We start from the raw sequence: 288,358 nt of genomic DNA, 5'->3' as shown, positions 1-288,358 counted from the left end.
ATCTTTACTTTGCAGGAATCTGTTAAGGTTTTTTTATTGTGATGTTTTTCTCTGTTTTCGGGGATTCAGTCCCAGCTAGCTGTTTTTTTTGTGGGAGCACAGTGTCTCCTTCATGCTGTCGTCACTTTAATTAGCTTGTATTTCATTGTCCGGCTGCTGTCAGAGGGTGAAGGGCTACACAGGGACCCAGCAGTGAATCTCACCGGTCCGTCTCTCAAAAGGTCAGCAGAGTGGGCTCACTTGGCACAAAAGCAAACACGGGAGCACTTAAGGTTGGGGAATTTCTCCCACAATGCCTCTTTTGAGAAAGCAGACAACAGAAGTGAAAGCTGCTGGAGCGTAGGTCTCTAACAGAGCTGCAGACTTCATCTGGAGGTATTTGAATCTTCAGAGATGTTGTTTCGAGAAGTATTGTTGTCATTTCATACAGGGTTTTACAGCTTAAAGAAAGTTAAATTCAAGGCTTTTGAAGACTTTTTTATGCCAATTGAAATTAAATTTAAGAGTAACAAATGTAAAAAACACCACATTGATTACATAGGGTCAGGGATGATTAATAGAGTCTCAGCTGCAACCACATCAATGTTTGCTGGTGGTAAATAACAAAAAAAATAAATAAAAATAAATCAACGAATAAATGTTTACATAACATTTATTTTGAAATTATAATAACGTGTTAACATTTTTAAGACACTTAAAGATTAATTTAAGACATTTTAAGGCCATAAAGCCTTGTTTTAAGATTCATGAATTCAGTGCCTTTCGAGACTTTTTAAGGATCTGTGGGACCCTGTTAGATGAAGAAAGTGGTTGCAAAATAATCCAAAGCATCTTTTTGTATTACAACATTTAATGTATAAATCCGTCAAAATCGGATGTGCATTCACGCAAAGTCATCCACAAATCCCACACAGGGATGGTTCATCAAGTACAACTTTTAAAAGTACAGGCTTTAAGTCACTTTTTGGAGTAGTTTTTTTCTCCTAACTTGAAAGTTAAGGTTAAAGTTAGCTCATGATGATCAGCAGGCAAAGGATTCACTGGCCAGCTCTGCTGCTGTTGCCTGGATTGCAGGACAGTAACGAACAACCTGTTTTTTATTTAATTTTATTTATTTATTTAATTTTACTTATTTATTTATTTATTTTATTTTATTTTATTTCATTTTATTTTTATTTTTATTTTATTTTTATTTTTTGGGGGGGGGGGGGGGGATTTTTATTTTTATTTTTTTTCCTGTCAACAGGTACAACAATAAAGATAGACTTGTATCATTTTAAAGTTTAGTGAGAATATGTGCAACAATCATGAAAGCAAAATAAATGAATAAATAAATGAGAAACCAATCATTCAAAGTAGAAAAAGAGAAAAAAAAGAAAAAGAAGAAAAGAAAAAAAAATACAAAAAAAAAAAAATTGAAATAAATAAAAAGAAAAAAATTATTAAACAAAAATAATAATAGTTAAAAAAAAAAACACAACCCCAACTAAAACCCACCCATTCCCTGAAAAGTGAGTGCCAAGACTTTATAACAGAGTCTTCAGCACCTTGGATTTTTGCTATAGATAACTCGAAGTACACAATTTTCAAGTACACCAAGACCAATGTTTGGAGGGAACTCCTAAAAACATCCTTCATGTTGATTAGCAGCCTCCTGATTTGGCATGCTAACAGAAACTAATGTTTTTTGCCACAGTATCAACAGACAGAAGTGGAATTGGCTCAACTTCTTATTGCAGACTGATTTGTTTTGCATGTGGTCAGGTTAATGTTACCGACTCAATGTCAAAAATATCAACTTATCTTTTTCTTTTCTGCTCATGTTTATTTGATAATCAAGTACGTTTTTGGATCTCTTTTAAAAACCCAGATACCAATCAGCTCTCCCTCAACAGTCTTTTATCTCTAGGGGCTGCAGACTCGGCTGTGTCATGGTCCAAGTCCTGGAAACAAAAGATGGTCAAGCATCACCGGGGAGTACAAAAACGACCACCTACCAGCCTCAGGGACAAACACTGAGGAGACTACAAAAGATGTTTCCAGTTTTCAGATAACGGGAACCGTTTAACAGATTGGGTCTGAAAGAGGTCGGTTTTTTATTGATGAAAACCTGCATTGATCGATGGTATCAGCAGGCTGTGTGAGCAACAGGTGGCTGAAAAACAACAAGATCATACTGAGCCGATCAAAACCAAGCACGTTAGCCTACAAACTTAGCTCTGCTGCTCATCTACCAAACACATATTTCAAAAATGTCCATCATTTTTATGTTAGATAAGACTGAAAAGTATTAGAGCTGCAGAAAAACTAAAGAAATGTTTTTATAATTTCAACCGAAACCTGCTGCAAGAGCAAGAGAAAGCAAAATGTCTTCTCATTCAGCAGATAGATCTCAATAAAACTCATTTAAATATGAGATAAGAAGAATTCACGTCCATCTGTTGAGCAGCTCGTCCCCAGCCGGCCCTGACGCTGGCTTTTGTGGTTCTCAGCCTGCTCTCAGCTGGTCTCATTGTTTATCATCCCACTGCTAAATGTGGTGCTGACATCAGGGTCTACCTGATAAATGAGCCTCAATGTTGTATGTCATCAGAGGAAATCAGGCTTTCTAATCTTAGGGACTCTCTCGTATCCATGGTCAGTCTGTTTGTGGTGATAAAGAATCTATGTGGAGTTAAAAGTGGAGATAAATGTCACAGCATCCAGAAGACTACACCGACAGGAACTTTCAAAAGATCCCAAACTCCTCCTTCACTCACAGTTCCCCTCTTTCAAGCTTTCTGTTGGGATGAACCACTTGTGCTTTTCCACAGCGTCCCAAAAGAGACGAGCTAAAGGATGGGCTCAAGTATGTGAAAGAAAAAGGACAAGAGAGGAAGGAAGGGAGGGAGGCAGAGAGTGCGAACTAATCCCATTAGGGTGGGAGCTAAATGATTTGTTCCACCCAGAGAGGGGGAGATAAAAAAAGGTGCTCACAGGGAGGAAAAATGATGGTGGGGGTGAGATCTTCTTACTTTGGTGGCAGAAACGATGAGGCCCAAACCTCCTCGTAACGGAAACCGTTCTGTTCTTCTCTTCCTGTTAGCATAACTGGGCCTCATCGTTGACACACGCCACTTTGGATCCTCATCTGAAAGTCTAATTTATTCCCATGAGGGGAAGCTGTGAGGAAATATTAGAACAAAGAGTTTAGGAGCTGGAGATGCTCCAGAGTGAGCAGGGAAAGATGTTTTAGCACACTGAGCTGATCTGGAGTGGAGACCTGAAGGATATTTAGGTCAGAAGCAGTATGTAACAGCATTACTGCAGTGTCTTCAGACTATTAGATTATTTGTTTAACTTTTGAATCTGCATTTTATTTTAATAATCACACAAAAAATCCCTGTCAAACACAAACACCACACTCCATCAGGCTCTAAGAGGTTCATCTTTCAGCGCTGACAGCCTGACAGACCTCCTGAAAAGTTTCCGCTCTTCAAGAACAACAACAAAGAGAGCCCCTCATCCTCCTACAGTAAACCTCAACAGCTTCAGGAAGTTGTTAAATCAGCAAATGAGAGTTTGGCTTAGAGAGAAGCATGGTGAAGAAAAGCAACAAAAGAGGGTTTATATAAACTATTCTGACACACTGCACGAGGTTAAACTCCCTAATTCACATCTTTTTGAAGTATTTTTGTATTTTTATGCTCAAACAGAAATGTGGAAATGCAGTCATTCACTGTTTTTAAATGTAACCTTCAGCAATTCTTTTCTTGTTTTTGCTGTAAACAAGACATTCAACTCTGGACATTCTGGATTCTGGAGTGTTGTTTAGAAAAAAGGAAGACAATGAGACCCTTAAGAAACTGTGTTTTCCATTTTTTTCCCAACGCTTTTTGAAATTTACAGCCTGAACGAGTTCCCGGGAACTTAACAATAATTTATCGGTACACAAAGCAAAATGTCCAGCCTTAGATATGAAAACATTTATATCCTAAAAGAGGAACTGCTATTTTGAGCAACCTACCCAGTCCTTGCCAATAGTAATGTCCTGTCTTGAAGAATATCTCTTTCACATGGAAACTCGGCGGGACTGAAAACGCTGTAGTAAGCATGCCAGGCCAGTAGGTGGCGCTGTAACTGCCTTGTCCAGGAGCTGCTTTTGGAAGATTTCCACCGAAGTAGAGTTGAGCCGATCATCTGGTGTATTGGTGAATGCCAAGTGCAGAAGTGGAGCAACGGATGCACGTTGGTTGAAAGACAGTCAGCAGATCAGATTGAGCAGCACAAGCACACGTTAGTTGGCGACGATTGTAACAACGGTACTGTTGTATGCACTTGTGCGGAGCGGAGCATGACATCAGCGTTTCCACTGAAAATGGTGGCAATCAGAAAAAATACCCCTCTGGAGGCCGTTTTCAAAATTTTGAGATTTAGGTTGGCCAAAACGCAGAAACCGTGTAAACGCGAGGCTAAAATGCAACAAAACTTTTGCATTCCACCCTAAAACCGTTGTCGTGTAAACAGCCCCTTAATGTTTCAAAAACACAGGTACTAAAATTTAATTATGAACCAAATGCAACTATAACTAGAAAAATACAAAGTGAAATGGGACACGGATGCAATGAAGTTCTTGGGTGTTTATTGACCAAAAAATTTAGTAAACTTGTCAAACATTAACTATGGACCACTCAGTATTAAACTAAAAGATTATATACGATGATGGAATGTAATCCATTTCCATGATTTTAGTTCAAGGATTGAATCAATTAAAATGTACTTTCTCCCAGGATTGTTATAGAATACGAAGGGGTCGCACTTCAATGATTACTAGAATACTATGACGCCTCTCAGTTGAAGTCTCTCACAAGCTGATGTAACCCAGCAAGATGGAAAGAGCTTAAGTTCATAATTATAGGTAAAATTCCACCACAGGCAACTATTGTCTGGAAGAATGTTCAGACACTTTGTCAATTAGTAAAAAAAGAGGAACTGCATTTTGTGTCTTTTTGTTACAGGATGAACAATCTTCAGTATTTTCTAAAAAGTTGTCATAAAATAAAAAGTTGAAGAGAGAATTCCCCGAGGCGTTAGGCAGAGGAAGCTGTACCAACTGTGGGACTAACTAATGACTTCCGTGTCGTCTTTTTCATTATCCGGGCCTGAGCTGGCGGTCACGGGGTCACAGGCTACGAAAACAGTAGCATGCCTTCATAGCTCGAATGCAACACATTGTATTGTGTTGGCAGTGAGGAGGGTGAGGGGGGTGAGGAGGCGGGGGTGTCTTCCCAGTGGGAGTCACTCTGGTCGACAATAGCAGTGACATTCCAGTGGAAACACTGTGGCATTATGGCTGCTCACTGTTTTTGGTGGAAGAGGGGATCCTCCCGCCAAACAAAGGGATTATCTCCCAGGGTATTCTGGGAATTTTTCGATGTCACCTTTGGGAATGATTCAGAGGGAGGGGAAAAAGAAAAACAAGGGTTCTTACAGCGCTGTCAAAATTATTCAGCGTCGCTTTTATCAGTCATGAAAAGTCATGTTTAGACAGCCACCGTGTTTTTTCCAAGCGTTGACAGCTCTCGATACGGCTGAAACAGAATCTGAGTGAATAACTGACTGCTGTACCTGTCTTTCTGATCCAACTTTAAGAATTTTTTTAATCAAACTTTTCTTTATGCCATTATTTACGGATAGGGCAGTGTGAGAGTAGCAAACTGGGAAGGGAGTGGGGAAGGCCACAGGCTGGTACTTAACCTGGGCCATCTGGTTTGTGGACTACAGTCTCTGCACACTGCTAAACTGTAGGTGCCCAAACTTTAGAAAGTTTCATAGTTTGGACCACATTATCCTGCCGTTTCTTTAGTTTTCTGCTAAAACAAGCTTTGTATTGGGCAACTTTCCAAACACGGTGCTCGACAAGTGTCAGTCAGGAGCTCAAGCAGGTTAAGTGGGCAGAAAACATCCGCTCAGATGCCACTGATTTTGCTGGTCTGCAGACAAACTGTTGGCCAAATTTGCCAGTCTGAGAAAGGTCGCTTCATCAACTTTCTTACAACCTGTCAGCTTTGTATCCAGTCATGGCAAATGCCTTGTAAAAGGTGTCCGTAGTGGCTGATGTATCCTCATAAATGAACAGAACATGATGAGACCACAGGTTGTTATTCTACCTTTTTTCCTGCCTGATGGAAAATCAAAACAAAAAATATGTACAAGCAAATTCTTAGCAATCAGTAACTTGATACTCAATTAAAATCCCTGAAAATAACTCAAAGTGCTTCACACTCTTCTAAAATACTTCAGAAATGTTTTCAAGGCTCCTCTGAAGGGGTTTCAGTAGCGTATGAAACAGACTTAGATTAATGCTGATTAGGGGTGGGTAAAAATATTGATTAATCGATGCATCACAATAGTTCCTCACTCAATTCAACAATGATTCTGCAAATCCTCTGAATGGATTCACCTCCTGGCAAGTTGGATGTGCTGTGAATGTTATTTGCGTTGTAAGGACGAGGGCCGCATGAGACTCAACAACAGCAAGATGGCAGCCAAAGCAGCAGCAAAAGTGTAAAGCCAGCTACTTCAGCCTTGAAGTCTGATGTTTGGGTTGTTTTATTGCCCCAATATGTGAGGTGACATCATAGACTGTAAAAAAAAATGGATGTCCACTTGCTCGGCTCAAAGTGAGGTTTCCATTAAAACTGCTCCTCCTGGTGGCTGGATGCAGTATAGGTTAAAAAATCTGGCTTTCCAGTCATTCCACATGGGCTGTGGTCAAACTTTAAAAAATTAATGCACCTCCTAGAAATGTTTCTCACGTCTGATTGTTGTAGTGATTTGAAGATATTATTTGGCTGTCTTGTATTCAAGTCATCGTTTTTCAGAAAAGTTTCGTTTTCATTAGTTATACAAGATTAAGAATGAGGTTTAACGTAACGTTTAACAATGATGCCGGATGCCGTTCTCGTGTGTTTTCTCCAGGGACTGTAAAATAAGTCGGGAGGTAGAGTCAAGAAGTGATAAGACTCTTGAAAGAAAAAAAAATGATTACTGTTTTTGTCTCCCAGTTCCACTCAGATTCTCCCACAATCTCTCACAATATCTACTGCGCAGACTCTGCTTGCACAATGGCTACAATAGCTGCGCCTGTGACGGGGTATTTTAGCTTATAAACCATTAACCCAATGGTAAATGGCGGGGCCACGCTGTCCACTCGTATGTTTACATGGGCATGAAAAATAAAAATCAAAGAATTTAAACCAATATTGAATCGAATCCCACCCTAAAGAATCAAAACTGATTCGAATCGCGAAGTTGTCAGCGTAACTCAGCCCTAATACTGATACCTTTTTTGACCTACAAATGCAAAAAAAAACATCAGCAACAGACAGGTAGCTTTAAAAGCATACTCCCGCAAACCACTGTAAGGGTTTTTCTTGATATTTTCTACAGAAAAAAAAATCAACAGTAATATATCTGACTGTTAAAGTAGAAAAAGATAGTTTTAAAGTAGAAATTATTGCGTAAAAAGCTCCTGTGCAGAACTTTCTGTTTGTGTTGTTTTTTGCGCCCCCTCTGGAGAAAGCAGTATCGCTTGCATTTTTTTTTTTTCATGTTTTCTACTTTTCTTTAACTGTAAAATGGATCAACATGGAAAAAAGTGAAAAATGTATTTAGCTTGATTAAAACAGTTTGGGTTGACACATACCCTCTCATAACAGTTACCAACATGAAACTAAAATACAAAAATTGAGCTTTTTTCTTGTGTTTGCCATAAAGAAGCAAAACAATGAGTTTCAATCTGTTTCAGGAGCTTGTAGCATTCCCAGGACAAGATCAACAAAGAGATACCACTTTGTTCACAGGGGGCGTCAAAAGTCTCACAGTAGCTTTAAAATCCACCATTAGAAACAGTAACAATCAAGTTTTTAAAGCTACAGCAGGACACTCTTATCTGGAGAGCCTGAACTAAGCTAAACTGATGTTTGAAAATACAGATTCTCTACTCCTCTCCCTCACAGGCATTATTTTCCTGCGTTGGCTGGTGACTATCTGATGAGTCTGTATCCTGAATTTAGATTCACTAACCATCCCTGATGAACAGACGCCCAGAAGGCGATGTCCATGAACAAATATTGACTCGAGTGGTGACCCGTGCTCGGCTATTATTCCAGCAGGGCTGGAGGGCACAGACAATCAGCATTAGGCTGAGGGTGGAGAGGTTCAGCGGCAGATGTCACTGAATATGTAAAACAGCCATACGATAAAGGAAGGGAGGGAAGCTGGAGCAACAATGAGCGGCTGATGAAGTGGAAATGTGTGAGATAATTTATTACATCTGAGGGCAAAACATGGCCATGAAACATTTCAGCGACATGTCCTGTTTTCAGTATGAGCTCACTGTGATAGAGATATCAGATGAATTAAAAACAGATTAAACCATGTCAGCCTGAAAGTAAGATAAAGAAGACTCATGGCACAATCTATAATACAAAATACTTTTATGTAATGCTCCTTTTTCATCACCAGTTTCATGAATCACACCTGTTTTTTGAGCAGAGCTGTGCTGAAAGAGATAACAAATCCAACAGTTTAGACAAAAATGAGAGGTTTGGTCCAGAATTCAACACATCTATATCTCTAAACTTTGTTTCAGCTGTTTCAGGGTCTGTGTCTGTCCAATAAATGTTTGTCTTAATCTGTTTTGAGAAAGACCTGCAGACCGTGTGCTCTCTGTACACTGATAGAAACACAGGACAGGTCAGGGGGAATGGCTGTGGACGGCGTGGCCATGGAGATCTGCCCCACACCTTGTGGAAACTGAAACCTGAGAGCGTGCAGCGGCATTGTTAACCTGACTTCAGCTCAGCACAGTGAGGAGGGCTAAAGTCAGACACATTAAAACCATAAAAGCCATCATTTAGTGAATTAAAAACAGCAGATTTCTACACATTAAATCATCAAAGGACAAAATCCCTTTAACAAGATAATCAGAGCTAATCATTACATTAAAAACGTGCTAATCAACACATAGATCATCATGTATTTTCTCCCTGTAATTAAGGATGCTAAAACACGGTCTCATATTAAAGACGCTCCCCCTCAGCGTGCTGACAGCAGGGCTTCATGTGCACAGGAGCTCCAACCGCAGCAGATAAGATCAATGGTGTCACCAGGGAGTCAATCTCCACTGTAAACAAAGCCCCACTGACCGCAGGAGGAAATCATTTACTGCTGCAGTTTAACAGTTTACTGAGAAACGCCCAACCTTCTCCTTCTTCATCTTCTTCTTCAAGGAAAAAGTTTATACGGCGAATCAAAGGCAAGAGACCGCAGACAGATTTTATGAAAAACCTCCAGAAAGTAAACACACGACTTTAGGAGACTGCTTCAGAGAGTCTTTACCTGAGAGTACGAGTTCGCCACATGAACGGAAAAATAATGTGAACTATCCTTTGTCCTTCATATAAAATGTAAAAGAAAGGTATTGCAACAAATAAAAAAGTTCACTGTATCCAGTGAGAGGCAACACGAGTAAAGATACAAAAAAAGAGAAAATTAATACCAAAAAGAAAGGATGAATGACAAAGTGATAGAAAAAGACAAATCTGGGAGAAAAAGAAAAATGAAGAAAGAAACAAACAAAAAGAAAAATACAGAAATTAAAGCAAACAATCAAACATATAAGGTAAAAGAAAAGGAAGGAAAATAACTGATGCAGGCTGAATAGAGCAAAACAAATTTACACATATTAAGAGAAAAAAAAACAACGTAAAGAAAGAGAACACTAAAGAAAGAAATGAAACAAAAATGGCCAACAAATAAGAAAGAAATGGAGCCAAACTAGGGATGGGTACCTTTCACATTTGAAACAATACAGTACGGATGCCCGGTACCTGGCAATTATCAGTACTCAGCGGTACCAATTTTCAGCACTTCTTTAGTTTTTATTTGTTTATATGATTAAAAAAACATCAGTTTGTTTGGTAATAAAATATATTTAAAAAATTCAATTTAACAAATGTATTTTTCAATATATAACCTTGCAACGCTGTGTTCATGGCCAGCAAGGAAAATTGCCTTCTCTTCCACTCCTTAACAGTCACAAGGATGCATTTAGGTACCTAAACATGGTACCTTTTGGTTTTACATAAATCGGTACCCGGTACTCTTGACAGATTTCGGTCGGCACCTATGAAAGTACCTAATTTGGTACCTATCTCTAAGCCAAACTCTACAGAGCCATCAATGAGGACAGGCCGCGCTCCTTCCTTGTCATAGTCTTCGGGATGGGTACCGAATCAGGTACTTTTATAGGTACCGACCAAATTCTGTCAAAAGTACTGGGTATCGATTCATGTAAAATCAAAAGGTACCATGTTTAGGTACCTAAATGCATCCTTGTGACTGTGAGAGAGTGAAAGAGTAGGCAATTTTACATGCTGTACATGAACACAGCATTGAAAGGTTACATAATGGAGAAGAAATAATTTCAATTGAATAAAATGTATACTTTATTATTAAACAAATTGATTTTTTTTCCCCATAAACACAAAAAAGGAATGAAAATTGGTACCGTTGAGTAGCAGCACCGATTGCCAGGTACCGGGAATCGGTACCGTATTGATTCAAATGTGAAAGGTACCCATCCCTACATAGTCTGACATGTCAGCTGAGGATCTACTGAGAAATGGATCTTTTGTGCTGCTCAACAAAAAACCTGTTCCAGAAATTGTTCCAGCCAGAACAAAATTGTAATATGTAATAGTTATTTCTCAATCCAAACCTGTCTGGCCTGGGTTTTCAGCAAAATTAAATGTCAACTGGCAAAATGTCCTTAAATTGTCCGTGTTCCTTCAACTCTTGCTCCATCTTTAGCAGCTGAGCTTTGAGTTTCTCCACACTCTGTTACCAAAGTCCACTTAGAAACAGGCAAATAAGACAATAGACACTTGTGCCTCCTCTACTTCATCACACCGTTATACCCAACTGATCAGTTATATAAGATACAGCATGGTTTTTAAGGCCACTGCAACCCAAGCAGCACTGCAACACTTCAACCAAAGAGGCAAATGCACGGCACAGTCAGCACCACAGTTACACAGAAAGCAGATCCAATGAGTGATATGACACATTTCAGTCAAAACAGCCACAGGTCTGAGAGACTCAATCTGTCCTGGGAATGTGAGGGAAGGCAGCTGAAGACACAACAAAAACCCCTCATCCACCCCCAACAACCAGAAGTAACCACTCAACACACTGGTTCTCACAAACTCCCAAAACGTCACAGCTCTGACAAAAAGAACTGGAAACAAGACTGCAAAAGCTGATAAATACAAACATCATCAGAGTTGGTATCAAATACAGCAGGCAAAAATACCTATGTATTCAGCAATAATGCAATTCCTTCTTTACTTTAGTGTTAGGCAGCACAAATGGTCCACAGTGATCTGCAGGTTGCATGGACTCAAATATGCAGCTCAAAAAATAAAAGAAACAGTTGTAATTTCCTTACATATATCCTGCACTCACCTCACTGATAGTCTTAAAATCCCTTAAGTTCAGCATTTCCTCCTCCTGAATCCTCACCTGCTCCCTCAGAAAGAAACCATCCCGGAGAGAAACGAGGGATTAAACAAGGAGACGTCACCCAGCGCTGTCTCACACAGCCGCTCACAAGCCAATCCCGACGCAGCCGCTCAGACACCACACACACACTCACATTGTAACCTGACAATACCAGCCAGTGAGGAAGACTGTAACATGAGCAGCCTGGTGACCAGCCGGCGAGGCTCGGCTGTAAACAGTGGCATCACTGGCAGCAGACAGCGGCTTTTCGTTGGGTTCAGGGGAGTGAGGAAGCATTTTCACGGGAATAGCCTTTGGGCAAAAAGCTACACAAGAAAAGAAAACTCTCATTAAAAGGGATACTCCACCCAAATCTATCATTTGAGAGTGAGACACTCCTTTCTTCTTTCAATTATAGTTTGATTTACAGTGGATGGATTGAGACTGACGGTTATTCAACCATAGCTTTATCTGCCAAATGTTTGGTTGATTTATAATCTGTCGGGTTGCTCTTGGTGCAGAATTTTGTTGATCTTGCCAGATTAATGAGCATTTCAAGCATTTACTGGAAACTGGTTAGTGGTTAATAATGTAATATGTTTACAGCCTGTTTACTGATGATATCTCAAACTCCCTTTCTGAGGAATGCTCCAACTTGAGAGGCAAAGTCTGTGCATGCCTGCATAGTTGAGGGATTATCACAGTATCAATTGAGCCCTCAGTTCCCTCTGCACCTGCCTTGTCCTGCTTAGCGTACAAGAAGCAGGCGGGATCGTGTCACTCCTCCCTTTCTCTGAAGACTTGTCTTTCATTCACAAGAAGTTCTGACGGGATAATAACAAGCAGAGGAGGTGCTGTTTCTAAAAACCGACACCTTCCTTTGACACAAAGACGTCCCTTTCATTTTTAGATTCACTGAGGTTTTTCTTTTTGTAAAGTCAGATGAAGAAAGCTGTTAACATTGTGATCACCTTTTGAAGAATTGGAAACATGACTACTTGCCTACATTAGTAAAGCAGAAGCTTGCGATCCTTGTCAGAAGCAATTTTTTTTGGTTGGCACTTCTGCAGGCTGCATTTTGCATATTTCAACCTCTTTTTCATTTTACTTTTCTATGGGACCTAACTTTTCTTTAATTTGTAGGGGTGGGAGATAAAATTAGATGCGTTGTAGTGTCAGGATTTTTTTGAGTACCAATTTTTAACCACGATTTTTTTTTTTTTCAAAACCTATTATCAAATTGAATGCTGCGTTCAAGGCAACCTGTAAATCAGAAATTTCTCCGTTGAAGTCTCCGAATTCTGACCTGAAAGCAGCAAATTACGACTTCGGTTGGCGCAAGGAATTCAAACCAACATTACAGACATAAAATCTCATTTCAATCACCAAAGGAGCCTGAGACTTCCTCAGTTGAGTGAAATAGAAGGAGGGGAAATTTGGCAAAAGGTAAAAAAAGCTTATACTTTTCACGGTATTTGTTGTTATATTCAAACATATTTTGTATTGATCAATGCACCGAAAACTAGCTAACGCTAGAGCAGCTGCAAATGATGCTTTAACATTAGCAGATGAAAAACGTTTGCGCAATACCTTGCTGTGACCAAAATAAGTTATGTACATGTATACAGAGAGGACAGCCATTTACCATTGTACGGCAGCCAGAGTCTGCACACTAGAGACGTTGAGGGATTCTGGGAGAATCTGAGTGGAGCCTGGTGACAAAAATAATACTTTTTTTTTTCTTTCGAGAGTCTAATCACTTCTTGACTCTACCTTCCGACATATTTTACAGTTCCTGAATAAAATACACAAGAACGGCAGCTGTCAATCATCGTTTAACGTTACGTAAAGCCTCATTTTTAACCTTGTACAACTAATGAAAATGAAACTCTTCAGAAAAAAAAAGAGGACTTCAATACAATGCAGCCAAATAATATCTTCAAATCACCACAACAATCGGACGTGAGAAACATTTCTACGAGGTGTATTAATTTTTTTAAGTTTGACCACAGCCCATCTGGAATGACTGGATAGCCAGATTTTTTTACCTACACTGCAGCCAGTCACCAGGGGGAGCAGTTCTTGTGGCGACCACACTTCTAATTAACAGATCGGAAGTTACGAGTTGGACTGCCTTTCCAGTGAGCTTTCACAAGTTACAGGCTGCCTTGAACAGCATAAGTCCTTCATTTTAGTCTTTGTTTATAAGCTGGGTTGGAAAAAAGTAGTAAATCTTAAAAACTGACACATGATTTTTGAGGATTATATGGCTCATGATAGACAGTATTGTAAACATCATCATTAAACTTTTTAACTTGGTCTGGTGTTAAAAAAGCAAACTGAAAAAATATTGCAAAATTGGCAATATTGAAGGATTACAATTTTAATCCAATCGTCATTCCAAAAATCCTAAAAGAAAAAAAAATTAGGGAAAAAAGCCATCCCAGCTGTTAATTACTGCCCTAACTGAGTAGTACCCTGTCATATCTTCAAAAGACGTCTCCTGCTTTTGTTTGATGTAAAAATTTAACAGCAATCTAAAATAAATTCATGAAGCAAAAGTATTTTTGTAAATGCAGTAAAACCTTCTTCTACTCAGTGTGTAAGTTGAGCTATTTTCAGCTTTTAAGAGCAGTAAAACACATTTTTCTTGAAGCATGCAGGAGTCAGTGAAAGATAATTAGGTGTTTTAAGGGTTTCCTGCCCCTCCACATTCTGGTTTCTCTGCCACTCCTCACATTGTGGTCAAATATTTGTTTTGATATTTGACCACAGCGGAGGAGTGGCAGAGAAAAACATTTAGAACAAGCCTCATCAAGCTGCGCACATATTTCTTAGAGTGTCTGTAAAGTGTGTTATGAATTCACTTCACACAGTCTGAGCCATGTTTGTCCGAAATAATTCAAACACCAAGATCTGTACGACTCCATAAAACCATTTAAGTGTGTGTCAACATGCTGAGTGAAGCAGAGTGTGAAGTGTTTTTAAACGTCACAGATTAACCTGAATGGGTTCAGGTAATGTTTAGGAAAGGTGGGTCAAACACAGACCAATATACTCTCCATAAGTAGGAAGTGGTGAGAGATAAGGTCTGTTAAAGATGGGAAAGAGACTCAGCTGAGAGACTGTAACTCAAGAAATACCGATGGCCTCTGATATACAGCGCACATGATGACCGAGCATAGAAACGATTGAAAGAAAGAGATTAACATACCAGGAAACATAACATCTTTGTGAAACACACTTCAAGGTTTAGCCGGGGTTAATCCCAGCTGTGCAGAGAAAAACCTCCACAAGTCAGATTCACCACCACAACTTTTCCTCCACACACAAGCTGAAGCACGCAGGTATGAATCATCTGACATTTATTGAAACAATTGTTACTCAACAACACTGTCCGCACAAAACATCTCAAACAGGAAAACTGTGTGAGATTCAAAGTGACAGTTTGTGAGTTTTAGACTTCTGCACTTGTGTGTGTTTGCTCTCGTGATGCACCGGCTGACAGTTACCTCAGTTCATGACCCCAGCAGATGTCAGTAACGGGGGCTTCAGCTCCACAAGCCTTGGAGGCAAACAGGGGTTATCAAGTCTATCATCACAGAGACAAAGCTTCCTCTCATCTTCAGCTATTTCTGGACACAAAGGAGCAGAAGAGCTTTTTCATTAGGAGCAGAGTGAGAGTAGAGATATTGAGTTACACTTTGTTACGCCTAAAATAACTTTAAAGGCCAGAATTACAAGTCAGTTAGAGGCACTGACAGGATTTAAAGTGGTCTTGAAATAGTCTCACTTTTATGTATTTGCCCATTCATAAACTAGGATTTAAAATGAGATTAACATCACCAGAATCAGTTATTTTGCATTGCTTTTTCTGATTATCTGTGGTTGGGTGTGATTTTCCTGGGAGAACAGGAATCAAGTTATGGCACGTAAACCCAAAGTCCCTTTGTTTAAGTTTAGCAGTGAAAAGCAAGATCTGTCTTTCTTGAAGGAAAAAAGTCTTCAAGAACTGCAAATAAATAAGGGTGCACGATATTATCGGCACATTATCTATATAAAAATAAAATACCGGATATCAGCCAACACTCCAGATTCCTTTGATACAATAAACCCATAAAATAATGGGCTGAAGCTGCAGATATTTTTTGAACTTTTTGCAATTTTGTTTGCACAGTTCAGATTGAGTAATCCCAGATTTGGCCCCTGTTTTTAATCAAACTTGAATTTAAGCAGCAGTCTGTAAGGTACATGTATCTGACTACTTTACGCACATTTACCATTTACCAAAGTAAACCATTTTATTCCATTTGGGTTTGATTGCTGTACTGTAGTGCTGCACAATTTGGGGAAAAGGTGCGATTTGCGATTAGGTGGACAATATTGCGATTGCGATTGTGCTTGCGATTTAATAAAAAAAGTTGTGTCATAATGAGTCTACAGACTTGCTTGGTTATCATGGCGAAAAATCTGAATTGCATGTGCTGACATTGCGATTGCGATAACCTCTTTTGCGATTACGTAATTGCATGTGCTGACATTGCGATTGCGATAATCGTGCAGCCCTAATGTACAGTTCTCATATGTTCCTTGTGAACAGAAGTCATGTTTACAGACTGTCAATTATGAAATTGGCCAAATTTGCCCTGGTTTTTGAATTTCTTTTGGTTGAAAGCAAAAATCGTCATAAATAAATATACAGTTCAAGTATATATTTTTTCATATTTTGCATAAGAAATAAATATGACATAACAAATATGATAAGAGTATGCACCATAATACCAAACGCTACTTCCAATACAGAAGAGAGTTGATGATCTCTGAAATTATGTGCGCAGAAAAAACACAGGTATCGGCTAAATCTAAATGAGTTATATATCAGCATATCAGATATCGACAAAAAGTCCTATATTGTGCATCCATAAAATAAATACATTACCTCCTTGCTCTGGTCTACGGCTGAACAATTAATCGGATTTAAACCAATATTACAGTGTTATGGAATTTAATTTTCAAATCCCAAAGACTGCCATTTAAAAAATTAAAAGTCTCATGTATAGAGACCTGAAGCGAATAAAGTAACTTGTACTTGTTCTCCCTTAAGACCAGCAAAACTCAGTCTGCTGTTTTTTTCTGGCAAAAAAAACCTGTGAGCTACTGAGATCCATACAGTAGAATGATTGTGGCTGGCAGAGCCATACCCCATGTTCACTTTATTCAGTATGGTTTGTTACTCTCACTGACAACTGGAGGTCAGTAAAATTTTCCAGGTTTCTTTTTTGTTTTTCAATAAATAAGTGCAGGGAAGACTTGTGTATATGTCAAAAGCATCTATTGTCGTGTTGGTCATACTGTAGAATGATTTATTTCTTGTGTTCAGTGAATTATTCAGAAGATAAAGGACCCCCCCCCCAAAAAAAAAAAAAAACAACTGGTATGCCAAATCATACTCACAACATTGGATCAAAAAAAAATCGCAATTAGATTGTTTTCCTAAATCATTCAGCCCTAATCTGCTCTCCAAAACAAATGCTTGCTTTTGCATGAGTTGCGTCTGTACGACTGTGGGTGCTCAACTGAGTCTTTGTTCTAGAAAAACACTACCAATTCTGGCCAAAGGGGTCACTGCAATCAACACCAAAAATGGTCAGTCCTCACAAACACTTTAAAGCAAGATATCAGCATTTCACTCACTCTCATGAGTCACTGAGACGTTGCTGAATCAATAGCCTCTTACAAATCCACAGAAAAGTTCCACCATCACTAAACCTTTGTGCTTACACACTGCAGCCAAAACGTCAAATAACTGGAGCCTGAGTGTTTGATCTCACGTTGCGTCACAGTTTAAATAGGACCAGAAACTCTGCAGATTCATATTAAAAACAATGAAGCAGTCAAATTGATAATCTTTACCCACTCAGTCCCAGTCTACACAAAGTCTTTCAAATCCATCTGAGGCCATCTCAGACTCTGTTAAGCCCCTAATCCACTAAGTACTGAATTAAAAAGATTTTCAAGCAGCGTTGCCAGACCTTTGATCACTCCAATAATGACTTCCTCGCAAATTTACAAACAATGTGTGCCTGGCCGGGCAGCTGGTCCCCAACAAATCTTTTAGGAGGATTCCCCCAGCACCAAGTTTCTTTTTGTTGTTGTTGTTTTTATTAAATTCAGAAAGCTCTGAGTATAAGTCTGTGCTGCTCTTGTTATTGTTTCGTTTTAAGAGGTTTATTCTGATGGGCTATGTGTGTGTAATATTTGGAGGATATCAGAAACTCACTTTGTCACAGCTCTTGGAGAGACTTGGTTTCTGACGGGAGACCTAATTGTTTAGTTTAAGTGGATCTACCACTTAAAGCAGTTTGATCTGGTAATAACAGGGCAGACCCTGCAGCTCATGTAGGTCTTCATCCCACACTCTGAGGCATGAACAGCTGTAACAACTCCCTTCACCTCCACAGTCAAACCCCGAGACCAGTTTGAGTGGTTTTCATCTCATATCAGAGAACTGAGGGGTACCAAAAAACTCATCTTCTGAAGCAAAAACTGCCAAAAAAGTTGTATTTTAAGCACCAGAACATGCAAGAGAGGCATAACTGGGAAAGAAGAATGCACAGATGTTTGACCAAAGCCCAAATTACAACTCTGTTTTCAGTCCTCTTAAAATTACAGAGGAAAGTCCTCTGAAGGACTCCACAAAAAGCGTTCATGGGGGCCAGATTTGACATGAAACCCGCTCAGACAGGGAAGCGGAGTGGAAGTCATTCTCACTGAGCAAACAGTGGAGGGATGGGAGTCATAATCACAGGGAGGTGGAGGTCGGGGGTGACACTTCCGAGCAGAGGAGGCCCAGCTTTGATCATGTGGACAGAGGGGTCGTCTCACCAAGGTGTTAATTGAGAGACCCTTGCCATATGTCCACAGAGGCTGCATGACCGAGTCTGATGTGGGGACCTGGAGTGCTGAGCTAAGCCTGATGTACCAACCAACACCAGGCTGTGCCCCCACCCAATCCTGCTTATGTGTTTGAGGGAATCCAGTGAGAGGCTGTGGAAAGCTCTGCATGTTGCTGAGGAACATGTGTAATGTACAGATTTAAGACTAAGCTTGTTACAATATGAGGTATGAGCTGTGAACGTCAGATAAACAAGAGGCACATGAGCTGCCAATGTGCTACGTATGCTAATAAAAACAGACTGGGAAGAACTCTTTTCATAGCAATAAAACAGATCCTGCTTTCGATGCAGAAAACCAAGTCAAAAAGCTTAATCTAAACTGGCTAAAGTTCCTCAAAACCTACCGAAAGCTTATACTCAGAATAAACTTTATTGTATCTCAAACTTGAATAACCACAAAAAAATCTCACTGAGAGAAGAAGTAAATTTGGCAACAAATCACAAAACAACTTTTCTAAGCAGGCAGAAACCATAAGCAGCACCAGAGTCATGGCTAGCTTGTCATACTGAGTAGGTCTGGACCCAACGATCAGAAATTAGATACGATTCTAACGTGATCTGCCATTACAGGATGGGGGACAAAGACAAAATGGAAAAAATATCTTTAAAAACAGGCAGAAAAGTAACCCAGAACTAGAAATTCATAATGGACAGTCATCTGTCGCAGCTGGATACCTCTAGTTTACACTAGCTTACCACTAAGAGCAGGTATAGACACTTTTTTGTCAGACTATCTAAAATAATCACCAAACTTGGCAACAGAGGTACAGAAAACTTTTTCTTAACAGGCAGATACCTTGGGCAGCACCAGACTCTGCCATGGCTGCATGTCACTAGCTAGGCCCTTCTTTCTGATGTACTATTTCGATTGATCGAACAGGTGTCAACCAAGAGTGGACTTGGGAACAGGGAAACAAAAAAACTTTATGGCCAGGCAGAAAGCGCCAAGAGGACCAGACTCATCCACAGAAAGCCATCTGCTATGAATGGTTGGCGCTAACTGAGACAAGTCATTAGCATTTCATTTATAACTGGTCAGTAAAACAAGTTATTTCCTGTCAGTCAGCTTTTGAATGAACTTCTCTTAAAGTCACAAATTCTTATTTTCACTTAGGAAGCTCAGTTTGGTTCTCACATTTCAAGTTATATGTGTCTTAAAATGTTCTTCAATGTAAAAAATAATAACTTTGAAGTCTAATACAGCTGTTAAAAACACCTGAAGTATATCTATTTATACATGTATCCTGTAAAATATAGCAAAACAGTGTTGTTTTTGGGTTGCAAATCCCCCAGTAATGCATGGAAGATGAACAGACAACATTTCGAAGACATAATGTCCCGTATGTCATGTACAGTTCATGGTGGCAGCACATAAACAGGCCCAAGCTGCTGGCTGCAGTTTCCAAAACACAACCTGTTGGCTAAACTGTCAAGGACAAACAGAGAAAAAACTCCAGCCAAACCAAGAAATTCTACATTTAAGGATAGATTATGAGGTAAACTTTGGTTGAGGAGGGTTTCGTGTCCACTATAATAGTTTATTTTTGACCAGCTTATTGATAGTGCTGCATATGTTTTCCTGAGAGGTGATTTTAATACTTTGCCCTCATGTGACTAAGTCTTTGTACAAGTGTTTAGTGCAGTTAAGTGTAAAGAATCAGGCTGTTTTGACTTAGCTACATGGCTTAAAACAATGGATTACATCTGAAACACATGACATACAACTGAGCTTAAAGTAACGAACATTTTTTTATGCTTCATGACTTTTACGGCTCTAGAAATGTGTCTACATGACATTTTGAGTTTTGACTGATTAAAAATGTTTGAGGAATGCTTTGTTAGGTCTCCTTGATGAAAAGTATTCTTTTTATACCAAAGTGTAGAAAAATGGTTTCAGGTATATATGCCAAAAGTGCCACACTGGAAGCCAAAGAATTTCATTAAACCTCAGTCACAGAGCTCATATTCTTCCTCTTGACGTATCGACTCAGCACTTTATCTTTTAAAGAAAAGTAGAAAAGCTTCTGAGCCCAGCAGAGGATGAAGGGCCCTCTATTTGATCCCTGCTCTCTAGCAAATACAATAGAAGACCACCTTCCAAGTCTATCCCCTTTATGCTGTTCCTACAATGACAAGCTTTAGCAGAGCTTTCACCTTCTGATTTAACCACAAACATTACAATACGTAGTGGCATGCAAAATCAGAAGAAGAGGTAGTTTGAGATTGGGTTAAAAGTTGTTTAGCCACATTTGTTAGAAGTTGGACATGGGTTTGTATTTTCTGCTGCTAATAAAACCAAGTATGGGAAAGGGAAAGATATTTTTCTTTTAGGTGGTTAAAAAGGTGTTCTTGACTGTGGTTGAAAGCAGTGTAAGCTGGTAAATCCATAGCAAAGATGAGTCAGTTGAGGTCATACAATAGATCACAAAAGAAGTAGCTCAGTGTTTTTAAAGCAAAATCATTTTCAGCAACAACTATTAGCTCACAGGTTAAATCCTGATGAATTAACAGACTTTTCCTTCGCCATTTCCCAGCACTTGGAGATCAAAGTTCAGCATGAAGCATGTGAGTCACTTCCACCTTTCCGTGACACCTGTCTAGCGTGAACAAGCAGTATTAGGTCGAGGGACAGAAAACACAGCCGATTAACACAATCCAAGAAGATACAAAACGCCATATGACTTTAAACATAATCCTGCTTAACCAGCAGCGCTTCATGGGATTGTCTGGTCTGTGTCTCTGCAGCACCACCTGACCCAGAACACGCATCAGATGCGCGTTAAACCCAAAGGCACATACAAGGTAGTGGTCATGCATGCAAACATTCAGACAAATCCAGCTTGAAAAACTTGAGAAAGACGACAAATCGCATATCTTGCATTTTCTGACAAGTTTCAAGACAGTGTACAGCGCTGAACTTACCAGACGCCAAGTGCCTCCAAAGCTGTGTTTGCACTTTAATGCAACTTCTTCCCCTGGTGTAATCAATTAGTAATCGCTGGGGTGAAATTCTTGGAGGATAAATGGTCCGAATAAGGTGGTAATTCAACGCCAAACTCTACTTTCGCCCCTGTAGCACACGGCACGTCCCGTCTGCAACACGTTCAGCCTCTTTGTACTTGTCCGCCTCAGCAGCAAGTTGTTAACCAGCGGACATGCGCAGTAGGTCCCAAACAAGCTCTCAGTGCTAATATGAAGGTCAGTCGGTGAGTAGCCTACAGGTGCAGTGAGCTTACCTGCTGAAAGGTCGACCTACTTTTGTGCTGTCTGTGAACTCCAGAGGGCAGAACAGCAGCGCTGCTCACTTTGTAGCCAAGAGGAGTCTCGAAGTTGGATTAAAAAACGATTAAAGTGATAGTTGATCCGTAAGGTTACTCTTAAACCGATATCGGTTAATGTTAAGTTCGTCGGAAGACTCGGACTCCTGAGTCTAAGTCTTTTCTAGAGTCTTTTCTAGAATAGCTAAGTGAAATGTGCTCATATTATATACAAACGGTTGCTTGATAAATCCTGTTTCTGTTGATTTGGGACGTTAGAAACTCATTCTTACAGATGTTCACCTTCCGCGGAAGAATGTAGTCCTTGTAACGTTCTCCAAAATAGAACTTTTATATTGGCGCATTAATATTTGAGTTGTTTTAATTGTTCTGCGACAAAGAACTATCTTCGTTTCGGGGGACTAATTTTCAACGGCTGACAAAATTAAGCATAGCCAGATTTCAGTATTTTAAAGGGCGTTTTACTCTCCATATGACATAAATATTTACTTATTCGATGGGTTATGTGGTGGTTTAATTATAAAACATGACTCCTTAACAATTTTCAAAACAATGTTTGGAACGAGGGCGTCCCACAAATTTAAACGGGCAAGGCCGCCATCTTGTGGCCATTTACTTTGACAGGAAAACAAAACTGTTAGCTGAGAGCTCAGTCAAATGTTATAGATAGAGGTAGATCCTGTTTATGACTAAACGACTGCAGGGCAAATTCAGGGCACCTAAAAATTTATACTTTAACGGTAGACCAAGTTCTATATAATTGTGACTGACAGGCTGTTAAAAAAAAAAAAAAAAAAGAGAGAGAGAGAGAAAGAAAGAAAAAAGTAGCCAAACCAGTAGCCTTCATTTATCCCCTTTACGTTTATAAAACACAAATATTTTCAAAGTAAGGTTAATAATTTTGTTACTCAGTTAATTTTCTCAAAGCTATTACCAAAAACTTAGATTACACTTTCCTGATGGTAGAGTATTGCATACCTGTTTTTGTTTGCGTGTAATTTCATTCAACAAACAGGTCTAAAAAGCATGCTTATGTCTAAGCTTTATGTGTCATTACTGAAACCTGAAACAATAGAATTTTCATCAAATAATTTTATAAATAAGTAAAGCGGAGTGTTCATCTGACCTATTTGGAACAATCCATTTAAAGTGAATGACTGCTTTTTTTGTTACTGCATCTGCAAGTTATAGGCTTGTTTGAGGCTATGGCAAATATCTCATCAACATAAAACACCAGACCAAACCAAATTCACTGGTCATATCTGGTACTTACACCCTGAAGCCTAGCTAAGAAAAAAATGTACCAAAAAGAAAGACTGATAAATAAATGTGTGCACGGATAAAATATTGCCTGACCTTAAAGCTACTTTGAATGAATTAGTCTATATTAAACAATCAAAATAAAAATGATTGTTGGCATAAAAAGTGATTTACTTCATATAGTTGGATGAAAGACATGGTCACTTGGTGTAACTGGTAAATATCAATTGGTGTTCCCGATTTTTCTCCTAAAAATCTGATGCTAAGCAAAAAAGAAACTCTGAACAGAACTGTAAAAATACAATCCAAATGATTTTAATCCAGCTGACCTAAATTTATAAAGAAAAAAATTATGTGGGGCCTATTGTCTTGGGCAGTACAACAAAACCCATTTTATCAAGTTTAGAGATGAAATATTTTAAATATACTTTGAGATGATATTTTATAACAAACTTATTCTTTCATCAGTACACTTGTATAACTTCTAGGAAGGTGAATTATTTAATACTTGTCATGCTTTTGTGGTTACACCTTTTGACAATTAATGACATTAATTGACAGATTATTTTATATTTGGTTAAGAATGGTAGAAATGTCATAAAATGCTATGACACCAACAGAAATGCAAATTACACATTCAAATAAACATCAAACATGTTGTAAAAAAGTTTAAATCATATTTTTGATACCAACCCTTATTTGTCACTGCCTCAATTGTGGTTTAATGTAAGAAATCGCTGTATGGGCGACAGATGATTCATTCTGCTCCAATTTTTTCCACAGTCAGTGATTTATTAGAGTTTAAAAAAGGCAAGATGAGATATTTTCAGGAGCAAGCAGGACTAAAATGTGTACAAGAGAAAGCAGATTTGTCCACAGAGGGCCCCATATAAAACTAAAGTTCCTGACAGAAGCTTTAGGCTGTGTCATTGATGTATTTTTTAACACACCTTAAGAAAACTGGTAAAGTTCTGCTGCCTCCACCTCTCTGGAAAGACTCAAGATTTTGGTTTCAGTTTACCCAACAGGTGGTTGGTGGGGTGTAGGTAAGTGCATGTGAACACTAGTCAAGGGCGTGTTAAAACATCCCTGAAGGGGTACTTGTGGAAAAGGCAGATAGATCTATAAGACAGATAGAAGTCTTGGACCAAAAACCCTCCAAAATTGTACAGTTTAGGAAGAATAGGTGTTACCACTATCAGGAGTCAGAATGATGAAACTGCTATTGTTTTCAGGCCTTCTGTAAAGTGCATGACCGGTTTTGCGCAACCTCACTTCTCAGACAGGCATGCACAGAGTCTATTATTTCAGCTCACATCCCTGTATTGGTACAAGTATCATTTCATCACTACCCCAGGTCAGTTTGTACAAAGCGGCTCGTGTTTCCAGCGGGGCCACTCCTCTCCTGCAGCTCTGGATTGGCCCTTGTGTTTACACTCCCTCCTCGGAGTTCCGCGTTGCAGAGCATTTAAGTCCTGCAGCGTTTCCTCCATTCTTCTACTCACAGGCTGCAGGAAACCATCCACCAACATGTCCGATCGAGCAGCCTTCGACACCAACGTGGTCACCATCACCCGGTTCGTTGTAGAGGAGGGAAGGAAGGCGAAGGGAACCGGGGAGCTGACAACGCTGCTGAACTCGCTCTGCACGGCGGTTAAAGCCATCTCCTGCGCTGTGCGTAAAGCAGGCATCGCCCACCTGTGAGTACACTGAGTTGGACACTTTGTGAACTATTTGTACTAATGCATGAGCAGATTAAGAGTCAGTGTTCTCAATCAGCATCAAATGATGCTTCAGTTTCTGTCATCCACGTTGGCACAAACTGTGCAGGAGTTCCTGATGCGCCAATCAGAGGACGCGTACCTGGAGCTAGCACGCCCACTTTCTCGTATCATTTACTGTTAATGCAAGTTATTTTCAGAGTAACATTTCGGAAAAAATGAGTAATTATGTGCAGTTTCGACCCTGATACCTTAAATCTAACTTACAGTAAAAATCCAAGTTCCATAAAAGTCTCCAAACCATTTAGCTTATGGTTTGGACTAAAGTAAAGAAAAACAAAGATTGATGCATGATGCTGTCTTGTTTCTTAAGGTTTAGCAGACTCATATACAGTATGTATTGGAAAAAAAATAGACATATGCTTTCGAAATCTACCTGAGTATAAATCTTTTACCTGAACCAATCTTTTTGTGGCTATTGACACATGCTCTGATTCACTTCAGGGTTTAAGAAATACTTTGCTCAATCAGTCTGCTGTCTAAAAATGCAGTGTCATGCATCAGTTGCAGTTTTTTCTTCATCTAACCTGGAGAATTATTTTTTTCAACTGATCTTTATCTTCATTCTTTACTGTAACTCTTACAGCTCTTTATCTTTTTTTTTCTCATCAGCTATGGCATTGCCGGCAGTACCAATGTGACAGGTGACCAGGTGAAGAAGCTGGACATTCTGTCCAATGATCTGGTCATCAACATGATCAAATCGTCTTTTTCCTCCTGTGTGCTGGTGTCTGAGGAGAATGAAAAGGCCATCATTATCGAGCCAGATATGAGGGTAAGTTAAAGAAAATATGTGAGCCAAACGTTAGAGATTTGAGTGTTGAAACTGTCATTCATTGATTCAGGATCTTATCTGTGGTATGAGCTGTTGGCACACTAAAACAGGACCATCCAGTTCCCCCTGGGTTCATTTAAATGTCTTGTTTTGGGATTTTCTCATCATGGGATCTTTCCCTGCAAAACTGGTTCAGTCAATAAAAAGGGACTGGTTTCACTTCTTCTGAGAGTTATTGGATGATATAACTTTTTTCTCTGATCCCTGCACCGTGAATACAGTTAGAGTTTGACTCTTGAACTTTTAACACCTGGGAGCAACAATGAATATTTTTTGAATAGGCACTTGTGCATTTGTCGAACACACCCACAAGGATTCAAACGCTCAGCGGGCTACACGTTACACATTCCTGCAACAACAGTTTGCAGGAAGTTATGTGCAAAATCTTCAGAGGAAGAAGGTCAGTAACCAGGAAGAACTGACTGAGTGCAGGTCATGAAAGCAGTCAGCCTATTCTTGATCGGCAAAGAAGGAAATGCAGAGTAACGTGATTATCATAACAAGTTTGTTTACTAGAAAAGTCTTCAGGGCATGTCAAAAGAAATTGCGTCATCGTTTGTTTCTGTAACTCTTCCTTCTTCCTTCAGGGGAAATACATTGTGTGCTTCGATCCTTTGGACGGCTCATCCAACATCGACTGTCTCGTCTCCATCGGTACCATCTTTTCCATCTACAAGAAGGTGAAGACACAGGATAAATGTTGCTATTCCGCGATCCTTAATTGCTAATTTTAAGCCTAAGAAACTACTTTTTGATTAGTTTTTCAAGGTTGTTATCCTTTATTTTTGAGTAACTCATACCACAAATATTACAGATATAAAAAAGAACTCCATATAACAGTTTTATTAAAGTAAGTTGCCCTTGGTGATGAGGGTTTTGTAGCATGTAGAATGTGTTCATGATTAGTTTATACCATTTCTCCTCAGAACACAGATGATGAGCCCTGTGAGAAGGACGCTCTGCAGCCCGGCAGGAACCTCGTAGCAGCTGGTTACGCTCTGTACGGCAGCGCCACCATGATGGTTCTCTCCACGGGCAATGGAGTCAACTGCTTCATGCTCGATCCTGTGAGTATAACATCACAATCTCCTTCCAAAGATCAGTTTAACGTTATCTTACACATCTTTCAAATTAATTTTGAATCAAATAAGTTTTGTACAGAACTTATTGGCATCTATTTTTGCTCTTTGCTCATCAGGCAATCGGTGAATTCATCCTGGTCGATCGTGACGTGAAGATCAAGAAGAAAGGAAAGATCTACAGCTTGAATGAAGGTTATGCAAAATACTTTGAGCCTGCTGTCACAGAGTACCTGGAGAAGAAGAAGTTCCCTAAGGTAACACTCCTGTCAGGACATGTGAAGCCAGTATTTAAATATTAGAGGGAAAAGAGACAAAACTGTTCTCATGTGCTGTTTTGAATGACCATAGGATGGCACTGAGCCCTACAACGCCCGGTACATTGGCTCCATGGTGGCAGATGTCCACAGGACGCTGATGTATGGAGGCATCTTTTTATACCCTGGAAATACAAAGAGCCCCAAAGGAAAGGTGAGTCCTCACACTTCAAGTCAAACTGGTCATCTACCTCAGACTTTAAGCTCACTGAATGGTGTTGTAAACAGACAGGAGACTCCTGTGCAACTGTTTTGGTTCTGCCTCCTGTGGTTCATGCACAGGACTGACTCAGTTAAACAGCTGATATGTAGTATCAGGACAGTTATCATCCCGAGGCCATTTGTGCATTTTAATCAGATGCAAAGAAAGTAACTGGTCTGCTTGGATCTGCAGTTTGAAAATGTGGAGCATTGTCTCCAAAAGCCTCACATGACTTCTTGCAATTGTCTGAAAGAGGATATAAACCAGATCATATTCACATTTTAAAGCTGGAAAATAACATTTATCACGTTTTTCTCTCAAGGGATGATTCATAGTAATCTAAAAGTAAACCAAAAATATGCATAACCTTTCCTCCCATCATTTTATTGTCAGGTCTTTAATGTATCTAGGTTTTGTTGTGAATGTCAAGACATTTTCAGGAGATTTTTTTTTGTTTTTTGGGGCATTTGTGCTGTAATTAAACAGGAAAGCTGAAGAGACACAGTAAATGTTGGGTATAGAGAGTGTAGGGAGACATTTAGCAAAGAGTGAAGGCCTGGAATCCAGCCAGTGATCGCTGTGAAGACGACCATAGCCTCCAAACATCAGCAGGGTGCCTAAAGTGACCTAAACTGCGAGGCCAACACTCGCTCCAGTGTCACAATGTAGTTTCTTCACCCTCCACACCCGCACACTATTACAAGACTCAGCCAACATGTTGTCACTCTTTGAAAAAAGTAGAAAGCAACTGACTTGTAATGCCAATAAGAAGAGATGGACAGGAGTGTTCTCATAATGCAGTGAACTACACCACAAATACAAACTACAACTGTGGTTTTTAAGAGTAAAATCATGTTATTGCACTTTTCTTTTTCTTTTGGAATTTTCTGCAGCAGTGATAAAACCCATTTCAACATTCATAATCTAACCTGACATTTGCTTTGAGAATAAAAAAACAAGCTCTTTGCAGCTCTTACCCCTTTACGTCCTGCAGGGTTTGTTGACCAAAGGCAGGGGCTTGAACTATAAGCGTATTTGCTCTCGGGAATCTAAACTCTGTCTCTCCTCTTTAAAGCTGCGACTGTTGTATGAAGGCAACCCCATGGCCTATATCATCGAGCAGGCGGGTGGCATGGCATCCACGGGCTACGAGGCCATCCTGGACATCCAGCCTGACAGCATCCATCAGCGGGCGCCTGTTGCTATGGGCTCCTCTGAGGATGTGCTGGAGTACATTGCCATCTGCAAAAAACACGCCAAGAAGTGAAGCCACACTGACGCCCACTCACAACCATCCTCACCGCCATGGAAAGACAAACCTTGTACCTCCAAACTACACTCACATGTTCTTACTGGAAATGAGGAAGTTGATGTTGATGTATTTATGATCGTGTCTTGTTGAGTTTGAAATGAACCTGAACATCAGGTTACCGATCAAAGTTGGAGTTACAAGGTTTTAAAGCAAAACGTTCAAGTTCTCTTTGTAGAAAGCTGAAGGATCATAGAAAGATGACGGTTCAATGGGAACATGAGAACTGTGACTGATAAGCTCATTTACACACTGAAACGCACACATTCCTTTAAAAAAGTCCAAACGTGCCAAATACACAAACAAATGCACTTAAACACGTAAAACCTGAAGACTGTTCCTGTCTGTTTACCTCCAGTTGTGCCTTAATTAGAATGAACATATATTTAGTATGTGTGAAGGACCAAATACAAACTCTATGCAACCAAACCTGAAGCCTTTTACACTGTGAACTATTAAAAAATGAAGACAATCAATAAAAGGAAGTTGTTTCAAGATGACGATGTCGAAGTTTTCATCTTTTGAAATGTGCTACAAGTTTAAAGAGTGTGTCTAATTAGAAGTGAGTTACAGATATAAGACAGGAAGTTTGAATATATATCGAGAAACCTGCCGCCTTTTACATGTGTCAGTTTGTATAAAAGTCTTTGAAAAATTTTTCTAGATATTGATTTTTTTCACAATTTAAGACTAAAAATGGTATCTTTAAAACATTGACTGAATTTTTACACAGGTATTTCTCAACTAGCACTGCCATGAAATTTGGCAAGAGCTTTAACGAAGGGTTATTCAACACATCAAATAAATTCAGAGTCACATCCAGTTTTTTTTCCTACTTCCTACTGGCCTTGAAAGACAAGCAAAATCAGGTGGATTTGGGGCCTCAGACAGCACCCTCTTTTTTAACAAACATTATTTTTGTCTAAATGTACATTATTTAATACATGTTGTGTCAAATTGCACGAGATGTACATGTAACCCGGGCTGCATTGTTTGAAATCATCTGTTAGCGATCTTTAGCATGTTGATGCTAACTGGTGCAAGGCCTGATGTCTTCCCACAAGGTGAGGATGACGTGCTGGTTCACAGGTGTGAGTTCGGAAGTGATGACATTGACCTGTCCTTCCATCCATCGTTTTTGGGAACGTAAGAGCTATCTCCAATAAGATGGACGAGCTAGCTGTGCTAACCCAGTAACAGAGGGAATACCAGAAGGCAGAGTAGCATCATGCTATTCACAGACATGGTTAACAGAGCTAACACCAGACACTAACACCACATTGAAAGAACTTCACCTGCTGTGAACAGACAGGATCCAGGAGACAGAGACTGAACAGACTGCTGAAGAAGCTCAGACCTTGGACCCTGTGGAGGTGGAGGCTGGCTGAACTGGAGAATGATGGACAAGCTGTCAGCATCTATTTTCTTATGGAGCTTTTTGCACTTTCTAGCTTTTTTTTTTCTTGATTGTTGCTGTGACTCTTGAATTTCCCCTTGAGGATAAATGAAGTATTTTTTCTATTCTATGTAATATGTATATGCTGGTATGAGGCATATACAAGCTTAGATTGCAGCTTGTTACCTCTTTGAGATGACACCTGGTTTCATATCTCCAACTCCAAACTCATAGGAGGGAAATTACCTCACTCAGTTTCTCCCCATAATGTTTTAATGTTTATATTATTGTAAAAAAAGAGGTTCTCATTGCTGAACCTATGCATACATTGGCAGCATTGAAAATGAAAAACGAGAAATAACTCAACATTTGTGAGTTAGTTTAAACATATTATGTTACGTTTGAATAAAACACTTAAAAGTGAATTCATGACATTAAAGAAATTGAAATGTTGGAAGAGAAGCTGCTTACAAAAGTAAAGGGATACTTAATCCAGGGAGTTAACCTTTGAGATAAAGGTCAGTGGAACCTTACACAGCCTGAGTGACATTTAAAGCTCAGTTGTGCTGCTGTTGGGATCAAACCGAGCAACTGTGTCTACGTCTGTACATGTTTTGTTAAATATACGATATCCATCACTCCAAGATTAATATAAAAAAATGTATCATTTAAAACTGTGAAAGTGTTATGTGTAGGGAGACTATGAACTGTAGCACTTATAAGATCTGACCCAGGATGAAATGTTTGTGCTTTGCTGGGGCTTAATATGATGTAAAAATCTCAAGATTTTCTGCAATGTGTTCAGGTTTTAAGAATTCAAATGATTTTTTAGCAATCTTATTTGATAACCACACAAAATTGGAGGTTGCTCTTCTATTTTCCCATCTCCAGAACAGTTTCGGGCTCATATGCAAAAAAATGTGGTAAAAACTGAGAGTTTGAAGAGCTTTCATGTTGCCAAGGGTTTTGAGTCACAGCCATCACACATGTTGAAAACCTTTCCACTGGATGAATAACGCTGCTTTTCTTATGCAGGACTAATGTGTGCCAGTCTCTGTCTCTCCAGCAGACACATGACACCCCCTCACCCATCAAATACACACACATACACACACACTTCCACTCGGCTGCACACACAAATAGATCTCCTGGCTTGCCGTCATGGCTCTGGGTATGAAAAGGACTTGGCTGGTAATGAGGTCGCTCACTTGCAGCCTGCCCTTCGCCTCTCTGGGACAGAAGAAGGACCAGGACCCAGCATGTCGGATCAGTCGGCGTTTGATACAGATGTATGGACCCTGACCCGGTTTGTCATCGAGACCGGTCGCCAGGCCAAGGGGGCGACCGGTGAGCTGACCCAGCTCATCAACGCTATTCTGACCGCCATCAAAGCCATCTCCTCTGCTGTGAGGAAGGCCGGCCTGGCCCACCTGTGAGTACAATGGAAACACTGACTTCTGCACCACTAGCCTAAGTTTATGCCTCATTTCAAATGGTAGAAATTTTAAGTTAAGAATGAGCTAATGTGCAAATTTCCTTTAATACAGATGTGATGGCACCTTACTGACCTTTACTAGACTTTTGCTGTTTGCATACCTCCATAGAAAGGTCAGAGGTCAAGATCAGCTGCAGAACAGTAGTCACAGAGTCCCTGCTAACAGTGGTTGTTTGACATTTTACCTCCCTCCCTCAGAGGAGAGATTACAAAACAAAAAGCAGACCAAGATTTGAGATACAGTGTGAACTTAGACTTTAAAAATATCTACAGCTGAAGGTGCTGATATGATTGATTGTGCATTGCAGTCAAAAAGTCATGCAGCTGTATTTGATTGCGGTGCATTTCAGCACTTGAAAAGATTGTGCATTGTCTTTTCTATCAAAAGATAAAACAGTGAAATAAAACAGATAAACAGTTCTTTGGTAGGCGAGTTCACACTGGAAGCAAAATCTTTCACTTCAGTTAAAGTGCAAATACCAAAACGATCTCACTCTTTGTGCTGTTTGGGAATCCCTGACATGTTTTATGTTTCATATTAATACTACTTTGACGTGCATGTTGTATCTTCTGCTGTAGATGTTAAAGGTTGTGCTAATTTTAACTGCAAGGTATACTGACAGCTGAAGATATCTACAGTAGAGTTACAACCCTGTAATTATTTTGAACATACTGTACATTATGTAAACACTACACAGAGCTTCCCTGAAGGTCTCCCACAGCATGAACGAGAGCAGCTGAAACGAAGCCAGCTTCCACTGAATGAGTCGTTATTCAGTGAACTTCAAACACAATGAGGTTGTGTAACCCCACAAATCAGCACTGTGTGACACTAAATGAAGATAATTAGAGCTAAGCTGTGTGAATGGCCTTTTATGTGTGACTGCTTGTGCAAAGCTGAGTGAAGGACTTTGTATAGTGAGCTGGTGGTTCTATCCCACATAACCAGCTGCTCAGCCATATTACCCCAAGCTAATGGCAAAAGATTTTGTGTTTGCTCCATGTCTGTTTCCTTCACTTTGTCTGATCTTTTAAGCTTTTCACTTGAGTTTATGTTGTGTTTTCCTCCTCTTGTCTTCTTTTCTATGCAGGTGACTTGTCAGTTATTAACTACAAATTTTAAAACTAAGTTTCAAACTACTAGGGGATAATGTGCGTTTAGCAAGTAGGTAAGGGAAATAAAACTCCCTCAGACATATAGGCAATAAATAAATAAATAAATAAATATATATATATATATATATATATATATATATATATATATATATATATATATATATATATATATATTTTAATGATTTATGAATACAGTTTTAGAGAAAATAGGTCCACTGACTATACAGCATTTCGCGCTCCATGGCGATGGGTTCTATCTGTATGTTGTGACCCAGTCAGCTTTTTTCCTAGCTTTGTCCTACAAAACTTTATAAATAATCGAAATGTCACAACTTGCTGGAATGACCGTCGTTAATGTTTTCTTTTGTTTGTTTTTTTGCAGCGACCGGTAACCTTCAGTTTTTGTAGCATTGTAAACCTAGATGCTATCAGACGCTAACCAAGCTAACCTAACGGTCTGTGGACTCCTTTCTCTCCTTTCCGCGGATTGATTTGACATGGTGTGATCAGTCTGTGTGCTTTTGCTTCTGCGTTGCTGATATTAGTGAACGTTTATAACCGTCATCACCGGTTTTGACCAATCAGAATCGGGAATCGTTCACACCAGGAAGATCAGTTAACAGGCCGGTGACTGCCCTTACCCTAGGGCAGCTCACCGTTATGAATAAACTCTGCCTCAATTCATGAATATTTAGCATGGTTTTTGAATGCTAATGTCGTTGACCCTCCGTTTGGGCGACAGCATTACTGTTTCACCACATTGTGTGATAATTATTGTCATATGTTGTGTATCATAGTTTCCTTTTAGTACCTTTTACTCTTTAAAGTTTTGGTTAGTCTGTTGTTTTTCAGCGATGCTAAATGACTTTTTTTGTTGTTGCTTTTTTGTAGTATTTGAATTTTAACTTGTTTCCAAACATTTTAATACATGTGAGACTGAACTCTGTCTGATGATTGTTTGCTCCACACAGGCAGGGTATGGCCGGCTCAGTGAACGTGACAGGAGATGATGTGAAGAAGCTGGACGTGTTGTCTAACGATTTGGTTATCAACATGATGCAGGCCTCCTACAGCACCTGCTGCATGGTGTCTGAGGAGAACAAAGAGCTTATCATCACGCCTAAAGACAAGAGAGTAAGTATTTCACATACAGTAAAGAAGAAAACACTGCATCTAATGGATAGTGTTTACTTTATAAAGAGGAAAAAAATACTTTGCACTGGTTACACCTTGTTTCACCTTGGTGCCACCAAAGTGACAGTTAACAAGTTCAAAAATACTGTAAGGAAATAACTCTAGACAGCATACACATTTTAAGTTTTGATTAGATTATTTCACAGTTATATATCACCCTGGAGATTTCCTGAGACTCCCTCTACATTCTTTGTTTTTGTGACATCTGATGTCACTTTTTTTAATTCTTCCTGAAAGCAAGGGGGTAAAAGTGCTGAATATTGAAGGTCCTAAGTGTAAAAGAGGCTCAAAAAGAGTAACCAATAAATGGCTGTGAATGTTGTTTGGGGTCAACAGAGAACGCCTTTAAACAGAGTCTATAACTTCAGCCGAGGGACCTTCTCCTCTGTTACTCCTCTGATGTGCTGCTGTCACGTGTGACCACACTGTCTGCCTTTATCTGCTGAATGAATATTACATTATGATCAGACGCTTTCAATTAGAGGAAACATAAATTATTCAACCTGAATCAGAAAGAAGTTCATTGAAGTGATATCAGATTAACATCCAACAAAAACACCTTGGAGCAGCCTTTAAAACTGTCTGTTAAGTTATTCTTTTGTGGAGCCCAGCTTTGATCATTAGTTGGTATTTGAAGGAGGCTGCAGATGAAGTAAGAAATTCAAGATCTGCATGAGCACTGCTGGTTTCCTGGTTGGCATCTCTCCTCCATAGTCAATCCGTTCCCCCATGAAAGAGATTAATTTAACACAAGCTTAGCATACGAGCTACCATCATGTCCTCCTTCATTCTTAAAATTGTCTTCTTCTGAATTTTATTTGTTCACAGGGGAAGTACGTGGTGTGTTTTGACCCTCTGGACGGCTCCAGTAACATCGACTGCTTGGCTTCAATCGGAACAATATTTGCAATCTACAAAAGGGTGAGTCTAATACATACAGATACACAACATTAGTAGTCACCAAAAAAGGTGTAAAATTGATGAAAAACCATGCATCGGGAAAAGGTTGTTTTTAAAATGGCACAACAGAAGGTAAAAGGTCACTGCATTTGTCGCAAAATTATTCAAATATCATATGCAGGCATTTGTTTTAATTCGGGAGGAGAAAGGATGTCTGAAAATACTTAATCTATTCAGAAAACAGTCACATATACCTAGATGCGAAACGGTTGCTAGGCGCTACCCGGGTAGCTGCCTGTTGCAGCAGCTCTCTCGTCTTTGTCCGTTTCTTGTGTTTTTTTCGTCTCTTTTTCGTCGTCTTTGTGTCTGGAGTGGATCATCACTTTGTATGGTTCATTGTTGGTCACGGACACCAAACTTTTTGTGGCTTCGGCGGTATTTTTTACTACTTTTCTCCTGTGTTTGTCTGGAGATCCTACATGTAACCATGGCTGCATTGTTTACATGCGAAATTAGCTGTTAGCAGCCTGTAGCATGTCAATGCTAACTAGTGTAGGGCTTGATGATTTCCCTCGAGCTGAGGAGGAGGAGGTGAGGACGACGTGCTGGTTCTCGGATGTGAGCTGGGAGGTGACGACGTGGACCTGTCCTTCCATCCATCGTTGTTGGGAACATGGGATCTCGCTCCGGGGGATGGATGAGCTAGCTGTGCTAATCCAGCGGCATCATGCTGTTCACGGACGTGGCTGACGGAGCAGACATCAGACGCCGCGACACATCGGAGGAGCTTCGCCTGCTGTGAGCAGACAGGATCCAGGAGACAGAGACTGAACAGACTGCTGGGGAGGCTCAGTCCTGGACCCTGTGGAGGTGGAGACTGGCTGGGCTGTAGAGTGGTGGACGAGTGGTGGACGGGATGTCGTCATCTAATTTCTTATGGACATTTTTGCACTTTCTATACTCTTTCTTACCTTTGTTTTCTTAAATGTTGCGGTGACTCCTGAATTTCCCCTCGGGGATAAATAAAGTATTTTCTATTCTATTCTATTCTATTCTATTCTATGCTACACTGACCAGTTGGGTAAAGTGTCAATTTGGCAGCCATATTGGTAGTGGCATTCTGGAAAGATACAAATACACATGAATGTGGAAACATCTCTCCTGACTGTTCTTATACGATCATACTGATACATGTTTGACTTATTTCTGTCTAAATTCTACAAGTCTTAGATATTTCTTATAAAAACCTGATAATATAAGATTTTAATTTGTTCTTCTTGTTAGATTTAAGGACATTAATTGAGGTGATGTACATTTTCGAACTGCATTGACACTCTTTGGACACAGGGGGGCACTGTTGTTAAGGCAATCCAGGTTTCTGCACACAGAAGGAGTTATTCAATCCTTCAAAGGTTACAGCCGGTTTTATTGGCCTCACAGGCTGTGAAGAATTTCAGCTGTGTCATTCTTAACAGTTACTTCCAACTTCTCACATGCTACAGTGAAAAACACATCAAATTTATGTCGTCACCACCAAGGGAGAAGACAACATACACAAATGTTTCATTGCAGTCAGAGATAAACACATTGTAGTTGTTACTGTTTCACAGTAACAGTGTTATGCAGTCTGATTTTACACCAACATGTTCATACTGTACTGTGCAATAACGTATGCAACATCCATTAACAGGCCTCAAGCTTTACCGTTGTATATTTACTTCCAATTCCCTGTGCTTTGTATTTTCCAAACTGTTCCCATTTTTTCAATATTACTTTTAGTTGTATTTTTCTCGAGTTTTTATGTCATAATTTAGCTTTAATATTGTTACTCTGTTGTGCGTAACAGCGATTTTTGCGACTGACTTTCCTCCATGGATGTGTTAAGTATTTCTCACTCTCCGTCTCTCAGGTCACAGAGGGCGAGCCCACAAACGCAGACGCCCTGCAGCCTGGAAACAACATTGTGTGCGCAGGTTACGCTCTGTACGGCAGTGCCACCCTGGTCGCCCTCAGCACCGGCGCCGGCCTTAACTTCTTCATGTTGGACCCTGTGAGTATCAGACACTCACCCCAGCGTCTGCAGCTTTTATCTCCAGAGTGAGATTAAGACACCCGCTGTTGTTTTCTCAGTATTTCCTCTCCTCATCTTTATAGCCTCACCTTCACTGTTATATGCTTTTATTGTCCCATGGCTGCTTTAATTTAAGACAACACATTTTAACCTGTCAATCATTCCTTCATGCTGCTCTCCTCTGCAGCGCAATAAAGGATCCAAGGGGCTGTAAAGCCACATAAACACATTTTATTTGGCAGGAAGTTTACTCATACTTTTATGTGTCCTGCAGAAAACAAACAAAGCTCTTTTACTGCAAAAGGGAGAAAAAAATCCACACTTCTGTCAGGAAATTTCTAAATCAATATTTCTTTTTGCTGGAGCAACATTAATAAGTGACTTCAACACTTTAACATTTTTCATTCTGTCCTAAAAAGGTTGTTTTATTCACAGAGTTCTTCCAGATACATGCGTTAAGAAATACATATCTATTGGTTTTGATCATGCTTTGCACCACAGATGGATTTGTTGACACTTAAAGGAGATGAGCGCTAATGTCATTTTCAGAAAGCCTAAAACAGTGGATGGCTTTCTGCCGTTTAAAGCATGAATACACCAGAGTTTACACCAGAGTGGCTTATGAAACGAGCCCAATGATTGATGACCGTCACCTGATGATGCATCCTTCTCAAACAGTTTAAGATCATTTTCAGTACTTGCATGAAGAGGAGATTTTCACATAGATTTTTTTTTTTTTTTTAATGGTTGCTGTAAATTTGATATTTAGCTGAAGGTCTCCAGTTTACAGGGTTGCTTTTAAACTGTAACACCAGGAGCTGACAGACACATTCACACCATCAGGCTCAAAGAAGACCATTGTTTAGAAGTTATCAAACCAAGTCAGTCAACACTGTAGGTGCTCCACCAATCAGAAACATCCAGCTTGCAGGCCCTGGTAATGATACATTTATTGCACCAGAACTAAATTCAGACCAAAGATCCAAGAGTTGAAATGCATGTAGTTCATGAGGAAAGTTCCTTTAGTTGAAAAACACCTTAAGGTCACTTTGAGCATGTCTTTGGAAAAGCTGATTATAGGATACTTTGTAGGTTCACTGCATGTTACCATATATAATCTGGTTGTTGTTGCTATGCATGTGAAAACCTGAGATTACTGTAGTGTTGTGCTGTTTTTATGAATGTTCCCCAGACTCTTCCACAGAATACGACCTTTATAACTTTTTTTAATCTTACCTTGAGAATTTTTTTTTTTGTGAAGAACCAGACATTTTCTTGTGGTAGAATATCCCCAGAATGATTTTCAATGTTGTATTTTAATGATTTTGCAATTTTGCAAGGACAGGTCAATGTCGTCACTTCTTAGCACACACCTGAGAACCAGCATGTCGTCCTCATCTCCTTCTCCTCCCTTTTGGGGAAACATCTGGCCTTGCACCAGTTAGCAATGATAGGCTATAGGCTGCTAACAGCTGATTTCACGTGTAAACTATGCATCAATGGTTACATGTGGGATCTCAAGACAAACACAGGAGCAAAATAGTAAAAATATCACTGAAGACAAAACCAGGTTGGTGTCCATGACCAGGAAATGAGCCATACAAAGTAGTGATCCACTCCAAATGCCAAGAGGATGAAAAAGAGATAAAATAATAGCAACAAACAGACAAAGAAGAGAGATCTGCTGCTGTAAATGTTCTGTGTTTTATTCTTCGGATGTGGTTGTAATTTTCTATTTCACCCAGATTCAGACACAGCTGTGAGAAGTTAAATCTACGAATGGTTAAAGTAAATGGTGTCATATTACAAGCTCTACTGAGGATAATCCCCACATTAACCTGTTGTTTGTGTTCCTCAGGCCATTGGCGAGTTCTTACTGATAGAGAGAAATGTGAAGATCAAGCCAAAGGGGAAGATCTACAGTCTGAACGAAGGATACGCAAAGTACTTCCACCCTTCCATCAACGAGTACCTCAAACATAAGAAGTACCCCGAGGTGAGTGCAAGTGACTAATCCCCCTGTTCACACAACACTTCAAATATCACTTCAAATTCAAGGTTTGGCGTTGATCGGTTTTACTTTGTGTTTGTGGTTTTGAATCTTGATACCTTCAAACGAAGCTGTGCATCAGAAGTGAGTCATGTATCCTCTCATTCAGCTGACACTCAGCTTCGTTTACACTCAGTCCTGAGGCCGGATGTCAGACTCCAGCAGCTTCTCACACACATCATGTGAACGCTGAAGATGTGTTTGCTCTGCAAGGCTGATCCTCACAAGGACAAAGTGTTTTTTTATTTCCTAAGATTAGAGTTCTTCTTTCTCAAATGTGTATTTCTGTATTTCCTCAGATATTACATAATTCATTAATGCATCCTCCGATGAGCCCTCCAGGGAAGTTTGGCTTGGAGAAGCACAAAAGCTTCTTCTGTTTCCATGTTTGTAAGATGAAAGTGGAGGAAAATGTGCAGTTATTGTCTATTTAAGTAGAGAAAATCCACTTCTCCTTTTTTCTTTTACTTTTTGTCACTTTTTAACTTTTCCTTCTCACAAGCTGTTCTTTTCAGACTGATTTTCCCCCTTAAAGCTTTTCTGACTTATTTAGTTTTAGAACAACACTTAAGGTGGACTAATGTTTGCTAAAGCTGAGAGGATGATTGACAGAAACACTGTGAGCTGTGTGTGTTTTTCCTCCACTTTGAGGTGAGATGAACTTTTTTTTCTTGATACAAGTCGATACACTTTGCATTGTACTGTCACTGTAAGATGCTAAAATGAATCAAAGTCAAAGGTCAGAGTGAAAACACTTCAAACAAACAGGCATCAGCTGGCGGAGCGTCATGTGATGAGCGGTCAGTCAGCGTGACGTTCAGTGAGACAGGTCGAAGGGCGGCGGCTCCGTCAGCTGAAACTGCAGGAAACATCGTGTTCCTCAGGAAACAGCAGCTGGTCATTTGGAAACTCTGATCTCCACAAACACACTCAGCATTTCTCCGACACACTCACTAACATGACTGCAGAGTTGGTCAGCAGTGTCATCTCATCGGTGAAGTGTTAGAAATTCAACACTTTTATGAAGAACTATCCTGACAGTGCATCTCTGCAAACACTTTCTGTAAGCTCAGACACCAGAGTTGGCTTTAAAGGGGCTCAAATCACATCTTTCAGTTTGTTTATGTGTATTGACGCTCATTAAATTTGATGTTTGCAGTTGACTTTGCAAACATAGAGATGTATCATTCAGATTTTTTTTTGTGTCACACATGCAAAACATAGGAACTCCGTTAAATCTCTCATTTCATCAGATGAAGAGTTATTTTATATTCTTTATTCTTAAAAAAGTGAATAAGACCATTAATATGAAGAATATTGCTGAATAGTTGTGTTTGAGGCCTAAAAAGAGTTTGTCAGTTTCACAGCTTTTTCAAGGCTCTTGTTAGGTGATCTATAAAGGTGTTTTATTCAGAAACTCACACATGCATGGGATAGGATCAGCAAACTTAGGTCTGCATCCGACAGAGGACCCGGCCTTGGTAGCCTGCATAGACTGCAAAGGCCATACTGAATTGAGACAGTCTGGTCTACGGAGCAGTTCCTGTTTTTCACCCTTGACGTCGCACAGTGCCGCTCTCACCTGTCGGACTCACATTACTTTTCAAACACACATAAACCAAAACTTTACATTTAAAACTTTACATTTAACTTTTTAATGTTTTACTTTTCACTAGTATATTCTTTATTGATAGAGTATAGAAACACCATGTACATTTTAGAGTTGAGCAACTACATACATTTTCAACATTTGAACAAGCACAAGAGTGAAGCTGTAATAGTTTTAATTACTTTTTTAGGATAGTGAATTGATTCAATGTATTGTTTGAATTCCCTGTAAAAAATAACAATGAAAAAGTTGTTAAAAAGATACATTTTTTCCCCAAATAATTGAACACAGAATTTTTCCATAATGAGAAGACTTACAAAGAACTGTTTTTTTCTCAGTATATTACTTAAAAGGAGCCCAGACAACACATTTCCACAGTAAAACAAAATCTTCTTCAGTGTTTTAGAAACACTATCTCATAGTTTTTGCCAGAAATCCTTCACAACTGGATAAAACAGGACTCCTTCTAGAGTTTGGCTGTTTCCATCATCTTTGGCATCCACGCAGATAAGTGAAAGTCGTTTTTCTATGGCAGGGTGTCCAAACTTTTTTTGCTGAGGGGTACATTTGATTCTGTGGGAATGACCGAGGGCCAGCAGCTCTTACTGATATATTTATTAACTGTGAAAATAACATAAGAATGCTCTATTTTTGAACTTTTTCTTTTAGTGATGTCTGTAAAAATCAGTCACTCAGTGTGGTCAAACATCCTTGTTCCATCATTACAGATTGATGAAGTCAAACCTCACCTGTCCCTCAGGTGTCTCTTGATACCAGATGATCAGTGGTCAGTTCTGCAGAGTTATGAGCTGTGTTAACATCAGCAAACTCTGCTTCTGACCAAGGAAAATGTTCTCTATTAGGGGGCGATATGGGGAACATATGTCAGGATGTTTGTATGGCAGGATCAGGATCTAGATTTTAACATGATTGTTTTTCATATTCAGACTTTTTTGACCTGCAAACAACATTTTAGCACCAAATATTTCTGATCCTGCGTTCTGAACCTCTGTGTTTTTTTTTCAACTCTAAATGTTCATGAAGCACATTTTTACATCATGATAAATACATTCTTTTAAACACCAAAAATCAAGCATCTCAGACACCCTGGAGATCAGTGAGAAGGCTGAGCAATAATCAAACACTTATCATCAAGCTGCACCTCAGCTAACCATCATGACCCAGCAGAAACCAGCGGTAACCACACTGCTGCTCACTGTCATCATGTGATGTGTTGTGAAAGGGCAGAAAACTTGTTACACAGGGCTGGTATGGAGTACAAACATTGTTTTAAAGACGGCAGTGAAGGTTAACGCCGGTGAAATCCTTTGTCTGCTCCAGGTCTGAGTGAAAGCAGCTGGTGTGCTTTCAGATAACAAACTTATCACCTGTTAGAAACAAGAGTCTGCTTTCCACCAACGTCTGGAAACAAGAAGCTGCAAATATTCCCAATATCTAAAAACAGAATCAAATAAACGTAAAGGTTTTTTGTGCCAAATGACTCTTGATTCCTGTCGCACACTGACACAAATATTTACCTGCAGAGTCCTTGAATAAAAACCAAATCTTTAAACAAATATTCCTGCAGGGTAACATCACCTGATCAGGACTTCTATATCATTCAGACTCTCAGTCTAAAAAAACTATCTATAAAATTTCTAATTAAATTTCCCCACATCTCCTTTTAAAACTCCCCCCACACACACACACACACACACACACACACTCTTTTTCAGTTTCTCTTTGTCTAAATTAGGAAGTTTTGTACGACTGAAGTGAGGTCTGCTGAGTGTGCTGTGTGAGAGTGTGTGTGTGAGAGAGTGTGTGTGTGTGTGTGAGAGTTGTGGAGCGTAGGCGGGTCTGGTTTTGGGAAATACTCCACAGACACTCACACAAACACACACACACACACACACACACATCCTCATAATGACTGGGCTGTGACTCAGCGAGCACATGACTGCATCACGTTGAGCTCGTCTGAACATGAAGCTCACTTCACGGCGCTCGGTTCAGCTCCGGGACACAGAGACATGAAAAATCAGTGAATAATAACAAAAAAGAAAGAAATGAAAACAGCTCTTTTCTTTAAATGAGTGTGACTTTTCATACACTGTAGTTTTCATGTTTTGCAGACAGGAATGTCGTTCTCTCTGGCAGGATTGTTGTGGCGTGTTGCGTCACTGCTGCAGGAGAACTTTGACCTGTCTGTTGTTTGAGTTTTTCCTCAGCTGCAGGTCAAAAAACAGACCCCGTTCTCTGAATCTGCAGATCTGCTGTGGCTGCAACTCCTGACTGACCTGTTGAAAATACACAAGAAAACTTATCAAACATGCTTCATGTCACTCTCAGAGATTTGCTCAGAAAATATAAGTCATCTTTTCATTACACCTTTTAACATAAAAGGAAATGCCAATTGCTTCAAGGTTATAAACACTAAAACAGTAACAAGAATTTTTGCAAAAACTGACTTTTAAAATGTCCTTTAAATTTTACTTGAATTCCTCCTGAACAGAAACAGATATTTAAATTTCTGTCCTGGTAAATAATTCACTTTTTCCTTTTTAAACAGAGCTAGTTTAGTTTATTTTTGTTTATATGTTATGTTGTTACATTGACAGTCCCCTTTAATACAATATTTTAATTTTGTATTTTATATACATACATAAAAATATAAATCATATATTTTAAATACAATATTTTAATTTTACAAAATATTAAATTATGTTATATTTATTATTATTATTATTATTATTATTATTATTATTATTATTATTGTTATTATTGTTAATATTAATTTTATTATTATTATTGTTATCATCATACTTATTATACTATTTTCATATTATATTATATTTCATTTAATAATTTTAGCAGCTTTAGCCTTTACGGCTGATTTCCAGCAGCAACCCCGGTCAGTTGTCAAATAGACAGCCTAAAATGTAATCATTGACCTATTAATACAATAAAATACCAAAGAAAACACAAAACATGTCTGGTTATGACAACGTATACAACGTATACAACGTATACAACGTATACAACGTATACAACGTATACAACGTGCCAGAAAAAAATGTTTTCTATTTGACATAAAAAATTGGAAATATGATTTTCATGTCATTTTTACCACCTTGAAAACCAGGGTTAACAAAGTGATTTTCATGTAAAGAAAAAAAGAAAAGGAACCAAACTAATACACTCACTTTAGAAAGGAAAAGAAAACAAACCAAAAGGAACCAAAGAATAATATCTTTTCAACAAAAGAACGGAGCTGTCAATCAAAGAAGTCGAAGTTAATGATGTAGTCCCAGATCAACATGATTGCCTACTGTGTTTGTCCCTTTCAGCCCACCATAGTTAAGGTGCCACAGTGTCTTCCTGCTTCCTGCTGCTTTTGAAAAGACACTAGCTGTGTTTAAGTTCAGAGGCTGCAGCCTTCGAAGGCAACATTTGTTACAGACTGTCCCATTTCAAGGGCTCCTCCACATATAGCCAACAACACATCCCATAATCCTTTGCTTAGTTATTTTGAAAATGCTGTTGGTGGTTGTTGTATTTCCGTGGCGCTGGGCAACGGGATCAGTGCTTTGACGCCAGCAGAAAGTAAACAGAGAATCCTTCATGGACCAAAAACCATCTCAGTGTTGCTCTGCCTTAGCAGTCTCAGCAGACTACGAAGACCAGGTCCTCAGAAGGCTGCAACCAGTGGATTTGGACAAAGCTTCACCTTTTATTTTATTAAAAAAACTTTCAGACAGCTCAGTGGATAAGTCGAAAGGAACATGCTCTTAGTGGTAGTCTTAATCATCAAGCCTTAAAGCTTCTGGACTCAGTGGAGGACAATGAAACATATGACGAAGCAGAAGCCTAAGAAGCAATGTGGTGAAGCTGGTTCTAACTTCTAATCTGGGTTTTCAGTGCAACAATAAACAAATGTGTTGCATGGCAGGAGTTGGTGACAGTATCACCTTTAACATGAACAGCTGTGCTGTTTATTAATAGTCATGTAGGAGAGGATTCTTCAACAGCAGCCGTCTGTGCTGTGTTTAGAGAAATACCTGGAGGCTTTGAACACACCTCATGCAAATGAAGAGTTAAGTCTTTTTGAAGTTCTTCCAACTAAAGTTAAGACAGTTTTACATAACATCCAATTCCAGCAGTGATAGAGCCAAAGACAACATACCTGTCAACCTGACACTGCTCTGTGTGATAAAAACAACCATCTATTATCCTTAAAGCAGGTTGGTGCAGGATTGATCCACACCAACCACAGGGCTTGGACTGTATCTGGATTTATTGAATACAATCGTTTTGCAAATCCCAGAAATGAAACGAGATTGACAGTTTTTTTCTACCATATTAGTTCTCTGTTGTTGACAAACAGGACACTAAGATTTGTTGTTGTGGCGACTCTTATTCCAGAGATCAGAGTGAGAAACAAGCTGTTTGAATTACTTATTTCATGCATCTTTAATGAAACTGTCACTTGTCTCCTGCAGGATGGCAGCGCCCCCTACGGAGCTCGGTATGTGGGCTCCATGGTGTCAGATGTTCACCGCACCATCGCCTACGGAGGGATCTTCATGTACCCGGCCAACGAGAAGAGCCCTAAGGGGAAGGTAACCACAAGGGTTGTCTCACTGCAGACATGAGAGACATGTCTGCAGTCTTAATAACAGTTTTTTATATGAGACATTTAATTTTCAGATCTCACAAAGATGGACTTTATTGATCAGGAAAAGAGGGTGTAATCCCGTTGGGTTACACACTCGCACTCTTAGTGACAGTGTGACACACACTTACAGTGTATGTTGGGTCTGAGAGTTGTGTAACCTGAGAGTGTTTTTCTGCTCCTGAGATAAATAAAGCTCAGACTGTTCAGAGCTGGTTGTAAAGATAAACAACAAACCTTTACCTTTTCTTCACAGACAGCTGGACTCTGTGACCCACTTACTCTCAAACAAAAAGATTTTTATTTCATCTCCAAAAATAAAATCAGTAAACTAAAGACAAACCAACATCTGTTACAGAAGTGTCACTTGTACATTTCATCTCTCTGCTCTCACTTTCGGGTACCCCTTTTTTGTTTCCTTCTCTCTGATTTTCCTTAAATTGTTTTAGTTTTCTGATTTTTATTTCCTTCTTCTTCTCCTCTGACCTTCTTCTTGTCCTTTGATATATTTTTTTCATTTTTCCTCATCCTTTCTCCAAATGTTTTTCTTTTTCTCTTCCCCTATTTCTGCAGTTGCATTCATTTTCTCTTCCTCTTTCGTTCCCTTCTTCCTGTCCTTTCTTGTTTTTGTGTCCACATTTCCCCCATGTCTTATTTTTTCTTCCTTGCTTTCCTCTTTGTGACCTTTGTACCCTTCTTTTGATCCTTTAAGCCGTTGGGTCAGTAGATTTTTTTCTGCTGTTTCCTACTCCCTTTCCTCGTTCCCTTGTCTTTTTGTTTTCCTTCTCTTGTTTTTTAGCTTCCATCTCTTGATCTGTCTTGTTTGTTTGCTTCTTTCCCTTGCATGTTTTTCTATCTTTTTGTTTCTTTTAACTTTTTATTCCTCTTTATTTCTCTTTTACTCTTTGGTTTTTGTTCCATGCTTACCTTCTGTGCGCTTCAACACCTTCTTAAACATTTTCGGCAGCCGTCTCACTCTGTTATGTACAGTCTTAGACTTTTTATTCTTTACATTTTATATCTTTTCTTTTGGTTCTCTATAGTGATTCTACAACAGTTGAAAAGCATCAGATCACAGCTGAAGTTTAGATGAGATGTTGCTCTTTGATCTGTCTGAAAACACAATGATCTATTTTTTTGTTTACATGTTTCTTTTCGTCTTTTCTCTTACTGTTTCTCCTCACAGCTGCGTCTGCTGTACGAGTGTAACCCCATCGCCTTCCTCATCGAGCAGGCGGGAGGCCTCGCCACCACCGGCACCCAGAGGATAATGGACGTCCAGCCGGAGTCGCTCCACCAGCGGGTTCCCTTCGTGGTCGGCTCTCCTGATGACGTCAACGAGTACCTGTCCTTCGTCCAGAAGTATCAGTAGGCTGAAGAGACACAAAGACTCCTAATGTCACCTCTACAGCTCTCTCTTAGCAGCTTTCACTCCTTCCTTTTAAAAGGGAATCATTTTTTTCCCAGTTTGTTCAAACATGACTGAAACACCACATACAGAAAGAGGAACAGACAGTCTTTTATTCTCTTAAGGACGATGTATTTTTGTATCTTGAACTTCCTGAAACAGTTTGATTCAGCTAATAAAAGAAAGTTGTTCCTCTTTGAAATACATTTTTTTATATTTATGTGTCTGTGCTCATAATTCAGTTGTTCCCCATTATTTAAGTTTTTCTTTCGTAATAAAACCCCAAAACTTGCCACCAAACAATAGACAAAACAGTTTTGAACATAAAACCAAAACAAACCAGAGGTCAGTGAAATGTTAAAAGGTTTTAAAACTGGGTGAACTGACCCTTTAATTCCCTTCCACTCCACCCTCTTTGTGTTGAACAACACGTTCAGCCAGATGCTCCACGGTTCACTCTGCGTATCAGCCTGGACTGAACTCAGAGGTGAGGTAAACACACACACACACACACACACACACACACACACACACACACACACACGCACGCACACGTCTGCAATCCTGAAATGACGTCTTTGAAGAGAACAAGTTCAGAGTGACTTTTCTTTTACACTTTGATTGTAAAACAGTCAGTCCCCTCTTTATGACCCACACATACAAACACGACCATCAACAACGAGTCTGATCATTGCTGTTTTTATTTCTAATCCCTGAATCTATGAAGAGAGGGAGGTGTCAGGGAAGAAGACTGAGGAGAAGTTCATCTATTTTTTTTTTTTAAATATCTTTTTAGAAGTAAATCTTTGCAGTGAATCCAATACTTGACCCCTTTTCTGAAGAGCACAATTTGATTTTTTAACAGGAGCTCATCTAACTGGAAAAAAGTAAGATGTCTCTTAGTTTGTTCCCAAAACTGCACACTACATTAACGGTACATACTGATTTTGCTCAAATTCAGTATGTACTGTATGAAAAAGAGCAAAAGCTGCAGTATGCAAAAAATACCTGGATTCTCTGGGAAACTGTAAGTATGCAACAGGCCAGTCTAGCTCATATACAGTTTCCCAGTATCTCACTGTCTAGACTGGTTACTTTCCAGTTCTACAAAACATTTTAAAGCTTTTTTAAACCACTTATTAACTTTGTTTTCAAACCATGAGTTAATGATACAGAATCTGTTTTGCGGTTTTTGCTGTTTTTCAGCTTTCCAAACTCCAAAAAATACAGCAAAGAGAATACAGATAAAACAAAACAATCATACACTGTAAAAAAAAAAAAAAAAAAAAAAATTAAAAGCACTGGCAGCAACGTCTCCCTACATATACCGTAGAATTACAGTCTAACACTGTAAAAACACAGAACTACATGAAATAATTGTAAAAAAAAAAAAAAATACAGGACTAGATCTTACAGTCAAAATTATTTGAAATACAGTATTTCCTAGTTGATAAATTACAATTATATTGTAAAATAACATAAATTCATTCAAAACATTTAAATCACATTCCTTTCTGGTTAATCTCTATAATTTCATGGTATAAATTGTTTAGTTAAAAAAAAGTCCAAGTGAGCTACAGTAATTTCCTATTAAAATACTATTTTTCCTATGTACAGTAACTGATTTTTAATGTATTACATAAAACTAAAGATAAATGTCTGCAAATTTACAGTATTAACTTGATAGTAGAGAATCTGCTTTTTGTTGTTTTATATGAAAACAGAAAAAAATCGGTTAAAAATAACAGGCTTTTTCCAGTAAATTACGTTTTTATACAGTGTAGGTGGACTCAAATAAAAACAGCCTTAGTCTGGTTCAGAAGGCACCTGATTGTCAGCACCAGAGGGAACCAGAAGATCAATACATGAGTCGATAGACACACACAAACAACAAGCTGTTTGGCGTTGGCAAAGACGATTCAGACAAATTTTCATGGGTGAAACAAAGAAATAATCAACCAAACACTTCTTTCCTTACTTTTTGTGCTAAGTTTCGCAGTTTGCCTGAAAACAGAATCTGCAGGATCAGGGTTTAATTCCCAAAACATCACATATAAAACTAAAAAAAGGTCTGACATGAGGTGTCATATTATGTCAAAGATATCAGTTGAAGTTTGATAACCAACAGATAACCACTGTTTTTTTTTTCAAACTGAGAGAGGAACAAAGAGTTGGACCCCGCTGAAAAAAGGAAATGGTAGTGAGAGATGTCTCACCGCTGAAACCCAACACAGCCACACAGCCACTGATGGTGTCGACCTTCTCCTGAGTAAAAAACAAGGACACTGAATTATCCTGTTACATTTTATGAACAAAAAAACAGTTGTTTGAATGAGTTTACATGAGAATATTACCTTGTATTAATCTAATCATTAGGTGTAGCTGCCGCTCACATCCTCCACCTTTCTGACTCGTATAAGGTGACCTGCAGTAAAGCGTTTCCCCATGAATCAGCGCTATTGTTACAGGATGAATAATCCTATAAGATCCTGGTACCAGACTTCAGCGAGCTCGGCTCCTTTTTCACAAGACCACATGACCCTTTCTCAACATTTCAGACCGGCGTGTAGGATTACAGCGGGAGGCCACGTTATGATATCTGAATACCAGAAATATCACACATGAAATTATCTTTGTAGCTTTGAGTTGATTTTTTTTTAAGGTTTGTTGGCAACAGGTTGGAAAAACAAGATAATCCTTATTGAGTGCACCTGTGAGCCAACGTCATATGTTTTCACAGCAATATAAACACAAAAGGTCATCAGGCAACGATTGTGGAAAAGCTTACCCAACTTGAACGGGTTTTACTTTTATTTTTAGCTGAATTAAATGAATAAAAGAGCTTCACATATACACGAGGCAAACTGTGCTGTATTTACTGTGTTCTTCCAGAAAAGACTCTGAACACCTCCATAGTGTTTGACAACTTTAATTGATCACAGTAAAAGTAGAAAAAAAATCATTTACAATGACCGAAGCAGGTTTTAACATTTCACTGAAAAGTAGCATACACATATTTACAAAGAATAAAACACTAGACTAAAATCTTCAGACAAAATAAAGTGGCGTTAAACCAGCCAAAACAAAATGGCGCCATTTCCCTAGAACAACAGTGTTTTCTCTCCTCGCGACACGTCTCAGGATCTCCCGCCGATGCTCGCCGCTCCCGCCGAAGCTACATCCTCCGGCTTTCAGCCAAACAATCGCAGTTACAATAAAAAAAACACTATGGTGCTACAAAGAGGAGCTGTGCAAATGTTAGACGAGAGGATAGCTGGCGGCTGTCGCGATGCCACAGTGGTTCTTCCTGTCTTTGGCCATCTTGATGTAGCCTTTGTCGCCCCACTTTTCACTCCAGCTGCAAACAAACACAACAGAAACGTCAGATGGAAGTTCTGCTGAGATCTGATCAGAATTCAGAAAACCAGAATCAAAACTCAGCCTCTGAACTCTTCCCGTTCGACTAAATATAACCAACATAACTGACCTGTTCTTCACAATCCAGTATTTCTTGCCATCCACATCTTCTCCCTCGAAGCCGTAACCCACCACCAGCACGCCGTGGTCCAGCTCCTCACTGCTGCACTCCTTCTCATAGTAGATTCCTTTCAAGAGAAAACACAAAAACTTTAATTCAAGCTCCTCAAAATTTGGCAGATCTGTCACAAAGAGGGTTTTTGATCCTCACCTGATTGGTAGAACTGGAAAGACTCGTGTCCAGCATCGATGGCGACTGAGACGGGTCCCACTGCAGCTACGGCCTTCATCAGTGCACGCTCCTTACCGCTGGGGATGTCGACAAATCCAGTGTCGTTGGCGGAGTTGAAGGCGGCGTCGTAGTGACACGGCTGGTCATCCTAAGAAAAAACAAAAAGATAAATAAATGAGCAGGTAGTTTGTTTGGGTCATGTTGACAACTTAACATTTTTTGCATCCAAAAAAATGTAAAAAACAAGTCAAAAGCTGTGGAATTCTCCTTTAAGATCCGTACCGTTCCCAGGTAAGGATAGGAGTCCTCAGAGTCCAGGCCGTGGTTGTCCTCGACGTACTGGAAGGCCTGGTCCATCAGACCTCCATTGCAGCCCTCATTGCCTTCAGGTCTGGAGCAGTCCACCAAGTTCTGCTCACTCAGAGACACCAGCTTGCCGGTCTTCCTGAACTGCTGACCCTCCAGAGCTCCGGTGGTGCTGAAAGCCCAGCAGGAGCCGCACTGGCCCTGAGGTAGAGGAAAGAAAACAGCGTCAATGATATAAGGTGCAAAAGCTCACTACATCACACTTCCAGAGTTTGTGAAACAAGGCAGACAAAGCCTAGAAAAATTAAGACCATTTTTTTAATATTACTTTATCATTTTTTTCCCTTTTGAACTCTGTCTGTTTTTGTAACTTATTGTGAATCAATCTGAGATGCTGAATAATCCAGAGATGCGCAGACAAGTTGGTGACAATCATATGCAACAGTTTTCAGAAATACTATGATTAATTTATTCCGAATCAGTTGAACGCAGAAAGCTCCTTTTGCGCCTCTTCTTGACAATAAACTCAATACTTTTGGATTTTATGACTACTTAAGTGATCTTTAAGTATAAACTAGAACAGAAATGGTAACTGAATGAAGTTTGTTGGGTCTTTTTAGGACTTATGAAATCTTATCAAGTGCTTTTGTATTATCTTAAGTAAAAATAATCTTATTACACTAACCAAAATCAACTTATCAGTCAATAAAATTGTCTGGTTCAAAAATCTGCCAAAAGAAGAAAAAAAATTTGCATGAAACTAGAATAATGTCTTAATACAAGTAACTTTTCTCTTGTTACTGGCAGTTTTTTTTACTTGTTACAAGCAATTCAGACCTTATTTCGTCTTTAAATAACTTGAAACAAGACATTTTTCTGGGCAACTCAGGTGGGTGTGGCTTATATTAAGTCTAAAAAGATATTTTCACTTAAAATAAGACAAAAACACTTGATATGATTTCAGTTTTTTGCAGTGTAGAGCAGCTGAGCTATAAATATCTCTCACTCCTGCCTTGAACAATCCTTTTCTTTGCATTAGTCAGGCCGCTGCAGTCTGATTCTAAATACCAGCTGAAATAAAGGACTTCCTACAGTAAAGATCAGATTGGACGTTGCACTCCAGCACTTAAATGTATAAGACAGAGTCGCCCCACCCTGGCCTAGTTTACAGTAAGCTGGTCGGGCTGGTTTCAGCTTACAGGGTGTTAATGTATACCGAGGGGTTGGAGTGGACGCTCTGTGCTGCCAGGAGGAGGAGGAGGAGGAGCGGCGTGTGTGTGTGGAGAAAACAGATAACAAAAACAAACTTGATAGCAGCTGTGTTATCTGTCCGTCCCTGCAAAATATTAACTTCTGTGGACAAAGTGCTGCCAATTACAACACCGTGACAATCAAACTTTTCGAAGTCGCGTGTTGTGTAATCTTGTTTACCAAATTTCTGCGACAGCTGATGTCACGTTGGAGTTTTGGCTCATGTGTGGTGCGAACATAGCATTTAAAATAGGAGGCTGTGATTAGATATGGAGGGAGCATTTCAGTGCAATAACAAGTGAGTGTGTTGTGCAGTCATTGGTGTTTCCAAGAAAGTGACAGATGCATGTGTGCTGAGGGAAATTACTTTGAGCCCTTTTGGTGAAACTATGTGATGTGAGAAATGTTTGAGCTTCAGGTGTTTTTTTGTGAGTCACTACTTCTTTGAATTCGTTTTAATTGTTATAGAAGAGCGGAAAAAAAGCCTCGTCATCAAACCCCAACGCTTTCTTCAGTTTTACCAGTGGAGTTATGCACCTACATGTCGTCAACATGATAAATATGTTTAACAACACTGCAGAAAATACAGAGGTGTGCATTTCAGACCCTGCATGTGTGTGTTTTAAAAACCGGCATTACCTGATCCTTGACGGGGGTGACGTAGCCCTGCTCCCTCCAGTCCACAGCTCGTGGGGCCTCCAGGAAGTTTGGCTCCAAGAACAGGGATGCCTTGGACTTTCTCTGTGCTTTGTGCTTGTAGCCGTTCATGATCTGCCTGAACTCCTCGTGAGTCTGTGGAAGAGAAAAATATGAATCATTGATGCTGAAATTACAAATTAGAAGTGTATACTTGCAGGTGTTTGTTGTCTTATTGTTGTCAGTGTTGTAACAGCCATGATATTTGGTTGCATTTAGTTTTATTTACAGAGTTTGCTTTGCTTAAAAATGCGATCTTGTGAAGGTAAATTAAAGGAAGTTTAAGAAAAACATAGATTATAAAGCAGACAATTTTCTGCAGCTGTGTTTGGACATTGTAAACAGGTGTGCCTCTTTCATATTTCAGGTGTGTTTTGGTCAATCCAGGCTCTGAAGTGGGCTGAATGTTACCTTTTTTTAAATAAAAGTAGTTTGTCTTTTCCTCTTTTATTTCCTAAGGTTAAGTTGTTGTTATTTTCCCATTTCCTTCTTCCTTCTGTGTGGACATGTGTTTTACATTTACACTGACTTGAGAAAGAAAAACACGTTTCCGTTCTTCATTTAACTCTATCGTCCCACACCTCAAACTTTTGCAATCTTTTTTCACCTTATCTTCTCCCACAGTTACCGTGCCATTCTCCAAGTATTAACACCTTCAACAAGAGTTCTGATATGTGCTTTGTTAGTGAGATATGCACAGGTTTTGTGGTCATACCATATCTCCAAAGTGGTTCATGCCCAGACTGTAGGAGTGTTTGCCTAGGGAGTGCTCCAGGTTGTGCAGCTCGATCTTCTTCAGATTCTTCTCCCACACCATCCTCCTCCAGCCCTCCTCTTTCTGCAAAACAATCCTCATCATTCAGTCTGCTCATCCTGCAGACAACATAAAAAATGTGGCTAGAATGAAAGAAATACATACCTCATGATATTTCTTTGTATGCCAGCTCTTCCACAGATCCCAGTGCTGGTCCAGCTGAGGGTCCAGGCTGGGGGCTGACATGGCTGCACTCAGGCAGACGACCAGCAAGGCTAAAGGCAGCATTGTGGCTTCCTACTGGGACACAACAAGAGAGAAAAGACGTTAGGACACCGTGTTCAAAGGAGCTGGTTTAATCATTAGTGGAGGCCTCATAAACACTAAAGTAGCGCTTTCCTGGGAAATTGAGCGATTTCATTTATTATGCAACAGGAGTCTTTGATAGTTCCCGTCTGCTCTGTTGAATCATGTAGAATGAGATCAGCAGTTATGAGAATTATGCACATTCCCGAAACAACAGTCATTTCCGGACTGCTCGTCTCATAATGGGCCTCCCAACAAAACATATCATCGATGCTAGAGTTGATAATACTATACGGGTTGTATGCAAGAAATAAGCGCGGATGCATGTGTTGTTTAAAGTTTGTTTTCCTGCAAGATGTGCTGCGGAAACTGAGCCACATTCCCGAGCCTGTTGGTGTTTTGTTCGCAGTCACGGGATCAGCTCCTGCTGCGGAAAAACCACAAACCCCGGCCCGGACAACGAAACTACAACCAGGAAAAAGAAAAAGGAAACTAAAACTCTGACAGGTAGCTGTCAAAGACACCTCCTCTGCACCGGATGCATTTAAAACATGTGGATGCTTCGCCATTTGTTTATTAAAAGAATTAAAGTAAAGCGATAAAAACAGGCAGGCTAATGGCTGCTTTCAGCTAGCTTGTGAGGAGGACGACGACAACAAAGGCAGCCGAAAGAAACAAGATGGCTAAAGCTAAAATAAGAGCATTAAAAGGTTTGCATTTCAGAGTTAAAAAATGATTATAAATGACATATGTCTTTCAATGATTATTTTTAAAACAGACACTCGGCTGTAAAATTTTAGTCCTACAAGACGCAAAATTTCCCTAACACGGATTCCCTTGATATTTTCAGTCTACATCGATAAATAAAACCTTTTTATTTCAAGTTCTGACCCCAGTATGAAAACTATAAATACTAAATTAAAACTTACTGTCGCTTTTGTCCTCAAGCAGATGGAGAGAAAACAACTGTCTCCGGTCGAGGTTCACAAAGTTTATAAAGCCCCGACTAACACATACCCAACGCCCGACGGAGCTCTCTGATTGGTCCGCTCCTTGTTTATTCCCTATATGCCCCGCCCTGTATCATGACGTCATGCGATGTTGCACGTGATTCTCCCCCTATGGAGTATATGGTTGAAAGAGTACACAATGTTTTTTTGACGATTGTTGCAGAAAACCGGGATATGTTTTTTTTTTTTTTTTCAACGAACTGATTCTAATTTCCGATTGATAACTACAACACAAAGGAGAACCTAATTACAAGATAAAAACACGAAATTTGATTAGAAAAAAAATGCTTTAAACGTGTAAAATCATCTGTTGGTTTCATTTGACAAGAAATCTTGAAATAAAAAGGCTTTGATACTGTTACTGTACCTACTGTTAAAAGAAGAAAAAAACTAATTCGAAGATTCAAATTCTCAAAAATAAACTTCTTGATGCACAATAGGTAAAATAGGTAACCATACCAAAAAATACCCCCCCCCCCCCAAAAAAAAAATAAAAATAAAAATAAAAAATAATGAAAAAATAAAAAATAAAAAAATAAATAAAAAATACAAATAAAATAAAATAAAATAAATACATAAATAAATAAAATAAAATAAAGTATTGTTTATTTTTTAGGGACAAGGAAAAAAACATCAATGTAGTTTTTGAAATATTATTGTGCATGAAAATGGGCAAAATAAGCAGTTGCTCGAGGAATTGTGGTTTGTTTTGTATGTTATCTTTTCCACATTGATTTTACTTGCTTGAACAAAGCTGAGCCATTGAGGTGGTTAAAACTAATTTATTATTAGTGAGTCCTAAAAAAAAATTCAGTGTTACTGAATCTTGAAACAAGTTTAGATTTTCAGCTCATTTTAACATTTTTTTGTACTGAATTTTCAGATTCCCTGACAAAGTGAGACAAAAGAGACTTGTTCATGCTCAGTTCAAGATTATGACATGAACTCTTTGATAAAAACAAGTAAAACAAGTAAAAAAACGTCTAAAGCTCGGTTATGTATTGAATTTTAATTTTGATGAGTGCCAAATAATTTGCAGTGTACTTGCAACATTGCCAGAACTTTAACTCGTTGTTGTTCAGTGGTTGGCCCCTTTAACATCCTCACTCATCATGGTCATATAATTACTAAGAAAGGTGTCGTCTTACTGCAGTAATTTTATTTCTTCACTGGAAAGTAGGGAACAAAGAAACCTGCTTCCTGCAGTCTGACTTGACACTCAGTGTAACCTGATCTCCTGAAGGAAGTGAGAAAGTCAACTCTTTGGCCTTGCAGATGTGTAACCAGGACTTCTTATCAACTTTTTTGTATAAACAGTTTAGACTTCAGTCAGTGAAAGTATCGCTTGCAAAAAATTAAGATCAATAAATCAATGGTATTATATGTAAATTCAGAAATCTAAACAAATCTGTTTCCGCCTGTAAATGAAAACCTGGTTATTCCATTTAGCAGTCTCTTGGCCTAGTTTCTCAGTGTGACCTGGTTTGTTAAGGGCACATGAATGCAAGGACAGAGGTGTACTGGAACACTACACAACAACTTAAGATGTTGTCCAATGACTTCAGTCCACTGGCTCCTTGGTGGCTGAAACTGAGGGATTACTAAGCAAGCCTACGCAGGACTGGGGTCGGGTGGGCTGGAAAGGGGTCACAAGGGGCCTTGAAGCCTGAGCTACTGCGGGAAATGACACTTCAAAATCCTTTTATTTACTGAGCCTTTGTTTGGTGTGCAGAAAACATATCTTTTCATGTGAAGTCTTTCAAGGCTGGTGGAAATCTTTCTAAACGGGTCGCAAAGTTGTACAAGCTTGAGTCATCTTTTTTTCAAAGCCAGAGTTAGTTTAAAACAATGACCCTAAAGATTTTTTAGAGAGCATGAAGCTGAGCAAAATTATGACAACCGCTCCTACAGAGTGCAAACATTGTGTAAAGCTCGTTATAAACACTTCGTTTCTAGGTTTATAACACTGGTCTGCAAAGGGCAAGATAACATGTATAGAAACCATCGACTGTTCAAGGTAATGAACATGCAGGAGGACTTCCTGGATGTGTTGTCACAGTCTGAGTAAATCAGGGTCGATTCTCATGTGATTGATAAGATTTTGAAACTTTGAACAGGGAGGGCTGTTAACGTACAAACAGCAGGTTTGGATCCTTTTTCCTTTGTATCAATGAAAACATGAGTAGAGTACAAGAGACAAGGTATGAATTTCGATTATTTTAAGTCATGAAAAATAATTTCTTATGCTTACATACTTTAAGTATCTCACCTTTGTATACAACCTTTGTACAAACAAAATAAACTTTGGAACTAAGTTCTCTGGATTGGTGGTTTATGCCAGGCTTTCTGGCTTTAGGTAAAGTACTTAAGCAACGCATAGCTTAGCATTAACAGGAGTTAGGGACCAAGATCTTCTACAAACCTGCCTTTGGTCTTTGTACAAATTTAATAAGGTCTAGAAAGTTATTGAGCTTTCAAAGGAGCTAATATTTAGAGCTAAGTAGAGCTGTTTCCAGTCTTTGGACAAATTAGCCAATGGTTAAAATTTCAGAAGAGGAACATGGAGGTAAAACATGCTCACATACTAAGAAAAATACATCAAATATTGAAAATTCTACCAAACTGAACACCAGTATTCTTACATTTACCACTCAACAATGCTTTGACCGTCTGTGTAATGATTCATATCTTTTAGCTGTCACATGCAGAGTGCATGGTGTTCCCAAACTGTCTCTCTGCAACCCTGTGGTCATGAAGTCATGCCATACATTAGGCTGAGAATACATATTTTCCTCACATTTGCACGAATCAGAAAGCAGACATGCATCCTCAGCAGATGCTTTTGTGACTTGATGGAGTTGCTCAAGAAGGACACATGACAGGAGTTGACTAAACACTTCCTGTGTGAGTGTGCAAGTCTGGTTGTTAAGCATCTCTTAATTAAGACAAAACTAAATCTCTGGGAAACCAGTCAACAACTTCATAAAAATAGATGACTTCAGCTGATTTTCTTGACTGTAAATGGTGATAGCAGAGGTGGAGGTGTTTGAAAAAATTAATGCTCAAATTCTATAAGCAAAATATGGTAAAGTAAATGTAGTTTTGTTTGCAGCAGAAGCAACAGAGGCTTTTTTTTTTCAGATGCTGTACATTGTCAATCATACATTCCTCAGATTAGCGCTCAGCTAACACAACAGCTAACAAAGGTTATCAGCTGTCCCCACACAAAGGTTAACAGACCTGAACAGATTAACATGTCTACAGACACTGTGCTGTTTTTGACATAACAGCCTCATTTGTGCTGTTAGTTAACACCATTGATCCACGAGGAGGAAAACAACAACACTGGAGGTCTAGATATGCTAGCAGTCTATTGCGTGTTTAATCTTTAGGCCTACAGGAAATCAAAGCTGCCTCTTTTGGTACTAAATGTGCAGCTTTACTTGTTTCTAAGGTCAAGCAGAGCCACTGAATCTATTCTTTAAGAATGACAACTGAGTGTCCATTTCTGCTGAGTCGTGGTTGGAAGCTAGCATGCTACCTTGACGTAAACAACTTCAGAGTCAGTTTGCTAATCTCAAACTGGAGACTATAGCCTCCAGTTTCAAACTTTACAGGATTTAAATCACCTCAAATGCCTAAAACTTAATTTTTTTTTGGCATAATCTTGTTGGCTAACTTGCAAACATCCTATGCCATTATAACTAGCTTAACTAGATCAGAACATTAAACCACAAGATGCACATCAATTGTGACTGGTTCCTATCTGTTAGCTCTGAGCTAGCATCAAGAGACAAGTTCATAAACCCTTTTAAATGCTTTTTTTTTGTTACATCAACTAATTACTATTTTTTGGCTTCAGTCAGATCTCAAAAGCCAAATATTAAACATGAGTCATAGGCGCTAACTCTGCTCCCTTGAGGCAACAATATTAGCATTTTGATCCCAGTTCACACAGGTATACATGTATCCCAAAAACAGTTATAAGATGTTAATGCTAATGTTGAGCATATTATACTTGGTATACTTAGCATGCTAATAGCAATGCTAGCTCAATGCTGTGCTAACTGCCAACTGGATATGCAATAGCCTTTGAATAATCTGGTCTATTCACAGAAATCAGTTGGCTTTAAAGTAAGATGTACTTTTATTAACTTGTATTTTTGGATCAAATTAACTTCACGTTGCGATAACTGATAAATAACCACACTTCAGTCTGTAAACAATGCTGCAGCTACCTCTTGTTAGAGCATTCAACACTCTGGTTCACTCTGGCCATACATAAAGCATCAGAATGTTAAAGAGAACCCTTAAAAATGTTATTTAAAACATTATACGTCTGTATCCATAGATTTAAGTTTCAATCAAGGTTAGCAGCTTATGACCTTACTTAATCCTGTAGCTTTTGTAAGGTATGACACAAGTATATTGACGTTGCTGACTTCCTTATAGATAACATAAGAATGAAACTCAACCTGTTTTTATTTGGCCTTGGAGTTGTTTACATTAACTCATCAAATGTAACTCACAGGTACAAATATTCTGAAGGTGTGTTCTGTCTTTGTAACCTGTAACCTGTAAGCTTTGATAAAGACCTTATGTAGGCCATGTCCTGTAATGCACTGCATGGGTTTAGTAACTAATGTGTTGTCTGCTTTATTTCAATATGTGCATGAGTAAACCAGGCCTGACTTCATACATGTCATATCATGTCACATATACAGTGTGGGCAGAACTGAATCCAACAGATGTTTGAACTCATGGTCACATTGAAACTATTTTTAAAAAGGTTTTTTCTTGTTGAATATTTTTGGATGAAGTAGAAAACGAACGTGAAAAGACCTAAAAATGCATGTTCTGACATTCTTTGCTTTTGAAGAAGTCTGTTAATGTTTTAATTTTTTATCTACTAATTTATTTCAGACTCAAGACAGAATAAACTATATTCAAAAGGAAAAATCAAACGAGTCATTAGATAATGTTCTGCTGGATAGACCTGACAGCTTCAGGTTCACGTGGTCTACCCCTCACATGATGAATCTTTGTACGTTCAGATGTTTTTGAGAGACAATCGACACCGTCAGCAGGTGGGACAAGTTGAGACAAACTCCAAAGTGCTTCAGGCTGCAGGCTGATCATGTGAATGTGTGGGTGGAGGGAGGGCTGGATGTCACTGCAGCTGAAGCTTCACAATGAAGCCAGAGATGTGTGAATAACAAACAGGAATCTGGAGGAGGCAAATAAAGCAAGGACAAACACCTGTACCTGGAAAACATTATGATTCTTACTTAGTTAAGTGCAATATCTCCCACTGCTGACAGTGAGGGGAGATGTTTTCAGACCTTTAACTTGAGTAAAAATAGCAAAACTACACAATAGAAGTATAAGTTAAACATTCAAAACACCACTTAACTTTTAACAGTATTTTCATGTTAGGTTTTTACTATTCTTCCTCGAGATCCCAGAAGTGTGTTTTCTGAAATCAGGACAGAGGCAGTGTTATTAGGTAAAGAATTTATTATAAAATGTTTTACACTATAAAGTGTCAGAAGTATTAAGAACATGGCATTCCAAGACATGCTGAAATAATGTAACATAAATAGCAACAAAAAGACTTGTGCAATGTGGCGATCAGACCGCAGTCTCAAAGGGAGGAAAAGTCACTCAAACCAATAATCAGTTCATCAATTTTTCCTTTTTTCCCAACAAAAAATATTCTCAACAACATCTTTAAATTCCACTTGTTTTGGTCGGACTCACAGTCAAGAGTCATCCAGAAACAAAAAAGACACCACATGGAGACAGAGTGATAATAATAGTCGAGTGATTTCCGGATTTTACAAAAAAAATAAAAGAAGCAAAAAACATGATATCACTGTTTTTCTGAAATGAGTAACACATCATCACTTCCCTTTGTGAAACGTCTCAGCTCGTGTTCTGTACAAGGCGATAATAAAAAGGAATGGGTCGGTGTGTTTAGGCACACAAACATTGGCAATAATATTTATACACAACCTGAACAAAAGCTGCAATGAAATATGAAAAATAAAGACATTTCTGACCGGTTTGGGACACATGATGTGACTGTACATGTGTTTTTATTTATGCTATGTTTGAATTGTTTTGCCTGTTCCAGGGAGCGATGTGTTGTACATTCATTTTGCTTTGTTGGGAAAACATTTCTGGGCTTTGAGCAGAAAAATGACAAAGTTTAGAAAGAAGTGTTTAATATTTACATCGCAGCTAGGAGTTTGCTGTTATTGGCAACTTTATTTTCAAAGCAAAGATGAAGACAGAAGTGGAGCATGTGAAAAAGTTTTATCTGAGCGAACAGACGGTAACACTGGGGAAGTAAAGCAGACAGGAAATACTGGCACAGAGATCATCACTGTCACACTCTGTACTGGAGCAAGGTTCTTTAAATCAACAAAGGTTTAAGTTCAAGAAACGACGCTTGTCCCAGAATCGACACCTTTGTTTACAAACATTTTATGGTTCACGAACATGATAAAGTACCAGCTTCTTTGTGTCATCAGCAGCCTTTGGCATCTTTTTCAGCAACAATACTTCAAATAAACGCTTTCTGTGTTACAATTTCTGCTGACTGAGCTGCGTTGAAGCTTCATGTTATTAAGAAAGAAACTGAAGCCACGCATGATCAACCAACCAGCACAGAAGCTTAAATTTAGCTCAACAGAAGCGGCGTCCATGCCGCTGTTTTGAAATACAATCCTGTGGACGGTCGCTTCAACAGAAACCCTGTTGAGGAAGCATTAAAAAGGTGCAGAGCTGGTTTTATATAAACGTCTTTTGAGCCTGGTAGAAAATTTAAAAACTGACCCGATGTCTCGTCAGATTTGGTGGCACTTTGATTCGAGGTTTGAGCGCACAGATTGGGGATTTAAAGTGGACCCTGTAGTTTCACCCTGTGTGCCTTCATGATTTAAACATTAGACCCTCTGAGCTGTGTGTTCAGGAAGATATTCTCAATAAGACACTCTGTTTTGGGAAAAGAAACACTTATTTATCTGTTGAGATGGCTTTAAGTCCTTTTGTGTGACGTCAAAGTGACAAACTTAAGACAAAATAGTCATTTTGTAATAACACAGGTCCAATTAACCCTTAAAAAGTCGAAAAATAAACTGATATGCAACTTTGATATGTTTCAAAGGTTTATGAAAGAACGATACCGTAATTTGGCAATGTATTAAGAAAAACAACAACTTTTTTTTTCAATTTAACTGATCGGTTAAATACATTTACTTGTTTTCTTTAAGTTTTGAATGGTACAAACCCCAACTGTAAGCGTGGTTTTGTACATTTAAGCTCTGCAACTGTAAGCAGCAACAATTTTTATAGTCTTTTTTCAGCTTAATACCCCTGAAAGTGACAGGTATTAGCTTTAAATTGTAAATATTTGCACATTTTTACTTCTGTAGTCAGACCAAACAAGTCAATTCAGGCTTTGCAGCACTTTTCCTTGCTTTCTGACATTTTGAAGACTCATTCAGAAAAGTATCAAGTTGATTTAAAGAGAAAACGAGAATTTAGGACACAACTGAGTCATTTATGGCCACCAGGGGGCAGCAGAGCGAGCTGAAAACAAAACATCCTCAGCTTTTAAAAAGTGTTTCTGGGCAAAAAGTTCACTAATTTTGTTTAACAGAGTTCATTCACTCATATTAATACTCTCTGTGTCGACTTTTTTCCTCGGTGCAGCTTCAGTTTATCGTAACAGAGGAGTCACAAGGGCAGAAAAATCTGGAACAAATCACACAGAATGGAAATCTCTCTGATCAGAAAATCTTTGGATTCTTCACAATTTGAAACTGCTGAACTCCACCAAGACACTTAAGTTCAGCTGATCAGAGAGAAAAGTTTTAATATTTACTAGTTTATTTTTCTAATGAGTTGAGCAGCTTTTATAAAAAAGAATAATTCAAACCACATTTCTCCATCACCCTCAGGAAACTCCTGAAGAAAATGGGACTCACACACAAAACGTCACCAAAATTAACCAACATTTATGGGATTCCTGTTGCTGGATCAAACACGGTTGATGATGTTTCCCTTTGACTCTGCCCATAGCTCCCACAGAGCGTTAAACTGACTATGATATAAGAAAAGATTCAACGTTTTCACCTCTGAAAAAACACAAACAGCAGAAACCTGATCTCTGATTCCAGCTTGTATAAACCCTGTAACAAGCGCAGAGCTTTCATCAAACTCTCTCTGCCTTTTATCGTAAGTAACACGGCCTGTGATTGAAATTTGCTTTACTATGAGTTTCCACAAGGCACAGCAAATGTTCAAATGTTTACAAAGAACGACTCTTTCTCTTTAATACGAGACTGTTTGTGCTCTTTAGGGAGGTAGAAAGCCACAAAGGCACTCTAAGAAATGCTGTTAATTTACTCGACACTGAGCCGATTGACCAAATATCACCTCAGTGACACAGAAGCAACAAGGGAGACTGATTTTATGTAACTGTGTGGACGGAGTGAAGACGGCAGCCTCGGCTCGGCTCGGTTACAGATAACTTTTTCTCTTTGTTTCAAAATGGTCTTAACCCGAGGCTGCCACCTTCCTCCTGTTCTTTAAACATGTTTTTCCTGTTTGAAGCTGTAAGATGAGTGAGACTGAGAGCAGGAGAGCAGGAGGGATGTCCAAAAGCAGCACGACAAAGATTAAGAACAAAATAAAAGCACTGGATTCCTCTTTGGAGCTCCGGGTGATCAGCGTCTTTCACAACATTCATGATGGAAGGAAAGTTTCTGTACAGGAGTGGAGAGCACAAACACAACATCTGGGTCACACACCAACGTGATGGAGTGTTTAAGAAGGAGCAGCTGGACTCTGGTAACGATTGCACTTCATGTTCATAACACGCGAGTCTGTGACGGATCAGTTTAAGAGGAGACGTCTCGTCAGGTTGTCTGGCGATTGGCAGGAGGCTGACCCTGATGGGCTCAGCGGGATATGACGGAGCTGATGGAGTTGTACGATGTTCCTCCGTTGCAGGTGGGAGGGTAGCCGTTAGCGGCGCCGCTCACCGCCTCCATGTTGACCCTGAAAACAGGAGAAGCTTTGAGCAGGAAGTCGGCAGCGTCTCTGCGGCCGAGCTCCCTCAGTTTGGTCATCAGCACGCCCACTGTACTGTCCGCCCGCCCACTCCACTCCTGCAGCAGAGCTGCCGTCGGGCTCGGCTGCACTGAGGCCTGCTGGGAGTCTGAGTCAGAGTCCAACTCAGGGGCGCCGTTAGGAGTCCCATTACTGTGTTTGGCCACCAAGTCTGTGAGGCCCAGGTTCATGGCGAGCAGGCACCAGTCTTTCCCCAGAGCGTCAGGCGGGTCCAGCATGCGGCACAGCTTCCTGCGAGCCAGCAGCGGGACATCTGATATGTGGACGTCTGTTCCCAGAATCCCCTGCTGGTAAACCTCGGCGCAGCCAAACGTCAGGATGCTGCTGAAGCTCTCCCTGTATCCACCCATGGTGTTGGTGAGGGAGGTCTCTCTCTGGACCTGGGCTCTGAGGAAGTCTTTGGGTTGGTAGATCATGATGGGTGCGTGGTGCTCCCTCAGCTGCTGAGGACTCAGGTAGTACCTGGCTGTGAGCAGTCCAGGGAGCGTGGAGGCCAGCAGGTTCTCTGTGATACTGCAGATGGTGTCCAGCAGGGTGTAGCACTTGGCCCGCTCTGAATCGTGCCCGCGCACCTGGATCTCCAGCCCCTGCCCGTGGTTGACCAGCAGGATCATGGCCTCCACTCCAGTCTGGCTCACCTTAGCCCCGTTTGTCCACAGGTGGATGTCTCCATCGAAGTCCTCGCCCCCTTCTTCCTCTGGCTTCTGCTGGTGGCTCCAGCGACACAGGTTCACCTGCAGTTTGTGGAACAGGCCGCATGGGAACGGCGTGAGATGCTCTGCGGGGACCAGTCGGACGCCTCCGTAGATCAGCGACTCCTCCTCCTCCTCTTCAGTCCAGGAGCGGTGGAGGCCGTTGGTCTTGATGAGAGCAGGGATGTCCACCATGGAAGGGTTGGTTACGTCGCGGGCGCAGACGTCCATGGCGTCCAGGATCTGCAGCAGCTCGTCTACGTCGCTTTCAGGAGCCAGAGCTTGCACCTCCTCCAGCCTGTAGCGCCCCCTGTAGTGGTGGATGGCTTTGGGCGTCTCCACGGAGAGCAGCTTTCCGAGCACGTTGCTGCAGAGCCAGCGAGGCTCCAGCAGAACGACGTCCTGCACCGTCTCACTCTGCATGATGTTGATCTGTAGGAGGGCAGACAGATTTGTATTACTTAATATTTTTACTAATATTTTTTTTATTATTTTTTTTAAATCATTATAATTATTATGTATTTATGTATTTATTTATTTATTTATTTATTATTATTATTATTATTATTAATTTATTTTTCATTTTTTAATATATTTTTCTTAATACTTAAGCTCTATTTTTTTTTCCTATTTTTGTAATATTTATTATGTATTAAAAATAACTGATCAGAGAAAGTGGTTAGCTGGAGTCTAATTCCTTGTATTCTTGAGATACTTGGCAAACAAAGGCTATTCTGATTCTGATTCTGATTCTGATTCTGATTCTGATGAAGAAGAGTCAGGGAGGATGAGGAAAAAAAGAGATAGAAAGAGGAAAAAAAGGAGTTGTGCACCTTACAGGGGACACAGTTTCTGCATTTCTTAATTTGAGAAAGAAACATCAGCAGATAGTTAAAGAGCCAGTGTTAAAGCTGGACTGAGTTCATCGCTGAGCCGTGAGTCACTTTGGTGAATAAACAGTCAAATAAAAAATTCCTGCTCTTGAGTAACTCTGAGTAATTGTTTACTGATGTTTACGTTTATATCTCATAAACAAATGGTGCCCCCTTGTGGTAGCTTTGTGAAATCACAGTCACCAACCTTTAAAATTTGATGAAACTAAACATAATATGATGAACCAAGATTATAAAATAATTCCTTTTCATGGAAATTTAGAGAATCATTTTCAATATTTTGTGGTTTAAACCAAGGAAACAACAACAGCAGTTTCTTTTTCTTACATTTTTTGTGATCTGAGACTTTCTTTTTCAAACAGTCATTGTTTTATTTGGACCGTCATAGTTTAATTTCCCGTGGCGCTCTAGTCTGGGCCTTGATACCGAGCTTCCTACCTCCCCCATGCTGTGCAGCTGCAGAGCCAGCGTGCGCAGGTGATCCTGGCTGACCAGAGGGTTGATGTGCTCCTGGACGTCACTGACAAACTGCTGCCACGAGGTCAGCTGGTTCGGACCGCTCAGCTTCCTCCAGGTGGGCAGGGTGGTCAGCAAACGCTCGGATAGCAGCGTCATGGGACTACACCTCTGCAAAGACAGAGAAGAAGAGAGATTATTCACTGTCTGTTACTTCTAAAGAGGATGGTGGAAACATATGTTTGCAGAGCTCACTGAGATGATGTTGGAGCGGAGTTCCTGCAGGTGACTCCTCAGCAGCTTTACGTCTCTGGAGTTTGAGGCTCCAGCGTCCATTACAAACAGTTTTTCACTGATCTGCAGGTCCACTCCAAACCTGGATCAAGGAAAACAACAGAAAACATAAAAAAATACATTATAAAAAACAACACACATAAAAACATCAACTTATTGGTACTGATGCTTCCCAGTACACAACATGCCTGAATACCATTAATTTTTTTTGAGTATTAGAGGGATCACAGAAACTCTGCTGTGGGCTCTCATGGATTGAAAACAGAATAACTTCTTACTTTAACGTGTCAGAAACCTGCCTCTGCATTATGATTAAAAAAACCATCCAACAACACAAAAATAACCCCCCCCCATGTCCCTGACGTCTGCTGATCATGGAGTCCTGACCTGTTCCTGACTTCTTTGAGCAGAGCCTTCTCCTTGTCATAGCTGAACTCTCCAGAAAACGCTCTGGGGACATCAGCGAGGTCAGCGTGTGTCGCCACCAAAACGACCGAGAGAGGCTGCTGGATCCGGCCTCCAAAGGCTGGAAAAACACAAGGAAACACACACACACACTGAGTCATGACAGAAACATTCATAATGCTGACAGAAAAACTCAGGCCTCAGTTTAAATTAAAAGTTCTTCCTGCTAACATCAGTCAGCATGAACTGCTGACCCTAGAAGTTTAACTACAATCTCACAGAGCTACAAAGATGGTTGAAGACTCTTTGTGTCTGGTTTTGTTACTTTGTTGTCTTAAACATGTCTGATTTCTACTGTATGGAGCGCTTGACCTTCTTTCTAAGATTTGCCAGAGATACATTTGAAAGATACTGGAAGCCCTGAACCTCAAATATAAACTCAAAGTGATGGAGGTGCTTGTTTCGTCATATATTAAATGTCACTTCGCCCTTTTGTAACTTTTTGTTTAATCCCGTGAATTAATATGATATCCAGTGACAGTCTTTTCTCTCGAAATACTCTTTTCTTAATTGCATCAGAAGTAAATGTTATCCCATGAGATGATGTCTGTTGAACCTGTAATGACCCTGTCTGCTGCTTGTAGTATTGTATTTTGTTTTATTGTACTGTCTATTTATGTTTTGCACCATGAAAAAAATAAAAACAAAGTAAAAAAAAAAACGTGTCTGATTTCTCTGTCTGTTGGATTTTTTAATTGGCTTTTTATGAAATTGTCTATATAACTTCCACTATCATATTCTCCCTTTGAGTTTTATTCATCATCCTCTAGTTTGAAATGGCAAAATTTGCACCAAACTTATAAACTTTCAGTAACTTTATTGCTTAAGTTTGATGAAATTCAACGGCACTGTTGCCATTTTTCTGCAAAGAGGACAGGACACCTTTTAGAAATTGCTCATCAGTTATATTAATCTCTATTTACCTTTGTAAATGTCAGAAAAATATAAAAATGTAGTTTTAAAATTTAATTTATAAGTTATAAATCTTGTAAGAAACTTTCATGGATTTTGTCAACCCCTGTTGACAAAAAGGGATCATGTTTTTGTCTGTGAACAACAAAACTCAAAAACAGATTTTCATCAAATTTTCAGGAAATGTTCAAAATGGGATAAGGAAGAAGTGATTAAATTTTGGAGGTGATCTGGATCACCGTCTGGATCCAGGATTTTTTTAAAGGATTCCTTGTTATCGTGAGATTGAGCTGTTTTCACCATATGTGTATATAACTCCATCATAAATGGTTGGATTGCTTTGCAAAACAATACAAGACAAGGTCACAATAATTTCTGATATATGTTAAAGTGTGATCCAGATCCTGGCTGTATTCTGGATACTAAGATCTGAAATATGAAATATGTACTGGGTCATCCTAATTTTCAACACTGTCAGGTAACAAATTATCGTACAAACCTACAACTAACACCAAATTGTAGCAGGGAGTATAACATTAAAGTCGGACTAAAGTGTTGGTGAGAATCTCAATATGCTTGGCAGTCTGTGCTCTCTGAGTGTTTTTCTGGTTTAGTGTGTATCTGATGTTTCCTGACTTTATTTTTAGTGATTAATGTTCATGTCACTGCATTCACTTTTTCTTTGCCACAGTACTTTTTCTTCACTTCTTCTTTTTGAAATAGGCAGCGAGAAATAAATGAGTATTATTTCCAAAGACATCATGATGAAGATATGAGTCAAACATCCTCCCTCGTCTCCTCATCCTCACCGATGTTATCCTGCGGCAGCATCAGAGCCTTCAGCAGGTTGAGCCAGTAGGTGATGTGGCTCAGCTGCGTCTCGTACGGCTCCTCCAGACTAAATAGCACCAAATGGATCGCTGTGGGGTCGTTTGCTGCAAAGTAGTCGTAGGAGCAGTAATAGACCGGGTTCCCTGAAAACTCCCACACGCTGAAATCCCCGACGCCTGCAGAAGGGGTGACAAGTAGACAACATATAATTATAAACATGCAACAGAGCAGTTTTCAGTGAGTAATAACAGTCGTCACCGGCTCTCACCGTGGATGTTGGCGTGCTGGATGTCGATGGCCTTCGTCGCCTGTTCGTCGGCTGCAGACAGAGCGTTGTGAACCGGGGAGAAAACCTCCAGGACTCCTTTGGTCAGGCTCGGCTCAAACATCATGCTGCGACTGCGCACGCTCACGTTCTCACAGCCCGGGTACAGGTTGGAAATGCTCACTGACACTGAACACAGAGAAAGAGGCAGAGAGAGGAAGGATGTTACTGACACACTTGTGCAGCCGTTTCAAAAAGATAGAATTTTTCTGTAAAATGTCAATAAAAACAGATTCTGAGATTTCACAAATCTCATAAACCCGGATTTATGATTTATGACTTTTTAACACATGGGGGCGCTGTTTTACTGCACATAAATCCACTCTGCAGACCTGACATTTGGATCTTATTGGTTCTGCTCACACATACTGAGTTTGTTTTTAAGGGATCGGATTGTTTTGTGTTTCTTTGAGTTCTCAACGCCTCATTTTAACCAGGGCTGTAGTATTTCTCTCCTAAGTGGGACGATACAGTCCCGCTTTTGTTTCCTGCAATGCTCAAGGTTTAACATTTTGTTTAAGAACAGTCCTTCAAGCTTGAAGAGTTGAGCTCTGAGTTTGAAATCATGTGTTTATTGGTTTGTTTCTGGCTGTCAGAAAGAGTTGACTTCTCCAGGCCCAAATCGATCAGAGAGCCTCCTTAAGGACAAAACCCCCAAAACAGTTTAAAGAAACTGTTTAAGGTGAAATAGTTAACTAGAACTAGATAACTATGAAAGCATATGAAGAGAAAATATATTTGATGATGTCTTGGGGTTTGATATAATTCTGTTTTTCTGTTTGTGATGAAATAAATCCGCTGTTAAAACTCTGCATTAACTGCTTGTTTCTTTAAGAATTGATTTTACAACAACAGACTGTGAGTTTTATAACATTTTGAGAGCTTCATACAGTTCAATGCCTAAGAAATGTATCGCTAAACTACATATAAAACTCTTCTGATTGCTAAAACTGGCAACAATTTGCACATTAAAGAATAACAGGAAAGAGAAGCAGGGATAAGGATCTCAGCGGAAAGTTGTGAAAAAATTTATACGATTTAAATATGACTCATTTATATGAGTGATGTAACATATGTGGATGCTATATGAAGATTTACACACATTTGAAATGTAAACAGCAACAATGAATATGTACAATGGTAAATATATGAAAAGTAATAAAAGAAGATGCACAAATTCCTACATATGTGTAAATATAAAAGACTGGAAACAGAATTTGTGTAAGAAATGTGTAATTATATATTAATGAAAATGTCTTTTCCAACAAAAAATAAAGAATTATAGAAAAAAAGAAATGATTTTAAAATTATTTCACGTCATCCTGAAGATTCTCAGTACTTTCCAGATCTTTCATTTTGTGTTTCGGGTCAATCTACTGTATGTATGACTTAAGCTCAGTTCCTCTAGGGCTGGAGGTCCAAAAAAGAGTTGTCCCTTAAACGAACAACAAAAACACAGCTATTGTGCTAAGATCACTTTAACTTTCTTAAAGATTGACTAGATTAGGGATGGGTGCCAAATAAGGTGCTTTTATAGGTACTGTCCAAATTCTGTCAAAAGTACTGAGTACCGATTCACATGGAATCAAAAAGTACCATGTTTAGGTACCTAAATGCATCTTTGTGAGTGTGAGGGAGTGGAAGAGTAGGTGATTTTCCATGCTGGACATGAACACAGCACTACAAGGTTATATATTAAAGGATAAATATTTTAAATTGAAAAAAAAAATTATACTTTATCATTAAACAAATTGATACTTTTCACCACATAAACACAAAAAGTACCGAAAAATTGGTACCATTGAGTACTGATACTGATTGCCAGGTACCGGGCATCGGTACTGTATCATTTGGAATGTGAAAGGTACCCATCCCTTGACTAGATTCATACAGGGGGGATGTCTGAGTGTGTTTTATCTAAAATCCCTTATAAATCAATCTTTTTTTTTATTTAAAGGAATAGTGCATATTAATGAACATTTCAGTCCATATGAATGTGCCATAAGTTCAATTTTCATTTGTAGTTCCAGCAGTTTCATCTTGCTGTTTGATTTTCTTTATGCATACAGTGAAACACTAAAAGTGGTTTCATATGATGAGAAAAGTATTTGTAGCCTGTTTGATTTGTGCTTGTAAAGCAGGTGTTTTGAAATGATCAGCTATTTTTGGTTCAGACTACAGGATTAAAAAGCAGAAGATGTGTGTGCATGTTTTCATATCATGACAGGAGTAAACATCGTACAAGAGCACTCATAATTCAGAGTTAGAGAGTTAGCAATCAACCTGATGAGCATGTTTTTAGGACGGGGGAGGAGGCCAAAGACAACCTGCCCATGCATTGTTTTTTTATGAGTTTTGATTAAAGCAACCTCAAAGTCTGTGTTCAAGCCAGGCATAAAAAGTCTTCACTGCTTTCTGTGCTTTTTACAGGTGAAAAATCAATTCCTCTCAAATAAATGCAGCATTAGAAAAAAAAAACTCAAGGACAAGAAATCCCTGCAGAACACTTTCAGCTGCAAACATACTGACTCAGGATAAAGGCCCATGTGAATTAAACAGCCACACTTAAAGTAAACTGATGCTTTTCTTTTCCTGAGGACTTGTGTTAAACACAGTCATCGAGGACTGTTACTGAAGTCACAGGTAGAAAAAAGCTCTCTCAACCTCTCCTTCAGCTGCACCAGAGGCTGCAGATTTCCAGATAGAGCCGAGGATGGGATCAGTAACATTATACAGCTTCAACCTAACTGACTATTATCGCAGTATCACGGCTGTCTGCGAGGTAATGGCTGTGAGCACCGCAGAATGGAGAGCTTACAGGAAACATAATGGTACCTATGTGTGTGTGTGAGAGGGAGTGAGGGCACAGAGAGTGCAAACACAGAGAGACTGAGGACAAAGTGAGAGTGTGTTTTTATACTACACTGCACATGTCAAAGAGCTGTATCACAGACTGAAGATGGACTGTTCCAGTTAAAAGATTCACGTCCAGGTTATTGGATTAATGGGGTTACCGGGTTAGTTGGCAGAGTAAATTGGGGTGAGATGCAGGTCGTTGTTTGTGCACTTTTCTTCTTCAGTATGTGAAAACCATTTGTCTATCTCTGGAGAAAACGTAGGCGTCTTTGAGCAAACTGGCACTCTCCATGGTTATAAATTAAACACTGAACCATTCGGGTACAGCTGTAAATTTAATCTTGTGAGGGATTATCTCAGCTTCATCAGAGCTGTCAATCACCTACCAGCAGGTTTGGAGCTGATGGGGGAGTTGGGATGGCGCGCCGTGTTGGTCATTCGTGTCCGTTTCCTCCTGAAGAAGCTGCGCAGGATGCCGCACTTCAGAGACTCGAGGAGCGTGCTCTTCCCGGCTCCAGAGTGTCCAAACAGCTTCAGCTTGATCCGGGGCTGCACAGTCTGAGTGGGCCGCAGCTGCTGGATGTAGCTCAGTTTGTGGTTGTCCTGACACGAAAAGACAAAACCGCACCATAAAACACAGAGGAAAGTTTTATTAATATCCACCGAGGTTACAGGCCACAGTAAGAGACACAGTAATCTACTGTATAAAAAAAGCCTCCTGTCCTGTCCCAAAATCAGCCAACACACTTTTTTTATCAGATTGTGTTCCAAGCACCATGCAGGAGGTATGATTAGGAAGTGCGTTGTGTACTATTAAATGGTACCAAATCATAATATGTTGTATCCTATCACAACATACTGTGTCACTCTTGTCATATCATATCCTATTGTGTAAAATCAAATTCTCAACACGACTTAGGGTACCGTAAAAGTGTAGAGTTGTGTTTTATCACAATATATTGCTACATATATCACTACATATATCATAACATATATCGCTACATATCATTTCATATCATATCATATCATATCATATCATATCATATCATATCATATCATATCTCAAATCATATGGCTACTATTGTATCATATCATATGGAATCATATCATATCATATCATATTATATCAAATCATATAGCTACTATTGTATCATATCATATGGTATCATATGGTATCATATGGTATCATATGGTATCATATGGTATCATATCATATCATATCATATCATATCACATCATATCATTTTGTATCATATTGCTTTGTATCAAATCATATTGTATCGTATTGTATCGTATCGTATCGTATCATATCATATCATATCATTTCATTTTGTATTGTATCATCATATGTTATATTATATTATATTATATTACATATTATATTATATTATATATCATATCATATCATATCATATCATTTGGTATCATATCGTTTCATATCATATCATATCATATCATATCATTTGGTATCATATCAAATCATATCATATCATATCATATCATATCATATCATATCATATCATATCATATCATATCACATCATATCATTTTGTATCATATTGCTTTGTATCATATCGTATTGTATCGTATTGTATTGTACTGTATTGTATTGTATCGTATCATATCATATCATATCATTTCATTTTGTATTGTATCATCATATGTTATATTATATTATATTATATATCATATTGTATCATATCATATCATTTGGTATCATATTGTATCACATCATATATATCATATCACTACATATCATATCATACCATGTCATACTGTATAGTATCATATCATATTGTCTCATATCATTTTATATCGTATAATATATCATATCATACTGTTTTGTATCCTACTTGAGCGTAGTACTTGAACTGTTTCATATTTTTGCGTGTTGTCACACTGAGGTGCAAAATAGCACATTTGAGTTGTCTCATTGTAACACAACAGTGTATCTTAAAGAATCATTACACTTAACAAAAAGTTAATTTGGGGGGTTGTCATGCCTTTAAACTGAGAAGATAGGACAGAGGATAGAGCAGGAAACAGGACAACAGTTGTTTCATATTGTTTCCTATCATGCAGTATAGAGAAATTACTTAGCACATTGTATTGAAACATTTTGTATCATTCCCTATTGTTGTATTGTTGCATATCGTATCACTGTGTAGCGTATTGTGAAGTGTGGAGTCATGTCTTACTGTAATGCATTGTATGGCATCATATCCTACCACATCTGATTGAATTGTAATATAACATATGGTAACATAACATAACATATTGTATCACAGTATAGCATATTTTTTGTATCATACTTAAATCTTTTGTATTATATTGAACAGCATCTTATCCTAGTATAGTGTGGTATGTCACATCTTACTGTATCACATTGTATCCTATTGTTTTGTACCACAATGATGAAGGCCTCTACTTGGTGAGGTTGTCATATTTGTATGTTATCCAGTCATGCTTTGAACCCCCAAATCTTAACTTGTTTCTGGACATTGTTCAACTATATTATCACATATAAATCACCCATGATTGTGGTCAAATGATGGTGCCTGCCATGCAGCATTGGCTAACTCAGCTTGACATCCAGCAGATGTAGAAGAGGACTTGAAGAGCCAAAAATGACAATGCACCTGTATGCTAATCCAGTCAACCCTGAATTATCATGACTCTAAGTATAAATAAATAAATAAATAAATAAAAAAGAGAAAGAAACAAAAAAAAATGATAGTTGGGCACTGGGCTGTAATCAAGCGGGGGTTTAACTTCCACCTTGGCTTCACTTTCTAACACTGGAGGCAGTAAAATGTGTTTTCATGTAAGACTCTCTCTTAACCATCAATAGATGAGTCACACATCAGAGGTGGCCTCAAACACTGTGAGTGGATCTGTGGGCTGGGAACACACCCCCAACTCCTCCGAATACATTTGATAAATAAGACTTCTAATTGGAAAACCTGTGATTCATGTCTGGGCAGAACACGGCCTCACATTAGGAAACATTAGATTAAACTGGTCTGAAGTGAGAGCAGAGGAAATGAATGTTTTATTTCCTCTGGGTTGGTTTGAAAGTCAGCTCTTGTTCCTAAACTGGCATCGGCGTATGAGAGTGTCTTAAATTAGCCAAACATATGCAGAGGATGACTGTTTTCACAGTTGCTGCTGTCGTGTTTTCACGCTCTGAACTCGATCTCAGCAGGTTTTCTGGATAACTGGATTAGAAGAGACGTCAGTGACGTTTAGCTTCAGGTGTGTGCTGGTGGATGTAGCCTGAGGCAGGCTGGGAACACTGGGGCTGAAAAGTGAGAGCACTCAGTGATAATCTTTAGAGAAATAGTAAATTGGCTCCCAAGTTTCTGACCAAACTAGACTGGTTATATTTCACATCAGGCACTGTGTCAAAGACCGTAAATCATGGAGCAGTTTATGATGAGGTACTCCTACGTAAAGATCAGGCTGTTAATGCATACTTGCAGGGACTGAAACACAGATGTGCATGAAAACTGAGAGAAATAAACCCTTTACATGCATAAAAAACCCTAAAGCTATTATTTCATCTCATAAACGGTGCAAAAAAAAAAAATATTCACATTACCAAGACGAATGTTTCTAATCTCTAAGATTTTCCTTGTGGTGTTGCAAAATCAAGCAGCTCAAAACTTAAAAGGATGATACGGAATTCTTTCTAAGGATATAAATCTGTTTTGATGTAATTATAAATTTAATATAAAGATAAATCAACTTTATGTTGTAAATATATTTTTTCACATTTTTTATATATAATTTATAATGAAAATAAATAAAAATAATAATAATTATCATTATCATCATCATTATTATTATTATTATTATTAGTAATTTAAAAATATATTTTTTAAAATGTTATTTAAAACAAACAAAAAAATATCACAAATAATAAAGTATTATTAATTTAATAAAAAGATAATATTAAGACATAAATCTGTTAAATAAGGAGCTCCAGAAAACTTAGGACTTTGTTTTTTCCAACTCTTCTTCCTGTTATCATCTTTAGGAAAGTGTTTCCACACGGTCTAAAAACGGTGAGATGATAAAATCTAACACCTTCACGCTGCAGACGTCTTCCTCCACACCTCTGCACCGAAATAGACCAGGTGTAAAAAGAGTTTGTGAAACAGCATCATGTAAAGTTTGAGACTCTTTAGTTCCTCTTCACATCATCTCATTTTTCATTTGAGGAAAGGTTTAGAAATGTGAGTGTGTGTGATGTTGTTTGTACCTTTTTAAGCTTGCCCAGTAAAGAAACTATGGGCTCATGCTGATCTTTGTATGCCAGATCCTCTGCTGTCTTTCCATCCTGAGAAAAAAAAGACATAGAGATAAAAGAATAAAGAAATAAATGCATATGGACACATATAATCTTTTACATTTTCCTTTGTTGCGGTTTGATACAGGGCTTTAAACACACAGACACTTTCTGACCAACAGATGCTGACTCAAGTCGCACCGCGAGACACTGACAATCCATCAAACTCTCAGACTGTCTTCATTCCTTTGTTGATTTCTTCTGAAACACACTGACACAGAGGCACCACAGAGATGTTGAGTTTCATGCCTTTTTCACTTCAGGAGCCATCTGTCGCTGCCCGCTCTCACTGCTGCTTCACATGAAGACAAAACTGCTCTGACAGCCTGAAACGCCCACAGAGAGCTTCCTGCTTCTGCGACACCGAGGGATATTCAACAGGGTTTGTCTCAGAACGATCGGGATGACTGATCATTTCATTTTGGAAAATAAAGAAAGAATATTCCTCATTAAAACATTCTCTACGTTTATCCTTTGTCAGTGTTCGTTCTTCTCCCTCTGATAAGGTCACATGATATGATGAGAGCGCACAGGACACTGGCTTTTAAGTTGTTTTCCTGGGCTAAATGTCAGAGATGTGAATATGAACGAAGTGCAGCAAATTTGACCACTTAGTGGGATTTAGTTGTGGGTAAATTCATGAGTCCTGCTCTAACAGATGGCACAGTGTTGCAACTTTTACCATCGCTGCTTGGCAACAGAGGCGATGTGACCGGCTGGTGTTGTGTTTGCCTTAAAACGGGAGAGGAGAGGACACTCGAGGATCTGTATCCCTGCTTTTGATTTAACAGAGGTGGATCAAGACTGTGTTTGTGTTGATGATTAGAAAACTAAAGAGCAAACTACAGAGATAAATTAAACTCATGAAGCTACAGATATTTTGTACCTCCTTTAAGCCCTTTCCACTAACATGATGACACAAATATCGAGTATGGAGCTCAGTGTAACCTCGCCCTCAGCTGCTCCTTCACAAACCACTGACCGCAGGCCACTGGACAATGAATTATACATCCCACTATGCGCTCTCCAGATTAAACATGCATAGCACATCAGCTGTCATACAATATTAACAGCTCCATGATTCAGAGAGAGGGAAAAAAGCCTTGGTGTGGGACATCTGGACGCCGAGCCTTTTAGAAATCATCAAATGTTAGAAAAGTGACTGAAAAACCTCTCCGGACACCAGCTCAAAGGAAGAAAACTGTCTTTGAAACAAAACAGATGTGATTGATGGGAAATTAGAGTGACTTAGAGACAGCACTATGCTCTGCCTTTGGGTTTTTTGAGGGTCTTTGTGTTTCAGGGTATTAACAGCCAGATTTGCTTAAGAGACTTAAGACTAATCGCATTGTTTGAGCGACAGAACCATTTCAATGAACAAGACACAGTGGGACACAAAATACAACAGGTGAAGCTTTAAGACACAGTAATTACATGATGCATTTAAGAACAGTAGAGCAGTTTGTTTATTCCTGGTGTGATCCATAAATCTACTCATCTCCTCATTATTTCTACACCATCTGACACATATCAAGGCTATACGAGTACGATTTTTATTGGTTTATACTCAGTTAAGCTATGCGGCCTCTCAGCTTTATTCAGACATTTTTGTTTACGGTGGGGTTGTTTTGAATCTGCAAATTTTCCTGTCTTTTTTTTTTTTAGTTATTTTGGGGTTGTATACCTTTAACTAGAAAGGACAGGCCAGTGGATAGAGCAGGAAACAGAGGAAGGATGGGAAAGGAAATTAGGGAAAGGTGCAGATTAGATTTGAATTTGGGACTCAAGAGCTAGCTTTACAGGATGTGCAACCTAAACCACTCAGCAATACCAGTGCCCCAAGCCGGCTCTCATTCTCATCCTTTAAATGCATATTCATTTAACAAGCTGATTATTCAAAAAAGGCAAAAAAAAATCTCTTAGAAAAAGGTAAAATATGATAGTCTGCATGCAAACAATGTGACTTCCACCAGCCCAGCTAGCACCCCCAGCCTTCAGTGCTCTTTGCAGACTGTGTCCACATGCTTGTTACAGTACAGTCGTTTGGCTTTGAAATAATCTTGTATACTTTATATTGATATACACTCAACGGCCACTTTATTAGGCACACCTTGCTAGTACCGGGTTGGCCCCCCTTTTGCCTTCAGAACTGCCTTAATCCTTCATGGCATAGATTCAACAAGGTCCTGGAAACATTCCTCAGAGAGTTTGCTCCATATTGACATGATAGCATCACACAGTTGCTGCAGATTTGTCGGCTGAACATCCATGATGAGAATCTCCCGATCCACCACATCCCAAAGGTGCTCTATTGGATTGAGATCTGGGGACTGTGGAGGACATTTGAGTACAGGGAACTCATTGTCATGTTGAAGAAAGCAGTCTGAGATGATTCCAGCTTTATGACATGGAGCGTTATCCTGCTGGAAGTAGCCATCAGAAGATGGGTACACTGTGCTCATAAAGGGATGGACATGGTCAGCAACAATACTCAGGTAGGCTGTGGACTTTAAACCATGCTCAGTTGGTACTAAGGGGCCCAAAGAGAGCCAAGAAAATATCCCCCACACCATTACACCAGCAGCAGCAGCCTGAACCGTTAATACAAGGCAGGATGGATCCATGCTTTCATGTTGTTGATGCCAAATTCTGACCCTACCATCTGAATGTGGAGCAGAAATCCAGACTCATCAGACCAGGCAACGTTTTTCCAATCTTCTATTGTCCAGTTTTGGTGTTGCTGTGTGAATTGTAGCCTCAGTTTCCTGTTCTTAGCTGACAGGAGGGTCACCCGGTGTGGTCTTCTGCTGCTGTAGCCCATCTGCCTCAAGGTTGGACGTGTTGTGCGTTCAGAGATGCTCTTCTGCAGACCTCGGTTGTAACCAGTGGTTATTTGTTGCCTTTCTATCAGCTCCAACCAGTCTGTCCATTCTCCTCTTACCTCTGGCATCAACAAGGCATTTTGGCCCACAGAACTGCCGCTTACTGAACATTTTCTCTTTTTGGGACCATTCTCTGTAAACCCTAGAGATGGTTGTGGGTTAAAATCCCAGTAGATCAGCAGTTTCTGAAATACTCAGACCAGCCCGTCAAAGTCCCTTAAATCACCTTTCTTTCCCATTCTAAAGCTTGGTTTGAACAGCAGCAGATCATCTTGACCATGTCTTCATACCTAAATGCATTGAGTTACTGCCATGTGATTGGCTGATTAGAAATTTGCGTTAACGAGCAGTTGGACAGGTGTGCCTGATAAAGTTACCAGTGAGTGCATTTGACCGGGTCTGTGTATGTTTGCTGCTCTGTTGTACATTTAATCATCTTTGGAGAGCACACCCGTCCCTTTTTACTTTTTAATTGCCAGCTGAATTTAATTGCCACTGCTGGTTTGTTATTATTATTTTTTTCCCATCTTTAAATCCGTCTGGCTGCACTGCAGCTAACAACATGACTGTTTTTTAAGGCCTACAATCATAAAATATTAAAAAAGTAGTTTAACAGACGTGATTCTGGTGACACTGTTCGTTCAGTCATCTTAATGCAACCATCCCTTTTTCATAATACTTTAAAAATAAATATTCTCTGCTGTATTTGCATAGCACTGTCTTTTTATTGCCAATGTAGGATATCAAACACATAGATAGAGAGTAAGATAGACTTAGATTCTTCAAGTAAGGAAGAGTTTTGTCAAACTCTGAAGCGACTTTAAAAAGGAAAATGAAAGAGTGTGTGGGTTAGAGAGGTTAATTTTCTTTCAACAATAGAGAAGAGGGAACATTAAGATTTCTGAGCTTTAAATCCACAGAGGTGAGGTCAGAGGATTGTAGAATTAAAGGTGGTGTAGCTCAGTATCAGGAGGGCAGTGCTAATAATACATTTCAGCAGATTAATTCCATTTTGATTTAAAAAGCTGCAATCAGCTTTTCTTCTTTTATTGAGTGTGTGTGTGCGCAGGAAGTGAGCGCTGACGTGCTCTGCAGCTCAAGCAGAAAATAACAACTCATGAACGACTAAGCAGTTTTGAAAAGCAGAGAGAAACAGGAGTGTTTTTAGTTTGCACACTGTACGAGCTACAGTATGAGATCCATTAGGTTAAACCATGGCTGCCTCCTCTGAGAGATACCACACATCTGTCATGGTCTTAATCCTCTCTACATACTAATGCATTCAGCACCCAGAGCAGTGCTTTGCAAATCTAAACCAGCTTGTAGAGAATAATTAGTCAAAATATCAGGACTCTGTGCTGGATTCAACTGAAATGGAAATAAAAATGTCTTTTACAAATACCTGCAGAGCCAGAGATGAATTCTTTTCATGATGCATTAAAACGTCATGTTTCTGCTCCAGTACAATGAAGGCAGGCATGAAAAGAAGGGGAGGAAAGAAGAGGAAAGTGGCACAGTGACTTACATTTGTCACAGCGTCGATGTTTGCTCCTGCCAGGCAGAGATGACGGACGACCTCGAGGCTCCCGTTGTTGGCGGCTAGGTGGAGAGGAGTTCTGCCGTACTGGAGGAAAAAGGAACATGTGGGACTTTAATAAAAGCAATGTGGATCTTTGAAACGGGACTTTGGGTTGAAAATGTGGGGCTTGTTAGTAAAAATATGCAAAGTCTAAAGCTGATGAAAAGGTTACTCAGCAGAATAAACAGGAGGATTTTATATCAGATCCAGCACGAGAGGAGACTGCTGGGTCTAACCTAGGAGGAACTCTCCTTAGGAACGAGGGACTATTTGAGGAACTACATGCTTTCTGACACCAGGAACTATACTATGAAATGCCTTTGTTGATCTAAAGTATTATTTTAGGTCAGTACAACAAAAGATTACAGAAGTTGTTGTAATAACACATAATTAGTTGGCATCATCTCAACTACAACATATGTTTGAACTTAAAAATCCATGTCCACATGAATCAGAAATACATGTCAACTTGACAATAAAGGTATTTGGGTGGGGGTGGGGATAAAACACACCTAGGAACATGTTTCTGAAAGTGTTACTCAGGTGCATTGTGGGGATTTTTAGAGTTTAACTTTTTATTTTCTTTTAAGTTGTTAGGTTATTCATGTCATTAACTATTGTCAATGAATTTCATTTGAATGAATGATATTTTGTATCTGTTAATGGGTAACTTTAAAAAAAAGGAAAAAAAAATGTGCATGTTTTGCTCTTGAATACAGTTTTCTTCAGTATCACTGTCACAAGTTACGTACTTGTAAATTTTAACGGTAAAATCCTGTTATGTTTAAATACAGCACTGTAAAAAAAATTACACTGTAAAGTAACATTGTTTTACAGAAAAGACATTTGTCATTGTGATGCCGTTTTGTAACCGTGAGTGAGGAGGACACAGTGGATATGAAACCCTGCTGTGGGGAGGCGCAGGCTCTCTGTGCTCCACTGCACGGACCAGCTCTCTGTGCTTATCTGCATGGACGGGTTGTCTGTGCTCCACAGGGCATGGGCCCATGTACTCAATGATTTTTACAGTGCGTTTACAGTGTTTATGCTAATAAATGAGATGTGATGAAGGGTTAGGGTTCGGACAGACAAAACAGCAGGTCGTTGCCATGGAGCATTAACAGCTTTTCTGTGCCATTTAGAGCAGCGGTCTCCAACCTTTCTTGCGCCATGGACTGGTTTAATGGAAGACCATGTTTTCACGGACCAGCCATTCTTCTGTCTACTCACTGGCTCTTATACCCTGTCTATAGAAACTTTTCAAAGATGTTTGTTTTTGTCCATTTCGCTAGCTTGGGGGGTTTGGGGTCAAGAATGAGCCATAGACGGGTATGACAGAGAGAATCCGGTCATTTTTCAAAATAAAACATCATTCAGAATCATATAATAAGTCAAACAGCAATAATGTAAGCTGAGTATTTTTTGTGTGCGACCCAGTACCAATTGACCCACGGACCATTACCGGTCCATGGCCCAGGGGTGGGGACCACTGATTTATAACACAGACAGCCTGTGCCCTCTGTGCAACATCTCAAAGAGCAGCAGGGTCTTATATCCACGGTGTTTCCTCCTCACTCACAGTTACAAAACGGCACCACAACAAAAATTACTATCCAAACTTACATTTTATAGGTAACTTAAATGATTTTGTGTTAACTACGCTCAAGGTAACTGTCATGACATGAATTGTCTAAACAGTTTTTCACAGCTTTAACAACTTCAAATTAATGATTTACTTTACTTCACTTGGAAATTTTGAGGCAGTTACTAAGTTATTTTGTGTAAAGTCTATAAATTACATTTTTGCAGTGTAGGGTTTAAATTTCTTTCTAGGGGTAGCTGATCTACCCCTGAAACAGGGTTACTTTCCAGAGGTTCAGGAACTCTGGGGCGGGGCCTGCAATGCCAAATTTTTCAGATTGGTGGAGCACCCTTGCTCTAGCAACACCTAATGCTGAGAAATAATAAAACTTTCCTATGACAAAATAATAACAGATGCATTTTTCCAATAAAACTTTTTTTTTTTTACAGCAACAGAGAGTCCTTAACTACTGCTAACTTAAGCACCGCCTGAAAGCTGAATACAATCTGAGACCACATGTTGTTTATCTCTACCTCGATCAAAAGCTGTGCGCTTGAGTTCTCGACTGATTGTTAATTAACATGCTTTGATAGAACAGAGTTGTCGATATCTTCAAAATACTGAAACAAAAGATGAATTTCTTCGGCCAGAATGTAGAAAACAAGCTCTGGGAAAAAACAACACCCACTTGAAAATGTGCACCAAAAAAGCAACGTTTCAATCAATTCCTGTTTGTCACAACTCGAAAAAACAAGGAAGCAATCATCCAGTTTCTATTCTGCTGTAAACAAAACTGACAACATTTCCAATTCCACCCTTCTCCTTTTTCCTCCAGAGTCTGCAGCTGATGGTGAAGACAAGCCCTGCATGGACTCAGCAAAGAGTGATAGGCTGCTATAGATTCAGCTCGACACAAACACACACAGGGATGCAGAGTATAATGAATAAATCACCACATCACTTCCCTGAACAGCTCTGGGAAAAACATGTTTCTGTACGTGGAGATGCTGAGAGGAGCTACCAGCAGCAAACCATCGCAAAACGCATTAAAATGGATGGTGTCAATATAGAAATCAGGGAAGGGTGAAATGTGTGGGAAGACCTGGTGGAGACGCAGAACAAGACTGTATGTGCAGTCAAATGTAAACCAGGTACGTTAGAGCTCTTTTAAAAGGCTGTCATCAAAAACAGGCTTATCCTAGGTGTGTTTTCTGATGTCTTTATGGATTTAACACAAATCTGACATCAGCCCAACTACAGGCTAGAAAGTCCATTTCAACTCCAACTTTTACCTCTGCTTTTCACTTAGTTAAGTTCATTTTAGAAGATGATCCCATGTGTTTTTTTTTGGTCAAACTATCTCTGTATGATTAACAGATTAGAAAAGATGATCAGCCACACCAAAGACAGCCTTAATTTTACCGTATCTTGCCTCCATCACCCACCCTTGTCCTATGTGCCGACACACTCCTGAGTACAAACACTAAATAATTTTAAAGGTCCCATATTATGCAAAAATCACTTTATTAAGTCTTTAAATGAAATTTGTGGGTCTTTGGCTTTCCTCCTAGCCCAAAGAATGTGATATTTAATGACAAAACCTGTACTTAGTAGTGCTTGTGAATGTAGAATCCTGACCAAAAACGAGCTGTTTGTTTTTTGGGGATTTGCTGACATCAGCGATTCCCTTTTTTGACCAATCAGGAGCAAGTCTGACCTGATTGGTCCACCGGAGCTGATACCCCTAACCCCCTCCCCACTGATAGAGGAGTTGAAGAGCCATCACTGCTTTGTTTTTGGCTGTAAACAGCTACATAGTTCCATGCACAAGCTTCTGTTCTCAGAAGAGGACAAGACTAAGTGGCTTAAGTTCATTTATCAAGGAAATGTTCCAGCTACACTCAGTAAAACTGTGCATGTGTGTGCTCGTCACTTCACGGCCGACTGCTTTTCCAACTTTGGACAGTACAACAGAGGGCTAGTGAATAGACTGGTCCTGAATCCAGGCGCATTACCAACGATCTGCCAACAAACCTCGGACTCTGGAAATGTGAGCATTTTAAATGCTGTGTGCTGTGGAGCAGATGTAAAAGCTTTTCCTCAGTGTCCCCCCTGTCTCTGTGTTAGCTTCAGGATGCTAACTTTAGCTGCGGTTAGCCTGTTGTTTTAGCCTGTAATGTTACGGTAAACAAGCTTCGTTGTTTTCTAAACATTGTGCACTCAGAGCTCGTGACGCCGCTCTCAGTGACGCGGAAGAGCGGGGTGGTATCAGCGGTGGCTCATTTACATATGAATGCCACGCCCAATAAATCAGACTGTTCTGAACAGAGGGACTATGAGAGCCTTGAAACAATGCTGCTGTGCTTGATTTATTGGCTTTTTGGACCAAAACATGTTACTACCATTTCATGAAGACATCAATGATCCAGATTAAACTGCAAGAAAGGAGCATGATATGGGACCTTTAAAGGCAGTGCAGTAAAAAGCAGATCTATGAGCCAAGTCCAGATTAGATTGGATCAAATAGCACAAACCCTGGAGAAGCATGTACTTAAACCTACAGAAATCCCTTTAATCCCTATAATATGTTTGCTTTCTATGTTTATTCATCCCTCTGTTTGGCCTGTGATAAGTCCAGCAGCGCTACATGCCCAAAAGACAGAGGATATCTGAGCAGTGCAGTCATATTTAACTGTTAAACACGCTCTTTAAATACGTGTATTAGCCTCCACTCTGTTGGATGGCTCTTTAAAACATTTGGGAGAACATGGCAGAAGAGATTTGTTCTCATTCAGCTACAGGGGGTCCAAAAGATTAAAACTGTCCACGGCTGGAGTGTGAGATAAAAGAAGTGGAGTTGGATTCACTTTAACATGTTAATGTATTCTGAACCCTTAACTTTTATTTGACTGGAATAAAGAAATCCAGCTCAAACCATGGAAAGCAGAGTGATACGAACAGAAATATTGACACACTTTCAGTCATGATGTGTTGTATCCTGGATGATTTTGATGCCTCTAGAAAATTTAACAGCCAGTGAGAGCTGACTCATCAGTGTGTCAAAATGTATCAAACTCTGCTTCAAGGGTTTGAATCACTGAAAACAAAAGATGTGTTTGTAAGCTAGCAATTGGAGCAGGAACGTTTTAGTGCAAAGTCATATTACAGAAATAATGTCAATATTAACCCGTTAATGTCCATTTTTTCAGATTTTTAAGGCATAAAGTTTTATTAGTTGATTCCCTCTGAATCATGTTATGTATTTATTTTTTCCATTTTGTATTTTGTTTTGAGGAAAATATCATTTTCATGATGGGCAACAATTGTTGCAGGTGGCCACACAGCCTGTCAAAAAGTTGTGACAAATAAAAATGATTATAATAACAAGAAAGTTACAACAAAATAACAATAAAGTCAAAATACATAGCTTGGCTATATTAAGTACTTGTGAATCAAGAAAATTGCACCTTTTAAGTAAAGTATGAGCAATCCTGCAGGCAGTGTTTTCCATTAGTTAGCGACTAGCTTTGTGCCCACTGACAACAAAAAAATATTCATCCCAGGTACAATTTTTTGGTGGAGGGTTACTCTAGAGACTTAAATGACTAGATAAGTATAAATATATTTAGGGGGAAAATGATAAGAAATGTATGAAAAGGAGGAGCAGGAAGCAGATGATGTCATGTGACAAGAACCACTTGAAACTATTTTTTTTTCAAACTAGAATCTTTGTCTAAGTTGTCTACTAGCATATACTTGTGGAAAAAGTTGCATAAGTACCGAGGAGATCTTTTTATTATGGGTGGTAAATGACAGTGATACACTTCAGCAACAATTATGCTGATGTGTTTGTAAATAAATCTAGATATCTGGAATGTTCCTGATGCCAGAGCCGGATAAAAAGAAAAAAAAATGACATATGATGTTCAACCTGGAGATATTTAACTACAAACTCCACATATAGTGAAGAATTGTAGCTAACTGCATCCTGTTTTTTGGCATTTATAAAAACAAAGAAAAGCTAAATGCTAAATCAAAGTCCCCAGACAAGGCTCTGCTCTCTGTTCCAAGTCCAGGGCTGAGGACTAAAGGTGAGCACAGATATTTCTGAAGAGATCAGACTGGCAAACTCGTTATCCTCTTTTAAATCTGTGTTAAAAACACATTTCTATTCATGTGCTTTTACAGGAGATGTTATCAGGGAGTGTCTTAATCCTCTAAACGCTGCGTTTATTCTTCCTCAGGCAGGTTTTTAAATCTTAATCTTAACCTTGTTTATAACCTTTTATCTTTTGTTGGTTTCACTCTCCTGAGGTTGTCCTTAATATTTTCAACTTGTTTGGTTTTTCTTCTTATTTCTTACATTTTTAGTCATTGTTTTCCTCACATTTCTCATTTTCTTTTATCATTAGTCTTCTTTCTTATATATAAAACTCTTTGTAACCCTGATTTGAAAAGCATGATATAAATAAAATGTATTATTATTATCAGAGAAACTTCCACACTGCAAAAAACTGAAATCTTATCAAGTGTTTTTTTCCTCATTTTCAGTAAAAATGTCTATCTAGACTTAGTATGAGCCACATTCATCTGAACAGCTCAGAAAGTGTCTTATTTTAAGTTATCTAAAGACAAAATTAGGTCTTAATTGCCCGAAAAAAGTAATAAAAATCTGCCATTGGGGTAAGAGCAATGTGCTTGTATTAAGACATTATTCTAATCTTGACAAGGACATTTCTCCTAGGGGCTCATATCAAGTCTAAAAAGACATTTGTACTAAAATCAAGAGAAAAGCACTTGATAAGATTTCATTTTTTTAAAGGGCATTCTAAAACATTACTGTCAGATTTACAAACTGTTTAAATACTATTTATCTCACTTCATCAGCACTAACATTTCAGCCTGAGGTCAGACGATCATTCAGGGTTAGGGTTATGGTCAGGCTCTGAAAGAGAAGAGGGGTGTGTTCACGGGTGATTCCTCACCTTGTTGGCGAGATCAAGGCTAGCTTTGGCGTTGCAGATCGCAGTGACGACCGGCAGGTTCCCGTCCTTACATGCGATGTGCAGCGGTGTGTTGCCGTGGCGGTCCTGCTGATCAAGGTGGCAGTGGTGTCTGAGGAGGCAGCGGACGACTTCAACCTGACACCTGCGTACGGCCAGGTGGAGGGCTGTGTGACCGTCCTGGAGGCATGAGGAGAAAACTAAAATCAATTGTAATGTAAAGAACAGGTCACCTGATTGAACGTTAACACTTCTGTTTGTTCAGGTTCATACAAAAACAACAGGGAGGTAACGGCAGAGCAGAGATTTAATGATTAGATGAGTTCTTTTGGTGGCTTTTGGTCAGAGGATAAAACTGAGAACATTTTTTACATTAAAATAAATCGATCCGGACACTGAGCTCATCACCTTATCAGTTGCTTCTAGATCCGACTTGTGCTCCACCAAACACTCCACTATGTCCACAAACCCTCGAGCAGACGCGGTCAGCAGCGGACTCTCTCCTTCGCGGTTCTTGGCGTTCACATTGCAGCCCGCCTGGCACAGTGCTCGGGCCACCGCTGAGTATCCGTGCCAGGCAGCGCAGTGCAGCGGGGTCTCCTGCTCCTGGAGACAAATGTGGAAAAAGAAAAAGTTGAGACAGAAGTCCACTAAACCACAAGATCATGGTCTTGAAGGTGAATGTGTGCATTTTCTCACCCTGTCAGCCAGGTCTGGGTTGGCTCGAATGGTGCACAGGTAGCTCACAACATCCACGTTTCCATAGCGAGCTGCCACGTGGAGAGAAGTTTCCCCAGACTGGAGGAAAACACAAGAATCAACAATGAATCATCAAATCATTAACAGTTTAAATACAAAGCTTAGTATCTAATAAAACAGACTGAATCCCACAGTGATGCTTTTTTTGTGATCTAAAAAAGGAAACAAGACCATCAGCAACAAGATCAACAACTTCTGTAAAAAGTCATGTTGGTATTTTTTGACTAGGGTGGTTTAAATGGAGCAATTACAAAGGCACGTATGACCGAGGTATGTGTGCAAGGTCTCAAAAACGTCTGGCCAACTCCCATTCACAGGTTTTTTTTTTTATATATACATATTTATATGTATTTTTAGTAACTTCATGTAATCTTGATAATCTAAAAGGGCCAGGCACATGGCCTCAAATCACTATTGGAAGTGTCTATGTAATATTTTGTTGTTGTTTGTTGTTTACTTTTAGGTCATTTATTGGTTGTTACTTTGTTCACAGGGATGTAGAATTAAAGATGCTATGAGGAGGATCTTTTCTAATTGCACTCCCTCGCCACCTTGTGGCCTGGAGTCTCACACACACTGTTGTAATGACTTTTAGTGAGCTGTGTTTGTTTCAGAATTAAATGGCGATCTGATGGAAACAAGTTTTCTTTGTTCAAGACAACTCTGAACCAGATACAACGTGCTGAGATAAGGTATTTATCAGTACAGTTATGTAGTAATACAGTTTGATACGTGTCAACAAGTCAGTGTTATTGTAGCCGGCTGTATGTAGCACTATCAGCAGCCCTGGTGCTCTGAAGTATCTGTAGGCTAACGTGACAACAATTAAACACTGTCAGTTTGTAGGTAGTTTAGTAGCCTTCTATATTTAGCACAGCTGGCAGCTCGGTGCTCTAAGACATGTCTGTAATAAGTAACGTTAGTAAATCCTGTCCTGCCAGTCATCTACCAATCAGAGCTAACGTAACCTCACACTTCATTTTATTGATAGACTCTCAAGTTTGAACAGACCACTGCAGAATAACTGCTGACTGTGGGTTGGAATGAACATTATCACAAACAGTTTAGCTCCTTAGTTTGCCTTTAGCCCGAGCTGTATCTCTGTCCTGTTATGTTTCTTCTGCTCTTCTGTCCTTTTTCTGTCTGACAGTTTGGCTCCAGTGTCCACCACCACTACAAAATTAGTCATAGAAATAATTTTCAGCAGAGTAAAACACTGATGTCTTCTCACTTCTAAACTTTGTCAGCCATGGTGTTGTCATAGAGACATAGACGTGCCATCAATCTGGCCCGACTTGACCTGATCGGGAAGCTACAAAGTAGCATTTCGAAATAACCTGTAACCTGTAATATTAACACTGATAATCTCAATTTTACTACTATCAGGCATATATCTAGACAGGCGACTTTTTCTAGATCGCTTTAAAACTCCTCACATCCCCTTTCAGTTTGATGTCACTGATGTGATCAACAATATATTTGGGCACTTAATATGGTAGTTTGCGCCAGAGGATGTGACTATAAACAAGACAGGAAGGGTGTTCACTGAAACAAATGCTTAAAATGACTGAAGATCAGTACCTGTGTCTCAAGTTAAGAGATGAAATGTGGTTTCAACAGGGTGACGCCATTGTTACGCCTTTTTCAGCATGATCCAATAATTTAATGTAATAAAAAACTGGTGATAATCAATACAGATTAAATATCTGATGCAAAATAAAAAGATGTTTCTCAGTTTCTCACAGTTTTTAGGTAGATGTAAAATTTTCCTTGCTGTGACATCTGAAGTGAGGCAGTAAAAGCTCATTTTCCTGTCACTCTCATCATTCCCAGTGAGTCAGAAACTTCCATTTAAACACATGCATTCAGATTTTACCGTCCTGTGTCTGCAGACAGCAGACTCATTAGAAATCGATCAATCAGCTTTAACTTTATGGCTGCCAGTCAGAGCGGAAACTCGTTAGAGGAGAAGGTGCTTGTGTTAGATGGCACCCAAGACGCAGAGTTGGCATGTAGGTGGGAAAGTGAAGCGCTTTAAATAGCAGCTAATGGATTAATGCAGGAAGAAAGCTCTACAGCTTGGTTTAATTAGGGGAATTAAAAAGAAACAAGAGAAGAGATTTCTATTGTTGAAAGGTGCAATGCAGACACCTCAGCAGGGGGACTTTTAGTTGTAGAGTAATAAAGAAGGATGAAACTTTAATGATCCATTGACAGATGCTGGATTATAATCAGGAAAACGTGTGTAATGCAGATTAGCTGAGGTCTGGAGAAGGACACCAGCAGAGAGGAAAAATGATTGAAGAGATTAGAAAACGCTTTGGGGATTTCATCCAAGCTAGCTCTATGATAGAGCATCAAAGACAAACACACACATGCACAAGCACACATCCCATCATTCCCAGCCAGACCTGTTCCTATAGCAACAGCAAATAAGCTGATAAAATGCCAGAGTAACTGCGTCGCTCCACAGGTGTGTGCTGCGAATGTGTGAATGTGTGTGTCTGTCTGTTTTGGAGAATCAAAGCGAGGCTTCTCAGGAGGTTTGGGTGGGCAGGAGTGTGTGAGAAACAGCAAAGAGATAACCGTTAAGGACTATTAAATGTGTGTTTTTGCACGTGTGTGTGTGTGAGACATGCTGAGAGGAGAGAAGAGGCACTTCATTCACCTTATCTTGGACATCCAGAGGACATTTCTTTTCATGGAGGAATTTCAGGGTCTCAACGTGGCCGTGTCTCGCCGCGTAGTAGATAGCGTTGGCTCCGCTCTGAATGTGGGAGAGAGGAGAGATTCCAGGATTTATCCCTGACCTTTTACTCTGAAATAACACACACGCTCAGAGGGAGTGTGTCTGCTGTTAGAGGGTATAAATTAAACACATCCTTCATGAGTCCTGCTCATTTTGAGAACATGCTATCAGAGAGAGCTGATGTAGTCAACCTGTTGTAAAATACCAGGGCCCATATTCACAAAGCATCGTAAGGATAAAGGCAGCTCTTGGTGACGCCATTTTTAGAAAAAACGTAGAATTCCTCAGATTCTAAGATTTTTCTTAGGATTTTCCCTTGGTAAGATAAAAGTTATTCACGAAGCGTCTTACGCCTAATGAGAGCTCCTAAGGGGGAAACCTGTTAGGAGGAGGGAGGAGGACTTTTAAGAAGCCTAAGAGTGTACGCCGATACTGATGTCGGACTTTCCCACACCCCCTCACTGAGATTAAAGTTTCTGTCTCCTCTTTGCCCAGAGTTGCTCTCAGAAGCTTCCTGAATCACTCTTTAGCTAAGGCTCTTTGCTAGGAATTTTTATACTAGGTTTGGAGCTCTCTGAAAAGCTTGGTGAATACGGGCCCAGCTCTCTACAAACATGCTCAGAAAATGTGGAAAATGAGCTGAAAAATCAAGTAAAGATAATATTTTCTATCCTTTGGTAAATCAGTTTTGGTGTTTCCTGCTCTGCACAGCTGAGTGTGATCAGTCCGCGTCTGCATTCATTCGCGGTGCAGATAATCCAGATGACAGAGTGTCACTTCCTCCTGCCCTCATTACTGCAGCTCTGACGCCTTGACGGCCTGTCTGTTAAAGTTCACAGCTGTCTGTCAGAGAACCACTGATCACACCACGCCGATGAGTCTTTACCTTGTCGTGGGCCTGGATCTCTGCGCCTTTCCTCATCAGCACCTCGATGATCTGAATGTTGCCGCAGCCGGCTGCGATCAGGAGCGGAGGAGTCCCGTGCTGCAGAAATCACACATTGTAAATGTTTAAACCACACTTTTAAATTCTACAATTTCCTGCTATAATACAGAAAAATATTCTGCTAGGCTTGCCTTTGTTAAAAAATGCAAACAACTTATCAATACATGTAAATTTGTCAGGCTTGTGCGACTTAAGGTTAAGGGATTCATCTCATTACCATCCTAAACTCTTTAAAGCTCTCTGGAGTCTTTTTCTCTCCCCCTTTTCAAATATCTGTACTCTTTATCTCATCTCTTCTTATCTCTTTCTCTTCACACTTCACTGAGTTCAATAAAATCAAATCCTCCCATCACACATCAGCTGTCAACAAACAGCTCCTCTCCTCAGTCTGAGCAGTGAGCAGAATGAAAATGAGGGAGCTGCTACAGCCCGGTGTGTACCTGAACAATCCGTTTTTCTTTTTTAACTCGATCTATATTTGTGTTGCTCTACTCATTCAGCAAAAGCGTGAAAAAAGGAACTTGTTACAGGAAACTGCAGTACTGAATGTCACTCTTCTCACTGATTATTTTAACATTTTGTCTCTGAGAAGTCTTAATTCTTCCTTTTTTTGTAGTTATTTGTCCCTGCTTTCATCATTCAAGGAACATTCTGAGAAACTAAACTGCTTTCATAATCACTCTGTAGACGCCAATAACCGTGGGAAAACGCACTGTGCTGTATATTTTTATCACATTACTTCCATTAAGTCATTTCTAGTTACTGAACATTTTTGAGCGTCATGTTTTCAGGGAATCCTGGTTTGGCACTTAATTGAAAATTGTAGAAATTTTACACATCTGAATATTTCAACAAAAAAGTTGCTCCTAGTGGTCCCTAGAGACTGATATAGGAGTCATGAAATCCCCTCTAAAAGTCCACAACTGAAGCATATTTCATCTATTATTGTAAAAATATGAAAAAATTAGAGTTCAACTTGATCAGAACTAATGCAAAAAGAAAATATCTGATCTGTTTTCTACATTTCGTTAGCCGAGGCACATAGTTGCCTAAGTCACTTTCCAAAGTTTTCAGAAAATAATAAAAAAAAAAAACTTTTTTTCTTTATATTAATTTTATTTTTATTAAACTTTTTGATTTTACAAATCGTGCTATGAGGCTGATAAAATTATAATTTCAGTTTTTAAAATATATGACTAAATATATGACTGAATTAAGGTAACTATACCAGGATAATGATGATATCAGGGGCTAATTTAGAAAAAATGCACATACACTGGTGGCCAAAATCACATTTGGTTTATTTCAGTTGTTTTTATTGAATTGGCTTTAAACACCTTAAAAAGGAATGAAACATCTACAAAGTCATCATTATGCTCTATATACCATGGAATAGATCCATCTTGAGGAGATTTAGCTCATTTTTAAGGAACCCTGTCCAATCCTTTGACTGTATATAGAGTGGACAGTGTGGCTCCACCATTTATCATTGTACCGTTTTGAAGCCAAAATACTTTACCTCCTTTATGACTTTACCTCCAGTATGTAAAACCTCATTTTAACCTTGTATAATGAAAACGAAACTTTCCAGAAAAAGAGGACTTGGATACAAGACAGCCAAATGATATCTCCAAAACACCACAACAATTGGATGTGAGAAACATTTCTACCAGGTGTATTATTTTTTTAAGTTTGACCACAGCCCATCTGGAATGACTGGAGAGACAGATTTTTTGACCTATGCTGCAGCCAGCCACCAGGGGGAGCAGTTTTTGTGGTGACCCCACTTCGAGCCGAGCTAGAGGACGTCCATTTTTTTACAGTCTATGGTTCAACCCCATGGGGCGAGTTAACACTGAGTTGTAGGAGGCATGGGGTGACATTAATGTTAAAGTTCTCAGGAAATATATTGACAAAAAAGCAGATTCATGCGTGGCTGTACCTGCTGCAAAAGTTCAACAGAGCAAATATTAAAATTCAAAGTATATTAAATCAGTTGGACTCACTTTTTTGATATTTGTTGTGATCAGAGCGACCATCAGCATGTTTCATGAGCAGGATTTGGAGGCAAAAAAGGTAAGTGATTTCAGATCCGTAAGATCAACCTATTTAGGTTTCTATATTATTTTTTTGTCTGTTGTGGTCTTAAGTGTATTCCCACAGTAGGGCCCTTCTGGTCTCCAGACTGAAAAGTTTTGGAAACCATTAAATAAATTTCTTCTCATCTGATCTGATGCACCTTTCCTTTACAGTGGAATAAGGCAGAAACAGAGAGATCTATGGTTTAAATCAGACTTTTCATATTTAGGGCTTCACCAGATGAGGAAAACTGGAAGAGGTTTTTTTTTTTTATAAAACTTAAGTTTTTATTCAAAGCAAAACTGAAAGATGTTTTGCAGCAAGACAAGGTCACATTCATTTTCCAGAAAAAGAGATACAGAAAGACAAGTATAACATGCTGTTGTCTGAACACTGTTATAAAATGAAGTATTAATAACAAATGCACGTCTGTGTCGAAAACTGGATCAGTTTCGATGCTTCAGAATATGTGAGCAGCTAATGTGTTAAACAGAAAGATTAACCGCAGAAATATTCAACCACGTTTCTGAAAAAAGTTGGAATACAAGCCGACTGCATACATAAAAAGTTAATAAAAACAGCCTGTGATGGTTTGCAAATCACAAAAAGCATATATTTATCTGAAATTAGTGCAAAGACAGCAAAACGACGACCATTCAAGTCACGGCTGATGGCTGTTCTCCATCAGTTTGGTTCTCTGAAATGACTCTTTTCCTCAACACGGCTGCCAAATGTTTGCTTACAGTGGATCCATTTCCCTTCCCTCTATGACAAACACTGGATCTAAACTACTCTTTTTGTTCAGTGACCTGAGATATGAAGAAACTAAATGTGATCTGACTCTTGAAGCTGATCACATGTCACCAGGCAAAGGTGGCCATGTTTGACGTGGGGGAGTAAATTCTTAAAATTGGGATGAGCCACATTTTTCCTGAAGTTGTGTTTGTGCATCACTGGCCTTAAGGTATTCAAAGCTAAATCTGTTTCTGCATAAGTGAGTGTATGGGTTAGTCACCTTGTTGGGCTGGTTGACGTCGTAGCTGTTCAAGGAGCCGAGCAGGTGCTGCAGCCCGGGCACGTTGTCATCATTAATGGCGTGGATGATAGCCTTCATCACAAAGGAGTCCTCCTCATCCTGGATGGATGGATTGGAAGGACAGTTAGCGCTCCACTGTTCACAAACATGATCTAATCCTGTGAGCATTAATCTGTGAATTCTTTCTCTCACATGCCTCCTCTAAGTCTCCCTTTCATCTTCCTCTCATGCATGAACACACACAGAAACAAACAGACTTTTCTTTTCCAAGTTCAGGTCCAGATTCTTTCTCCGGCTGTGACACGTGACCTTTTGACCTTCAGCCGGAGTCAGCTGCACAGGCCCAGAAATCAGCCGTGACGGCTCACTGCACAGAAAGACGCAGAGGAGGAGGAGGAGGAGGAGGAGGAAGGCAGAGAGGGGAGTGGGAGAGAGGGAGGGGGGAGGCTGATGTGGCGTTTGTTCTGCCAAGCGTTACGCTGCAGCTACATTCCTCGATATAACCTCCCTGCTGGGCGAGGCATGACTAAACCACCTCAAAAAGCTGTGAACACAACACACACGTGAACGAGCAGCCGAGCGCCTGCTGGGGACGGATGTCAACACAGCCATGAGGGATTTAAACCCTCTGGAAATTGTTATTCATGACACAGGATGGAGAGGTTTTATCAAGCTGCCACGTTTGTGGATTCTTCTACACTTTAGGCTAAAGACACCAGCTGATGAGGGATCACGAATAACCTTCTCCAGACCATCCACCTGAGTGCGACAACTGTTCTGTTCTTTAGAAAAACTGAGTTGTTTGGTCAAATTACAAAGGGGAAAGTCTGACACAAGGGCGATTAAAAACCAATCATCTTCTGTGTGGTGTTCAAAGAAATACAGGTGAATGCTGAAAGATGTTTTTCGAGTAAGAATCACATTGCCAAACATCTTTTTGGCAAGAACATTTGATGTCTTTCAGCAAGTTAATCACAACTAATGTTAATTTGATGTCTGTTCAAGGTTACAGGGGACCAGAGCTCATCTCAGCAACAGCTGAGCAAGAGGCAGAAGAAATGTTTGGATTAATTTTAGTTTTTGTCATTTAGATCCCAAAATGTGGAACAACTCAGCCAAGATAAATAAGCAAAAAAAAAAGATTTCCAAAGTGATACTAATTAAGGTACATTTGGTATAACCAAAAATGCTACAACCAAATTTATATCAAATGCTTAACATTAAATCTGACTCAGGTGGAGTTAAAAATGCAGAGACTACACTTTTTGAGGCACTTAAGGATGGATAAAGTGGCAGAGGTGATGCAGCAGCAGCAGTGAGGGTGAGGAACTTTTGTCATATCATATGGAAAAAGTTATAATATAAACAAATTAACATACAAAACATGCTTTTAGACTGTGGGAGAAGGAAGAGTACTCAGTAAGAACTCATATACGCACAGAGAACACCAACAAACTTCACATAAAAAGGCACCAGTGTAGCCCAGCCCTATTCAAAGCCTGGGTTCAGGTCCAACCTGTGGCGCCTTTTCCCACTCTCACCCTGTTTCCTGCTCTGTGCACTGCCCTGTCCTCTCTGAATAAAGGCAAAGCATAAAAAAAACTAAAAAACAAAAACAAAACAAAAAAAACATCTGACCTCACAACAGTCAAGAAGGCTCGACAGACAACTTCAAATTGCCAGAAAAGTAGGGGTGAGTATTGGCAAAAACCTTGCGATACGATACACATCACTTGGGTCACAATTCGATAATAACACAATATCACAATATTGTGATATATTGCGATATTCACACAGTAATCTATTAAATTAAAAAAATATTTTCTATTTTATTGTGGTGCAAATAAAGAAAGCCAGATGCAGTGTTTCATACAAACACTTAACTTGAAAACATTAATTGCGTCAAGTTTTTCACTTAAACTTTTGTGACATTAAAGTAATGTTGCAAAAAAATCATTGGGTGAAAGACGTGGTCAGTTGGTGAAAGTGATAAATGTCACTTGGTGTAACCAATGTTACTCATAAAAAGATCTAATATTGCACAAACCATGACTGTGATTATTATTTTATCAGTCTACTTCACTGTAAAGAATAAACTTAAAATCATTTTACACTAGACTTGCACTGATCGATCCGCTGGCCTATCAACTGGTACTGATTTCCTTAATTTTGGGGGATCAGGAATAGGAAACAGTCCCCCAAAATTAAGGAAAAAAGTTTTGCACTGATCGATCGGCTGGCTGATCAATTGAGGATCGGGATAGGGGAACGGGGATCGGTCCATCCCTACATATGAAACTGATCTTATATACCTCCAGGAAGGTCTGCCAGCCTTTGTTGCTTTTTGCTCTGAGACCTAAAACTCAGGACACTTTATTGGTTGTGTAAGATAAAACATAAAGATTTTATTGTTTCACAACTATTGTTCAATGATTTTCAATAAAATAAGATTGGAACATTGAAGGTATATGCTGTCAGATAAAATAAAATCAAAATTAAAAATCGGTATTAGCAGGTCAGGCTTCTTAAAGACCGGTGATCAGCCAGAAAATTGAGATTAGTACACCCGTATTTTAAACCAATTGACCCAAGAAAAGGGAGAAAACACTGATGTTTCTGGCATCGAAACCCACAACATCAAGTTTAGGAATAAAATATTTTGAATATACTTTGAGATTTTATTTAGAATACAGTTTATGGGCAACATACAGCAGAGTAGCTCGGCGCCATCTACTGCAGTGGAGGTGTGGAAGACGTATTGTACGTCCAGGAGTGCAGTTCTAAGAGTTGAAATATCAATATTTTGTCACACCTCTACAGCAAAGTGAGGTGTAAAGTATAACACTGCAAAGAATTAAAGTAAAGGACAGCAAGGTCCCGTGCAAGATGTGAAAACCTCTCAGCCACTGAAGAGAAATAATGTCTAGTTGGAAGTGCCACGTGCAAAATATGAGCGTATGAGTGTGAGCAGAGCTTTCAAAACACTTTGAAGAAATCAAAACCTGATTCACTTCTCTGACTGGCCTCTTCTCCATAGCTGTGAGTGTTACAGCATTCAGAGAAATACAACCTTTATTATTATTTAATCATCAAGATGACTCATGTGTTTGAAGCAAAGTGTTATCAGGGCAAGAAACATCAACAGTGATTAAAAAATGTCTCTGGACTCACAGCATCCTCCTGCTTCTTAACTCTTTGAACACATAATCTGACTTTTCAGCCCTTTCCCAGACTGACCTCCACCTCCTGACACGGAGCCTTTTAAACATCACACAAACAACTTCTTAGCTGAAAATTCACAGAGGGGCAGCTGCAGTAAACCCACCCCTGAGTGAGTCTTAAAGTAAAGCACTTAACCCTGAAGCTGCTCAGCCAATAAAGACAATCACCTTTTAGAAAGCTTGTACTGGTAAACATCAGCTGCAGCTCTCTTTGAAGACTGAAGGGGGCGCAGCAGCATCTTTACCTTCACCTGTGAGCTCACCTGTTGCTGGGCAAACCTTTAAAGCAACAGGCCTGGCCTTGGCCTGCTGGTAACACTGGGTTAATGATTAAACCTCTGACTGTGGCAGCAGTGTTAACATCCTACAGGCTCGTCTGAATCATCTCAGACAAATAAAAGAGCTCGCTTCAATCAATATTTGAGCTCATACTCGTAATAAACTCAACGAGCTTCCTCCTCTGGAGGCACATTCCTACAAAGCTTGACCTGGTTTCACACACACAACGAAATTCCTACAATCCCACAAACGGCTGACCTGTGGCACTCCAGGGAAATGAGGAAAAGATCAATTACACGTAGGAGCTCAAGATTCTCCAGGAGATTGTCGAGTTAGAAAATACCAGAGCTGTAACTGAGAGCTCCGGGTCCTCATAGGCAAACACACTTCAATAAAAGTAATCAGAAAGCCATTAAGCTGAGAGCCTGCTGTCATATCAAAGATAGACGGTGGAGAGAGAAGTGACGACTTTAAGTTTAATTAAAAGCCTTGATGGTGTTAATCCGGCTTTAATCGCCACAAACACAATCAAAGTGAATGATGTGGATCAAGATGTTGCGTGTCCTTCTCTTCAGTGTGTTTTTGTTAAGTTAAAGCACAGCAGAGAGTCAGATACTCAGGTCTTACCAGCGTGTCGTCGCTGCGTGCCACACTTATGTTGCTTCTGGACAGGAAGGAGCGGGACAGGCGGTTGCATAAGGAGATGAGTCGGACGGATTGCTGGAAGAGAAAGAGGACCATGAATTAGAAAGATAAAATAATTTCCAGCTACTGTCCATACATAAATCAACAGTCTTATCAAACTGTACTCATAGGGAAGCATTTACCATTTACATACTACGAACAAGTTGTTCATCAAACTTGTTTTTAAATGTCACAGTGAGTCCAGCTTAAAGATGCTAGGAGGAGGGTCTGTTTAAATTGGAGTGCAGCGCCACCTTTTGGCCCGGAGTCTCCGCAAACTGTCGAAAATGACTTCTAGTGAGGCGTGTGTTTGTTTAGGAACTAAATGGAGTTTGAAAAGTGAAATCAAGCTAATGTTATAGTAGCGGGCTTTATGTAGTGCTATTGGCAGCCCGGTGCTCCAACGAATCTGTAGGCAAACATAACAAGAAGTAACCACTGTCAGTTTGTGAGTAGTTTAGTAGACGTTTATATGTATAACGTTAGTGAATCCTGGTTTTGTCCTGCGAGCCGTCTACCAAGCAGAGCTAACATAACCTCACGCTTCAATTTATTGAAAGACTCTCAAGTTTGAACAGACCACTGCAGAATAACTGCTGACTGTGGGTTGGAACAAACATTATCACAAATAGCTTAGCCCCTGTATTATAGAGTGATACAGCCCAAGCTAAAGGCTAGTTAGCCTTTAGCTTGGGCTGTATCACTCTCCTGTTTAGCTTTCTTCTGCTCTTCTGTCCTTTTTCTGCCTGACAGTTAGGCTCCTGTCCACCATCACTACAAAATTAATCACAGAAATCATTCTCAGAAGAGAAAAAAACAGATCTCCATATTTTTTTCTCTTTTTCTACCAAACTTAGTCAGCCATGTCATTGGCACTGATAATCTCATTTTAAAGTGTGGATTATGATCAGGCATATATTTAGAAGGGAGATCGCTTTCAGACTCCTCACTGTCCCTTTAAAGTTGATTTTTTTTTTAAGTTTATAAAGTTGATGAAAGTCTTATTCTCTGTGGATATCTGGTCTTTTAATTTTTAGAGCAGTGTAAACACTTCCTTAATCATCTCAGCTGTTAGTGCCTCCTCATGATTTCTTCAAACCACCAGCTTATAGCATTTAGCGAGATGCATCATCAACCTGGCAGACTTCAAACCTCACTTCCACTGCTCTGAATACACGTCTCTGTCTGCTGTGTCATGTTTTGGTGTCAGTTTAATAAGTGTGAATAAATAAACTCAAAGTCGATGAAGGTTAGTGCACAGCCAGAAGCTGCCAGACTCGAGCAGGCGACGGAGATGTGGCGTGACATTGACGCCGAACCACCACAGAAAAACGATCCCAGCGTTTCTCGCAGCCTGGGAGCGAAGAGGGGTCAGCTGTGACGAACCAAAACAGACAAGCAGACGAGTTCGAAAGCAGCCTGGCAGTAGTTTGGATGGCTGTGGCTCGCCTGGAGCACTTCATGGTGATGTCCCATGAGGACGTCCAGGAAGGACTTTTTTTTGCAAGAAGCTGTCACAGCAAAGTTTATTTCTGGGTAGATTAGGTTAAAAAATGCAAAAATTTCTATTCCCTGAAAGTGTCAGCTGGTAAAAAGTTTGAGTCTGCATGAAAAAAACTTACTTTCCATTTTCTTCGAGCAGCAAACTTCTTGAACTTCTCCATGTTGACGGCAGACTCCTTCCTGCTCAGGGCCTGTTGAGTGTCTTTTGGCTGATGTGGACAAAACAACAAATGTAGTAGAAGAGAGACGTTAATGAAATTAAAATAAGTTTGAGATTTAAATAGTTCAAGGTTGAACAACATGTTCAAAAAGTTCAGCCATCAAGAGCCTGACCTTGATCCAGGGGTGCTGCAGGCTGTCCTGGATCGTCATTCTCTTTCTGAGAAGGTGAAATATGGACAAAAATTAATAAAGGAAAGCAGAAAAATGTTAAGTGATTTTAGATTTTCAGAAACATCAAAGTTAATCATATTGTTCTCTGTTTCTGTCACAACAGCTCGAAAATATTGAATGTGTCTACTTTTTTGACTTTAGGCAGAAGACATGAGAGCAGCTTTACAAAAATAAAGTCACATATTAATAGAGAAGAAAAATGAGCCCTATTCAAAGCTGGTTTGTGCCATAAAAAGGTCATTTCAGGAATGCTAATGAGCGGTTAAACTCATTCTGATTGGTCAAAACTGCACAAAAGAAGTGATTAACTCTCAACAGCAACCACACCAGGGGCAACCTTTCACTTTTGCCTGTTGACACTGTGGCAAAAACATGGGTTTATTATAATATATATATCTTTTGAACTGTCATCATTTTTTCAAGATGTATGATATTATTTGTTGCCCAAGATAACACATCCAGGTTTAATGCTGTTCTTTTACTTATACTGTATAGCTGTAATGGACAAATCACAAGAATGAACATTTTAGGAGCAATTTTGTAGTTTTATAAATTTGCTTTCTCACAGTAAGGCCATGTCCACACGTAGCCGGATATCCGGAAAACACGAAACCACATGAAACCACAGTTTTACGTCACTGAAAACTATGTTTTCTAAAAACTCCGTCCAAAGTATAGATTTTGGAAAAGTCTGGTTTTGTGGTTTCGTGTAGACAGCGGGGAACTGAGTTTTTGGTTCTCAAACATCACAGCCGAATGACGGAGGTCAAACCTGATTGGCTGGAACTGGTTTCACGTCTGCCAATCATGGGTGTGGTAGGCTTCGGGCTGCACTTACCAGCAGATTTGCCCGGTGTGTGTGAACCAAAGAATTCTTAAAAACAAGTTTGGGGGGAGGGTGTTTGTTTTTAAAAATACTTGGCTACAAGTAATTAATTTCCTTAATTTCCTTACTTATTTGATCTCATATTTAACATTTTTCGATTATCGGGGCCGATGTTTGGCATTTTGAGGCATATCGGTATTGGCCATTTTTTAAAATCTGACGGTCGATAAGGAACAAATTTAAAACTGCCTTGTTGCGGCTCTGATGCAGCAGCTCCGCTGTCTGCAGTCATTTCTCAGTCCCCAGCACTGTCCCACCCACAGCACCATCTGATTGGTTACAAGCAGAGCCATGGCTTGGGCAACAGCCAATCAGCAGTGCAGTTATTACAGTTTTTGTAGTTGCATTGAAATTCTGGAAAACTTTAGCTATTTATTTTTCATGTTTTCATTTAACTTTATAAAACATGCTGCTGAGCCTGTGAGCTGTTTAATAAACTCATGCTCAAAAGTATTTGAATGAAGTTAAGTGTTGGAGTTTGTATTGTTCAAAATTTTGACACCAAATCTGCACTTTGACTGCAGATTAATGTTGGCTTCAAATATCGGTTATCGGCCTCCTTGACTACAAATAATTGGTGTAGGCCCGGAAAAATCCATATTGGTCCTCCTCTACCTCTGAGTGTACCATCTGTCAAAATAAAAAAAGTGCAATACTATAAATGGTTAATTTGGCCGTGGGATGTGGTGATAATTTTGGCCAACTATCCTCAACGAGTTAAAATTTTGTTTAGGAGGGAGATGAAGAGTGAGGATGACTGAAAAATAAAAAAAAGAGCTGTTAATCTACAGACGCGTTATATTTACTCTTTTGACGTTCAGTCTCAGTCGAGTTAACCTTAAAAGGGAAGTTCCTCTCACCACATCCCTTATCCTCTAAGCTGTAAACAAACACAGAGAACAGCTCCTCATTGTTTTTTAAAGTTACATTTTGTTAAACGATGACCATGAAGGGAAACTGATGTCCAGCCAGCACGCCACTTCCACTTCTGAATGTCTAAGCCTGTCACACGTGTCTGAGGTCGAGTGTAAACCCACGTGTCTTGCTGTGCTGCTGCAGTCCAGCGTCACTGTGAGCATTATTAAACAGATATCTGGAGCTTCCTCACGGGGAGTCCTCGTTTATCTTCCTGCCAGCTGAGCGGCTTCGTGTCTGCTCACCATGTAGATCAATTAAGAGCCGCTCCTCTCTGCTGCACTCGGAGCAAGATTTCTAAAAGCCCCATTACTTTAAATTTGTAAAGTCCTCTTTAGCTCCCTGTCCTCCTGTTAAAGAAGTCTGGCTCATTCTCACTGTATCCTCCCTCAATATAATGATCGTCACACAGATTGTTACTCATCCTGCTCTTCCTCTCTGTTGTTTGCAGGAACAGGAGAAAGAAAGAGTGAAAGGCCCAAAACAGGGTAGGTGGAGTCGGCTGTTTCAGTTCAGCTGAAGGGGTTAAAAAGCGTCATTGTTGCACTTTCATGTGGTTTTTACTTGGTCACATGAACCAAACCATCTCAAACAAACTTCAGAGGAAAAAGAAAAAGCAGAAGAATGTGGTTCTTCGCGTGAGAGGAATGGATCAGCGCCACAGAAGAAGATGAGCTCTGATGCAGAAAGTGAAATGAGAGATTTAAATGTGTGTTTCATACTTGGGGTCCTTGATGAGAAGCCTGGCTATGAAGTCTTTGGCCAGGATGCTGGTGCCGCTGAAGAACTCCTCGTCAAACGTGTAATCCACGGCCGACACGTTGGCCAGAGTCTCCTGCTTGTTGTCTCCCAAGAACGGAGAGGCCCCGCTCAGACTGCAGGATGGGATGGAGATTAATAGAGAGTTAAATGAGGAAACAATTACTGACATTCAGCAGCCAGAAAGGAGCCTCAGATCTGAGACTGATACATGTGTTAATAAAGAGAGAAACAGTCAAAGATCAGATGGAGCTTCTGAATGAAAACAGACACTTTCTACATGGATGGGGCTGCTGTTTCACAGCTGCAGGATTGGGAACAAGTAAGGAGGCTAACAGATGGGTTCATTAGAGGAATTTAACATGATTATACTTCCTTAACCAAAGACATCAGCTGTGAGGCTCTGCTTCATGTGCTGCACACAGAGCTGAGAGTCTTCAAACTCTGGAGTCAGTTCTGCAGGACAAACTGAGCCATGAAACCATTTAAACCATGAAAGCATTCCAGTCTTTTATCTTTAATTAAATAATTTAATTTCAGAAAACAACACTTGATTTCAAGACAAAGCGACTTGAGTCTGACTTGATTCCTGATTTTTCTGAAATGATGATTGAGCTTGAACTTGAGCACTGACTGTCTGTGGACTCTGATGATGGGGAGAAAGACACTGGCGTTTTTTTATTGCTATTTACTGTATGTGTAAACTGAAAAAATATATAAATATATAAAGATAAGTAGTCTTTTGGGTTAAAATATATAACGAGTGACATTTTTACATACACTGTTAATGTTAATCAAAACATGCAACTATTATGCAAGCTGATTCAGGGTTCCTACAGCTTAAGGCAAGTTGTAACCAAGACTTTTTAAGACTTTTAAGATTAATTTAAGACATTTAAGGCCATCTAGGTTTTTTTTTTTTTTAGATTAACAAATTCAATTCCTTTTAAGACTTTTAAAGGTACGCAGGAACGCTGTGATTGGATCACTGTTTATTAGTAATAAGAATGGTGAGGTGCTGGTACTTGATATATTTAACTTTTCCCCATGCCTTTTTGAGTCCATACAAAAAGATTACATTTATAATGAAACAAGTTTTTCCCTTGTTTGCAGAGCTTGCCATTTGTTTCCTTTCTGTGTGACGGCCACAGTTTATGACAGGACTTGACCTTGTCTTGGACTCTGATAGTGAGGAGTCAACTGTGTCTAGGACTAAAGTAAAGAGGAGCCAACTTTAGGAGTGCTGTTGGTCTAGTGGTGCCAATGTGTGCCCCATATACAGTAGATACAGTCCTCGCCACAGCAATCAACGCTTTCCTCCACTCTGTACCAGGGATGTCTCGATCCGATACACTGATCAGTATCAGCACTTGATATGGCTATTTTTGGGGGATCAGACACCATCTGCACTGTTACCTTTTACAGCTGCTGTAAATCAAACCACGTTGCAAACATGTCCGATGTGTGGGACTACTTCTCTTTGGAAAGCAAGGATAGTAAAACAGAGTCTTGCAACATTTGTAAAGTGAGTGTTCCTCGAGGAGGTACCAGCAGGGCTCACTTTAATGCAACAAATATGATTCCACATTTACAATAGAATCACCCAACGGATTAATCAGAGAAAGGTTTCAATATTGGATTGGTATAAAAAAAATTGGATCGGGAGTCAAAAAGTCTGTATTGGGACTTTTCCTTACAATCCATTTCTTTCTCTATTCAGCTGTGTCATCCAATGAAGGCAAAGATGCCCCCCCCAATAGAATAAATAAATAAATAAATAAATAAATAAATAAAGATAGATAAAAATAAAAAAATTACATAAATAAATACATCTATTAAAAAAATCAAAACAATAACAAGGGTTGGTGTAAGAAAAAGTGAAATAGACTGGACTCTGAATTCACTATATTGGCCTGGACTTGGACATCAGACCAAGACACTGATACTCATACACAGTATAGTCCAGGCCAACATGCTTCACACATACAGAGCATCTTAAAGCTTACCAAGATAATTTACATTTCATTAAAGTTGTATTGCCTCTATTGAGAAAAGTGTCACAGCAGAAACAGTAGGAAGCTGTGAAGGGACAGTGGGCAACAGCACAGGGCAAAGGCCCAGTGGACTGGACCCCAGGCCGTCCACTTTGAGGACCATATCCTCTGTGATTCATCCACCAAGCTAATCCAGCGTCTAGTGATAATTTACATTTTTAGTGACATCTCTTTGACAGCATGTTTAGCTGCTTTAATCAACCAAACCACTTCTGAATTTCGAATCTAATTGTCAGTGACAAAAAACACAAAGCTCCCTGATTATCTGACACGCCTCAGTGGAGCTTCTAATCAAAGGAAAGAGCAGAAGTTGGATTGAAGTTCAAAGACTAACTCACTAAATACTGATTATTAACAACCTCTGAAACTTAAACCGTGCCCTTACTATTGGTTGATTTGGGGAAATCTAATCACAGAGCTGCATGATAACTAACCTCCCTATCACCCTGGAAAGCAGAATAATAAATGAAAGGTTTAAGTGTGGGATTTTTTTGTATTTTACAGAAAAATTAGCAGTTACACCGAGGAGATAAAAGAACAACATGATGGAGAGACAGTACAGCACACTGAGCAGTCAGGCGTGTCGACGAGGTCTCTGAGCTCATGCTAACCCTCCCCTCCTCACTGAAACCTCTCCAGCTCGTCAGCACCAGCAGCTAATTAACATGCCAGCTGGGACGGACGTGGAGGTGGCGTGGGTCAAGCTCAAGTTGAGTGGAAATGTATGAATTTATCGACTGTATGAGGTGCAGCTGCTCACAACAAACAAGTAATTAAAGCAATTCTTCAGCAAGCCAGGCGTTGAAATCAGCAGGGAGGTGTCTAATCAGGATTCAGTGGAAACATTTAAATCAATCATGTCGCCAAAATGATTCCAAAAACGACTTAAGCGTGCGTCATGCATCATTTTTATCATGAAGCACACTCGTCTTCACAACCATCACCCTCCAGCAGAGCAGAAAATCGCAGAAACACCAAATGGTTTGAGGTTTTAAATTCTCCGACAAATGAAGTCCCTCATTTCTCAAACATGGGAAAAGAAGGAGCTTTTGTTAAAGCGTAGAGTTTCCTAATAGCGTTTTTGTTCAGCTTTCATTATATTTGTGTATTTCACTCCACACTCACGCAGAACTCTCCTATGAAAAGATTGCAGACGCTCCTAATAATCACCCGATCACTTATTGAATTATCCCAGCTCTCATTTTTCCCCTCTCGTTGTTCTCTAGTAAAGGAGCTGAGCTGTAAGTGCGGCGTGCAGTTGCTCCGCTGTGATAATAGGCAGTGAACGATCTATTTTCTCTCACGCTGAGCGAAGCTGTGACAGCTGTGTGGGTGGACGGCATGAGGTGAATGTGTGCAGTTCGTATGTGTGCAGGGATGTATTCGAAAGAGGGAGTTCATGTAAAGTAGAAACAAAATGACACATCATTTCAAACCATCCACAGAGTACACCTCTGAAATTGAGTGAGTAATGTTTGCAACTACCTATTACACAATTTGGAGATAACATTTGTGTTTGGCATTTATTTACCTCGCTGGATTTTAATGAGAGCTTTCTACGTGTATGTGTGGGCAAATGCACCTGGTGTGTTACTTTCGTGCACACATTGTCGTGTCTCTCTGGAGGACAGAGATGTGTGGGAGCTCAGAAAGCCTTTCAGCCAGGTGTAAAGTGAAGAGGACGGCATCTTCGAGAGCAAGTTGATCCCAGGGTCGCCGAGGGCAGGAACTTCTCTCTGACTGCTGAATTAAACCGTGCTGACATGTCTGCAGACGACTGCTTAAAAGCTCTTACTGTGGCTGCTGAGGATGAGGTCAGCTGTTTGACTGGGTTGTGAGCAGAAAGGCCACAGTGGTGAAACATTTCACATCACCTATCGTAACTTTATTCCGAACTTCATTAGAGCCACCATTACAGTTGTGGGTGGGTGGATGCAACAGAACAAAGTAAGAGTACTACAGGGCTGCAGTAATAGATAATTCTTTGTATTGAGTATTTGGGATGGGTACTTTTCACACTTTGAATGCCCGGTACCTGGAAATTGGTAGGTACTAATTGGTACCAATTTTCGGTACTTTTCTGTGATAATAAATACGAATTTCTTGAATCAGCAAATAAAATCTCAAAGTTTTTCAATTAAACTATTCTATTCTTCAATACATAACCTTACAATGTTGTGTTCATGTCCAGCATGGAAAATTTCTTACTCTTCCACTCCCTCACAATCACACAATCACAAGGATGCGTTTAGGTACCCAAACATGGAACAGTCTGGTTTTATGTGAATTGGTACCTGGTACTACAGACAGAATTCAGTTGGTACCTATATAAGTACCTAACTTGTTACCCATCTCTAGCCAGTAAACTATTAAGTATTCTGGCCATTAATTGAGTAAGCTAATAAGAAATGCTGCACACAGCTATTTTCTTTCATTAAATTTGTTTTATGCCATTACTGTAAGCACTGTAATGTCTCTGTTGTAGTAATATGAAGATTTTTTTTTTATTTCTAGGCTCACACCTTCTCAATATCTCGTCTCCAAGTGATTCAGAAAAACTAGTTCTTGCATTTGATACCTCTAGGTTTGATTACTATAACACATAGCAGTTAGAGTAGTGACAAGGACCAGGAAGGGACAGCACATCTCCCTTGTGTTAGCTTCTCTTTAAAATCTAGAATACAGTTTAAAGTCCCTCTTCTTAAAAAGCTCTCAATGAAAATGTACCAGCCAATTGTAAAGAGCTAACAGTGCCGTATTATCTGTCCACATCACTGATCTCACTGCGTGAAGGCCTGCTCTTCTTACGCAATAGGGTTGGGACAATATGCTTTTCTCTTCATTCAATTCGATTAGATTCTTTTAAGATCTTTGGGGTGCCAATTCGATATAAGATGTGGTTCTTGGATATTTAAGTTTTTTTGATTTTTTGTTTGCTTTTTTAACAGCAGACCATGTGAAAATGATGAATGATGATGATAATGTCTATAGACTACAGGCTGTCCTTGAGTTACAAACGAGTTCCGTTCCTGCAACGCGTCGTAACCCAAAATCTGTGTAAGTCAGATTTTTACCCTCAATATCCCCTAAATCTCTAAATAATATCTAAACACACGTATTATACTTCATATTCATGGGAAAACAGTACAGACAATTAAAATAGACATTTCAATAAAAACAGACAATCTACACTATGACGCGACTCGAGACAAGGTGGACGATGCCGATGACCGCGTAGCTGTGTAGCTGTGTATTCATACATACTCCACGTCAAAAACTAGTGCGTGTTGTAGGAGCTACATATATTTATTGCTGTCGTAAAGTCAAAAGAATGATCAGTCAAGAACCACGTAAGTCAAGGTCCTCCTGTATAAAAGGAGCCATATTTTCCCATAAATTGCACATAACATGTCAGTTTCTAAGATTTACTCAGGGGATCTGACATCTCAACTTTCTTCCAACCCAGCTTATAAACAAAGACTAAAATGAAGGAATCAAATTTGAAAATAAAATTTGAATTGATTTTTGAACAAAAAAAATACAATTTAAAATTGTTGAACCAAAAATCCCGCTACTACTATATACTATTTTTTTTTTCTCCCACCCTTTTTACCTAGAGTCTCTAAAAAGTAGTATGGGAGGTGGAGCTGTTATCAGGCTCCTCTTCTTTGGCATCATCTATGGGTTAAGATCTGGAGAGGCACACTCTGTCTTTACTTTTAGGAGTAGACTTAAAACTTTCCTCTCTGATAAAACTTAAAGCTAAAGCTGGGTCAGGCCTGGACCAGCTCTCAGTTATGACTCCACTGCATTCGTTGACTCACACCCGCTGCTTGCTCAGTCCAGCAGGTCCCATGACTGACCGACAGCTTGAGTTGCGGGACTGAGGAGTTCTTGCCCTTCCCACTCCATTGACAAGCCTCTCTTCATTCATATTGGGGGGTAAAACCTCAAACCTGTTGACTCCTGGTCTGGCTCCGCCCGTCCTGTGTGTTTGTTGTTGTAGTCAAGCTAAATAGGAACTGGTTTTGACAAAATTTGTTTTACTTTGAAAGTCACTGGGTGTTTTTTTTATCTTCTTGTCCAACTTGATCTGCCCTACGGTGACTTGACGCATCACAGCTCTAATCATTAGCTCTAAACTTACTAATAACACATTTTTATGCTTTTTTATGCTGGAATATAATATCAAACAGATTTAAGAACAGAAACTAATTCATAGGGATTGCATATGTGTTGAGTCAGCAAGAAAAACAGCTTGACTGCAGTTTTAAAATGCTCAGCAGTCCTTCCTGCAGGCTGACATGCATCAAAAACAGCAAACTCTTTAGCAAGTTCAACGGCAGTGAGGTCAAAGAGCGGCTGCTAACTGCTCTGCATGTTGACAAACATCCAGGCTGACTGTCGTGTTCAGCGAGTGACGACGCCTCAGGGTGTGTACGACAACGTGAACAAAAAGGTTAAGCTTTGACTGACGCACGTTTTCAACGTATACAAGGTTAATATGTCACACAACCATCCATCATCACTGCAGGCTTTTCAGGTACTCACAGAATGTAGGTGATGACGCCAACGCTCCTAAAGAGAGACACAGAGACGAGATTTTACACTCCACATCAAACAGTTTGGAGCATCCCGACAGCAGTGTGTCGTGCAAAAGGAGAAAAAGAAGTTTACTGAGCAGCAGATGCTCCTCAGAAACAAGAACTAAAGCAAACAGCTTATGATGGTAATGAGTTTTTGTTTACTCACCACATGTCTGCCTCCAGGCCCAAAGGTTCATAGTTGACTACTTCTGGAGCTGCAGGGCGAAGGCACAAGACAGACGATTATTTCTCTTCAGGTTGACACGCAAATAAGAGAGCAAACTGAAACTTCACCTTTGATTTACTTCAGTTACGTTTTTCTCTTTCCTGTCTGTTCATTTACTGTCTTTATTCCTGTCATTCTGATGGGTCTGTTCAAACTTTTTTATCACATTCAGTCCGCTTCACAGACTCTTCTGTTTCACAATCTGCTGTTTTTCAATCACAACTGTCTTTACTGTGATGATTCCTTCTCTTCTTTCCTCCCTCTTTCCAAGTGCGAGTGACTGAATTCATGAGTCAGAATTTTTAGTGTGGTGAACAAATCAAAACATGATGAAAGGACATGAAAAAATGAAGGCAGCAGCACAAAATAGTGTAAATAAAATATATATCAGATTTGCTGCTGCACCAAAAGCCAAGAGTAAAGGAAACATGTTCATCGTAAATTCAGGATTCATTTTCCTGTTTAAAGAAGATTAGATAAGAAAGGGTTAATCACTTCCTTTCAGTTCTTTATTGAAGGTTTGACGTCAAAGGTCAAAGTCTTCTTTCACACATGAGGAATAAGTGTAACAGAAGTCATTTGGTGTTGACAGAAGAGACACCTTTGGCCTGGATCTGTAGTGTTTTTCTAGGATAAAGACTCCATTTCCCATGATGCTGGTAATGTATTTATTTGTAGTAACGTAGCTCTATTGTTTGAAAGGTGACAATCAAACTTTGTAAGCGTCCAGAAGGTGAGCAGACTATCTGTTTAGTGTTATACTCTCAGCCCACTGCGTGTAACATTGTCATCAAAGGGACTTTCTGTCCACGTGTTGTAAATGGATTTTTGTTTGACTCAACCACAGAAAGTAAGAAATCGAACTTAGAAAAAAACAATTTTGACGCTGACAAAGTCATTCTAAATGGTGGATTATACCAGAGACAGCACATGATTGGCCCAAACACTTTCTGACAGGCCAACCTCAAACTTTTATTTGAAAAAAAAAAACATTATTTCTTTTCTAAAACCTTGGTTTTAAAGAGGAATATTGTAAAATTTTGTCACTTCACCCTTGTTTTGTTATTGTCAGACGCCCTGTCTTCATAAAATGAGCCAGGTTTAGCAAGCTTTTAGCCTGTTGGTAAAAAAGTTATGAACCATTCAGTCTCATGTTATACCGGTAGGATTAGAGAAGGGTTTCTCAAACTTTATTGGTTAGTGTACCCCCTGGTTAACCTTGCAGGGCAGATGGACCTGCCTGATTCAGTTTCTGAAATCCTGCAGATCCATCTTGTCAGGCTCCATTGACCAATGAATTTGCTTGGCTGAATTGTAACTGGCCCAATCAGGGAAGAGAGGTGGGGGCAGGGCAAGTGACGTCAGCAGACTTTCGTACTTGTCGGGTTGTTTCTTGTGTTCTTGTGGTTATTTGTCTATTGTTTCTCATCAGCAGTGCACATATGCTACGTCATACTGTGGCTTGGTGTGGATTGGTCCGTGGTGAGTGTGTCAATCAGAACGGTCGTCCAATCACCAGCTGATGATTTTTTTGAAGGTCCCTCCTCTGAAAACAAATCTGAAGAGCTGCTACCCTGATGGACTAGAGAAATATTTCTGTGGGGGATATATGAAACTGTTCGTCTGGCGTGTCAGGTTGCCCCCTTGTTTGGCTGAGAAAAAGTTTCAGGAAATAATATTTGGAAAAAAACATGAATATAAAGAATATATTCCCCCAGGTATTGACAATATTTTCGTGTATCACATTTTTTGTTTTCTTTTTTTATCTGTCCATTGTTTTCCTCCTGGTTGTGCTATTGTTAGCATGACATGTTAGTGTACATGCTCTCTCGCTGAACAAGCGTTTTTACAAATAATTGATAAGGATGATTTTAGTGATCAGATTTTTAATTTTTTTTTAAAAAAGAACCAAATCTGCTTCAGAATATGCATGGTAACAACACTGTGTCTATATAGTTATTCACTAACTTTTGTAATGTAAGGCCCACCAAAATTGGTTTGGCCCACCCAAATTTAAAATCCTGGCTCCGTCCCTGGATTATACAAAAGTGAGACTCTTTTAAGGAAACTTGAAGGGTCGTCACTTGGCCTTTAAACTGTCCATACAGATGCATTAACAAAACCTTGCTTTGTCTATTATATCATTCTATTTTTTGGTATGTGAGGAGTTTCAAAGCCCTGTTTTTCTGCCCCAGCTTCCCCGCTCATCCCTTTGGCTTTCTGCCTGCTGCTCTTTATTTAGACCGTTTTCATGCTGCTGTCCTGCTGAACTGGAAACAGGTTCTGCTTTTGGCCCGGGATGATGCTCTGAGCGGGAAAACGGGAGTGTTGGCAGCCTCCCGAGGGCAGAGGGGGACTTGAAGGGAGTTTGGACAGAGCCACTGATGTGTCTATCAGTATGTGAGTGTGTTTGTGTTTGTGTGTGTTTGTGTGTGTGTGTTGGCAAGACGGAGGAGTTCTCATCGTCTCCACTCTATTATCAGGCCTCCCTCACTTTGTCCCTATGGCACAGTTGGCCCCTGCTCTCACATTACTCAACTCCTGGGATGAAGCCAGCAAAACAGGGTGGTGCAGTTCTGTGTTTGTTTTTGTGTTCACAGTAAAGAGAGGGTGGACGGTTCGTTGGTGCAAACTAATCAGAGCTGAAGCTGCTTAATAAAGATCATCTTTATAGAAACAGAAAGAGATGATGAAGTCAAGAAAAAAAAGAGACTGACCTACAAACTCTGGAGTCCCAAAGATGTTTTTAAAATCATTGCCAAAATCCATCTTGTGCGCCAGGCCAAAGTCAATGAGCTTGATGCGCGGGTGAGGCACTGAGCGGCTCAGCAGCATGATGTTCTCCGGCTAAACAGAGAGGAGGAGAGAAACAGTGTTAGAAAAAACAGAGGAGACCATTTGGATATTCCGAGAAAGACTAAAATCTATAGTGGGACTTTCTTCATTGAGTTTTTTTAGCCTGTTTTCATTAAAGAGGGACAGTGAAATTTATAGCAGAGAAAACCCTTCCTTTAATTATCACCGTGGGACACAGGGAAAACAAGGCAGTGCGCCACAGAGTCCGACACAAAACCAGGAACAGTCCTGACAGGAAGGAGGCTCATCAGCCATGGAAATCTGATGCAAAACATGAGTTAAACAACCTCTCGAGGAAGTGGCAGAAAGGAAAGATGTGCTTCAAGCAGAGCTAGACTACAGAAGAGGGAAATTCCAGGGCCGTCTCAGCTCCAAACATTGTCTTTTTGGCTCAACTGTGAAGGGAGCTCAAGGGTTTAGTTTGGAGAGGAGAAAGAGCAGACAGGCTGTGGGTGCTGAGGAAATACAATCAAGCTTCAGCTCTGTTTGCTGCTTCTCAGCTCGGTAAACAGACAGGCTCACATTCACAGAGGATGAAGGGGGATGTTGTCTAATGCAGTGGTCCCCAGCCCCCTGGCTGTGGACTGGTACCAGGCCGTGGGTCAGTTGGTATCGGGCCGCACATAAAAATACTCAACTTACATTATTTTAGTTAGATGTATTATCTGAATCTGAATGATGTTTCATTTTGAAAAATGACTGGATTATCTCTGTCATGCCCATCAATGACTTATTCTTGATGCCAAACCCCCCAAGATAGCAAAATGAACAAAAAACAAACATCTTTGGAAAATTTCTTTAGGCAGGGTAGAAGAGCCAGTGAGGAGACAGAAGAAGAGCCGGTCCGTGAAAATACTGACTGACATTGGTCTGTGGCGCAAAAAAGGTTGGGGACTACTGGTGACTTGCACCCAATATACAATCTCTAATTGCATATTGACAGATTTTTTTTTGCCTGCAAACAAACTAAAAGTATTAAGAAATTAATGTTTGAATTGAATTGTGGACGGATGGAAAATTAGAAGAAAAAGCAGAAAATACACTTTGATCATTTTTTTCTTTTCTGAATTTCTCTCTGTTTGGTATTGGCAGAGAATATTTGGCAAATTTTTCCATGGGTGCAACCCACAAACTCAGCTCTGCTGCTAATCTCACTAATTAGGGATTAGAAATTAGGTACTTTTATAGATGCAGAGTCTGTCAAAAGGTACCATGTTTAGGTTCCTTAATGCATCCTTATGGCTGTGAGGGAGTGGAAAAGTAGGCAAATTTCCATGCTAGACATGAACACAACTGTACAAGTTTATATTATGAAGAATAAATATGTTAAATTGAGGAAATCTTACATTTTATTATTAAATAAATTTATATTTTTTACCACATGAACACAAAAAAGGACAGAAAATTCGTAACGTACTGTAGCGTTTCAAACGTGAAAGGTACCCATCCCTACCACAAATGTTCCTTATACATGGAGTGTGATTTAAAAGAGGAATAAACAGGCTTTACAACTGTACAAGATTTATTGCCCAGAAGCATTTTTGCAGCAAAAAATTATCTGCCAAACTTTGTTCTTAGTTTGGTCATAGATTTAATCTCTATATGAGAAGCATTCATTGTCTCTTTCAAGTAAACTAAAAAGAAAAGGAAGAAAAACCAAAAAGACATGCACAGATCAATCGGCTGGCCAATCGATCTGTGCCGACTTCCTTAATTTTGGGGGATCTGTGATCGGCCCATCCTTACATATGAAACTGATCTTATATTCCTCTGGGAAGGTCTGACAGCCAGCCTTTGTTGCTGTTTGCTCTGAGACCTAAAACACTGGACACTTTATTGGTTAAGTCAAAACATAAAGATTTTAGTATTTCACAAGTATTGTTCAATAATTTTCAATAAAATAAGATTGGAACATTGAAGGTACATGCTGTCAGTTATAAAAAAAATACTAAGGCCCCCATTGGCCCAAGGCAGGTCAGGCTTTTTAAAGATCGGTGATCAGCCAGAAAATTGTGATCGGTGCACCCCTAAAACCAAACATTTTACTGTAAAGTGGAATATGACAGGACATTATTTAGCTGAACACTTTAAGTCTTAATCTGAGGCAGCAGAAGACAGTGAATAACAGCAGCTGGGACATAAAGCAGCTGCTGTGTGGTCGGTAAAAGCTCCAGCATTGATCAGAAGTGCCTGGCAGAGGCACAGAGGTTATTAAACTGTGTAAACCTGGAGGCCGAATGTCCTGGACTCAGAAGTACGACCTGCATTATTGTTGTGTTTAGAGTCAGAGTGGGTCTATTTATTCTCAAACTGCTATTTCTGCAGCCACAATAGGGCTACATCAATGGCATTGATCGAGATTTAATTAAGAAACTAGTGCAACAATAGACCAAACACAGAGACAGTTTAATGTTCAGAAACCTCAGGAGTCCTGCAGCGTATCTGTGCTGTGAGTGCACACTGACTTTTAGCTCTTTTTGTATCTGCGCTCTCTCTGATAAACACAAAACAAACCCAAACACGATTAGTCCTGGTAATAAGCTGCAGATAGATGGCTCCAAACATGAAAACAAACTGGTTTAAGAAATGCAAAGACAAACAGACTTTGAGGACAGGACCGTGACTGGAAAACAGGAGCAGCTTTTTTACATTATGCTGGTAATTTATTTCTCCAGAACACGCTCATTCAGGGTTATGGCGGTCAAGGATGACACAAAACAAGAAACACTTTACAAAGACCTCTAACAAAGAGAAAACATTTGTTGTTTTTGGTCCCGTATGTGTGTAGGAGTCCTTTCAAAGAAAACACGGTGCTGCGTTGTGTAATGGTAACATGACCCTGAACGAGTCACTGTCATCATCTTTTGTGTCCGTCAAATGGAAATGATCAGAGGAGAGGATCTCTTGTTTTGTTTTGCTTCTCTTTTTGAGGACGTTTCGGAGGCTAATCACTTGAAAAGGCTCATTTGCATTTGTTGAACACAAAGGATCCATGAAGGACAAACACATGAGCTGCTGTGCGCCAAATCCAAATGAAACACAGGTTTACATAACAAGCTTTTCATATTCCCTAAAATACTGCTTTTGCTGTTATTTAAAGAGCTTATGCAGAGTTTGTGTTTTGTCTTTAATGAACTGGAGGAGGTCATTAGACTCAGACCCTTGGATTTTTTTGTTGCACTCAAAGAGAAAATATTTTCATAAGACTACTGTCATGAAAAATGATCTATGTTGGCTGTTTCCTTTAATGTTTACTGCTCCAAGGAGCTTCTTTTCTTCATGATGACTTTGTGTGAAGGAATTATGACACAATGTTGTACAACCCTGTGTAATGTCTACAAATAACAAAATCAAACAGGCTTTCTGATGCCAAAGTTAAGTCTTAAAGAAAGTCCTACATGAGTTTCTGGGTCAGAGTAGCAGAGCTCAGTGGTTCCCAAAGTGGGGTTTGTGAAACACTGATATGGAGGTCAACATGGTGTCCAAAAACACTTCTATGAACAGCTGCTTATTTCACCCATTATTGTAAAAATACAAACACAAAAAGGGGTCAATCCTTTATAAAAACCCATGCAAACAGAAAATTTTTGACTGTTCTTACGCCTTTGTTGAAAACCCCAAGTGATTAAACCAGGATCGGCGGTATCAGTGGCATCAGATTAATTTGGAAACAAAACAATATGTGCTGCTTGAGTTACAGTAGTTGCACTACTTTAGCTCCTCAAAGAAAAACTCACTGCCGTTGTCATGTACGAATGTGGCTGTGTCCACGGATTAGCTTCAATTCACAGTTTCAGGAACAGACAGGTGACGTCGCGGATGCTTCGTCCATGTTTTATACAGTTTATGATCATAACACAGCTAAAAATCAATATAAATACGTGACAGTTCAAATTGGCTGAGATAGAAAATAAATTGCGATGCCCTATTCAAAAAGCATAGGGCTGTTTTTCCTTAAAAAAGAAAAACAGACAAAAAAAAGAGATTTAGAGATTTATTTACAGAGATTCTGTTTATTCGTAATATTCATTTAGTTTTCTTACGTGAGATTCGTTTAAAAAGTCATTCATTTCATTTATTTTTTGTTATTCAAGAGAAAAGATAATTTGACTTGCACTTTTGCACTTGCACAGTTCACCCTGCCCCAGAGAATTAAAAAGGGAATTCTCTTTAACTTAGATAGATAGATAATAGATAAAATACTTTATTAATCCCCGAAGGGAAATTCATGTAATTTGTAATTTGTTCAAAAGAGAAAATATGTTTTGTAGCTTTTATACATTTAAATATATGTATTTGTGTATTTGTACGTTTTAAAATTTTGAATTCATTGCATTGTTTGTGTTTTGCAGTTGCAGAAAAAATTTAAAGAATCTTTTTTAGTCGCATTTTCTCTGAAAGCTCATTCTTTTGATAAAATCATGAGAAAATTGCATTTTTAACCCAATATCAGAAATCGTCCAACCCTGACTTGAGTCTATCATTACATTCCTAATAACCCAAATTGAAAACATTGAATTATCCCTTTAATGTAAGTGAATTTTTATGTGTTTCAAATTTGACCTTGGTTGGATGTATTTTCTTCTTTACAAGCCAAAAATTTCAGAAGCTTTCAGGCTGAAACAAACGGCTGAAGAGAAACCAGATGACTGAAAGGCAAATGTTCTCCATGCTTCAGTACCTTAAGGTCAAAGTGTGCGATCTGCTTGGAGTGCAGGTAGAAGACTCCATCCAGGATCTGCTTGAGGAACTGCGTGGCTTCTTCCTCGCTCAGAGACTCCTTCTCAGCCAAGAAGTCGAAGAGTTCACCACCGGCCACTCTGTATGAGACGAGGCAGAGACAGAAAGAGGGGGAGAATTAATACGTGAGATCTCTTAGATCACAGTCGGTTACAAATCCCTGCTTAACAGAGCTGAGCTGATGTAATCTAATCATCCTGCTGCATTAGAGTACGACTAATTTACACATCCCGAGCACGCTTTATCCAACGCAGCTTAAATAATGAGAACCTTTCATTTACTAACAACAAAGGGGAAGAGCTGCTGAGCTCTGTTTTTGAACAGGGAGGTGATAACCAGTAATAAAAACAGAAAAAAAATAGGTTGCATACATAAATAAATACCAAAACAACAGAACAGAAAAAAAGGATAAGGCTTTATTATTGGACTGAATGTCACTCTGATCAGTGGGTAACATATTAAGACGTAATAAAAATCTTTCTTCAAAGATATTTTGTCTCAAAAAACTATGAATCAGCTGTTTTTGAATAGTTGATGTCATGGGAATCTTGCATGTTTCATTAAATTCTTCCCCCTCAGCCTGGTAATATCAAGGTCAGCTCTTTCCTTCACTGCTGATACATGAATCTTGATTTAATGAGATGACTCTTCAGCCCATTTAAAACCAGAACTGATGCTTGATTCAGCTTTGAAGAAGTCTGAAGCAGAGACAGTCTCTCAGTCACAGCTTGATGAAGGTGAACGCCCTCAGAGGGAAAGTGTGTCAGAGAAAGCAGAAGAGAGGAGGAGAGCAGATCACTGTAATTAAAGCGAAGCTGATCCAGGGGCTGCGCGTTCACTCAGTCATACAAACACACGTGTGTCTTATATGTGAGGAATCAAACTCAAGGATCACTGCTAACTCTCCAGTTTGTGTAATTACCAAATGTGACTTTCAGTTTTCATCGTACAGACATTCCCAACAGATAATTATGTAATAAATTCCTCTGCAGGATTACAAACCCCCAAATACACAATCACACACTGCTCGTCCCTCCAGGGAGGAAACACCAGACCAGCTGCACAGCTGGGACCTCCACTGCCTCCTCCCACCACACGCCCACGCTACAGCTCGAATGTTTATTTCATCATCTGCATCAGTGGTTAGCAGAGAGTGAGCGCACATCAAACAGGAAGGTATGCTTCTACGCCAGGGTGTCAGCCCCTGTGTTGTTCTGGAGAGGCTGGTCGATGTGGAGGAGACAGTTGCTGTTGTGGTCGTGGTTGTAGCAGCAGCGGGAGATGGGGGAGGATGTGGAGGACAAAAGGGCAAACATGAGGCTAAATATCTGTAACATGCATGTGCTGTTTCACCAGCCCAGGGATAAAAATAAAAAATAAAAAACAAACCATGTTACTGTGGCAGCTTTGTATGCTAACAGAGAGCTGTGTTCAAGTGTTGTGATTCATTAAGTGACATCATATAGTACAAGGGACTTATCTGTTTTCAGACAGAACACATGACAAGACAAACTTTAGCATCTCCTAAAACAGAATTTGGTAAATCTGATCCATTGTGACTATTTGACTATCTTCTTCTTTCATCAAATAATGAACAGTGAGAGGATACAAGAGTCTTACTTCACAATAAAGCATAAAAAGTCTGTCCTTGGTCTGGTTTAACTAAGAGATCACACGGTTGGGCTTCAGACCTAGAAGTCTGATAATGAGTGCACAAAGAAGTGAGAGTTTTGAAAAGGTTTGCTCTCAAACATTAAAATCCAGGAATTTCAGAAAACTGTGCAAATCTTCTGCACTTCTTGGTGAATAGATCATCTCTAATCAGATCCCTGAAGTAAAACAGACTCAAAACTAACATAATGATGACAAACATCAGCTGTCAGTAGCTCAGAAAACATTATCTATGACTTAAAATGAGCTTGGGAATCTATAGAGCTAAACATGTCAGACTGAAAAATCTGCATCACAGTCACAGTCAAGTGAACAAAAGCTTTGATTGATGGTAATCAGTGGATAATTTAAACACTGGAGTATGGAGCTTTGTTTATGTTCAAGTGGAAGTTACAGCGTGTAGACTTCGGTATCATCTACTTGCAAAGGCAATCTTTCCCAGCACTGCATTAAAGCACTCAGAGTGCTACAAAGACGCAGCTCTTTCAAGAGGTTAATCACACAAACCCTTTTATTTTAATCTATCATACACAGTTGAACAATGCACTGTGGAAATGAGCAATTTCAGAGAGCAGCCTGGACGTGTGAGATACAGCGTGTACAGTGAAGGTGTGAGATTGAGCCCCGACTGAGCCAAACAACAAGCAGGACGGATGCCAGCTGGAGGAGAGAGAAGGAGCTAACAGGGCCAGTCTTATCTGGGCTGCTGGGTCCTGACTGATGAGCTGTGCAGGCTAACCATGACCCTCCTAAAAACAGCAGAGAGCTCTCAGCTGCTAGTCCAAGAAAAGTGACTCAGCATTCTTTCTTACACCGGTTTGGTTTTGGTGCCTTAATGCAAGTTTCATATTCATGCAGATATTTAAAAAGAAAACCTAATAAAGGCAAGTTTACCTCCAAGGAACAACTCCTGGGTTTTTTCTTTCTTTCTTTTACATTATTATAATTATGATTATGATTATTATTACTATTGAATATTCCCCTTTGTCACCACTGTGTTGTATTTTGAAAAACATAACCTTCCAACCTTAGCTGCTATTTGCACATTTCTGACTTCAGTCAACAAATCTAAGTTGAGTTAATGTTGTATTTAATTTCTTTTTCAAAACTAGTAGGGATGTTAATTTATAGCTGGTGAACAAACCTCTCACAATCTGTATTGTTCCATCTTTTTGTGACTAGAGTGCTTATTTATATATTCTATTTCATTTTATTTTATTTTATTCTTTTCTTTCTATTTTTCGTATTTTTCTACTTACTCTATCAATTGCTGCTTTCAACACAACAATTTTCCAGTTTGGATCAATAAAGTAATTCTATTCAATTCTTTTCTATTTCTATTCAGAGACATTATTAAAGTTAGGTGACACTAACAAATCTTCCTCATGGATCCAATGTAGGGGTGGGTACTGAATTAGGGAATTTTATTGGTACCGACTGAATTCTGTCAAAAGTACTGAGTACCGAAATCAAAAGGTACCACGTTCAGGTACCTAGACGCATCTTAGTGACTGTGAAAGAGTGGAAGAGTGGGAGATTTTCCATGCTGGACATGAACACAGCATTGCAAGATTATATATTGAAGAATAGATATGTTAAATTGAAAAAAAAAACTTTATTATTGTACAAATTGATGTTTTTTACCACATAAACACAAAAAAGTACTGAAAATTGGTACCACTGAGTACCAGAACCAATTGCCAGGTACCGGGCATCAATACCGTATCGTTTCAAATAATGCATTTTCAGCAGCAGCCAAACAAAAAACTGTCTGTTTTGTTACTCTGGACTCATTAAAGACATAAAGTAGCTTAAACATCCCCATAAATTACTACTTCCTCCTGTTTTCTCTGTAATGGATAATCTACCTTTAAAATGTAGGATGAGGTCTCTGCCTTCTCCCATGAAAGACAGATGTTTGAACATTGCCCTCAGGTTTATCCACATGCACACAATCAGTTCACCTCCAATCAATGTACAAACAAACAGCATTCAGCTCTTCTTAGCGTTAAGAAGTCAAACATTTGTTTGCTAACGCACTGGACAAATTTTGATCCGGTATAAGCTCTGCAAATCCTATAAGCCCTCCAGGTTATAAAATATTTTTACTGTTTGAAATCGAAAATTGAAGCACAAAGACAGGATGTTCAGAGCTTCCTCCACAACCTGACCTTTGCCAGCAGCAGAAGTGTCTCTTAAAATGCACCTGAAACAACGCACTAAGGCCAGAGCTATACAGGGCTTTCAATTTTCAATTCAGTGTTCAATTAACAACCTGCTCTTTATTTTTTTTCCTCTTTCTCTTGTTTCTTCTTCTTGCATTTTGAAGCTCTACTTACAACCTGATCCATTAGTGCCAAATGTGAATTCTTGTACTTTTTCCTCCTGTTTTAAGATTTTGTTCAGAAGTGCAGAGAGCAGAGTGTTTTAATGAGGGACTTAATAGCAGGATAACGCACTGTATACACTAGGTATGGCAGGATGCACCTGTATATATGATCAGTTTAAAAAAAATCTTGTCTGGAACATCAAAATAAACAATGAATGACAAATAAGGCCATTTATGTGTTTCTCTGCTAAGCTAGTTTCAACTTGTGTGTAACATTCTCTGAATCACTGGATGGAGCTTTAGAAACACTGAACCTGTACTCCTGTAGGACCAGTTCTTAGCTGGAAACCAGCCATGAACTTATTATTCACACACGCGCTGCACAGCCTGCCTGGACACTGTTTGCCATTTCTTCTTTGTGGCTCTATAGAGTTTGATCACGGGTCAGGAATGTTGTCCTGCAGCTCTCCACAAACTCTTTCCTTCCTGCTGGCTGTAAGGTGACCTACTAATGGAGGTGTACTGTACTCGGATTCGTGCTTATTGGCTCCAAATGAGCGTGTTGGCTGGATGCTTGTGGTGTAAACATGATTGATCTCACAGCGTTAGGAGCTTGGCGTAAACTGGTTGGACTGGTTTACTGAAGGCCTTGAGCCAAACACCACTTCTGAGAGGTTAGAGCGACAGTTGCAATCGGCCTGCAGGCTGGATACTATGAGGAATGAAATCACAATCTGATGACAATAAACTATTCATGCTGTAATATTAAACTGTAAAGGTTTTACTTTTAGTTAAAAAAAAAACTCTTTGCTGCAGACATTAACACCTAAATCTTAGTTTTAAGATGCACTCACAGTTCCAGGATCAGGATGACCTCCGCCTTGTTTTCAAAGACCTCCTGGAGGGTGATGATGTTTGGGTGCTGAATCTCCTTCAGGATGTTCACCTCCCGCTCGATGTCCTCCCTCGTCACCCCACGTCTGCTTGACTTGCTGCGCCGCTTCTTGATGAATTTGGCGGCGTACTCCACACCTGAAGCCCTGTGTCGGCATCTTCTGACCACGGCGAACTGTCCGCTGATGGAGAGGAGGAGAAAGAGAGATGAGGCTTATCAGTCAGTGTACTCTGATAGATGTGGTGGAACGGGAGATTCTCATCAGGCATGTGAAGACGACAAATCTGCAGCACCTGTGTGATGCTATCATGTCAATACGGAGCAAAATCTCTGAAGAAGACTTCCAGCTGACATTTTGAGGTATCTCCAGCTATGAGATTACTTCTTTTAAAAGGTAAAAAGTTCTGACTTAATAGAACCATTCACTCTCGTTCAAATATTTATTGATGCCTATGACTCAAGGATTGACAAAGGTTTAATAAGTAAGTTAAACCATGCTGAACACTAAACAAGGATAATACAGACTACATCAAACAAAGATAAGAAAAACAACTGAATATTACACTTCTGTTGGAAAAAACTGGTAGACTTTTTTATAACTCCCAAACAGAAATCAAAACAAAGTACCACCGTCTCTACTGTTGGATGCAATGTAGAGCTGGAATTGTTCATTATAAAACCTTTTTGGGAATAGATGGGAACAGCTACTTCAAAAACTCTTGGCTTTACGATAAGCACAACGTTCATCTCTCTCTACTCCGGACATATAAGAACTGGATGGACTGAATAAAAGTAACACCTATCTCCTAAAAATCCTGCTGGCATCAAGTTGATAAGCCATCATGGAATTTTGAATACAAAAGTATGTAACCCCAAAATTAAATATACAAACAGCATTTTGAGATAAATACCATTTTGAGAAATAACAGATAAATATATATTATGGCCATTAAATTTTAAAATACAGCAATACTACTGTGAAATAAGTTTTGATATTCTTTAATATCAAATGATTATAATAAAATATTTCATAATTATTATTTGAACAATTTCATACTTTGAAAAATGACTTTTTATGAGATTTCCAGGCTTTAATAAAATTAAAAAAAAAATAACATTATGAAATACAGTTGTCCCAGTCCGATATTGATATTGGATATCGGTCCGATATCAGCAAAAAAACAAGTATCTGTATCGTATCGGAATACATCTAAAACCTCTGATATAAGCACTCCGATATAAGCAGTTTCTGTAACTCATTGGTAAATAATAAATGGGTCAGTTTTTCCTCATACCTGCTGTTGCTGACTACTGTTCTTTTTTTGAACAATATCACTTAATCAAGCTTTTTCTAACATGACAGACATACTACAAAATAAGTAATAAAGGTATGCATGTTTAATACTAGTATCGTACCGGATTATTATCGGTATCGGCCAATACTCAATGCTGCAGTATCGGTATCGTATCGGAAGTGAAAATGTAATATCGGGACATCCCTATTATGAAATAAAAAGGCCATTGTGGAAAAGGATGTCATGAAAGAAAAAACGACTTTGATAATTTTTTTTTTTTTTTTTAAGCTTGAAAAATAAATGAAATGTTATTATTTTAAAAAAGAATGAAATTATTAAAATAATCATGAAATACCTAATTACAATATATATATATATATATATATATATATATATATATATATATATATATATATATATATATATATATATATATATATATATATATATATATATATATATTTATATATATATATATATATATTATTATATTTTATTTTTTTCTCAGTAACATTGCCTTATTTAACAATGTAATGGCTGTATTATACATTTGTCTGTTATTTTTCAAAATTGTATTTATTTCATAATTTTTTCCTTATTCAATTATGAATCTCTTGGGGTTCCATACTGCTTGTATTTTTATTTTATTGTTAAACAATTACATCTACCAGAGTAAATGACTTTTTCTATAAGACTCCAAAAAGAACTGGGAGAAAAACGACGGGAGAAACAGGGTATGGATAACTATGACTGCATAGCCAGGTATGCATAATCTTTTTTGGAAGTGCTTTTCTTGCACAAAGCAACCCATTCCTTTGTGTATGAATGTACACAGGTGTGTTCAGAAAAAAATAAAGAAAAAAATGCCTAAAATAAAAAGTAAAAAAGAAGATTTCCAGCACCTTGTTGAATCTCTGACATTAAGAGTTAGGGCAGTAGGGGGGTAACAGGGGTCTAACCCAGAACCAGCACAGTGAACCTGATAAAGCTGCTGGTGAGTCAGTCAGCGTAATGACTCGGTGGCTAAGTTACAGCTTTAAAAGCATTCGAACAAACATTAAGGCATAAATGAGTAGGCGCGATAATGAGGCATTAGGATGTTGATCAGAAGCAGCTTTAATTAAACAAATCATGAATCACGGTGAACCGACGCCGCCTGCAAACAGAAATAGCAATGAGAGCTTCATTAAATTGCAAAGAGGTGTTTCAGAGACTCGCTCCAACACTAAAAATCCTCCTGTCACAGAAATGAAATGATGATCTACGTAGATTACATCTCACTTGTTTTTCCTGGCTTTGGTGCAGAATTCAGAGAACAAAAGTACATCTGTCTTCACCTTCATTGACAGTGTTTAAATTACAGTCAGGAAGTACAGCTCTCACAACCTGATAACAATCACAGCTCGGTGAAACATCAACACAGCTGACAAACACACTCAGGCTTGTGTTAGACAAGAGCACAGCTTTTCTGGGCTTATATTAGACACATTTCACAGTTCAGACTTCAAACAAGCACACATGCTGCAGAGCTTGGCGTTCTACAGGATGAAGTTGATATGTTTTCTTTACTATGTGCTGTGCAAATTGTGGATATGTTCCACATTTGACTGGTTTTTGTTTTGTGCACACCTGGATTTTACACGTGTCAATCACCAGTACACACAAGGGCTGACTGGCCCGTCAACATCCTGGTCACCTACATCCCGGCCCAGGCACAAGCTGTATGTAAAGACTTTATTTCCCACAGGCACACAGAGGAAAACATGACTAAAGCAACACTTGCAAGAAAGTCCAGGCAGGTCATAACTACATAGTGCAGCACACGCAGTCAGACAGGTCAGCAGACTGTGGTTATAATCTACGTCTGAAAGCAGCAGCCATAGTTTCAGACGTGCTTTCAGCTGTCTTTTGGTGAATTTGTTTAAGAGCCTGTTCGTTTGCTTTTTTGGCAAAGTTTAGTTGGCACACAGTTTGAAAGTTGATAAGAAGCATTTTACTTTCCAAAAGTCTTAAATGCTGTTGATGCACACAAGCAAAATATCCCACAAGAACTGTAAAACTTCAGCTTCCTAAGAGTTAGTAGCGGTGTCATCATTTTCAAGACACATGACTCATGAAATTTGCAGTGATTTGCTGAAATTTACGTGAAAAGTTTAAGTTAATCGTTTTCATTTCTTTTCCCAACAGCTAAGATGGATGATACTGTCAGAAATGGCCTTAAAGGTATATACGCGTAAATGTTACATTCTGTCTAATGAATGAAAAAATGCATTCAAACAAACTGGATCTGATGCGTCCTTTCTACCCAACAAAAAGGCTCAATAAACAACCTGTGCAACCAAATCAACCTGTGAAAAAGCAATGTTAATGGTAATTAGAATCTAGGCTAATGGTTTCAAAAGAGAAGTTCATTCTTTGGAGTTGGATGGAATAAAAAACCTTGTCTGTGTAATTCTAGACAGCTGAAGTGCACACATAAGCACTTTAAGCGTCCAGTCACTCTAGATGTGGTGAGCCTGTGTGACATTTTAGCGTGACAAATTACTCCAACGTATTAACAACACTGGAGTTGTTATGGAAATTCCAGCAGCTTGTTGCTGAGCAGATTTGCTGTTAAATGCTGGATAACGCTGACTGCACTGTCACTCCACCACAACGCTGCCAGAAAAAAAATCCACTCGGGGAAGCAAGGACACTTGGCTGAGGGCTGCTGACGCCTCCGCCGATTGTGCCTCCTCGCGGCCCTGGCAATCATGAAGCACTTAGTGTACCAAACACCCACGGAGGAGGAAGAGGACGAGGGAGTAGGGGGTGAGAGAAACGAGAAAGACACATTCTGTCACATTTTTTCGGATTTCCACGGCCAGAACTTCATGGAATTTTACATCTTCAGAGAAAAAAGCTTCCTCTGCCTTGGCAAAAAGAAAAACAGCCCCATTAAAAAGAGAGTTCTGCGCTGTCATCTGACTCCCACAGAGCTGCCAGGACCGGAGAAGAGCAGTCAACAAGACGCAGCGCGGTGATACAGCTATGAATTCAGAGTTTTTATCTTCTCTCCACAATGTGGGTTATGATAGCTGATAAATGAACGTAGGATCCTGAAAACAACACTCGCAGCTGTAGAGAAGCTTAAGAAATCAGAAAAGCAGAAAACTTCCTCTGAGGGTGTCTCTGACAAAAACGTCATCCTGATCTGACCCACTGCTGCGGGGTGTCCTCTGAGCTGATCTGTGGGATCTGAAGTCATGGCCTCACTCATGTGGATGAATCAGAAGATGTTTTGGCATGAAAAACAGCTCCTTCTTCTTATGTAGGGACACAAAGTCTCAGTATTTTCCTTGAGTCTTGTGACTAAAAGTAACAATAAATGTATTTCTTCTTACTGGATAGCTCTACTGTCCCATGAAGACAATCCAAATCTTCTCTTTAAATGCCAAACAGCTTATTCTGTTGTTTCAATTGACTCTTGTTTAAGCTTCTGGTACTCCAAGGTATCTGCATGCTCAGTTAGGCTAGGGTGATAGGCTATTCTCGCGATTAGATTCTATTGCAATTTTTAGGGTGCCGATTTGATTGAAATTGCGATTCTTCAATATTTACAATTTTTGTGATTTTAACATTCCATCTGAAAACGCTAAAACGCAGTGAAAAAAATCTGCATTTACACGGAAACGCAGAGGAACTTAAAACCTTGTAGTAAGCATGCTACGCCTGTAGGTGGTGCTATAACTTGTCCAGAAGCCGCTTTTGGGAGATCTCCACTGAAGTAGAATTGGGCCGATCATCTGGTGTATTGGCAAATACTAAGTGCAGAAGTGGAGCAACAGATGCACATTTTGTTGAAAGACAGTCCTGCAAGTGTTGGCAGCATTTCAGAAAATTTCCACTCTGGTGACCATTTTCAAAAGTTTGCATTTTAGATTAGCTGAAACACAGTTTCCATGTCAACGCGAGGCCAAAATGCAACAAAACTTTTGCGTTTCATCCTAGAACTGTTGACTATTACCAGGAGACATATTTTCCCATAAAATGTGCATCACATGCGTCAGAGAGAAACATTTCACCCTCTGCTGAAGCAAAGTGGTTACTTTTTTCCGAACCAGTTTATAAATAAAGACTGAAAGGAAGAACTTTAATTTGAAAAAAATAAATAAATAAATTGGCAAAGAATCCCGATTGTGATATTGCGAAACAAAAATCCTGATATATCCTATAACTATTTTGTTCTCTCACCCCTAGTGCTCAGGCCCTGTTTTTTTATTGTGATTAGGGGGTGTCTGCTCCAAGAAGTGGGCGTCCTGAGAAGACCCAAATCATCAAATCCACCAAAGAACACCAAAAAGAAAGACACGTAGAATAAGATGATTGGCATTGGCAGAGAAGGTTTGGCAAATTTTTCATGCCCACAACCCACATACTCAGCTCTGCTGTTCATCCTTCAAATTCATGTTCCCCACACAGGTGGTACCATTTAAAACAGACATAAACAGTCTTTACAACATTATAAGATTTATTGCCATGATAATCTACCAAACACTTGTTTCCTTACTTTTTGTTATAAGTTCATCAGAGAGATTTTGACAATTTGCTGCCCAAGAGGAGGTCTTGGATCTAAGTCATATTGAGCCTGCTAACTGTGCCATAGCCAAAGCTATGACATCCCAGCTCAGGAACAGTTGAGTCCATCATATTCAGTCAAGTAGAGACAGTTTCTCCTCTTCTCTAACTTCAAAATGGTTTCCTGGCTAGTTTCTCAAAAAGGACGCCTCAAATACACCAGATACATCTGCAGTCCGACTCTGTTTCGTTACGTGTTGACTGCGTTCATCAACTCACACCGGCTGTGTGTTCAGTCCGACAAGCTACATGACATGCTGGAGTCACAGACCAAGGAGTTCCCACGCTCCCCACTCCATTGATAAATCTCTCTTCCTTCATGTTGGGCTGTACAAGCTCAAACCTGTTGACTCCTGGTCTGGCTTCGCTCTTTATGTCCGTTTATCATCCATTCAAGCCAAATACGAACTGATTTTAGAATGATTTGTTTTATTTTGAAGGTCTCTGGGTGTTTTTTTGTAGTTTTCAGTCACAACTTTCTGTCCTGCTTGAACTTCCCGACGCTGAATTTATGCTTCACAGCTCCAAATCCGTCAGAAATAGGAAGGCTGCGTATTAACTGCGACATGACAGAGCAGCACGCAGAACGGATCCAGTGTAAGTTGACAGATTGACTTGAATGGAAACCTATCTGATGTGTTGTTGCGACAGAGCGGAGACGGACTGCAGATGCATCTGGTGTATTTCAGACGCAAGATCATCAGATGAGAGAGTTTTTGGCATCGCTTCGAGCTGAACAAACATGACTTTTTCTCACTAAGGGCCACGACAGAATGTTTTGAAATAATCAACAACCACAACAGTGTTCACAGAGGAGACTCATAAATTTGTTTGGTGAACACTGAACAGGCTAACAGAAGGAAATGATGTCTCCTAAAGGAAGGGACTTTTCCTGCGAGTGAGCCAGACACATGAAGCAGACAATGTGAAGAGGAAGAGGCAGCTGAGGAAGAGGGCTTTCTCATGCTAATAACACTTCCACCCCCATTCAGTCTGGCTGCACTCTTTTATCAGCCAGGCCTCCTTCAGCGTGGACAGAAGAGACAGAAACATCACGATTTGATCTTTTTCCTACAGACAATCGGACAGAGGCCAGTTCAGAGCTGTTGTTCAGACTGTGTACGTGTAACATTATACACACAGAGCTCTCTAATCTCTATTCAAATGACTGAACACCTGCTGCACACATCCCTACACAGGAAAACTCTCCTTATTTCTAACAGCTCAACCTGAAACCAGAAAAGTAAGAAAGACAGAGAATTCTTGACAAGCAGCTTCCTCACATCATCCGTCAGCTCATTCATGTGGTGTCAAACTTTCCACCGCTGAAAGTTCATGCAGAGGAAAAAGTGTAATCTGTGAAGCCGTGGGACTTGGTGTGAAAACACTGAGGATGAGAAAAGAAAACACATCTGATTTCCTCTCCTTGATTATGCGCCATCTGTGCAGTTTGGAAGACATCCTGTGACACATTACATCATACTGCTTATTTTTCCGCAGTTATTTGTCCACGCGGTGCAGCTCGATCGGAGCCGCACAATGGATCTATTCAGCGGTCTGATGATTGACTAAAATGAAGCAAAAAACATTGACACACTGAGATGAAAAAACAGAGAAATCCAGTGCACTCCTGAGCTTTGGAACTCACTGATGCAAACTCTTGAAAGTATTCGGTGACATTTTCTAAGAGCTCTCACTGCACCTGATAATCACACCTCCCCTAGATTCACTCCCACAATCTACTCTCCTGCTCAGAGCAACTTCATCCAACCATTACCTACAAAACTATAATCCATAACCCTTTAGATACAGACGACAAATATTTAAGGTATGTGTAAGGATCATTGTCTACAAGACTTAATTTAAATGCAACAACTGTGGTTGCATGTTAAAACAATGACACAACCTTACATTACCTGGTTGCAAAAAGCTGGAGCTGAGATAGGTCTAACAGCCTCAGTGTTCCTACATGTTAGTCAACATGAAAACCTAACCAGCTTGGTATCTTTAAAACTAACGAGTTATTGAAAAGTTATTCGAGTTATTGGTTGTAACATGTTAATTTGCTGTAATTAAAGCTGCAAGCAGAGTTAGACGGGTCCTCGCACTCTTGCCAGGTCCCTTCTGCCAGTCTGTCATACCTATTTCCCCTCCACTGTCAGGGTTTCATCCTTTTCTGGCTCTCTTAGTGCTATAACAGTTGATACCATGTATTAATTCCTCTGGTGAGTCACATGACCAGCTGCACGGAACTCCTAATCAGTGTATGACATCATCGCAGAACTGCAGCAGCAAAGACAGGAATGAAATCAACAAAAATTTTGGAAACAACTTCTCACAGAGGCCACAATTTTACCCAAGTATGTGTAAAAATTTGATGTTTTTGTAGGAAATTTTGTCAGAAATCCATCGATGGCATTCCTAAAGCTGTATGAGTTTTACTTTTTGGTCTAGATGCCCAAATGCAGCAGGCTGCATGGGCAGGAATGAGAAATCCTATGTATTTCACTGGAGGGAGCTGAGAGGGTTTACTGACTTTGAGGGCTCGTCATTTGAAAACCGGGTCCAAATTGTCAAAGTCCTGCCCATCTTTCGTAAAGCAGGGTCTAGTCTGTCATGTGAGTGATTTTGGAGCAGATACCACTTATGGTTTCGGAGGAGATAATTTTTGCATAAAGGGTAAAAATGCAGCGAAATCTTATTTTGAAAGGCAAATTGCTGGCTTCCTGTTGGAGACAGGTCAGGGGTTTCAGTGTATGATTTTTGTGTCTCAATAAGTTAAACATTTTTGCATTGGTTTGATATCTCTACAACATCTCTACTGGCTCCTAGGGCTTTTTAAGTGTACCTAGGTGGCACTAGAGAGCATATTATGGGATATTTGGGGGCCATGTTTGGTATCATATCAATTTTTTTTCCCAATTGTAGGGTGTGTGCCAATTTTGGTGAGTTTTTGAGCCATCAAAAATGGCAGAAATATGGATGACATAAATGGAGAGCACGGACATAAGGCTCTGTATCTAGATCGGTATGTAACCTTGAGCATAAATGGGCCTTAAGGGTGGCCAGTTTATCTTTTCTTCTATTTCTTCTCTTTTTTAGTTTCGAAAAAGAAAGGAAAGTGGACAGAGCAACCAGGAGTGAGCGCAGATATCTGCGTCAAAGTAGCCTCAGGCTGGAAGTGAACCTGGACCACCTGCTGTATGAATGAGTGACTTCATTACAAGGCCAAGCCAACACCATGAACAGTTTTTTTTCTTTACATTTTTCTTTATTAAAGTGAGAAGAAGAAGAAAGAAATTGTGATTCAGCCTAGCGGTTAAAGCTTGTATAGAGGAGATAGACCTCGCTACACTGCAAAAAAACTGAAACCTTATCAAGTGTTTTTGTCTTATTTTCAGTAAAATTGTCTATTAAACTTAATATAAGCCACATTCACCTGACCAGTCCAGAAAATGTCTTATTTCAAGTTGTTTAAAGATGAAAATGAAGTCTAAATTACCTGTGACAAGTAAGTGAAAAAATCTGCCAGTGGGGTAAGAGAAATGTGCTATATTAAGACATTATTCTAATCTTGACAAGCACATTTCTCTTACCCCCACTGGCAGATTCTTTTTACATGTAACAAGCAATTCAGAGCTCATTTTTGTCTTTGAATAACTTAAAATAAGACATTTTTCTGGATGGGTCAGGTGAAAGAGACTCACATTTTTACTAAAAACAACTTGATAAGATTTCAGTTTTTGAAGTGTAATTATACCCTCAGCCTTGACATTTGGCTGCATGTCTCCCCCCAAAAAAGGCTCCTTAAAGGCTCCAAAAATAATTACAAAAAATCAAAGGCAGAAAGTAACCGAGAAAAAACCTGTCAAAAAAACATTGGCGATTTGAATAGAAAGTCCAGAGTGAAACATCTCAACATGTTATTAGTGAAAGCACACTTTTGTGAAGCATCATTTCACTCAAAACAACTCAGGGACTGCGGCTTAGCTGACTCTAACCTCTACGGACTGAGAATTAAAGTGATCACTAAACCCCTGAGATGGAAGCAGAAGATTTTATAGAAGCCAGCTGCAAATTCCTGCAAGAATAAAAGCTCAAACAACCACCTTATACTCCTTTTAGCAAAGAGGCATTGAGCAAACTTTGTGATGGTGACTTCTTTTATAAGGCCTTATGTATGGATGGTGAAAACACTTGGAGGGTATCAGGTTAAGACTGCAGCAAAGCACGGCTTCGACTCAGGAGGATTGCTTCATGATGGGAGGATGCTGAAAAGGGGTCACACCTCAAAGATTGGGAAACACACAGAGAGACTGTCTAAAGCTTTCAAACAGGGATAGCAGGGATAATCCAAGCCAATAACAAGAAGGGCGGGGTGAAAAACATGTTTTTGAAATGAGAAACACACTGCACATGAACGTCAAGAAGTTATCCCAATAAAAATCTCCTGATGTGACAATAAATTTAGAATGACAGAAAGTTTCTGTCAGACTACACTTCTGCTCCTTCTCCTCTCTCTCACCAAACGGACACAAAGAGAGGGAAAAGTGAGCCCACCCTCTGTTCACAACACCAGCTGCACACACACACAAACAAGGGGAAAATGGCAGCAGCTCAACTGAGCTCTTCCCCTTTGGTGAGGTGGTGGAGGGAAACCAAAACCCAAAGCTGCATTGAAAATTAAAACACCCCGTGTCTGCTCGAGCTTTTCTCCTCTCTGAGAGCTGAGGTTTAGCACTCAAAGACCCAGCGAGGAGCGAGGTTAACAGGAGTTAATGTGAAGGATTGCCCCTATATGTGTACTTACTAGCTCAGGCTATATTTGGGAAATCCCTCTCTGCCTCCTGGGGTGTTGGGGGGGCTTTGACAGCACGAATGCTGCTGAATAAGCTCAAAGATGGGGGCAGGAATAATGAGCAGGCAGAGGAGGAAGACCTTCCTGGGAATCTCAGACAAACAGAGGCAGGGAGGCTGCTTTTCAAGAGCAGCTCTCCCCCTTTAACGTGATGTGGAGTAAAACTGGGGACAGGGTAGTCAGTGGGATCAAATTGCTTGGTTGCTTTTGTTGTGCTCAAAGCACAGACAAGGCTTCCCACTTTTGGCCTACTTGTTTCTGTAAAGCGACTGATGGGAAAGGGGGGTGAGAGGAGAGGAGAGGAGAGGTTTGTTTGTGTCTATCAGAGCTGCCTGGGTGTGTGACAATACCTTGCGGAGCCTTGAATTACCCAACACTGCTGGCTGCAGAGTGTTTATCTGTGGAAAGATACTGCGGCAGTTCACAGATTTGTTGCCTCATGCTTCGCTTTGCCCTCGATGCAGCAGAGACGCTTCTGTGCTGTCGTTTCATCAACTGATGTTTCAGGTTTGCTGTGTACACTCAGCCTGTTGAATGTACACACATGGCAGCACAGTTGCATATACAAAGTACAAAGTGACTGACAGTGCTACTAGGAACAGACCTGCACTCCAGTCAATTTACATGCAAACATAACACATAAAAGCCGGGCTAAGAGCAACAGCTGAGACACTGCAGACAAGCAAATTGGATTTGATGTCTTTTATAGTGCTGCTTCAAAGCTCAGCGACTGACAGGCCTTGTTTTCATGGCACTAATGCTGCTAACACTTCTGCAGATTCCTCACTCAGAGAGAATCAAGAGAAGCTGCTGCAGATGATAGCTCCTGCTTTATCAACTTGATGTGACGTTACACAGATTTCATATGACCAGACAAGGACACCATTTATCTTGTGACAGAAATCTAATCTGCATGCTGATTATAAAATCAATTTGTATCTTTTTTAAGCCCCATTGTCAAAGATTTTCTGCCCACTTTTGTTTTCTGCGACATTGAATGATCAGATTTTTATTGACCCATAAAAACAAATCACCAAAAGAGCACGAGCGATGAAAGTGCCCCAAAACTGTGGGCAGTCCCCCTGGGGGTTAAATAACCGTACATCATTACCAGATGGTTTCACCGTCTCCAGCTGCAGGGAGAGGCTTTTTACTCTGACCATTTAAAAAGTGCCAAAATACTGATCTTTTTTCAGACTAAAATCTCTCAGCCCATGTACAGCAGTCCGACTCAGTATTATATCTGAAGGTGTAATATTCTGTCTTACAATATAAACCAGAAAATCTGTAATATAAACACACCATTATGTAAGGTAGTGTCCAATTTCGGAGCCTTGCATAATGACCTCCTTTACATTCAGTTATGCACAGATTTTATGCATATGTGTAGTTCTTTCTAGTACCATTTGTTTTTGCCGTCGTCCTTGCCACTACTACAGTTGAGGCCCATTTATGCTCAACATTTAATACAGATTCAGGCCCCGTTTACACATTTATAATGTTTCATCAGAAAACGCTGATATGGAAACGCAGAGGGAGTGAAAATGCTGTAGTAAGCATGCCAGGCCAGTAAGTGGCGCTCTAACTGTCTTTTCCAGAAGCCGCTTTAGGGAGATGTCCACCGAAGTACAGTTGAGCCGATCATCTGGTGTATTGGGGAATACTAAGTGCAGAAGTGGAGCAACAGATGCACGTTTTGTTGAAAGACAGTCAGCAGATTCAGCAAATTGAGCAGCACAAGTACAACACAGTAGTTTGTGACGATCGTAACAACGTTACTGTTGTCCTGTTGTATGCATTCATGAAGCAGAGTGTTACCGTTTACATGGCAACACTGTTGGCAGCGTTTCAGAAAAATTAAACTCTGGAGGCTGTTTTCAAAAGTTTGCGTTTAAGGTCAGCTGGAACGCCGTTAACGCAAGGCCGAAACTCGACAAAACTTTTGCGTTTCACCCTAAAACCGTTGCCATGTAAACAGCCCCCCAGATACAGACAGAGCCTTCTGTCTGTACATTTCCAGAAAGCTTATGGATACAGACCCTATGGAACAGTACCACCAGGGGGCAGTGGGAGCAGTGTTGCTGTTACAGTCAGATACGTAGCTTTAGTGAGTTATGGAGAAGAAATAACAATGGTGGAACTTTCGTAATGTAATTAACAGCCTCGCCGACCACTGCCTCCAGTAACACTGCCTCTGTTTTTGTCTTTTATGTAAGAGGAAAACTCCTTCACAGCCACAGCCATGTTTGTTTTTGTCATGTTTCATAAAGTTTTGACTCTGGGCTGCCCCCCTGGTGGATGTATTGGTTAACAGCAGTGCCAACATAACAGGCACATGGAAGTATGAGAACAGTGATGGTGACGTTGTTTGAAAAGGACGTAAACATTTGGTAGGCTCAAGTCGCAGTGGTGCTGATTGATGTGAGGTTCTAACTTGTGACCTGCCATCTTTGAGCACCATCTTTACCTCTCTGTGCATTTTTAGGAACTTTTCCCTAGAACTATGTGCTTTTTTAGCTTCTAATGCTTCTATGTGCTTGGAAGTCCAAGTGTGGAAACCATAACTTCTGTTTGTTCAGTATTTTCTAGTTTGTTGTTCCTAAAGTTGGAACTAAGCTGGGAAACAAAGCTTTCGAGTGCCTAGAAAAATCTACAGTCAGACTATTAGTGCAAACTTGGTAAGCCCGAATGTTTTTAAATCCTAAGTGGAAAGTCTTGAACCCTTTTTCTGTATGCAAATATTTTAGTTGATTTCTGTCAGGGAGCTTTTGTCATTAAATTCCTGAGTTTTTTATTTGTTGAATCTTTGTGTTTCTGCAAAACACTCAACGGTACGAACCTGGATGAGCAAAGGTAAAATGAAAATATAGATGACGATTGAAATGTTCAAAAATCATGACTCAACCCGATTAAAAATTCTCTGAATCTTTGAAATACCACCTATAGCTTTCAGAAACTCGATCGCTTTATTTTTATAAGCTCTCAGTCCAACAGTTGACAGGTTTGTTACAGTGTTGGGCTTCTCCGCTGAGAAACAAGTTTTGGCAGAATACAGACTCTACACCAGACTTCAGGTAAGTTTCATTCTGGCACATCATCAAGTACTACTCCCAGAATTGAAGCTGCTCCGTGTCAGCTGATATGACCTGTGACTGAGGTGTGTGTGACACTCAGTTTGTGCCAGCGATGAGACGCTGAAACCTGAGTGTTAAGACTGACATCTTTAGTTTATCTGCCAACTATGCCACTGGATTCAGAGCGAGAGAGAAATAAATGGTTATCAGAAACTTTTAAAAAACAGAGTTAAGAGTTAAGTTTCTCGCGTACAGATGATATTCATACATGCAATACAAGCGAAGATTTTAATTCACGTCCTTTAGATTCATGTCATTTCCCGTAGGACACTGAGGAATGAGCACTTAGAGAAAAAACTCAGACTTTTAAGGTCAAAGCTAAACAAGGATAAAATCTAACAAACGTCTGTCAGTCTGAGGCCGATTCCCGTAACCCAACCACAGCAAAGACCTCTAACATACGGTTCTTTTTTGGTGTTCTTTTCTTTATTATGCAAAATTATGAAAATGATCAACAGCAACTTTCTAACAAACAGAAAGGAGCATATTGTGCGCGTGTTTTTTCAGCTTCATGTGTCGCCACAAGACCAGGAAGGTTGCTAAGAGCCAGAATCAGGTGATAACAAGCTCAGTCTGAAGTCCTCAAAGCAGGATGTCTTGCACAGCTTGGGCCGACAGCAGCTGAGGATGACACAGCCTCTCACTCATACACACACACATGCACACACCAACACTACCTGCCTGGAAAATGTGTATATCCCTGCAGGGGAGTTGATTTCAGTGTGTGCTCCAGCTGGCTTTAGGATCTCGAGGCAGAGAGAAATCTCCTTGATATCTTTATGCATCTGCACTCCTGATACTAAAACATTGAAAAGAAGCCTGCTGGTTCACCAACTGACGGTTTTTCCTCCCAGACAGTGCATGACCAAACCCTCTTTGAGACTAAGCTAATGCATGTCTGGACAGCTCTGGATGTAAATCATTTACAGCAGAATAATCTTATATGTAAGTAATGGAGACTGAGCTGAAAGAGGACAATGCGTTATATGCACCCGTCTAATCTTTGGCCTCAATCCCATCATAATCCATCTATAGGTTACGGTCTCTTAAAGACAGGCTGCATTGTGGGAGTGTAATGTAATGTATATCATGACATTTTGAGATCGGCACTCCCACACACTCCCAAAACACATCATCACATCGGGGAAGGATGGAACAGAAGCTCTTCTTGCAACACACTGTGTGCGCAGAGATTCACAGAGACATGCATCTCTTTCCTTGTTGCATCTTAAATTAAACTAAACATCGATAGTTAAGAAGCTGCCGTTGCGTTAAAGGTCCCATATTCTGCTCCTTTTCTGCAGTTTAATATGGATCATTGATGTCTTCATGAAATGGTAGCAACATGTTTTGGTCCAAAAAGTCAATAAATCAAGCACAGCAGCATTGTTTCCAGGCTCTCATATCCCCTCTGTTCAGAATGTGCTGATTTAGTGGGCGTGGCCTTCATATGTAAATGAGCCACCGCTGATGCCACCCTGCTCTTCAGCGTCACTGAGAGCGGCGCCACGAGCTCCGAGTGCACAATGTTTAGAAAACAGAGAAGCTTGTTTACCGTAACATTATAGGCTAAAACAACAGGCTGACTGCAGCGTAAGTTAGCACCCTGAAGCTAACACAGAGACAGGGGGGATACTGAGGAAAAGCTCTTACATCTGCTCCACAGCACACAGCATTTGAAATACTCACATTTCCAGGGTCTGAGGTTTGTTGGTGGATGGTCGGTAATGCGCCTGGATTCAGGACCAGTCTATTCACTAGCCCTCTGTTGTACTGTCCAAAGTTGGAAAAGCAGTCGGGGAGAGGAGTGGGCGGGGAGGGGGTTCGGGGGTATTTGCTCCGGTGGACCGATCAGGTCAGACTTGCTCCTGATTATTCATAAAAGGGACTTGCTGACGTCGGCAAACCCCAGAAATTCCAAACAGCTCGTTTTAGGTCAGGATTTTACATTCACAAGCACTACTAAGTGCAGGTTTTGTCATTAAATATCACATTTTGTGGGCTGGGAGGAAAGCCAAATACCCCAAAATTTAACTAAAACACTTAATAAAATGATTTTTGCATCATATGGGATCTTTAAAGATTACTCAAAGCAAACCATGCAGCCACCACCTCAGATCAGAGCTGACTCACTGCTGGCTCTAAAGGAGGGAACACAGCGTAGTACGACGACAACAAAGTAATGTTATTCAAACAGCCTCTAAATTACACACAACTCAAAGACGGACTAAAGTTCAGCTCAGTTAATCTTTGTTAAAAACAAGTCCCAGGCTCACCTCACTTTACACTGATTTATGATCAGCTTCAAAGAGCCGTATACCAGGGAGGGAAATCAAACCCGACAGCTGGAAAAAGATCACACAGCACAAGCTGTTAAACGTAAATGTCATCACATTTTGAATAACAGCAAAGTGGCAATTCATTCTGATGCTGCTAAATTGTGATTCTTCGAGACATCGTGAATCATCCAGGCTTAAGAAGTGACAGCTCAGGAAAACATTACAACAACCTAGGACCCAATGTGACACTGTGAAGACTTCTTTCTCATGCTGGATGATGTCAAGGATTTTCGGTTAGTCGTGGTATTAAGTGAGACACCGAGTAAACGATCTTATATTCCTTTTACACCAGCTGATGGTGGAAACACTCATTATAAACAATGCAGAAACACAGGTTTCCTCATTCACATCCATTGTGAAGTAAAGTAAAATATTCAACCAGATCAAACAATTGGACACATTTCTAAATTTGCAGCACCTTAAATATCCTTCCTGCCTCCAAGGATACGCGTTATGTCCTTGTGTGATCGTGTTAGAGTACTACACCGTGTACCATCTCCGTCCACTACTGTGTGCCAGCTATTGATTGGCTCTGTGCATTACTACTGTGAAAGAGGAGAGGGTGCTGAGAAGCTGAAAAGTGTTAAGTACAATAGCAGGCAGCCTCACAGGGCTCCAAGAAGGCACACAGCCCACACACACACACTCACACACTAAAACTTCTCCGTCAAATCTGATGCACATGGACAAGTGCACAAGCAGGAACACATTGAGTAGGCTCTCACCTTCAGACTGTTCTCTTCTCATCTGATCCTCAGAGGATGTTTTTCTCTTTGTGTTTTTTCAATGTGGCTCATCTTGCCCAGTAGCAGCCAAACAAACTGCAAGTCACATGATCTGAACATCATCAGACCAAAAATGTTCACCTCTAACCATTACTTAAAGACATTATCATGCACTGTCTCCAAGAGATAAACGTAAGCTAAATGTACTGACCATCTTTTTGCTCTATTTTTGGTCTCCACCACCTCCTCATGGGCTCACAATGTTCAACAGTTTGTCTTTAACTGTGTGAATCTGCTGCTGAGCAGATATTGTGTACATTCTGGTACTGTTGCCTTTATTAGATGGGACAGCTGAAAAGAGGACAGCAAAAAAGAAAGAGACGGAATGTAGGACTAAGTAAGACGAAGGAGAAAAAAAGAGGCTGTGAAAAAGAGATAGACCGATATGGGGTTTTTTGGGCCGATAATCGATACTGGGTTTTAGTAGGCAAGGAGGCCGACAACCAATATTCTCTGAGTGGAGCTGTGTGACAAAAATATCTTTTTTTTTCTTTTGGGAGTCTAATCACTTCTTGATTCTACCTCTCGACATGTTTTACAATCCCCGAAATAAATACACAAGAACGGCAGCAATCATTGTTAAATGTGACGTAAAACCTTGTTTTTAACCTTGTATAACTACTGAAAACGAAACTTTTCAGAAAAAAGAGGACTTGAATACAAGGCAGCCAAATGATATCTTCAAATTACCACAACAATCAGATGTGAGAAACTTTTCTACGAGGAGTATTAATCTTTTAAAGTTTGACGACAGCTCATCTGGAATGACTGGGGAGATGGATTTTTAAATCTATACTGCAGCCAGCCACCAGGGGGAGCCTCAGTCAGAGCCGAGCAAGCAGATGTCCATTTCTTTTTACAGCCTATGGTTTTGACCATCTAGGGCTTCCATAGAGTAGACAGGAAGAAACTCTGTGAAGAGAAGCATCAACAAGCAGCTCCTGAATGTCTGCAGTTTAAAATATTTCTTATCATTTTTAAGGGGCAGAAAAACGTATTCCTGTAGGTATTGATAAGAGGAGTGATTTTTGTGTCTGTGAAAGTTAAAATAAGCTCATGCCAAATATCATGCCGATACGCCCCAAAATGCCAAATATGTCGATAATTGGCCAGGCTGATAATTGGGGCCAATAAACGGACTATCCCTATTGTGAAGGCAATGAAAGTGCATCCTTACAAAAATCTGGCTAACCTCTCAAAGCAGTGAGGATAAATGCATACCAGGAAAATTGTGCATTTGTTCTGCAGCTTAAAGGCAACATTAAGACTTTACAAGTGATCTTGAAACAGTTTCATGTTAATATATTTTCCTGCTCATAATCCACAATTTAGAATGGGTTTATCAGCAACTAATTCAGTAATCTCAATGATATTTCTCAGTATATGTGGTGGGAGTGGACTTTCCCACGAGTACACAAATCAATATTTATCAGAGAAAGGTATTGGTATGGGATCGGATTGGATTGGAAGTCAAAAAATCTGTATGGGGACATCCCTAATGAAGACAGTATGTTAGTCGGCTAATTTCAAATGTGAGAATCAAGATCCGTCCTTTTTCTTGAAGAAAAAAAAAGTTTAAGATTTTTTTATTTATCTTTTTGTTATGATGGACACTAGAGCTGAACTGGCAAAACAAAAAAAAACATAGTCTACATAGTTTGCTTGTTGTCACGTTTCAAACAATAGTGCTTTCTTACTACAAATGAATGCATTACCTCGTCACTTTGCCTCCTGTAAAAAGTTGTGTTGAACAACGTTGTGTTAAAATGAGCCAATTCTGTCCGTTCATTTGCTTCCAGGACAAACAAACACCTTGGAAACAGTCATGTTTCTACAACAATGGGTGTAAGTGCTCATGGGAAACTGAGTCTTTATTCCATACCACAGGGCAGTCTGCACAGTCCCTTTAACAAACACATTTCATGCCTTCAATTATCGTGACCTACTGTTGCTGATTTCTGCTCCAACCTAATTCATTCTGCTGCCTCACATCTAATCTATGGATTAACATACATCCTGAAAATGGAGAGCTTAAAAGGGTTTATATATAGGTCTGTGATTCAGCCTGGATAATGCAGCTGTAGGTGTTATAATCTGGAGTGAGTATGGATGCATATCATCAGCTCTTGTGACAAAAGAGCTTTCAGTCATACAGTATCATCATGTCAGCCTGGCGGTGAGCCGTCAATTGTTTCTGGTCTTTTGTGGCATCAAAAAAGATTATATGATCCCGGATTGGAACGCCTGAGTTCAACGGAAGCCAAACATTACATATCATCTCCTTACGACACATGATTACACAGGTGTAGATTGGACTTTGTTCCTACTTTGTTGCACAATTTACTTAAAAGCCCAGCATCTCAGGAGAGTGTAGTAAACAGAGGTATGTGTACAGTAATAACATGACTACATAACCTCTGCTTTAACTGCCTGGTCTGCTTTTATTCAACTTCTGTCGGGGTAGAGTGCTCGAATGTGCCCACTCACTAAGTTCGCAGCTCTCCACCAACAGACGGTCTCAGCAAATCAATGAGTGCTCAAAAGAAATGCACCTGTCTCTCTGCTGCTTTCTGGAAAAGACTGTTTGATCAGGTGAAGGACGAAGACTGAAGATGTAACCATGAAACTATAGACAACAACTATAGTGCAGAAAAACGTAAAGATTTATCTGTGAAACCTGTTAAATGTACAACAGCTTTAACAAATGGGGTACTCCAGTTAAAAAACAGTGCTGACAGTTCATTCACACAGGAATCTATAACTCGACCTTACTCCCCTTTAAATAGCATTTGGAAACTTGTGCCAGCAAGTCCATTATAGTTTTTTGTATTTTTCCTTTGCAGGAGCTGACTTCGATTTTTTTAAGTCTTTCCATCCTCAAAGAAGAAGCAGCTCATCTACAGATTACACGGGAAACAGCAGATCCTGCGTTTTATGAATTATGGGATGAACTTGAGGTTAAAACAGGACTGCCAAGTCATTTGGATCACAATCCAAAGCTCAAAAAAAGAAGCGATAAACCTTGGATGTGCTGTGCTGTGGAACGCATTTTGCATTTTCATTTCAGATATTAATATTTCATGGGGATAAAACTCATCTTTGCTGCACTGCCAAATTGTTTGTCTCTTAGGAGAGTAAAGACAAAGTGGGGAAAAGAGCAGATAGAGAGCAACACAGCTGTGAAAGAGGATGTGAACCAGATTTTACTCTTCAGCGCCTGTAAGTTAAAGATTGCCACGGTTTTCTAATTTGGATGCATCCATCTTTTTCTAAACTTTATTGTTTACTAAATCAAAGCACCTCAGTGTAACACACTTAAAAACATCTTTCCAAAAAGTTCCCCTATGCTTATTTTCCATCCTCATCTTCACACGAAGAAGAAAGCAACATTAATCTTCTTCTCTGTGAGCGACACCATGTCTCTACAATTAGATTCCTGCTTCTCAAGTTAATTAAATTGTCTCTGGCTCATGGGGGATAAATAAAGTCCCCGGGCACTGAACACACATCTTTTGTCAGTGTCCAAATTCCTCACATCAGTCTACTCGTCCAGAACCAGAGAGGACACAGCTCTGAGAACTGCCCGTTTGTTTCACATTTCTTGTCTGTTTCTGTCCTAAAGGAAACGATAACAGATGACAACGCAGAAAAACAGAACAGAAACTGCTGACCAATTATAAACGGTAATGTGCTTTGCTCGTCATTGCAAGTTATGTCATCTCCTCAACAAAAGCTAAGACAAAGGTGATACTGGTTAGTGAATGAACATTAATCAGAAACTCCTTTCCTTGCAGTAATCTTGTTGATTACTTTCAGCTGGAAACTGTGAAGCTGTTTTTCTGTCTCTTCTCTTGGATGTTTGGTTCTTCAGTGAGTGCGTAGTTAAAAGGTCCCTGATTTCAATCCTGCAGGAGACTTCAGTCATGACTCATACATCTCTCCCTTTTCTTATTTCCTGTCTTCATCTTCACTGTTAGCTGTCCAACAAAGCAAAAATGTCAAAATGACTCACAAACCAAAAAACCTCTCCTGTGAAATCACTAGATGAAGGTTTCTGGAGTGAGGGGGGAGCAGAGACCGGGGATGACCAGGAACTGTTTAAAACATGGAAGTCATCTCTGTGACACCACCATATTTACCATATTGGAAATGCTGACTCAGGTTGACTACTGGTTTACCTCAAAATGGACAAAGAGGTGGAGCTAAACGTGGAGGTGGATGTAAGCTCCTATGCAAACATTTGCATTGTGCCAATCTTCAACACCTGGTTCTGCATCACATTGGCGCCACACACACGCAGCAGCTCTCGTTCAGAGGCCTCTCCAAGTAGCCAATGTGCAACTCTCCAAAAATCAAACTACTTGTTGAGACGTCAAAGACTGTAAGCCCTGTGTTTGGTCCTCTGAGCGGGAACGTGTTTACCATATTTACAACATTTCCCAAATCCCAGTACATCTGCTGAACAATTCATCTCCTCTCTTTTCCTTCATGTACAGTAAATGTTGCTGTATGATCAGGGATGGGTACCAAGTTAGGTATATTAATAGGTACCGACTGAATTCTATCTGATTCACTCCCTTAAAATCAAAAAGTCAGGTTCAGGTTCCTAAATGCATCCTTGTGACTTTAAGAGACTTTGGCAATTTTCCATGCTGGACATGAACACAGCATTGCAAGGTTATATATTGAAGGATGGATGCATTCAATTGAAAAACTTAGAATTTTTTTTTGTTAAATAAATGTATTTATTGTGCAGACTATAAAAAAAAACATGAACAGTGTACAGAAATATCTCCAAGTGAGAAGTCTGATATTTCCTCTTTTTAAGACATTTCTCCAAGATCTTAACAAAAGAATACTGAACAGAACCTGAGTGACATACAAAACAAAAAATATCCCTCCATTCCCGCCAACCCACCCACCCAGGTGTGATATGCTCACTGTACAGGATAAATAGAAAGAAAAAAAATGATTTAAGGAAAAAGAAAGAGAAAAAATAAATAAATAAATAAAAATAAAAAAAATAAGGGGGGTGATAATAATTTAAAAAATTAATAGCAGAAACAAAATTAAGAGATCATAGTGGTAGCAGCAAGAGTTAAAGCAGTAAAAACAATGATTGCCATAAATGAAAGCGCTGATTAAACATTCACAAAGTAAAATAAAATTTAATAAATAAAAAGTAAATAAATACATAAATAAAAGTGAGAAAGAAGAGAAAGAGAGAAGTCTTTGGGAGAAACTTTGAGATTTTACACCTAAAAAAATTAACATTGCCACATAAACACACAAAAGTACAGAAAAATTGGTACCGCTGAGAACCGACACCGATTGCCAGGTACTGGGCATCGGTATCATATCATTTCAAATATGGAAGGTATCCATCCCTATATATTAAGATTAATGATTTAACAATCATAGGGTGCCCTTGTGAAGTTAGCCAGGGTATTGCAGAAAGGTTGTAAACTTATAGACACTAAAGTATGCCTTACCACCATGGCGTCGTAGTTATGGCGTAGAGTCAGTGCATCACCAGGCTTAAGCCCACACAACCACGCCCCTAATTATGCAAATATCCACTCATGCAAAAACTCTCAGTCTCTATATTTTAAATTCAGATAACTTATAAAAAAAGTTCCCCTTCGTGTAAACAAAGCTCTTAAAACCAGAACCAGATTGAAAACATTTTCTATTTATCTATAGGATTTTATCTGAATGTGGACTCTGGCTACATATGTCAACACCAGAAGTTGATGCTTGAGGACTACATGAAGTACAGGGTCAATGCCAGAAACAACCACTGCAACAAGGACTACAACATCTATACATGGGGTGCAACCTGTATCTGCTGAGTCAGACTAGAAACCAAATGACTGTAAAGTTTTAAAGGTCAGTAGATATGTATCATGATAAGCCAGCAGTAAAATTCAATGAACTCATTTTAAAGAGCTACTTAGGTCCTTCTGGGTTGAGACTGGAGTATCAAACAAACTGTTACTCCAGAGTCCTGCGTAGTCCAACCGATGACCAGCGAGTCAGAGTTTTTTCTCTGCAGTGGGACAGCGACCAGAGGCTCCAAGGCTCTGAGGCTCTGTGCTGTCCGACATGATTCAGTGTGAAAACTCCCCGGTGAGGCCGCGCTTTTCATTAGCATGGAGCGCAGTGTGGGAGGGCGGCACAGAGTGCTGCCTGCCCACTCAGCTGTAGTGTGGGCCACAAACTGCACCGGCAGAAAAACATTATGCAACCGCCATGCCATTGTGTACAGCGGAAGAGTTGCCACAGCAACAGGACTCAGAGGCTGAGCAAGAGGAACCAGCGCTGGTTGGAGGAAGGAAGAGTGTGGTAGATAATCCTGGGTGGCCGTAAACAGAGTGTGTCAGAGAGGCTCCTTCTGTACAAATATCAGTCCTGTTATTTACCGATTGAAACACCTTTTTTAAAATACTGACTAAGTTATAAACAAGGGAGCCGAAACCTTTACTATCTTAAGAGCCATTTTGCCCCCTCTACCACCGAAAAAGTAGTCTGGAGCTACAAAACAATACAGGTTGTACATTTTTATAAGTTTTATTCTTTGTTTTTACCTGTTGTAACAAAAGAAGGCCCCGAACCGAAGTGTAGTGTGCATGTGTAGGCCTACTTTGCAATGAATTCAGCATTGAAATATGAAGGCCCTGTTAGAGCCCGTAACGTTACAACGACCCAAAACGTAATTTAAAAAAGTAATAAAATCCAAAATGTAAAAACTTTTTGCCCAAAATGTAACAACTTGTTACATTTATAACATTTTCTTTTTCTTACAAAACTGCCTCAGCACTTTTGTTACATTATCGACCAGTTGATAGATTTTGGGTTTTATGATATTTTTTCTATCACATTTTGGGTCAGTGTTACATTATGAGTCGTTGTTATGTTTTGGGCTCTAACAGGCCTTTTTTGAGTCCTTTTCATATTTGTGTAAAATTGATCAAATAAAACATTGCCCACTGTAATATTTATATATATATATATATATATATATATATATATATATATATATATATATATATATATATATATATATATATATATATATATACAGCCACAGTTTAGTAGCTAAATAAAAAGTAAACAGAAAATGAGGGATGGGTACCCCTCACATTTGAAACAATACGGGTATCGTTACCGGTACTCAATGGTACCAATTTTCCGTACTTTTTTGTGTTTATGCGGTAAAAAGAAAATTAACTCGTTCAATAATATATATATTTTTTCAATTCAACAAATTTGTTCTTTAATAAATAACCTTATAATGTTGTTTTTATGCCCAGCATGGAAAATCACCTACCCTTCCACTCCCTCACAGTCACAAGGATGCATTTAAGTACCTTAACATGGAACCTTTTGATTTTTCGTGAATCTGTACCTGGTAGTTTTGACAGAATTTGGTCGGTACCTATAAAAGTACCAAATTTGGTACCCATCCTTAGAGAATATTAGGGTTATTTGTGACTTAAGACCATTTCAGTGGGCTGTGGAATCTGGCTGCAAGATGTGACTTTGATCTCAATTTCCCCTATTCTCAATTTCCAAAATCGATTTCTTTTGTTCCTCCTCTATTTGGTACATTTCAGTAAATCCTTTGTGCTTGTTCTGAAAATGTTTTTCAATGTTACATTTGTTGTTTGTGAATTCCTTGCCACGTCATATTTTAGATGACAAGTTCTTAAAACTTTTTTTTAATCCAATGACAAAGTTTTCGTCTTGAATCCAAGATAACTGTGCAACAAAACAAACAAAAAAATTAAAACAAAATAAATAAGAATAAGATTAAGAAATAAATTCCATTTATGTTGATGATTTCCTTTTGTCAAGGCCAGAGGGAGCCACAACAAGGAGGCTGAAGAGCCAAGGATTGAAGACTCTTGCTAAATACGATGCTTTCTTTGTTTTGTTCCAGTGCAGATCCCTGCAATGTCCTTCCAAAGAAATAAAGATTAGCAGAACTCTGCGGTTGGCCCGTTCACTCCTCTCATGTATGTCATTCCCTGTTCTACCTCCCAGTTTCCTGGCTGATTCATTAACTTAGGAATTAAAAATCTGTGAAGCTGGAGGTCCCGGGTCACACAGAGATCTCTCTCCAGGTGTTAAGATGTACTTTGACTCGACTCTTTCATGGTACAGCAGTTAAATGTGAAGCCAAGAGCGAGGGAGGCGTCACATTTGCAGATCAGAAACTATAAGCAACGGCGCTGACAGACAGACCACTGACAGAAAGCCAAATGAGAGGCGGGCAGTGTTTGCCCTTGTCTAGTAGCAACAGTGAAAAGCCATTGAATGTGTCAGAGGAATGTCATCCACCTCCCCCAGCTCGAGGTTTTAAAGGCGGTGCAGACAATAGACACATTGTGCTTAGAGGTAGACGGAGGTGAAAGGTTTCCCTTACCATCTTCAGGTCTGCAGGCACCTTAGTGTCCAAACAGCTTCACTGTAAAGAGCTCCTGAACAGATCGTTCAAGCTCAAGAAGACTGTTATTAAGATCCCAGAGATTACAGAGACACAGGTGTGGATTAAAATAGACGGGCCTGACGTGTGGTTACTGAGATTATCATCCTGGTACACTGGAATTTTCTCTGCGTTGGTTTGAAACAGACTGATCCGAGCAAAAGTCATGAGCTTGAAATGCTGACACCACCTAGACGTCAAGCTTTACATATAAATGAAGAGAGGTGCTCACTGTTGTTCTGACAGCAGCGTCAGGAGGTGAGGAGAGGGCCTGCTGGTGCTTCAGCTGGTCCATCCATCATCTCCTGTTTTATTTTCTGTTTGCTCTTTGAAAACAGGGCCCCTACATGTCGGCTGAAACTGACATTCAGCAGGTTTCGAGGAGCTTAACTCTATCATGACTCAGGGAAAGTTGCACAAACTGGTTTGGTAAGTTTTGCAAAGAAACTGCTGTGACCTTGTGTTTTTTTGGGGAGAAGCAATCTTTTAAATGATCAATGCATGTAGTGATTTCTGGAGATAACAGCAGGATTAACAGGGTTTGACTCCTCCCCTCTTGTCTGACCTTGTTGACTTCAATTCAGAGATTTAAAAGCCTCCATCGTCCTTGTTAATTGACTCCAAGCAGGAATATATCACCATCAACATAAAGCCAGATGCTAAAAAAGGTCTTGACTGAGTCAGAAAACTGACAAGGAAACACTGATCCACTGAGAAACAAGCTACAGAAAATGTTTGGGATTGAAACCACAACATGGAAAACTGATCCGGTTTTCTAAACCCCTAACTGTAAATTCCTTTAAAAACAAAATACAAGATTATATTCCAGGTTATTGACCTTTGACACATTACTGGTGAGGCCATAAAGGGTGAGAGAGATAAACTCAAACAGCTGATAAAACTCTCCCAGCAGTCATACAGGTACGTGACCCACTGACACAGTTAACTGTTGACGAGTTGAATACGTTTAAAAGCCCAAACGCGTTGTAGCTTGGGGTGTGTGAGATGATGAGAGATAGCAGAGAACTTTGAGTATGATTTACCTGTAGGGTGAAATATCAGTCAGAATAATCTTCAAATTTACTGTTTTTTTTCTTCTTGTACAAAAAAAGTACAACATAGAAACAAGAAAACTAAGAATGAATACTGGCAAGACAACCAGATATACTTGTTGCAAAACATCCACAAGGCCAAACATCTGACAACAATATGCCAACTAATCAAAATCACCAGCTGGTGCAGGGATGGAGAGACTGAGTGCGTGAGATTTGGGACTAAGCACTCTGTCGCTTTGGATTAATCTTTTTCATTCTCTCTTTGCCTTTTTTCACTCCTCTTCCAAATTTTTTGCAGACCGCAGTGTCCATGGGCGAAACATCTGTTTTATGGAATCTAAAAAAAAGTCTAACCCGATGAGGAGAACTGATTTCAGCTGCAGCAGAAACACAGTAAAGGTGAGCTGGCTGACAACAGCTTCTTCCTCTATGGTTAGAGTTAGGGATGCACCGGTCCAGTTTTTCAAGTGGACTTTGATATTGACTGATACCAATCTGTTATGATACCAGTATTAATCCAACATTCTTTATTCCATAACATTAATATGGGACTGAGGACCGTGTTTTGACAAGTTCAGGCTTTTCTAGCTTTGTAAACAAAAATGAAATAAAAATTATCGGGATTATGCTTGCTAGGCGCCGCCCTGTTGGCTATGGTTACCTTTTGCAGCGGTTCTCCCTTCTTTATCCGTTTCTTGTGTTTTTTTTGTCTCTTTTTGGTAATCTTTGTATTTGGAGTGGATCATTGCTTTGTGTGGCCCATTTGTTGGTCTAGGACATCAAACTTTTTGTGGCTTCAGTGATATTTTTACAACTTTTTCTCCTATGTTTGTCTGGAGATCCTACATGTAACCATGGCTGCATTGTTTACATGTGAACTCAGCTGTCTGCAGCCTGTAGCATGTCAGTGCTAACTGGTGTAAGGCCTGATGTTTCCCACAAGGTGAGGAGAAGGAAGTGAGGACGGCGTGCTGGTTCTCAGGTGTGAGCTAAGAAGTGACGACACAGACCTGTCCTTCCATCCATCGTAATTGGGAGCTAGCCGTGCTAATGGAGCAACAGAGGGAATAGCAGAAGGCAGAGTAGCATCATGCTATTCACATACATGGCTAACGGAGCTGACATCGGACATCATCGCCGTGTTGGGGGAGCTTCTCTTGCTGTGGGCGGATGGGACGCAGGAGATGCAGTTTAATACAACAAATATGATTCTTTATTTACAACAGAATCGCCCAACTGAGTACAGGATTCACCAGAGAAAGGTATCGGTATCAGATCAGCAAAACGTATCGTGAAAAAATCTTTTCAGATTGGAAGTCAAAAAAATCTGTTTCAGGACATCCCTAATGAAGACACTATGTTAGTCGGCACAGAAGAACCTGGAACTGAGTTGAATAGATCTGCCCTATGGATCGTCTTTAAGTCATCAATATCTGATTTAATTTTCTGGGTTGACTTGGATTGATACTTGATTTCAGGTTTGGATCAGGTTATCTCCAGTTGTGGTGGCTTCTTCTGCTTCTGCTTCTTCATCTGTGCTCTGTTTTATGGCAGGGTGAAGAACCACTACTGACCCCCACCATGAAACAACAAGATTTTACTGTACGCTCATTTTGTTCATAATAAAAAAAAATTCAGTATCTTAATGAGAGAGTCATGGCCAATACCGGTTATTGCGACAGCAGTACTCCAAAACAACTACAACTGACAATATAGCTTTAGATCAGAATATAAGATGTTTAATAAGTGAGAGCATATTGATGACACATCTCTATTTCTGCATTTAACAGGAACCAAGAACCACAGAAAGGATGTTGTTGTGGTTAAGGTTTGTCTGTGGATCTGTTTTGGTGTCTTAAAGCTTTGGTTCCTGCTTATTTCCCTTTCAAAATTGTTTTAACTCAGTAGCATTTTCTCTAAAAGTGTGGCTGTGTAAAATAAATGAGACAAGCACTCATGGGTATGGTGTGGCCCCTTCTGTTTTCTCTGCAGCTGACTTGTAAAAGAGACAAAAAAAGCCAAATATCCATCTCAAGATCTGAAGAAAGTGTCCTTGATAAGAATTCAGAATCTCTTTGTATTATAAAAAACGGAGCACTGGCTACTTAGTGATTTGGCCATTAAGTGGATGAGACGGTCCAAACTGTGCTCTGCTGAGCTTGTCGTCTAACAGATGGTGATGTGAAATATATAGTCAACAGAGCAGGAAATCTGTGCACAACAACAAAGGGGGAACTCCACCAACTGACCTTATCAGCTTAATGATTAGTGAGGCTGGCAGAGGAACATCTCAGTAACTAATTACTCAGAGAAACACACACACACACACAACTCTTAAAAATGCAGTAATATCACTTTCACTGTCTTTTTAAGCCTTGGATTAAACCTCATCGGCAGTGAGAAGAAGAAATTCCTCCTCTGCTACTGTTTTTTTTATTGTGTTGGCTTTGATGAGTGGGACATTATTTATTGTAGATATATTTAACATTGTGTCCACAGTACATCAGACATTTTAGTCTCATACCTTGCCAGAACTTTCCCAGACAGAAAGCAGCATCAGTCATTCAGTCTGCACAGAGCCAGCCAAGGCACGCCTGAGCCAGACTGAGGCTTTAGGTAATATATCAGTGCATACATTAGTAATACTTTAAGCCCACTGGGTATTTTCCAACAATGATCCTAAATCCATCCAGGAGCTGAGGATGTTTTTCTCATAGCGCTTCACATTAGGGAAAAACAGCAGGGTGTGAGGAGGCAGAAAAAAGGACTTTTAGGTTTGAGAAAAGCTAACGGACGATTCTAATCCTGATGTTTTTTTGTAGTCTTTGTTCTTTGACCAAAGGCTCTTTGGCGTTGATTGCTGTAACGCCTCTGACTAGATTGGGCAGTATTTTTACGGGATGGAGACTCAGTTTCCCATGAGAACCAACTATCGTAAGGATGTGACTCGACCCAGACTGCTAAGGGGTGCATTTGTTTTGGAAACCAGGGACCCTGTATGCATGTTCAGTCATTAAACAAACAGGACTGTTTGTCCTAGTGTCCTGTTATGAAACGGCCTGTTTGACCGCAGCATTAGCCGCATGCACGACTGCAAATAATCATCCAGTTAACGAATTACACCATGAAATAGACACAGGTGCAGATGACGTCATAATTCAGGGGAACCTCCTGGAAAACGCAAGCCGCAACCTCCAGTCTAAGAGTATGAGACAGTGCGGAAGTGCTAAAGTCTGCTGTTTCTCGAGTATCCTCTTGAGGCTGGCTTCGGGAGTATTGGAAGTCACATACACACCGAACCAAAAAAAGCCTTTTTCACTGCAGAAATTAACCTATTTACAGCCTGGTTGAAAAAACCTCTCCTGTCTGAGTCGCTAATTTCGCTATAGGCACACACTGTACGGGGGGGGAACTCCAAGCTTGCCCAATAACAGGCACAAGCTCAGGTCACCGAGGGGCGCCCTTTAGCTGTCCTCGAAGCCAATATGGCGGCTATAGCCGATGTGCTTCATTTCCCATTTCAGGACCAGACGGGTGACATCAGGGAGACTACGCCCAGTTATTATACAGTCTATGGGAAAACCCCATCAAACAAATTTGAACCTGCGCACACCTACCACTCATAAATAGCAATAAACCTGGCGAGCAGTAACGGTGTGACTGAGAAGATCAAGAAAAAAATTTCAGTGGAAGAAAGGGAGATTTTATAACAAGAATACACAAATAGCTGTTATCCGTGAGCCAATTGAGTGAACAAAGAGAAAGAGAAAGTTTGGCGATCTTGAATTGAGTAAATTTTTTATTTTTTATTATTCATTATTGAGGTTTTCAACACAGTTGAAAACCTCAATAATAAAATCAGCAATATGAAAGCTGCTTTGAAGAACAAGCATTGCATCAATGCTCCAGAATCTTGATGAATAACTCTACAGTTTGTGAACGCCAACATTTCACCACACACATCTTGGAAGGACCCAGACGTATAAAAGCAAAGAGCGAATGAAACGTAAAACTGACAGCAGTGAGCCTCGTTGGTTTGAGACTTGGACTGTCTCCCTTATCTCATCTGTTCACCAAAAAAATGTGTCTCCTAAATCAAAATTTGCTGTATGGCTACACATCGCCACCTTTCCAAAGGATTATCCACTGTCTTTGCATATTTTGTCTCAAAAGTAACGCATTGCACAATGTCTGCCTTTCAACAGCTGAACAGGCGCTGTAATCCTGCCGTTAGCCCTTGTAATGGTGGTACAAACTGTTAGTACAAACGGTCTGTTTTCTTCACTAATGGCTAGACATGCCTTTGGGCCCAAGTCTACTTTTTTTGATCACAACAACTTTTTCCAGGATGCAAAGAGACGAGGTAATGTATTTATTTGTTGTTTTGTACTGACACTGAGAAACGGTAGAAATAACCAGTTCTGCCATTATCTTACAGAATAGCTTTAAATTTTGTCTGTTTCTGTTTGTGGTCCGTTCAGATAAGAGCAGGAATAATTAGACTACATTTAATTTACCCTGCAGGAAAGACTCTAAATGGTTACTGCCATTAGCTGAAAAAAAAGGGGGGGGGGGGGGCTTTATTGTTATTAGCAATCTGCAGGATGATTTGGAAAAATCTGCACACCAGAAAATAACAGAAAAAAACCTGTTTGGCAATCTGCCTCTTCTCCCTCCTGCATAATAAATCTGTTATTATTTTAGGTTTGGGAATGAGGCTGAAAATAATTGCACCAAATGACTGAAACGGCTTTGAAGTAAGATACAGTTTCACATCGGGTGCTGCATCTTCTCTGGGTAATGTCTTCAGCTGAGGTGGGCGAGTATGTGTGATAAGAGAATAGATATCTACAAAATAACACCTCAGAAAGACGGTTACATAACAGGCGTACTTCTTCTGAATGTGTGTCAAATGTATACACCCCCATCTCTCAAACGATCACCATTATCTGTCACCATTTTGACTTTTCTGGATGTAAATGTCGAGTAGGTGGAGTTTAACACATCAGATTCAATGTGTTTGGTTGCAGAGACTGAGAGAGTGTTAGAAAGATGGATGAAGGACATAAAAGGGTGAAAGTTGTCTTTCCTTCACAATTTTATCCCCTCACTTTCCACGCTCCACCGCCTGCAGATCCCTCCTAATTGACCACAAAGGGTTGTAGCTCCCCTTCCACTCACACACACAAACACACACATGCACAGACACACAGAACACGACACCCCTGCCTTTCACCCGCTAACACAGTTGGCAGAGATCCAATTATCCTCCACTGACTGCAGGGATTAATTGAAAATAACTCATTACGCTTCTTGAGGAGATTCCAAATGAGTCAGATTTCAATTTGACTCGTAAGCTGGCCGTAATTTGAAGAGTCTGACCGCAGTGATCACAAGGCCTAAGTCAGCCGGGCAAAGACCGACAGACAGACAGACAGGCCCTGCAGACAAAAGGAAGAAAATATTCCATCCTGAACCCTGCAGGAGGAGTGTCTGCCAGAAAATCTGCACCATGATCTACTTCTCCACTCATTTCTGTTCTTAGCTCTCTCGTGTTTCTTTTTCTGGCACTTCTCTCTTACGGGATGAACTTCGAGTCACAGTGAATATCATCATGCCTCTCTGACACATGCATTTCTTACTATTACTACATGATGCTGGCGGTGCAGGCGGAAGCTTGGAGAGCTTTTTGCACTCAGTGAACTCAAGTGTTCACCGAGTAAAAAACTGAGATTTAGAAACATGTGGGATGGAGACGACTGAAGCGTCTGAAATCTTGTTCTCTCCGTGGCGTCCTTCAAACCTTTCTTCTATCCTGTTTTGACTTCCTATCTTGTTTTTGTTGATTGCTCTCGGTTTTATGAGGGTTCCCTTTTTAGTACTGAGCACTTCGTCACTTTTGAATGTTATTTTTCTTTCATGCTGATTGTAAGTTATTGTTTAAAGCTGCTGACTCATTTACTTCAAACCAAAGCTACCAGCAAGTACACATAAAGCAGTGGTGTCAAAAGTATTCATATTAACTTCTCAAGTAAAGTTAGGGTCTAAAAAGACCTTTGTAGAAGTTTAAGTATTGACTCGAGCTTTTTACTTGAGTAATAGTGTTAAAGTACTGGATTAAGTATAGGCCGCGCCACAGGGGCCTAAAGTACACTCTAAAGGCCATAATGACTATAAAGTATAAAATGTTAATGTTGAAAAATTTGGAGCAGCTGGTGTTGACCAGTACTCATCATGAAGGCTAGATCACTTCAAACTGGTCTAGGCTAGCCAAAATGTTTGATTACTTTATTTTGATAGTGCCACAAGACCCGCAGTGTTTCCCCATGCTTATATTGGGGAACACCCTGCCACCCAATGGCAGCATCAGCCAAATTGATTTACTTTCCATGCAGTGCCAGACCAAAGCATGAGTAATTTAAAGTTACTGTAGATAATTTGCTGAATAAATAATATCTTAATTCTATAAGAAGTACCATACTTAGAAGGTGCTGTTTTCTGTTTTGCGCCAGCAGAGCGCGGCACTGGGTCTTCTTCATGTTGACTGACTATCATATTGCAAAGTGTGTTCCCCTGGAGATGGTTAAATAAATGTTGTTGGTGGTGAGAACTTCACTATGCCTTATTATTCCAACTCATGCTCAGGCAGTGTTATGTTTATAGCTCTAGAGTAACAAAGCTATTTTAAAAATTGTAGGGAGTAAAAATTACAGATATTTGACAGAAAATGTAAAGAGTAGAAGCAAAAAGTCAGCCAAAAACTAACTACTCCAGCTAAGTATAAATACCCCAAATTTCTACTTAAGTAAAGCCTGTTTCCACCAAGCGCTTCAGTTTCGTTCATCTTGGCACGGCACACATTTTACAGCGTTTCCACTAACTAACCCCGGGACAGATCCCCAAATAACTGAGATGAGCCGTCCCACTTTTTGGGAAGGTGGAGCTTACCATTAGGGATGGGTACCCTTTCACATTTGAAACAATACAGTACCGATGCCCAGTACCTGGCAATCGGTACCAGTACTCAATGGTACCAATTTTCAGTACTTTTTTTGTGTTTATGTGGTAAAAAATTATAATTGTTAATAATAGAATATAAAGTTGTTCAATTTAACATATTTATTCTTCTATAAATGACCTTACAATGCTGTGTTCATGTCCAGCATGGAGAATTGCCAACTCTTCCACTCACAAGGATGTGTTTAGGTACCTAAACATGGTACCTTTTGGTTTTACGTGATCGGTACCCGGCACTTTTGACAGAATCTGGTCGGTACACTTAAAAGTACCTAATTCGGTACCCATCCCTACTTACAATGCAACAGGAGCTGTATTTCTCTTGGCAGCACACAGTCTACTCTGAAACAAAGCTTGGTGTGCTTCGTATCAAAGAGCCACATGCTAATCACAAGGAGACGAATTGCTGGATGTCTTCCATCATTGCTCTCTGTTCACTGTGTCACGTTTTTCTTCTTCGTTGGGTTTATTTGCGGGGTACACTGTGATGCACTGCTACGGAGTCACAATATTATGTTACTGATGTGGCTGTTGGCATCCAGCTTACACGCTGCCAACCACGAGGGGGCACGGTTGGCTGTGAAAACGCAAACTGGACCAAGCTTAACCGATCCAACTCATACCAAACCGTACTGATCTGAACCGGACTGCTTTGTGGAAACAGATCTTAAGACTACTCTGACATAAAGTAACCGTGAACCTCCTCTGGTATTCTTTAACAGTTTCTTGTGTTCTAAAGCCTTGTATTGAAGTCTTTTATTTTTTTTAAAAAGCAGAAATTAAAACATGTTTGCTTCAATAGCTTTCCTGAACAATGTGATTTAAAACAGGAACCACCCTGGTATAATTTGGACATATTGTGTAAGCACTCTGTTTCCTCTTTTCTCAGAATCCTCCCGTATAAAACAACCCGCATCAAAGGTTATATAAACTAGGTATTCAAAATATTTTTCTGATTAATGAAAACCTAAAACAGACGAACTGAAGAGAAGTCCCTGGGATCAAACACAGCCTTCACTGCATCAATGCGACAGCACTGCAGACCCCTGGGGTATCAGGGGTGGGTGTTCTGGTGGGTGAGTGAGTGGCAGGCCTCATCAAGGCCACTCCTGCGACCCAGACTGCTCCTCCGCCCAATAATTCAACCCGGGGTAGGGGGCTAAATCTAGGTCAGTGGCTGGGGCACAGTCTGCATGCAGCGTGAGCCTGGCATGAGATGGTGGATTGTTGTTTGAGAAAACGAAGCAAGCGTTTGTTCTGGTGAATATTCAGCAGAATTATTTTCAATGATCTTAACATAAACTCGCTGTTTATCGAGGGGAAAGGACCTAAATCACAGGAACCATGCTGATGTCTTGAATATATAATCCTATTTTGTATTCATAGGAAAAAGTCTTTGGGGTGATTTTTGCTGTGAATAACCCAAATTCAGCTCCAGTTTGATGCTTTTTATGTTGATTTGCATTGCAGATCCCCTCAGTAACGCATAAACCCCTCTCCTTCTGCAGACACACACACATCACTGACACACACAATGAGGGCTGCTGGTGGAGAGCCACACAGCGGTCACATTAATGCAGGCTAATGACAGAGGCAGGGCGCTGCAGAAGTATGCAAAGTGTGAAACAGTGGGCTGGATTGAAGGCAGAGACTCAAACTTCCTTTCACAGTTTGTCCTTTTCTTTCCCAGTCAGCCAGAAAGGGGCTGAGTCAGTGCGTCCATTAACAAAAAAACCAACATGGAAACTGAAGAAACAAGAAAACAGAACTCACATGACACCATCAGAGGATCAGACGGCCTGTTTTTGTCACGCTTGTCTGTTTCACCAAAGCAGAGACGAGCTGAGATCATTCTTAAAGACTGAGGACAAGACCAACCTCAGGATTTAATGATAATGTAACCTGATGATGTCATCACATGAAGAATCTGATACCAGGGACATGTCCTGACATGACTGGGTTTTCTTTTGTAAACAGCCAAAGAAGAATCCTTTTTTGTAATCTTTGCTTTAGATAATGAATTCAAAAGAAACAAGTGATAAGAACGCTACTTTAATCTTATTTTAATTTTGGAATGAAGATAAGAAATGTGGCTTTTGCAATGCATAATATGATCAATGAGAGGTAAAATGCTGATCACAGTTTCTCAGATTAGCATCTTGAGAAGTCCAATTTCTGTCAGATCCAAAGATGGAAAAATCTCATCATTTATAGCTTTAACTGGAAAAGGTCAATAAATATTTTTGGCCTGAAAAAATACTAAAATCTTTCAACTGTTCAAGGTTAATTAACTTCATAATTAGACTGTGAATCGGCAGGGATCTGCCACCGTGACTTCTTATAACACTACAGGCAGGGGTTAGCAGTTTGCTATTATACAGCTGCAATATTTTTTCTTTAATCAAATTTTAAAAAACTTCAACACCAAGAAAATGCCTAATCTTAAAATTTCTAGTTAATTTCATTCCCTGTATCTGAAACCAAAACAGTGAGGTCTGCATTTTCATATCCCCATGCATCAAACATCATCATACAAGCCTTTGTGAAGGCTGATGTGCAAAAATAAAGGTTCAATACCAATTTAAAGTTCCTGTGAGGATTTTTTAAAATCTATTTTGTAACACACTAAAATTAATATTTAAATCATTTTATGGCCTAAAAGCAAACAAGATCATTGACAAGAGAAGTGACTTTTTTTGTGTTATTTTTAAAGTCTCAAAACAAAGGCAGGGGGTAGGTGTTACACCACAAGTGCGCTGCTGATTCAGCCTTTTGAAATTAGCTTTTGAGATGAGATTTGTTGGTCAAAGCAAAAAAAGACACACACCCCACAGAGCTCAAAAGGCCTTCAGCCCTGATAGAGTGTTGATCTTGCAAACTGACAGACCTTATGAAACACCAGCACTGTGAATTACTTCACAACACTTCAATAATGCTTCTCCCCTCACTTCATTTGGAGGAGGTATTAAATAGGAGATCCTCTGAGATGACACCGGCTGTAATGTCTTCCCCTGTAATCTCCAGCCTGGAGCGAATATTTTCTGCCAATCTGTCAGGCAATTAGAGATGAACCGAGCACAGATGTGTCCAGTGCTTGGCCTATTAGAGGAAAGTGTTTGGAGGAGACCAGCAGAGGAGGTCGTTTCTGTAAGGAGTCCTTTAAACACAGCTCAAAGGGAGTATCTGACCCTGATTCACTAACCAGGTAGTTTCACACTCTCCAATGCAGCAGATTTCTTGACTCCTCTCCTGAGGATCAACAGCTTCTCCCACAATGACTCCAGCAAATTCTCTAAAAGACGATTCACTTCTCACCTCAGGTAATGCCTGTTCTTCAAATCTGCTTCTGTACCTCCAGGGGAAGGTGAGAAGACACACTAAACTCTTCCACATACGCACACATCACAAGGCCGAGAGAGGCTGGTCCAGGTCATGAGGCGGTGAAGCCAAGGTTTGTTGAATAAATCATGCAGGATAGTGAAGACTTGAGAGGCTTTAGCAGGTCGTTCCAGTGGCTTTAAGACGGGATCAGGCTGCACACCTCAGACTTACACATCCCCTCTGGCTGTTTTGACTCGATCCTGCAGCTGCATTACTTCGTCACACTCTCCTCCTCATTAAGCTGCTTGCGAGCTCACTGTGGCTTGATACTAATGAGGGGTGGATGCTTGGCTTCAGCAGCTTTTGGTTCTACCAAGCATGCTCACCATAGCAATGTCAGTATCAATGAGAGGATAAGGTCCCTGCTTGGGTGATTTCCCATTTTCCCATTTAGCCAACCAAACGAGACTCATTCCGAATCCAGAGAGAGTCAGGCCCGGAGTGCACTCGGATTAAAAGCCTCTCTGTTTTCAAGCATGGGAGGCATTAAAGTATGGCGCAGGTAATGCTCCTTTGGTCCAGCTGATGAATAGATACACTCAGCAGCTTTTAGCATAACCTAACTGGTGTATTAAACAACAACCAACATAAGGCAGCATGTTTTGATCCTGAACCAGTCAGATTCTTCAAACTGCCAATTCAATTACTTACTACTTTTTCACGTTAATTTCACCTGCTAATGTGTAGATGTCCACAAATCACAAAAAGAGATTGTAGTCCTCAATTTTGGCAACCCTGGCACAATTTGGGAAAACAATTCAATTGTGATTTTTTTGGACCAATATTGCAATTGTGTTTTAGCATGCATGCATCCAACATGACAAAAGATACTGTCAACAAAAACAATTCTTTCCTGTAGGCCAACATGTTATGATGAAATGAGATGAACTGATACATGAATTGATATAAACAACATATCTTTATTTAGAGATGCTATGAGGAGGATATGAGGAGGATCTGTCTTAACTGCACTGCCTCGCCACCTTCTGACCCGGAGTCTCACGCACAGTATTGTTAATTACTTTTAGCAAGCCGTGAGTTTGTTTTGGAATTAAATGGAGATTGGATCAAAACACATTTTCTTAGTTCAAGACTACTTTTTACTGGATACAACGCGCTAACGTAAGGGACTTATCAGTACAGTTATATAGCTATACGGTTTGAAACCTGGCTTCAAGCAAATATTGAAGTAGCTGCTACATGTAGCAACATCGTCAGCCTGGTGCTCCAATGTATCTGTAGGCTAACGTGACAAGAAGTTAACACTGTCAGTTTGTAAGTAGTCAAGTAGCGGTTTTATTTAGCACAGATGGCAGCCCGTTGCTCTAAGACAGTGGTCCCCAACGCTTTTTGCGCCATGGACCGGTTTAATGTCAGACAATATTTTCACTGACCGGCTTTTCTCCTGTCTCCTCACTGGCTCTTTTACCCTGCCAAAAGAAACTTTCTAAAATGTTTTTTTTTTGTCCATTTTGCTAGTTTGGGAGGTTTGGCATCAAGAATGAGTCAAAGATGGGTATGACAGGAAGAATCTGGTCATTTTTCGAAATAAAACATTCAGAATCAGATGATAAATCATATTGAAATAATGAAAGTTGAGTAAATTTTATGTGCGACCCAATATCAATTGACCCAAGGCTAAGTAGTGAATTTATTTTGCCCTTCTGTCCTTTTCCTGTCTGACAATTTGTCTTCAGTGTCCACCATCACAACAAAATTAATCACAGAAATCGTTTTCAGCAGAGAAAGCACAGATCTCTGTGTTTTATCTCTTCTCACTACTAAACTTTATCAGCTGGTGTGGTGTTGTCATAGAGACCTAGGCGTGCCATAAATCAGTCCGGTCCTGGTCGGCCCAACCTGGAAGCTAAGAAGTAGCAATTTAAAATAACCTGTAAACAGCAATATTGATGCTGATAATCTCATTTTAAAGTGTGGATTACCATCAGGCATACATCTGGAATGAGGAATTTTTCAAGATCACTTTCAGACTCCTTACAGCCCTTAAACAATTAAAATTACAGTAGAATATTGAGCTATTGATTTAACTTCAAGCCTTGTAGACATGTAATATTTTTGCAAGAAAAACTAGCATGTTGACTTCTGTTGGTTTTACAAGGACGAATGACTTCAAGTTACTGTATCCCCTTCAGGTCTGTGTATGTGAAACTTTTTTCTTTCTTTCTTTTTTAATTGCAGGTTTTGCAATCTGACAATTGAGCTCTATTAAATTGCAATGTTGGTTTCAATTTGATTCATTTTTCAGCCCTAATTCTGACCAAAAAGAGGGTATTTACTCTTCAAATTCATGCTACCTTCAGAAATTTCAAGTATCATGTTGCTAATGTAGACCACTTACAACACCTGTGCCCAAAGTTTATCTTGCAGGAGGCCCACAGCCCATTTCTCCCTGTGCATGCAGGTGCATGGCTTTTTTTAGCCCATGCAAAAACGTCAGCCACAGAATGATGATGATCTGTGTTCACAGATTTTATCAGGTTAATTTCTTTACAAAGGCTGCTGCGAGTATCAACCAAGCTACAGCAAAGGAGCTTTATACTTAAACCAAGGCACATCATGTTTTTGTGCTTCAGCCTTGAGACTGCTCACAAGTCAGACACATTTTAAGAACGGATACTCTGAATACATTTACTATACGAATGAGACTTTATTTCAGAAACTAGCAAATATTTAGCGTGTTTCAACATTCCCTCTGTTAGACATCACATGACTATCACACTATGCTGGCAGACAACCAAAGAGAATGGATCCTGGACCAAACTAGCATCTCTTTATCCCAGACAGAAACTCAATGCCATTACACAAAGCTCGCCAAACGTCTCTGTTACCAAAGTAGCATGGCGAAGCAGCTCCAGCCGCTTCAGCTCACCCACACAGTGCTTGAATGCAAGTGCTAAAAGAAGAAGGAGTGTTGCCAGACAGGGATAACAACTGGTTGATTATTACCAACACGTAGTACATGTCTGCCTTTGATACAAAGAAAAAAACACACACAGAGAGATCCGTTTCCACGTTTCTGTCATCTGAGAAGACATCTGCAGCCACCTCTGGGAATAAAAACACTCTTTCATGTGTCACTTTACCTTTTCTATTATGCAACACAGTTATGAAGCGAAGTAGAAGTGAAGTTTTCACATTGATTTCATCTGAAACTGGAAAACACAGCAACAGGGATCACTGAATGAGGCCACTGTGGTGGGTGCTGCTTTCCTCACATTTCATTCCTCACTCTCAAGCTTTCACCTCTCACCAAACACACTGAATGAAATGAAGCCAGGTTGTGCCACACAATGCAAATCCTCTCCGTGTAAAAGACGTACAATGATCCAGTCTGCCTCTCCATGCAATAAATCTCCAGGAGGAGGCAGCTTCAGCTACAGTAACAAACGTTAACCTCTTCATCTCTGCCAGAGCTGCATTATGGTCTGCATTAATCAGAGCCTATAAAGATGCACTCACTGAAGGGGGATGCCCGTCCCGGGAAATACTTACATCACAGGCAGAGTGTGTGTGTGCATGTGTGTATGCTTCAGAGAACATATGCATCAGTTAACCCACCCATATGCAGAGTTGGAGGTGTAGTATGTTATAAAAACATGCAGCTGTGGCTATTATTAAAACTATATTTATAGATCATCGACATTTAGAGGCGTAAATTAAGCTCTATTATAAAAACAGAAGTTTACATGCATGAAGAAAAAGAATAACAGCTTACCTCCCCAATTCATCTCCAATTTCATATAATTCCTCAACATTTTCTTGGCTGAAAACAGTCATGTTGTCTGGGCACTTCCTCACTTTTCCCCCAACCACAGGCATGTTCTCCCCCAATCCTCTTTGAAACGGCACACCGGCTCTTCACAGCAGCACCATCTCTTCAAGCAGCAGCAGCAGCCTCCGGTATGGGCAGGGTTACAGCCAAACAATCCACCGAGTCATGTTAGGGCTTCCACCACAGAGGGAGGAAAGAGGAGCCAAAACAAGAGGAGAGAAAAACAGTAAGACCTCCACCATGAAACCTAAGCACAGAAAATGTTTGAGGGTAAAAAAAAGGTGTGTGTCCAGATAAGTCGTGGAGGGAATTTCAGTTCATTTTAGGGAGCTGGATTATTCTGCTCACCCCTTAAATGACTCAAATAACTAAAAGTGAAAATCAAACTATCACTCTGACATATAAGGTTTTTTGGTGTAAATGACAACATTATCTTTATTATATTACATTATATGTAAATACTTGGGCTGAGACTTAAGTGAATCAATTAGGATGAATTCTTTACATAACAAATGTTGCGTTAAGAAAATTAATGCATTTCATTCAGAGTTTATTGTTTCACTCCAGATAACACAGATCATTTCTCAGTGCATGAGTTACTTGCATATCATTTGTAACAATACAAAGGTCGAACAAACAATATAAAGGTGACAGATGAATCAGAGATAAAAAATAAAATCCATGAGTACAGCGCCCTTAACATTAAAAAGTATGTATTCTTGAAAATAAACATGATTTCACTGTTTAAACTTAAGTCTATAACTGTTCGTGGATTCAGTCATCTACCAAAATCCATCTGTATTGAAAAATGTTGTGTTAATATTATGTCAAATACTAATGTAAAATCAAAATGATAAATTACAAAGCTTCTAATAATATATTTTTTCAACCAAGTCCAACCACTACTTTACACAGATATAGATTTTTGTTGAGCGAAAATTAAGATTATCTTCCTACATTATTTATACCCTTTGGATGTTAGGACGTTAAGGTTGTTTAAGACTTAAGACATTTTGATTTTTTTCTTTTCCCCCCACAAATGTTGCCCCTCTTACTCTTTTTTAACCAAATGGGGAAAATTGTTTCAGTGAACCGACTCCTTTGGTTCGCCAAAAAGAGTCGGTTCTCTGACCTGACTCGTTCTTGACCTCCTCATCACTATGGTCAACAAAAGGAAACCTGACTGAAAAATGAACCTGCACCTCCAGGGCGACGTCACGACTCCTGTCCCCACAATCTCTGACATTTTCCAGGCACGAGTTAAGAGTTATTTTTGCCATAACAAGTGCACATTTTAAAGATTTGAGTAATTTAACCATAACTGTGCCACAACCGGCCGGTTAGGAATGCAAACAGACTCGTGAAAGCTTGGAGTAGCCATGGGAAACACGCGAGGTTTAGTCCGACTGTTGAGTGCTCGTATCTTTAGCTTATCTTGAAAATATGACTGATGCTGACCCGTACAGGTGTTTAATCCAGTTTAATTTAGTGCTGACAGAAGTCACGCCCATAAAAACACCATTTTAAACCCTAAACCTTGATTTTGTCTTAATTAACAGCATGACCAGCCCCTCTGTGTTTTCTGCAGTATGAAATATTCAGAATCGTGAACATTAACGGTTCGCTTTAACCGTGCGTTCCTGCCCCTTCTTCATCTCAAAACTGACACAAATTCAATGAATAAAAGGGAAAGTATCTTACTATTTGCCGGTGTGTGTCCCGTTGCCGAATGTAGCCGAGATTTCACGCGTCTTGCTAGACTCCGTAATCCCGGTTTGCCTCACGGAAGACAAAATGCTGCTGGCTGGTACGAGTACGGGAGAAATCAACGTTAACAATGTAAGGCAAGTGCTGCATTCACTGTACATGGGAAATTCGGTAATAGAGGCTGGAGCGCCTTGAGTTCACTGGGTTGGTCAGCTTGGTTTGAATTATTAAGAAAAAAAAACCCTACCACCACGTTCACAAAAAGATACAAACACCAATTGGGCCAGCCACAGAAGACAGCAACGGTTTATTGGACTTAAGCTATTTCTTAGAGAAAATATTTTATTTTCAAGAACGAAGCCGTAATATCCGAGTTTTTACGTTCCACAAAGGCAGCACCGTTGTCTGTCAGTTAGAGCAGCTGTTTCGCTCGCAGGAGGGCAGCAAAGCTTTCACTTTTTAATTTAATCACAGTTAAGCAGATAATTTGAGTTTAGGAGACTTTATTTCATTAAAAAAAAACTGATTTTGTTTATTTATTTTTTGCACGTATTTACATTGAACAGTTGATTTTCATGGAGAAATCTAATGCACATTTGTACTTTTGAAGGGTTTAAAGGCAGAAATATAAGCTAGAAGATTGCTTCTGTGGGTTTCATACTACTATTTTATAACTTTTTTTTCTTATCAAGATTCAACAGCAATTTTTTTTAAATATAAAAAGCCATATTCTCCTTTAAAATGTATAAATACACATGTGTACAAAAAAATAAATATGTACACATGAGTTAAAATTTACGTAGATATATCAGAGTTAGCCAAAAGGCTAGTTTATATGTGGTAACTATAGCCTCATTGCTTTTCTAATGTATCTTCATTTTACTGTCACATATTGCCCCTTGGAGCACTGGGCTTCATCTTCACTGTTAATAATCTTCTCTTTAATGCAGTCATAAGACAGTACTTGTGGGAAAAATCATCTCCATCATTATTGTGTTCCCCAAAGGCCACAGGGTGTGAGAATAAATGATTCAGTGAGAAACCATCCGTCCATTTATCCATCAGGCCTTTTTCTTCCAGCAGGGAGCCGGAGCCTTTCCCAGCATGCACTGAGAGGGAGGCAGGTTTCGCCCTGGTCGATTTACTTTGAGACAAACTTTACAAATTAGAGCGTGAGGGCCCCTCTCTGAGGCTCATTATGACTTTGATTTGTATTGTGCATGTTCAGTCAAGGTGAAGTGTGAAGCTGTGACCATCATATCTGATCTGCTCTGCTGCACTTCAGTTGGCACGCTGACTGTAAAGTTAGTGTATGAGATCTGTTCCCAGGGCTCCAGCTGCAGCTCTGCAAAGCTAAAGCTGATTAAACAGAGAGAAAAGCTGGAGATGCTGTTATTTCATGTAAAACATGATGATAAATCTCTTAGACTGTACTTGGAAGCTTCTCTTCATCAAACTGAAGAACTGTGCTAACTCAGATACTTGTTCCAGTGCAGAGGACTATATGTACTCAACACTGGAGAGGTGTGAATTTGAGATTCACACCAGGCTTTCAGAGTTTGAATAATTTGTTCATCCAGTTTTGTGGAGGAGCTGAACCACATCATTTTGCATTTTGAAAAGAAAGAAACAAAAATGTCAAGAACCAGACGAAGAGGTGGAAAATTTAATGAGTTCAGCTGAAAATACCTGAGAAAAGCAGTATGACAGTTAGATTTCTGGCTGCTCTGAAATATCCCAATAATACTGAGATGAGCTGTCATCAAAACTGTTGCTGACATTATTGGTCCCCTGAGGGTAGAATGTAAAAATCAATGATCCTCTGACTGATCATCACAACATCTCAACAATTTTACAGGTTAATCAAAGTGTCTGAGTTGAGATCCTTCGACTTTTCTGCCACTTGCCAAGAGGTCAACTTTCTAATTTGTTCAGCATTTAATTTATGAAGAAATATTTACAGAGCAAACATCCTTAACCACTTTAGCCAGCTCCTCCTGTTATTCTGTGTCTGATTTTTCCATGTTGTTTCTGGTGCTCACTCTGTTCTGTACTTTTGGGGTCTTTGCTGCTGCTCTCCCTGCCTTGGCTTTACATATATGCACAGGAAAGAGGAAAGAGGCAAAGGTGGGCTCACCTCATCTCAGGCTTTTGTATTTCATGTAGGCATGTGGGAGGGTGGGTTAGAGTGGGACTCTGATACTTCCCCTACAGTCCTGCTCAATGTTTGAAAATATTTCTTAAGCAAAAGTGACATGTCTCATTTAATTACAAGAATAAATAAATAAATAAATAAAGTTTCCAGCAGCCTGTTGCTATATAACCTAAATAGTTGATCTTAAAGCAAGTCTGCCTCTGCCAAGGCAAATAACAAATCAAAGTTTACATAAATTTATATTTTTGTGTTTTACAGCTATATTTGTAGAGATAAGGCAGTGGACAGAGTTGGAAACTGGGGATTTAGGAGGCCAAGCCCACACCTGGCCAACTGGCTTTTGAGGTGAAACTTGCACCACCCTTTGCCACCCCTCTGCACACACTCCAACAAAATTCTGATAAATCTGTGACATAATCTGACAACATGATGCATTAAATTTCATCTGCCATACAATATAAACCAGCTATAGATATTGTAAAATATCTGTGTGAAGTATCTGAGACAAAAAATCTGCACAGAATATAAAATTATTTCAGTCTGACACTGAATAATAACAGTTATCAGGCTGTTTCTGCTGTGTAATTTAGCTGGGGAATGGTCATGTGACATAAAGTGTTATGGCACCCCCTGCTGGTTATAGATGGGTTCAACTACAGATGAATCCAGTTTAAAAACAAACCAGCAAGGTAAAAGTGATAAAACTACACATCTAGGCAAGAAAATAGAGACATGTTGATCTTTTAGATCTTTTTATTGCAGTACAAAGTACAAAATAGTAAATAGTCTTTTTAAGAGCACTGTTACACATCAAGAAAAGAAAAGCCCTTTATGAAACAGTTACAGTCTTCAGGGCTTGTATTAAATGATAGTACAATATTGATAAATAACATAACATTTCATTATGGAAGCCATTCATTTCAGAGTACCACAGAAAAAATGGGAAAGACTTTTAATATAGTGGACTGTGCAGTGGGCGCTGCTATGTTTTTTATTCTGCACTTTAACAGATGAAGCTCAGCTGATCATTTTCTTCCAGCAGTTGTGACAGATGCAGGTAGATATTTGCACTATCCGGGTTGTTGCTGCCAATTGTTAAGATTTGTGTGAGATGTGCTTGCAAATTGTTTGTTTAAAAAAACAAAGTGAAATGATGCTCAAATTAACTGACACAGGACTAGAACACATTCCAGACTAATCCTTTAAATTTGATGCAAAACAAAACACATTGGTGAAGATTCACACAAGTAATTTTTTCCTCTGAGATCATATTTGGATAGGAAGTGCAAATAAAGCCCTCTAAGGGATGTACAGTACTATCCATTGTCTATGTTGTTGCTGATCAATCAGGAAACATTGAATGTGATAGCTACTTTCCAGGTTTCCTATATTTATCCAAAATCAGAGACTTTAAAAGAGCATTTGAGCTTCCAACCCTGAATATGACGTCAGAAAAAAACAAAACTGAGTGACTTTTTATCATCAGACTTGGAGTATCTGCTCAGAGATGACTTGTAAGTTAATATTTACTGTGGTGTTTCTGTTCAAACAACTAAAATTTAACTCAAGAGACATAAAAACATTCAAAACTAAGGATTAAATTCTGGAGGATATGTTTGTTAAGATCAAAAAACGAATAAAGGCAGTTATTTGATATTACACATTTTGATTGAACAAGCATAAAAAATCCCTTTTGGTCTTTTTTTTTAACATTCACACACCAAATAATAAATTAAAGAGATACCATACATGATACCAAGATATCAAACATGACTTAAGAAAAACGCTGTTCGTTTGTTTGTTGACTTTAAAACTACAGCTCAAGTTTGTTTCCTGTCCTCTAAATTAAAAACATTTTTTTTTTCCGTTATGTTCCATATTCTTCTCATCGAGCTCGCTAAAAGAAGAAAATGTTCAAAACAAACATCAGTTTGATTGTCAGATGAACAAAAGCGATCTTCCTGCAAGAGTGAACACTAAAATTTCAAAATCAAAGCACATCTGAATTAACAGTCCCTTTCAAAGACAAGGTGCAGCTGCACATTTTTACAATCGGATGCTGGTATTTAAAAGACGCCTTCACACGTTTTATTTTTTATCCAGTCGTTGACATAAAGAAGTGCTTGTTTTTTAACTTTCACAGGTCCCACTTGCTGATGAAAGCTGTAAGGCTTGGATGAAGTCAGGAGGAGCAACAAGATTCTTCACCATTCAAAAAAACATGTTAGTCGTCACCTAATCACAGGTAAATCCTTGTTGGTTTAAATAGAAGTGTAATATTTTTTACCCAATTTTCTGTGCAAAACTTTTTCCAACATTGAAGTGTTTATGATAATGCAAATTATAGCCTGCCTCCTCTGAACTGCAGCCAATAATGAAGGTAGGGTGAGATATAGGGTCGAACTAAATAAAAACTGGGATATTAAAGCATCGAGTCCACAGCGTTCAAGTCTGAGTCATTTTTATTATTATTATTATTATTATTATCATTTTTCAAATTTTTAATAGGGCGCGTAGAAAACACGTTTATTAACATTATTCTTACAAATCCCTTTTGTGTGTCTGAAGATGTAAATTATAGTGCTGTCAGGCGATTAAAAATAATAATCTAATTAATTACAGGATTTGTGATTGATTAATTAATCTAATTAATCACATTTTAATCTCATATCTGTTTAAGGTCCCCAAATAAAGAATTTGAATTCTAGGACATTACAAAATTGTAGTGCATGACTAATCAAATGAATACACAAAGAAGTGAAGATTTGTCAATCCACTTTTTTCCCCCAATTCGATTGTAACCGTTTACTGCATCTATAGAAGTAAATTATGTTTTTCAGCGGGGTCTGGCGGAGCTTGTCAATCAAAATCCTCATCAACTACTGTGGGTGAGAGCGGTGCTCTCTTTGGATGAGAGCTCAGCATGGATATGAGGAGAAGATGTGAGATGACAGAGACACAGTGAGGCGCTGCAAGTCAGTAAAGTTCAGGCAGCTCACGCTCCGACTGAGGATGTCCACTCTTCTTAGGTGGTTTTGGTGTTTACATAGTCATAGAAAACAATATTATTTGGGTCTTTAAAGATCGTTCAAGATGCACTGGCAGCCAATGAGTTGATCACATTACTTTTTATAACGCATTAATTTCCAGTATACGTGTTAAAGTGGCAGCCCTGGTAAATTATGGATGAAATTGAAGCACCGTGTGTTTACTTCTCTTAATGGGGGAGACTCACTCTGAAGCTGTGGAATCTCTGCAAATGTCCAATCAAGTTAAAATACTTGCAGCCCAACAGCTAATAATCCAGATTTTCATCAACCAAACCTTTGTTGAAGTCTGAGATTGTCTCAGATCTGGCTCCTGCAACAAGTGATTCAAGTTTAGCAGTAAGTGAAGTAAAACTGGTCAAAAATACAGATGTGATGATATAGTTAGTAAATCTATTTATCTGATTTAGAAAAGTCCTGTGGTAATATCGGAGCAGAGTTTTAGGCTTTGTTCGTATGTGTGAGTGTGTAGTTAGTGATATTAAATGTGACCCTCAGTGGGTTGCCTCCAAGTTAGCTTTGTAGTGTGTGTTGAGTATGATTAACCCCTTAAAGCAGGTAGATGTGGTTGATTCCTCCAGCAAACAAATGGTCTGCTTTCCAGATGTGTTGTTGCACAGCTGGCATAGTTTCACTTCATCAGTTCAAAGTGGATCTAACATGACCTGCCTTGATACAGGAAGGGTTCTGCTAGGTGTCTGAGTTGCTTAACGAACAACTAGTTAAAAAAATTATGAAATTATAATGCCTAAAGTAAATCTTATTGCATATTGGCTCCTCACACTGTCATTCCAATGCTCCTGTCTTTTGGGTTTGGGGTTTCAGTTTTGCTTCCTTGTTTCATTTGTTTTGCACGGGAACGTTTCAAACACAGAGAAATTATGAAACAAAGGAAGCAGAAAAAATGTCCAACTGAGTCAAGAATGTCGACTCCTGCTGCAGGAACAAATATCTTCTTCTGCTCAGCAGTTCAGCTTTTCTGGGAAAAGTTTTACACATTCATAATCTTTGAAACATTCAGTTTCTCCCAAAGCGCTAACTGATAGCACAGGTTTCAGGATAGGTCAATAAAATGCTTTAAAAAGACAATAGAATGTACAAAATTAAAATATTCTCATGCAAAATGGTTTTGGTGTTGTTTCCTCTGTACAAAGTCTTGCTGTGGATCTGGACCCCCAGGGTCAAAGAAGTCCTGGTAGTCTGTAAACATGAGGATACTGTCCTCTGTGGTAACTCCTATATAAATCACCCTGTTACTGTTTTCATTTCAGCATAAGAAACCTCTCATGTGTCGGCTCTGCATGACTCACGTTCATCATGAACACTCACAACCTCATCGAGGTGGCAACAACCGCGCTGTTGTTCCTATAAACGCTCCTCTAGAGGCAGGGATTAAAGTTTAAAGGGAACAGATGGAGTTTGAAGCACCTCTGACTGCCTGCAGCAAACAGCTGTCCACTTTTTTGTTTTTTAACAAAACTCCGTCTCCAGATGTTCTCCTAACACCACCTCCCTGTCAAAGAGCCGGCTCCCTGAAAGTCCTGTACATCTGCAGCGACGTCACCTCCACGTCCGGGACTTTGGAGTTCTGAGGCCGCCCTGTCGGGCTGTATCCCGCTGATCGTCCCATCGGACTGAAGCCTGTGGTGGTTCGTCCGATGTTGGGGAAACCAGAAGACCGCGACACTGCAGGACGCCGGAGGAACCGACCAGATGTCACCAGGTCCCCGTAGCCCTGTGCATGCGAGAAGGCGTAGCCTGAGCGACGGGAGCTGGTGCGACGGATGCGGGTGCGTCGAGGAGGAGGGGGAGGTGCAGCTTTGGCTTGTCTCACCTTAAACATCACCTGAGAGTTTGAGCAGAAAGTGAGGCAGAAAAAATATCAATTAAAGGTACAGATATTTTTTCTTGAAGAGCTCAGGTTTGAATTCCCCATTAAAACACATGAAAATCAGAAAAAAAGCATACCATTAAAAAGTCCTTGTTAGAGGATTTTTCCCCCTTTTTTGTATATTTTCTTCTCCTTAGCAGATATATAAATCAAGCTCTAAGATCAGGGCTACAGTTTCCACAATAAAATAAAAATATGTGCATTATTTTGGTAAAATGTTTTAATTATTAATAATTTATACAAATACATACAATGTATGAGCCACACACATTTCCTGTTTGCAGTGAGTGGCTACACGAAGTGAAGACAAATAAGAGGTAATTTAAGATTCTGATGGTAAAATCTGACAAATGGAGGATGAACCACAGGAGGAGAATAAAGCCTGAAATAGTTCTGACGCGATCAGTACCTTGTCATTGATAGTGGGGCTGATCTGTATAAACAGGAAGCGGTAGGTAACCACAGGAAGAACACACAGGATGGTGGTGAGGAAGATCGTCAGCCAAACATTCGGCTGGTTCAAAGAGTTTCGGGCTGATCCTGAGGAAAACACACAAGTGTTAGAAGAACAGGACTCCATCACCTCTGCATTGGCTTCACTTCATATGGTTGTCTCTTGGTTTTCAACAAATACAGTAAAAACAAAAAGTGGACGTCATCTTGCTTGGCTCAAACGAGGTTGCCACAAAAACTGCTCCCCCTGGTGGCTGGTTGCAGTATAGATAAACAAAAATCCATCTCCCCAGCCATTCCAGATGGCCTGTGGTTTAAACTTTAAACAATAATACACCTCATAGAAATGTTTCTCACATCAAATATTCAAATTCTCTTTTCTCTGAAAAGTTTCATTCGTTATAAACGTTAAAAATTAGGCTTTATGTCATGTCTAACAATAATTGACAGCTGACATTCTTGTGTGTTTTTTTTAGGGATTGTTAAATATGTCAGGAGGGAGAGCCAAAAAGAGATAAGACCCTCGAAAGAAAAAAATATATATATTTTTGTCACCTGGCACCATAGTCTCTACTGTGCAGACTCTATCTATACTATGGCAGCGCCTCCAACAGCTACACTGTCCACTCTATATACAGTCTATGGTTACCACTCATACAATTTTTTGCACTGGTAGTGTCATTTTCCTCATAACACCAATACACTTTAGTGTTTCTATTGATCACTGTCTTTAATGACAGCTTTCTTTTGTTGTCGACCTTTATACCACTCTTTGCCCACACTTATCTATTTATTTACTTCTTATTAAACTTTGAAAGCACAACATTTCTTAAAATAAGTAAATATAAAGAAAAGAAGAACACAAAGATATCTGATCAATCATGACACAAATAAAGAAAACTTTGAGGAGTTTGATAAAGTTTCAGGATAGAGTTCTATGTCCTCTTTAAAAGCATAAAAAGTGGGTTAGGTGTTTTCAATCTCACATTTACGAATTAAAAAACTTTGCTAATAATAAAATGAGGCTGCATAGGTTAAATTTGTCTTCTGGTTTCGATTAAAATGTTTTAAAGCCAAGAAAAAAAAACATCCTAAAGAGAAAAAAACTCACTGTTGCCCTCATCATGTCACTTTTTGATCATCAACAAATCAAAACCAAGAGGAGGCGGGACTACTAGATTCAGCTTTGTCAACAAACCACAAAGGTTTGTTTGGAGGAGAAACTAACCACATATTTCCAACACCAGCTGCTGCCAAAGCTACAACATGATTACTAACAATGTTTTTTTTATAACATTTCTCTGTAAAATCTATTTAATGCTACAGTTCTACAGTTTCATTTAGCAGACGCTTTTGTCCAAAGGGACATACAACACAAGCAAGAATTTAGACAGAAGGGAAAACCTAGTTAGTGTGACAAAATTACTACAAGTTATTCAGCTGCAGGTGCTGCCATCAAGTGCAGGATTATTTGTTTTATCAAATAATATAGAATTATCTTACCAACTAACCACAATTAATTGCTGCAACAATATAACTCAACCTTCAACAAAATTAGGTACTTAGTGCTGAAAACTCAATAAAAGCTGAGTCTGAGACCTTTGCACCCATTCTACTCCTCAGGACAAAGAGGAGAAGGGTCAGATTAAGTTTTTAAGTGTTCCCTAAAGAGATGAGTCTTCAGACATCTCTTTGAGTAGAAAGGGACTCTGTGGATTGTTAAGAGTTTGGTAATTCATTCCACCATTTGGGCACAACAGAGGAGAAGAGTCTGGCTAGAGATTTGGAGCCGTGCAGGGCTAGAGTAAAAATGAAGAGCAGAGCATTTAAAACAGGCTAAACAATCATTTAAAGGATGGTGTAGTGGGGCATGTCAATAAATTTACCACTTACCCATGAAAGAGAAAACTGACGGCAGCATGAGATACAAGCCGTTGCTGTACATGGTGAAAGTCACGGCAAAGTACATCACAAGACTGCCCACCACGAAGAAAGTGTTCACTGCTGTCCAGTAAGACATCTCCAGCCCCAACTACAGACACACAAAAAAGAGATTTTTCTTTTCATTCTCAGAAAGAGGCAAAACAATTCAAAGTCATCCAGAAGAGCAGGTCTCATGCCTGTATCGTGACAGCAAACAGCAGACACGTCTGTGTGAGGAGAGCGAAGGTCTGGTAGTCCGCGACTTCTTTCCCATCGCTCCTCACTGTGTCCTGCAAAGCTGCGTAGGGGATGAAGAAGAGCACTAAGGAGCTGTAGCAGCTGTGAAGGGCACACTTGAAGAAGGTCTTCTTGCTGAAGTAGAGGTTGAGTTGACCGGGAATGTAGAGCTGGGGATGCTGGAAACTCCACACGTCATTCACATCCTGACCAGCAGGGGGAGACAAAGGTGTGAGGTGTGTATGAGTAAGATCACAGAGTAGCAGTGGTTGTTATCTGTGTTAAACACACACTAATGTAAACATGAATCATGCGATTACCTGATCAAACAGACTCATTCCCAGAACAGGCAGCGCCGTGTACATCAGGTTGTAGAGTGTAATGAACCACTCATCGTACACCGTCTGAAGAGCAAAGTCAAAAGTCTGTTTGTTTCTTCTACAATAAAAACAGTAAAATGCAATAAAATCAGAGTCATACTCTTCTACTCTCACCTGTGCAGAGAAGCCGCAGAAGAAGGCGTACCAGAAGTGGACGAAGGTGAAGGTGAAGTTCTTGTAGAAGAAGTAGCGCAGGAACTTGCACATGCGCAGGTATGACCAGCGGCCGTGCACCAGCAGGAGGCGCTGCAGGAAGCGGAACTGAGCGAAGGAGTAGTCGCTGGACAGCACCGCCTGCATGCCTTCCTGACCTGAGATCCCCACACCTATATGAGCCGCTGGATGGACAGAGACAGGAGGAAGAAGTTTTTCTGAGAGGCTGAAATTCTTTGTAATCATCCTTTAAATATTCCATTACCCAAGTCTCACTCATCGATTTTTCATTTCCCAAACACAGATTTCCTAAATAGAGCAAAAAAACCGTCTGAGTTTCATGAATAAAGGTTTTTGTTGCCATGAGAGTTACCTTTGATCATGCTGACGTCATTGGCGCCGTCCCCAATGGCCAGCGTGACCGCCTTTTTGTACTTCTTGACGAGCTCGACCACCTGAGCTTTCTGCAGAGGAGTCACTCTGCAGCAGATCACTGCCTTACACATGCATGCCGTCTTTAGAAACTCCAGCTCCAGGCTGCGCTCCAGGGCATACGCCTGAGGGGAACACAAGGGAGGCAGGAAAGTGGTAAAACCGGAGTCATATCACCACTGAAAATGTTCAGCTCTAACTCTAACGGCGTCAGCGACTGCAGGAGTAACAGAATGGAAAGATGACGAAAGGAGCTGGAAGCTGACAGAAAATCAGAGCTGGGTGAGATACGATTTTAGAAAAACAAATTAAAACAAAGGTGCCACAGCTATCAACACCAATAGATTGTTTAAGTTATACTTGGCAGCATGGCTCTGTTCTATCAGCTCCCTGCCTTTCTGTGTCTGTTTGTGGAAAGTCTGAGTCCACTTCCCCTCCCTTTTCATGGGTGTAAATTAAAAGCAGAGGCAGGTAGAGCATCAGCAAATACTCCAAGGGACAGAACAGAGTGAGCATCAGTGAAACTGGTGAGTTTCACCACAGGGTTGGGGCAGGAGCAGGAAGGAGGCCAAGCTTAAAAGAAACAGCCGTTTTGACACCCTAACGACGATCGTCTCCTTGTTCATGTTGGGCTGTAAAACCTCAAACCTGCTGACAACTAGCCTGGCTGTGCTCATTATGTTGGTTTGTTGTTGTGGTCAAGCTAAATACAATCTGGTTCCGACACTGGGTGCATCTCAAAGCTCCAAAGTTTCATCCTTCCTTCCTTAACTTGCATTGTTCACTTACGTCTTAGTCCCTCCCACCAGAGATGCATGGGAGAGACAAGAAGGAAACTCTGGAGTGTCACATGAAGCGACGTGTTTCAGTGATGACGGCATCAGCTGATCACCTCTGGATCATCTGCCAGTCAGCTCTATCAGCTGTTTGTGTGTCTGCACTACTACTTCCCGTGTAGCAAAGGAGAGAGGAGACTGCAGTTTATCACTTTGAGATGCACAGACTGTTTTATTTTGAAAGTCGATAGACATTTTTACGTGGTTTCTGCTCATGACTTCTGTCCTGTTCAAAAGGAAGCTTGTGTATCTGATCTGGAGGGCTCTGACCTGCCAGAACTGGGAACTTAGATGCAGTTGATCCAATTTCTAAATAAAGCAAGGCTTCACTTTATTTCTTAGTTCTCCCATTTCTTTTTAAGTTTTACTGTTACTAAAATCATCCCTTCCTGTGCCTATTCCAGTAACAAAAAAGCAAAGCAGTGGTGACACCATGACAATTTATTTGAACATACCAGACTGTGTCCGTTGATGACCAGGCCATACTCCCCGATGATCACCTCATCTGACATCACTATCCGACCGTTACTCACGGCTCCTTGTGGCAGAAACACAGAATCCTCGGTTGCAGATGATCTCATGGAGTTTTGTGCATTTCTGAAAAAATAAAACAGATGGATTTCAGGGAACTTGAATGACTTAATGACCTGCACAGTTGAGTGTAAATATCTATACTTTTTAAAAGGAACTTCACAGTTCTGTCAAATTTGATGCATAATTTTGCAATAAAGAAATCATGGGATCACTAACTCATGATGCTAAGTCACTTTGTGATTGTCCTCTGACCTTAGTTCCTGTCTGACATCTTCAGGTGAGTTTCCAGAGATGATGAAGACCTCGGCCATTTCCTCTCGTAGCAAGTTGCACGAATACCCGATGTTCTCTGCAGTTTCTGCAACACCAAAATAAATACCAGTAAGTTTGCATCCATCATTAACCTGAAAACATGACCCCAAGTAAAACATATTTAACTATCAAATACTGAAGAGCTGTTTTTATCTGCCCTGAATAAATAACATCATGCAAATGGGTGTGGTTCCAACGGAGAGCGTATGTCTGATCATGTCTGAACTTCTGTACCTTGTTTGTCACCAGTCAAAACCCAGATTTTGATGTCAGCTTTGGACAGCTGCTCGATGGTCTGAGGGACTCCGTCTTGAAGCTTATCTTCGATAGCTGTAGCCCCGAGGAGCTGCACACACACACACGATAAACACATTTAATAATGATCCAGTTGTGCTTCATGAGGTTTTTCTTCAGTGCTTTCTTCTCCTACCAGCAGATCCTTCTCGATCTCCTCGTACAGCTGGTCCAGTTTCTCCTCTCTGTCGTCCAGAGCTGTGCTGGCCTCATGGTGGCGCTGTTTCCACTGGATGAAATACTCCTCATCCAGGTCTTTGTAAGCTAACGCCAGAGTCCTGAGGCCTTCTCCTGCAAACTCCTGCAGATCAGCACACACAGACTTAAATTCAAGTGAATAAAACATCCTGGAGAAGACAACCACACAGCTGCTGATGGTATTTAAAGGTATAAACAGAAGTTAAACACAAGCTATCAGCTGTTTGGTTTTTGTTAGGTAGGTCTAAACTACAAGACAGGAGAAGAAAAACAGACCACTGAGACATGATCAGTGTTTTATGTCTGCTCTAACATTTCAGGGAAAACAAACAGATACTTGGAGGAGGGGAAATGAAAAAAAGAATTCAAAGATGATAAAAAAGAGACTTCCCATTGTTTCATTGCTGCCATTTATAAAAGCAGTTTTGATTGTATGAAAAGCAGTAAAATGAGTTGTATCGATCGTGTCACTAAAAACAATAACACAGAAATATTTACTGACATTGAGATGCTCCGTGGTGACGTCCATCAGCTTGCTGCAGGACTGATGCAGCCTCTCGTAGATGATGGTGTCTGCACCTTTACAGAGCAAAGACAGCTTCCCCTCTGGGCTCCGAACTGGGTATAAAAATACACACACACTTAATTTAATCTTCATTTCAAAGAAAATCAAACTGTTTAGTCTGCAGACAATATCACAGTGGAGTTGTACCGATAACAGACATCCTCTTGCGGACGTTGTTGAAATCCAGAATAGCGAGGAGTTCATAGCTGCGCTGCTGTCCCATTTCCACGATGGAAACGCTGTCCGGGGTTCGTGAGCGAAACACAAACCCAAAGTTTCTGGCAGCTGTGACCAAAGCTCCCTCATCTGGAGACTGGGCCTGGTAGAAAATCTCACCTGGGAGAGAAAAAGATTCATGTTTCTCTCTCCAGAGGACGACTAATTATTTTTGAGTCACACAGACAGTCAGTTTTTTTCTAGTATGAGCGGCTCATGTTGGGATCAGTTTCTGTTTGTTAAAACTGAGCACAGCTCCAAAGATCACTCAAAGGTTAATCAAACTCTCTCTTCCTTACTTTGCTGCCTTTATTTCTTCCTCCTTTCCTTTCTTCTTACCTTAAAAACTTCCTACTTTACCTTCCTTCCAACCTTTGAGTCCTTCCTACTTTCCTAACTTCCTTTTTTTCCTTGCTTTTCTTTTGCCTGATTTCTGTTCATTCATCCTTCCTTCATTCCCATCTTTCCTGCATTTCTTTTTTTCTTTCAACCCCTCTATCATTCTTTCTACCTTTCTTCCTTCCTTTGCTGCTTCCCCTTTTTCTTTCTTTCCACCCAACTCATTTTTTCTTTCTAACATCCCCCTCTTCTTTCTTTATTCCACCATTCTTTCTTCCTTGTTTCCTTCCTTCCTCCTGCCATGTCGTCCTATCTTTCCCTTTCCTTCCTTCCTTTTTTTCTTTCATCCACCAATCCTCTTTTCCTGTTTCCTTCTTTCCTCAAGTCATGACTTCCAATCTTTCTCCTTTTTTCCTTCTTCCTTTCCTTTCGTTCATCCTTTTCTTCTCGTCTACCCTTATCCCTCCCTCTCTTCTTATATTTTTTCCTCCACCATCCTTCTTTCCTTGTTTTCGTGCCTTCCTCCTATCCTGTCTTCCTTTCTTTATTCTTTCCTTCCTTCCTCCTTCCTTTCTTATTTTTCTTCCTTCCTTTTTTTCCTTTCCTTGTTTCTTGCCGTTCTCCTTTCCTGTCTTCCTGTATTTCTCATTTCCTTTCCTTTTCTGCCTTCCTTCCTTGTGTTTGTCCTCCTTACTTTCTTTCTTCTTTCTCCCACCATTTTTCTTTCCTTCCTTGTTTCCTGCCTTTCTCTTATTCTGTCTTCCAATCTCTCTCCTTTCCTTCCTTCTTCCTTTTCTTCTTTCCTCCCACCTTCCTTCCTTCTTTATTTTTCTCTCTTCAACCGTTCTTCTTTCCTTGTTTACTGCCTTGCTCCTATCCTGTCTTCCTATCTTTCTCCTTTCCCTTCCTTCCTTCCTTCCTTCCTTCCATTCTCCCTGCACCTGAGTGAATATATTAGGTTCAATAAATGAGGTCATTAATACACACATCCTGGTGTAAGAACTGGCTCATATTTAGAGTAAGCCTCGTGTGGTCATTAAGGGAACTACAGGTTTTGAAATTATTGTAATAGCTTCATTTTCAGTCATGTGGCTGTTTCTTACAAAGTGAAACACAGTAAAATATATGTCCTGATGACTGAGATAAGACAGAAATGAACCCATGGATTTTATTCCCTCTTCTCATTTTTATGATGTAGTTTTTTTTTCTCTTTTTCTCACACAGAAACCCTGAACCCATCCTCACCTTCTTTCTTCTCCTCGGCCATGACGGTGTGGCAGAGGGACAGCAGTCTGAAGAAGGCGTGGACCTCAGGGTTCTCCAGCTTCACCGCCTCCACCAGGGCGTGATCGTGGAACACGAAGCGAGGATCAGCCAGCGGGTTGAAAGAGAAGTCAACTGTCTCTGTGTCCTGATGTGAGAAAGGGGATGAGAAAACCTTGGTTTGTGTTTCAGAAAACATGTTATTTTGTATTTTTATGAATGAAGAGACACTGCTATGGTAAAATGTCTATTTGTTCTACTGAATGTCTCAGTTTTCAGAGTATCTGCGATGTTTAATTAACTCACCTCTGTAATCTCCAGTCTCTGCCCTGTGTAGTCACAAACATCCCCTAAAAGAGACAGAGAGTATGTGAAGTGGACATCTTTACACAAACCAAAACACAAACAAGTCAGTTACATAAGGAGATGAAAGCACAAGTCACTGCTCCACCCTGTGATCTCCTGCATTTTTGATAGATTATTTTAACTTATTCAAGGTTTAACAGAAGTATTCAGTTGGATTCAGTATATACGTAGATACATTTTTGGATTCAGAGTTCAATCCTCCAGCTCCCACTTTGCCTTTATTTAGCTCAGAAACTCTGATATTGTTATAAAGAAAATATAAAAAAAATATCATCAGAGCAGTGTTTCACATCTGGAGTCTTACCGTAAGATTTGCCGTTGATGGAGCACTTGTTGAAGACCATGATATTCTGAGTGAGCGTCCCTGTTTTGTCGCTGAAGACGTACTTGATCTGTCCCAGCTCCTCGTTCAGCGTGGTGGTACGAGCCTCGGCGGGGGTGTCGTTACGTGAGTAATACATCTTCCTGTCCCAGTCGATGTAGAAGCTGTTTCCTAACCGAATGATCTCCACACTGCAAAGAGACATAGATGAACAGTTGGGGAGAAACAGTTAGCATTTCTGACCATCTAATGCATGTTGGAGGCTTTTGAACTCTAAGGTTACACCGACATCTTCATTTATACACGTTACCTCACATAGAGAGAGATGGGCACCACGGTGTTGAGGATGATGACGTAGGACCAGAATGTGAGGAAGGCAGAGAAGCCAGCGCTGTTTTCATCTTGCCTGGGCAGAAAGACCGTGAACTGTGAGCCTTCAGTCTCCTCCCAGAAGTAGTTTCCAATTGCCAGGATGGTGCACATGAACGCCAGGAAACCGAAAATCTACACAGACAGTGAGTCTTTTGATTACAGGCAAATGTTGTACGTTTAAACATACCGTAAGAAACGACACAATACCAAAAAGATGCTGCAGAGAATAAAGGGACTTTTATGTTGAGAGTTTTAAGGGTTAATTTTGATGCTGCAGAATAATTACTAAGAAATAGTCACAATAAGATCCCACAAACAGCTTTTATGATCTGAAGACTCACACAAAGTACGAGGACATTCATCAGACGGTCCACACTGGTCCTCTTGAACGTGCTCTTTCCACAGTTCTGCATCAGTTTGGTCTCTGGACCTGCAGAGGAACGTTAAAAGTCACAGCTCAACAGATGTTCGTTTTAAACCATTTGGTTTCTTCTTTATGGTTATGTGTTCGTAAAAAACACCATCCCACCTCCAAACAGCACCAGCCCAAAGCACCACTCGGTGTTCCTCAGGGTGCAGCCTCGCAGCACGATCTTCTCGTTGTCCAGCGAGTATTTCTGACCGGAGACAGTCAGCGTTCCTGTGAAGCGGTCTAGCCGGTTGTTTGGAGGCTCACAGCGCACCTCACCTTGAAGACGACGGAAAGGGAAACGATTTTTAATTGGAATTATTTAGATTAGCAGCATGAAATGCTGAACGTTTTACCAAATTATACTTTCTTAGGTTTCCTGTGGGAACAATTTGATGATTACAAATTAAATTTATGACTCTCACACAATTATCTCTTATTTTTTCAAAGTAAGGTCCCATGGCTTCACCCTGAAGAGAAGCAACAACTTTTTCTACATTTTGCACGTCTTAAACTACTGAAACCAGTAGTCGGCCGTCTTCTAACACTAGAATCTTACCTCTAAAGTCGGCCAGCTTTTCAATATCATCTCCCAGGTCTCCTGTGACAGGCAGGGCCTGTCTGACCTTCAGGTTGGTCTCTCTGAGGAAAAGAAAACAGGGATGAGTGGAGTTTGCAGAGAATGAGACACAAAGGAGTTGGAGCTAGAAACAACAGATGCAAACCCTCTGAATACTGTACAGTAAGGTTTGTTAAATATGTGTTATGACGGGGTCAAGAGAAGAACCAACCCGTCCAGCTCTGCGGTCTCAATGTAGACCAGGTTAAGTGGTTCACTGCTGGAGAGCAACAGAAGATCGGCCTGAAAATACAGTAAAAAACAAACATTACAGCAAAATTTAGGATCAATAAAAAGGAGTGAAGCAGGGATCTCAGAGGAAAAGATTCAGGATGTTTTATTTTAGACTGAATTCTCACAATCCACCTAAAATATCTGCTTATGTGTTTTTTAGATTCATTAAAAACCATTTCTGTCTAATTTCTAATATAACAAACCTCTAAAAATAAACAATTTAATCTCCTGAGACCTTCATCATCTTTTATCGAGAATGCTTTCGAACTAAAAATGTGATTTTGTCTAAAAAACTGTCCAAAGAAAAGGCACAAAATTAAAAAACTCCAGGTTGAGAAACAAAACAGTGAATCCAAAAGACAAACAGAGCTCAAATGGACAAGAAAACTTAAAGAGAGATAAAACCTGAAGAGGAGGGTGAAATGAGGAGATGTTTACTCACAGTGACGAACTGGTTGTTTTCCAACTTGATGATGTCTCCCACCTGGACGTCCATCCATTTCTCACTGCGCAGTCTGAGCACAGGAAACAGGCCGGTAAATGTTTAGATCTGTGTGTGTGTGTGTGTGTGTGTGTGTGTGTGTGTGTGTGTGTGTTTGCATGTGTGTGTGTTATCTGAGGACTGTCAGGAAACAAACTGAAAAGCATAAAAGCCCTGAAAACTGAGGTCATCCTATTTTTAGTCTCTCCTTTACGGCCTGTTCCTGACGCTTTCCTGGATCATCTGTCTGACAATAACAGAGGTTTAAAACTTGGCAGGAACACAAGTATTTGATGGTTTCCGGAACTTAACATAATGCTTTTATGTTTTCTTAACCTTTTTCTGGCTAACTATTTAACCTACTTTATAAATAATGAGACAATTACACCAAAATATTACAAAACATGATTCATTTGTGATTGGTTTGTTGGCGATTACTATTTTGGGATGAGTCAACAAGTTGTTTTCTTGTCAGGAAAGCGTCTTAATAAGTGTCATTTTCTCTCTTAACTATGGCTAATTTTTGGAAAAGGGGCTTTTTTTCATCAAATGTGAGAAATGATTGAGTCCAAGGTCAAACTAAGACCAGTCCATGTTGTCCTCGCGTGCCACATAACCCCTAAGTCTCTCTGGTGCAGCCGCAGGAAGCAGCTGCAGGAAGCCAGGAAGCACTTGTTAAGTATCCTGTTGACCTGATGTCTGCTATTTCTAATATTTGAGGTGTGTTTGTGGCTCTATTCCTCCATAAGGCTGAAACAATCAGATACTCAGATTGAACTTTTTAGGACGTCTTCATATCAAAGCTTTAAGGGCTCTAGAGAGGTTCCCTGAGGAACACCTACCTGCAGAGAAGGTTAAACACTTTTATCTTCCCCTCAGGAGTTTCTACTGGATGTAGCTCCCTGAATCTGTGTGTTGATAGTCACTGATGTATTTCCCATATGTCACAGCAAATGAAGAAACTTACTTTCTATCAATGAGGACTTCAACTTTTCTGTTGTTGACATGGTTGTCGCTCCTGTGGCGATTCTGAAAAAGAAGCAGACAGAAGACTCAGTTGGAGAAGTTACAAAAAATGAAACAAATCAACAACAAAAAAAATCTAAATTTCTAAGTTTTTAAAAGTTGGAGTCCCTTATTTCATCAGATTTCAAGGGGTACATTAAAAAACAGAAACTGGAAACACCCCTGGTAGGGAAAGCCAACAACTCATCAATGGACTTTAGGTCTGAAATATCCCTGCTTTGTTGAGAAAGTTTGAGGGGTTGATCAACAACTTTCCCAGAGGTTAAAAAATTTGCAAAATTAAAATTTCAAGAGAAATTTTTGATGAAATACACTCACCGGCTACCTTATACCTTTATACCTGTCCAACTGCTTATTAACGCAAATTTCTAATCAGCCAATCACATGGCAGCAACTCACTGCACTTAGACATATAGAAATGGTCAAGATGATCTGCTGTATCAGAATGGGGAAGAAAGGTGATTTAAGGGACTTTGAACGTGGCATGGTTGTTTGTCTGAGTATTTCAGAAACTGCTGATCTACTGGGATTTTAACCCACAACCATCTCTAGGGTTTACAGAGAATGGTCCCAAAAAGAGAAAATATCCAGTGAGCAGCAGTTCTGTGGGACAAAATGCCTTGTTGATGCCAGAGGTCAGAGGAGAATGGACAGACTGGTTGGAGCTGATCGAAAGGCAACAGTAACTCAAATAACCACTGGTTACAACCGAGGTTTGCAGAAGAGCATCTCTGAACACACAACACGTCCAACCTTGAGGCAGATGGGCTACAGCAGCAGACCACACCGGGTGACCCTCCTGTCAGCTAAGAACAGGAAACTGAGGCTACAATTCACACAGCAACACCAAAACTGGACAATAGAAGAATTTGGCCTCAACAACATGAAAGCATGGATCCATCCTGCCTTGTATCAACGGTTCAGGCTGCTGCTGGTGGTGTAATGGTGTGGGGGATATTTTCTTGGCTCACCTTGGGCCCCTTAGTACCAACCGAGCATTGCCTGAAGTCCACAGCCTACCTGAGTATTGTTGCTGACCATGTCCATCCCTTTATGAGCACAGTGTACCCATCTTCTGATGGCTACTTCCAGCAGGATAACGCTCCATGTCATAAAGCTGGAATCATCTCAGACTGGTTTCTTCAACATGACAACGAGTTCCCTGTACTCAAATGGCCTCCACAGTCCCCAGATCTCAATCCAATAGAGCACCTTTGGGATGTGGTGGAACGGGAGATTCTCATCATGGATGTTCAGACGACAAATCTGCAGCAACTGTGTGATGCTATCTTGTCAATATGGACCAAACTCTCTGAGGAATGTTTCCAGGACCTTGTTGAATCTATGCCGCCAAGGATGAAGGCAGTTCTGAAGGCAAAATGGGGTCCAACCCAGTACTAGCGAGGTGTACCTAATAAAGTGGCCAGTGAGTGTAGGTCTGCGAATGCTTTGAAGAGAATCCAAACATGAACAAAAATCAAAAACAAAAACTCATCCAGAACATGGACATAAAGAAGTGATCTAAAGATTGTGACATATCTAAAAACTGTCTCCTCATTGATTTCTTGTAAAGTTCAGCAGTTGACAGCTTCTTCTCACAGCACCTTTCCCAACCCTGGCGTCAGTTATTTCAGCCTCTGTTTTTGCAAGGTCATACATGGTCAGTGTTGAGTTTCTGTGAGCGCGCCTGAACCTGCCCAGTGACTTCACTCAGGGAACAGATGGGCAGCGACGGGCGAGGAGCGTTCAGGATCGCCAAACAAAAAGAGTCCTGTTCTCCTCCAGCTAATGTTTAACCCGTGACTGCACTCGTTTTCTTGTGGTGGTTTGGCATGAGGTTATCTGGTGCCTCCACCCCACGCACAAAAACACACTCCTATTAGTTTTTGTCACTGAACTGGTTTCCCTGTCACGGTTCCCTGGGCACATTTGGTTCTGCTTCAGTTCCCAGAAAGCGATGAAAAAATCAGGCATTAGTATGACCTTTGGGCGAAAAGAAAATCTACTTCCTCATGAACATGCAGATTGGGCTAACAGTGTTGTAGTTGTGAATTCGTACTGATGGGAGTTTCTATCATTACTTCATCAGTTTCAATTCCTGTATGACACTGCTTCATGTCTTAATCACAGCTATAAAAGTCACGCTGTCGTAATCATCTCTTCTGCAATAATTTATCAGAAAAATGCTCAATCAGCTCACTTAAAGCTCCTGTGAGGAGTTTTCAGCAGACTGAAATGACTGCTAATGCCCCTCGGAGGCAGAAACAAGATAATCAGAGAGATTATTTCTCCTGTTAATGAATCTTGTAAATGCTGCACAGGGAAAGTGTTGTAGGATGTAATAAAGAGGAAATAATTTTAATCAGAAAATGCTGCTGATAACATCTAAAGTGTGGCGCCAAAAGTTCCTCACAGGAGCTTTAAGCCGTCCTTGAACACTATTTACTGACTAACCCTAACATCTGTAATAGTTGCAGTTCCTTATGAGATCAGTTACTTCTATCTTCCTTCTCTCTCCTCAGTCCTCTATCCTCTCAGTTTTGACAGTTTTGATTGCATGAGAATGTTTCATTCTCTTCACTATTAAAAAAGACAGAATGTAAAGGATGTGATTCTGCACAACTTTAAAAAACCTAAAGGCTCTTCTATATTTCCTTTTCAGGGCAGCATATCTACACCGTGGTTAGACCTCGTCTGGAATGTGTGGCACATGGAGGCATGAAGGTGGAGCAAAGTGTTTCCACCCCTGATCAGCTGAGTGAGGTAGTAACAGAGGCGTAACAGGGAAAGACGGTAGTGATGTGAAGCATCAGAGTCAGCACGGAAGATAAAATCCTGAACAAATCTATACTAGTATTAATTGGACAACCTCCATTCCTTGAATGGACAGTGAGGAGTTTGAAAGTGATCTTGAAAAAGGTTCCCTTCTAGAAAAATGCCTCATTGTAATCCACACTTTAAAATGAGATTATCAGCACCAATGTAGGTTATTTCGAAATGCTTCTTCATAGCTTCCTGATTGAGTCGAGCAGGACAGGATTAATTTATGGCATGCTCAAGTCTCTATGACAACACCACGCTGACTGACGAAGTTTAGAAGTGAGAAGAGAGATCTGTGTTTTTCTCTGCTGAAAAATGATATCTGCGTTTAATTTTGTAGTGATGGTGGACACTGGAGCCTAACTGTCAGACAGAAAAATTACAGGAGAGCAGAAGAAAGATAAACAGGAGAGTGATACAGCCCGAGCTAAAGGATAACACAGGAGCTAAACTGTTTGTGATAACGTCCATTTCAACCCACAGTCAGCAGTTATTCTGCAGTGGTCTGTTCAAACTTGAGAGTCTATCAATAAAATGAAGAGTGAGGTTACGTTACTAACATTACACATTAGGGACACGTCTCACAGTATCGAGCCGTCAGTAGTGCTACATATGGACGGCTACTAAACTACTGTACAAACTGACAGATAGCTTGTTGTCACGTTAGCCTACAGATACGTCATAGCACTGGGCTGCTATTAGGGCTATAGCCAGCTTACGACGTATGGTATGAACTTACGTTTGCTTGTTGTCATCAAGCAAACAACAGCGCTACGTCACTGTACTGATAAATACCTTACCTCGTCGCGTTGTATCCAGTAAAAAAGCTGACTTGAACTAAGATTTGTTCCAAACATTTGTTCCAAAACAAACACATTCCTGGTTAAAAGTCATATCTTTACAACAGTGTGCGCTACAAATCCTTCTCACAGCATCTTAAATATGAGGATGAGACTGAGAAAGATGTTTTGGCAACTTCAGACTTTTCTTACTTAAGCTGAACAGACAGGACCAATGGCTCTACCCTTTGTCACCAGTATCTGATCTAGCTTTCTGAGTCTGAAACTACGATTCAATCCATGCAATGCTAGTCATCTTACTGTGTTATAAGCTGCAAAATAAGAATCAGTATCAGTAATTTATCAAAACTTAAAGTCTTCTGAAGATCAGCCACCAAAAGTGAGGTTAAATGAGAAAAGATAAAAGTACTAGGCACAAGCAATGATCAAAAATTCTCCTGTGTATGCATTTTTCATATAGCACATATTAACTGTTCTATAAACCAGTAGTTCCCAAAGTGGTAGAAGTCATGAAACACTAATAGGGGGGTCAGAAAATACCTTTTTAAGTCAAAAGCTATTTACAGTCACATATTTCACCCATACGGTAACAGTACAAAGAAAAATAGGATTTAAACTTGATATAAAAGCACGCAAATTGAAAATACTTGATCTGTTTCCACTTTTTTGTTGCTACTAGACCCCTATGATACTAAACCAGGGTAACAATGGTATCAGTGATGACAAATTTATTTAGGAAATACAACAATATGTGTATTTGACTGGTCTAATTTTCTACCCCTCAGCTGAATGAAGTGTCTTGGGCCTCTTTTTGTTTTTGGATTGGTCTACTGGTGTTTTCCCACCAGAGATGGTCATGAATCTCTGGCATCGCTATTTTGAGAGTCTTAAAGGTTTGGGAATCCCTGGTATAGATGGATTGGAATAGGTTGCCATTTCTTTTGTTGTTGCCTTAAATAAAGAGGGTTTAAAATGTGAAAACTATAACACAGTCTCCTGCCAACGGTCAAACGTGTGTAACGTTTGACGCTGACAGTGAGATAACATGGGTTAAAAGCTGTGTGAAGTGTTTTGTACATGACACTGCTGATGTTTTTCCCACGGTCAGAGTAAACGTGATTATCAGCAGAATGAGATAACAGAAAATAACATCAACTACTGAGTATGGCAAGAGCTGGACAATGAACATTCTCCATACCATCAAACTGGTTTAGATGGAAACAATTCTCTCTGCTAAAATATCTCATACTTTGTTTTTATCCAACTTGTTTTCTACTTTTGAAGAATACTCTTACGATATCATCAGTGGCATCTTTGGCAGCGGTAACTGACAGCACGAGGACCAGAGGTACGACGGTGGTGAACCAGGACAGAGACGAGATCTGAGGGATCACCTGAAGAAAACACAAACACACAGAAAGTTCTGTGTAAGGAGGATATCTCAAAGATTTTTATCCTGATTTTGATAATAATGACATGAAAAACAGGCCATAAGAAGGGCTCCAAAGCTGATTTAACCATGACAGATCCGATTACATGACCAAACCACGTGGACTTAAACTGTTTTATGAAATGTGTTTGTAAAATTCATTCAAAACAACCTGAAGTTCCTTTACACCAAGACAACGGTCACTGCAGACAACCTCTGTGGTGCAACACGACTGTTTTCAGTTTGCATCATGAGGCAATTTCCTGTTCTGGATATTGTACTTCCTTAATCTCACAGCACTTGATTCGTCCACATCCTGTTTGGTTAACACGCAGCTCCACTGTGACGGAGAAGAGCTGTGGACGTGTTGAGTTGGTTAGCATGTCGAGAAGTGTGAGGAGCGGGGATTCCCATGATACAGTCTGTTAAACACGTTCAGGTTGTAAAAAAGATACAAATCCTTTACGTCTTCCACTTGAATCATGAGATTCTCTGTGATTTCATTTCCCAAAGAGGAAAAAAGAGTTTTGAATTTACTTCCCCATAAAACACATTTCACTCAGTTTCTGTTTTAGTCCCCAAACTGAAAACAACACTAGTTCCCCAAATCTTGTTTTTTTCTTTTATTATTTGGTGAATTGCAAAACATAATGCTGGCATGGCAACTCTTTCTGTGTGCACCTTTATTTGTGTACACTTTGTGTGTATTTAAGTGCGTTTCCCTCACCTGCAGCACCAGCAGAAACAGGAAGTAGGCGTTGGCGATCCTCTGGAATTGCTCAAACAGGTTAAGAGGTAGAAAAGTGAAGAAGTTGTACTTGGAGGTCTTGATGGCGTTTGTCTAGAACGAGTGTAAAAAGGAAAGTGTTACTCATCATTTCAACTTATTATTAATATTTCCTACCATTCATGCCCTGAATGATGGTTATATTATGTTGTCAAAGCTGTAGTGCAGCTTCCTGCCACTAGCTGGAGATGTAGCTCTGTTTAACGGTAACTGTCATAGTCACATGATGATCTACCACCTGGATGAGATCGAGCACAGGTGACAGATGGCGTCTCGTACTACGTAGATGTAGTTTGTCAGTATTTTAATCTAGAAAATGGAGATATAATCATGTACAGGCTATGTGTCGTTGAATTTATGCAAGTACATGAACATTAAGCGGCAAGGAGGATCAAAGCCTTGGGTGCTAGCTCTGTAAGTGTTAGCCACACTCTCAAAACCAGTTTGACATTGTTTACCTGAGCTCCAGTGTTTAGCCATATTCAGTAAAATATGACGCTTTGACTCTTTCCTTTCCTGCATTTTTTTATGTATGAGCTGCTTGCTCGTTTATTGGTTTATCTATTCAACCTTACATTAATTTAAGTTGAAACATAATAAATCTGCTCTATAAGATGACTTATGGGCTGTTGGCACAAACTTAGAGCAGATAGAGTCAGAGCCAGACCAACTAATCAAACTTTTACAACCTTGTTTTTATCTTTTTTTTTTAACTGAGCCTTTGCAGATACACAGCAACTGTCAGAAACAGGACGAGATGTTTATGCTGTTTTCTATCAGAGTACTCCAGGTAAGATAACAGGGTCCCTGAAATCAGGATACTGTGTTTACACAAGAAAAAGTGACGTCAATTTTTGGAAGAGTACATCTTTATAAAAGCTCTGTCTTTACTGAAGGTTTAATACCTGTTTCTGTTACTTCAGTTATCTTTTCATTATCTCACACATTAATAAAACCTCCTCCACAGCAGGCAGATTAATTCTTTTACTCAAAAATTTACTACAGCTAATACAGGAAGTAGGGATGGGCATCGAAAACTGGTTCTGTTAAGAATCAATAAGAAATGTTTCAATCCGTGGATACAGATAGCCATTATGCTAAACAATTCTCTTAGTGGCTCTCTAAACTATGCCGCAGAGCCGCCAGAACCTACCTCGACTTGTTTGCCATAGCTATCTTAGCTTTGTAGTTAGCTAACATTTCCCAAGAAAACTCTGATTCAGGATTTTCAGCTTAAAGTTTTACTGACGAATTGAACTCACACAGAAATGTTCATTACTCTCTCACATGAGATCCTATTTAGTACACTCAACATGGAATAAATCTCCTTATTTACCAAAAGTAATATAAACAAAAAAGTCATCAAAAAAAATCTGATTGATAAGCAGAATCAATAAGGGCATTGGTATCAATAAAACCTTATCAATACCTAACCCTCACAGGAAGATAAGTAAGATCTCGTCTAAAAATTCCAACAGCACAAACCAAACACATCGCCTCTGTTTCTGGATGTAAACTGTGAGCAAACACCTGTAAGAACATAAAGGTGCTCTACAGCCATAGAGGTTTTATGGATCCATAAAACCTCTATGGCTGTTTTATGGAAATCTAACGCAGTATCCTACATGATAGGACAGGTGCATGGTGGGTATTTACATTATCAGCTGGAACAAATATTTGCCTGATGTTTGTGAGCCTGTGGATATTCTGCAGACATGAAGTAATCCAGGGCAGATATGATAAATTACAGGAGAAAATAATATGGAAGAGTGGATTATACTGTGAGACTGAAGACATATTCAAATAAACTGTGCTGGTTTTGTTTACTAAGCCATATACGTGACCTTTGACCTCTCTGTGGCTGATTGTGAACGAAAGTGTGGTCACAGGCTCTAATACTCACTTCCATGTTTTAAGTACAGTCAGTATCATCATGTGATGGCTGTTTGTCTGATCAGTCTAAAATCTGAAATCTACTCGAGTGTTAATGTTCGTAGGAAAATACTGAACTCAATATGAACCACATAAGCAAGTCAGGCACCACTTTTGTCTGATAAGATATTAAAATAAAACATTTTTGGGGCTTTTCAGGTGAATGAGGCTCATGCTAAGTCTTTTGACTAAAAACAAGACATAAACTCTTGCGTTGATCCCAGTTTTAAAGGTGTAGATGTTGCATTTTCTCACTCTCCTTCCTCTTTCTGTTCACTTTTCTCATGCATAGCTTGAGTGAGGCCGGATCAGGAAAAGATTTTTTGGAGTATATTGAACCGGCTTCACTGCCTTGGCCCCAGGTTGTCCAGCCTCATACAGACAGATAATACCCTCTTGCTGAGTAGCTGCCAGTTTTTGCAGTGTTATGATGTCTGGAGCATACCTATGTTTTCTCTGTATGCTCAGCCGGGCTGTTGGATCGTCCTGAGTCCTCAGAGCTTGTGCTTCATTTTTTTCCAATAAATTATTTTTCTAATAACTAAGCAGTATCTGTATTAGGGGGTCCAACAAAACCAAAACCTAACATATCATTTTAATGTTATTTCATGACATTGAAATGTTTGGTTTCACATGGGGAGTAGAAATTGACTTAAAAAATGAGTCGATTTGACAAAAATGAGGTGCTTTTTGGAAACATGCAGTAGAAATGAAAAAAAAGCAGTCTCTCTCTTTTGGACAGTTAAAATGTAAAAGTATCTTTTTAAATTCAAAAAGATCTTATGTCACTTTGCCTTGAATGTTGTCAAAGGGCTGGACATTTTTGCTAAAATGTCATTGGTGCAACTTAACTTCTGAATCACACCTCAAGACGCAGCAGATCGTGGATGCAAATGTTGCACTTTTCTTCGCAGCAGTGATCCATTCTCTGTAAACTCCCTCCTTGGTGAGGTCTTACTGATATTAATCATGAAGCAACTCACTGATAAGCACTTCATTGTGTATTTTTAGGAGCTCCTCTCAGACTGAAGGTTAAGTGAGGTCAATCAAAGTTTCTAGACAGAAGTGAAGGGGTAGAATGAGGACCCTCAGAAGAAATCCTTCAATAATAAATCCTCCTCATGTTAGACATGAGGAGGATGAGTCTTGTTGTTTAAATCTTTGTTAGTCTGTGAAGAAGCCCTTCGTTTCAGTTTGGGATGAATTCTTCATGCAGATGTTTGTCATCATGATCCGGGCGGAGGTCTGGAGGGAGGATTCAGTCTGCAGCAGGTGGGTCTTATCAGGTTGGACCAGCCTCAATCTGACTCACACGTGGCTTCATCTCTGAATGTCTTTACTGAGAAAACCACCCACAGACTGGAAACGCTGCTCTGGATGTGAATGTTTACACATGAAAAGGGGAAGAGGAGAGTTTGTGTGCGTGTTTTAATCTGTTTTGTTTGGGATAAATGTTCTGAGACACCCTTTTGTCTTTTTCTCAAACAACTGTGTTAATCTCATTTTTCTGCTTTGAATATATGATCTTAGCAGCAGGACTCACTCGAAGGAGGATTTTTCTTTGTAAATATTTGCATTGACCACATTAAGTCCGGAGCTGTTGTGTAAAACGAACACAGGCTGCATCTGCTGCAAGTTGTAAGAAAAGAAAGACACACTTACTGCATATTTAAAGGAGAGGTTGTACTCGCGGTCATTGGCGCGCAGTTTCCTCTCCAGCTCTGACATGAAAACACAAAAAGAGAGAAGATAGTGATGAAGTCCTGATGTTAATCAAGTTCGAAACTAAATCTTCTGACAAGGACACAAATCAAACCAAAGTCTATCTAATAAAGTCTCCTCAAACGACATTTGGACTGTGCATAGGCTACTGGTTTTGAGCTAAAGCTCTGTACATTTAGCAGAAACTCAACAACTCTTACAGCTGACATCTTTATATGAACGGATTTATCATGATGTGAAAACATGTTAGAGTTCAAAAGACACATTTGGAAACACAAGACCAGATTCAAGTTGTGAAATGGTGCAGGACAGACAAATATTGGTCCTAGATAAGAAATATTTGAGGCCAAAACTGTTGTTCTCAGGTCAAAATAGTCTGACTATTAAAACAATCCTATGAAATCCAGATCCTGATCCTGCAATAAAAACAACCTTTCACATTTTCCCCATATCGTCCCCTAATGGAGAACATTTTCCTTGGTCAGAAGCAAAGTTTGCTGATGTTTGCGCAGCGTGTAATTTTGCAGAAAACTGACCACTTATCGTCTGGTATCAAGACACACCTGAGGGACAGGTGAGGTTTGACCTCATCAGTCTGTGATGATGGAACAAGGATGTTTGAGAACACTTATTTGTACAGAAATCACTTACAGAAATAATTTTCAGTAGAAGTTGGAGAAAAATTAAAAATTCGATCTATCTGGATTTTTTGTTTGGCAATATCAAAATTGGGATTCTTTGTCAAAAAATTGTTTTTTTCTTTTCAAATCCAGATTCTTCATTTCAGTCTTTTGCTGTTTTCCAAACCGCCAACTACACTAGCAGTGCCTACTGTTCTGGCCAAATTTCAGTTTGTAGGAGGTAGTATGCAATTTTGCAAAATCTGCAGTATACCAAAAATCCCTGGATGTCCTACTGATTCAAGAAAATTTCTCAGAATGCAACAGACCAGTCTACCTGGCAAACTGTTTCCAACAATGCATGGTGCAAATGCTCTTTGTCAATGCGAGTGGCAGGTTTCGGTGAGTTACCGCCATCTACTGGAATGAGTCAGCATTATAACTACAATACAACAACACTAACGTTAGACGGTCCGTGAGATAGAAGTGAAGTGATGAGAAAAAAAACATCTGTAAATCTTGTCACTTCTTGTTGTAAAAGAGGTGTTAACTTCTACAAATTCAAGCAAATATAAAACAATAACTACCTTTTTTTCTACCAAATGTGGATTATACTAGGGCTGCAACTATTACTCGAGTAACTCGAGTACCTCGAGTACAAAAAATGATCGAGGCAAATTCTTTACCTCGAGGCTTCGTTTAATTAACATCACATGGCGATGAGAGCTATCAGGTGCGCGCGCGTTTGTGTATGTATGTGTGCGTGAGAGAGAGATGGTGTGAGAAAAGGAGAGAGAGAAAGAGAGATGAGGTGTGTGTGTCACCGGACTGTTGTGATTGACGGACAGAGAGGGAAAGAGAGAGAGGAGGTGTGTGTGTGTATGTGTACGTGTGTCACCCGGACTGTCTTAATTGACGGACATATCACAGCGATGCCGGACTTAAACAATGGCGGAAGGTGGACGAAAAAGACCGAAAACGTCTGGTGTGTGGGACCACTTCACACTTCGAAGTGCCGAAAATATCGTTCAGTGTGTATACTGCAAAGCCGAACTTGCATACCATCACACCACGTCGGCGATACTGCAGCACCTTAAACGCAAACATCCTCACTACACCACTCCAAGTGGAGGAGGTTCTACCGGGTAACTTACCTAAAATTGCTAACCCTAGCGCCTGCACATTATATAGCAGAGTCCTGCGCTGGGTCGGGTACCCGCAGAAACAGCTGATTTGCGGGTGGTTTTTAAAACCTTTTATTTTTCGGGGTTCGGATCTGGGTGGAAAAAATAACATGCGGGTCGGGTCGCGGGTTTTATTTTCGTTGACACATCAAAATTAATATAAAATAATAATAAATACAATAAATAAAAAACGTAAGGTGTAAGCTGGTTGTAGGGCTGTGACCATATAGCCACGCGATCCAGTTCTTATACTACATCCATGGTTGAGACATGATCACGGCTCGTACCTGCTGAGCGTCGCTTAAGTCTGGACAGAAAGTAAGTCTACTATTACACATGTAAAGGTCCTTTTAAGAGATTAAAAGTTTAAAAGCATTAAACGTTAAAAAACAGTGATTTTACAGTTATATGTGAGAAGATCACAGACGGTTGATGATGGAGCTGAAGTCAAGCTTTTATTGGAAGAGTTGCTTCATTCAGGTGCGTTGTTTACTCACTGGCATCTGAACTATGGCGATATACCGTTCAATTTTCAGACAATATGACCCAAAATGAATACTTTAAATGATGTTAAGGGTCGGGCTGCGGGTCGTGTTTCCACGGATCGGGTCGGGTTGCGGTACTAATCAGGCTGATGCGCGAGGTTGCGGTGCGGGTTTGTACGTCCCTAGGTCGGGGCGGGCGGGTCGGATCTTGAAAATTGGACCCGCGCAGGACTCTGTTGTATAGTACGAAGCATGACAAAGTTTACTCACTCACGTAAATACAGCTGTAACCACTTCTCACAGTTTATGTGTTAAACTCAAGACCAGGGGGCACGAGGGACAATTATATCTGGCCCACGCGATAGTTTTATATTGTTTTTTTGGTTTTGTTGTTTGTTTTTACTAATGGTCTAGCCCTATAAAGTGCTGATAACACACAAAATACAGATCCCATAATGCAGTGGAACAGCTGCCTTTCTGAACAAGAGACAAATGGAAAACAAAAGCACAATTTTATATAATATTTTCAGGGTTTTTTTGTTTTTTTTTCATGTTCATATTTTCAACTTTTTATTTTGACAGGAGACATTTTTAGGGAGAGCAAAAGCTTTTTAAGTTATCCATAGTTATTCATATTTTTCTTTTTTTCTATAATGATAGTATTTGTGTCCATTTATTCATATTTATTAACAAAACATTTTAGATTTAATGTGTTCAATCTACTTTTCTTTTTCTGCCCTTGACCTAAAGTGTGTGTTTTGAGTTTTGGACCCATGTGCAATTGAGTTTGACACCCCTGCCTTACAGGGTGCGCTTTTGTAGGAGAGGAGCAGCACTTTGCAGCCCCCCTCTCTCATATCACATATCTTAACTATGTTTTGATGTAGTGTTGTGATTTTTTCTTTTTCTACAGGGACTTGAGAGTTAATCTCTCTCTCTTCCTAGCCTTCCTTAAACATGTTGGAAAAATTCATACTAATACACTACATTCTTATGCCTTGTGTTTTAAGCTGCTTTGGATTGCAGAATTATATTACTGTTTTGTAAAGCAGTATTGAATTGGCTTTGATTTTAGGCCAGAACTGGTTAAAACTTTTAAAGTTGTTCATTAAAAAAACCTTTTCTGAGGAAAAAACAGTATTTGGTTGCTCATTTTAAAAGCCTTAACATGTTTTATTCTATATAATTGATTAATTTGTTTAAAAAACAAAATAGTATAACTCGTTAGAGTACTCGAGTACTCGAAGAAATAATCTACAGAGTACTCGATTCCAAAAATACTCGATAGTTGCAGCTCTAGATTATACTGAAGTGGTTTTTCCACCAGCTGTAAAAATAAAACGTCAATCCCTTCCAGAATTTTTAAAATAAACAATATTACTTTTGGTGTAAGATTGAAAATCAAATATGATGTTTCTGCTGTGGTCCAATTAAAAAAAAAATAATGAAACTGTTACGATCTACCTAGTTTGTGTTGTACATTTTCAATAAAGGTAAAAAAAATCATCAGTTGTAGCTCCGCCTTCTGAAACTTCAAACCAGAGTAATGAAATACAAAACAGACCCAACAGAACAGTCATACTACATGCAAAAACAGTAGGTGATAATAAGTGCCTACTGCACACTGCATTCACACTTAGTGTGTAGTAGGCAGTGAGGGAAAACGCCCTTTGTTTATAAACTAGATAGTGTTTGTACACGGTCTGGTCTCTGTATATTTAATAAAGTCTTTTCTCTTGCATGAATTCATTACATCAATTCATCATAAACCCCCATAGTAATAGTGTGAGTATGAATCAAGCAGGAGGCTTAGAATTTGCTGCACACTCTTAACATCCCAAAACTACTTAATCCACTGTGTCTTTGTGCACTCACATGCAAGGGGACTTCTTCTGAGTTAGACTGATTTTCCCTCACCATTGTTTGGACATTTTTTAAACAGTGTTTTGCACGCACTGTGGATTTATTTTCAAAGACAAAACAATAAAAATGTAAGAGATATAGTGGCCCTTTGCTGTTGTGAAGCTCTAAATCAAGCTGAATAAACCTCCTTTACAGATGGGAGTCATTCTGTTATCATAAAAATGTTAAATTATATCCTCAGTTTCTTATTTAGAAGAATTATTCAGCCCACTCTTGTTATTAATTTAACCAGTGTGATAAAACTGAGCAGCTGAATCCCCTGAGGAAAATCATGCTTTATGATAAAAAGCTTCAAAACTGCTCCTGTTGGTTTATGAAGGTCAGGAATAAAATGAAATGTCAAAGCTAAAGTAATCTGTTTAAACTCACCTGTCTCTTTCTTTCTGACACAATCCACGCCAAAGAACGACATCTTCCCTTCCTACTCCTGCTGTTATCTATCCATCATACCGACCTGTTGGAGAGAAAAGCTGTTTAACAAACTTATAAATCTGAGTCACAGAGTTTCCACCGAATAAACACACACCCTCACACACCAAACTGTCAGAGTGAGACATGGACTTTCTCCTGGAAACTCAGGGTTTAAACCTCTCTGCTGGTAAAGTGAGAATGACCGAGGAGCCGCCAGCTGCCATCAGGACATTTTCCAGACTGTGCTCTATGAGCTAATCATTCTCCAGGCTTTCATAGGTTAAAGCAGGATTCAGCTGCTCTTTAAAACATACATTCAGTGTCTGACTGGAAAGTTTTTTAGATGGAGTGAAGAAGGTGAAAACTTAAAGCTGGAGAAAGAAGCTGACTGATTAGGAGCTGTTGTTACATTTTCTGTTTCTCTTGTATTAAAACTTTTCTTTCACATGTTATAGATTTTTTTCTGCATTATTTGATCAATTCTCAATTTGTCTCTCTGGGTTTCCGTTGACTAATCCCCGGACAGATCCCCAAATAACTGAGATGAGCTGTCCCACTTTTTGGGACCCTTATGTAGGGGGGCCAGACTAAACTGATCCGATCCTGGAAGATGGAGCTGCAACACTTCAGACCGTTGATTGGTTGAAAAATCTCTCATTTCCTGTGCTACAGCAGCTGCTGTATTCCTCCTGGCGGCACTCAGTCTTCTCTGAAACAAAGCTTGATTGTGCTTTGTAACAAAGAGCCACATGAAAATCATAAAGAAGGCAAATTGCTGGATGTCCCCCATTGTTGCTCTTTGTTTACCCTGTCCCGTTTTTCCTTATTTGTTGGATTTTTTTAGCGGAGTACACTGTGTTGCACTGCTATGGCGTCACGCTACTATTTAACTGATGCAGCTATCGGCATTCAGCTTACATGCCTCCTACCACAAAGGGGCACGGTTAGCTTTGGAAATGCAAACAGGATTAGACTTAACTCGTACCAAACCGTCTTAAAGCTATGGTCTATGATTTGGAAGCTTGGTAATTATTAACAACAGCATTTATGAGGCCGTTATGGTCCGATGGTCCGATCTACGCAATACAAAAAGCAAAAAGAACAAAAAAAATCCATTTAGGACATCAGCTGCACAAAGGCACAATAATTGACTAATCCGAACTGCTGTTCCCCTCATTTCGGGTTTGTGCATGTCGATCCAATCCCGTCTCCCCTGCTCTGCACTGTCCTGCCCATGGCCCCACCTTGTCCTTCCCCACTACCCCTCTCACGTCAGCTAGCTGCTCAGCTACTAAAGCGTCATGGAGCCAGAGAAGACTGAAATCAGGAAGCTGTTACTGTTACCCTCCACAGCGAAGGGAAGAAAACGAAAAAGTTTTGAGGAAAAGGCTGAAGCAAGGAAGAATTATGAGCGATACAGGTGCCAACAGAGACTGAGTATTGGAGAAATGTACCGCTGGTGGTATAAGCTGCAGCGGGATTTGGGACTGAAGACTGACGCCGAGACAGCTGAGTTTCTGTTGAACAGGTAATGACTTTGTTTACTACAGTGGGAGATGTCAGCTGAATAACTCTGGTTAGTCTGTGCCTATACTGGCTAATGACTGAACGCTGCTGGTCAGAACGGGTCGGCTGTCAATAGATTTTAGCACAAGTTAGCCACACATCTTTAGCATTGTAAACTGAGCCTTCGCCCCAGTAATTTATGGTTTTAAATGTGCCGTGTGTTACAAGAGGGATGGTTGTTACATTTTCTGCCGGCTTCTTGCTCTGTTGGAGGTGGTGTGTTGGTAGGAGGCAAGGTAGGGCGATATGAGCCAGGGGGCGGGATCTTGGAACATGGAGGGGAGGGGTGATTGATGGTCAAATGTGTCTCATCAGCCAAACTGGGTTTCAGATCATACACTATAGGTTTAAACTGGACTACTTTGTGGAAATGGGGGTATAAACTCCAACTTCACGCCAGATCTGCTTTTTATTGATACTGGACTGCACAACTTGAAACCTGTTGCCTGGTTAGGCCTGGTTTTGCTGGGCTCATTGTAGTGCTGCACGTTTTGGGGAAAAGGTCCAATTTGCGATTAGGTGGACAATATTGCGATTGTGCTTGCGATTTAATAAAAAAAGTTGTGTCCTGATGAGTCTACAGACTTGCTTGGTTATCATGGAGAAAAATCTGAATTGCATGTGCTGACATTGCGATGGCGATTGTGAAAATCGTGCAGCCCTAGCTCATTGTTAGTATGCTGTTTTTCCAAGTTGAACATGACCTGGTGTCGAAACAGACCATTTTATTTATTCAAAATTGGACATTTTTTAGAGTGAGTGTCCCCCTCAATCTGCTCTGTGAAAATTGATGCATTGTTGCTCCAGCATCCATCAAAAATAGAAGTCTGAGCCAGAGAGCCTGATCAGAAATAGTTGGGATACCATGGGGCAGAGCCAATGCGAGGTAAAACATTGACTTTAAATGAAACGTATCAGATCCACTGTCATAATATAGCAGAGTTGGATCTGGTGTGATTTGGAGAAAATCAAGCTAGAGGTGATTACAGATAAAAGAGAAGAACTCCCAAAAAAGTTTCCTCCCCAGTTTGAGAGATTAGTAGTATAAAAAAATGATGAGGTGTTGCAGATAGATGTTGAATAACCGTGAAAGCCAGAAGGGATAACACCACCAACTTTTTCATCGACCTTCATCCTCCAGATTTCATAACTACACAAAGAGTAAGTTGTTCCCTACACTGAGAAAAGAGGACAAGGAGGAGTCCTGTGGAGCTGTCTGTCTTTTTTAAATGTGTACATCTAAATTTACATTGACATTCAATGATGGGACGCAGTGAGCTTTGCCTCCTCTGCTGCCTTCTCTCTCATTTCTCCAGGTTTGCATCAGCTCTTTGGCCTCCTCATGTTTTTCCCATGTAGGGCAGAGTGAGTCAGAGGGAGGCTCCCCTCTCAGGCCAGACATCCACTCATTCAGATATCTGCTCCCTCTGACAGACAGGACCAGGAGTCCTGTGCCCTGTCCAGACTGAGTGAAGGTGTGATGGAGAAGTGGCTGTGGGTATGCCGATGTTATTGCAGCTGTGTTTCCACTGTGGCCACAACACACAGAGCCATCGATCATTAGTCGTCATATGTGGTCGCACTGAACCCACTTAGAAAGATCACACGAATGCAGTGTCCTGATGATGGACACGCAGGGAAATTTCTTTTCAGAGTCAATGTAAAAAATATTTTGTGGTTTGGTTGTCCAGCTCTTGGGTCCATGTGAGGATCGTATGAATCCACTTAAAGTTGTTTAGTAAGCAAAAAGCTCTGTGAATGTTTACTTCATGGCTAAATGTGATCCTGAATATCATGGGATGGAAAAAATTCACAAAAACTCCACAAACTTTAAAAATAATCCCACCAGGGAGGAGAGTAATGAAGTGCAAATGTGAACATAAAGGATGGAAAACTGTGTGTGTGTGTGAGTGTGTGTAGGTCTGTGTGCCCTCAGTCCATGCTGAGGGTTCCCGGACAGGAAGCTGAGGTTTTTGACGTCCCGCCCCTTAGCATTGGTTGCCAAGTTGACGTCAGCGCTGGAGCTATAAATACCCACCAGATGTGTGTGTCGAGGAATGTGTGTGTGTTTGTGTGTATGTGTGTTTTAACAAGAATGCCAAGGCTCTGAAAACACACACTGCATGAGACACATGGGCAGGACAACAGAGTGTGTTTTGTCTGCATCATTGTTTTTATGTGTAAACTTCAGTGTCTGTGTTTCATCTGTTGGTTTTGGTTCCAGTCTTGTGTTTCAGCAAGCATGTGCAGACAAATCAACTTAAAGATCCTTAAAGAGTAAAAACACTTTAAGCCACCCACTTTATGACAGAGTTCCTCTATAAAAGCTCTAAAACAATCAGGCCCTTCATCCATTCATTCATTCAGAGTAAAAACTCCAATAAATCAACCACTCTGATTATTCCACAGCCACACGCATGAATGAAGTGATCTTTAAACTCTCTGCAGTCACCATGACAGAATAAGGGCTCGCCCTTTGAGTTTGGATAGATGGATGGATGGATGAATGAATGAATGAATAGATGGATGGACAGATGACTGATGAATAGACTGTGAAGTGATGGAAGATGGTTGGATAAATGATGTGTGGGTTGATAGATGGTTAGTGGATGGAGGATCAATGGATAATGCACTAATAATAAAGGGATAAATAGACGTTAGATAAATGAATAAATAAAAGAATACATAAATAGATGATTAAGGATCGAATGAATGGATGTGTGCAGGGATGGATGGATGGATTGTGGATAGAGAGATGGATAGTTGGGTGAATGGGTAGATGGATGGATAGCTGGCTGGATAAATGATGGATGGATGAATGTTTTATGGAAAGGTGGATAGATGGATGATTGATGGATAAAGGGGTGGATGGTTGGGTGGATGAATGATGATGGATGGATGGATGGATGGATGGATGGATGCATGGATGATGGAAGGATGGATGGATGGATGGATGGATGGATGGATGGATGGGTAATTGATGGATGAATGGTTGATATATGGGTAGTTGGATGAATGAATGATGATGGATGGATGGGTGGCTTGGTGAATGGATGGATGGATGGATGGATGGATGGATGCATGGATGATGGAAGGATGGATGGATGGATGGATGGATGGATGGATGGATGGATGGATGGGTAATTGATGGATGAATGGTTGATATATGGGAAGTTGGATGCATGAATGATGATGGATGGATGGGTGGCTTGGTTAATGGATGGGTAGATGGATGGATGGATGGATGGATAGGTTATTGATGGATGTGTGGTTGCTATCTGGATGGTTGGCTTGGTTAATGGATGGGTAGATGGCTGGATGGACGGATGGATGGATGAATAATGATGGATGGATGGCTGGATTAATGGATAGATGGATGGATGTAGGGTTCACATATGGGCGGTTGGATGGATAAGTGATGATGGATGGGTGGAATGACTAATGATAGATAAATGAACGGATGATGAATGAATGTGTGTTGATAGATGGATCGATTGATGACCCATGGACAGATGCTGGATGGATGTACGGGTGAATTGTCTGATGGATGATGGGTTGATAGGTGTATGACTGATGGTTAAATGGGTGGGTGGATGTATGAAAGGCTGAAAACATAAATGATGAATATAGGATTTGACTTGATGGATAAATGATGAATGGAGACATGAATTAATGGACTGACTAATGGATGATGGATGATTAATAGAAAAAAAATATAATGGATGGATGCTCAAATGTTTTACTTTAGTGGAAAACTGAATTCAGTTCATAATCAGATCAGTCAAATAATAAATGCTGATGAGCCTCCTGTTACAAAGTCATTAGACACAGCAGCTCTATAAAATTTGTCTGAGGGTTGGGAACAAAAACTTTAGATCAGTTTGAAAACCACAGTGGAAAAAACATGAGTGGGAATCAGAACAATGTGGGGTTTACTTTAAACCTCAGTTACCAATAAAACCAGAGATGTCCTACTTCTCTGTGTGTCTCTCACACACATACACACACAGACACACACAGAAACCTTTTAGTGCTTTAAGTGGCACCAAACAGTGGAATTAAAACTCCTGGGTTCAGACAAAAGTGTGTAACAGTACCTGCGTGTCACACTCACCTATGACTGGATTAGCAGGTCAAAGGTCACACATATGAATGAGCGTCCTGTCTGATTAGTGATCTCTGGTTTCCCCGCTGAACAGAGCTCTTTTCTTAAAACTGACCGCTCATTTGCAGCTGAAGAAAGATGCTCCTTCTTTGTGTGTGTCTGTGTGTGTGTCTATGTGCATTCATAATGAGCTTGTGTCTAAAAAGCTAAATGAGGGGACTTCTGTGTTTGTTTTGCAACAAGGTTTTTTTTTTTCATATGGGCAAAAAGGAAAAAACTGGTGTTTGGAGTAATCAGTGGATGTGTTGACAAACCCACGGAGGAGCTTGAATGAGCCTTTTCTCCTCTAACTTCCCTCTTTTAACATGACCCCACAGCACCACAGGAGCTCCACCTGACCCACAGCAGACGCAGAGAGGCCAGCGCCTCAACAAAAAACTGTCCCATGTCCTGACTCAGCTCTTATCACAGCTCCCAGCAGAGCGACGCGACCCTCCCCTTTCTTTCTCACAGGAAGAGAAAGAAAACAGCTCTGTCCTCACAATAATACAACAACACTTAAACCAGCTGCCAGAGATATGAGCTGCTGGATAAAAGTTTCCGTAGATCAGCAATCTCACAATGAGCTGGAGTAAAGATAAGCCCGTGAGCTCAGCTGCTGTGTTTTCAGTGTGTGTGTGTGTGTGTGTGTTCAGACTGACAGCAAACAGAGCCGTGGATAAATGAGGTCTGTTTCAAGGAGTAGACGAGTCCAGGGGCGTAGAAGTTTCTAAAGTGAAGGGTCTCACGAACAGAAGGATCTTCTGTTCTGAGAATAAAGAGAAAAAGCTTTAAGGTTGCTCCTCAGGCTGAAAACATTTCCGGATCTGAAATGAAAAACAAAACCGTCTCTCCTTAGGAAGTTTTGTCTTTTTTTTTCTTCCAATTTTTTGAGTCCCTGAAGTCTTTTTTTTATCATTGTTTCATCACCCTGCAGTAGTTTTTTTTACCTCCCTTTCTGTATTTATCATCACATTTGTCACATATTGATATCTAAATTTGCCTCTTTGGGTGTGTTGTCTTTGGTTTTATTGCCTCCACCAAACAGGTTATGTTTTTGGGAGAGTTTGTCTGTTTGTGAACAACATAACTCAAAAAGTAACGAACAGATCCTGATGAAATTTTCAGAAATGGTACAAAATGGGGTAAGGAAGTAGTGATTACATTTTGGAGGTGATCTGGATCACTGTCTGGATCCAGGACTTTTTTAAAGGATTCTTTATCATTGTGAGATAGGGACGTTTTCACTGTATGTGTATATAACTCCACCATAAATGGTCAAATTGCTTTGCAGAACAATACAAGACAAGGCCACCATAATTTCTAACAGATGTAAAAGTACGATCCAGATCCTGGCAATATTCTGGACACTAAGATCTGGAATATGAAATATGTACTGGGTCATCATAATTTTCAACACTGTAAGGAAACAAATTATCGTACAAACCTGCAACAAACACCAAATTGTAGCAGACAGTCTGCTGAAAGGGAGTACAACATTAAAGTAGGACTAGAGAGTTGCATCACAATCACAATATGCTTGGCAGAGGTCTGCTCTCTGAGTGCTTTTCTAGTTCATTTTTGAGCTCTTATTGAGACTCTTTGTAGATGTTTTGAGTCTTCTTTGGGGAGTTAAGTGGCCCTCTTGACTCTCTTACGTTACATGCATGTCTCTGTGTAGACATGCAGTCACTCTCTAAACTATTTATTGTCAGTTTGAGTCACAGTGTGATCAATTTGCATCTTTTTTAGACATGTTACAAATCTCCATTTGGTCACTCTTTCTTTTTAGCTAAGTTTTAAAATGTTATTAGTCATTTGAAAAGGATGTCTCTGTTCGCCTGGGACATTCCACGTGAAACTTTCCAAAGAATCGGAAAGAGCTTGCAGAAATTTGGCTGACATAGTTCCAAAAATAACCAGTTTTTGAGATCCTTGGAATAAATCCTTAAAAGTGAATTCCTGGTTTGTTTTGAAGAGGGCAAGGCATTATAAGATGCACCACCCTTTGCTTTCTGCAGCATCTCTATCATCAGGTACTTCTCTTATCAGACCGCTGATGCTAATAATAGCAGGCTAACTACACTGTACTTTGCATGATGCTTTGACTCCAAGCAACGAAATAACCTATAGAAATACAAACATTTGTACAGCACTTCTTCTGCTCATCGTAAGCCACACTACACTGGAGGCTTTTGGATTCCCCCAAAATACAACTGTGATGCGTGATAGCTAACTTTTAACAGACTAAACAAAAAGCAGTCCATTAAACAAATCAATCAGAAATAAGAACATTTAGTTGCAGCTCCACAGGGAACAAAGACATGTTTTTGTGTTTGCCTACATCCTGTATCGCTCCCAAACGCTTCAGATCAGCAGCCAGCGTAACTAATACAGCCTTGAAAAGGAAGGGAGGGGAGGAAATTAACGGAATAGCACAAAACTTGAACTTCAATCACAACTGGATAAAAAGTTTCCATCAGGAAAACTTTGTGCACAAATTCAGACGATGAATCCTGAGACTGATTTTGCCAACACTTCAGATTTTGGTGTCTGTGACTTTTTTTTCCGTATCTATGTTCATATTTGAGCACAGAGATTAGTTTCTGTGACTCAACAAAAGCAGGAAGTGGCAGTGATTGCCACTACTTGCTAACTGCCCTTAAGAGCTGCTTCTGCGAAAAAGAAAACAGGGCTGGCATTTAAAAGAGGAAGCAGTGTGCCAACTCAAGACACAACACTTTACACCCTAGAGGAGGGAAGGTGCACAGCTACAGATTAAAGTCACACTTGTGCAATCAGGAGCGTCTCTTTCCAAACATAACATTTCACTGAAGATGTGTCATTCTTAATCAAATAAATAAACGTAGTAAAAACAGTCAGGACATTTGAGTTTGGTAGATTACTTCTTTGTTGTAACAATGCGTCATGCTGATAAATCTTTTCCTGATGTAAAGTTTATTTCTCTTTTAAACAGAGCCACATTAAGGAACAAGCATTTGTGATATGAGCTGCAGAGCTGAGTTTGAGAGCCTGAGAAAAGTTTGCCAAATCTTCTCTTACAATGCCAAACAGCTGATTCTGCTGATCGGCAATTGGACTGCTTCTGTTTGTTAAAGCCTTGTTTCTTCAAATTCCAATCATCTAATCTACCAAACAAAAGTCAACAGCAGAACAAGCTGTTCAGCACTGGCAGAGAAAGTTTGGCAAAATCCCATGGGTGCAACCCACACACTCAGCTCTGTAGCTCATCCCATAAATGTGTGTTTCTTACAAATGTGACTCCATTTAAAAGAGCAATAAACAGGCTTTACAACAGTGTAATATTTATTACCATGAAACATTGTTTCAACAAAGAAATGTTTCTTTAAATAAATAATTAAGGGAAAATGTCTGAAACCTCCAAATCAGCAGCACAGGATCTTCCACGGGTGGAAAAAGGTAAAACAGGCATGTTTTAAAGAAGTTTGGCTCTGAGGCAAAGTCATGAACCCCAAATTCAAAGACTTCAGTCCACAATCAGGCACCCTGAGTTTGATACCAACCTGCAGACCCTTTTTCCGCATGTCAACCTTCACTATCGTTGAAAGTTTACTGCTCTACTGTCATGAACCACAGAGCAGGAAACAAAAGGGGGAGAAGGAGGACTTCACAGCAGATTACAAAAAAAGCTTTAATTGAAAGTAAAATCCAAAAATCCTTTCACAAGAAGCAAAACCAAAAAACAGTGAAAAACTCACTTGAAGGAGCGACACGTGAAACACACAGCAAACACAGACAGGATACAATGAACCAACGAAGAGCTCAAGAAACACAGAGACTATATAGAGAGGTGAGCAATCGAACACAGGTGAGAAACAAGACAAAGGTGAAACACATGAGGGGCAATCAACCTGGAAGGACACACGAAGAGAACTAATGGTGCGTTCGAGGCAACCAGTAACTCGTATATTTCCCACCTGTAACTCGTGAAAATGTCCTGGAACGGCAGTCGAACTCGTAACTTACTACCAATGAACTCGTACTAAATCGATGTACTCCAAGTTACGACGTCAAATCTCTGCCAAAACAATATGGCAGCCTCTATGGATGCGGTGGTGCTGCGTGTGACACACAGTGAGAAATAGACTTTACAACAATGTAAAGTAAATTTCGAACGTTACAATCACAATTTACACACACGATTATGAACTATAATCTGTTATGTGTCTGAGACGGTGGACAAATGTGTCGCTGACATGAAATAGCTAATAGAGATAGATAGATAGATAGATAGAGAGAGAGAGAGAGAGAGAGAGAGAGAGAGAGAGAGAGAGAGAGAGAGAGAGAGAGAGCTATCATCACTGGGCTACAAGTGTAAACTTCTAGTCTGTTGTTCACACATTGTACATTGGCGGCAACTCTGGCGTTCAGTGCATTAACTAACAAAAAATACACTTTAAATAAAATAACGACATATACCATGAAATATACAGTAAAAACTCTTGCGCCGTTTCCCCTCCTTAGTTTCCCTTAAATAAAGAACTTGCAGGCTCCTTTGGTAATTGAAATGACCAAGCAGAAATCTTAGTATTTCTGCCATGCTGGTTTGTTTACATCCCAGAATTCCTTGCGCTCTAACCAAAGTCGTAAATGGCCTGGAACGCTTTCAGGTCAGAACTTGGAGATTTCAAACGGGAAACATACGAGTTATGGGTTGCCTCAAACGCACCATAAGGCCATGTCTACATGTAGACGGATATTTGGGAAACTGCATATATTTTTATACACCCACACGAAACCGCAATTTAATGTCACTGAAAACAATGTTTCCTGAAAACTCCGGCCAAGAGAAGATTTTGAAAAAATCTGGTTTTGTAGTTTTGTGTAGGCCATGGGTTATTTTCAAAAACGAGTACCCCCCCATTTGTTTTTAAAAATACTCTTGTCCACACGCAGGTAAATCCGCCGGTGAATGCGGCGCTAGGCATGCCAAATCCACAATGGGCAGTGTTTTCCAGACGTAAAACCTGTAACAGCCAATCAGAATGAGCCCCTGTCATTCAGCTGTGACCTTGAAGAACCGAAAACTCTGTTAATGGGCATCCGTACAAAACCATGAAACTAGAGTTTTCCAAAATCTTCACTTTGTAAGTAAAGTAAACAGAGTTTTTGGTTCTCCAATATCACAGCTGAATGACAGGAGCTCATTCTGATTGGCCGGCACAGGTTTTACTACTGGAAAACACTGCCCATTGTGGGTTTGGCATTCTTTGAGCCGTGTGTGGATAAAAGTATTTTCAAAAAGGATCGAGGGGGGGGATTTTAGTTTTTAAAAATACCCGGCTACCTGTGGACATGTCCTAAATAAATGCAAAATACAGAAACACTGAGAATAATCACGAAAAAAGACTTAAACATGACAAGAAACACAAACTAAAACAAAAACACACAACAAGAATAACTGAGATAAACACAAGAAACACAAGACAAGATCCCCAAAGATTAACCAATAAACTCAAGACACGCACGAAAACCCAAACCCGGAAAAACACAAACACAACTGAAAACCTGAAACCTGAAACATTGCATATCTATCATAGGCATAAAAGCCTAATATATATACATTTTTAATTAAGTAAAAGGACTATGAAGAAAATATGAAGAGTAGAGATTCTTTACTCAACATCACATGATTTCAAATGTGTAATAAAAAAATTCAGTTAGTCCATCATATCTCAAAAACAAAGGTTTGAAAAAGATAAGGGATCAGTCAGTCCACCCATCCCATTACACCCTCATCCTAATATATCTGCTCATTATATGTTACATAATGCACCACACAGCCCCTAACTTCCCCCACAGACCAAACATGACGATGGATGAGGATAGTTTGCATTGAGAGCCAGCGTAACACCAGGGTTATCAAGCGGGCACCACCTTTCACCGGTGTTTTGTCAAGTTTGGCCAACGACACCACAGAGGGCTTATCAGTTTACTTAAATGGAATCACACCCTCTGTGCTTGTTCTCACCTCTCCCACAAACACCAGCCTACTCCCAAACCACACTCAAAAGAAAAAGACCAGAGAACAGAGTCTGAGAGGGAAAGTAGAGAGAAAGCAGAGCTGGGAGAGAGAGCTGCCTGTTTTAGGGTGAGAGCTCAGCCTGTACACTCTTCCTTCAAGCAGTCTGACATTTTAATGAAGAAAGAGAGAAGAGGAAGGAGAAGAGGAGATGATGGATTACTTTGTCTCATGTGATCAACAAACTTCAATAATCTTAACAAGGGATGTGTCAAAGTAATCATCCGCTCAAACCCAGCTCCTCCTATACCCTGTGTCTGATTTTACCAGTGTCACATGTATTATCACTGATGCTCACTTTCTTTTGTACGCCTGAGGCCCCTTTTACACAACGTTTCATCCAGAAAAGCTAAAACGCAGTGAAAAAAAATCTGTGTTTACACGGAAACGCTGAGGGACTGAAAACGCTGTAGTAACCATGCCAGGCCTGTGGGTGGTGCTATAACTGTCTTATCCAGAAGCCGCTTTTGGTAGATCTACACCAAGGTAGAGTTAAGCCGATCATCTGGTGAACTGGTAAATACTAAGAGCAGAGGTGGAGCAACAGATGCTCATGTTGTTGAAAGACAATCAGCAGATTCAGCTGATTGAGCAGCACAAGCACAACACGGTAGTTTGTGACGATTGTAACATCAGTACTGTTGTCCTGTTGTATGCGCTTGCGTGGAGGGGAGCATGACATCAGCGTGTCCACTGAAAACGCGTGCTTACTGTACTGTACTGCTGCAACAATGTCAGCAGCGTTTCAGAAAAATTCCCTCTGGAAGGCTGTTTTAAAAAGTTTGCATTTTAGGTCAGCTGAAACGCAGTTTCCATGTAAACACGAGGCTGAAACGCAACAAAACTGTGTCGTTAGGCTAGTGGAAGGGCAGGGAGCGCCCAAAACAGAGCCATATCACCAGTTGTAACCATAGACTGTAAAGAAAAAATAGACGTCTGCTTGCTCGGCTCGAAGTAAGGTCTCCACAAAAACTGCTCCCCCTGGTGACTGGCTGCAGTACAGGTAAAAAATTCCAGCTTTCCAGTCATTCCAGATGGGCTGTGGTCAAACTTTAAAAAATTAATACACCTCGTAGAAATGTTTCTCACGTCTGATTGTTGTAGTGATTTGAAGATATTATTTGGCTGCCTTGTATTCAAGTCCTCTTTTTCTGAAAAGTTTTGTTTTCATTAGTTATACCAGGTTAAAAACAAGGCTTTACGTAAAATTTTTGACTGTTTTCTTACTTTGCTGGTTAATCTGGATCTAAATCTCAGTCTGTGAAAACAATACTTCACAGCCAATAAAAGTTCAGAATGTTTCTTCTTAAATTATCTAACTGAATTATGAGCTCACATGTTTTAATTTACAGCAAAATATGTATCTAGGTCAGGGACACATACAGGAAAGAGTCAAGCTTTCACTCTGCTGAGCAGCTTGGAGCTTCAGCCCACAGATCAACCACAGAACAACTCAAACTCACCTCAGACCCTGATCCATGGGGGTCTGTATGGTTTGAGCTGTTGTACAAACCGAAGTTGTAAACTAAAATATGTGACCGAATGGTGTCTTGTGTAGACACTGGTGATGGTTGGATAGGAAACAAGTCAAGGGACAGATGAACCCACACGTATAGAATCAATGAGCTACAGACACAGCTAAAGGTTTCATGAGTCAACTCTAAAAAGTTTGAGACAAGGCAGACATGGGGAGAGTTTTAGGGGGAGGAAACAGACATAAGCAGAGTTTCTGTTGAGTTCAGTCCAGACTAAGCTGAACAGTAACACACAGAAAGAATCAGTGAGTCTGTTTCTGACCACAGTTAGCTTACAGTAACAGTACAAAGGATGTTTGGGGTGAGTTAAGTCAAACTAGACAGAAAGAGAAATCTGAATCAGGTTACCTTCTAAGAATGCAAAAACTCAAACAGTCACATTCCTCCGAGCACTCAAGCACTTTTTCATTCACTCATGCACAAACTGGGGGCACAACTACCAGGACGTTTGGGGTTAAGTGTCTTCAGCATGTGGACAGGGGGACCAGAGATTGAAGCCTGTCCTTCCAGCTGAAAGGAGGCCAACTACAGAGCTACTGATGTCAAGTGATCCCATTACTGTATCAAGAAACAATGAAACTTAGAAAGCAACAGAGCTTGATGGGCTAAAATGTGCAAATGGTAGAGCATATCAATCTCAAAATAACTGCACATTTTGTTCATGTATTAGTGTTACAAATGAATGCTGAATGTCACAGAAACAAATAACACTAAATCTGTTTGCTAACTAAGTTTTGTTTCAGAGCACAGCAGTGCAGCGTTCATTTGATTCACACATCAAAAAGTTAAGATCATAAAGTTCGATCCCCATGTTGATAGAAGTGACACCTTTCGCTGAAAACTGCAGTGTTTTCCATATTAAAGACTCTGTTTCTCATGAGCACTGGCACCTCATGTCGCAAGGATGTGACTCTTTCCAAGAACTGTTAAAGACCACTTTTCCCAAGGTGCAAAATGAGGAAGTAATGTATTCATCTGTAGTTACGTAACACTATGGTGTTAAAGGCTACAACAATCAAGCTAGTAAATTCAGTTTGATGCGTTGTTTAGTGTCCAGAAGGTGAGCAGGCTATCTGTTTAGTGTTACTCAGATGGCATAATGAAATAATAGTGCTTTAAATCAATTCATGTTCTCTAGGGAAAATCCAACCTGAACACGGTTACAGACAAAGTGTTTATAAATAACCATATTTGTTGCTGATAATCTCAATTTAAAGATGCTATGAGGAGGATCTGTTTTAATTGCACTCTTTCGCCACCTTGTGGCCCGAGGTCTCTGCACACTGTCATAAATTACTTTAAGTGAGGCGTGTGTTTGTTTTGGAATTAAAAGGAAATCGGATTGAAAAAAAATTTCTTTGTTCAAGACAACTTTTTACTTGTTACAAGGTATTTATTAGTACAGTTATGTAGCGATACGGTTTGAAACGTGACATCAAGCAAAAGTTGTAGTAGCCGGCTACATGTAGTGCTATCGGCAGCCCAGTGCTCTGACGTATCTGCAGGCTAACGTGACAACAAGTGACCACTGTCAGTTTGGAAGTAGTTTAGTGGCCGTTTATATTTAGCACAGCTGGCAGACTGGTGCTCTAAACCATGTCTGTAATGTGTAACGTTCCTGGTTATATCCTGCCAGTCATCTACCAAGCAGAGCTAACGTAACCTCACTCTTCTTTTTATTGATAGACTCAAGTTTGAACAGACCACTGCAGAATAACAGCTGACTGTGGGTTGGAATGAACATTATCACAAACAGTTTAGCCCCTGTGTTAGCCTTTAGCTCGGGCTGTATCACTCTCTGTTTATCTTTCTTCTGCTCTTCTGTCCTTTTTCTGTCTGACAGTTTGGCTCCTGTGTCCACCATTACTACAAAATTAATCACAGAAATCATTTCTCTCACAGATCTCTGGGTTTTATCTCTTCTCACTGCTAAACTTCATCAGCTGGTGTGGTGTTGTCATAGAGACCTAGATGTGCCGTAAATCAATCCGACCTGGAAGCTAAGAAGTAGCAATTCAAAATAACCTTTAAACAGCAATATTGCCGCTGATAATCTCATATTAAAGTGTGGATTACAATCAGGCATATATCTAGATGGGAGATTTTTTCAAGATCACCTTTAAACTCTTCAAACAGGGCCTTCAAAATGGAGATAAAACTGTTTTGCAACTATAAAAATGAAAGTGATTTACTGACGGAAAAGAATGTAAAAAGTTCTGAGTTGGCCAACTTGTCAACCATCCAACAGTTTGTTTACTTCTCTTTTTCTGTTCTGTCACTTACTCTTTAAACTGACCAAAAAAGCTGCTTCAATTTAAGCAGAAAGTAGGTTGAACAAACAGACAGAGAGTAAGAGACACTCAGTGTTTTCCTGACTCTAGGTTACTGATTGATGAAAGTTTTTGTAAATAGAAATCACTGAGACTACATGAGGAAGTTTCTGACTGAGCTTTTTTTTCTGTGATTTCTGTCTGAAAAAGAGAAACAGATACATGATTAAACAAGGAGAACTACATTTTGAAATTCTGATTAATTTAATTTAACTCTTTGTGTCTATGATGCTTCTCTGGATACAGGTGCCTACTGAGGCCTTTTATCTCACAGGTGACAAACATTAACAAAGCCAGAATGGAAAAGTGAGCTGCAGTTATGACACGAGGGCACAATACAGCATCGGCCCTTTGAGCAGCAAACAATCAAGCTCTGAATAATTCACCTGACCTCTCAGGCCGCCGAGCCACTCCTCCTCTCGTCTTACCTGATAAAACCCTGACATTTTGATTGACCTTTTACACCTTCATAATCTCCTCTGTGTTTCATAAAGACGCAGACACTCAGGATCACATCAGACTGAGTTGACGGACAGGTGGGCGTGTTGGAGTTTACTATGAGACTAAAAGTCCACCCCAGGTCCAACTCTTTGCCTTTTAACAAGTTGACCAAAAGTTAGGTTGAGTTGCCCTCCATTTTTTGGCTCAGTGTTGATTTTCATTTTATAGGAACACTATGACAAGTTGAGGTGCTGAATTCTAAATTTGACTTTAAAGAGGGGGTGTTAAACTCGTTATTAGGCTTTGAATCATTACTGTGATAGCTCTGTGGTAGCTTTCAAGGAATTCTTTCCTCAGCCTAGACAAGTGTCTTTAAAAGCCTTCACCTACTTCTACCTCAGCACTTCAGGAGCCTCCTCCACTGTTGCCACCCCCCCAAAAAGTGAGTTCCTCTAATTAGAAAGTAAATATTGCAGTGTTTTTTAAACATGACTGTAAAACAAATGGACACAGTCTCTCAGTGTGTCTCAAATCGCATACTTCCATACTGTGTACTCAAAAATTTCAAATTGAGTGTACTAAGCGTACTACATACTCACTGGCTTAGTGCACAAATTTTGAGGGTGTAGTGCTGTCTCAAATCGCATACTGCCGAGCGCCGTATTTACTGGAAATGACGAAACAATGTCGACCTCTTCTTCTTCTACGTCTAATTGTGACCGGCTTTCAGCGCATTTCCGCCAAATACCGCCACTATTTGCCCGCAAATTTTCAAAGTCTTTTCAGTAGTATATTAAACACAGCTAATAACACGATCAAAATATCAAGATCTTACCATCTTTCATTGTAATAACAATGAATTTCAATCGCGCTTTGCTACGCTGTAATCGGCGCCAACATCTCCTCCTCCTCCAACTGGCTGAAGATGTCCCGGTATGTATTGTTTATTTGTATTTTTACCGTGCTGAGCGAACGGCCACAGCTCTCTTCCGCCATTGCTGCCAGAGAAGGAAATGAGTGTGTTGAGTGTCCACAGCTGCATACTCAAAATCCGGTCCGATTTGAGTACATCATCCGGGTACTTTTGCATACTCATTTTTCGCATACTATGCATACTGTTTTTCATTTTGACGCAGTATATTCAAAATTTTGAGTATTTCAGTATGGAAGTATGCGATTTGGGACACACTGACTGTGTCCTGTTTCCAAAACAGAGTGTCAAAGCCCGTTGTCAGAGGTTGCCACATTAAATTCGCTGATAAAATCTCACTTTGGTGAAGGGACAGAGCTTAGGCCAGCCTTTAGAGTCAGTAAAGCCAGATATACCTCTGATTATGCACAACTCATATGTTAAACATCTTGATACTAAAGTGTTATTAAAAATTGAGCTATCCAGACCAAACCTGTTTTTAGAACTCGGCTGTAAACGTGTATTTTTGTTTTGTTTATGTGGTTCCTGGTGCTTCTGGCCACCAGCCTCCAGTGGACACTTGATGAATTTACGGATCTTATTTCACTCGTAGGTACCTAAACGCATCTTTGTGACTGTGAAAGACTGGAAGAGGTGGCGATTTTCTATGCTGTGCATGAACACAGCATTGCAAGGTTAAAAATTGAAGAATAAATACGTGAAATAAAAAATATGTGTACTTTATAATTATACAAACTGATTTTTTTTTTACCTAATCCCTAATCAACACACATGGTAAACTGTTGTTTTCTATTACCTTATTGCTTAGAAACTTTCTCTTTGTCATCTGATGCTTTTTATTACATGTGCTGTTGCCCTTGTCAAAGAGATTCTACTCTCAATGAGTTATTTATCTGGTTACATGAAAATATATAAATATATACTTTTTCTTTTTATCATATTTTTAGACCAGAGGTTGCTGCTTGATTTTAGACCCCAAACCTGACCTGAGAAGTTTAAAAAGGGGACACAATGGCAGGATGTTTATGTTTGGAAAGTGTAATACTTATCAGGCTCTTTGAAGGAGATGCACAAATCAGTGATGTCACAGTTTGACCAAATTTTGTGTCCATCTCTCATAAATCTCATCTCGTTTTTGATATTTTGTTTAGCATAACCTGATCTTTTTAGATGCCAAAGTGAACCAATATGAAAAAAAACAGTGTTCCTTAACTTAATTTCATTACAAATAACCACCTGGAAAAGATTATATTATGATTCAAAAACCTTATGATGAGCTCTCTTGTCATAATCCTGGTAAGACCAACAGCCAAAACTAAGACACTTTCTGGAAGCAGAGTAATAATAGTCCCCCAGGCCCTAAATGCACAATCTTGAACAAAGAAAAGTGTCTAAAAATAATAAAGCACAGGACGTTACTGCTATCAGTCACTACTGTTTGGCTCTCTCTGATCCAGGATGTTTGATTATGAGTACTCCAATGTCTTCCGGACATAGAAATTACGCATCATTCATCGCTGATAAACAAAGTTTATCTGTAAAATCATATCAGTCTTGACATGCATATCCTCCCCCTCCTCATTTTCATCACTACTTCTCACTAATGTACCGTCATCTTCACCCTCGGCACACTAAACACCAGACAGAAACCGTGAACTGTGAGTAAAAACATGAAGTAACAGGCTACATTTTGGGAACTTGAACCCCACAGTGATGAGAGAAAATCACCAAAACAACAAAAACTGAATGTTTTTGCGCTTAAATGTAAATTTTAAAAAGTTTTATAAGTTTTTAGGCAAACAAAAAAAAAAATCTCCCTAAAACAAACTACATTAATCTGTACCCTGAAAGCACCCACGCTGCTGATTTCGTTTCTTGCCTGAGTAAAAAGAAAGTAAAGCAAATGTTTGTCTTTCCAACACTTCCCATCTTCCCTCGCCTCTTTTAACCCAGCCTGTCATTCTTTCCGTTACTTTCCCTGTTTTCAGGCTCCCTGGAGGACAGCAGGGACGAGGGAAGAAAGAGTGAGTACACACCGCTCAGCCCTTCACTTCAGCTTCCTCTCCGCCTGTCTGCCTCTCTTCAGACCTCCTGCATCTCTCCCCTTTCTCCACATTTGAACATTGAAGCCCCACTTACACTCAATGCCGCTGAACTTTGATTGAACTTGTTGGTAAAACAGTGAGAGACAGAGAGAGTCCTTACCATGCGTCCTGGCTCGATGCCGTGGGTCCCGGCTGGTTTCTGAGAATCCAAAAAAGAAAGTCTCCAGACTCCGAGGACAAACGAGGGCTAATGTTTTCCTTCTGGGTCCCCACCACCCGCCTCTCCTCCCTCCCTCCCTCCCTCCCTCCCTCCTACATGCTCTCCCCTCCTCTGTTTTTCTCCACCCCTCCTTTTTTTATCGGTCTCCACTCCCCTCCTCTAAAAGTGTGACGGTTCATTTAACTTCAACCTCTCTTGCGTCCAAACGCGGAAACTTTAAAAGAAGCACGAGACGAGGAGACAAAGATGGTCACGTGATGTATAACAATTGTTCAGAAGTTTGGGGTCAACGAGTTTTGTGAACTTTTCATTAAAACGTGCAGAGAGACCCCATGAAAAGCTAATATAGATTTTTAGAGCCTTGGGTTAGACTTACATCTATAAATAAGTATTAGATAAGATTAAGAAGATGAATTTATTCTGGAAAAAGTCAGATTCAGGTCGTAACTGTTGTTAAAGTATTGACAACTCAATATCACGTAAAAACCCAGAAACAAAAACACTACTTTAACAAAAGTATTCTGAGTTTAATCAGGTAAATATGCAGTGGGTGTTAGAAGCTAAAGTAGGGGAGACCGGGAATGGTTATGCCATATAGTATATTTACACAAAAATAAATCTAAAAATAGACTTTTTCAATAACTTTTCATTCAAATATTTCAAAGTGTAATTTATCAATGCTGGACTTCTACCAGATCCATGAGAACAAGAACGTATACCACCAAGTGACGACCTTATCCTCATTCATGTTGTCTTTCTCAGCCGAAGTGGGGTCCCAGGAAGGACCCCCAGGGGTCTGAAAGCCACAGCTTGGGGGTCTGAAAGCCACAGCTTGGGGGTCTGCGAAATAATATTTAAACTATTGTAAAAGTGTAATATATCATTGAAAAATCATTCCAACAAACTGGGATCTTTTGCACCAAAAAAAACATTTTTTTTCCCACTACTCCCACCCAATTTAGTTTTGTACCATGAGATCAATTCTGATATGATCGGGACATCACTTCATAGTGCATGATAGGGGAAAAACAAACAAACCTCAAAACAAATAACACCTTAGAGCCATGCTTTTATCAAAGTTGACAAAACGAATTACTCGAAAAGTATAAATGTAGCCTAAATCTATTGCTGCAAAGTTCCACATCATACATTATTCCATAGTATTAATATTATGTCAATCAATGGGGTCCTTGGAAAAATGTCCCAGCTGAAAGAGGTCCATGGTCTAAAAAAGTGTGAGGAACCCTGCTCTACATTAAAAATGAATACCTCAAACCTGTTCACACCAGGCCTGGCTCAAATCAGTATGAGGTTTTCTTGTTGTAGCTATGCAAGATATAATCTGGCATCAACATAGTGTTTTGTTCTTAATGTTGTTTCTAGAGATGGCCCGATCAATCCAAATGTCAATAATATCAGTATGTTGGTATTGATATTGAATGATACTAGTGTAAAAAGATTGATACTCTAGTTAATTTTTTTTTCTCCTACATGAACTGACTGCTACGGTTTTATAAAAGTGGTGACCTGACTGTGTCTGTGTCTGTGTCTGTGTAAGTGCCGCTATGTCACAATGCTCCCCTTCCTCCTCCTGATTTTTGATGATGCACCATCAACTGGCTCAGCGGCGCCAGGGAAACAAGCAAGCAGACTCCCAAAAAAGAAGCTTGTTTGAAATATTTTATAACATTTGTTCCATTATGATTATTCTTTATACTTAACTATTTTTAAAAAATAGTGCAATGATTGGGGAACTTTTATTTATTTATTGTATTGTATTGTAGTCTTCAACTCTGTAGCTCAAAAAAGATTTTGTTCAATTTTACCCTGAAGTGATAATATTTTGCACTTTACTTTTTAAGAAAAAACTGCACACAACAGTGTTTTGGGGAAATTTTGTTTTGTTACTGTTGTATTGTTTCTGAACATAAATGTTTATCATGACACTAAAGTATTTTGGAGTCACCTTTAAACTTTGCCCAAATTCTTTCCTTGGTTTTAACAATATAATCAAAAGAAAAAAAAATCACAAAAACACCTTTAGGTCTGCAGTTTGATGATACATCAACCTTTAATATTAAAAAATATTGGTATAGGCCATACTGGTCCTGTATTTACTTGTTACCGAATCCCTGATTTCCTGTCTCACTTAATCTGCTCAGTGCAAGTGTCATTCAGCAAACATGTAAAACTTGCTTATCATCTACTGACAACTCCACCTGCGGGGTCTTTAAAGAAGCTGTAACGCAAACATGGAGCCAGCAGTGGCTAACACATTGACAAAAGTTGAAGCCTATGAGCTACAGTGCTGTAACAGCGCGGGGAGACGGACCAAACATGGATCTGGTGGAATCTAACAATAGGCCCAAGAGGCAGCGTTCATCTCATTTTACCAGAGCTGAAGCACAGAGCACATATGTAAGGTATAGAGCCGTGAAGTTGTCCATTTTTCATTATTCAACACACAACTAGTTTGTTTTTTGCTTGCTGAAAGGAAACATATTATGAGGAAAACTGTAGTCTGGTCAAATTGCCTAATCAAGCTATCATTGTAGCTCAAGTTAGCTGTGCATGCAAATATAATGATGGAAAGACTTTTTGCACTATTTCCACCAGATCACAGACTTTTAGTCTCAATAATATAGTGTTACTAATATAATATTGTAGCTGCCTGAATGGGCCTTGAGTTAACAAATGTGAGTTCTTTGTGTAAAATTTTGTGAGCTCTAGCTAAAAAATTCAGTGAAAAAAACCCATGTCCGACTATACCTGGTCTCCCCTACTAAATGCAATTTCACACTACTTCTAAGTGATCCTCTTCACAGCCTCAACTTTTAAAGTTTGAAACTCTAGATATTGAATAAAGTGAACAAAAGTAGAAGAAAAACTACTGTGAGGTTCACTATAACTGCACACATGAGTTTATCATACCATCCAGTCTTAACCCCGCCTCCTCTGATCTCTCCTTTGTTAACCTCATTGATATGATACTAAAAACTTAATACCATTCTAACTCTGACATTTCTGTCCTGTATTTTGCTCTGTTTGGTATCTGTTGCGTCTCTTTTTGCTTCTTCAGGGTCCCTTTGTCAATGAACTAGGGTGAAGTTTCCTGTAAAAGAGGAAACCACTGTGGTTCAGTCATATCTACCTCATCTCCCCTTACATTTAAAGACACCAGAAAACACAGTGAAAGGATAAAAAAACTATTAGAAATGTAGGACTGATCATTTTCTATGCATGGAGTGATGTGACTCAACTTTGTGGTTTATTGAAATAGCATCTTAATCATCTGAGGTTATATTATTTAAATGTGGCAGACAAACACAGAGTGAGTGAGTGAATTTCTTGAGAAAGCCACAGGAAGATCAGCTCTGAAGCCTGACAGCAACATTTTACCCTCTTATCGTAGACAGCCAGCAGAGGGGTCTGTAAAGGCTTTGCTGGGAAATCACTGAGGGGAGCTCTGGGACTGCTTGGAATTGAAGGCTTGGTGAGGAAGCAGCAGATAGCCAACATCAACTAGAAGGCAGAGGAAGCTTCCTGTCAGATTTGGCTAAAAATGAATGAACAGTGGAAAAGCAAACCAGGCAATGGCTGAAAAAAACAACATTGAGTGTACAAATAGACAGCGTAACTGTAAATGTGTCCCCACACGTCATGAAATGAGTTTATTCATCATCTGTATTTATTGACCAGAATAATATCATCTGGAAGCTGTAGATAAACAACAAGCTTCATGTATTATACTTTTAATTATTGTAATTTTTCTCGACCCATTGAAATCTGTTTAACAATCGCAAAACTCCAGGCTCTTGATGTCATGGCTGCACTGCTCTGCATTGACCACAAGGCAGCGCCAAATAGCCATAAACATCATTAGTGATTTTTTTCCTTGCTGTCTGAGCTATTTTGAAATTTTCTGATGTTGATTGCTCCTACATTGTTAAGTTATGTGCTGTTTTTGATGCTTAACAGTTATAGACAAAATTTCCAACCTCTTTGTTACTCTTTGGATATTCATCTGTTTCATCATCAGATGGTGACCGTGCTTCTAATTTTCTAAATTAAGTATTTTACCAATTATGTGTGTATAATACAATATTGTATTAACCAATAATATCTGTAGTGACTCAAGTTCTTTTCAGTTTTTAACCATAAACAGCAAAGGATTGTGGGAATAAATAAGTAATGATACTGTTAATAAAAATACAGGTTGATACTGCAAATACTGTTACAGTAATTTACTGTTAACTTTTCAGCGACTTTTCTGTCCTCTTCTTTTTTTTTCTCTTTGTTATTACTTTGGGTTTTTATACAAACATCACCAAACCAGTCTTTAAGTTTGTTGCTTTGCTGAATACATTTTGTATAAGCTCTACCTTTTTGTATAAGCTCTACCTTTTTACCATCTGTACTATATGTGAATGAATGGAATTTAAGTTAGGTTTGAGTTGAGTGTTCTTCTCTTGCATGCTTTTGTAAGTACGGCAATCAGATATTAATTTATATTTACAAACTTATAAAATAAAAAGGTCAGAGGAGTAATTTATCTAGTTTTACAAATTAGCTATTCCAGATGGGTGAAGTGAATTCGTGGAGATGAAACAGCAAAACAACACAATATGAGGGTGTGTACAGTAGTTTGCTCATGTTGTCATCCTTTTTATTTGTCTTTTATCACAACATCACCATTGTGCATTTTGCAGTCTTCATAATGACTCAGGAGATGCAGGAGGAGATGATCTGCCTTCAGCTCCAGCTTTAGCAATCATCATTTGGTTCACAAGTCCCCAGTTCCTCTTTTGTTTTCAGACTAATGAGGTCCCATTTCACTTCCTAAGATGACGACTTCATTTAGACTTCCATCACAGCCCTGTGGGACTCTACATTTACAAGCTGCACTGTGTAAAGTTTAACCACAAGATGGCGCTCTGACCTCAACAAACACACTTGCACGTGCTGCTTCCTGAGTTTTTTGTCAGCTGTCATCTGTCAAGATGTGTCAGCTGTGTCTGTCAAAAATAAAAGGCTTTTCCTTTTCTTTTCTTTTTTTTTTTTTTTATCAGTTATTGATGTTTTAACACCTCTGGTAGTGTCCAGTGGTCAGAATATGTTGAAGAAAGTAATTGAAAAGTGTGAAGAGATGACGCAGTTACATTTTAAATCTGAAAGGGCAGCTATGAACATTTCTCTTTATCAAATGTTTTCCATTAAAGCGCATTATGTAAAGCTTTTGGAGGTATTCCAATGCACCCAAGAGGGCACCTCTGTTAGGCATCAGGGAGAGTAATTACATCCCTGTCCTGTCTGCCCTTCACGAGTACTATTTAAATCAAGGACTTTCTCTCTATTTTTGAAACCTTGAATGTCCAGGTTGAAAGTCCTCTTGAATGGCCATACAGCGGCAAAATTAATATCCCATATTTTACATAGAGTCTTTTTTTTAAATGCACTTTTATTATCTGTCCCCCAAAAGAGACTGATTGGCTGTATTTTTATTTGTATTTTTATTTGTATTTATCAATTCATTTTTTCCATTTATGGAGTTTATGTTTACCTGAGGTCTTATTTGGATGTCTATTTGCTTTGGTTTATTTGTTTAAAATATTGTTCTTACTTTAAAGGTAAGGCCTACAAACTTGTATTTAAAATGTGCAGAATAAAGTAAGGATATGACATCTTTTTAAATATTTGTTTATGAAAATTTAAAACTCAATAGACAGGTAAGGAAACACAATTTAAATTGTTTTAAATTTAATATGTGCCATTTCACTTGTATGATACAAGCTTCAGGAATTTTGGACCAGACAACTGGAGGCTAGGTTAGTGTGGTACAACTCTACCTCACTAAAATGCACTTTAGATTATTTTTACCCCACTTTTGTCCCCCTTTTTTATTTTTTATTTTCATTTTTATTTTTAAAAAAAAAATCAATTTGGAAATAATTGTAGCTGATTGTGTTTCTTTTTTCATGTTATCAGGATTCTGTATTGATATTTTGATTTATTTAATTTTAATTTAATTTATAACACTTTCTATTTCTATAGACTCCACTGACCTGGGGTGAATACAGATGGAAAATATGGATAACTGGGATATTCACATGGATGCAGCTTTGAAATATTTTTTTATACATTGTCCCTCCAGAGAAATATAATTTTTTTAAAATGCCATCTATTAATAACTATTGTTTTGCCTGCGAATTCAGTGTTCAGAGGTTTCTGCTGTTGTAAATATAGTCTGAAAACATTCAGATGATCAAAACATTTCCTGTTTAATAACCTAGTTAACAGAACTTTGTTTAATATAACATTTTAAAACTTTAAAAGTACAAAGTCAAACTAAAAGTTACTGGTGGCAGCTCCTGTCATTTGGTCCCCCTTAAAATTAAGTACACCGGTCGACCTTAAATATTGACATGTAGGGGGGCTCGGTCTAGTTCTATGAGTGACGTTTAAGCTGCTGGTTGGCTGTAGTTTTGATGTATGCAAATGAGAGGGTTGGACTCGTGGAAACTAGTGTGTGACGTCAGTTCCCCTGTTCGCAGTGAGCGAAACAAACATGGCGATAGACTCGAATGGAAGGAGGTTCACGATAACTTTTTTCCTCTTTTCTTGTGTTTTTGTGGGAAAAGAAGCTGAGGCGGCGGCTTCAGAACCGAGAATCCTTCCTCGGATTCTCGGCTTCAGGCTGGAGAGGAGCGAGACGCCGGCAGCGACCTCAGATAAAGGAGTTGTTCAGGTGACCGAGGGCAGCGACACCTTCTTCAGGTTCTACGGGCTTCACTTGGCTCCGAACACCTCGAAGATGATCGCCTTCACTGAACTTTACGCCAGTGATCAAGAGGATGATGATTCCGGTGCGATCGTACTCCCCTATAATAGGACTTGTCCTGACCTCTCGAAAGATATTGTAGTGAAAGGGCTCATGGATGTACGGAACCAGAACACCTCCGGGGTGGTCAACCTCATCATCAAACAACTTCGTAAGAGCGAGGTGGTCAAGGTGTTCGGTTTGTGCATCCAGGACCAGCATGACAGGGAGTGGTACCTGCTGGACGACAAGGACGGCAGACTTCGAGTGGTTGAGCAGAAGAAGTCTCTGCTGCCGTTATGGCTACAGGTGATCATCGTCTCCTTCATGCTCGTGCTGTCCGGGATGTTCAGCGGGCTCAACCTGGGTCTGATGGCGCTGGACCCCATGGAGCTCCGCATCGTGCAGAGCTGTGGCACCGAGAAGGAGAAGAAGTACGCGCGGAAGATCGAGCCCATCCGGAGGAAAGGAAACTACCTGCTGTGCTCGCTGCTTCTCGGTAACGTTCTGGTCAACACGACCCTCACCATCCTCCTGGACGACCTGATCGGGTCCGGACTGGGCGCCGTGGTCGCCTCCACAGTGGGTATCGTTATTTTTGGGGAGATCGTGCCGCAGGCTCTGTGCTCCAGACACGGCCTGGCAGTTGGAGCGAACACCATCCTTGTCACAAAGTTGTTCATGTTATTAACTTTCCCACTTTCGTGGCCCATCAGTAAGATCTTGGACTGCGTGCTGGGTCAGGAGATCGGCACCGTGTACAACCGAGAGAAGCTGGTGGAGATGTTGAAAGTCACCGAGCCCTACAACGACCTGGTGAAGGAGGAGCTGAACATGATCCAGGGCGCACTGGAGCTCAGGACCAAAACAGTGGAGGATGTCATGACCCCGATCAGCAACTGCTTTATGATCCACAGCGACGCCGTGCTGGACTTCAACACCATGTCAGAGATCATGGAGAGCGGATACACCAGGATACCTGTGTACGAGGACGAGAGGTCCAACATCGTGGACATCCTCTACGTTAAGGACCTGGCCTTTGTGGACCCGGACGACTGCACCACCCTGAAGACCATCACTAAGTTCTACAACCATCCGGTTCACTTTGTGTTCCATGACACCAAGCTGGACTCCATGCTGGAAGAGTTCAAGAAAGGTTTGTGGAAAAAGTTTTATACAACTTCAAACTTTTACGTGTGTTGTTCCTAGGTCAAATGGGAACACATAATGATCATAACCATAAACATAAAACATGAAGACACTGTTGGTTTGTAACACATCTGAAAAGGAGTGAGAAGATACCCCATCTTTATCTCTTTCATTAAGACTTACAGCACAAACAGATTAGTGTAAAACAAAGGCACACGCTGTGGTTAAAAGTGATGAAACTGGTGAAACTTAATCAAAGGCCTATCAGAGCTTTAGGTTTCTGACTGTGTGTGCTGAAGCTTTAACTGCATCATCAGTGATTAATCTGCAAATTCACCAGTTGATGTTGTTGATTACATTAGTTTAACTTTGTTGTCATTACACATGTCACAAGTACAGAGTAACAAAATACAGATTGCATGAAACAGGAAGTGCATACACTGTAAATGACAGATAAATGGTAAACGTAAATATTGTTGTTAACAAAATACTAAAAAATTGAAAGAAGTCTTAAAGTCAAAGCCTATTTGGTTCTGATTCCAGTTTGAAACTCAAAAACAATGATGAATCAAGGTCTTTAAATGATATTTACACAGGTGAGTCATTAAATTAAATGGCTGTGAAATAAAAACACAAAACTTAATTTCATAGATTCAAAATAAATGTATGAAACCATCATGTTTAAATACACATGAGCCTGCTAATTGTTGACATTTTTATTAAATATTGACCTAAACAAATGATCTGTCGTCAAATTAGCTGTCTGTAAATTACTATATCGCTGATTCATAATTTAATCTCCTCATTATCAGAGCTTTGGTTGACACAGTACCAGTCTCTTCCTTCATCATAATAAGCAGTGATTTGATAGGGTGCACTTTAATACCACAGTAATAAACCTGAGGTTTAACACTGAGCTAATTGCAGAACACGACCTTTGACCTCAGTGTGTAGAGGGCAGAGTGATACAAGTAAGTGTTTTGTTAGAAACATTGATATTTAGATCTATTACACCTGCAACACAGCAAAGAAAACCCTCAAAATGTTTCTAAAACATTTCTTTCTGGCTGATAAAAGAAGCTGTATTCTATCCACACATGAGTATATTCTGGTGCTACTCAGCAGATGCTGCTCTCTTGAGTGTCAGACCAAAAAAAAATGGCAAAGTGAAAAACACAAGCTGTAGTGTCTTTTTAACTGAGGCAGTATGTTTCGAAGAGCGTTACAAATCCTCAGGTGTAAGAGAAGGATAAAACTCTGTACAGACCCCAAGAAGCCTATGAGATCTCACAGTAAAATATGATTTATAATGTTTTCCTTATAGATTTCAAGTTAGTGTTTGTCTGGAGTTGTTTTCCTCTCATGCAGAAGTCATGCTGACTCCAGTCATCATCTTTATTATTTATCAGTAAAGCCTAGAGACATTTTTAGTAGGACCATAAAAAGAAAAGAAGAGTTTAAACAACATTAAAGAAGAGAAAGAATTGAGTTTGCTTTTTGAGATATGCTCAGTAGGATTTATGAGATCCAAACACTTCCCACTTTCACTTCTCTCTCATGCTGTTCTTCTTTTCCTCTTTCTATTCACATGCACAATTACAACAAAAATACATCCTCAAAGATTAAAAAACACTCATGCAGACACGTACGACAAAAAATACACTCACACAAGTGCACACTCTCTCTCTTTCTTAGTCTCTCTCAGGAGGATGCACACACACTGACGCCATCCCCTGCAGGGATATATTTTTCCTCTCTCAGGCATCTCGTCTCAAGGTCACAGACAGTAGAGACACACTTTTACACACACACTCACTCATGTTTGCACTTGCTGTTTATATCTGAGCCCTGTGAGAAGCAGGTGATCCTTCAGTATCTGACTATAAGGTGTAGTAGTGTAGTTGAACTTTGTCAGAAGTTTTTCAGCAGACTCAGCTTCGTGTTTATGTCAGATGTTGTCTGACCCTGAAGTGTGTTGACTCACATCCTGCACAGGTCTCAGATCAGCTGCTGTAGCTTTGGTTTGGAGCTGCTGCTGCTGTCGCTGTGGTGTTGGTGTTGTGTGACATTTGGCAAAGAAGCGGCCCTGCAGCTCATCTAAGTAGGCTTGGCTGGTGAGGTGGGAGGGTTTGGCAACAAGCAGCAGCACCTACACACACACTGCGACACACACTGCATTGGCTCTCGGCTTGGCAGGAAGATTTACTGTAAGTAGTTATGAGAAAGCACTCAGTTAGAGAGTAAGAGGAGAGGAGTTTGAGGTTCACTGCAGCGTTGAAAGACTTGACTGCTGCTTGTTGTTGCTTTAAGACCAAAAAACACCAAAAACATTAGATGAGAAATGTTCGATTAAAGAGGGGGTGTTGTGCCTTTTTTCAGCTTTCCTCTGTCCTTATCGTACCCACGTAGTAGCTTTACATAATAAACAGCTTTACAAATCCTTTATTTTTCTTGCACTGGTGTTTTAGACACCCCTTATGTCAGCCCCTGTCTAAAAAAGTTTGTTTTGGCTACTGTCTCTTTAAGACTTCACTCCCCACAAGCCTCCTTTCCTCTGATTGGCCAGATCGTTGGAGGCCAAGCAGAGCTGTGGACAGAACTTGGTGTTTGAGGTTTGCCCCTCCAGTGTATCATAAACCAGTTGGGAGATCCTTTTGTTATGACCTCATCATTTCAGCAAGTCTTGTGAAGATCTCGTTATAATCTCATTCTACAGATTCAGAGATTTCTGCAACATAAAACATTTAAAATTGGATGTTTAGGTTGATGATGTCCATGTTTAAAATATGATAAAGCATGAAACCCCCTCTTTAAGATGTCAGGTTAGAATTCCATGAATAATAGCTTCTTTTATCTTAAGGCGGCACAATAAACAAAAACATAATCAGATTTTAGATAAGAATTCTGACCTCGGTGATGGAGCTAAGGAAAAATAGTCAAATTCTGCAATCAAGGCAAATGTTTGTAGAGAAAAGTCAGAATTTGGACCTTTTTTGGACTTAAATGCCAGAAAAAAAGTATTTGTTGAAATTCAGGAAATTCAGACTTGACTGTTGTGAGTTGTAGCTTATATGAGTCCATAGATAAGCTAAGTTTGTTTTTAGTTTTTATATCATACATTACTGTTGTCCTGGTATGCATTCCCTATCAAATCTAGACCCATCAGTTTCTGGTGTTTGTCTCATTAGTTTCAAGTTTTCTGGTTAAGGAAAAATTCCCATCAATATTTGAGTGGTCCTTCTTGCACTGAGGAAATCCTGTACAGTTATGAGTCACAGGCTGTTATGAAGTCATGGTTAACACTGAAGTGTCTCAGCGTAGCTAAGATGTGCGTTGCTTAACATCCGTTCCAACCTAAATGACGTATGGAAGTACGAAGACTGAGATATGGGAAATTAATGAACAAAGACTGAGATTTCTTACCCTTAATGTTGCATCCTCCTGAAACTAAACTTGTAAAAAAAAGAATTAAAACTCAGACATTAATCAGGATAAGAATGAAGTATGAAGGTTGAACCATGCTTCATCTGGGGTTTATGATTTCAGGTTTGGAGAAGGCGTCACTGTAGCGAGTTGGTAGAAATTTTTAGGTAGGAAGGCAAACTTTGAAGGTTTTTGGCTTCCCTTTTAGGAAGCTGTCATGTTATCCATCTTTAAATGGGCCAAAATCAAACAGTGCCATGTTTCGTTACCTTAACCCATCCTTGTGACTATGAGGGAGCGGAAGAGTAGGCAGTTTTCCATGCATGAACACAGCATTACAAGTTTATGTATTGAGAAACAAGTATGTTAAATTGAAAATCTTTGATATTTGATTATTAAACAAATTGATATTTATTATCACATAAACACATAAAAGTATTGAAAATTGGTACAGTTGAGTACCTATGCCAATTGCCAGGTACCGGCTGGGCACATAAACAATCTTACCAACACAATTTGACTGATTCGTTGTTACACGTGCAGGCAGTAAAAAACACACCAGCTAGTATTTTCTGTTGAAACAAAGTTGCAGAACAGACTTTTTATCCACGTCAGCCCCCACGCTGTGACCCGCTGACGTGCTCACCCACAGGCTTCATTTACTTCCAGCCCCCTGCCTCCTCTTTGAGCCGACTCCCCGCTTACAGCTCAAGTTCCTCTCCCTCGCTGCTCGGCATCTGTTTCCACAGCGATGGCATCCAGCAGCGGGAGTGTGTGTACACAGGTTCCTTTAGGACGTACGCTCCATAATCAAATCTCCTCCAAAGACTTGAGCTGTTTACTCATGGGGCACCTTCTGTATACTCTGACATTTTATCCCTCACTCTATGTGTGTGTGACCTTTAAGATGGACTAAGCAGTGACCTTATTAGATGAGATGAAAATTTAATGACATGCTGACTGTTGGGATGGGAAAAAGTGACTACAGACATCAAAGAAACGGAAAAAAAATCACGAGAAGGGTATCTTTTAAATTCTGACAAACATTTTGTTTGTTGTGTGTAGACCAAATTTAAATGATACCTGCATAAGATGAAGTAAAAAACACAGTGAAGAGCAGGGGACTTTGTATCGTCTGGTTTTACTCTCCTCCTCTTCTTTGTTGACATTGCTAATAAAGAAGGTGCAGATCCAAACACAGAGGTGTGGCAGTGAGGAGTGACAACACACATAATATTCTCTGTAGTTGTATATTCACAGAAGTTGCCAGGGGTGTATGTTTTTGTACAACTTAAACAAAAGAAAAAAAAGAAGAAATTAGGATCAAGAGGTGTAGTGACTTAAGTTTTGAACTGGAAAAGTGAAAATGGGAATTAATGGTTTGATACCATAGTAACACATAAATGTGTAATATATGGAAGCAGTGTTTGTGATGTCATCCATTTGTTTCTAATACAGAGTTTTGAAGCCTATCATCGTAGGTCATATTGGAAACTCTGAACTCGACCTAGCTTTGTTAGAGTCAGGATGAGCTGAAGAGGTAAAACTGGGCTAAACTTAGAAGTTTATAACAAAGAGAATAAAAATAGACTAATAAATAAACAAACACAACTTACCATTTGAGCCGCCAAAGAAATTAGCTACGCAGACCGAAGCTGTTTTTCGAACCAGGCTGTAAAAACGTTAGTTCAAGCTACTAAAATCGCATTTGTGTTTTTGCACTCGGCTTCTAGTGGATGCTGGAAAAATTGCAGTTTTTCACACTTTTACATATGCTTCATAGTTTTAGACTAGAGGTTGCTGCTTGTTCATAACACCAAGAAAAATGAGTCGGTTGTAAATACTTCATGCCAGTGTCATAAGAAAATACAAGTTTGTCGTAAAGGTCATAAATAGAATAGAATAGAACTTTATTGTCATTGTAACAAGAACAACGAAATTGAAGTCACAGCAGCAATCAAGAAAACAGAAGTAAGAATGTGCAAAAAGTTCCAGTGGTAACTTTTCTGACACCTCCTGCTTTTATAACCCAAAAAGTCAGAAGGACTTTCACGGTCCGTATTCATACTGAAAATCAATATCAAGCGAGCTTTTGCCCTTCAGCTCCACTTCCACTTCTCTTCAGCTTCCAAAAGTTCCTTCCACTTCTTATCTCTCACCTGAGAACCAGCACATCGTCCTCACCTCCTTCTCCTTACCTTGTGGGAAGACATCAGGCCTTACACCAGTTAGCATTGACATGCTACAGGCTGCTAACAGCTGAGTTCACATGTAAACAATGCAGCCATGGTTACATGTAGGATCTCCAGATAAACACAGGAGAAAAAGTAGTAAAAATATTGCTGAAAAAACAAAAAGTTTGGGGTCCATGACCAACAAATGAGTCATACAAAGTAATGATCCACTCCGGATACAAAGATAACAAAAAAGAGACAAAAAAAATTACAAGCAACGGACAAAGAAGAGAGAGTTGCTGCAGAAGGCAGCCATAGCCAACAGGGCTATACAAATCAGATTAAACTGACACAGTTGAGCTCTGCATTTACTCTAAATTCAAAGGAACTTTGAAAAGCTTTCTTAACTTTTTCTGACATCATTGTTACGACCTAATTTATGTGCTAGTGAAGAAAATTATCTACAGATGTATTTATGATGTAACTCAATGCTATTAAGTTTAATTCAGTCAAGCATGAATTAGAATTTGACTACGGTGGTTTTCGTGTGTGTTGTTCAGCAGGTGAAAGACTTTCAGACCACTCAGGAAATGAAGCAGCTCGTGTTTTGTTTTTGGTCGTCAGGAGCGTCTCTAATGTCTGCTCTTTATCACTTATCTGTTCAGCCCACCCGGCCTTTAGGATCCTTGTTTTGTGTGCTGCTCTGTAATGACTGTTTGACTGTTGGGTGGCTGTGAACCCAAACAGCCTGATGTACACAGAACTGTTGACCCAGAAATGTTTTTATTTTAGAAAAGTGCACATTTGAATACTTTGATTTCAGAGTTTACCATCTTCCTGGCTAAGGAAAAGTCATATTTATTGAGGAAAGAGCAAACAGTTCTCAAAGAACAACACATATCACGTAAGTGTTTGATAAAACCAGTCAAAGGTGCAAGTGAGCAGACAAGTTAAGGTTTTGTGTTTGTACAAAAAGAAGGCACTGTTGTTAAAAAACATGGCTTACAGTTACAGGTTCAGCTTTGTGGATAGGGGGCCATATATCCAGCATAAACAGAGACCTTACAGAACCTTTTGGACCCTTTAGTTGCAAGTAGATTGTAAGAAACTCTATTTTGTTTGGGGCACATATTGTTGAAGTAAATCTTAGTTTTTGTGACTATTTACAGTGAAACTGAGACTCACCATAATAGAAACGACTGTAGATTGATATGTTTGTCAAGTTGTGTTTTGCTTCTGTTCTGGAAATATGGTGACTTCTCAAATTCTTTCATGTGAAAATCTCATTATGCGCTCTAGATAGGCTTACAGGTGCACTCAAACCAGTTCCTGTGCTAGTTTGTGTTTTGACCACCAAAGAACTGGCCACGAGCCGGATAAACTGGTTCCAGAGCTGTGCAAATGCATTGCTTGGCTAAAAAGAAAAAAACACTTTCACTATGGGCTGGAGGCAGGATTATTGTGGCCAAAATGACACCATCCAAAACTTTGTTGTGGCTAGAATCAGCCTAAATAAAAAGATTAAATCAAAGTGTTTTCAAATGTTAAGTATCTCTAAACTCTTGCTGATCAGTTTGAGTGAGACTGTAATAAATGGTGCCTTGCTCACACTGTGGATTCACCCAAGAGTTACTTTTTTATAACCAGACATGCCAGATGAACAGTTTCATATATCCGCCATGGAAATATTTCACTAGTCCATCTGGGTAGCAGCTCTTCCGATTTGTTTCCAGAGGCGGGACTTAAAAAAAATCTGCAGCTGGTGATTGGGCGACCGTTCTGATTAACACACTCACCACAGACCAATCCGCATCAAGCCATGGTATGACGTAGCTTATGTGAGCCAATGCTTCTAAGAAACAATAGATGAACAACTACTGAATCACGAGAAACAGCTGTGAAAAAGGCGTTCGACGTCAGCTTCCGTTTCTATAAATTTAACTTAAGAATCAAAGGAACGCTGACAAGTACGAAAGTCTGCTGACGTCGCGTCTGCTCCCACAGCTCCCGCCTCTCTTCCCTGATTGGGCCTGTCAGAATTTAGCCGAGTGAAATTGTTGGTCATTGGAGCCTGGCAAGATGGATCTGCAGGAGTTCAGAAACTGAATCAGGCAGGTCCGTCTGCTCTGCAAGGTTAGCGTTGAGGTACAAGTGAAAAAAATCAGGCACTTCGTTACAGTCCGAACTATTTAGTAGACATGCACCGATCGATTGCCTGGCTGATCGGTTGTGCCGATTTCCTTAATTTTTGGGGATCGGTGAAAAGGGATCAGGGATCGGTGATTGACCCATCCTTACATATGAAAATGATCTTATATACCGCCAGGAAGGCTTTTGTTGCTTGTTGCTCTGAGACCTAAAACTCAGGACATTGATTATTTAAGTTAAAAAATGAAGTTTTTATTGTTTCACAGGTATTGTTCAATGATTTACAATAAAAAAGGATTGGAGTATTGAAGGTATATGCTATCAATTATAAAAAATGAAAAATAAAAATCGCTATCGGCAGGTGAGGCTTTTCAGAGATCGAGGATCGGCCAGAAATTTGTGATTGGTGCACCCCTACTATTTAGACATTTAAAGGAGTAGACCCAAAAAAACAAGATCCTATTTTCACATAAATTTCACGTGAACCAACTCTGAACTGGCACCTGGTCCACTTAAAGTGGAAAACAGGTACCAGATGCACCAACACAGACTCCAGACTCCACCCATCAGACAGGACCTGAAGAGAGACTTGAAACCCCAGCAGCAGCAGAGCTGGTCATGACTCTGTCATGTGTTCTGACAGAGACCTCAGTGACCTTTGTACCCCGCCACACACTCAGTAAACACACTCCTGCTCACTCTGAGATTGTGACACTCCCTGCTCTCAAACACAGAACTTAAACCTAATCTTGACCTTTGACCCCAAACAAACTGCAAGGCGGGCTGTTTGAGAGGGAATGTGAAACATATCTCCTCCTTTTTAAGAACAACAGAGCGGAGATTTACAACATGAAGCTGAAGATTACCCAACCTCAGCCTGATAGGTGCGATCACACGGCAGACCTGAATCTCCACTCCTCTTTATGAATAGTGGGTGTGTCTCCCTCTTTACACACACTCTTTATCTTTGCCTCCAATTATCCACTTGTTCCCTGCAATTTGTAATCCTCTGTTTTTGTATTTCCAGTTTTCTGTGACTGTAAGAGAAGTTAAGTTGTTACTAGGATGTATGCATCGTTGTAATTATGAGACTGTTTCTAAAAACACTCTCACTGTTTGACGACACTAACAGATATTTCATTATCACCTGAGCTGGTTCAGTGTCAGCTGAGAAAATCATCATCTTACTTTCTCTGTTTCTATTTTTAGGCTTAAAGCTGTTTTTTCCTCACAGGTTGCAGATTTATTTTTGGGTTCTTGAAAAAAAAGATGAAGATGTGTTGAAGCAAATCAGACAAAAAAGGACAAACTGATACCATCTGAAACCATCGCCTACGCTTCCTTTAAAGCTGGAGCTCTTATTAATAACTGAATATATCACTTTTACAATCAACCTGGAGCTGAAGTAAAGATAGATAAAGAATCCAAATCCAAGACTTACATATGTTTTATTATAAGTTATTTTGGAGCTTAATTTGAAGAGCAAGACAGGGGAGAGAGCATGAGTGGGTCAAACCTGGACCACCTGCTTGAGACCTTACAGATTAGCCAGATGTGTCCAAACCTTTCTAAGAGGTCCACATTTGATTTTGTGAAAAACACCAATATCTAGCAGCTCTTACACATTTATGAACTGCTAAAGTGACATCTGAATGCTGTATTTGTTAACTATTTCTGATAGTGATTTCTGTAAAAGTCAGTCTGTAAGTGCGCTCAAACATCCTTGTTCCATCATCACAGACTGATAAAATCAAACCTCACCTGTTCCTCAGGTGTCTTTTGATACCAGATAACCAGTGGTGAGTTTTCTGCAGTGTTACATGCTGCGTAAACATCAGCAAACTCTGCTTCTGACCGAGAAAAATGTTCACCATAAGGAGGCGATGTGAGGAAAATATGTCAGGATGTTTTCATGGCAGGATCAGGATCTGGATTTTATCAGGATTGCTTTTTTTCTGCAGATAACATTCTTAGACCCAAATATGCTTTATCCTGAATTCTGGACAATTTTATCCACAATTTCATCATTTTAATTAAGTCTTGTGTCCTCTGATGTGTTTTTGAGCTCTCATCATGATACATCCATTCTTGTAAAGTTGTCAGCTGTGAGAGTTGTTGAGTTTCTGCAGAATGAACATGTTTGAGCTTTTTACAAGAAGCCTATGCTCAGTCCAAATGTAGTTTAATGAGACGTAGGGATGGGAATTGATAAGATTTTATCAATACCAATGCTCTTAACGATCCTGCTAATCCATCCAAGTCTTTAACGATTCCCTTATTGATTCCAGCAAATTTTGCATGTGGGCAAATGGTCTGATTTTCAGTGGCAACAATGACAAACATATATCCCAGTATAGATAACTGCTTCTGCAAGTTGCTGGTGTTTCCACTCACTTAAGGTTGTGCAGTAGGTGTAATTACAATTAAACCACAATTCTGACGCTTCTGAACCCTGTCAATTGAATGGAATTGATAAGGGATTTGATAAGCAAAAAGATTAATGATATCGATTCTTGGATGGAACTGTTAACGATGCTCAACTGGAATTGGTTTAATGATTACCATCCCTAATGAGACATTACCAGATAGAACATGGTTCATTTCAGTAACATGATCAATAAACTGGGGCTGTAATAAAATAGACCTTAGGACAAAATTTGCCAGGAGCTGTTTCACAATTTTTATAAATGACCGTGCATTAAGAGACTAGCATTCATGTATCTGTACTTTATTCTTTAGTGGCTCTGGTCTAGGGATAGATACCTTTCACATTGGAAATGATATGGTACTGATATGGCCCGGTACTAGAGGTCGACCGATATGGGTTTTTTGGGGGCCGGTGCCGATGCTTTCCAAATTTGGGCAGCCGATGCCGATATGCATAACCGATTTTTCCAATTTGATATTCAGGCCGATTGTTAAATAAATATATATTTATCACATTTTTGTGAAACGCAGCAATTTCTGAGCAACTAAAAGAAATCTATTACAACAAGTCGTGTCCAGTCCTCTGAACACTTATTCAGCTTTCAAAACAATGAAATATTTTGTCTGAGTAAACACACAATGTAACAAGCAGTAGTAAATATTCACACTCTTCTTAAAATGTCAAAAAAGAAATTTAAACTTATTAATATAATTTGAACAAAAGTATCTAATGTATCCAAGTGGTTCCACAAGTTTGAGGTGCTCATCTTTTTTGTGCCTGATCAAAAATAGCATCATTTTATACAACGGATCAAAAATCAGCTTTTTAAAAGAAAATACGGCCGATGGCCGATAGAGACAAATGTCCAAATATCGGCCCGATATATCATTCGGCCGATATATCAGTCTACCTCTACCCAGTACCTGGCAATAGGTGTCGGTAATCAATGGTACCAATTTTTGGTACTTTTCTGTGTTTATTTGTTAATGAATATTATTATTTTAATGATAAAATCTCAATGTTTTTCAATTATAAGTATTCATTCTAGGGATGCACCAATCCTGCTTTTCTGGTCCTGATACTGATAGCGATACCTGAGTTTTGTGTGTTGACCGATATCGATCCTGATCAGATACCAGTGTTAAATAATAAACTGCATACTCTACTGTGGGATAAGGCTGGTAATGTTTTGAGCAAAAGACAAAAATGTGTAAATATGGAATTACTGAAGTTAATATTTATTTAAACTGTGTTTACATGTTTAACAGCATGTTTGGTTAAAGAAAGTTTCACAATTTACAGAAATGACTATTTAATTGAAGGAATTTATACCTTGTAAACTCAATCATAGTTTAGCCTTAGTGTCAAGTTTGGACAGATCTTTTCCCAAGATACTGGATCCAGCTTTGAGGGGCTGGATCAGCGCTGATACCAGGATCGGATCGGTGCATCCCTCATTCGTTTTTCAACATTTAACCTTACAATGCTGTGTTCATGTCCAGCTTGGAAAATCGCCTACTTTTCCACTCTCTCACAGTCACAGGGATGCGTTTAGGTACCTTAACATGGCGCCTTTTGATTTTTAGTGAATCAGACAGACTTTGGTTGGTACCTATAAAAGTACCTAATTTGGAACCCATCCCTAATCTGGACTACATAATCCCTCATCAGTTCTCCAACAGTCAGCATCTGTAAACCAGAAGTTTCCTTATCAGCTGCCGTCTTTACTCTCCTTTCCTGTCCTGCTGCTGTTGCTCTAAGTGCTGACAGAGCAGCTGCAGTTCTTCCAGCTTCTCCTCCGTGTGTATGTTTGGTTGTCACATCGACACTTGCAGACTGTGTGCCGTAATGATATTAGTCAGCAGGAAGAAAGAGCTGCTCAGCAGAAGTGATTTGATGTCTCAAACATGAGCACTCAAGGTTGGCTCATCCAGGGGTGAGATTCTCATACAGCACCAGGTCGGACATTGACTTAGTTGTGGGTGATTCTTCTGATGTTACAACGTATTTAAAGTGAGCAAATCAAGCTGGGAGCATTGCAGGCTATGTTAATTTTGCATTTTCATCAATGTTTAGTCTGCAATGTATTTGTGAACTGCAGCTAACACAGAGCTCCTCTCAAAGCCAGAGGACTCAAACTCTGCAGAACAGGAGGTTGACCTGTCCACAGTCACTGTATGGAGCATCAGATTTGGCTGGAAAAACAAGTTAGAAAGGCTTCACCTGTCCACCAACACACCTGCATGTGCAGAAGTGTTCAGTGCATATTTGTGGTCATGCATTTTTGCCTTGTTTTGCAGTCTGTTGCTATGGTCAGTGCTGCTGATGTGTGTCCGGTCAGGGTGTGTTTTGTGTGTGGGCGGTATGCGTGTGGCATTCCTTTCCCATACAGACTCATCGTGCTCCCCCTCGTCCTTTTGTCGCCAGTGTTTCATGTCAACAAACAGGCCGGCTTGCAAGGCTGGTGACGGGCGAGCCAGAGGGCAGAGAAACAGTCAGGAAGGTCACCGGGAATATCTGCGTGTGCGTGTGTGTGTGTGAGCACTGACACACTGATTTAGCAAACAAATCTTCATGTTTAAAGACTGAACTGACAAGACATACACACAAAGTTAAACCCTGTGAAAATCTGTGAAATCTCATGTGTAGGAAGGTGTTGCCCTGCTGTCTGTTGTTTCCTAAAAAAGCAAAGCTGCAGTTTGAAACTCAGCAGCGTTTAGCGTCTGTAACAAAGGTCAGTTTCTTTCTCAGTTCCTGTTTTACAAATTTGTTCTGTTCTCTGCATGTGAGCAAGCATGCAGAGTGATGATGGTCATAGCCTGGGATCTGGTTCAATCGTCCTGAGTGCTACCTCAGGACGAATGAACACGACCAAGGTAAAGAAGACAAGGAGAGCAAAATATCCCCTCATCTGTGCGATTACACAAAGCACTGAAGCGCTAAAACTGTCATTAGTGTTGTGTTGCTTCATCTGCTGTCGTGCTGTTAACATTTCACAGTGGCTTTTTGTGTGATGACCAATCAGAATCAAGTACTCACTGCAGCCCTGTGACACAATTATGATAAGATAACTGATAACTTCACTTGTGGCGAGCAGCTCAAACAAGAACAGTTTGACTGTTTTAATTTTTTTTTTCCTGAATTTGACCTTAAAAGAAACTTCAAGTCAAAGTTAAATCTTTAAAACAGAGACCTGAAAGTTAAGTGGACAAAACAAGTAAAAATTGTTACCTTCGGAGGTCAGCACCAGAGTTATTAGTTGGTTAATCAAGTTATGAATCATTTTATCTGTCTAATCATCTTTTCTTTCTAAGCTGTAGCATCCTGCCACGGGACCAGGGCTGCAGCTCTGTTTACTAGTGATTTCAAAACTTAGGAATGAATCATGATTTCTTACAGTTGAATATTCGTTACTAGGAGTGTGAGAAAAAATTGCTGTATCGTAGTATCAGGATTTTTTTTGTTAAACAATAGTTTTTTGTTTTTGAATTTTTTAAAATTTAGGTTCGTTATTATAGTCTTTGATTATTAAGCTGGGTTGGAAAATTTTGAGATATTAGATCCCCTGAATAAATCTTTAAAAATTGACTTACATGATGTGCATTTTTTGGAAAAATATAGCTATAAGGCTCCTGATATAGCCTGTAGGCATTATCACTTGGCTTTTTCACTTGGTCTGGTGTTAAAAGGCAAATTAAAAATCACAAAAATTGGAAATATTGAACAGTCGCAATATAAATCAAGTCGGCAGCTCAGAAACTGTTGAAAAAAACTGAATCGGGAGAAAAGCATACTGTCCCAGCCCTATTTGTTACTGTGTAAAAATACTTTAAGAGCCAAAGCAAATATCACATCTTATACCAAACTCCCACCAGACGGTGGCTGTAGTGTGTCTAAAAGAAGTTTGCTAACAAATATTAAATAACAGAAAGAAAGAATTCTAACAGCAAAAGGAGATGGAAGCTAATAAAAAAAAAACAATATGAGCTACGGTCGCTGTGGTACTGTGAGATTAAGAAACAGAACACAGACTGAGCATGGCTGTAAAATGTAAACACACGTCGCACTGCTGGTTTAAAGAAACAACGACATAGAGGTCAAGACAGATGCTATTGGACTATGCTATTGGGTTGCCACAAACATGAGCCATTCACACATAAATAAATAAGAAGGCATCTAGAAGTTTAACTCAATATTCTTTTAGGGTCCTTTGGGGGCTCTTCGTGCCCACAATCAGATGACTGATTCATTTATGACAGACAGCTGAAAGTTTGTACATTTCACCAAGTTTAAAAAGGCGGTTGAACAGTTTTGTGTAACTCTACATACTTTGTAAGTGACACTGGAAAGAGTCCACATGCTGGATTTGGATCCTTGCTAACCTTATGGGTCCTGACCATAGACTGTATAAAACATGGACGTAGTCTCGCCGTCACCCGCCTGTTTCTGAAACTGAAAATGAAGCACATCGGCTATAGCGGCCATGTTAGTAGTGGCAAGGGCTTCGCCTCCAGCCATAGGGCGCCAGCCGTCATGTGACCCTCAGCTGTGCCTCTTATTGGGGGAGCTCAAGATCTAAATATCCTCTGAACGGCCGCGTTAGAAAAAAATCCACCCCCATACAGTGGGTGCCTTTAGTAAAATTAGTGACTCAGACAGGAGACGTTTTTTGAACCAGGCTGTAAATTGGTTCATTTCTGCTTTAAAAACAGCTTTTTTTGGCTTGGTGTGTATGTGACTTCCGGTACTTTCCGGAGCCAGCCTCAAGCGAATACTCCAGGAACAGCAGATTTTAGCACTTCCACATTGTCTCATATTCTTAGACCGGAGGTTGCCGCTTGGTCCTGGCCTAAACAGCTGGCTATTTGTTTTGTCAACAGAAAACAGATTAAGTTGTATGTAGGCTGTGATATATATATTCGTTTTTATTTTTTGGATTGTTTGGGGTTGATGTGGGCACTAACGTAACACTTGTTTGAAGTGACCAAAATAAACTGAACTAAACTAAAAAAATGTGTTAAAAAAAATAGTGTAAACTGGTATATTACTACTCAACCTGAGCAAAAACCATTCTAGAATGTACTTTAACCTGTAAAAAAGACCAAAAGCTGGCAGTGCTAGCTCTGCTAGTGGTAGCCACACTCTACAAATTAGACATTGCTAATTCACAGACTTCAATCCTGAGTCAAGACGTGTTCAATAAATGATGCTCAAATTGGACCTTAACTAAGTGATTTCTTACCTTTGGACTCGTTGCATAGTCAGATGTCAAATTTTATTCTGAACACCCCATTGTGAACTACACTGCTCAGCAAATACGAGAGTCAGTCAAAGATTTGTTTGTCTGGATGAAATCTGAGACTGATGATTTTAGGGGGAGGCTAAGATTTACTGAGCAGCAGTCACTCTCACCTCGGATCCCGACCTGAAAGCAGATAAAGGTAAACTCAAGGTGGACTGTGTTATTATTAACCCTGCAGGGCAATTTGTTTTACAGCCAGCTGTGAATACAAACAGTGAAAAGAACAATGAGAAGAGAAATGTGCTGTAATGAGGCCGACAGGGCCAGAGACAACAGAGGTCATGGATCCACTTGGGGTTTGAATCCAGGGGTTTGAAGTGTCACACCAGGTTTTTAGACATATGATTGACAGCTGTTTGGATTTGTGGGTGTGTATGTGTGTGTGTGTGTGTGTATGTGTGTGTGTATGAGCCTGAAGTCAAACACATCTCTCCTGGAAATCGGCAGCTGCAGCTGCACAGGAGGAGCGCACTGACTTTGTGGGTTTCTCTAATTGTGGACTCAGCTGATAGAGGTCAGACACTGAACACATGAGACCGCCGTGTTTGGCTGGCTGTGTTTGGACGGGCACGTACTTTGTGTGTGTGTGTGTGTGTGTGTGTGTGTGTGTGTGTGTGTGTGTGTGTGTGTGTGTGTGTGTGTGTGTGTGTGTGTGTGTGTGTGTGTGTGTGTGTGTGTGTGTGTGTGTGTGTGTGTGTGCATTGAGGGGAGTCAATAGACGCTGAAGTGACTCTCCAGTAACTGGGGTCAAGTCTATCCCCTGGGTGCCTTCTTCCTCTGAAATATTGACTCAGCACTGCAGGGAGAGGTCATACACAAACACAAACACACATTCACACACACTCACACACACACACTCAGAGTTCCTTTTCCATTACATGATGTCTTTCTTTAGTGGTCTTGTGTGAAATGACGGATGATTAGCTAATGAAGGATGTACACAAAGGCTTCTTATCGTGGGACTCTGTGACTAATGTCCGCATCTTTAGGGAAATCACCAATCTCATGAAATCACGTTATTCCTTTCTTGTGTAGCGTGACGTCCTTTACAAAGAAACAGGAATTTAGAGAAGGGGATGACACATGAAGAAAGAAAACCTAAATTAAACTAGCATATATGTTGTTAAGGGAACTTGTCTTTGGCAAATTATCTCTTAGTTGTAAATGCTTCTCTTTTCTGCAATAAATCTCATACTGTTGTCTGTTTATTTCTCTTTTAAATAGAGCCATGCATTTGCAGGAAAAGCAGGAGAGCTGAGTTTGTGAAGCCAAATCTTCAATGCCAATGCCAAACAGCTGATTTGCTGATGACTCTTGTTTGAGTGGTATCCCATGTCTCCACTGTTTGGGACCTCAGACTGTAAAAAAAAAATGGAGGTAATCTTGATCAGCTCGAAGTGAAGTTGCCACAAAAACTGCTCCCCCTGGTGACTGACAGCAGTATAGGTCAAAAAATCCATCTTTCCAGTCATTCCAGATGGGCTGTGGTCAAACTTTAAGAAATTAATACACATCGTAGAAATGTTGCTCACATCCGATTGTTGTGGTGATTAGTTGGCTGCCACGTATTCGAGTCCTTTTTACTGAAAAGTTTAGTTTTCGTTGGTAATAGTGGTAATGTTTAGAATAAAAAAAACTGTTTGAGGTTTAAATGGTGTGACTGAGCCAACATCCTTCTCAAAAAGTCAGATGGCAGCAGTGAATTTATTGAAAAATATCATCAATAATTCTAATTCAAGTTCATGTAAAGCTCTGCCAAAAGGTTTCTATTTCTTAGTTTAAGTTTTTGAAGACTAATTTGTTTAACTTCTTTAAACCAGAGGTGTTTGGTGTGCAATTTTTGGGTTAAGTAAGACCCTATAAGTTTAATAACTAAACTTGGTCTTTGTACAGGAAGTTTGATTATTTGTGTTATGAGTTCTCTTTTAGTTGTCTGTTAGTAGTGTTGTTGTACTCAAATATGTTGTTGGTTTTTTTGTACTAAAATGAATGCGATGTTGTGATTTCACCAAAAGATGATGTAGGCAGTGCCCCTTAATGTGGCTAGTAGGTCAAAGTTTTAAAAAATGAAGTATCATGGGTCTGATGGCAGAAATGTAATATCCGCATTTGTGGAGGCTGGGTCTTAAGAGTTTAAATAAAAAAAGGCTTTGCACTGATATCATGAAAGAATTGGTGTTTGTCAGACAGTTTTTAGTAAAAGGTTTTTGAGGAATAACTTTGAATATAAAAGAATCTGTCAACCCTCAAACAGCTTTGACCTTTTGGAAATTGTTTCCAATTAAACAGTGAGCTTTACTGCTGAACTTCCAGAATATCAAAATATCTGTCATCAACCCCCCACTCCACAGGAAGCTCATATCGGGACATTGCAGACTCCCACAGAAACTCCAGCCTCCCTGGAAATGGATTCCTCAAAGTCCATCAGCTCTATTCATGAAGTAAAACCAGGCAAGGTCAGAGCTGAGAATGTGAGGAGTGTGTTTTTATTATTGTAGCGGCAGTGGCTGCTTTAACCAGCAGGCATCAAGGACACACACACACACAGAAAGACAAACACTTATAGCCTGTGGTCTGCTTTTAATTGCTTGTTATACAAGCTCTTAGTAAATCCCATTGCTCTCTTGCTCTCATTCTGGAAACAAACACAGGTGGCGACCGCTCTGCTGCCCTTTCTTCTTCATTTGAAGCCTTTTTAAGAATTATGTAGCACTCTTCTGATTATTTTTGTCTGAATCGATGAGGGGAAACAATCCACCTTGGGAGCATGCTGGGAGCATCATTAATTATTCAGAGCTCTGAAAAAGGCCGTCTTTGCTGTTGCTTTGAACACAAGTGTGAGCCGACCAGCCTGCGTCCGTCTGCACTTTGACCACTTTGTCATGTGACGCCTTCAGTTGGGCTTCTTGGTGCACATGTGTTTCTGTGTCGTACGATTACACTCTTGGCCAAAGTCCAGACCCAACCCAAACTGTACCGATCTCTACACATTAACAGGCTGTTAGTGGTTCAAGAAGGAGTGGGTTGTTGGTTTATTGTTCGGGGAAGCCGCTATCAGAAGGGAGTCCATCATGATATGATTGTTCTGAGGCTTGGTTAGAGTTCGAGAGCTGTGATATGATGAAGATTTAGAGATAACTGTTCAAACATATCAAGGATATACCAGCTACAACTCGTGATCCAACTTTTAAGGTGTGATCCTTTGGTCACATGACTTTGTGTACTGTTTTATTTTGAAGGAACATGCAGCTCCAAGTTTCTTTTAAAGGTCCCATATTCTGCTCCTTTTCTGCAGTTTAATATGGATCATTGATGTCTTCCTGAAATGGTAGTAACGTGTTTTGGTCCAAAAAGCCAATAAATCAAGCACAGCAGCATTGTTTCCAGGCTCTCATAGCCCCTCTGTTCAGAACGCTCTGATTTAGTGGGCGTGACCTTCATATGTAAATGAGCCACTGCTGATACCGCCCCGCTCTTCCGCATCACTAAGAGTGGCACCATGAGCTCCGAGTGCACAATGTTTAGAAAACAGCAAAGCTTGTTTACCGTAACATTACAGGCTAAAACAACAGGCTAACCGCAGCTAAAGTTAGCATCCTGAAGCTAACACAGAGACAGGGGGGACACTGAGGAAAAGCTCTTACATCTGCTCTACAGCACACAGCATTTAAAATACTCACATTTCCAGGGTCCCAGGTTTGTTGGTGGATGGTTGGTAATGCGCCTGGACTCAGGACCAGTCTATTCGCTAGCCCTCTGTTGTACTGTCCAAAGTTGGAAAAGCAGTCGGCCGTGAATTGACTAGCAGACACATGCACAGTTTTACTGAGTGTAGCTGGCACATTTCCCTCATAAATGAACTCTAGCCACTTAGTCTTGTCTTCTTCTGAGATGGGAAGCTTGAGCATGGAACTATGTGGCTGTTTACAGCCAAAATCAGAGCAGTGATGGCCCTTAGTGGGTGGGGAGGAGGTGCGGGGATATCTACTCCGGTGGACCATGCAGGTCCTGATTGGTCAAAAAAGGGAATCGCTGACGTCGGCTAATCCCCAAAATCCAAACAGCTCGTTTTAGGTCAGGATTTTACATTCACAAGCACTACTAAGTACAGGTTTTGTCATTAAATATCACATTTTGTGGCCTGGGAGGAAAGCCAAAGACCCACAAATTTCACTAAAAGACTTAATAAAATGATTTTTGCATAATATGGGACCTGTAAGGACAGATGTCCATAGCTTAGTATTTTAAAGCAGTTTTGTTTCTTTCTTGCTCATACGAAAAAAATAGATAACATCTGAGACAACAGCACACTAGTTTTTTTTCCTTTTAAACCTACATTCTGTGTACTTAATTCAAAGCCTCAGGCTGTGGATGTAACTAAAAAACTTTCTTTTGACTTTGAACTCTGTCTTCCACTTCAGGAAAATCCCACCTGGCCATCGTGCAGAAGGTGAACAACGAAGGGGAGGGTGATCCTTTCTACGAGGTGCTCGGTTTGGTCACCCTGGAAGACGTGATCGAGGAGATCATCAAGTGCGAGATTCTGGATGAATCTGATCTTTACAGTGAGTTTCCAACAGAGCCTGTCTATAGTTTGCAGAATGAGGATATTTTCCTACTTGATACTTTATTTTTCATATCTACAGAGTGGGCCAGAAAGATATACCCATCATATTGTTTGCTTAGCTTTTTGTCCTAGAACCTTAAAACTGTGGATAGTTTGTCTTTAAAGGTATAGCTCCTGATGTTCCTGAGTTCATTTGTTTACTCCAAATGATTGTCAAGTCTGACATCAAAGGGTAAGCGCGACCAGATTGTGGGCTTGAAGGAGACTGGACTGACAACAATGCAAATCATGAAAAAGGTGAATGTTTGTCGTAAAACTGTCTACAATGTCATGAAACGATACAAGGAGACTGGCAATACCCCCAGCAAGCCAATCCCTGGAAGAAAACGTTCAGTCCAGACCAAAAGGGTTGTTGAGATGATGAGGAAGAGAATCCAAAGGAATCCTCGCAGGAACATGAGGGCAACAGCAAAGGAAGTGAACATCTCGAGAACTTCACTGAGAAGAATCATCAAACAGGATCTCAGGACTGAAAGCACTAAAAATGAAACACAGACAACTGATTTCAGCCGCTTCTAAGAAAAAGACGGCTTCGGAAAATGATGCTGCAGGAGATCCAGAGTGCCGCAGACAAAGTCCTGGTTTGGTCTGATGAGAAGATCTTCACCGTTCAGGCTGTAGTCAATTCCCAGAATGACAGGGTTTATGATGGCTCAAAGTCTCCTTTGGTCTTCATTCAGGAAAGTCTGACAGTGAACAGCAAGGTGTACCTTCAGATGCTTGAAGAAAAAGTGTTGCCTTGGTGTACCAATGCGTTTGGAAACCAGTATGTCTTCACACAAGATGGTGCACCAGCTCACACATCCAATGTCACACCGGCCTGGTGCAAGCAGCACTTTCCTGGCTTCTGGGACAAGAGCATGTGGCCTCCGTCAAGTCCGGACATCAATCCAGTGGACTTTGCGATCTGGTCTATCCTGGAGAGGGAGGTCTCAAGAGTTTCTCACAGCAGTGTCACCGCTTTGAAGACAGCTCTGATGAAGTCGTGGTCAAAGTGTGATGCAGAGACAGTGCCAGGTCGTCTCCAGGCTATGGGTGGCCATATTGAGATGTAAATCTTTTTGGTGACAGAGAATAAAGTATAGAAACTGTGTTCAATATTTGTTGTGTTTATCTGCAAGCATTTTTGGATAGTGCGGAAAAAAACAATGGGTGAATCTTTCTGGCCCACCCTGTAATCCTGATTTTCAAGAAGTTCATCTTTGTGTCTTGATCAAGATTGAGCACTGAACGGTTGAAATAATCTCTATTGTGAAATCTTTTAACTCCTCGATCTGTTTGTGTTTTACTTCTCAGCTGACAACCGCACCAGGAAGAAGGTGGCACCAAACAAGAATAAGAGAGACTTCTCTGCCTTCAAACATGAGAGCGAATCAAAAGTGAAGGTCTCTCCTCAGCTGCTACTGGCTGCTCATCGCTTCCTGGCTACAGGTAAAGCATGAATCATCCACACAGCCTGTAGATTATTTGCAACACAATCCAGCTGTACGTTAAAACACATGTCTTCTCTGAGTCGACGCTTCATGATCACTCTCAGGATATCAGGATGGATTCTGTCTGACATGCTCTGCAGGTCCAAGCTTGCACGCAGGCAGGGAGGAGCTTTGAGAGTGTTTATTTACTTGGAAGGTCTATTTAAGATTGGAGCAGTAAGCCTGCCCATGCCTACCACCACGAGAAGGCTCTGGAGGCGAGCCAGCTGGATGTGATTCCTTCACACTGCTGGAGAATGTGTCGCAATACGTCCAGTTAGCAAACGTTAGCTGATATGCTCTGCCAGGAGCTGCTGGGGCTAATCCCTGCTAGCATGACGTAGCACTTCCTAGACTTACAGGCACTGAATACAGGAGGAAGTCAGGGTCTGATCCCCTGCAGAGACTGACTCAGTTTTAATGCGCAGAAATCCGTTTTGAAAACATGATATTGAGATTCTGCTCGGGTACTTTGTGTTCCTCTTTTGTTTTTTTTGTTCCAGCTGTCAACTGTGATCATCATGCAGCTTTTTTCAGACCCTTTTCTTCTGTGTTGCCTTTGTATCTAAGAGTTGATGCCTGGAACGACACAGATATTTGTGGAACTTGTTTCAGACGCTGAATTCATAAATGATAAAGAATTTGTAAAAAGTGTTAAGCAGGAGCTGATACATGAGGCGGTAAGGAACACCTCCTGAATCACTTTATTGTTTCTTTTTTGTTGTATTGTCTGATGTTGCTATGGCAACACAGCTCATATTTACAGTTGTTTTGGTCCAGTACCCTCTTTGAAGGTTGCCAAATTTCCAGCAATTGTTAATTTAGTGGAAAGTGAAAGTATACTTTGAATATATCAGGCATCTAAAGGCTTGTACAGATTACAGGATTCTTAAAAAGTTCACACATTTAGAGATCACACACTTGATGATAACAAAAGACAGATCACACAAGATTTCTCTCTCCTGATCTTACAGTGTGAGGTCTGCACTCTGAGGACACCACACACTAACAGATTTTTCAGCAGAGCTTCAGCTTCTTCACGCTCAATATTCAAAACCTAGCGAAGTAAAACGTGACTTCGGAGTAAACAAACATGACGGAAATATGAGAAGAAGCAAAGATGTTGGTTTTCAGAGGCTAGAATTTCGAAAAAACTAAAGACAAAGGATTATGGAAAAAGGTTGTGGAGACGGCAGGGATATGGGCTGTATGAACAATAATGCAAGAAATTCAGATCCAGACTGTTTCTTGAACCTGGCTGTAGATATGTTCATTATTGATGTTATAGTCTGTTTTTTGGCTTGGTGTGTACATGGTTTCTGGTGTTTCTGCAGCCATTGGCTTCATTTCTCATCCCCAGAGGTTGCCATTTGGTATCTACATCGAGCTACTTGAGTCAGAAAGTCTAGTTCCACCCCTTGAGGGAAAACTTTTTTGTTTATTGTTGAAAAGTTAACCAACGTAAACGCTGTGAAAGATCCTGAATCATTTCATGCGACCGCGTCTGTCTCTCAGTAAACCTGACGAACTTGTTCAGTTAATACGTCAACCAGTGAGAGGAGTCTGTTTGCCTCCTTCATGATGGATGCGGTTATATACGCCTCACCTCTCACTGTGAGTCTCAGAGGGTTTTGTTTGCAGGGTGGACCTTTCCTTTGTTCCCAGTCTGGGCGAGGTTCAAGGCTCTTTATGGTGGAGCTTTTATTGCGACAGACTGGTTGACGGATAGATGAGAAATAAATGTAAACCAAACATACGTTGCATTATTTTCTTTATTTATTAAAGGTATATCAACATTACTGTAAACGTACCAGTTTTAGCAAGGAGGCTAAAGGTAATACACTGCTGGGACCTATAGTCTGGAAAGTTCTTTAGAGTATAGGCTAATAACTGTCTGTTTGGTTAGAGATTTGTAGAGAAAAAGAGATGTAGATTCAGTGTGTATTTCACCTTTGACTTGGAGTTTTTCAATAAAGCTTTTCAGTTATTGGTCTGGGAATTCACAGAGATTTATCAGATTTTTTTGCAAATACCCATAAAGTTTTACTTTCTTTCTTATAAAACTGATAACCCAACAAAAATTCAGGACAAATTCATAAAGAAAATGGAAAAAATAAAAAAATATATCACTTACAAGAATAAAAACGTCCTTGCATTCCACTAAGAGTTGTAACTTAAGCGCTCTGTCCTTCAAACAAATCTTCATTTTTCCTTCCAAGAGTTGAAAAAAAAAGAAGTTCAGCTAGTTTCAGTTATATTTAAGTGTTTTATTATCTTTCAGTAAGAAGAAAGGGTTAATTTCTTTCCGTCTACTGCTAATCGACTGCTGAATGTGTTTCTATTTCCTCTTGATCACTCGTTCCTTAATCCCTGTAATCCCTTTAATTCATTAAGTTTGTCTCTGCAGAGTTTATGTGATGCACTCCTTTGTTTGCCGTAGACTGGGCTGTGTTTAACACATGTACCTGGCACACACTGTGTTATGTAATGACATGTTTTACTACAGGATGAATGATTGATATGACAGGAACCTGTGACTGTGCAGATAGTGGATCAGTCATAGTAAAAGATTTTCTGCGTTTGTAGATTTGAGGTAGCACAGGTGTGACTGTTATTATTACAACCCCTGAGGAGTCAAACTTTATCTTTGTCTCGTCTCTTTCCTGCAGAGGTGAGCTTGTTCAACCCCACTCAGATCTCAGACAAAGTGTTGCTGAGAATCCTTCGCCATCCCGACGTGATCCAGGAGATCAAGTTCAACGAAAACGACAAGCGCTCGCCCCATCACTACATCTACCAGAGGGGCAAGGCTGTCGACTACTTCGTCCTTATCCTGCAGGTATGCTACAACCTGTGTCACACATTAACACCTGACAAATGCTGTTTGAAAAAACAAAAAAATTATAGTTTGAGGAAATTGAGGAAGAAGTCATTTTTACAGGCTAACTTCACAGGATTCTCCACATTTATCGCTCAGTACATTTGGGTTCTAACTACATGATGTTTCATCCAAAAACACTTAAACGCAGTGAAAAAAAATCTGTATTTACACAAAAACACTGAGGGACTGAAAATGCTGTTGTAAGCAATGCCAGGCCTATTAATAGTTGGCGCTATAACTGTCTTGTCCAGAAGCGGCTTTTGGTAGATCTCCACTGAAGTAGAGCTGGGTCGATCATCTGGTTTAATGGTGAATGCTAAGAGCAGAAGTGGAGCAACAGATGCACATTTTGTTGTAAGACAGCAGATTCAGCAACACGTAAGCACAACATAGTGGTCCGTGACGATCATAACTAGTGATGCACCGATCTGATCCTGGTATCGGTCCAAACTTGAAGCTAAGGCTAAACTATGATTTAGTCCACAAGGTACAAAATTTTACAATCAGTCATTTCTGAAAATTCTGAAGCATTTTTTAACCAAAATGTTGTTAAAAAATTTAAACACTTATAGTTTAAATAAATTTTAACTTTAGTAATTCCATATGTACTCATTTTTGTCTTTTACTCAAAACATTACCTGTCTTATCTCGAAGTAGAGCATGTAGGTTGTTATTTAACACTGGTATTGGATCAGGATTGGTATTGGTTGATACCCTAATCCCAGGTATCGGCAGCGGGACCAGAAAAGCTGGATCAGTGCATCCTCAATTGTAACAATGGTACTGTTGTACTTAGGGATGGGTACCTTTCACATTTGAAACGATACGGTACCGATGCTCAGTACCTGGCAGTCAGTACCAATTTTCGTCACTTTTTTGTGTTTATGTTGTAAAAATATAAACTTGTTTCATAATAAAATATATATATATTTTCAATTTAACATATTTGCTCTTCAGTATGTAACCTTGCAATGCTGTGACCATGTCCAGCATAGAAAATCGCCTTCTCTTCCACTCCCTCACAGTCACAAGGATTCATTTAGGTACCCAAACATGGTACCTTTTGTTTTTTTTGAGAATCGGTACCTGGTACTTTTGACAGAATTCGGTCGGCACCTATAAAAGTACCTAATTTGGTACCCATCCCAGTACTGTTGTACTGTTGTATGTGCCTGCACAAAGTATAGCGTGACGTCAGCGGCAGTATTTCAAGAAAATACCACTCTGGAGGTCGTCTTCAAAAGTTTGCATTTTAGGTCGGTTAAAACGCTGTTTCCATGTAAAAGCAAGGCTGAAATACAACAATACATTTGTGTTTCCACCTAAAATTGTTGTAATGTAAACAGCCCCTTACATACAGCTTCAGGAATCTGTCTATGAGTTTAGTCAGCACCAGATCAGACTATTAAGGTTTATGTAAACAGTTAAGTCAGCCAGAGAACAGCGTTCAGTATGAGCAAATTTAACCTGGAAGAGGAAGTAGACGACCATGATAAATATGGCCGCTGCATTCAAATTAACAAGACAGCAACAAGTTTTGTTTTTGGAGCGAGGAGACAACAGCCTTCTTTGTAACACAGCTCAAGAAACTGAACATTATTACATTCATAGATGGGAGAAAAACACGAAATGGCGATTTAAAACCAGCTCGATACACACCCCGCTTCACTTACGTTCTCAGCCAGAAGTCTGAATCTCCATTCTGCATGTAAACAAAGGCAAGACTAGATCCCTCATCGTGACTGAGTGATGAGAAAGTAGATGTGAGCAAAGAAGGGTTTTAAATAGTTTTCTCTGTTCACATTCAGTGGCTCACTTCTACCTGCTACCATCTCATAAAACGCTCGACCTGATGTCAGTAAAAGAGCAAGTGTGTTTCTACGACAGCCCTCTGACTCACTGTGATGAACACAAACTGCCTCCAAAGCTCTGCCTGGACAATCAGTCCCACCCCACACACACACAGACACAAACACACACAGACACACACACACACACACACACACACATTCTCCTCCTTTCTGTCTGTGACACTTGTCTCCTCCGCCTCCTCTTCTCTCTCCACCTGTCAGCTCATCATTCAGAGCTTACTGGCGCTCAGCGGTCTGCCTCGTCGTTAAACTCTGCTCCGTGTTTCAGTTTGTGACAGAAGGAGGTAGGCGGCGCTCACAGAGTCGACCCATCAGGGGTCCACAAACTGTTGATAAAGCAAAGTGCGTCTCTGTTTGCTTAAGTTTCTGTTTGTGTGTCTGAAGCTTCAACATCAAGTTGAGTCACTTACCCAGAGCTGCTAAACAAAAACAACAAGAGTTTTATTAACTGGAGACTGATAAAGCTTTCAAATCTCATTGATAAGAGTAGATGATTTAAAGAAAAATCAAAACCACGCTCTTTTTTTAACAGCAATCTGTTTATGCACATTCGTAAAAGTTTGTTTGTTGTTATACCCACAAGAACAAATAATCCAAAGTCTGTTAACTCTGCAGGGAGATTATCAGGCTCCTTTAAGGGTTTTATTCGTCAGGTTTGGTGGAGAGCCAGTGCAGCAGGAGGCCAAAGCCAAACTCTGCCTGAAATCCTCTTAAACACCCAACACCTCCAAACCTTTCTCAGGGATATTTTTGACTGTAAGTATTTCTGTCCTTCATTTAAAAGAGGAGGACAGATTTTATTGGAGCTTCAATTTAGAGCGTCTCATTCATTTGACCACAAATACGCCTTAAAAATGAGATAGAGATTGCCTGAACTTTTCTGACTTGCAGCTTCTCACTATGCCTCTGTCATCTCACATCTTCTCATATCCATGCTAGTCTCTCATCCAAACAGCGCACTGCTCTCACCCACAGTAGTTTACAAGCCTGATTTTGATTGACAAGCGCTGCCAGACCCCACCTCCCCCCTCTGAAAACATTATTTACTTCTATAGACGCAGTGAGCCGTTATAATCAAATTGACGACTATAGACATCAATACCAGCAAACACAGACAATTTAATATTGGCCAGTTGAAAAATAAATTTAGATTTATAAATCTTCTCTTCTTTGTGTATTCATTTGATTAGTCATGCACTACAATTTTGTAATGTCCTAGAATTCAAATTCCTTATTTGGGAAGCTTAGGCAGATATGAGATTAAAATGTGATTAATTTGATTAATTAATTACAAATCCTGTAATTAATTAGATTTATTTTTTTAACCACCTGACAACAAAAATGATGAAATTTTATTAACATTTACACTCATAATGTAATAACTTTATTCTTGTAAAATCACAAATTTATTCTTGTTATACTAAAGGCCCATACCTACGAAAACGTTAACGCCCTTTTCCAATGATGTTCCCGTCATTGCTCACATACTTTCATGCATCCTTTACGTTTGCATTGCTGTTGACCACCAGGGGGGCAGCCCAGAGTCAAAAGTTTATGACAGCTAACTCCAAAACCAATATGGCAACCGTGGATAAAATGTTCTTAATGTAGCTCTTGCATAAAAGACAAAAGTGGACTCAGAAGTTCTTCATCAATGTGTAAAACTTTTTAGTCAAAAACTTCCACCATTGTTATTTCTCCTTGGTGTCTGACTAGAGCTATGTATCTGGTATCAACAGCAATACTGCCCCCCATGGCTTCCGATGGTACTGCTCCGTTTAGCCTGTATCTGAAGGCTCTGTGGAAATGTGCAGAAATGAAATATGATTGGGCCTTGAGACTCCATGTTTTTATCGTGACATTACTTTTTTGTTGTCAAGCTACGAATTTATCTTGTGACAGTCTTGAAGACGCTCATGCTGTGTGAAATAAACATCGCCCTAATATAGGGAGTTAGATCATAGCAGGCTTTAAGTGGCATGTCCTGCCCCTCTTCATCCAAGAGACTTTATTTATCAACAAGCAACTCTGAAAACTTTGGAAACAGAGCTCCACATTCTCCACTTGCTGAGCTGTCTCCTACAGGTCCCAACATAACTTTGTCCCCTGTTTCCATCCTGAAAATATCCACATCTTTGCGCTTGTTTACACACTGTAAACAGACATAAAAAATCTGCAGTGCTGCCATCACTCGTCTGCTGTGTCCCCGCTGTGTACTCGTACACATGTGTTCAAATTCAGCTGGGTGGGAAAGCTACGCTTCAAAGTCTTAATCTGTCTTACACACATTTATTTCCCACACGTCTTTGATGCCGCTATGCACAAACATCCATTAGCCAAGTCCAGTAATCCAGGGATCACTTCCACTTTTTCCTCCCCACTCTCCTCAGTGGGAGGCCGGATATGGAGGACGTTGTAGAGAGACCCCACATGTGGAATAATCCGCTGAGACCTTTTTGGGGAGAGTGGCATTAAGAGCCAGTGTGCCAGGAAGGGATTTTTTTCCACAGAAGGCAAAGATACCGCTGGGGCAAGATGTTGGGAATATTTGTGTGTAGTGAGTGTGGCTGTGCAGAAAATCCTCTGAGCTTCAGCTGGATTTAAGGCGGCGTTTCATTCATCCTTAGTGCTGTTTCATAATACTGTGTCTGCTTTGTTCTTTGTCAATAAAAGCAACTCAAATTCAGGTGTGACAAGGTGATTTTAAGGCTTTGAGCATCATTTTAAAAGCCAGTTACATACATTTCTGCAGACTACTCCAGACATGTTTAAGTTCTCGTTCCTGTGAAGAGTCGTGAACTGAGCCCGTGTTTGAGTTCGTGTACTGCTGCTCATATTTGTCCTGTAAACAAAATTATGCTCTCACATTCCAGGAGTGCTTCTTTGGAAACAGAGGAAGGGCAGAGACGGGGAGGGAGGAGGGATAGAGAAGAGGGGAAGGGACAGTCGCACGATGAGATCATCCTAATTTGACACCGGTTATTTTTGGATGTGAGAAAGCAGCTTTCTGGTTCAGAGAGTCTTTTTAAGGCAGTGTTTACACCTTCTTAAAAACATGTTTGAGAAGTGATGGAAAACTCTCACGTGTGCAGTTTGTTTTTAACTTTTGATTACATCCAGGGTATAAGTCAAACATCTTAACCTCGTGACAGGTCATCTCCTCATGCTGGGTTATGAGGTAAAACAAGGTGAAGTTAAAGTTTAGCTAAACTGATATAAAAAATTCCTAGCTGTTGACACAGGCGTCCTGAAACACACTCCTCCTATGTGGAGCTATTTTCTCTTAGTTTCTCAAAGTCTGGTTCCTTTGAAGAAGAAAAAACAACACGCTGATGACTGAACGATGACCAAGGTCGAAGGAGTCCAGAAGAGAGTCTGGGGAGAGGATAAAAACATCTACTCGTAATCATTAACGAAATCCCACAACTGTTTTCAGTGATTTGACTCATGCTGTAGTAGTAGCTTCAAGACTTTATGAGCTTTTACTAACCAGAGATGACCCCAGATACTGGTATTCTGTCCTTTTTCCAGTTAGATATCCCATTATCTGACTGTAAAGAATACCAACTAATAGATTTGTAATATTTCTGATGTATTTTGCTTGCTTTTTAAAGCTGATATGCAGAAAGTTAGTATTGACTGGCTACAAATTCATGGTATTTACAGCTTTAGGGCACGGTTACAGCTTCAGGCTTGATCACGTGAGCTCCTGTGATATCTCCTGTCTTTAGAGCTGTTGGCAAAAAACGTTAAATGTGTGGTCTTGCAATCATCTGGAGTGGTCTAGGGTGTGTGGTTTATGCTTTTTTATATTTAAAAACTAAGTCTGAACTGTCTCCCACAATTTTAAAATCAGTGTCAACCCACAAGTCCTCTAGCCCGTGTCTAGCCCCATTTAAAGCTACAATATAAAGATTTAAGTTGTCTATCAAACAGACTGAAATTATCATTTTGGGTCTTTTTGGCTTCCAAAATCATGCTAGACCTTCAGCTTTAAGAATCAGTGTTTCTATTCAGTGATTTTTTAATGTCTAAAAACACTGTTTGGATTTCTCACAGGAGCTTTAAACAAGTGCTGTCACATGGGTTGGTGTCAGCTGGGTCTGCAGGCAAAAATCTGTCAGCGAATGATTTTCATGTACGAACATTAGCCCAAGGCTTTAGGGGTGATAAAAAAATTGATTAAAAAGTCATCTGTGTAGCTGCTTTGTCTGTTTGGATGCTAAAAAGGGAAGAGTTTGTAACAAGTTTGAAAGAATGATAGCTGATAAAAATCTTTATAAACAGATGTTTGAGGAAGCACTCCAAAGCCAAAGCTGTAGACTGTTGAAAACATTGACGTAGACTTAACCAGTGGTTCCGGAACAGAATGTGTTTGTGTATATATGTATATGTATATATATATGTGTATATATATGTGTATGTTTGTGTATATATGTATATGTATATATATGTGTATATAAATGTGTATGTTTGTGTATATATGTATATGTATATATATATATATATATATATATATATATATATATATATATATATATATATATATATATATATATATATATATATATATATTTGTGTTTGTATATGTATATATATATATTTGTATTTGTATATGTATATGTGTGTGTGTGTGTGTGTGTGTGTGTGTGTGTGTGTGTGTATATGTATGTATTATGCTATATTATATATTTTTTTTTCTCATCACAATCAGAATTTAGTTTTTATTGCTAAGTTTATTTGCACATACAATGAATAGAATATAAAATATACAGAAAATATATAGAGAAATAAAATAAAACAAAAATAAAAATTATTTATAAAATTATGTATAAAAAAATAAAATAAAATATAATTATAATAATAATAATAATAATAATAATAATAATAATAATAATAATAATAATAATAATAATAAACAAATAATGAGAAAACAGAGGATTCAAGATGCATCGCGGTGCTGTGCAAATTTGGTTTTAGTTTTTTAGTTTGTTTTTTTTTAACTGTTGTGTGCTGCTACAGAGTCAGATCACCTAACTCCACACAGAAACAATGAAGAGCATGACATCACTTTGCTGCAGTGACAGTATTGGTTAAATGCCATAAAGCTAAAGCAGAGCAGAACATGGTAGGAGCTTAAAGCTGGGAGCACGATGTATCAGAGTTGAAGTATTGGTTTGGGACTCAGTTTCAGACTCAAGGCAAAAAAAAATGATTTGGACATCTCTACTTACAATCAGCTAATAAATGGGCAGAGAGCTTTAACCTAAGCCCAAAAAGGTAAAGCAAACCCTTCTGCCCATCCCCTCATTGGGCATTTTAACATTGGACCTGATGGGGATACTTTGGCTCTTACAGACAGCCTCAAGTGGACACTCAAGGAACTGCAGTCTACTGCGCTTGCATTGGCTTCATATTCATCCCTCGAGGTTTATGCTGGGTAGCTTAAAAATACATTCAAAAGAATATTCAGTGTGTGTGTGTGTGTAGTTACATGTTTGTTTAAATTTTTAGCATTTTTGTGGATGTACATCTGATGTGTGGGACCCGCTCGGCTCATGAGAACGAAGAACCTCACATAGAGATAATTCACCGACCTTTTTCCACCCCTTTTATAGAGCGCATATCTGCATACGTGTGTGTTTTCCCTTCACTGATCTTCGCTGTCAGCAGACGGGCTGTTTGTTTATGACCAGTATGATTCATGCGGCTATAAAGATGCCCAGTGTTTCTCACAGAACAGGGTCAGTCTGCACACAAGCAGAGTTAGATCACTGCTGTGTTCACATGCTTCCTCCAGTGTCTGGAAACGTATGAATGATGTTAGGCCTGTGTCTAAACTTCCCGTGTAGTTATTCAATAATAAACAGGAAACCTTTGGGAAACTTGGTGGCTTGTGTGTTTTTTTTTAGCACGCCTTCTCCTGGTTCGAGCTGTGGGGTCTCCTCAGGAGACGCTAAATAACGCTTCTTTCTGAGTCTGGGAACTATGACGAGATGCGTCTAAGAGGAGCTGAGGGGTCTGGATGCTTGATAAAGAACTTGCCAGTAGAGTTACAAAACATGAAAACCTGCTTTGATGCAGCAGCCCTAAGAAGTTTATTTTGTTTTTTGGATTTTTAGACTAATTGAGTATTTTTTTTCCTTAAAACTTATAATTTATCCAGAACTTTTACTGTTAAAGAAACAAAGGCAGCTGCAGAAGAGGATCAAGTAACCAGCTAGCTAGCTCACCATTACGACAGTGTGTGGCTTTTACTGCAGTTGAATAAAAATAAGGTTTTCCATTAGGGCTCCAAAAGTTTCCTTACAAGTTAGGAAATTTTTTGAATATCATGAAAAGACAGGGTGTTAATCAACTTAAGTCAGCAGGAAATGCAGAACAGTGACTGCAAAAGGGAGGAAATAGCTGTTAGCGCTTGTGGTCTCAGCACACGCTCCTCGTCCCTGCACCAGCTGGTGGTTTTGGTTAGTTGGCACGTTGCTTTCAGATTTTGGGCCTTGAGGACTTCCTATTTCTTGTAATTTCTTTTTATAATCATGGCCACAGACTCCTTTTTCACCTCCTCATGCTTGTGCTCAGAGAATTATACCAAAGAAGAGACAAACAGTAAAGTTGAAGATTCATCCAATTGGTAACATTGTTTTTAGAGGAGAAACTGCCGTGTTGTTTTGGCTGCGATATTCATGAGATTAAGTTTTGCTACGGTGACACTCCCATTTAAACTGTCATTAATAATCCAGAGGAAGTGTGTGTATCTGCAGTGTGTGCTCTCTGTTTTATCATTTTCTTAGTGATTCTGTCATTTTTGGATGCAGGACTCTGAAGCTCCCTTTAATCAGTTGAGAGGTCGGGACTTACAAAGGTCAAACAATACATCACCATGGGTCCCCTCACTTCTGTCTGCATCAGACATACACATAACATGTATTTGTATGAGACACAAAAAAGACTGAACAATTGTTTTTATCAACAGTCTGTCAGTGTAGGGATGGGAATTGATAAGATTTCGTCAATACAGATGCCCTTTTCAATTCTGCTTATTGATCTGATTCTTTATAGATTCCCTTATCAATTCCTGTTGTGAATTTTCTTGGTACAAAAAGTAGCTTCACAGGTTTCTGTGTCAACAACATTTAATTGAGTTTATACTGTAAGTGAATAAAATGTAATTGGTCCCTGAGTCTGGATATTTCTGGTCATAATTACACAGAGACGGGTAAAAATTGGACACTATGTGACGTTGATGCACTGTGTTGTAATATATTAATAATTAAAGTAGGCCATCTAGTGTCTCAAAGTGGTTATAGCAGTGGTTTAAGTTGTTTGGAAGCTTTCCGTAGTTATGAAGTCAGCCATGAGCCTTTCATTTGCCTGTTAGCTTTTAACATTTGAAATTCTCAGTATTTTTAACAAAGATATGAAGACCAGGTGATGAAAATTCTGAAGCTGAAGTTATACTGATGTATGCTAACTGCTAGCATATCAATGCAGTTTCCCATATACGTTAGCATCAAGCTTGGGCTATTTTGTTATTTTGATAAATGAGATGATTTATACCATTTTGAATACTAAATATGAATCTCATGAGAGAGTAATGTTCATTTCTTTAGAAAGTCAGTTCTTCAGTAAAACTTCAAGCTGAAAATCCTGAATTAGAGTTTTCTTGGGAAACGTTATCTAACTGCTACGGTAAGATAGCTGCAGCAGGCTAGTTGACGTAAGGCCGGGGGCTCCAACACAATGTAAAAAATTGATAAGGGAATCGTTGAGCACAAAGGCTAACAATATCGTTGGATTGAAACATTTCTTATCGATTCTCAACAGGAACCGGTTTTCGATTCCCATCCCTAGTCCAGTGAATGAGAAAAGTTTGTGGTGTTGAGGTTGTGATGGAGAGCAGAGCAGAGACACGTGAGGCAGGATGAACAGTACCTTCATGTACATCTGTGCAGAGATGCTTTTGTTTCTAGTCTTGGGAAAATAAGATTGCAATAGAAGTGATACTTACGTTCCTCACTCCTTAAGATGACCAAACATATGGAGTCGCATGATTAAGACACCTGAAGAAGAGTGAAGCCAAAATAACGATCGAAGTATCTATCCACTCTAACAACAATGGACATTTTCTAAAGTACTTAAGAGTGTAACTACTTTGAAAACATCAAAAAATAACTTTAAATTTTTCACTTTCACCGCTTTGTGTACTTGAACAGCTCTTCTTTTCCCCACCTTTCATCTCTTTGCCTGTCTTTCACTCTGGCAGCTCTCAGTTTAAAACCTGTGTGTACAACTTTTTCATTTCCTTAACTTTTCTTTTACACTGGTTACTTTCAAATGTATAAATAAAAGATATTTACAGTTTTAAGTGTGTGGGATGGACAAGTATCAAGGTCTGATAGATAATTTTGGCCAAGACAGTTTAGTGCTTTAAATATCAGAAGTAGATTTTAACTCCAGCTTTAAGCCAGTGTGGCTTGATTCGTGGCCAAAATCATGTCTTTAATCTCTCTGCTTTTCTGCTGAAAATGATGAGTGTATACCCAAATCATATCAGCGATGAAATGATGTCTACAGATGATGCTTGTTTGTTCTGTGGGACCAACGGTTACTTTCCAGTTAGACTCATAATTAGGTCAGGACATTTCTGTGAGCGGCGACTCTTCCTGTTGTGGACAAGAGCTGGAAAAATGTGCGTCCTGAGAGAATTAGAAATATTCCTGGACTTTTAAGGAGGTAGCTTGTGTGTGTGTGTTTGTGTGTGTTTGTGTGTGTGTGTGTGTGTGTGTGTGTGTCTGGCTTTTTCTGATTGTGACATCACACGCTCTGAATACTTGAGAGTCAGATCAGACTTGAGATGGATGAATGTTTACACTGACTCACTCTGTTACATCTCACTGAGAAAATATGTCTTTGTGAGTGTGTGTGTGTGTGTGTGTGTGTGTGTGTGTGTGTGTGTCACGGCCGGCATTAATGACTCAGTGACGGCACAAACAGTTAGAGGAAATGGTCAACTTTACAGCCGTTAACCAGAGTCAGCGCTTTATTTAATGACAAACACACGGTCACTAACCACCGAACAAAGACAGCGACAAATACAGTCACTACCACAACCACACTCACACACACTCACACACACACACACACACACACACACACACACACACACACACACACACACACACACACACACACACACACACATATGCAATCACACAGTCAGGAGACTTTGTGTGGTTTCAGCCCCCCCTGGTTTTGTTATAAGTTATTAACAAACTTGTGACTTCAGACCTCTGCAGGAGCTACACACACACACACACACACACACACACACACACACACACACACACACACCACACACACACACACACACACACACACACACACACTGAACGCTGGAGTTTCATATTGCTCCATTGTACCTCTGTGAAGGTCGTCTAACTGGCCTTTCCCAGCACTTATACAGGGGCCGCATTCCAATTCTTTCAGCTTTCCCCCTTGCTGAGTGTTCTTAAAGCCTAAACACTTTCTTTCTCCTTGGTTTGTGATCAGGTCACAGGGCATAAATCAAGACTAACAGAGAGAGTCAATGTAAAAAGACATGAGGTGAAAAGGTCCTTTCCATAATTTATAGTACTATACTACTATAGTGTCTCCTATATTTGCTCTTTGTTTACTGTGTTGTGTTTTTCTTCTTTGTTGGATTTATTTGCGGGTTCACTGTGTCACGCTGCTATCGGCATCTGGCTTACATGCCGCCTACCACAAGGGGGCACAGTTGGTCAGTCTTAACTGAGCCAACCCGTACCAAACTGTTCTGATCCAAACCGTACTGTTTAGTGGAAACGGGGCTTATCTGCCCTCTACTGGTTGAGTAGTGTAGTGCAGTGTCTTTTTTTTGCTGCTTCATATGTGACTGGAAAGATTTGCATCACCTTCACCAGACTTCAGGTTGTGGTGGAAACACAGACAACAACAGGCCAAAGTAACCAGGGTTGTAAAACACCTTCATTAGCACAATCTGCTCCCTTTGCGTTTGACAAATAAAGCTTTATCACAAATGGTAGATTTAGCTTTGGTGTTTTCATGACGGCTATTAATGATTCTGTTTATTATGTTTGATAAGCAGTAGTCTGCAGCGACCTGCCTGCACACACCCTTTCATTACCTGACAAACAGACTTCAGCACGGCCTGACCTTTGTCCTATAGAGGATTATGTGCATTATTAGCTTTGTAGATTCAAGTATAGACATGTTATATCGTGAATATTGCAGAGTGAGACTGCAGAGGCTGAACTCCCCACAGTTGTTTCTCATGCCAGACAGCAGAAGTGAAACAAAAACAGCCCTTGGCTTGGTTTGATTATCTGTAATATGATTTTCTGTGACCGCACTGACCCACTGAGAGTCTGCTGTTTAATAGAAATGCTGCTGCAGTATGTTGTACAAGTGTTTTCAGGCTGTACCATCAGTCCAGATCTTGAAAAACTGGTCCAACCAGAGCACCAACAGGCTTTACACCTCTCACTCCTGTCCTCCGCCTCCCTCTGTTTCTATTCTTTCTCTCCTCCCTCCCCCGTGCCTCCCTTTTTTTAAAATTATACTCCAGCCATGCAGCAGCAGCAGCAGCAGCATGGACGACACAAATCACCTCAGTCTGCCTCTCTGCACGCTCCTGAGGCATGTATGTGTTGGTCTCTGTCCAGTGCGTGAGTGCACGTGCTCTGGGTTAAGTATTTGACCCCAGCTGATGCTCTCACACACGCAGGGTTGAACATATGTTGAGGGGTGATTAGCATCTTTCCAAATCTGCTCATATACCTTGAGCCAACAACAGAGCCAAGGGGGTTTAACCTTTGCATGGAGTGTTAAAAGAAGGAGTCACGCTGCTGTACACCGGCATACTCTTAGGATCAACAATAGATTAGGGTTAGAGGAATGTAGGATTACGAAAGAGGCTTCAGTGGGTCAAATTACTGGACAGCAGAAGTTGTATTGTTGACTTTCCATCAGCGTAGAAAACCCAGAGGGAGTTTGATCTGAGTGTCTGCTTCTATTTCAGCAGCTAGTTGTCCTTGAGCGAAGCATTTGACCGCTGCTTACTCAGCAGCTGAAGGTAGAAGCCTGTAGTTGTTTTGAGCAGGTGTGAACGTGTGTCGCAGGATGAATTTGGACCCGTGCACTGCCACAAAGTCGTCCGTTCCCACTCAGGGAGAGTAAAGATAGAAAAGCAGCGTCTCATGCAGGAGGCAGGGCAATGACAGATGGAGGAGTCACCCTCATTAAGACGATATGTTTTCACTTTCTGCACGAAGACAGCTCCAGGAGTGTGTTCAAGAAGCACAAAAGAAACAAGGAGGCAGAGGCCTGACAGAGACGGATGAGAGCCGCGCGCGTGTGTATGTGTTGCAGGGTGCACAGAGAATATAGTACGAGCCTTCAGGTGTGACAGAGCATATCTCTGTGAGGCATGACTCATGTGTGCACAGTCGGTTGACTCACTGATGTATTATTTAATCCTTAATGTCGGCTCATTGAGGACGGCTTTCTGCTTTTGTGAGACCTGACTCATGCTTTCTCAAACAGACAGAGTGCTTCAGCTACAGCTACAAGAAAATATAGTTGGCAAATCTGAATGTTTGGAAAATGAATTGCCTTTTCAAGTATAATCACAGATGATTGACACTGACGAGCCAGCAGTTCTTAGTGACATATTTATTAAGTGTTAAACTGACAGGTGAATGCTCTATTTGTTAGCTCTTTCTCGTTGTGATTTCTTTAAAAATCAGTCACTCAGTGTGTTTTAACATCCTTGTTCCATCATCAGAGGCTGATGAAATCGAACCTCACCTGTCCCTCAGGTGTCTTTTGATACCAGATGATCAGTGATCAGTTTTCTTCAGTGTTACGAGCTGTGGAAACATCAGCAAACTCTGGTTCTGACCAAGGAAAATGTTCTTCATTAGGGGGCGATATGGGGGAAATATTAGGTTTGGGACGGTTTGCTTTTTTCCTGATATGATTCACTTCCAATTTTTGGGGTGCCAACTCGATTTAAATTGCAATTTTTTTATATATCTGATTTTTGTGATTTTGAGTTTGCTTATTTATAGGGATGGGCAAGTACCGATACCAGGTATCAGTATCGGGCTTATACCAGCCATTTTTCAAAGTATCAGTGCTCCTAAAGGCTGCAGATACCAGCAGCAGATACTCTAGGAAAGAAATTCTTACTTTGAGCAAGTCCTCCTCGCCACTAGTTGCTGCTAATGGCTGGGTTTTAACCACAGCAAATGTGCGCCAGGTCCTGTTCACACAACATGAATAAACCTGGGAGAGTAAACAGTTAAGCTGTTTTATTTTTCACTTCAGTTCATTTAAAAAAATACTTAAACTCTAAGGGTTGCTAGTTTTATCATGTACTTTTAAAATGTATTTTTCAACATTTATCAAAAAAAAAAAATTAAAGTCAGAGAGAGTTGTTTGTGTTTTATTTGGACTTAATGGCAGAGGGACTGTGCTGTCTTTGATCAAAATGATCAAAACTGTTAATTGAAATTTTGTGTATCAAAAGTACTAGTAGTATTGGTACTGTACTCAAGAGGGAGTACTCAAACTGGTTTTGGTCTGTGAAAAAAGTGGTATTGAACATCCCTACTTATTTAACACCAGACCATGTGAAAGAGTTGAAGAATGATGATGATGATGACGGTGTCTACAGACTGTATCAGGAGTAGGGGTGGGTACCAAATTAGGTACTTTATTGGGTACTGACTGAATTCTGTCAAGATTACCAAATGCTGATTTAAGTAAAATCAAAAGGTACCATGATTAGGTACATAAAGGGAGGTAGTGGAAGAGTAGGCAATTTTCCATGGTGGACATGAATACAGCATTGTAAGGTTATATATTAGAGAATACATATGCTAAATTGAAAAAAAATTATACTTTATTATTAAACCGTTTTTTACCACATAAACACAAAAAAGTACAGAAAATATGTATCATTGAGTGCCGGTACTGATTGCCAGGTACCGTGCACCCAAAAAATGCACATCACATGTGAGTCAGTTTTTAAGATGTGTTCAAGGGATCTGACTTCTCAACTTTTTTCCAACCCATCTTATAAACAAGGACTTAAATCTGAAAAAAATAAGACAATTTTTTACAATTTTTTTCACAGTTTAAAATCATTAACCAAAAAATCCTGATACTACCATACATTGATTTTTTTTTTCTCCTACTCCTAGAAAGTATGTCAGGATGTTTTTATGTCAGGATCATGATCTGGATTTGATCAGATTACTTTTTTATATCCTGACTATTTTGACCTGCAAACATTTTAAGCTACAAGTAATTCTAATCCTGCATTCTGAACATTTTTATGCACCATTTTTTAATTTCCTGAACCATTTCATAGTTTAAATCTGGGCTTGTGTCCTCTAATGTGTTTTTTGAACACTCACATTTTCACATCATAATTAATCCATTCATTTAAAGACGTCAGCTGTAGGAGTTGTTGAGTTTCTGCTGAATGTACAAGCAGCCTATGCACAGTCCAAATCTAGTTCAGTGAGATGTTACTAGATAGACTAATTCTAAAACTGGCATGCACTTTAAAATAGCAACTGTGATGGATATATAAGACTGTTTATATGATTGTAAACATGAGGAGATCATCAGTCTGAGGTCGTGTTGCAGATGTGACTTCTGTATTTCTCATTCAGTACATCCCCTCTCCTTTTCAGTCAAATAAAATCCAGATACTCAAAATACAAATCATTAACACTCAACCTCATATTTAGTGCACATGTTAAGTGATCATGCAGCCACTTCATGTGAACAAGAAGATGAATATAAGAGCTGATATTGAGTTAACATTTAATTATTGGGAGCAGGTTTTATGTTTTTCTTGTTAAGAAGAGGACGAGATTAACTCATCATTAATTTAAATTGTTCTTCAGAATCAGTTATCTAATGTTGACTTTGCTAATTTAATGTCATTGTTAGAAACAGAGAGCTTCCTTCATCGTCTCGTTTGTTCTTTCTTCTCCATTTCTCTTTTATTTTACCACCTGTTCTGCTTTCATCAGCCCAGCCTCTGTGTGTTTGAGTGTGTTTGTGTGTGTGTGTGTGTAGGGGAGAGGTGGGAGGATGGAGGGAAGGAGGGAGGACAGTGTGGATTAACTGTCCTGTGTTGTTGCTGCAGTTCACACATTCCAGCGGCCGATTCAGGCCAACTCACTCACTGTACCAACACAGAGGCCTCCTCCTGTCCCCCCTCTGCCCCCCCAACACCTCACCCCCTGACTCCAGTATCCCCATCCCTCTGCTGTGCAACCTTAATCCAACAAAGAACCTCTGTCTGCCTCTCTCCTTCCTCTGCTCATGCTCCTCCTCCTCCTCATCTTCTCTCTGCAGATATTTTTATTTTAAAAATGAGAACATTGTACGCTGAGTGTCTAATCGAGGCCAAAGTAAACATCTTTCCTCCCACAAATGATGCACATCTCCAGGGAACAATTGCTGGTCATGTACTGTATATTACCTTGTTTGTAACCTATGACTGCACTGCCCTCTAGAGGACAAACAGTGTAACATACAGTGTAGCTTATAAGGAGGAATTTTTCTTTCTCTTTTCGAGAAGTCGTCCTAGGAGTAACTCTGATCATTTAGCTATGGATCTGGTGTATTTCCAGCTTTTCTGAGGCAAAATTTTAAATTTCAATGGTTTAAAATATTCCATGGTTAAGAGCTTCTTCTGGTCACAGGCAACTGAAAAGTTAATCTTGACACAGCTGTCCCATTTCTAAAAAGTTTAGTGGCCAATTGATGGGATAATTTTTTCACAAATGTGGATCCTGGCTGCCTCCCTGGTGGTTGCTGAACAAAAAAGTGAAAACACCAACAATTAAATCATCTAAAAAAACGTAAAAACCTGGGTAGAACAGTAGAAAAGACTCCAAACAGAGAGGAAACCTAGCCAAACAGTATTTGGTCAAAGTCTTTTTTTTATAGTTTTATTTAACAATTATACAAAACTGACACATGTACATCAATAATCTCACAGTATAAACAGTGAAAAACGTAGTTCCAACAGAGCTCCTTTCCTTATTTTACCTTACATAAAGAGACCTGCACAGTATTTGGTCCCAGCACCATGAAACCAGATCAAAAGAATTGAATTCATTTCAACAGTTCAAAAGAGAAAAAAAAGAAAAACAAGAAAAGCAATAGAAGTATGATGGGAAAATAAAAAAAATTATTGGATTGAAGCAATTACATACACTATGGGCTGGATGACATGACAGTAATAATAATAAAAAGGAGAATTAGAAAAAGAAGAGGGGGAAAACAGTAAAGTTGAAAATCAAAGCACTGAGGTAAAAGTTATAAAGGCAAATGAATTATATTGAATAATGAATAATAAAATGAGAAGAGGAGAAGATGAAGCTGAAGAAGACAGCATAAAATAAAGAGCAAAACTTTGAAAGTAATTTTTTAAAAAGCGATTTAGAAGACTGAATCTACAAAACTACTTTCCTCAGGCAGGTTGTTCCAAATTTGAGGGTCCCTGATGGCAAAATCATGCTAACTCTTTGTTCAAAGCCACGAATTTGGAATGACCTGGATCTCAGGCTGTGGGTTGCCTCATGCAACATCAGTAGTTCTGTACGTGCTTTAAAAGTTACTGATACAAATCTGATTCGAGATCAAATCTTTAACAAACTGGGAGCCAGTGTAGGGGGGCGACATGACCTGATGTGACACGTTTTTGTCCACGAACACTAACTGTGAAGGTGAAGGACAGTATTTGGTCCCTAAAGGAGCAGAAAAGCTGGAAAATTATGTTACATCACAGAAAGTACAACTTCCCTGTTTTATATAGATATATATATGTATAATTGAGGAAATCAGGGGAGCACCTTTCTTCGCCAATTTTTTATACAAACCCTAAAACTTTGAAGATCAGCTTTCGAGAGATTTTTGATGTGTTCACAAAAGCATATAGTCACTTTGGTCACAATAAGTATTTTTATTAGGTTTATGTCAAGAGGTACAAAATAGAACAGAAAATACTTTATCTATCCCTGAGGGGAAATTCAGGAGGAGTCACAGCAGCAATCAAGAAAACAAAAGTAAGAAAGTGTCCATAACAAAATAGATGATGACAGCTTGTCCATCATTGTCCAGTCAGCCAGCCTCCACCTCCACAGGGTCCAGGACTGAGCTTCTTCAGCAGTCTGTTCAGTCTCTGTCTCCTGGATCCTGTCTGCTCACAGCAGGTGAAGCTCTTCTAATGTGGTGTTAGTGTCTGGTGTTAGCTCTGTTAGCCATGTTAGTAAATAGCATGATGCTGCTCTGCCTTCTATTTTTCCCCCTGTTGCTGGGTTAGCACAGCTAGCTCGTCCATCTTATTGGAGATCGATCTTATGTTCCCAATAACAATGGATGGAAGGACAGGTCCGTGTCCTCACTTCTTAGCTCACACCAGAGAACCGGCACGTCCTCTTTACCTCCTTCTCCTCACCTTGTGAGGAAACATCAGGTCTTGCACTAGTTAGCATTGACATGCTACAGGCTGCTAACAGCTGATTTCACATGTAAACAATGCAGCCATGGTTACATGCAGGATCTCCAGACAAACACAGGAACAAAAAAAGTAAAAATATCACCAAAGACAAAAAAAGTTTGGTGTCCATGACCAACAAATGAGCCATACAAAGTAACGATCCGCTTCAAATACAAAGATTACAAAAAAGAGACGAAAAAATTTGCTGTTTGACATATTTTTCACATTAACTCATTTTTCTCCCAACATATTTGTCATCAAATCCAGAGACCACGTCAGCAGATGATTAAAGTGCAAACATCACCCACACACTGACTTTTAATAAAAAACACAGCCTCTTCACTGCCACAGCTGTGACACTGCTGTTACTGACACAGACCTGTACAGTTCTACCTGAGTGTTGTTACTGTCACAGCTGTAATTTCTCCAAAAATGTTAATGTTTTTGTGGTAATGTTTTGTTTTAATCAGGGCCGGGTGGAGGTGGAGGCTGGCAATGAGAACATGAAGTTTGAAACCGGACCTTTCTCCTTCTACGGGGTCATGGCACTCAGTGCTCCAACCCTGGGTGAGTTCAGAAACTCCTCCCTCTTTCATTATTCTCTCTGTATTAACTAATCCTGTAGGTTTGAATAAGTATTTACAGTGTATCTGTTCTTTTTTTAATGCCTCTGCTGCCACCTGCTGGTAAAATGAGCACAAAGGTCTCATAATGTGTTTTTTAACTACACTAAAATATTTTACTGGATTTTTAAAACTAAAAATCAACACATACAGGGAAAAAGCCAAGCATTTATAACAATAAGTTTTAAATTCTTCTCCCAGCGTTTGCCTTTCTTTTTTCTGTTGGTTTTTCTCTCAACACTTTGTGACTTATTCCTACAGGTACTTTAGGTAGAGAGGGAAATGTCTGTAAAGTTGTTTTTCCATCCTCAGTGTCTCTGTCATTCTCACATTTCATCAAACTGATCAATCAATCCTTCAGGAGCAGCTCAGGAAGAGAAGCTCTGGTGTAATCTAACATGTGAAGTCAGCAGGAGCTCTCCTGTGTTGTTGCATGTCCTCCTCCTCCTGTCTGGACACAGACCTGTCTCTCTGTCTCCTGCTGTGTCACTCACTCTCCCTCCCTGCCTCCTCCTCCATCCCTCTTCTCCTCTCAGAGGCTGCTCCTCGTCCTCGCCTCCTCTCCTTTAAGAGGTTTTCTCTGTTCTCTCGGTTGCCAGGTAAACTCCGGCATGTCTGGGCCCTTTAACACCAAGGAAGGGTTTGAGTGGGTGGGCGGGGCCTGGCTTTGATTCTCCAGGTGTAGCTTTGACACTTTAAAACCTCATAAATCTAGATTCAGAAACTCCAATCACGGGGGGCAGAAAAAAAAACCTTTTACTGTTTATTGGTTAAAGATAAAGATCCAAAGATTTTTGTAGCTGCAGTTTTCTTCTCTGTGTGATTTAAATTAACATTTACCTTCAAAGGACATCCAAGAGTTAAAAGATGAAATCACTTTTTGGCAGAAAAGCTTTTTGATCAACAGAAACACCCAAACATGCCCCTGTTTCACTGCGTCAGCTTTTTGTTTCGCTGAATGTTGCAGCAGATGCGTGTGAGGCGGCACTGAGGAGGAGGTGAGTCCGTCTATTATCAGCTCTGTGTGTAGGTGTAGGTCAGCGTCTGAGCTACTCTGTGGCACAAATCCTAACTGTTCATCCTGAAGAAGGTTTATCTTTTTAGGCTCCAGGTGGAGGTGGGGTGAGGGTTTCCTGACCTTTAGGTTTCTTTGTGTAAAGGTGTCAGAAAAACAGCACAAATTAAGAAATGAGCACACTGATTAACTGAAGCAGTCTAGTTGGTTTCTATATCTGGATTAAATAGGCACCCTGAACCCAGACAGAGTCTTGCATTGGTTTAACACTTCTTCAAAAAGATACAGTCAGAAGTTAGAGTTTATGCCATTACACATTTTGTCCAGTGGAGGGCGCACTGTGTTTTTTTTTTTATCAGATGTAAATTGATTGGCACAAACAGCTGCTGAAGCTGCTCACAGATTAGTCACATGGAACAAAGCGTTCATGTTTATCCATGAGTCAGTTATTGAAACTGTTTATCACCTGTACTTTGATATTTTCTGGTTTTTATTATGTTTACACTCTATTCCTGTTAGAATAAACTGAATTGTGTTGGGTTATAAACTTTAACAAGCATTAGAAGTCAACAGCTGATAAGTACTCCTGATTTGAACAATTTCCTCAACTCTTACAGAATAAACCATTTCCAAATAACTAAGATGTTTGTCGAAATATTTTGATATTTTGCACTGTTCCGTTGGATAAATATTATTAGTAAACATTGTTCCTTTGACAATAGGCTAAATATGGGAAACAGATCCCATATAAAAATCTACTTAACTTCTTTCAGTTTATTGTATTTGTCTTTAAATATTTTGTGGAGCTTTTTTTGTTGGGATTTATCAATTTTAATGCCAATGTCTGTCTTAAGCATTGAGCTCTCAGTAAGCATGACAGTAGTTGTTAGCACTTTGCTCCCCAGAGCTGAACCATGCAAACTCTGATCGATGGCTGTGTTTCTCAGCTCAGTCCTTAAAGGGTCTCAGGCTACACTTAAGACAAATGAAAAAAATGAACAATGATATATTTATCAATATAAATTATTATTTGAAAATAAAGAAAAAAAATATTGTCAAATAAAAGCATGGTGGAGAACCAGAGGAACGACAGGATCAACATTTGAAAAGAGTGAAAGAAGAGCAGTCATTGCTTGATAAATAAGTGGATTGTTAATGTAAAGACAAAAAAGCACTAAAAAGGAAAACTAAATGCAAACAAACACAAGTTAAAGAAAAAAAAAGTTTTGTCCAATTCTGTTTTTTAAGTGAAGCAAATTGAGCAGGACAGGAATAAAGTAACAGGGACAACATAACACAACACAGACCCCTAACCTAATAAGACATGATATAGATTTGAATATGCTCTTAATAACTGCAAAACAGGCCGATATCTGTAATCTAAGTCAGTAACAAATGGAGTTTGAACTTTAAATAACAATAATAACATTCACTTTGTATAGCTCTTTTCAAGGTCCTTAAAGACACTTATAAAACAAAACAAACATTAGGTTGGCATTATATACACAACACAGAAAAGCTACAAAGTTGGCTCATAGCTAACTATATATATATATATATATATATATATATATATATATATATATATATATATATATATATATATATATATATATATATATATATATATATACATATATATATATAAATATATATATGTGTATATGTGTGTGTGTGTGTGTGTGTGTGTGTACACACATGCACATATACTGTATATGTGACGTTATCATGGGAGTGGGTAACTTTTCCTTTGAAACACAAGATTACATTGAAAGGGATGAAGTGTACGTAGTTATGACTTAAAAAGGCTTTGTGTCCTGTGTTGTTTTCAGGGTACGTGGTTAATGCTATGCGATTTTGTAATCATGTGAGTCAGAAGTACTTCAGAATCAGACATAATTAACTGATCCTGAGGGGAAACTGCATTTCTATTTTATCCTTTCCAAGAAACATAAACAGCTTTTTTTAGCTGAACAGACCATGCATGAAGTGCACAGACCTTAGAGGAACTGAGATGATGCAAGTCCAGACGTATCAGAAAGAAGGGTGACACCCAAAGCTGTAATAGACCTCCACTGTGCTGTTACAAAGTAAAAAGTTGATCAAAGAGCTTTTCTGCCAAATGTGAGCACAGATCTTGAACTGCGGGATACTTGGGGACAGAAAATGATTACATGGCATCTCTAAAATAAATATAGTGGGAGAGTGAAGGATGGGACGACATCATGTGACACACAGATGGGACTTAGAGCCCCTGGAGGGGTTAAGCTGCTCAGTTTTTGAGAATCTGTTTTAGATGCATGTTAATGGTTTCCCCTTCTGTTCAGTATACAGATAACACCAAAGAGTAAAGAAAGAGAAGTAGCAGAGCTGTAAAGATGTAGCCTTTTTATTTTGGAGAATTGTTGTCCTATCCTTCACTTCCAGTAGTTCAGACCTTACTTATCTAGACAAAAATCAGAAACTGATGACATAGATTGTAGTCTAGTAGAGCAAAAACAAAGTTGAAGAAATAATGACGCAGAAGCATTTCTTTTCTCATCTTAATCCTAAAAGCCCAGTTCCAAATGTGACCCCAGTGCCCTCCTAGTTATGAAAGTAATCATGTCTTTACTTTTCATTTTGTGGGCTCTGTCATTTGGTTTTCATGTGGAGCTGGGTCCATCATTCTTTAATTTTAACACTAACCACCACTGCAAGCAGCCACTCATAAGTAGAGTTTCTTTTTGTTGTTGAAAACCTGGTCAGATTTTTGGTTTTATAACAAGATCCAGCCGGTCACTTTTCTCAAAGCTTCTAGGTATGAAGCAGTCAGATAAAAAGGAAGCAACACCTTGAAATAATTGTGTTACAGCTGTTAAATGACTCACAGTGAGTGGTGATGGTCAGTTTGCATCCCAGGTTTCAGTTTTACTTGGAAAAAAACAACCAACTAGTCACAATGATTGGACATTTGTCTCTTCTTTTCAAAACAAACACATTTTTAACATCAGTTGAACAATTTTTTTCTGCTCAGTTCTGAATTTAAAAAAATGTTAATTTAAATGTTTTACCTTCATCACCAAACATTTGCTTTTGCACTTGGAAGTTTTGTGTCATGTTAAAGTTTTGCACACAAGATGCTCTTATGTCAGCCCTTAAACTATATTCTTTATCAAAGATAACCACCCAGATTTTAGTTTATAGAAATTAAAACATACACTTTTGATTTAAAATATTGTTGACATCCTGCTGTGGGATATCATCATGATGCCAAAAGCCTCTTTTGGGGTCATGGTAGCAAAAAGTGAATACACATCTTTGAACACAAAGTAGAATGACAAGCCAATCAAAAGAAAAGTGTTCATATTTTTCTTACTCTAAGCCTGAAATGCAAGCCAGCTGTTGTGCAGTCTCTTGCCACCAGTGTGGGCTGAAGCTGTGGCTAATGGCTACAGCTGTAATGCTCTACAACACAGATGTAAACAAGCCCAGATGACAGATTGTATGATAGGGTTCAAAAGTGTTTTGATCAAAAATCGGAGGTTGTTTGAGACCTTGTATGTGGATGTCAATGTGCAAAGAAGATGGAAAGCTAGTGTGGCTAGCTCTGCTAATGTTAGCTACAATCAATCAATTTATCCTGTACACAGCTATGTCTAAGGCCCTGTTTACAAGACAACATTTCCCCCAAGTATGCACCAAATGCAGTGAAAAAAAAAAATCTGCATTTACATGAAAATGCTGAGGGACTGATAACGCTGTAGTATGCATGCCAGGCCTGTAGTTGGCGATATTACAGAAACACAGCCCTCCACAGACCAGCCATTGTTCCTGTTGTTGTCTGGTTTGCGCATTGTGGCTGTGGCTTCTCAGAAAAATTCCACTATGGAGGCCGTTTTAAAAAGTTTCAGGTCAGCTGTTTCAGCATTAACGAGAGGCTGAAATGCAAAAATACTTTTGTGCTTCGTCCTAAAACAGTTGTTATGTTGACATCCATCTACAAGTTCTCCAACAGCCGAACTTCTTTTTTTTTTTTTTTATCAAAACACGATTATACCTTCTGTCATCTGTGCTTGTTTACATCCGTGTAGTAAAGCATTACAGCATTTACCAATAGCCGCAGCCTCAGCCCAAACTGGTGTCGAGAGAATGCGCTACAGCTAGCCAGCGTTTTTTTGGCTTACAGTAAGAATAATATTAACACTTTTTTTTGTTTGTTTGTTTGATTGGCTTGTAATTCTATTGGAAGAATTGTCTGACTTTGGTGCTACAAGAGTAATTTGGGCAGCAAGTTGCCTTGATTATGTTAAAATGTTTATAGTATTTATTTAGAGAAGATGGGACAGTGGTTAGGGCAGAAAACTGTGAGAGACATAGTGGATAAGGAGCTGCAATGGATTCCGATTTTAACCCCCTCTGAGCTTAGGTCCCACAATTTAACCATGAAGTCAGTTTGACGCTCTGGTTACTACAAATATTTGCACTGTTTACATTCTTCTGCTTCTATTAGATACAGTGACATAAGAAGAGGTTAAATTACTGCTATTATATATAGGGACTAGAAAGGTTGAAAAAATACTAAGTTGTCAATAAATTTTAAGTCAAAAGGATAAAAATAAAGGAAAGTGACCCGCTGGATCTTAAACTTCAGTGTCTGAAACATTAGAATAACAACTTTTTCTCATGACTAAGTGAAATCTAATCACTAACTAGCGAATTAGTCGTAGACATCCATGATTAACTAGCTAGCTTAATTCCATGAAAGCTAACGCAGTTGACGTGTCCAGGCAAAACAGTTTCCTATGACTCACTGAGGCCCCCTGCTGGACGACTCGCACTTACTGGTAATAATACACATCTGGTAATGAGCATGAGTGTGTTTGTGTGTGTGTTTGTGTGTGTGTGACACTTTTGATGAGCTGTTATTTCATTGGAAGCATGCCTCAATAAATTATCCGTCAGCTGGACTTACCACCCGAATATTAGTCATGAAGGTTTCGATATTTGGGAGCAGAGGTGGAAAATAACCGGCCAAAGAAGGATGTGTGAGCTGAATTAACTGATATCAGTTCACAGACGACAACGGTGACTCAGCTACAACGGTCTGCTGTAATGACTGATACTCATTGTCTTGTGCAGCTGAGAGTAGTTTTAGTTGACTGAAAGTTGACTAATCTTTAACTTGTGCTGTGTTTCTCATGGATGTGGTTTTACTGTAAAAACAGCTCAAATAAAGAAAAAAAAAACAATTTAAATAAAAAAATGAAAAAGAAAAAACCTCTAATGCTTATATTTTATTCAGTTCAAACTACTTAAACTCAGCTAACTAGAACCTCAACTACAGAAAATGTCAGAATAATATCCATTAAAATAAAACTAATGTAGAGGCTTTCTTAAGATCACCAAATCCCAGAAAGACTTTGCAGAGATGATTCAGATCTCACACTCTAAGGATGAAACACTTCTACAATAAATCCATGAACTGTTTAACACAAATTAACCAGCAAGAATTTAGTTTTTTTATCCATCATTTGAATCTTTTTAGACAAATATGTCCTGAATTGTGTTTTACTAGCTCCTTAAATTTATTTTACCAAATATCATTTGGGTTTATCTGAAATTTAAGTTCAATGCGTTTCCCTCCTCGGACCCTCAGGTAGTATAAAATATTTTAAATCAAATATTTCAAAACTTAAGGTGAGATAAAAACCCAGTGAAGACTTTTCTAAGTGGTCTTGAAATAATCTAAATTATATATTTTTTTCTGTTCATAATCCTCAGGGTAAAATTAGATTATTGGTGAAAGTATCTGTCTGGTTTTGACTCGTCCACTCAAGTCGATTGATGGCATGTAGACCAAAGTTTCCTTTGACAATGATACACCGTCCCACAAGATCTGTTCTTGTTCTTCAAGAAAAGAAATTCTTGGATTTGTTTTGCAATAATTGGGGACACTGAAGCTGAATTGGCAAAATAAACAAACCATAACAAAAAAACAAGAGCAGAAGAAAGTGAAACAGGAGAGTAATAGAGCACGAGCTAAAACATGGGTTAAGCTGTTGGTGTTAATGTCCACTTCAACCCACAGTCAGCAGTTATTCTGCAATGGTCTGTTCAAACTAGAGAGTCTATAAATAAAATGAAGAGTGAGGTTACGTTAGCTCTGATTGGTGAGGTTGGAATTGGTAAATGAGCACTGGTAAGACATAAACAAGATTCATGAATGGACACGTCTCAGAGCACCAATCTGCTCACCTTCGAGACACTAAACTACACACTGAGGTTGCAAAGTTTGATTGGTGTCAAGTGTCTAACAATAGCTCTATGTAACCACAAATAATTACATTACCTTGTCGCTTTGCATCATGGGAAAGGTTGTCTTACACAAAGAAAAGTAGAGTCAAAACAATCTTAAGTTTCAGTCTTGGAGAGAGTCACGGTCTTATGACAGTGGGTGATGGGGCTCATGGGAAATAGAGTTTTATCCAGGAAAAAAGCTACCGATTCTGGCTAAAGGTGTCACAAAATCTTTAAAGCAAATATTTCAAAATTTGTTGACATGATTTGTAAAGATAGTCAAAGTCAGTCTGCTTTGTTTGACCCCCCCAAAATAATGCCCTGCATAGTTATTGATGCTAAGAGTATGTTTGGTGTGAAGTTCAACAAAAAGTAGCTGTTAAATTTATTTCAAATTTAGTTCAGAGATAAGATTGTTTGAGCTTTACTGCTTGTATGGGCCACAGATAGAATTTGAAGTGGCTATTATACAGTTAAAAACACTTTCTGCTCACTTTATGTTTGCATCCTACACTGTCCACCAGTCAAAACAATACTTCTGACTTTGTGAAGGCGTGTGTTTGATACGTCTGGCCAGCGTGAGGTTTCCCCTTCAACACAAATTGAGTCACTGCTTCTGATGTTCCTGGAAAATTTTTTGTTTCATCACCTTTGTGTGTGAGGGAGGCCCCACGCGGCTGCTGTGATAGTGAAACAAAAGCACATGAAAGAGAGAAATGCCCACGAGTTAATGTGAAATAACTGACCTTAACTCCAATAACCAACATGTTTAGCTCCCTCAGTGTGTGCAACTCTCACAGATTCAAGTGTTTGGTTCATTTTGCATCATTTACCACTAATTATTCGTTCATATCATTAATTTAACCTGTTTTTGAACACACACTGCATCTTGTGTTGTTGAAGTCTTCCATTGAGCTGTGTTTGCATCTCAGAGCCACTAAGTCACAGATAGGTTTGAAAAAATCATCCAGACTGCAGCTCTTTGTTGAGGAAATATCCTTCAGGAGCTGTTCGTGTTGTCGCTAACGCCTGCTGTGTGTTTCTATCTGTGTGCAGAGTTTCGCTCGCCGTCTCACCTCAGTGGCTTGAACCGCACAGCGTCTCTGAGCGGAGCCGACCGCACGGAGTCGCTCTCTGTCAGCGGCAGCAACAGCCAGCTCAACAACAGCATGCCAGCACAGCAGTACACACCAGACTTCTACGTGAGAGCGCTCACGGACCTGCAGTTCGTCAAGGTGAGCAACGACTCCTCAAGATGGAAACTGTTACGTTAAAGGTGGCCAAACAATCGACAGGAAATACACAAGAACAAAGTCAGGAAGTTTATCCAGCCAATCATTCGGAGAGCCCTGGATTGTCTTACACCACAACTTCATTTGTTTGAACTGATACAAACATAATTTACAATGACCCCTCAGTTTAATCCTGTAATGCTTATGCAGACCTGGAGTAATAATAAACATTGTTACCATGTTCCAGTCCAAGTATTCAATGAGTCAAGAACCAGACAAAGTTTAACATCTGTCCTCTAAATACTTGGTCTTAGTGCGTGTCTCTTTAACCCCGCCCCTTTCCTCTGCATGGAATAGTGCATCATGCTACCATTGCTGTAAAAACCATTTCTGCAGGAGATGAGTCAGGTGAGTTAGAGGTTTGATTACCAGTTACAGATCTGAACATGTGTAAAGGTCTGAATCATGTGTTTATCTACCTGATAAGTTATAAGAAATTGATGCTATTACATTTAGATTACTACAGATAACATCTATGACAGGTTTTTATTAAGAGCGTATCTGAAGGTGAAGGGAAAGGTAGAATCTCATTTCCTCACTTTGTGACATCACAAGTTGGGCAGATTCTGAACAGATCGTCCTACTCAGTGTGATCACACAGATCAGGGATGGATCATTGACGACAGCAAGTGTAAACCCAAGAATATGAGGGGAAATACTGAACAAGCGTGATTGTAACAACGGTACTGTTACCCCTAGATTCCACCGCATGCGCCGGGCCCTTGAAACGTACCGCGGAGCACTTAGATTCAATTGTAATCTATCAGGCAAATTCCACTGCAAGCGCTACTGAAGCACCGGGCATTTTCTGTGCGGCCTCTTCCAAACCTAGGATTCACAGTTGATAAGAAAGCACTAGACAGGACGTCACCTTGTGAAGTACCCGGAAGATTCCAAATAAAAACACAATGCACAACTCTCGAAAGTAAATTTTCCCAATATGTTATAATTATGTCACATCTGGAGGCATGTGCATCAGGTAAACAGTCGGTCAGAGGGTCCCAGACGCAACACAAAGGCATGGATGAAGAGAAGCTGATCTTGGAAGTGGAGAAGTTCAACATCCTGTATGATCCCAAACATCCTTTCTATAAGGATACAGGCAGAAAGGACAAGGTGTGGACTAACATATCAAAAGTTATGGGAGTGGATGGTGATAGTGTGATATCCCTATTCACACAATCACCATCCACTCCCATAGGCCTGTGACTCTCGGACCAGCCCTCCAGCCCTCCCCCTCTGGATTGAGCGGGGCACCGTGCTGCTTCCAGTGGGGTTTGACAATCGGAGCAAGACCGCTGGGTGGCTCGTGCAGTAGAATTTAGAGGTCATACTGTTGTATGCACTGTAAGCGGAGTGTGATGTCAGCGTTACATGGCAATGATGTTGGCAGCAGGGTTTCACAAAAATCCCACTCTGGAGGACGTTTGAGAAAGTTTGCGTTTTAGGTCGGCTGAAACGTGAGGTTGTTACACAACAAAACATATGTATTTCACACTAAAACAGTTGTCGTGTAAACTGCCCCTCAGTGTTAGCAGTGAAATTGCATCAGAGCATCAGGTCGTATCTTGTGAGAGCATGATTAGTGGTCTATGAACTTTCGAACTCAGCGATCAAGTCGAGCAGTTTGAGTTGGAGCTAAGTCTAACGATTTAAAATATCGCACAGTGTATGCCCTGCTTCAGCGGAGGGAGACGTTCTCAGCCAGATTCTCTTTTCTGCATGTAAACACACATAGGACCAGATCTCTGCTGTGACTTAACCATCAGTCTACATTATTGAAACAGCTGAAGAAAATGTAATTTGAAGAGCCTTTGACTCTGATTAACATGAAACAAGAGTTTTGTCTCCAGACATTGGAGCATCAAAAATGAACTTTGCTTCTTTGTTTGCTCCTGACTCTTGGGACAGAAAGCCGACCTGTTCACAAGGTCACAAACCTATATCAGTCTGAAAACATCCTGGACTTCATGAAGTAAAGCGTGTTGTAGTGACATGTATTCAACAGGGTGTAGGAAATAACCCTCCTTCCTGTTTTCTTCAGATCACGAGATCTCAGTACCAGAACGGCCTCATGGCGTCCCGTCTCGACAGCACGCCTCAGTCCCCAGAGAGCGGTCACAACATGGCCCGCCTGGATCCGACCACTCCCCCTGCGGTCACCACCACCACCATCCCCATCACAGAGCTGGGAGCCGACTCCATCCCGTTAGAGAACGGTCCGGATGAGACGACGCTCCTCCTCCTGAACGAGCAGAACTCTCCGCACACAGCGAACCACCACAGCCAGCTGGAGAACAGCATCTGACCCCGCCTTCAGACACGTTTCTGCTACGTTTGCACGCATGCACTACTACACCTGAATGTATGCTGAGGAGGGGAGTGTGTGTGTGTTTGTGTGTGTGTGTGTGGGTGAAGGGGGATGCAGATAGATGCTTCTGCACAGCTGGCAAAGCATACGAAGACAAGCCATGTGCGTGCCCCTTGTGTAAATATGCAAGAGTTGAACACACACCGACATGCCAAAGTGTTTGTTCCCATCATAAACAAACACAACACTCATCGATTAACGAGTGTGTGTTTGTAAGTGTGTGTTGACAAACATGCTCGTCTGGACCATGAAGCTCCTCCTTCCTCTTTCACCCATCTGTGTGTTTTCTCCTGTGTGTGTGTGTGCGCGTTTTTAATGTGTGTGTTGCTCCCCCTTTCTTGTCCCTAATCAGAGACTCAGGGAGACCCCTCCTTTCATCCCCCAACATGTGTAGCAGCCTGCACCCCCTCCTCAACATCCATACAGCTAGAAGACAAAGACGACCTGAGCATGTCCGCCGAGTTCAAACAAAGTAATATATGTTCCTTGGAAATCTACGATGAGATATTTATTGATGAATTCTGTGCGAGACAGACACTCCTACTGACTTTTTTCAGGCGGGAAAGGGTGGGAGGGTGGATTTATAACCATAAATATTTTCCTTCTTGTTTCCTGATTAGCCCAGAGCCTTTATCCCGGAGCTGTTAGCAGATAGATCGAGCAGCGTTAGTTTGTGTGGTGATTCAGACAATCAGTATGATCAACATGAATGTGTCGGATGAAATGTGTAGGGTACGTTAACTGTGGCCGACCCCTTTCTCTCTGTGAAATCAAATCCTTTTGAACTGTTTCAGATTTTCACACAGGCTGTAGGTGTTTACTGACTTTATAAGAGAGGCTGGGTTGTGTGTGTGTATGTATGTGTGTGTTCTTTGTGACCAAAATAGCCGTCACCAAAGTTGGCGGAGACATAAACCAAAAGAGGGAAGCTTGATCACATTCTGATTAGACAATAATAGAAAATCTGAGACTTTTATTTATTGAGTTCGTTGTGTGTGTATGTGTGTGTGTGTGTGTGTGTGTGTACATATCACTTTCAATACTGTCAACACAAAGGCAGAAATGTGATTTTAATTCTGCCTCTGTGAGATTTTATTTGTTCGATGATTTTTTTTTTTGCATTTAGAGGTTCTGTTTGGGTTTCTTTTTGTTGCTTTTTTTAAAATCAGATCTATCAGAAAGGGGTCAGAGCAGCTCACGTTAAAAAGTTTCTGCAGCCAAACACACCGTTCAACCCAGGTGTCAGCCAACTTGACAGAAAACAATTTTGTACATTTTCAAATGGTTTGTTTTACACAGAAATACACACTCCTGTCATGTTTTACTGTAACTACAAGGAAAATCAATCCTCAAAGTCAACATTTTTTGATACTTGTGGCTGATTTTTTTTTTTTTACATGAGGCTTTTATTTTGAAAACCAAAGAGAAACAGCTGCTTTTTATGGGACACCTTTTGCAGAGGCTGAGGATTAGCTATGTAAATGGAAATTTATTGGTATCACATGACACATTGTGTTGTTTGACAAACATTTCCTCTGGTTTTACGCTCGCTCCTGCAGGTTTTATTTTTCTTCACTCAACTCTGGAGTTCCCATCCAAAAAAAAGGGATTCTGGGAATTTATTGCGCTCAGACACAGGGAAACTGTCGCACCAAAAACAAATAACCTTAACACTTCATTTTAAGAGGCTTAAAAGATTGAAAGTGAGTATTTTTTAAATTTCGTTGATGAGGATTTTCACTCCAGTGTAGCTGCTTTCCCGAGATAAACACCTTCAGATGTCAACACTAACTAATTTTAACGTCACTGAATTGCACTTCCTTTAAAATCAGAGAGGGAACAAAACTGACTGCTGAAGCTTTGAAGAAATCTGGAGCCTCCCCAGAAGCACTTTTATTTTTGTTTTTCAGTAGAATCTGAAACTATAGCGTGACAAAGCAATGACCCCATTCCTGTTTTCTCTGGAACTTAGAGTGACTGGTCATTTTGAGGCTTTTTCTGTGAGAACGTTCAAGTCACAAGCTTCATAGAAAAAAAAACAAGAATCTAACCGCAGTTTCTGGAACTAAATGAAAACTGAACACATGAAAAGCATTTAACGATGCAACACGGGACACAGTTAAAGATAACTAAAACAAAAACTTGAAGTGTTTCATGCAGCGCTCCAACCATAAAGATATCAGTTATTTTAAATTCAGTCGATTCAATTCAAAGTTATTCAGCCTAAAATTCAAAGACTGATATAAGCGATTTCCTCTAATAGTCGTGTACCACACACCTTCAATCTCGATTTAACTGATCCTTTGATCACATGCTGCACCATCCAGTCTCTTAGTTTTGACCCAAATCCTCAGTTACGTCATTCATGTTGCACAGCACCAGGATCCCAGCGGAGTAAAGTGTTCTATGAAGTGCAAATTAAATCTCAGTCTAAATAAGTTTATTAGCAAAGTGTATGATGGAGGGTAAGAGCCACCAACAAGCTGAGCTAAAAGTCAGAGTCAGTCAATAACAAGAAATAAAAGTGAGAATTGGAGTCAGTGTTCTGTGATAAGAGACAGGATTGTTTGGGGTCAGAATTCTTGGATTTGAATTGGAATTTTGGGATTATGCAAAAATTTTAGGTTTAGATCTAGAGAAGTCAGAAATCTTGGATTAAGTCAGAATTGAGCAAGAGAAGAATCAGAGTTCTGTTATATAATAATAATAATAATAATAATAATAATAATAATAACAATAACAATATTATTATTATTATTATTATTATTATTATTATTATTATTATTATTATTATTATTATTATTATTATTGAATTTAGGGTTTCTATCAAAAAGTTTGAAATCTGTGTCTAAATTGGAAGTTTGGGATTAAGCCAGAACTCTGGGAGTAAATTGAAGTTCTGGAACAGGTGTCAAAATCCTGAGCTTTAATCAGAATTCTGGGATTAAGTCAGGATTCTCTGATAAAATCCAAAATTCTAAGAATTCAGAATTCTGAGATTAGGCCTAAATTCTGGGATTGGAATTCCGGAATTGATTCAGAAATCTTGGAACAGATCAGACACCTTAGTTTTAAGAGGAATTCCGGAACTAAGTCAGAATACTAGGTTGAAACAGAAATCTGGGATTAAGTCTGAATTCAGGGATAAATTTGGAATTTAGAATTTTAGGATTTAGTCAGAATCCTGAGGGAAAAAAAAAGTGGTTTGGACAGTTTTTCTTTCCAAAAATTGTTGCTTTGAACTAGAAATCACTACTTCACCACATTTTTGGCTTTATCCTAAAATTCACTTTTATTATCTTCTCTGATTTTTTTAAAGATTATATCAGAACAAATCAGATCCTTTTGCCCTCAGAAATCTGAGTTATGAGTCAATTATAAGAAAAAGTAATGTCAGATTTTCTGCAAATGAATAAAACCTTTCCCTTATCCTCTTCTTTACACTTTGCTCAAACCCAGTTTGGGCTGAGTCTGATAATTCTCAGTTCACTTGTTCCTCCATTGTTCAAAGGGCCAAATAATAAAAAGACTGACAATCTGATTAAATCTCTTAGATTAAAAAACTTAATCTTGGTCAAAGAATGGATTAAACACACAGGCAGTGAGCTGCTCTTACTGGCATCTAGTGACACTAAATACTTCATAACCACTGCTCTGTCTTATTCAGGTTGTGTGTATTTTTGACCAATTGAGAAATGTTTGAAGTACTGGGATCACAAATGAGGCGGGTGTTACAAGAGATTAGAGGAATAAAACAGTCATTTAACTTTATTTAAACATAAACTTGTTAAAGCTCTATGACCCTTGCTCTTTTTTAAATCTTTAGCAACATTTTTAATCTTCATGAGAAAGATTTATGATGTAGAAGTGAGTAGTATGTGCTTTAAATAGTTTTAAATTTACAGTATGCATCACACAGATTTTATGACGTAGATATAAATATGTATATTCAGATTTAACTCACGTAATTTCCTTTGATTTTTTTATGAGTCAGGAAATTGTTCTATCTTTGGAAAATGAGCACTTTAACAAAAACAGCAGTATTTCCCAAAAAAGTCTCAAATTTGCCAAACTTGCTGGCTCAGAAGTTGTGTCGCAACACAGACGCTGGCCCAGAGTTTCGAAATTCATTCTTTGCTGACTCCTAAACATGACTGCTTTCGTGTTTTTTCTCTCGTTCGTGAAGCCTCTGCATGAACTCAGAAAGTTAGAGGAACTCACTCACGCTCCGTTCTGTTGCCTTCAGTGTCTTTAAACAACTGTACTGGATTAAGCTCATGTTCATTCCTGAAATATGTCTAACAAACACACACACACACTCCCATTTCAAACGACTGTTTCTGTTTTTTTTGTCTTTATGGCTGAGATTGTTGATTTTGTTGGTGTTGTTTATGCATGTGCCTGTGTACATGTTGGAAGATCCCAGACCCCCTCATTTGTTTTCATCTGTTTTGGGTTTGGTTTTCTTTTTGTGCGTGCGTACGTGTGCGTGAGTCACGTCTGTCTCTCGTTATTTTGTACCTCAGAACACTGTCAGTAATTGTGGGAAACAAAGATCTTTTTTATTTGTTGTTGAATTTGATTTGGGATCGGAGGAAACGGAGCGATCCATGTTGTGTTTTGGGGGGAATAAAGTGATCGTCCTTCATTCTCTCTGGCATGCTTTAAGTTAAAAATATCAGCAGAGAAACAAGGTGTACATACTGTTTTATAATTTCTGTCTTAATGAGTTTTGAAGATGAAGAAGTTATTAATAAACCTGAGATATATTTCTCTACGGAGCTTTGTGCTTGTGCTGGTTTGTTCTGAGAGCTCTTTGGACCTTCTTAGTTCCTGTCATAAACTTTTCCTTAAAAGAAATATGAAGGGTGTCCTAATTTTTTTCCGAAAAGGGCAATATTTGATTTCGTAAAAATGACCAAGGACATTTTTATTCACTGTGAAACCAACATGTTCTTTTAGTGATTTCTGTGAAGTTGTGGAGTTTCTGCAAAATTTACAAAGCTTTACCTTTGTACAAATAGACTATGAACAGTTCATACACACTCACTGGCCACTTTAATAGGTACACCTGTCCAACTGCTCATTAACACAAATTTCTAATCAGACAATCACATGGCAGCAACTCAATGCATTTAGGCATGTAGACAGGTTCAAGACGATCTGCTGCAGTTCAAAGCGAGCATCAGAATGGGTAAGAAAGGTGATTTAAGGGACTTTGAACGTGGCATGGTTGTTGGTCTGAGTATTTCAGAAACTGCTGATCTACTGGGATTTTAACCCACAACCATCTCTAGGGTTTACAGAGAATGGTCCCAAAAAGAGAAAATATCCAGTGAGCAGCAGTTCTGTGGGCCAAAATGTCTTGTTGATGCCAGAGTTCAGAGGAGAATGGACAGACTGGTTGGAGCTGATAGAAAGGCAACAGTAACTCAAATAACCACTGGTTACAACCGAGGTCTGCAGAAGAGCATCTCTGAACACACAACACGTCCAACCTTGAGGCAGATGGGCTACAGCAGCAGACCACACCGGGTGACCCTCCTGTCAGCTAAGAACAGGAAACTGAGGCTACAATTCACACAGCAACACCAAAACTGGACAATAGAAGACTGGAAAAACGTTGCCTGGTCTGATGAGTCTGGATTTCTGCTCCACATTCGGATGGTAGGGTCAGAATTTGGCCTCAACAACATGAAAGCATAGATCCATCCTGCCTTGTATCAACGGTTGAAGCTGCTGCTGGTGGTGTAATGGTGTGGGGGATATTGTCTTGGCTCACTTTGGGCCCCTTAGTACCAACTGAGCATGGTTTAAAGTCCACAGCCTACCTGAGTATTGTTGCTGACCATGTCCATCCCTTTATGAGCACAGTGTACCCATCTTCTGATGGCTACTTCCAGCAGGATAACGCTCCATGTCATAAAGCTGGAATCATCTCAGACTGGTTTCTTCAATATGACAATGAGTGCCCTGTACTCAAATGGCCTCCACAGTCCCCAGATCTCAATCCAATAGAGCACCTTTGGGATGTGGTGGAACGGGAGATTCTCATCATGGATGTTCAGCCGACAAATCTGCAGCAACTGTGTGATGCTATCATGTCAATATGGACCAAACTCTCTGAGGAATGTTTCCAGGACCTTGTTGAATCTATGCCGCCAAGGATTAAGGCAGTTCTGAAGGCAAAAGGGGGTCCAACCCGGTACTAGCAAGGTGTACCTAATAAAGTGGCCCGTGAGTGTAGAGTTTATTGAGACATTACTAGATCTACTTTTGTTTGGTTGGTGACCTTGACAAAAAATGTAAATGTATGCATAATTAAGAACATGATTTCTGGAAGGCCTTGTGAAAATAGACCTCAATTCATGATTGGTCCCTGAGCCTGTCGTTAGATGTAAGTACCAGCTACATCATACACCATCACTGCCACACAGATACTACTTTACAACTGCCTCACTGCCCAAGGGTTAGGAGTGAATACTGAAGAGCTAACAGTACTTTTCATATCAAGGTCAAACAGTTTCCATCCCTCTTCCTCGATGACACGTAGAATGCTTGGAAGCAGCTCTGACTCACGTGCCCGTCGGTAAAACAGATAAGACTTGTGTATTCAGTAGCATAGATGACACGCGATGTTGAAACTCCCTTTTTATGTCTGTTTGTCTCACACCCCCACACACACACGCGCGCGCACACGCACACACACACACACACACACACACACACACACACACACACACACACACACACACACACAGACGCACACAAACACATGTGTGGGGTGTGGAGGAAGAAAATACCTTTATAGCTTTTGAAAATGAGGAATTTACTGCTTGAGAAAAGGTGCTGCTCCCGTCTTATTACATCACAGAGTTTGTTTGTGAAACTGGCTCAGGCGGAAGTGAAGCGGACGTATGCAACATGTGAACAACAGGCTTTTCAATAATACCTGGGAGGATGAGACTTTCCTTTGTCTGTAAAAGTGGAGCCAGTTTGATGGAGAAAGCTGTTATAAGACAGATAAAGAAGAGAGTTTTTAATAACAGGGTGTTTTTTTTTTATTACTGTATGAAATTACACCTGACACTAATTCTCCAGAGGCTTTGGATGAGGGTTTGACCAACACCCTTCAGTTTCTTTTCAGCTCATGTTTAAACTGAGTATCAGGCTAGAAAAACCAACTATTTTTCACCGTTAGTATTATGTTATCTTTTATATAAGATAGATAAGAAAAATAAGAGATGGAGAAAAAAATGTCCCAAGGCACTTAAGTTAAAGGTCCTGTGAGGACTCTATAAGTGATCTTGAAATAGTCTGACTTTTATACATTGGCCTGTTTATAATCCATGATTTTAAATGAGATTATCAGTGCAAAAGCTGGTCATTAAATGCTGTTTCTCATTATCATTCATTATCAGGTAACGATCTCCAAAAAGTATGAGGCAATGTGGAAATGCTATAATCTGCAGTTCAACGAGTGTCCACTTGAGGCTGGCCCTGAAAGTACCAGAGACCACATACACACCAAGGTTAAAAAAAAAATCCATTTTCACAAATCAAATAAATATAATAATATAATATAATAATAAATATTTTTACAGCCTGACAACTCACTGTATGGGGATGAATTTTTTTCTAACTCAGGTTAGAAGATGTTAAACTATCAAAAATTTTCCCAGTTCTTAGCTGATGGAGAGGTGGGGGACCTATAACTGTCATTAAGAAGCTCAGAGCCTGCCGTATTTCCAATATGATCCCAAATGTGCTTCAAACTGTGGTTGTTTTCCTAACCGCCTGTTACATACTACATGTGAATATATATTTATAGCAGAATACTCATATTTAATTTTTAATGATACACTAAAAGTTTTATGATTCTGAAATTAGATCTGGAAGAGATTTTTATTTTTACAGCTGATGGAAAAACCACTTCTATATAATCCACATATGGTTTAAAAAAGTGAATCAAATCTATATGGGCTTCAATGAATTTGTAGAAGTGAACGTCTCTTTTACAACTGGAAGTTACAAGATTTACTCGCGTTTCTTTCGCATCTCCTCACTTCTCACAGACCGTCTTGCGTTAGTGTTGTTGTTTTGTAGTTATAATGCCGACTCATTCCAGTAGGTGGCAGTGATTCACCAAAACCTGCCACCCACATAGACTAACACCGTTTGTACCATGCATTGTGTGCATTGCATACATATTCCTGGCTCAGTAGGACATCTGGGGATTTTTGGCATACTGCAGAATTTGCAAGTTTTCCCATACTGACTACTACAAACTGAATATCAGCCAAAATAGTAGGCACTGCCAGTGTAGTAGGTGGTCTGGAAAACAGCCTGTATTTCAGAAACAAACAGGTGACGTCACAGAGGCTACGTCCATTTATTACACAGTCTATGCTTACAACACATTGACCAAGACTTCTATGGCAACACCAAGGCAGCGGTGAAAGTTTACCAGAGAGAAACATGAAAATATGTCCTTTTATTCGGACAGAAAGATTTATTTATTTATTTATTTATTTATTTTTATTTATTTTTATTTTTTTTTATTTTGTTGGGGGGGGGGCTTTTCATGCCTTGAATGATAGAGGGGAGGACAGCCTTTGTGCTTAACGATCCCCTCATCAATTCTTTGCATTGTGCCGGAG

General features: G+C 39.8%; 7 protein-coding genes across 12 annotated transcripts in view; 3 read left to right on the top strand and 4 right to left on the bottom strand.

Annotated features, from left to right (window-relative positions):
* The window catches only part of kank1a (KN motif and ankyrin repeat domains 1a), a 78,925-nt gene extending 57,245 nt beyond the window's left edge, over positions 1-21,680 (bottom strand). Inside the window, exon 1 of one of the 2 annotated variants that reach the window (XM_074669790.1) lies at positions 21,426-21,680. The gene's annotated coding sequence lies outside the window, so the exon portion shown is untranslated. Of the gene's footprint in view, positions 1-11,511; positions 11,608-21,425 lie in introns of those variants that run through there. The other variant, XM_074669791.1, reaches the window with a different exon arrangement.
* On the top strand, positions 21,647-29,044 carry LOC141790131 (fructose-1,6-bisphosphatase 1-like). 3 transcript variants are annotated; one of them, XM_074669793.1, is made up of 8 exons: positions 21,647-21,709; positions 24,549-24,741; positions 25,435-25,597; positions 26,245-26,337; positions 26,584-26,724; positions 26,856-26,993; positions 27,088-27,207; positions 28,331-29,044. In XM_074669793.1, exons 2-8 carry the CDS (start codon positions 24,572-24,574, stop codon positions 28,520-28,522), a joined length of 1,017 nt encoding a protein of 338 aa, XP_074525894.1. In that variant the 5' UTR covers positions 21,647-21,709; positions 24,549-24,571; the 3' UTR covers positions 28,523-29,044. The 3 variants fall into 3 exon arrangements, with proteins under 3 accessions (XP_074525894.1, XP_074525895.1, XP_074525893.1); XM_074669794.1 differs by having other exon boundaries at positions 21,653-21,701; XM_074669792.1 differs by lacking the exon at positions 21,647-21,709 and having other exon boundaries at positions 24,441-24,741.
* A 2,163-nt stretch (positions 29,045-31,207) lies between these two features.
* fbp2 (fructose-1,6-bisphosphatase 2) lies at positions 31,208-46,487 on the top strand. Its single transcript, XM_074670584.1, has 7 exons — positions 31,208-31,392; positions 33,543-33,705; positions 34,594-34,686; positions 36,575-36,715; positions 38,595-38,732; positions 44,898-45,017; positions 46,257-46,487. The coding sequence occupies exons 1-7, from the start codon at positions 31,220-31,222 to the stop codon at positions 46,440-46,442; spliced, it is 1,014 nt and encodes a 337-aa protein (XP_074526685.1). The 5' UTR covers positions 31,208-31,219; the 3' UTR covers positions 46,443-46,487.
* A 2,946-nt stretch (positions 46,488-49,433) lies between these two features.
* Positions 49,434-58,913, bottom strand: ctsla (cathepsin La). 3 transcript variants are annotated; one of them, XM_074670031.1, is made up of 8 exons: positions 58,908-58,913; positions 53,360-53,491; positions 53,156-53,278; positions 52,384-52,536; positions 50,470-50,694; positions 50,167-50,335; positions 49,966-50,083; positions 49,434-49,836 (listed from the first exon to the last, which is right to left on the bottom strand). In XM_074670031.1, exons 2-8 carry the CDS (start codon positions 53,480-53,482, stop codon positions 49,737-49,739), a joined length of 1,011 nt encoding a protein of 336 aa, XP_074526132.1. In that variant the 5' UTR covers positions 53,483-53,491; positions 58,908-58,913; the 3' UTR covers positions 49,434-49,736. The 3 variants fall into 3 exon arrangements, with proteins under 3 accessions (XP_074526132.1, XP_074526131.1, XP_074526130.1); XM_074670030.1 differs by lacking the exon at positions 58,908-58,913 and adding an exon at positions 54,430-54,559; XM_074670029.1 differs by lacking the exon at positions 58,908-58,913 and adding an exon at positions 54,430-54,586 and having other exon boundaries at positions 49,435-49,836; positions 53,360-53,494.
* Positions 58,914-63,035: 4,122 nt separating this feature from the next.
* On the bottom strand, positions 63,036-164,937 carry dapk1 (death-associated protein kinase 1). Its single transcript, XM_074670054.1, has 26 exons — positions 164,802-164,937; positions 163,044-163,274; positions 122,298-122,519; positions 117,385-117,523; positions 112,565-112,694; positions 109,788-109,836; positions 109,587-109,613; positions 102,945-103,097; positions 100,362-100,407; positions 100,148-100,237; positions 98,469-98,561; positions 94,321-94,440; positions 91,167-91,265; positions 90,200-90,298; positions 87,472-87,570; positions 87,181-87,378; positions 86,755-86,952; positions 80,134-80,232; positions 75,640-75,717; positions 71,762-71,978; positions 68,463-68,648; positions 68,173-68,370; positions 66,374-66,512; positions 65,948-66,068; positions 65,675-65,863; positions 63,036-64,775 (listed from the first exon to the last, which is right to left on the bottom strand). The coding sequence occupies exons 2-26, from the start codon at positions 163,145-163,147 to the stop codon at positions 63,480-63,482; spliced, it is 4,389 nt and encodes a 1,462-aa protein (XP_074526155.1). The 5' UTR covers positions 163,148-163,274; positions 164,802-164,937; the 3' UTR covers positions 63,036-63,479.
* Positions 164,938-170,525: 5,588 nt separating this feature from the next.
* On the bottom strand, positions 170,526-217,309 carry LOC141790490 (phospholipid-transporting ATPase ID-like). The gene is made up of 28 exons (XM_074670382.1): positions 217,194-217,309; positions 197,936-198,020; positions 193,295-193,353; positions 189,641-189,754; positions 188,780-188,878; positions 183,806-183,867; positions 182,800-182,872; positions 182,296-182,366; positions 182,064-182,146; positions 181,625-181,783; positions 181,437-181,525; positions 181,034-181,227; positions 180,706-180,914; positions 180,342-180,385; positions 180,018-180,183; positions 178,365-178,553; positions 178,155-178,270; positions 177,591-177,755; positions 177,395-177,506; positions 177,101-177,206; positions 176,770-176,911; positions 175,420-175,603; positions 175,008-175,231; positions 174,834-174,917; positions 174,474-174,719; positions 174,247-174,385; positions 172,310-172,440; positions 170,526-171,855 (listed from the first exon to the last, which is right to left on the bottom strand). The coding sequence occupies exons 2-28, from the start codon at positions 197,976-197,978 to the stop codon at positions 171,526-171,528; spliced, it is 3,633 nt and encodes a 1,210-aa protein (XP_074526483.1). The 5' UTR covers positions 197,979-198,020; positions 217,194-217,309; the 3' UTR covers positions 170,526-171,525.
* A 6,480-nt stretch (positions 217,310-223,789) lies between these two features.
* On the top strand, positions 223,790-282,387 carry LOC141790283 (metal transporter CNNM4). Its single transcript, XM_074670045.1, has 7 exons — positions 223,790-225,226; positions 245,116-245,259; positions 246,618-246,752; positions 249,463-249,632; positions 268,589-268,685; positions 277,092-277,270; positions 279,372-282,387. Exons 1-7 carry the CDS (start codon positions 223,819-223,821, stop codon positions 279,633-279,635), a joined length of 2,397 nt encoding a protein of 798 aa, XP_074526146.1. The 5' UTR covers positions 223,790-223,818; the 3' UTR covers positions 279,636-282,387.
* The last annotated feature ends 5,971 nt before the right edge of the window (positions 282,388-288,358 follow it).

Source organism: Halichoeres trimaculatus, unplaced genomic scaffold, assembly GCF_033239565.1.
Source record: "Halichoeres trimaculatus isolate MK-OKI-2021-1 unplaced genomic scaffold, fHalTri1.1 fHalTri1_scaffold_5, whole genome shotgun sequence".
Taxonomy (NCBI): domain Eukaryota; kingdom Metazoa; phylum Chordata; class Actinopteri; order Labriformes; family Labridae; genus Halichoeres; species Halichoeres trimaculatus.
The sequence above is the reverse complement of the archived record's forward strand: the minus strand, read 5'-3'. Positions and strand labels throughout refer to the sequence as shown.

Excerpts from the sequence above, each read along its gene's own strand:
- LOC141790131 (XM_074669793.1), top strand. The coding sequence starts at position 24,572 with ATGTCCGATCGAGCAGCCTTCGACACCAACGTGGTCACCATCACCCGG. Across the intron at positions 26,338-26,583 it reads TCTTTTCCATCTACAAGAAG|AACACAGATGATGAGCCCTG; the intron begins GTGAAGACACAG and ends ATTTCTCCTCAG. Across the intron at positions 27,208-28,330 it reads CAAAGAGCCCCAAAGGAAAG|CTGCGACTGTTGTATGAAGG; the intron begins GTGAGTCCTCAC and ends TCCTCTTTAAAG.
- fbp2 (XM_074670584.1), top strand. The coding sequence starts at position 31,220 with ATGTCGGATCAGTCGGCGTTTGATACAGATGTATGGACCCTGACCCGG. Across the intron at positions 36,716-38,594 it reads ACTTCTTCATGTTGGACCCT|GCCATTGGCGAGTTCTTACT; the intron begins GTGAGTATCAGA and ends TGTGTTCCTCAG. Across the intron at positions 38,733-44,897 it reads AACATAAGAAGTACCCCGAG|GATGGCAGCGCCCCCTACGG; the intron begins GTGAGTGCAAGT and ends TGTCTCCTGCAG.
- ctsla (XM_074670031.1), bottom strand. The coding sequence starts at position 53,482 with ATGCTGCCTTTAGCCTTGCTGGTCGTCTGCCTGAGTGCAGCCATGTCA. Across the intron at positions 53,279-53,359 it reads ATACAAAGAAATATCATGAG|AAAGAGGAGGGCTGGAGGAG; the intron begins GTATGTATTTCT and ends ATTGTTTTGCAG. Across the intron at positions 50,695-52,383 it reads TCACCCCCGTCAAGGATCAG|GGCCAGTGCGGCTCCTGCTG; the intron begins GTAATGCCGGTT and ends CCTCTACCTCAG.
- dapk1 (XM_074670054.1), bottom strand. The coding sequence starts at position 163,147 with ATGCCTGTGGTTGGGGGAAAAGTGAGGAAGTGCCCAGACAACATGACT. Across the intron at positions 122,520-163,043 it reads ATTGGAGATGAATTGGGGAG|CGGACAGTTCGCCGTGGTCA; the intron begins GTAAGCTGTTAT and ends CCTCTCCATCAG. Across the intron at positions 87,571-90,199 it reads CTCTGGATGTCCAAGATAAG|TCTGGGGAAACTTCTCTCCA; the intron begins GTGAATGAAGTG and ends GTTTTCCTCCAG.
- LOC141790490 (XM_074670382.1), bottom strand. The coding sequence starts at position 197,978 with ATGTCGTTCTTTGGCGTGGATTGTGTCAGAAAGAAAGAGACAG. Across the intron at positions 182,147-182,295 it reads GAGACCGCAGAGCTGGACGG|AGAGACCAACCTGAAGGTCA; the intron begins GTTGGTTCTTCT and ends TCTTTTCCTCAG. Across the intron at positions 180,915-181,033 it reads CCCATCTCTCTCTATGTGAG|TGTGGAGATCATTCGGTTAG; the intron begins GTAACGTGTATA and ends GTCTCTTTGCAG.
- LOC141790283 (XM_074670045.1), top strand. The coding sequence starts at position 223,819 with ATGGCGATAGACTCGAATGGAAGGAGGTTCACGATAACTTTTTTCCTC. Across the intron at positions 249,633-268,588 it reads ACTTCGTCCTTATCCTGCAG|GGCCGGGTGGAGGTGGAGGC; the intron begins GTATGCTACAAC and ends TGTTTTAATCAG. Across the intron at positions 277,271-279,371 it reads CGGACCTGCAGTTCGTCAAG|ATCACGAGATCTCAGTACCA; the intron begins GTGAGCAACGAC and ends TGTTTTCTTCAG.